Consider the following 236,548-nt stretch of genomic DNA (forward strand, 5'->3'; position numbering starts at 1 on the left):
ATCTCACTACCCTACTCTCTCTCCATAGCCCTGTAGCGTCCTTTGTTTCAAATGTTTATTAGCTCTTCTCTTAAAAGATGCAATGGTCTATGCCTCAACCACTCTCTGTGGCAAAGCATTTCATGCTTCAACATCCCTCTGCTAAATATTGAGGCCAATGACAATCACAAAGGCCAGTGGTTGAATAAGTCAACTATCCTCTTTATTACATGGAATTTTTGGATCTTGACCAGTGTTTTAGGATTACATGTCGCTATTCTGTCCATTGTTTCCTTCAAAGCAATGCTTCTCAATCAGCATTTTTATGAAGAAAAACCTGCATTTATATAGCACATCCTCAGGATGTCCCAAAGTTCTTTACAGTCAATTAAGCACTTTTGAAGTGTAGTCACTGTTGTAATGTAGGTAACACTGCAGCCAATTTTGCACACAGCAAGATCCCACAAACAACAATGTGGTAATGACCAGATAATCTGTCTTAGTGATGTTGGTTGAGAAATAAATATTGGCCAGGACACCAGGGAGAACTCCCCTGCTCTTCTTCGAAATAGTGTCATGGGATCTTTTACATCCACCTGCAGACGAGGCCTCAGTATAATGTCTCATCAGAAAGACAACACTCCCTCGGTACTGTACAGCAGCATCAGCTTATATTTTTGTGCTCAAGTCTCTGGAGTGGGAATATGAAATCTCAACCTGTTGACTCACAAGCAAGAGTTGCTATCACTGAGCCACTGAATTGCCTGGGGAGCGAAGGGTGTGAGTTGAGGCACAAGGATGAAGAAGACTGAGATAAAATGGGTCAAAGCAACGGAGGCATTCGAAAGTGGGATAGGATCTTATAATTAACTTGCAGGGACACGGAGAGTCAACTTTCGATTCTGAGAGACAAAATAAGGCACTGCATAAATATAAATCTTGCTTGCACTGATGCATTATGATAGCATAGGTGATCAACGTGAAGCAAAGATCTGGCTGTTCTCTCACACCCCAAAGAACAATGACAACAACTTGCATTTATATAGCGTAATGTAGTAAAACATCCCAAGACACTTCACTGGAGCTTCATCAAACAAAATTTGACACTGAACCACATAAAGAGATATTAAGACAGGTGACCAAAAGCTTGGTCAAAGAGATAGGTTTTAAGGAGCAACTCAAAGGAGGACAGAGAGGAGAGGTTTAGGGAGGGAATTCCAGAGCTTAGGGCCCAGGCAGCTGAAGGCACGGCCGCCAATGGTGGAGCGATGGAAATCGGGGATGCGCAAGAGGCCAGAATTGGAGGAGGGCAGAGATCTGGAAGGGCTGTAGGGCTAGAGGAGTTTACAGAGATAGAGAGGGGTGAAGCCATGGAGGGATTTCAACACAAGGATGAGAATTTTAAAATATTAGGTCGAATAAAAATGCAATAAGGCAATTGGCAAAAGAACCAAAGGCGACATGAGGAAAAACCTTTTTATACAGCGAGTGGTTATGATCTGGAATGCACTGCCTGAAAGGGCGGTGGAAGCAGATTCAATCGTGGCTTTCAAAAAGGAATTGGATAAATACTTGAAGGGAAAAGTTTTCAGGGCTATGGGGAAAGGGCGGGGGAGTGGGACTAGCTGGATTGCTCATGCAAAGAGCCAGCATGGGCTCGACGGGCTGAATGGCCTCCTTCTATGCTATAGCCATTCGTTGATTCTATGATTCTATCCAACCTCACACACACACATAGAGTGGCCATTTCAGTGAGGTACCAGACTGGCCCATACAATCCACGTCTTCAGGAGCTGAGGGGAGAAAATGAAGCAATGGGAAATCTTCTGGAAGAAATCCGATATGGAGCTACAACGAGGTAGACTATTGAATAGAAGAAAGGTCTGCCTGGTTTAATAGCTCAGGTGGACATTAAATACTCCTTAGCACTAATCAAAGAAGAGATGTGCTTGGCCAACATTCCTCCCTCAACAAATATCACCACAAAAAAAGATTAACTGGTCATTAGTCTCATTGTTGTTTCTGGTGCAAAATTGGCTGCTGAACTTTCCTACATAACAACAGTCACTTCTCCAGTAGTAATTCATTGCGTGACAGTCGGAGGTGCCGTCTTTCAGATTAGACCTCAAACCCAGGTCTGCCCTCTCAGGTGGACGCAACAGATCAGATAGCACTATTTCGAAGAAGATCAGGGGAGTCCTGGCCAATATATGTCCCTCAACTAACATCACTACAACAGATTATCTGGTCGTTATCACATTGCTGTTTGTGGGATCTTGCTGTGCACAAATTGGCTGCCGTGTTGCCTACATTACAACAGTGACACTTCAAAAGTACTTTATTGGCTGTACAGTTATGTGAGATGTCCTGAGATCGTGAAAGGTGCTATAAAAATGCAAGTCTTTTTCTTTTTATTTAATGTGCTCAGTCACTTATAAACGCAAATATTCCAACAATAACATCCTGATATAAACATCCTTTTGCATTCACTATTAACCAATTAAATGCACTAGCTTTCTATATAACTCATGCATTTTCCTACTCTGAAAGGACTTCCATTACAGTGAGAGGCATCCAGGGAAGTCACATTACACAAGGCACAACCAAAAGTTCCAACATGTTTTCCTGTTAATCGTGTAACCCTGGTGATTAAAGAATATTGAATCTGAAGTGTGCTTCTTACCTTGGCTCAGTGGCAGCACTCTAGCCTCCAATTCAAAAGCTTGTGGCTTTAAGCCCCAGTCTCGAGCCTTGAGCTCATGATCTAAGCTGTTGCTCCAGTGCAGTACTGAGGGAGTGCTGCACTGTTGTAGGTGCCGTGAGATGGATGAGACATTAAACTGAGGCCCCGTCTGCCCTCTCAGGTGGATGTAAAAGATCCCACGGCACTATTTCGAAGAAGAGCAGGGGGAGTTCTCCCCGGTGTCCTGGCCAATATTTATCCCTCAACCAACATCACTAAAAACAGATTATCTGGTCATTATCACATTGCAGTTTGTGGGACCTTGCTGTGTGCAAATTGGCTGCCGTGTTTCTTACATTACAACAGTGACTACATTCCAAAAATACTAATTGACTGTCAAGTGCTTTGGGATGTCCTGAGGTCGTGGGCTATATAAATGCAAGCTTTTTGTTAACCATCCATTTTTCACACTTGCAATATGGCTACTGCGGTGTCACTGGTCTCTCCGAGTGATAGCTTCCACCTGATCATACTACACTTTGGGGAAATAGTACAGCACAGATTCCTGCAGGAATTTATGTGCTTCTGATAATGCATTACACAACAATGCAGTAATGGCATGTACTATGCATGCGGTACAGGGAATGCAACCCAGAACCCAAGTCATCTTGCAGTTATAAGGCAGCCGGTTTCAAGGCAACTCACACTTAACAGGCTCTTCTCATTCCAGCTTACCCCACATTTAAATTGATATCTTGAACAACAGGACAAGAAATCAGAAACATGAATCGGCCATTTTGGCCCATCAAGTCTGTGTGGCTATTTTTATTTATATTTATGGCAGCTCTATCTTTTTAAACTCAATTCCCCATCTTTTTTCCTGTATCCCTTAATACCCTTACTTCCCATCTTCAGCCATTGTTGTTCCCAATGTCCCAATGTGATTAGTTATTATTTCTCAATTGTGGACCTGTCCCATCAGGCCTGTATTCTCTCCTCTGTATTCACTATATTGTAATGAGACAACCGTGTTCAATTAGTGGGCAGGTCCTCAGTTGGATCTGGTACTGCGCCATAGGACCAAGAATGTTCTAAGTTCATCCTTTGGCCTGTGCTGAATTAAGTATTTGCCGCTGAATTGGCTGTGAGGGATGTGCTCCAATTGACCTCAACATCTCCAGATTAGGAGGTAGCTCAGGTTCCCGCTGCTCATCCTACTGAATCCTACTGAAAGGTGTCCTTGTGTGGACTGGTTGGAGGAGAGGCCCAACTTACACTTTGGTTCCCCTTTGGTCAGACAGCCTTGTTTTACATAGAAGTTACAACACCGAAACAGGCCACTCGGTCCATCTAATCCATGTCAGTGTTTACCCTCCATAAGAGTAACTAGTCTTAATCACATTTACCTGCCCTGCTCCCATATCCCGTCACCTCACTTTCTTTAACTCACCTATCCAATCTAATCTTCAATGTTAATAGTCTCTAGGTTTCCCCCAGAATCGGTGGTGTTTGGTACCAGAAACTGGCATCACCCATGAAGCCATGATCAGAATGGATCATCGCCTTTAGGAAAGGAGAGGGGACTCGAAAAGAACAGGAATAAAGAGGGGCTGTATATAGAGGGTTGGTTATCAATGGGCCCACTAACATCTTACACCAATCCATTAGTTCCCAGAAAAACACAAAGATATTAGAATTATTTTCATTTATTTGGAAAAAAATAAATTTGAACTTCTCTTCAACAGAAAAGACATATATAAAACATAATAGATAAACATATATACAATTCTCTTATAAATATACACTATATACAAAATAAAATTAGAAAAAGTATATTTCATTTTGTATGCATATCAAAAATTCTTAAATTATAAAATATTAAAATAACATTGGCTTGACTTTGAAACAAAACTGCAATAATCTTCCATGTTTTGCTAATAAAAGGAGTCCTTCATGATGAGACATATACACAACACATTTCCATATTTGACTATATATAGAATGAAGAGAGTCAACTGAGAGGCAGCAGATCCATTGATTGATTCAAATGATGTCCTGAACCACAGATTCACAAATGGAATTCGTTAAAGTCTAAACTGATGGAATGGACGACCGCCTTTAACTCAACTCTCCAATTTTGTATCTTCTATAATGTATACTGTACGTGTCCCATTTCCGGTGTTTAGTAGGGGTTCTTGCGATGCTGTCATTCTGTCAGTTGTACTGAGAAGAAGTGCCCTGTGCACAGGACCTGAAGATTAACAGCCCTGCCATGTTGCGATATGACAATGCGACTTATATTCGATGCTGATTGCTGAAGAGGATAGCACACATACAGTATAGATCATGTTGAGAATTCTTGGCCACAATCGTTTCAAAAGGTCCTGCCTTTTTGCACCCCACCCCCCCTCCCATTTTCAGTCCTTGGCATGCAGATTTTTCAGGAATGACTTCGCCATTGAAAATAGTGCAAAGGTCTCCTAGCTTTCAGAAAGATGTCAGCAGGCAAACTTCATTATCCAGAAGCCAGGTTCAAAAATGGTCTTTTTTTATATATATATATCCATAGATAGATATATATATAAAAACAATAAAGAGGTTATCCATTCCAAAAATGAGCAGCATGAATAAATATTAAATACAGGAATACAAAACCCTGTAGAGTCCAATAAATCTGTAAACATTCAGAGACAGGGAGGCTTGAACATCGACATCTGGAGAGGCAGAATTCATACCTGCAAAAGGGGAGGCAAAGAAAGAAAGATTAAACACTGGGCAATGGTGGTCTGTCCTTTGTTGTAGGTCCCACTGGGGCGTCTCGTTCAATTTCCCTAACCCTTACCTCAACTCCAGAAACAGTCGAGACTTACCTCAGTTGCAAATATGCAAGGTTCAACCCGATCAGGCATAATGTACATTGAGTGATACAATCCCTCCTTCTGAAATGCGATTGGGGCGTTGGAGGATGATAGGCATTCTGATTTCTTACTGAAAGGAGAAAGTGGGTAGGGGGGAAAGGTGGAGGGACGTTAGACTTCCATTGGCTGCTACTGTAGAAAATCTCTAACATTATACAAGCATCGGGAATAATGCTGGAGAGAACTTGGCTTGACACTCACTTTTCAATATTCTTTTTGGAAGGGATTTCCTCCTTCGGGTCCCCAGATAGATTGTAATCCATTGGATGAATTTTCTGTTTACAGTTAAATTTGTCAGTCAGACAATCGCTGCTCAGTTCAGCGTCCTTGTTGGAGACTTTGAACTGCCCCGTGGAGATGATGAAGGTCTCCTTCTCCTTCTGGTAATCCGACAAGTTGTTGATGGTCTCCAAGTCGTTCCGCACGGCATTCCGACCGCCCTGGTTTCTCCGCAGGTGCTTCAGAATTACGACCACGGCGAACACTACCAGGGTGAGAGTGACAATGCCCAAAGCGAAAGAGATGGCGAGGGCTACAGGGAAAGGGTTGTCCACATCAGTAGGGTTGGTGGGCTTCACATGAAACTCGCAGTTGGGTCCCATAAATCCAGCCGGGCACTCACATACATGGCCAGTGTAATGCGTATAACAAATACCTTTATTTCTGCATGGGTTGCTGACACAGGCATCCTTTCGAATGCTGCAGTCCTTCCCACCATAGCCAAGGGTACAGCTGCAGGTGAAGGAGTTGACACCATCAATACAGGTGCCGCCATTGGCACATGGATTCTTGGCACAATCGTCCATGTTAATCTCACATCTCGGGCCGGTGAATCCTATCTGGCAACGGCAGATGAAGCTCTGGCCAAGGTCCCAGCAACGTCCTTTTAACAGGAAGGGTGGATTAGAGCAGCCTAAACACAATCCGGTAAGATTTGGGAATGGGGGAAAGAGCATGGGAATGGGTGACCAATTATCGGTACTGAGACTTACCATTCGCACACGGGTTGTTGGTGCAACGGTCAATCTTCTTCTCGCAGTTGGACCCAGTGAAGCCAACGGGACAACGGCAGATGTAGCCTCCATGAGGCCTCTCAGTGCAGGAACCGCCATTAAAGCACGGCGCATCAGCACAAGTCATGGCACTGATCTCACAGTTCTTGCCATAGAATCCTTGGGGGCACGTGCATGTGTAATTGTTCTCTAGATCCTACAAAGATTGTCATCAACAGAGAGAGAGTAATTAAACCATTAATTTCCAAATGCAATTTAATTGGGGAAGGGAATTGCAACCCCTGCCCCAATTAAATTGGTGTTTGTGAAGGAAAAGAGCCAAGCAGCATTAGAAAGGAGAAACAAGGTGCATAAAGGATTGGGAGAGACTGATAGCACTAGGGTCATAAATAATACAGTATTAGGTGGGATCAGACTAAGAGAATACGAGAAGGTCTAAGATAGGTTTGGAGTGCATGTGTGTAAATGCAAGAAGTGTGGTAAATAAGGTTGGTGAGATGCAGGCGCAAGTAGCCAACATGGGAATATGATGTAATGGCGATAATGGAGACCTGGATCTAAAAAGGGCAGGATTGGATACTAAATATTCCTGGATACAAGGTGTTCAGGAAAGATAGGGAAGGAAAAAAAGGAGTGGGGAGGCAGTATTGATTAAGGAGAATATTTCAGTGCTAGAGAGAGAGGATGTCCCAGAGGGGTCAAGGACAGAATCTATTTGGTCAAAGTTAAGAAACAATAGAGGTGCCATTACACTACTGGGTGTGTTCTCTAGGCCACCAATTAGTGAGTAGGATATAGGGGAGCAAATTTGCAGGGAAATTACAGAGAGGTGCAAGAGCCATAGAGTGGTGATAATGGGGGACTTCAACTATCCTAATATAGATTGGGATAGTAATAGTGTAAAGGGCAGAGAGGAGGAGGAATTTTTGAAGTGTGTTCAGGAGAACTTTCTTGATCAGTATGTTTCTGACCCAATGAAGAAGGAGGCATTGCTGGATCTGGTTCTTGGTTCTGGAATGAGGGGGGCCAAGTGGAGCAAGTGTCAGTGGGGAACATTTAGGGAACAGCAATCATAGTATCATAAGATTTAGATTTAGTTATGGAAAAGGACAAGGAGCAATCTAGAGTAAAAATACCTAATTGGAGGAGGGCCAATTTCAGTGGGTTGATAACGGATCTGGCCTGGGTAAATTGGAATCAAAGATTGACAGGCAAAACTGTAATCGAACAATGGGCGGCCTTTAAAGAGGAGATGGTTCGGGTACAGTCTAGGTACATTCGCACGAAGGGGAAAGGTCAGGCAACTAAAGCCAGAGCTCCCTGGATGACGAGATACAGAGTAAGATGAAGTGGAAAAAAGGTGCGTTTGACAGATGTCAGTTTGATAATACAAGTGAGAACCAGGCTGAATATAGAAAGTACAGAGAAGTGAAAAAGGAAATAAGAGGGGCAAAGAGAGAGTATGAGAATAGACTGGCAGCCAACATAAAAGGGAATCCAAAAGTCTTCTACAGGCATGTAAACAGTAAATGGGTAGTAAGAGGAGGGGTGGGGCTAATTAGGGACCAAAAAGGACATCAACACATGGAGGCAGAGGGGATGGCCAAGGTACTAAATGAGTACTTTGTAGCTGTCTTTACCAAGGAAGAAAATGCTGCCAAAGTCACAGTAAAAGAGGAGATAATTGAGATACTGGATGGGCTAAAAATTGCTAAAGAAGAGGTACTTGAAAGGCTGGCTTTACTTAAAGTAGATAAATCACCCAGTCCGGATGGGATGCATCCTAGGATGCTGAGGGAAGTAAGGGTGGAAATTGCGGAGGTACAGACCATAATTTTCCAATTCTCCTTAGATACGGGGGTGGTGCCAGAGGACTGGAGAATTGCAAATGTTACACCCTTGTTCAAGAAAGGGTGTAAGGATAAACCCAGCAACTACAAGCCAGTCAGTTTAACCTCTGTTGACCGGAGGTCAGCTTTTAGAAACGATAATGCAAGACAAAATTAATATTCACTTCAACAAGTGTGGATTAATAAAGAAAAGCTAGCACAGATTTGTTAAAGGCAAATCGTGTTTAACTAACTTGGTTGAGTTTTTTGATGAGGTAACAGAGAGGGTAGATGAGGGCAATGCAGTTGATGTGTTGTATATGGACTTTCAAAAGATGTTTGATAAAGTGCCACATAATAGGCTTGTCAGCAAAATTGAAGCCCATGGAATAAAAGGGGCAGTAGCAGCATGGATACAGAATTGGCTAAGTGACAGGAAACAGGGAGTAGTGGTGAACGGTTGTTTTTCGGACTGGAGGGAGGTGTACAGTGGTGTTCCCCAGGGGTCAGTGCTGGGACCACTGCTTTTCTTGATATATATTAATGACTTGGACTTGGGTGTACAGGGCACAATTTCAAAATGTGCAGATGACACAAAACTTGGAAGTGTAGTAAACAGTGAGGAGGATAGTGATAGACTTCAAGAGGATATAGACAGGCTGGTGGAATGGGCAGACACATGGCAGATGCAATTTATCGCAGAGAAGTGCTAAGTGATATATTTTGACAGGATGAATGAGGAGAGGCAATATAAACTAAATGGGGGTGCAGGAACAGAGAGATCTGTGGGTATATGTGCACAAACCTTTGAAGGTGGCAGGACAGGTTGAGAAAGCAGTTAAAAAAGCATACGGGATCCTGGGCTTTATAAATAGAGACAGAGTACAAAAGCAAGGAAGTTATGATGAACCTTTATAAAACACTGGTTCGGCCACAACTGGAGTATTGTGTCCAATTCTGGGCACCACACTTTAGGAAGGATGTGAAGGCCTTAGACAGGGTGCAGAAAAGATTTACTAGAATGGTTCCAGTTACGTGGATAGACGGGAGAAGCTGGGGTTGTTGTCCCTCGAGCAGAGAAGGTTGAGAGGAGATTTGATAGAGGTGTTCAAAATCATGAAGGGTTTAGATAAAATAAATAAAGAGAAACTGTTCCCATTGGCTGAAAGGTCGAGAACCAGAGGACACAGATTTAAGTTGATTGGCAAAAGAACCAAAGGCGACATGAGGAAAAACTTTTTTACTCAGCGAGTGGTTGTGATCTAGATTGTGCTGCCTGAAAGGGCGGTGGAAGCCGATTCGATCGTGGCTTTTAAAAGGGAATTTGATAAATATTTGAAGGGAAAAAGTTTGCAGGGCTACAGGGAAGGAGCAGGGGAATGGGACTAACTAGATTGCTCTTACAAAGAGCCAGCACGGCCGCGATGGGCCAAATGGCCACCTTCTGTGCTGTAACCATTCTATGATCCTATGAGCTATTTTACTAATCATGGAACGATACAACGCAGAAGGAGGCCATTCTGCCCATCGTGCCTGTGCCTGTTTAGCACAAAATATGCAAACTGGTCTTTATAGAAACAGTAATACAGTAGGGTAGTGCGATGGTATGCTGTGACATAACACAATGCCTAGAATTTGGTGCAAGCTGCCAGTCCCTAGGCCCCATCAAATGGCTCATTAGTAAGTGCACCTTGTGGGATGATATGGAGCCAGGCAGACATGAAAACCCTGAGTACAATTCCTGATCTGTGCTGAGTTAGCTGATCTCAGAGAGAGCAGCACCACAGATACTACAAGGGAAGGCTTGTTGCCTGCAGAACACAGAGAAATGGGGAGAATATTAAAGAACAAAATTGTCGCTCTCATTTATAGACGGCAAAAAAAAAGTGGGAAATGGAAGGATCCCAGCAGGCGGGATGCTCTGACTGTTGGAGTTCAGACACACAAAGGGAAGATTTGCACTGATATTGAAGCAGAATTATAAACAAGTTTAGAAGACAGATTCAGAATTTCAATACAAATAGAAAACAAAGGAAATCTTTCCCATTGTCAAGGCAGAATACAGGGACCCTTAACATGCACCAACTGCATGCTATACCTTACCTGGATCCTTAACTCATGCTGTACTCAACCTGAGTTCCTTAACTCATCCTGTACCGGACCTGAGCTCCTTAACTCATCCTGTACCGGACCTGAGCTCCTTAACTCATCCTGTACCCAATCTGAGATCCTTAACTAATCCTGTATCCAATATGATCTCCTTAGCTCATCCTGTACCCAATCTAAGAACCTTAACTCATCCTGTACCCAATCTAAGATCCTTAACCCACCCTGAACCCAATCTAAGATCCTTAACTCATCCTGTACCCAATCTAAGATCCTTAAGTCATCCTGTACCCAATCTAAGATCCTTATCTCATCCTGTACCCAATCTGAGCTCCTTAACTCATCCTGTACCCAATCTAAGATCCTTATCTCATCCTGTACCCAATCTGAGCTCCTTAACTCATCCTGTACCCAATCTGAGATTCTATCTCATCCTGTACCCAATCTGAGCTCCTTAAATCATCCTGAACCCAATCTGAGATCCTTAACTCATCCTGTACCCAATCTGAGATGCTTAACTCATCCTGTACCCTGAGCTCCTTAACTCATCCTGTACCCAATCTAAGATCCTTAACTCATCCTGTACCCAATCTGAGATTCTATCTCATCCAGTACCCAATCTGAGCTCCTTAAATCATCCTGTACCCAATCTGAGATGCTTAACTCATCCTGAACCCAATCTGAGCTCCTTAAATCATCCTGAACCCAATCTGAGATCCTTAACTCATCCTGTACCCAATCCAAGCTCCTTAATTCAACCTGTACCCAATCTAAGATCCTTATCTCATCCTGTACCCAATCTAAGATCCTTATCTCATCCTGTACCCAATCTAAGATCCTTAACTCATCCTGTACCCAATCTGAGATTCTCTCATCCTGTACCCAATCTGAGCTCCTTAAATCATCCTGAACCCAATCTGAGATCCTTAACTCATCCTGTACCCAATCTGAGATGCTTAACTCATCCTGAACCCAATCTGAGCTCCTTAAATCATCCTGAACCCAATCTGAGATCCTTAACTCATCCTGTACCCAATCCAAGCTCCTTAATTCAACCTGTACCCAATCTAAGATCCTTAACTCATCCTGTACCCAATCTAAGATCCTTATCTCATCCTGTACCCAATCTAAGATCCTTATCTCATCCTGTACCCAATCTGAGCTCCTTAACTCATCCTGTACCCAATCTGAGCTCCTTATCTCATCCTGTACCCAATCCAAGCTCCTTAATTCAACCTGTACCCAATCTAAGATCCTGAACTCATCCTGTACCCAATCTGAGATGCTTAACTCATCCTGTACCCTATCTGAGCTCCTTAACTCATCCTGTACCCAATCCAAGCTCCTTAATTCAACCTGTACCCAATCTAAGATCCTTAACTCATCCTGTACCCTATCTGAGCTCCTTAACTCATCCTGTACCCAATCCAAGCTCCTTAATTCAACCTGTACCCAATCTAAGATCCTTAACTCATCCTGTACCCAATCCAAGCTCCTTAATTCAACCTGTACCCAATCTAAGATCCTTAACTCACCCTGTACCCAATCTGAGCTCCTTATCTCACCCTGTACCCAATCTGAGCTCCTTATCTCATCCTGTACTTGTCCCGAGATCGTTAACTCATGCTTTTCCTTGGAATGATTCCTGTTGACACTGGATGCCTAAAGTAGGAAAATATCCGATTTCCCAGCAGCAACAATCGTCACCTTGATGGCCAAAAAAAATTCACCAGATCTAAAGAGATTTTGTTAATGAGGGATATGCGATCAGAAAGCTACATCACGGTAAGTATTCAGTAACCTCTATTTGCTTGCACTGGTCAGTGTGCTTATAAATTCAAACTTCCCTCTGGGTAAATTTGTTTGCACAGAGGGGAACTGGAACCAATGTGTTTTTTATAATTTACCTGATGTAGAAGTGAATTAGAAATAGAACAATAGTTTGATGACTTAATTGGTAAATGCGGTAAATGCTGTTTTACTGAGCCATACAGTTCAATCCCAGGTCTGTGTTGAATTCATTGGTGTTATCCAGGCCAGAAATAGGGACTCTATAATTGGCCTCCGGATCTCTAAGCTAGCGGTGATGGCAGGGGGCTGGGGGCAATAAAAATAAAACCAGCCAGGATTCCTGCTCCTGATTCGGAGACCACCGCTGGAGAATGCCCCCAAGAGCAGACATCAAGTCAGGGCAAGATCAGGCTTGGCTGTGATGCACTGCATGGTTGAACAGCCCGCTCAGACTCACATGAAGAATGGCCATTTGGGTGAGGTATCGGAAGGGGCTACCCAACAACAGAGTCAAGAGGCGGGGTGAGGAAATGGACAAATAAGAGTGTGTAATTAACAATAGCTGCCCTGCACTGGTATTTACACTGAGCACGAGATTAATACCTTAATTCACTTCTAATCACTACAACTATGACGAGTAATGTGTAACTAGTGTGATGTGGTACTGGGCAATATAGTCCAGGAAAATCTCACGGTCAATCCCTCATTAGCTGATGGGCCAACGAAAATGCCACTAAAATCGACCTTAGTGTCCCCAGGCCAGGGAAGGAAGACAAAACAGAGGTGATGGGGTAAATTTCAACCGAGAGCCGGGAAGGGAGCGGGGGGAAGTTTTCCAGGTGCGAAACCCCGAAGGTAAGCGGGCAGGTCGCCATGAGGCCCATCAATGGCACTTCCGGGTTTCGCACCCGGCAGCCAGCCTGATTGACAGATTTGCTGGTGGTCAGTCAAGAAGGCCGGGGATCAGAGGTAGGGAGGGAGGGATCATAGGCCGGGAAGAAGATTGGTTGGGGGAGGGGGGCGGCCGGGGAGAAGCTCGGGGTGGGGGGCGGCCGGGGAGAAGCTCGGGGGAGGGGGGCGGCCGGGGAGAAGCTCGGGGGTGGGGGGCGGCCGGGGAGAAGCTCGGGGGTGGGGGGCGGCCGGGGAGAAGCTCGGGGGTGGGGGGCGGCCGGGGAGAAGCTCGGGGGTGGGGGGCGGCCGGGGAGAAGCTCGGGGGTGGGGGGCGGCCGGGGAGAAGCTCGGGGGTGGGGGGCGGCCGGGGAGAAGCTCGGGGGTGGGGGGCGGCCGGGGAGAAGCTCGGGGGTGGGGGGCGGCCGGGGAGAAGCTCGGGGGTGGGGGGCGGCCGGGGAGAAGCTCGGGGGTGGGGGGCGGCCGGGGAGAAGCTCGGGGGTGGGGGGCGGCCGGGGAGAAGCTCGGGGGTGGGGGGCGGCCGGGGAGAAGCTCGGGGGTGGGGGGCGGCCGGGGAGAAGCTCGGGGGTGGGGGGCGGCCGGGGAGAAGCTCGGGGGTGGGGGGCGGCCGGGGAGAAGCTCGGGGGTGGGGGGCGGCCGGGGAGAAGCTCGGGGGTGGGGGGCGGCCGGGGAGAAGCTCGGGGGTGGGGGGCGGCCGGGGAGAAGATCGGGGTGGGGGGCGGCCGGGGAGAAGATCGGGGTGGGGGGCGGCCGGGGAGAAGCTCGGGGTGGGGGGCGGCCGGGGAGAAGCTCGGGGTGGGGGGCGGCCGGGGAGAAGCTCGGGGTGGGGGGCGGCCGGGGAGAAGCTCGGGGTGGGGGGCGGCCGGGGAGAAGCTCGGGGTGGGGGGCGGCCGGGGAGAAGCTCGGGGTGGGGGGCGGCCGGGGAGAAGCTCGGGGTGGGGGGCGGCCGGGGAGAAGATCGGTGGGGAGGCCGGGACTGAGGAAGAGATCGGAGGGGCTGAGAAGATCAGAGGTCGCTGGAGGTCGAGTGAAGACCGGAGGTAGCGGGGAGGGGTTCCACCATTGAGGGGGAGGGCATCATCAGGTGGGGGGAGGGGTCGGCCGATTGCAGGGGTCCTGTCAGCCAGGTGAGCTTGTTGGGCCTGGATGAATCACTCCTGCTCCTCCGGGCCCACAAGCAGTGCAATAAAGTGAATGGGAAGCGATGGGAAACCTGAACAGGTACGGCTAAATTTATTTTAATTTTCCAATACACAAAATACTAAGGACCTCAATTATCTCAATGAGGTACACTGCCCCTTTTAAGTATCGTCCCACCAGCTTTAAGTGGGGGCAGGACTTCCTGGTGTCTGCTCCCCACACGCAGACAAACCTGCCCGGGTTAAACCCAGGAGTGAGCGTGTTGGAGCCAGGATGCCGTCCCACACTGAAAACGGAGTATTTTTACTCCCCATCCGCCCCCAACCCAGCCGATCGAGGGTTAAAATTTACCCCCATGATTCTGAAGGTCATTCATCCCCTTTCCTCACTCCACACACACCCTTACAGCTGAGAGGCCGAGAATCAGACCTGTGTCCGGGCCTACACCAGGGGTATCCCAGTAAGAGCCATAGGGCTGCAGTCCAAGGGTGACTCAACCAACTTCCCCCAAACCCCTTTTGAGAGGGTTCATGGCTGCTCCTTAGATGATCATTGTTCAGATTGGAAACTCAGTGATGTGAGAAACTCAAACTCACGCCCCACACATTGGCGCACTAAAATATTGGTCAATGGCCGACCTGTTGAACTGCCAGCAGATAAGAAACTAAGGAGGTCATTTAGGGTTAGGGTTTTAGCGACAGTGTAATACAGGCGATATCAGATTGGCTGCATGTTATCCACCTCAACGACTTTCCTTTCCATTGATTTCCAATGAAAAGCAAAATCGGGCGAGCACAATGGGAGTCCAATCTGATGTCACCTGTTTTACGTTCGCGCTAAAAGTTAAAATTACCCCCTAAGAGTGTGGGGGAAGGGGGCAGTGAGGGAATGAGGCTGGTTAATAGTCAAGATTTTCAAATTTGAAGGAAAAGCACACTCTGGGATAAAGTTACTACACAGGCTTATCCTGACTTATGGTTTCCCCTTCCTGACGTCTCCAAGTGATGTTTACCCATCACCACCCCCCCCACTCCACCACCTCAGTTGACGGAACACCTTGGAGATGTGCTCCAGGCCTCTGCCAATGCCACCCACCATGAGGAGATAGTCTGAGATGATTGCCAGGTTTCGCCTCCTCTGCCATAGGGAAGCACCAGGCATCTGCTGCATGTCATGGTAGGCCGCCTGAATTATCACGGACGTGAAAGAGCCCGACTCCAGCCACTCCGCAGAGCAGGCCGTTGGAGTCTCCTTTTTAAGGTTGCTTCCTTTACAACAACCACAGCTGGCATTTATATAGTGCCTTTAATGCAGACAAATCATCCCAAGGGGCTTCACAGAGGCATAAGGAGAAAATGGGCACTGATCCAAAGAAGGAGAGATTAGGAGGAGTGACCAAAAGCTTATCAAACGAGTGAATTTTAAGGAGGGTCTTAAAAGGAGTAAAGTGCGGAAACGGAGGGGTTTAAGGAGGGAATTCCAGAGAGTTGGAGCTAAGCAGCTCAAGGCAAGGCCACCAATGGTGGGGCAAAGGGAGGAGCAAAACACAAAAAGGTCAGAGTCCGAGGAAAGGAGAGTTGGGACGGGGTTGTCGGGCTGCAGGAGGTTACATAGATAGAGAGGGACAAGGCTTGGAGGGAAGGAAAAATAAAGATGGAACTTTTAAATTTATGGTTTGGAGTACCAGGGGCCAATATAGGTCAGTGAGAACAGTGGAGTTGGGTAAGCCTGATTTGATGCAGGAGAGCGTAGAGGTTTACAGAGGGTAGAGGATGGAAGGACAGTCAAGAGACCTTTGGAGTAATTGAGTCTGGAGATGACAAAGGCATGGATGAGCAGCAGCTGGGCAGAGGTAGGAGTGGAGGCAAGTGATGGAAGTCCACAGTCTTTGTGACGGAGAGGATATGGGATAAGTTCAGTAATAAGACAAAAGGCCCTCAGTTCAATCCCTGCTCTATGCTGAAGTCAACTTGTTTAGTTCTCAGACTGTGTGTAAGGCCACATTTATTGACCATCCCCCAGTTAGTCCAGCAATTGTACGACTATGCAGCTTACTGGAGGGCACTAGTGAGCCTGGAGTCACGTGTAGGCCAGACCAGGTGGAGGCTCCCTGAAGAACAAGAGTGAACCAACTGGGTTCTTATGACAATCCAACAGTTTTCACACTAGTCACTTGTATTCAATGTCAGATTTGAGGTCCCGACCAGAGTTGCTGGCCCATTACTAACAGCATCAGCCCCCTCAAACTAGGGAGATTCCCCCTTCTGACCACTACATGGTGACCCCTGCTGGACATTGGGTGAGGACAAGAGCAAGCTCAGAACTCATTCCCCTACCCCTAAGTTCGGGTGTCCTGTCAACACTCACTGTCCAGGCTCACACGTGAAGAATGGAGCAGAGCCTGTAGAAGAAATTATTTCCTCTGGAGGGGAAATCAAGAACAAGTGGACTCAATCTTAAAATTAGGCCATACAGGAGGCTCTTTTTTGAAACGAAGGGGAGTGGAAATCTGAAACTCTCTCCTCCAAAAGGCTGTGGATGCTGGGAGTCAATTAAAGCTTTCAAGACTGAGATGGATAGATTTTTGTTGGGAAGGGGTATTAAGGGATATGGAACAACGGAGGGTAAAAGGAGTTGAGGTACAGATCAACCACAATCTAATTGAATGTGGAGCAGTTTGGAGAAGATGAATGGCCTACTCCTATTACTAATGTTCCTAAGTGCCCCAACACAGATCTACAGGAGAGGAGGAGAGTAAAGGGGAGATAATAACCGAGGGAACTGTCACAGACCTGTAATGATGGTTCAAAATAAAGTTAACGCTTCAGGAGAAAAACAAAAATGTACTTATCTCTTCCCTGCTTCTTTCATAGAAACATAGAAAATATATGGGAGGCCGTTCGGCCCACTGTGTCTGTGCCGGTCGAAATAGAGCTACCCAGCCTAATCCCACTTTCCAGCACTTGGTCTGCAGCCTTGTAGGTTACGGCATTTCAAGTGCATATCCAAGTACTTTTAAATGTGATGAGGTTTTCTATCCAATCTTTCCGCATAGTTAAAATTCTCCAGTCCTGGCAACATCCTCGTAAATCTCCTCTGTACCCTCTCGAGTGCAATGACATCTTATCTGTAATGTGGTGACCAGAACTGTACGCAGTACTTCAGCTGTGGCCTAACCAATGTTTTATACAGTTCTAGCATAACCTCCCTGCTCTTATATTCTATGCCTTGCCTAATAAAGGAAAGTATTCCATATGCCTTCTTAACCACCTTCTCTACCTGTCCTGCTACCATCAGGGATCTGTGGACATGCACTCCAAGGTCCCTCACTTCCTCTACACCTCTCAGTATCTTCCCATTTATTGTGTATTCCCTTGCCTTGTTTGCTCTCCCCAAATGCATTACCTCACACTTCTCCGGATTAAATTCCATTTGCCACTTTTCTGGCCACCTGACCAGTCCATTGATATCTTCCTGCAGTCTACAGCTTTCCTCCTCACTATCAACCACACGGCCAATTTTTGTATCATCTGCAAACTTCCTAATCATGCCCCCTACATTTAAGCCTAAATCATTAATATATACCACAAAAAGCAAGGGACCGAGTACTGAGCCCTGCGGAACCCCACTGGAAACAGCTCATCATTTTGTATGGTATCTTAAAATTGTATTTGGAGTATTTAGTGGCCATTCCTAACAATCAGTAGCACACAGCTACTAAATAATTCAAATATTACTCAAACTCCCCATGTTGAAGATTCTTTAAGTATTATTTTCCAAACATGATTTAAATTACTATACAAGACTCCCCATTAGCTCAGTCTGTTTAACCAGATTAACTGATGGCTCCTTTACAACATGCAATTCTCCATCAATGACATCAACTTGTCTTTAATGTAGAAAAACATCCCAAGGCGCTTCACGCAAGTGTAATCAGTCAAAAAATTGACACTGAGCCAAAGAAGGAGATATCAGAACATGTGACGAAAAGCTTGGTCAAAGAGGTAGGTTTTAGGGAGGGTCTTAAAGGAGGAGAGTTGGAGAGGTTTAGGGAGGGAATTCCAGAGCTTAAGAACATAAGAAATAGGAGCAGGAGTAGGCCATCCAGCCCCTCGAGCCTGCTCCGCCATTCAACAAGATCATGGCTGATCTTCTACCTCAACACCATTATCCTGCACCATCCCCATATCCCTTGATGCCTTTAATATCTAGAAATCTATCATTTCTGTTTTGAATGTACTCAATGACTGAGCCTCCACAGCCGTCTGAGTAGGACCTAGGCAGCCGCCAATGGTGGGGCGAAGGGAGCAGGGAATGCACAAGAGGCCAGAGTCCGGGGGATGTAAGGATCTCGGTGGATTGTAGGGTTGGAGGAGGTTACAGAGATAGGGAGGGGACGAGGCCATGGAGGGATCTGAATACTAGGACGAGCATTTTTAAAATCGAGTTGTTGCTGGACCAGGAGTCAATGTAGGTCAGCGAGCAAAGGGGAATTGGTGCGGGTTAGGATACGGGCAGCAGAGTTTTGGATGCGCTGAAGTTCATGGAGGGCCAGCCAGAAATGCATTGGAATAATTGAATTTGGATGCTGGAGAGGATAGAGGGTCAAAAGCTCAGCTTGGGGTCAAATAGGATGCCGAGGCGGTGAACAGTCGACTTTTACTCCCGATCACTGTCCAGCGCTACCTGATAGAAAGTATGGGTGAGGACAGGACCAGCTCCGACTCACTATTAAGGCTCACTCCTCAATAATGGCCACGTGCGTGACATACCAGAGTGGGGGTTAGCATCAATGGAACCAAAAGCAATCAGCACTGTCAGGAAAGGAGGGAAGCGGGGGAAACGAGGCCTGATGTGCTTATAATTACTGAAATAATATTGGGGACACAATTATATAACTAAGATAAGATAGTGCAGGGAGGACTGGACAGTGCTCAGTATATTTTAACCACTGATTAATTCCCCTAATTCAGCACTAATTGACAATGTCACTCAAACAGGCCTAAAGGTGATTGGTGTGGGAAATGGGGAGGAAAAATGTCCCACTGATGCAGTGGAGGGAACGTGAGTCAAGGTTGGGGCTGAGGCACATTATTGGGGTAAAGTAGACCAGTGCATCTGGCTGTGCCGTTTTTCACAACAACTTGCATTTATATAGCACCTTTAATACAGCAAAATGTCCCAAGGCGCTTCACAGGAGCGATATTATACAAAATTTGACACTGAGCCACATAAGGAGATATTAGGACAGGTGACCAAAAGCTTGGTCAAAGAGGTAGGTTTTAAGGAGCGTCTTAAAGGAGGAGAGAGAGGTAGAGAGGCGGAGAGGTTTAGGGAATTCCAGAGCTTAGCACCTAGGCAGCTGAAGGCACGGCCGCCAATGGTGGAGCAATAAAAAATCGGGGATGCGCAAGATGCCAGAATTGGAGGAGCTCAGAGATCTCGGAGGGTTGTAGGGCTGGAGGAGTTTACAGAGATAGGGAGAGGCAAAGCCATGGAGGGATTTGAAAACAAGGATGAGAATTTTAAAATCGAGGCATTGCTGGACCGGGAGCCAATGTAGGTCAGCGAGCACAGGGGGTGATGGGTGAACGGGACTGGGACTCGGTGCGAGTTGGGATACGGGCAGCAGAGTTTACGGAATGTAATGTTCCCCCCCCACCCCCACCTTGTTGGGGTACTCCTTATTGGGGTGCAGTACCAAGGGTGAAGGTCAGACTCTGGTGTCTCAGCCAAATGGCCATTGTTGATGTGTGAGCTTTGAACATGCGAGCAGGTTATCACAACCAAACCTGAGGTCCACGCATGTACTTTCAGAAGGGAGTCATTGGATTGCAATCTGGGGATGGTAACCATGGCCAGGTGCCCATCCCTCATCCAGGGCTGTGGACACCAATTGTATCACCTCCTCCCAACCATTAACTAGCTCAGTACAGACCTAGGATGGAATCTGGGACTTCACTGGCCTTCAACCACCCAAAATCTCAATGAGTCTTCAGGAGAGCCTGGAAGGGGCCTTATACTTATCAGAAGCCCAGAAACGACAACTCATGAGAGGGAGATCGGAGTCCAGTACGTGAGAGCAAGGAGTTAGACCTAGAAGCATCGCACGGCTTAATTAGTTAAAGTGAATTCTGCAAAATAATTGTACCAAACATGACCACAGCAAATAGAAAGAAAGACAGCGTCTTTCACAACTTCAGGACATCCTAAAACACTTTACAGCCAACAAAATACCTTTGAAGCGTAGTCACTTTTGCAATGTAGAAGACCCGGCAGACAATTTGCACACAGCAAGATCCCACAAACAGCAAGGTGATAATGTTCAGATAATCTGTTTGTTTTCAAATTTCATTATATACGGAGCCACAAAAGTACTTATTATAACCAAGATCACAGTACATTAAGGAGCATTAACTGAAATTATGGAAGAAAATAAGTTATGCAAAGAAATGGTTACAGGGGGAGTAAACACTGGACCACGCGACCTGTGACCCTGTTTCCCTGGACACCTACCGTGCAGCTCCCTCCATTTTTGCACGGATTGCTTTCGCACTCATTCATCTCAATCTCACAGTTGGTCCCACTGAAACCTGGTTTGCAGGAACAGGTGTAGCTGCCCTGGCCGGTGTTGGTGCAGGTGGCTCCATTCCTGCACGGCTTGTGGTTGGTGCAGTAGTTGAGGTCCTGGTTGCAGAAGAGGCCGCCCCAGCCCTCCTGGCAATTGCACTGCCAAGGCTGTTGGCACATGCCATGAAGGCAACCCGGGTAGCGGATACACTGGTCACAGAAACGCCCCTGCCATCCGATGCGACATCTGGGGAAGGTGGGGGTGGGGGTAGGAGGCAGAAAAGGACATTCTTTTAGAGTTTATCGCCAACTAACACAGCTGCCTTTGCAATCTAACGGGAAATGAGAAAAAAACGGGAATACTGTAATTACGGAAACAGAAAATATTGGAAATGCACAGCAGGTCAGTCAGCCTCTGAAAAGGACAACCAGAGTGATATCTGAAGTACGATGGACTCTCAAGACTTGTATACATATCGACAGATCTCATCAGGGGTATGGTAGTGGAGTGATTGCATTACTGGGCTAACAATCCAGAGAACGCAAATTCAAATCTCTGCGTCTCGAGAGCTTGAATTCCGTTTTTTAAACTCTTCGGAATAAAAAAGCTGGTTCCAGTAAAAGTGGCCCTAAGCTGTTGGATTGTTGTAAAAGCCCAACTGGTTCACTGAAGTCCTTTGGGGAAGGAAACCTGCCGTCCTTACCCGGTCAGGGCCTACATGTGACTCCAGTCCCCACACCAGCGCGGTTGACTCTTAACTGCTCTCCGAAATAGTCACTCAGTTGCACCAATAAATGCCCGCCTTGCCAGTGATGCCCACATCCCGGGAATGAATTTTTAAAAAAAGTTAACAATTCAATCTTAACTCACTTGCATTCCCCGGGTCTTTCACAGTATCCATAATTATTGTTGCAGCCCAGCAGGCAAATAGCTGTGAGACAAATGTTTTGGGAAAAAAAAGATAACTTTTTAAACACACACATTATTTATATATATATATAATTTGTCAAGTTCTTTGGCATTTTGTAAAGTGCAGCTGGCTCCTCCCAGACAGAGCCCCTGAACAATAACAACACATGCTAGCTGTCTGGCCGCCTGCAAGTGAAAGACTTGGGACGTGTGTCCCTATTAAACCACGGTCTGTGGACACTAAGCAAAAAAAGAATTAAAAGGCCCTGAACAGGGGAGGCAGCAAAGCAGACTGACCCAAGTCAAAGGCCCTGTGCTAACAACTGGTACTGAGGAGTTACCATGCCAACCAATTCTTCCATTCGCGTGTCCCCACCCCCCTCCTCTCCTTCTGTACAATGAGGCTCTTTAAAATGTGTTGAAATTTATTGAAATTTTATTCCTCAGCTGCCGTGTGTCAGATGGCTTTGTGTAGCCCAGCGAGGGGAGAGGGCTGAGCTTGTGTTAACGCACTTGAATAAGTTAACCAGGCAGACCATATGCTTTCATTCAGATGGATTGATTCGCCTTTTATATAAATAAAGGCTCCAGGCCTCACTCTCCCCCTCTCCAGAATCAACCTTTCAAACCCGTCTCACAACCTGAACCCGGAGCTGAATTTAATCCTAAAATCAAAGGGGGGGGGGCCTCCTCCTCCCAAAGAAAAAAAACATTTTTGCACAAGTGTAATATTTGCAGATCAAAATATAATCCTGAAATCGACATATAATCCTGAAATTTAACTAAAGATAATCCTGGCATTTAACAAAATATAATCCTGAAATTTAACAATATAATCCTGAAATTAACAAAATATAATCCTGAAATTTAACTAAAGATAATCCTGAAATTTAACAAAATATAATCCTGAAATTTAACAATATAATCCTGAAATGTAATAAAATATAATCCTGAAATCAACATTTGCAAAAAGGGAATAGCTATTTTAATACTTGAAAAAGTTGCATTTTATGGTCCCAAACCCTTCAGATATTACTCGATACAGAAAATGACCCCGAAACTCAGAAATGCCACCAAGAGAAGGCGACTTCAGCAGTCGAGTGATATCCTTACGTTCTGAGCAGTAATCCCCCTTCCAACCTGCCAGGCAGACTCTCTGGCCGCTCTCGTTGCATTTGTAGTGTCCAAAGGTGTCGTCCCGGGGGCGGCAGTAGTCGGAGCAGCCCTCGCCGTAGTAATGCTCGCCGCAAATCACATGGTAAGAGTATCGCAACTCGCTCTGCTCGCCCGTCTGGACGTCCTGGGACCAATCCTCCCCGATGGCCAGTCGGCGGCCGGTAGCCAGGCGGCTGATCAGATTCTCGGGGTCATCTGTTGAAGAAAAAAAAGTGAGTTTGGTGTGTGAGATAACACAATAATGGCAATGGTGGAGGATGGGGAGAAACATTCAGTGGGAGACCCAACAAGTAAAGTCTACAGGGAACCGGGCTGTTTGTTCCCTACTCTATAGCGGCCCCTAGCAAAGAACAGAGATTACCAGTACTGGCCTCGTCCGACTCTGCATTCCAAGCTTCGATAATGAGAGAGAAAGTACCCTGAAAACAGAAAGACAATTTGTTCATTTAACAGGCAGCTCAAAGACCTCAGCCTCTTTCATATTAATATATTTTTCTTTTTAAAAATAACATACTGTGGCGCTCTCTGCACTAAAACACCTCGCGGTCATAACACATTATTAATTCCAAAGTTTAAACTGAAAGGGAAATAAGATTCTCGGAAAAAGCTGACAAATCCTTTTTCTAAACTAATCCAAACAGGGCGCAATCCTAACTGTTCTCAGAATCTTATATGTTAAAGTTTGTTTGCAATTTTTAAAAACAATTTCTGATGCTTTTTTTTAAATTTCGTTTTGCATTGTTTCGCTTTGCAAAGTGATAGATATTCTGATGGCTGGCTCGGTCTCTTGTGTTGTCAAAATGTGAATACTTGCCGGCCATGTGAAGTGGAAAGGGATCCGGATGGGCTCGCTGTCCCGCACCAAGTCGCCTCCTGCCCCCAGCACGGGGGTGTGCCCGGCCCCGTAAGTACACGGTGGTTCCGGGGAGATGTTAACCTGGTAATGTTTCAGACAGACGCGGAAGAAGCGGCCGCACTGCAGTCCCCTCTGACAGCCGTGAGCCGAGCTCGACCGCCTGGTAGTGAAAGAATGAACTTTCAGTTCGAAGATACCGGTGGAAGAAATCTGCAGGGAGGAGAAAGAAAAAACACAAGAACGGGGGAGGACGATTTTTTTTTTATATTCTTGTTTTTTTTTTAAAAAAGGGAATTCAGCAAGCTGATGAAACAAGAGGGGAAAGACACAGATCTCGAGTTAGCCTTGAATTAAGCCGAGCTGAGCTTACCTGGGAAATAGGGAGCATGAAAACGCTGCAGAATAGGAAAATTGGAGTCATTCTGGGTACAAGTTGCGTCCGCCCAACAAAAGCAGGCAGGAGACAGGGAGATAATATCCAAATCGGGGTTTATCAGAAATAACACTGTATATATATATATATTTAAGTATTACTCCAAGGGTCCAGTTGAAGAAGATAAAATGAGATTGTCTCTCCCGTTTCTGGTACCTTGTTTCTTTCCCTCTTTCACTCCTGTTGCTGACTCCGGGAGCTGCGAGAGCTCTCCTCTCACTCTCTCTCTCTCTACCTCTCTCTGCTGCTGTGTTTGAATGAAACCTAGCCCGGCTCCCTCCCTTTATATAGTCCCGTCGGGTGTGAGATTCCGTCAATCATACTGACAGGGGCCTCTCTGATCTCTGAACAAAAGCCAAACACCTCCAGAACGGCCAAATGGATTCAGGAGAGAGAGAGGGGAACTGAGTGCAAGAAAAAGTGGGAGGGAGAGAATTATTGATAACATTACATCGAATCACGTTTTATCAATAAAGTATTTTTGGGTGTAAATTTCTCCAGTTCAGTAACTCACATGTTGGTTAATTTCATATCACTATCCCACATTCAGATATTTTTCTAAAAGTTCCAATAATTGTCCCCTTTTATTCTATCTTTCCACCTCGACACTATTTTGTAGATAGTTTAAAACAACCTTTTTATTTTAAAAATCTTTGGCTTTCTTAAAAACAGGCATCGGGGGTCATTCTCCTGTTAAGTTTTTTTTTTGGGGGGGGAGAAAGAGAGGACAGAGTTGTTTGAAATTCAAAAATAATCATCTTCTAACGCGGTGGGATTAATCATTCAATAAATGCGATGTGATTCTCATCATTGAGAACTTCAAAAGTTATTACACTATTTTTTTTGGGGGGGTTTACAATCCTTAAAAGGGAATCCCGCAAAAACTAAATCAGGAAGATGTGTTCGGTTCTGTGCGAAAATAACATTCGTTTATTTTTTTAAAAAACTTTTCTTTGGCTTTCTTGTAATCTTTTAAGGCTGTCGCGTGTCCTTCTGTGGGTCTCTGAGGGCGGGAGCAGAGTTTTGTTTCAAAATTAAAGCTTAATTTTCCTGACGCGTGCCCCTCTACAGCCTGGTTTTGGGGAATTATTGCTGTAAACACTGGGGGTATTTTTTCTATAGGGAGGCAGGTAATTGTCTGTCTCTGTGTCTCGTCTCAGCTGTATGGTGATAGACTGCCCTACCCCAGAAAAAAAAAGCAAGGTCTTTATCTATCAAACCCCTCACTCCCATCAATCGAGGCGGGCGTATATCCCGCTCACCAGCTGATTTAAAATTGCAATGCACTCCCCACTAACGCCCACCGTCAAACGCACTGTGCAATGGGCGAGACACATGGATATGACTTGTGCAGGTAGATGCACCCGTGATCCACATAGTTTATTTAGTTTTAAGCCTGATTTCTTGGCGGAACTGTGGGTGGAGGAGGAGGAGGGGGGCAGCGATCTTAATCGATTGCCCCCTTGACCCTCCCTCTTCATAGTGACCCAAGTTGTGGGTTATTTCGGTTGGATGGGCGCGGATAGCTTCCCGCTTGTACCTAAGCTCTGCGCTGAAATACGAATCAGGATTTATTAGCCGGACGGCTACGAGCTGGGATTCAGACACTGCCAGCCATCTGCTCCAAGTCCCCCACTCCCACCCCCCATCCATTCAGACCCCTGCTCTCCCGCATTGCATTTTTCGAAATGTTTTCAAAACTTCCAGCATCACTCAGAACACAAGGGAATGCTAATTTCGATTTTCAGATTCTAGCCCCTAATATTCCGAATTTCAGCACTTAAAACATCTCAAATTTTGAGCAATGATGCATTAAATATTCCAATCTCAGCCGGCACAAGGCAACTGGTTTTATTCAACTGTTTAAAGTCGAAAATGCATTTTCTTAGCTATTGTATACTGCACTCAAGACTTTTAGTGAGCTGGGGTATCCCAGATTCTAGCCCGAACGCTCCAAATCGCAATTTGAGAAATATATATATACATAGCATTTAATCAATCTCTCGCCTCCTATAGGGCTTGACATTTAATGAATTGCTCTGAAAACTGCTGCTACGTTCGTAGGAAGAATCTACCTTTTGGAAAATAGAAAGATTTTATTCCCCATGTACCAATAAATATGAAAAGGAATTGTTTAATGTGCAGCAGTTTTTCGATTGAACTTTTAACTTGTTAAACAGGACACGCTTCTGGAGAGTGTCCTGAAGAATTATTAATTAATTGATTCTGCCACAGTGTTTTTTTTTGGAGAGGGAGAGAGGGAGGGCGCCACATGTTCCCTCAGATCGGAGTTCATACACTGGGAGATGGCGGAGGCAGCAGATTCGCAAACTGTTGCTCTCTCGGCCCCAGCATTGTCATTGAAATGAGACAGACGCGTGCCTCATCTGCCGGGCTGCCTCACACATTTCCATAGATAGGGAGCAGCCGGCCACGCTTCGGCCCCGGGACAACACAAAAGGAAGGAGGGAGGGAGGGAGTGAAGGGAGGGGAGAGAAAGAAACCAAAGCCACCTTATCTCATGCCTCGCATCTCAGCTCAGGAGACGGGCCCCACGTGTCCAACCAGAAGTCAGCCTGGGGGATCTGCAGTGAGCAACCTCCCTGCTTTCAATTAAGGGGAGACTCGAGCTGGTGTTTAGAGACTCTTACTCCTGTTTGATTTATAAAGCAGCAATGTCCTTATTGCACTTTTAATGATTTTGACCGGGCTAATTGTGGCCAGGATTCCAACTCAAGCAAAAATTATGTTTTTGTTCAAAATTTCACCTGCCAACTTTTGAATAATTAATGATATATGCCGGATTTCTATGTAAACAAACATATGTTTTAGTAGAATTCCAACATGCATAATTAAATATTCAAATATATATTAAAGAGATCAGACACAGAAAGGGAGAGAGGACTAATTTTGTCGTTACAAGTTTAAAGTAGGTGCACACAGAATGTATATGACAGATATACATGTAAACATGCTTAGAAAGACATGTTTATCCCATCTCGTAGAAAACGAGCAAAGACTTCAGGTGAATGACTTGGAAAAGCAGTTGTTGGAGCTGCTAATAGCGGATTTATTAATTACATTTGCTGAAATCTATCCGTGTTAATATCAGTGCAAATTTGAAATTTGCTTTTCTGTGTTAAGGGGCCAGTCGGACTTGTGTCCTTTGCTGTATATTTTTAGATTATATATGACTTTTTTTTTGTTAATGAGTTTTTAACACTTGTGGTGTTTCGCCCGCTTATTCCTGAAAACCCCCGTGTTTGATTGTCAGTCGTGCCCCTGTAAATACCCATTTGTGTTCTGATGCTGTATTTCCGACTCCTTTAATGTGGGAAGTTGCAGTATTTTTACATCCTGATAGCAAATGTTCGGGCCCTTCCTCTGCCCCGGGACCTGACGTGTAGCACAAATGGCACGCGGTGACACACACGTGTCAATCACCGAGGGGCCGGTCGGAATGTACGGAGCGGAGGGAGGAGGGAGGAGGGAGAGAGGGAGAGAGGGGGGCATTGCTGCAAATTAATGAGGTGCCCAAACCCATTTGTTTCCACTCGTTTACTCCAAGCAATTGCTTCTAATCGGAGCGCCACTGGTTTGATAAACAGATATTAGCAGATAGCCATAGATAGATAGATCCACAGAAATTGATTCATAGATACATACATATATAGACATAAAGATACATAGATTATATAAACAGGCACATATAGATATACAAATATATAGATACATATACAGACATATATATATACAAATATATATAGATACATATACAGACATATAGATATATAGATATACAAATATATAGATACATATACAGACATATATATATACAAATATATAGATACATATACAGACATATATATATACAAATATATATAGATACATATACGGACATATAGATATATAGATATACCAATATATAGATACATATATATACATATAGATACATAGATATACATATATATAGATATATAGCTGCATAGATATACAAATATAGATAGAAACATATACAGACATATAGATACATAGATATACAAATATATAGATATAATATAGATATATAGATTTACATATATAGGCACATAGATACGTATATATTTATATAGACATATATAATAGATATAGACATATACATACATAGATATATAGGTACATATGTAGACATGTAGATAGATAGATAGGTACACATATAGATACATAGATAGATATGTGTATATAGATATGTCTATAGATTGGCAGATAGATACGTAGATGTAATGTTCCCCAACCCCACGGAGCGGCACACATGGCCACGGGCCAGTATGTGGTGAGGTGCAGGGAGCGCAGTTTGGTTTGAGGGATGATGTGAGAGAGCGGAGGGAGGGGGAGGGAGAGTCTGCGAAGCTGCCGGTCTATGGCTCGTGTAGTAAATTCCTGGCTGCGAGACAAAGTGCGAAGAATCACACCCGAGCCCGGCACCGGGACACCTGCAGGCGACTGACATCGTCCTCAGATCTGCGGGGCCGCTTCCGAGCGGAGATGGAGTAACGGAACCGACCGCCAGGGCTTCATCAGAGCACTTAAACAACGGGACAGAGAGACTGTCCCCTTAAAAAGTGTAATTAGAACCGCAGATCCACTCAGTATTTGGCATATTTAATTATTTCTCAGCTAACAACCTTAAATGATCAATCAGTGGACATGGAGGCAATGGGTTAGAGAGGTGGCCATAAAAGAGGATAGACAGACAGGTAAGCAGTGAAACAGAGATAGACACAAAGATCATGAGTGGGGATATAGATTCATATTTATAATTGAGAAACCTAACTGAAGGGCCAAGCCCACCGTCAGGGCACCAAGTTTGAAAAGAATAAAAGAGACCAGGAAAATCAGGATTAGATGGCACCAAGCTTGGGATAACAAAAATAGTTAATATATCGATTCGATTATCTAAATACATTTATTGTACGTGGGATAAATAGGGATGCGTTGAAAGTACATAGCGATGTATTGGACTAAAATAAGTGTCTCTGCCTACTAACTGTACCAAGCAGTGGGTCAGAATCTAAAGTCTTGGCGCATCATGAAGTGATAAAATGATCAGACTGTAATGCTAAGTAGGTACTGTCTGTAATATCTATTTCCCCAATCTATTCAGAGTTAATTTAAGCCTGTTTATGTCCCAGCTATGTGAATCCGATTAGAATTACTGTCTAATGTTGTTTTAAATATGTACATATTGCATTAATCAAAGGACGTGTACACAACATAGCGAGACAGAGGCGCTCCTGAATCACCCCCCCACCCCCACGTCCCATCGACACAGACAACAGAAAGCCCTGCCAGGCTGCTTTACTCTGTTCAGTGGCTGCCGTTCAAGGTGAAACGGAACACAGCCCCTATGGTTAGCAGATATCGAGAAACCTGCGACTGACACACGAGAGTGATTCGCTTACACTAACAGGGCAGCTCAGGCTGGTGTGAGATAACCCACTGCCATAGATGGACTAGCAGCAAGAAAATTGCAAAGGCTGAAAGTACGAAACAAAAAGCTGTTGTGATGAAACATCTGTTTCTCCCTCCACACATGCTGACTGACTCATTGAGTGATTCCAGCATTTTCTGTTTCTGTCTCATGGAGGGACTAGATTACACATTTCTGATTTCAGAATAACGTAGCATTTTATATACAGATTCCAGTAAACAGGAATAAGCAGCATGGGACTTTTCAACATATTACATGAGGTGGGCTAGTGTATATTGTATAGCAACATAGGAACAGGGGGAGGCCATTCAGCCCCTCGAGCCTGTTGCATCATTCAATTCTATCATGGCTGATCTGTATCTTAACTCCATTTACCTATCCCTTAATACCCTTACCCAACAAAAATCTATCAGTCTCAGTTTTGACATTTTCAATTGACCCCCAGCCTCAACAGCTTTTAGGGGAGAGAGTTCCAGATTTCCACTCCCCTTTGTGTGAAGAAGTGCTTCCTGACATCACCCCTGAATGGCCTGGCTCTAATTTTAAGGTTATGCCCCCTTGTTCTGGGCTCTCCCACCAGAGGAAATAGTTTCTCTCTATCTACCCTATCAACTCCAATAATCATCTTAAACACCTCAATTAGATCACCCCTTAATCTTCTACACTCGAGGGAATACAATGCAACCTGCCCTCGTAATTTAACCCTTTTAGTGCTGTCCAATTCTGGTGAATCTGTGCTGCATTCCTTCCAAGGCAGGTGCCCAGAACTGAACGCAGTGCTCTAAATGGGGTCTAACTGAACGCAGTGCTCTAAATGGGGTCTAACCAGAGCTTTATATAACTGTAATGTAACATCCACCCCTTTCTATTCCTTGAGATAAAGGCTAATATTCAATTAGCCTTTTAATTAGTAATCAGTATAAACTGAGAAACTCTACAGGGATTTCATCATTACCTCTGGTATCTCTTCACCAAACCTGCATCTTCTAAATATTATGAGCACCTTTAAAGCCCTGTCTTTATTTTATTAATTGATGAGCAAGGCTTTTGTGTGTGTGTGTTTTAACCCTTTCGCTATCGAGCATGCTTAAAATTCCACAGGCTTAATATTTACAGAGCCATCGCGGTGTGGGGATGTGTAAGTATTTTTTTCGTAGAACAGGACTCTCTGGATAAACTAAATTCAATATTGTTGTATTTTTACTCCAAGTCACCAAAGGAGGAACCAGTCCTGGTCTCTGGCTGATGTAGGAGGCTGTAACCCACTGTCTGCCCTCTTCACCTTTACTGTGTGAAATATTGGCCTGGGAATCAGAACACCTCCTACACTGACCCAACTCGAATTCATGAATTACTTTCCACCCATCGGATTGCTGTAAGATGCCACTCATTCTCTGCGAGTTAAGAAGTCTCTTTAAAAGATCTCACCATTCTGAGATAGGCATTTTCAGCAACCTGCGATATTTCAATTTTTTCAAAAAAACTCTTTGTTTAAAATACATACAATCTATCAGGATGAGACTCTCACGGGTTTAACACAACAGAGATCCATTTATAACTCAAAACTATCCAGTAAAACCTACCAATCCATTTTCTTAAAGGCAATTACAGAATATAAGCCTTGAGATTATACTGTGCAATATTAGTGCACTGACATTTAGCGTGTTGGTCTACATTGCTTTGTCAACTATTCCAACGGAGGGTCTCACCCCGTTCAAAATATTTGCAGACTAATATCCCATGTTTATCATAGAATCATACAGCACACGAGGAAGCCATTCGGCCCATCGTGCCTGTGCCCTCTCTTTGAAAGAGCTATCCAACTCCCCTGCTCTTTCCCCACAACCTTGCAAATTTTTCCTTTTCAAGTATTTATCCAATTCCCTTTTGAAAGTTATTATTGAATCTGCTTCCACCGCCCTTTCAGGCAGCGCATTGCAGATCATCACAACAACTCGCTGCATAAAAATTTTCTCCTCATCTCCCCTCTGGTTCTTTTGCCGATTATCTTCAATCTGTATCCTCTGGTTACCGACCCTCCTGCCAATGGAAACAGTTTCTCCCTATCTACTCTATCAAAAACCATCTAGGTTTAATTTCTGGACTATCGCCAGTAGAAACTCATTGTGTTTCGCTCAGGACCTGACTGACCCCATTCCCCTTTTACACCAGCACTACAGGTTATGCATGAAACCATTAGCATCGATGTTAAAAGTTCTGATCCAAACACAACTGTAAACGAGGGCAAAATTGGAATGTGATCGCCATCTCACCTGTTACTACCCCTCCCTTTAAGAATGGGTTGATCTTAAAGCCGAGACTAAGCAGTAATAATAATCATAAAACGAAAGATAATTCAGATCACGAGTGAGATACATTAAAAGGAATGTAGATGCACCTTAGTATAACAGTTCTAATATGGTTGATCCGAACCTACCCTGGATCTGTATAGAAAACATTAGTAATGTTAATTTATTATAATATATGTTGCCTTGCTGTTTCTAAGATGAATATTATTCCAATAACTTCCCACAATCTACTCCTCAGACATTTAAAATTCGAGCACAATTTTAAATTAAAATAATTTTAGGGTCTGTATTTTCCAATTTAAGCCTTGTTCTGCTAAAAAAAAACCCTGGCATTTTCTCCTACTCCAAATTTGCCTTCATATTTGAGTCATCTTTGCAATTCCCCATGGGGTGTGTTTCAGCATCAATAGTTTGACAACAGATCGGAGGGAGGAGTCAATATGATGCGATATTGGAAGGGACTTTCCGTTACTCAGGCCACATGATTCCATTCACCGTACTTCACATCCATATAGGAGCATTATAAATAATAGTGTCACACGCCATACCCAGTGAGCAGCAAGTGACAGGGAAAGAAAACAATGTCCAACAGATCTGAAATAAAAAGTGAAAATGATTGTTTTTCGGACTGGAGGGAGGTGTACAGTGGTGTTCCCCAGGGGTCGGTGCTGGGACCACTGCTTTTCTTGATATATATTAATGACTTGGACTTGGGTGTACAGGGCACAATTTCCAAATTTGCAGATGACACAAAACTTGGAAGGATAGTAAACAGTGAGGAGGATAGTGATAGACTTCAAGAGGACATAGACAGGCTGGTGGAATGGATGGACACATGGCAGATGAAATTTAACGCAGAAAAATGCAAAGTGATACATTTGGTAGGTAGAATGAGGAGAGGCAATATAAACTAAATGGTACAATTCTAAAAGGGGTGCAGGAACAGAGAGATCTGGGGGTGTATGTGCACAAATCTTTGAAGGTGGCAGGGCAGGTTGAGAAAGCGGTTAAAAAAGCATACGGGATCCTGGGCTTTATAAATAGAGGCATAGAGTACAAAAGTATGGAGGTTATGATGAACCTTTATAAAACACTGGTTCATGCCACAACTGGCCAATTCTGGGCACTGCACTTTAGGAAGGATGTGAAGGCCTTAGAGAGGGTACAGAAAAGATTTATTCGAATGGTTCCAGGGATGAGGGACTTTAGTTACGTGGATAGACTGGAGAAGCTGGGGTTGTTCTCCTTAGAGCAGAGAAGGTTGAGAGGAGATTTGACGAGGGGTCCAGACAGAGTAGATAGAGAGAGAGAGAGAAACTGCTCCCATTGGCAGAAGGGTCGAGAACCAGAGAACACAGATTTAAGGTATTTGGCAAAATAACCAAAGGCGACATGGGATTTTTTGTACACAGAGAGTTGTTATCATCTGGAATGCGCTGCCTGAAAGGGCGGTGGAAGCAAATTCAATCATGGCTTTCAAAAAGGAATTGGATAAATACTTGAAGGGAATAAATTTGCAGGGCTATAGGGAAAGAGCGGGGGAATGGGATTAACTGGATTGCCCTTACAAAGAGCCAGCACAGGCTCGATGGGCCGAATGGCTTCCTTCTGTGCTGTAACCATTCTATGATTCTATACTTCCACAGCAGGTCAGTCAGTACCTGGGAGAGGAAGATGGGCTGAGGTTTTGGGTGGGAAAGGTTAACCCTTTCTCTCTCAGACACTTACCGGCCTGTGATTTAAAAAATGTCCCGTTTATACACAGTCAGCTTCTCAGAAAGACAATTCTCCACTTGCCTATTTTCAAATACCCTCTAGTCCCCCTAAAGCAAAGTACATAGGAACATAGGAACAGGAGTAGGCCATTCAGCCCCTCGTGCCTGCTCCGCCATTTGATAAGATCATACCTGCCTTTGGCCCATATCCCTTAATACCTTTGATTGCCAAAAAGCTATCTATCTCAGATTTAAATTTAGCAATTGAGCTAGTATCAATTGCCGTTTGCGGAAGAGAGTTCCAAACTTCTACCACCCTTTGTGTGTAGAAATGTTTTCTAATCTCGCTCCTGAAAGGTCTGGCTCTAATTTTTAGACTGTGCCCCCTACTCCTAGAATCCCCAACCAGCGGAAATAGTTTCTCTCTATCCACCCTATCCATTCCCCTTAATATCTTATAAACTTCGATCAGATCACCCCTTAACCTTCGAAACTCTGGAGAATACAACCCCAATTTGTGTAATCTCTCCTCGTAACTTAACCCTTGAAGTCCGGGTATCATTCTAGTAAACCTACGCTGCACTCCCTCCAAGGCCAATATGTCCTTCCAAAGGTGCGGTGCCCAGAACTGCTCACAGTACTCCAGGTGCGGTCTAACCAGGGTTTTGTACAGCTGCAGCATAACTTCTGCCCCCTTGTACTCTCGTCCTCTGGATATAAAGGCCAGCATTCCATTAGCTTTCTTGATTATTTTCTGCACCTGTTCATGACACTTCAATGATCTATGTACCTTAAATGATGGCTTAAATGATCTGATAATCAGATTTTAGCACGAAATTCTCACTTTGCTGTGTTGCTTAATATAAATTGAACAATTAATTTTTTAAAACTCAAAAGAGACTTTGACTATCAGGAGCAGACTGTCTCAAATGTAATCGCAGCATAGTTTTATTTTTGAAAACGAAAAATCGATGATGGTAGAATTGACGGTTCTGATGCAGCCTAACACAGTGTAACAGTTCCAAACACTGACACACTCCCCAGAATCCTGTAACATGCAGAACTTTTCACCCCGCTCTCTGCACCTTTTTAAAAAACCCTTCTCTCAGAGGTTGGGACAAGGTCTGGGGTTGAACTTCTCCCCAGTGCTATTTTTACTGCGCTGGTTAGAATCATAGAATCATAGAAGTTTACAACATGGAAACAGGCCCTTCGGCCCAACATGTCCATGTCGCCCAGTTTATACCCCTAAGCTAGTCCCAATTGCCTGCACTTGGCCCATATCCCTCTATACCCATCTTACCCATGTAACTGTCCAAATGCTTTTTAAAAGACAAAATTGTACCCGCCTCTACTACTGCCTCTGGCAGCTCGTTCCAGACACTCACCACCCTTTGAGTGAAAAAATTGCCCCTCTGGACCCTTTTGTATCTCTCCCCTCTCACCTTAAATCGATGTCCCCTCGTTATAGACTCCCCTACCTTTGGGAAAAGATTTTGACTATCTACCTTATCTATGCCCCTCATTATTTTATAGACTTCTATAAGATCACCCCTTAACCTCCTACTCTCCAGGGAAAAAAGTCCCAGTCTGTCTAACCTCTCCCTATAAGTCAAACCATCAAGTCCCAGTAGCATCCTAGTAAATCTTTTCTGCACTCTTTCTAGTTTAATAATATCCTTTCTATAATAGGGTGACCAGAACTGTACACAGTATTCCAAGTGTGGCCTTACTAATGTCTTGTACAACATCCCAACTCCTGTATTCAATGTTCTTGCACCGCTGGCAGATTTCAAGGCGCGTTATTTTGACAAGTTCTGAACCGATTTATTCCAACCCCAGGTTTGGTGTTTGCCAGCGCTTTACTGGTATCCTAAACTAATGTGTTGAAGATTTTACTAAAAATACCAAAAAGAGGAAATTTTCACAATGCGTTTACACTGTCGCTACACATGGGAATTCTAAATCCACTACCCAGGCTTGTGTTTCTTTTTATGAAATGATAACACCGTTATTAGTGAGTTAAGATTATAATTTTTGATTACATTTCAAGTAATCTTGCACATTTCAGTACAAATGGAGAGGTTATGGGTACAAAGTTATATCTATACCTGTAGTGACACATATATAGAGCTGGGGCTGCAAACACATCCACATATAAACACAGACAAACACACACATAAACACAGACAAACACACACATAAACACAGACACACACACATAAACACCTACACACACCTACACACAGATACATATAAACACAGACACACACATCTAAACACCTACACATGTATAAACACAGACACACACATAAACACAGACACAGATACATATAAACACAGACATACAGATACATATAAACACAGACATACAGATACATATAAACACAGACACACACATCTAAACACAGACATATAGACACAGACACAGACATATAAACACCTACACACACATATAAACACAGACACACACATAAACACAGTCACACAGATACATATAAACACAGGCACACACATATAAACACCTATACATACATATAGACACAGACACACATATATATATAAACAGACACACACACCTACACACATATCAACACAGATGCACACATACATATAAACATAGACACACACATATAAACAGACCCATACATGACTCAAACAGACTCATAAGCACAGATACACACATATATAAACACACACACATATGAACACAGACACACACATATTGACAGACACACACATACACATATATAAACGCAGACACACAAATACATAAGAACACAGACACACATATCAACAGGCTCACATGCATGCAGACATATAAACACAGATATACACACATAAACACAGACACACATACACCCACATATAAACAGTCACACGCACATACCCACATATAAACACAGACACACACATCCACATATAAACACAGTTTACATTCACACACATATAAACATGGACACAGACGCAGATATAAACACAGTCATGCTCACATACCCACATATAAACAAAGACACCCACATATCAACACAGACACACACACCCACATATAAACACAGACACACACACCCACATATAAACACAGACACCTACACACACATATAAACACAGACACCTACACACACATGCACCCGCATGCACACACCAGTACATAGCTGCAAATAGATATAGTTTGATTTATAATAGAGCCACACAGATATGGACACAGATATACAAGTAAACACAATCGTAACCTCACGTTTTATATTGTGCTTCGCATTGTTAATTATTGTTGGCAAAGTCCTTCTTGTATGTGCACACTTCTCAATAACAGATTCCATCCACTTCGATCAGTGTCACCTTTAATTTAAACTTTGTTATTTTATGTTACTCGGAGCTTTTCTGGATCAATGGATGGAACCATCTATCCATTCATCCAATTATCTTTATCTACCCATCTATTATGTATCCATTTATTGATCTATCTATCCATCAATTACATCTATCCAATAATTTCTATCTAATTCTTTCTATTCAATTCCCTTTCTTCATTTCTTCTCTCTATTATGTATCCGTTCACCCACCCACCTATCTTACTGTATTGTAACTTTCTGCAGGCAGCATGTGATATTAAAATCTCCCAGTGTTGCTGACGGTGCTCCATTTATTATTGACGGTAATTTTATTTCACTCTGTCTCTGGGGCGAACGTCTTGATGTCAGGGTGCACCCGATATTGGTCACCTCGTCAGCCAGGCACCTCCGCCAGAGCAATATCCCTCAAAAGCAAATCCAGATCTTGCACCAAACAGTTCTGAACTACCTGTGGTTATTATGGTTTATAAATACAGCACAGCAAGACCGATGTGGTCTTCAGTGTAAGAAATATTTTAACAAGGGAGGTTTTATAGGCAAAAGGATTCTCTTTTCTCTAGAAACGAGAAGGCTGAGGGGTGACCTAATAGAGGTCTTTAAAATTATGAAAGGATTTGATAGGGTAGAGGGAGAGAAGATGTTTCCTCTTGTGGGGGAGACCAGAACTAGGGGTCATAAATATAAGACAGTCACTAATAAATCCAATAAGGAATTCAGGAGAAACTTCTTCACCCAGAGAGTGGTTAGAATGTGGAACTCACCAGCACAAGGAGTAGTTGAGGCCAATAACATAGATGCATTTAAGGGGAAGCTGGATAAACACATGAGGGAGAAAGGAATAGAAGGATTTGCTGATAGGGTGAGATGAAGTAGGGAGGGAGGAGGCTCCTGTGGAGCATAAACACTGGCATAGACCAGATGGGCCGAATGGCCTGTTTCTGTGCTGTAAATTCTATGTAATATTGTAGTAATTATGGTTTGGGAGGCGGGGAGGGGAATGGTACAAATCCGTGTGAACCATTCTGTGGATGTCGGTGACAAGCGAAATACAATACATAAAAAAACACATTACTAACAGGCTATTGACTTCAGCCGGATTTAACTGCAGTGCATTCGGTGAGATGATACGAGGAGTTATTTAATGGTGTTTGTTCAGATCTGGTGTGGAGCAGTAAATCAGGCAACCCATAACAGTGTGTAAACGGGTGAAGTCATAGAAAGTAGTAGATTCCGTGTATTATATACAGTTCCCCCGCGGCTGGTCCGGCTCCTACTCTGATCTCATGTCCCACTCCAGGATGCCCTACTCCCCCCTCCTCCTTTCTCTCTCCGGCACAATTCCAGTGTTTTAAATAATAATAAAGTAATGGCCCTTATGCAGGGGATAAAGTCCGTCCATTATAACTAGCACTGGCAAACAATCGGACACATGTTTTTAGACACAATGGAACAATAGAGGTCTAACTCATGGAATTCTCCAAACTTCAAGAAGTGTTATTTCCTTGTGTGTTTTCTGAAGAACATTGGCTCATTAGATCATCAAAATAACGAGGAAAGTGCATTTGCCTTCCTCAAAGTCCCAGCCATTAAAAACACAAATAAATCCGGTTCCATTTTCTATGTTAGCTCATTCCAAACAAAGTCCAGGAACTCTGCAAAAAAAAAAAAATATTTGCAGCGTCAAAAGTAAATCTTGTGACTTGCAGCATGTTCAGCAATTGTGATTCTTCTTATAAACCAAAAGCCTTGGCTTCCCGGTTGTTTAGTGAGTTAAGGCAGCACTCTGTGTGGTGCTGAACCAGACTTACGTCTTTCACCACCCCCGGATCTCACAAAGCACTTTACAGCCAATGAAGTACTTTTGATGTGTAGACTCTGTTGCAATGTAGGAAATGTGGCAGCCAATGTGTGCACAGCAAGATCCCACAAACAGCAATGTGATAATGACCAGATCATGTGTTTTTAGTGATGTTGGTTGAGGGATAAATATTGGCCAGGACACTGCACTTCTTGGAATAGTGCTGTGGGATCTTTTAAACCCACTTGAGAGGGCAGATGGGGCCTTGGTTTGGCGGTGAGACTGCTATAACGGTCTCAGTGACTCTATCCTAGCGGAGGTGGGGACCAGGGAAAGTCACCAGCGCTCCAGCTATCATCCAATGACTCCTGCTGCACATGTGATGAAAGGATTGGGGTTGGTTGTGATGCCTTCCACAGTCAGATAGTCTGCCAACACTCACTGTCTAGGCTTATTGATGAAGATTGACCAATCAGATGAAGTACCAGAGGGCTGTTGGTGCTCACTGAACAATGGAGTCAGTGCGTTCAGGAGACGAGAGTGGAGAACATGCTACATTAGGTTCATACAGGGGAATATACGGGAATGCAAACATTGCCCCCCCAAAAAATCCTGAAGAATTAAAAAGTTCTTTCCTATCTTCCGCCCTTCTATCCAATAATTAATTCATCTATCCATCCATCTCTATATCCATCAATTCATTTATTTATCCCTCCATCCCACTACCATCCATCCATCCATCCATCCATTTCTCTATCTTTATATCCACTGATCTGTCCATCCATCCATTTCTCTATCTTTATATCCATTGATCTGTCCATCCATCCATTTCTCTATCTTTATATCCATTGATCTGTCCATCCATCCATTTCTCTATCTTTATATCCACTGATCTGTCCATCCATCCATTTCTCTATCTTTATATCCATTGATCTGTCCATCCATCTATCTATCAATGTAATTGCATTTGGCACACAAAAGAATGCAGTACAAGTGTGTTAAGCATTTATCTGTGAACAGCATTGGTGGGAAAATCTATCCATTGGTTGTTAGCAATTCCATCAGCATGTAGACACAGACACACTTTCTGGTGTTTCATTTTGTTTTTTTTATTTTAAGACAAAAACTGGAGAAACTGCAGATATCGCAGTCAGTGAAAGCAATGTCCAACTGAGCCATGCAGATCAGACTGGGTCTGTGCTGAATGTAGCCAAACCAGGCCAACAGTTACAGAGCTAAAACTGGCCTCATTATCTAGACCTGGGAAATTGTTAGATCACATCTTATGTTGGGTAATTTAGCTATTAGATTTTAATCAGAATCACAGGGAGAAAAGCAACTTTTGCTGGTTTGAAAGCTTCCTTGTGACCAGCAGACGTGTCTCTCTCAACATTCAGGAGATTAAGTAGAATTGAGTGTATAAAATCACGTGAAAAGTATTTATCGATGCTGCTGTTATTTGGATAGTACTGACAGCCTTTGCCTTAGTTAAATGGGGATGTCAAAATAATCGTAGGGTCGGTCCCAATCTGAATACACAATGAGCGAATAGACATTTACTAAAATGGACTCCTCTCCTGGCTCAGTAAGTTTATACAATATTAATAAGATATACAGACGAAGGAGGTCCCATGTTTGGTCATCGGTCCAGTGCTAAGATAGGTGACTTCAACTGGGATAACACAATTGGCCTCACTGTCCCTCAGTTAGGGAGGAGGTAATTGCCCCTGGTCTTCTGATCCTGGTCACTATCCAGTGACATCCACCCCCCCCCCACCACACCCCTCCCCCCTCCGCTCCCCTCCCCCCCCCCTCACTGAAAATAAACATGCCATGGACCTCGGGTGGGGACAAGACTGGGCTCAGCTGTGCTGCCCCCTAAAGTCGCATAGTCAAGACTCACATGCGAATAATCGCCACTTGGGCGTGGTACTGGATAACAACTGACGCCTGAAGATCTGCAGCCCAGCAAGGCGTCAATGTCTTCAAGGGAGAAGGCGGAGGGAGAAAATTGGTTCAGAATAAAAAAAAAATCCAAGAAAAAAGAAAATGGGAATTCTGATCCGTTCAGCCCAGTACCACACTCGGCCTTCGGAGGTATCTCCTACGGTCCAGTTTGCAGTTTTCTTGGATAAACAGGCAGAATCATGGAATAAAAAAAATTTCAGGAACCCTTATAAAAATCGACTTGACTTATTCAGTCATTGGAACCTGTGGCTCTGACGATGCTGAAATGCTTGTGTTTAGTTGCACAAAAGGGACCAGCGTTTTAATCTTTCAGTCTTCGCTGAATTTTGAAAATTAATTTGCCCTTTCTTGTCTTTTTTGCTTTATTTTCATTTATTTCCGCTCTCCAAAACAAAGCAAATATCTGAACTTTCCTCAACTCCCCTCAACCAGCCGTGCCCAGTCCAAAAAGCATGTGGGTTGGCAGCCACTCAAACTCCTTCAAAAAACCATCCTCTTCCGAATACTTCACAGGAAACTCAGGAACATAACCATTTGTTATTAAAAGTGAAATCATGCAACAACAACAATTCGCATTTATATAGCGCCTTTAAAATGTCCCAAGGGGCTTCACAGGAGCGATTATCAAACAAAATTTGACACCAAATCACGCTGACCTACATTGGCACCCGGTCCGGGAATGCTTTGATTTTAAAATTCTCATCCTTGTTTTCAAATCCCTCCATGGTCTCGCTCCTGTCATCATATCTCCTTGCTCTCTGATACCTTGTTCAAGAGGTCATTATTTGTCACAGCTTAGATTGTGAATAACCAGAAGTGCTTTACAGCCAATGAAGTGTAGTCACTGTTGTAATGTAGGAAACGCGGCAGTCAATTTGTGCACAGCAAGATCCCACAAACAGCAATGAGATAATGACCAGATAATCTATTTTTTTTTAGTGATTTTGGTTGAGGGATAAATATTGGCCAGGACACCGGGGAGAACACTCCCGCTCTCTTTCGAAATCTTTTACATCCACCTGAGAGGGCAGGCGGGGCCTTGGTTTATCATCTCATCCGAAAGACGGCACCTCCGACAGTGCAGCTCCCCCTCAGAACTGCACTGGAGTATCGGCCTAGATTATGTCATAATTTGACATGGTCGAATAGCCTGGCGAAACTCACTGGATGAGGACTGGCATATGATTGGAGGTGTCCATGGAACTGAACCACAGCTTGAGTTGGCATCTTCAGGAGAGAACCTGGAGGAGACGCACAAAAAATGTGATATTACTGAAACATTAACAATACAGCGTAGTCTGGGAGAGGTAAAAGACCGACTTCTTCCAATGATTGAAAGCATCACATCGATGATTTCAAAATAACACAGAATGGAACATTATTGCTAATAATCTCTGAAATTACGTGAAACCTTACAAGTTTAGTGATATTGCATTATTCATCCTGAAGTAGAGGGAAACTTGGGACTACCATTTCCTGCCATTGGGAATGATAGCAAACTAAACATCCAACATCAGCTTGAAAGATCCAGGTTACAATGAAGTCTGAAGAGTTAATCACTGGATTGCTGGGAGATGAGGTTGATTGTCCTCTAAAACTATCCTAATCTGTCAAACACTCATCACCCCCTGATACTGAGAACTTGGTCCATGAACCATCTTTTGTGTGAAGTGTTGTGACCTCAGTATGGCTGTCCCACCAACTCCAGGGTGCTACATAACCCAATTTGCCTTGTACAGAGGGTAGACAATGCACATCTAGTCTTCAACTGATTGGGAGTCCATCAGAAACCTGTTGCTCTCAGAATTGGCACGGTCCATATACATATGGTAAGTGCAGACTGAGAGCAGTATACAAATATCCCCGAGCACCAGTCTGATTGAGTCTGAATGGGTCCAATCACTACGTTACATTCAGGAAGTACAAAGGATGTTTGCTTTCTGCACCCACTTTTAGTGACAAGAGCAGCTCTTTTTGTAACACCAATTATTTTCTAGTTGTCAGATTATTCTTCCTGTTCCCATCAAGTTTACATCACTGAAAGAAAAAACTTGCATTTATATAGCGCCTTTCACGACCTCAGGACGTCCCAATTCCCGAGGTCCCAAGACCATCTCCCAGTTCTAGTGTCCTGCTTGCCTCAAACTCCATATAAACGAAAATACCAAGGGGAGGTAATCCGGGACAATCTCCAGCGGACTCTGCCCCATTGTTTTATTTCTTTCTCCTTCATTTTTCTCTTCCCTCTCACCTTTTAATCTGCTCGTCTTTCGACTATTATTGAGGGTAAATAGTGGAATACTTGCCCTCTGATTTTCCCCCTTTTCGCTTGCTTCTCGTTCCAGTTTGTACATTTTGAATTTTTTTTTTATTCATTCATGGGATGTGGGAGTCACTATTGCCCATCCCTAATTGCCCTTGAGAAGGTGGTGGTGAGCCGCCTTCTTGAACCGCTGCAGTCCGTGTGGTGAAGGTTCTCCCACAGTGCTGTTAGGAAGGGAGTTCCAGGATTTTGACCCAGCGACGATGAAGGAACGGCCGATATATTTCCAAGTTGGGATGGTGTGTGACTTGGAGGGGAACGTGCAGGTGGTGTTGTTACCATGTACCTGCTGCTCTTGTCCTTCTAGGTGATAGAGGTCGCGGGTTTGGGAGGTGCTGTCGAAGAAGCCTTGGCGAGTTGCTGCATCCTGTGGATGGTACACACACTGTGCGCCGGTGGTGAAGGGAGTGATTGCAGTTATGTTATTGCTGGTAGTTGGAGGCTGGATGTTAACGGTATCTATGGGCCAGCTCTCAGTCTTTACACTGCTAAATGTGGCTCCCTTATCCGGGTGGCAGAATCCTAGGCTCACAAAAAAAACTGGGTCTGCTATTCTGTTACAGGGATAAGAACGGCAGATTAAATCCGTGATCTGGAACGCACTGCCTGAAAGGGTGGTGGAAGCAGATTCAATATTCAAAAGGGAATTGGATAAATACCTAAAAAGGAAATATTCGCAGGGCTATGGGGAAAGAGCAGTGGGACTAATTGGATAGCTCTTTCAAAGAGCTGGCACAGGCACGATGGGCCGAATGGCCTCCTCCTGTGCTGAATGATTCTATGATTTTATGGTTACAGGCCTGGCTAGCAGATTCCTGTCTCCCAACGTCCCACCTAGAATAGCACCAGTATAAAAGCAGTGTGCTGTCCCCCTGTTCTGTGTATCTCACTATGTTACTGCATGCACTCAATGGAGAGCTGACATAGCAAGTTTCAACATGTTCTGGAGGTGAATATGGAGAAGACAAGACACTCCTTCAAGTGGTTTGTCATGATCGTTCCTTAAGGAGCAATTACTGACTCTTGTTATGTTAACTTGTTAAGGGCTTCACAAAAGATTGGAAACAAAGCAGAATTAGATCTTGTGTGAACGAGACATCTCCAGGGCTGTCTCTTACTTCCCTCTGTAATACGTGTCGATTGTTTGTGGTTTATTTCATTACTGCAGACAGATCTTCCAACAGGCAGCCTGCAATCCGCTTTGCTGAACACTGTCCCTGTCCCCAGAACTCTGCACAATGGGGGTCTCGTCTCAGCAGTGGGGCCTTGCGCACAGCCAGCACAGGGTCGGCAGAGGGACCTCACAATATCCCCCTTAATGTCTCACAATAACTGCTGGAAGGTTAAAGGGGACGGTTCCCCCGCTCCTTGTAAATGTCCTGCGGTCTCGACACAGTCCCTCACATTAGGACTTGCAGTACAGGTGCGACTCAGTGGGCAGCACTCTCGCCCCTGAGTTAGAGGGTTACAAGTCCCACTCCTGACACTTGAGTGCAAAACCTAGGCTGACACTCCAGTGCAGTACTGAGGGAATGTTACACAGTCAGGAGTGCTGTCTTCCGGATGAGGTGTTAAACCCTATCTGCCCTCTCAGGGGAATGTACAAGAACACATGGTACTATTGGAAGGGCAGGGGAGTTCTCCCCAGTGTGCTGGACAATATTTATCCCTCAACCAACATCACTAAAGCAGATTATCTGGTCATTATCACATTGCTGTTTGTGGGATCTTGCTGTGCACAAATCGGCTGCTGTGCGTCCTACATTACAACAGTGATGACACCTCTAAGGTTCATTGGCTGTAAAGCACTCTGGGACGTCCTGAGGTTGTGATACGCTCAAGTCTTTTCTGTTATTGAGCAGGTGGTGATGAGTAAGCCTAGTACTCAGCATCGGGCTGGGATGTCTGGATCATGTGGGAGGCTGGCACATTGCATGCTGCCCGTACACCACACTGTCGCTCACGAGGAGTCTTTGAGACTTGCAATAACAGCTTCTGGGAGGCGTTACCTGGAGACTGAGTGTGAGAACACGTGCTCATTAATCCAGGGTTGGGTGACTGCCAGTGACTACTGGGAGGCATGTTGAAGCTCAGTGTCCCTTACTGATGGAGCCACCATTATGGGCTGGTCACTTTGTAATCAGGATGGTGGCAATGCAGTCACACATCTTGCTGCTCATGAGGAATCCTGATACATACTGTATCGCTGACATTGTACAAACCTGTGTGTGTCAGTTGTCTAATGACCTGGGGGATGGACTAGGGCAGGGTCTCTTTGGAGGTCAAGGGGGCTTCAAGATGACATGCGACAGAAGTTCAATTCCCTATGGCAGACATGTCCAATCCCCTGAGTTAAGGAGGTCCCACAGTATTTCATAGTTCTGTTGATGTTTGACCAGCCAGCCTGGCTAATTGATGGGATCTGGATCACTCGACCAGTTAATGGGACAGGAATTCCTCACAAAATACTCAAGCTAATAATCCTAATTGGACAATGAGACAACTACAAGTGCTCTGTGCCCCTATGCACACTTGAGAGTCCCTAAATCTTGGCTCTTGGGTCTAAATTCTCTGGGCAAACAGAAACTCCACTTATGTGGATTTTTCAATTGCTTGGCTGTGAGAGCTTGGTGATGGATTTCCACACATGTCAAAACCTGGCTGACCAGAAGAAACCACAACCAGCTCCCATATTGGTAAAAGAGCATACAGCTGAGCTACAGCGGGCAGAAGGTCCTAGATTAGATCCCTAGTCCGTGCTGATGTCAGACTGGGTAGTAATAAAGGCATATTTAACCTGAGTGCCCCTAAGCTGCTGGTCGGGGCAGGGGGAGGTGGTGAACTTCTGACCGCCATCCAGTGACCTCTACTGGAAAGTGTACATGGTTACATTTCAGGTGAGAACCATCAGCATTGTTCTTTGTGGTGGAATGGCCTTGCTTGATCTTGGTCTTCACCCAGCCAAGCTGGCTGTAACAGCGATACAATCGACCTCAGTGCCCCTGGGTTAGCGTGAGGGGAAAATCAGCCAAGGTTTCTACTCAGATTTGCTCTCTGCTGACCCTTGTTAAATTATGGGTGTGTGTTGGATCACTGTTTACGGCCGTCACACATAACGGAAGAAAGACTTGCATTTATATAGCGCCTTTCATAACCTCAGGACGTCCCAAAGCGCTTTACAGCCAATGAAGTACTTTTGAAGTGTCGTCACTGTTGTAATGTAGGAAACATGGCAGCCAATTGGTGCACAGCAAGATCCCACAAAGAGCAATGTGATAGTGGCCAGGTAATCTGTTTTAGTGGCCCAGGACACCGGTGAGAACTATACTGCTCTTCTTCAAATAGTGCCGTGGGATCTTTCAAAGGGCAGGCGGGGTCTTGGTTCAACATCGACATCCGAAAGACGGCACCTCAGTGCAGCACTACCCTCTGTAAGGCACTGGAGTGTCAGCCTAGATTTTGTGCTCAAGTCTCATGGAGCAGGACTTGAACCTACAACTAATTGCTGACGTCAGAGTGCGGCCCACTGTGCCACAGCTGACACCTAACAAATGACCATATGAGTGAGGCACTGGAAGGATGCCCAGAGCCCCAGCAAGAGTCAATACCTTCAGAAAAAGACCAGCGTCAGATGGAATTAATTAGTCTCTGAAACCTGCAACCCTTCTTTCTAAGGAGCCCAAACTTTTTCTTTTACCGGAGATAAAGAATTGTGCGACAGTGAAACACAGCGGGGAAATAAACCACACTGAAATTCAGAAAATATGCCTGGGGCAAATGGCTGGTGAGCTCCCAAACAGAGTCTGGATGGTCGGAAGGATTTGAGGGCTTATTATTTTTGATTTGTTTTGCCGTTCCCAACTCCCATGAGCCTCAGCGGCAGCCATCACTGATACATATTGGAAGTCAAAGTATTTCTCTGCAAACAAAAAGAGTCTGGTGGGTCTGTTATCACCTAAATCCATGCACACAATTCCTGGCATTCACGGCTCACAATAGAACTGTCTCCAGATTTCCCCGGGACACTTTTGCAGCTCAGTTTGCAAGTGCAGCTGTTTGAACTGTATCCCAGGGAAATGTCCAGCTGTGCTCCCCCCCAACAATGGCTGGGATGGGACAGACTTCTTCCGTATGGCACTGGACCGTAGAAGACCAGGAAAGTGCTGGGTTCAATCCCTGGTCCTGCTTTCGTTAGCAGGTCTCAAACAACTCGCATTTATATAGTGCATCTCATCCTATCAGCATATCCTCCTATTCCTTTCTCCCTCATGTGTTTATCTAGCGTCCCCTTAAATGCATCTTTGCTATTCGCCTCAACAACTCCTTGTGGTAGCAAGTTCCACATTCTCACCACTCTCTGGGCGTAGAAGATTTTCCTGAATTCCCTATTGGATTTATTAGTGACTATCTTATATTTATAGGAACATAGGAACAGGAGTAGGCCATTCAGCCCCTCGTGCCTGCTCCGCCATTTGATAAGATCATGGCTGATCTGTGATCTAACTCCATATACCTGCCTTTGGCCCATATCCCTTAATACCTTTGGTTGCCAAAAAGCTATCTATCTCACATTTAAATTTAGCAATTGAGCTAGTATCAATTGCTGTTTGCGGAAGAGAGTTCCAAACTTCTACCACCCTTTGTGTGTAGAAATGTTTTCTAATCTCACTCCTGAAAGGTCTGGCTCTAATTTTTAGACTGTGCCCCCTACTCCTAAAATCCTCTTGTTCTGGTCTCCCCCACCAGTGAAAACATCCTCTCTACGTCTACCCTATGGAACCCTATCACAATCGTAAAGACCTCCATCGGGTCATCCCTCAGCCTTCTCTTTTCTAGAGAAAAGAGCCCCCAGCCTGTTCAATCTTTCCTGATAGTTATAACCACTAAGTTCCCTCTAAGCTGCGCTCGTGCGCGGCCAGGCTGTGCTGTGTGCCACGCACTTAATCATTCCGTCCGCGCTGTCCTGGCGCCTGTGTGTTCTGTTATTTTTCTCAACACGTCTTTTCTGACTTTTGCAGGGGGTTTTAAAGCTCGGGGCCTAACGCACGGTTTACCTGAAGCCTCTCCAATCTAATTGAGCAGCTTTTCTCTTCCCTTTTTTTTAATAAACACAAAGTCCTTTACTGTTCGGAGGGACTCGATACTGAGGCGCAGTCCCGAAGAGTCCCGGCTGCGAATGGGACGGGGTGGGGTCGGTTGGTGTTAGGGGGGCCGAGGGAGGATTTCTATACAATCTGAATTATACACAGGTTAAAATGACAGCTGCAAACAGCGGTGGGAATCCAAAAAAAAGACCGAGTTGGAATCAATGTAACTCGAACTTGTAGGTACTGCGTCTGCCAAGCAACGGGACACCGGTAATAGCCAGGAGGTCCAAGTCTGCACATAATGGGAAAATTCCATGTCTGATTTTTTAAAAAACCAAATAAAACATTGAGAAACAACTTCAGCTGTCTGGGAGAGGCTGCGCTCGGTATTTCTGCAGAAAGAGCCACTCATTCGCGTTCCGCTCCGGAACGATAGCCCAGGGCAGGCGCCCGGTTGCCCAGTTCCAGCTCTGTAACCCCCTCCCCCCCTCCTGCCATCTCCCGCAAAGCTGTTAATTAAAGGGGCAGTGCTCACAGGGCTGCACATGTGCGACTCTCTGCAAACAAAAAACCCTTCTCTTTAAAAGGCACAACATCCCCTTTTAATATTTCTTTTTAAAACTGTCAAACAACCTGAGTGATTTCGCTTCCTTTCATTCAAGAAGCAAGTGTATTCTTTCAGGATTCCCGCAATAGTATTTTTAAATAACAATAGAGATTTTGGAATGTATTATTATCAGGACCACTGATTCACAGTAAGTCATATACCGTTTTATTACGTAGGAATCATAAGAACATAAGAAATAGGAGCAGGAGTAGGCCATACGGCCCCTCGAGCCTGCTCCGCCATTCAATAAGATCATGGCTGATCTTCGACCTCAACTCCACTTTCCCGCCCGATCCCCATATCCCTTGATTCCTCTAGAGTCCAAAAATCTATCTATCTCAGTCTTGAATATACTCAATGACTGAGCATCCACAGCCCTCTGGGGTAGAGAATTCCAAATAATCACAACCCTCTGAGTGAAGAAATTCCTCCTCATCTCGGTCCTAAACCCCTTATCCTGTGACTATGACCCCTAGTTCTAGACTCTCCAGCCAGGGGAAACAGCCTCTCCACATCTGTCCTGTCAAGCCCTCTAAGAATTTTATAGGTTTCAATAAGATCACCTCTCATTCTTCTAAACTCCAGAGAGTATAGGCCCATTCTACTCAATCTCTCCTGATAGGACAACCCTCTCATCTCAGGAATCAATCTAGTGAAGCTTTGTTGCACCGCCTCTAAGGCAAGTACATCCTTCCTTAAGTAAGGAGACCAAAACCATACACAGTACCCCAGGTGCAGTCTCACCAGAGCCCTATATAATTGCAGCAAATCCTCCTTAATCTTATGTTTCTACGTTTCTATGTTATAACCTCTCAGTTCTGGTATCAGCCTTGTAAATCTTTTTTGCACCTTCACCGATGCCTTTCTATACTATGGAGACCTGAACTGTGCACAATATTCCAAATGGAGTCTAACCAAGGTTCCATACAAGTTTAACATAACATCTCTGCTTTTCAATTCTATCCCTCTAGAAATTAACCCCAGTACCTTGTTTGCTTTTTTTAAGGCCTTATTAACCTGTGTCGCTACTTTTAGTGATTTGTGTATCTGTACCCCCTGGACCCCTTTGTTCCTTTAGACACAAAAGGCATCAAGGAGTATGGGGAGAGAGCGGGAATATGGTATTGAGATAAGAGGATCAGCCATGATCGTGCTGAATGGCGCAGCAGGCTCGAAGGGCCGAATGGCCTACTCCTGCTCCTATTTTCTATGATTCTATGTTTCTACCCCGCTTAGACTCTTATTTTCCAGCACAGAAGGAGGCCATTCAGCCCATCGTGCCTGTGCCAGCTCATTGAGCGAGCTGTCCAATTAGTCCCACTCCCTCCCTGCTCTTTCCCCATAGCCCTGGGAATTTCTCCTTTTCAAATTCTGAGGAGAGGATGGGTTCAGATAAAGGGCCCTCGCCCCCCCCCTCCCACTCAAAACATTAACCTGCTATTTTTTCCTTAGTCAGATGCTGACTGACCAGCTGTTTGTTTCCAGCATTTGCAATTTTTTTTCTTAAAGGATGGCTGAGCTGAGGGTGGGTAACACGGTGCATGAATTTAAAGGGGAATGCGGCTGGCCAGATCCCCACAGTGTGGTAGTGGGGCCATATAGGAGATCCCAGCTGAATTGGCTGATCTCAACTGGTGGGAGTGCGACAATTAATCTCCTCGTCACTATCCTGTGGGCCCGACAGGAAATCATTTGGTCATTGGGTGATGCCTCCCACACTCAAATAGCCTGACAACACGGCTCAAGCCCGTTTGGACAAGGTACTGGAGGCCTATGGAACTATACCCCAGCAAGGGAGAAGATTGAGGCAGGGAGAAACTTTGTGAGGGAATAACAGTTGTCTATCCTTGGTGACCCACAGTCTCTTAGTGGACTCTTCCTGTGCTGGGCCCGCACATTCCCGCCCCTAGGTTATTGCTGCCAGACCACAGACAGTTGTTTCATTCGCCAACTTTACTCAGACAGCACCTCCAACCACACAATCTCTGCCACCCAGAAAGAAAGACTTGCATTTATATAGCGCCTTTCACAACCTCAGGATGTCCCAAAGCGCTTTACAACCAATGAAGTACTTTCAAAGTGTCGCCACTGTTGTAATGTAGGAAACGCGGCAGGCAATTTGAATGTGTGTTGAGGGACAAACATTGGCCGGGGAGAACTCCCCCTGCTCTTCTTCGAACAGTGCCAGGGGATCTTTTACATCCACCTGAGAGAGCAGACGGGGCCACGAGCAGCGAGATCATGGGGACACCCATCACCTTCAGGTCCTGCCGGCCTCCCCAAGTCACACACCATCCCGATAGACATATAGGTCCATTCCTCCATCGTGGCTGGAACTCCCTCCCTAACTGCATTATGGAAGCACCATCAGCACACAGACTGCAGCGGTTCAAAGAGAAGGCCCACCATCACCATCTCAGAGCATCAAGGGAAAAGCAATCACACAACCTTGCCAGTGTCGTTCACACCCGTGAACAAATTTAAAAACTCACTGTGTTCATGATATTGGGACAACCCCTGGCTTCAGCTCTTGTAAGGAATCTTACAACACCAGGTTATAGTCCAACAGTTTTATTTGAAAATCACAAGCTTTCGGAGGCTTTCTCCTTCGTCAGGTGAGTGTTCATCTCTTGTGTTCTCCCTAAGCCCTCCCCCTCCTGCCACCATCCCATTCTCCCAACTTAACACTGCCTACCTGTCCTTATTAATTTCTATGGGGTTTCAGGAATTGTTTGGAGCAATTAGCAAGGAGATGGTTTTAAAATTCATTCCCTTTGCTTGGATGCTAAACGCAGCCATTTCCTCTCAATCCTTCGGTTAACTGAGACGCCCGCCTTGTTCCATCAATCAGCTTTTGCTTTATTTATTTCCTCCAGGGCTCCATTTCTTTGTCTGCTGACAGGTATCTGCCTCCGGCTATTAGCAGGTGTGATGATCAGGATCGCTGAGTACACCAAACTGCTCAACAAAACACAGCAGGCCTTCCACCAGCAAGCTCTGTGTTAGAGCTGCTTGAGAATAGAACATCATTACTGACAAAAGAGTTTCTAGCTACCTCCACCCCTGTGCTCGATGACCTACATTGGCTGCCAGTCCAGCAGCCACTCGAATTTAAAATTCTTATCCTCTCGACCCCTCCGCTATCTCTGCTTGTCCAACATCCTTGTCACACACCGCCTGAGGAAGGGGAAAGCCCCCGAAAGCTTGTGGGATTAAAAATAAAATCGTTGGACTATAACTTGGTGTTGTAAAATTGTTTACAATTGTTAACCCCAGTCCATCACCGGCATCTCCACATCATGTCCAACATCCAGTATTGGATGAGCAGAAATTTCCTCCAATTGTCTGAGTTCCCCGCCACAAACTCCATTCCCTCGCCACCGACTCCATCCCTCTCCCCGGCCACTTGTCTGAGGCCGAACCAGACCGTTTGCAACCCTGGCGTCCTATTTGACCCTGAGATGAGCTTCCGACCACATATCCGCTCCATCACCAAGACCGCCTACTTCCACCTCCGTAACATCGCCCGTCTCCGCCCCCTGCCTCAGCTCATCTGCTGCTGAAACCCTCATTCGTGCCTTTGTACCTCTAGACTTGACTCTTCCAGCGCTCTCCTGGCCGGCCTCCCATCTTCCACCCTCCATAAACTTGAGCTCATTCAAAACTCTGCTGCCCGTATCCTAACTCGCACCACCCACCACCCCTGTGCTCGCTGACCTACATTGGCTCCCGGTCCGGGAACACCTCGATTTTAAAATTCTCACCCTTGTTTTTAATTCCCTCCATGACCTCACCCATCCCTATCTCTGTAACCTCCTCAAGTCCTACAACCCTCCGAGATCTCTGCGTTCCGCCAATTCTGGCCCAACCCCGATTTTAATCGCCCCACAGTTGGAGGCCGTGCCTTCAGCTGCCTAGGTCCTAAGCTCTGGAATTCCCTCCAGGAACCTCTCTGCCTCTCCAAGTCTCTCTCCTCCTTTAAGACGCTCCTTAAAACCTATCTCTTTGACCAAGCTTTAGGTCGCCTGCCCTAATATCTCCTTATGTGGCTCGGTGTGAAATTTTGTTAGAGAATCGCCATTGAGAAGTGACTTGGGACGTTTCACTACATTAAAGGCACTATATAAATGCAAGTTATTGTTGTTGCTATTTGTGGGATCTTGCTGTGTGCAAATTGGCTGCTGCGTTTCCTATATTACAACAGTGACTGCACTTCAATAGTACTTCATTGGTTGTAAAGCACTTTGAGATGTCTTGAGGTGGTGAAAGGTGCTATATAAACGCAAGTTCTTTTCTTTCTGTCTAACGGAGAGTGGTGCTGACACCCTATATAGTGTCTCACTCCCAAAACCTTAACTCAGGACAGACAAGAGCAAGTGGTAATTAAATCTGTATTTAAAAATGTGCACCACAGACAGACTGCCAGGTGACAGCTATATCTAAGAGCTCTGCGCAGACTGAGGGAGTGCTGCACTGTTGGAGGTGCCGTCTTTCAGATGAGACATTAAACCTCTCAGTTGGATGTAAAACATCCCATGGCATTATGTCGAAGAAGAACGGGGGAGTTCTCCCCGGAGTCCTGGTCAATATTTATCCCTCAACCAACATCACTAAAAACAGATTATCTGGTCATGATCACATTGCTGTTTGTGGGATCTTGCTGTGCACACATTGGCTGCCACATTTCCTACATCACAAAAGTGTTTTGGGACACCCTGAGGTGCTATAAATGCAAGGCTTTCATTCCTTTTACGATTTTAAAGAAAGGAACTTTGCATTTATATAGCTGCAAAGTGCTTCACACACAATGAATTACTCTTTGATGTGCAGTGACTGTCATTATGTAGAAAATGTAGCAGCCATTTTGCACACAGCAAGATTCCACAAATAGCAATGAGATGAACAACCAGTTTCTTTTTTGGTGACGGTGATGTTGGTTGAACAAAGAACGTTTGCCGGGATTCTGATCTTCAAGTAATGCCATGGGACCTGCCTGGCTGACCCCTGCTCCGGTCAACTTTCTTCCCTCAGCCAATACCAGCAAAGAAATTGCCCACTCGTTACTGTTGGTGAGATCTTACTGTGTGCAAAATGCCTAAATAACCGAGTGACAGCACTTTAGAAAATAATGCCCTTTATGTGAAGTGCTTTGCAATATTGCCCAGAGACGTGACCGGCTGCTATATCAATGCAAGCTTCCTTTAAAACTGCACTTCCTACCAGCACAAGGTCTGCTTGTCCAGCCAGGGCCCCCTTCCCCATTACTGGCTTACGGGGTTAATTAGAGCTGAGTGGGCAGAATCTCAGCTACACATGACAGACCTAACACTCCAGGTCTCATTGATGAGCCATCCTAGTGATTCAAATTGATAACCATGCCCTGGAATGCCTGACTTGGCTCTGATCTTCCATCACTTGGCTCCAGTGGGTAACACTCTTGCCTTTGAGTTAGAAGGTTAACTCAGAAGACTTAAGTACATAATTCACACTGGGAGCACTGAGGTGAGTGCTGCACAGTCAGAGGTGCCATCTTTTGGATGAGATGATAAACCAAGGCCCTGTCTGCCCTCTCAGGTGGATATAAAACTATTTCGAAGAAGAGTAGGGGAGTTCTCCCCGATATCCTGGCCAATATTTCTTCCTCAACCAACATCACTAAAACAGATGATCTGGTCATAATCACATTGTGGGATCTTGCTGTGCACAAATTGGCTGCCGCCTTTCCTACATTACAAAAGTGATTACATTTCAAAAGTGCAGAAAAAGAAAGCTTATGATAGACACCGGGAACTCAATACTACGGAAAGCTTAGAGGAGTATACAAAGTGCAGGGGTGAAGTTAAAAAGGAAATTAGGAAAGCAAAGCAAGGGCATGAAAAAATATTAGCAGGTAAAATCAAAAAAAAAACAAAGATGTTTTATAAATACATTAAGAGCAAGAGGATAACTAAGGAAAGAGTAGGGCCTATTAGAGATCAAAAAGGTAGCCTGTGTGTGGAGGTGGAAGATGTGGGTATGGTTCTTAATGAATATTTTGCATCTGTCTTCACAAAAGAGGGGGATTGAAGTTAAGGAGGAGGAGTGTGAAATAGTGGATGGGATAAACATAATGAGAGAGGAAGTATTAAGGGGATTAGCATCTTTGAAAGTGGATAAATCACCAGGGCCGGATGAAATGTATCCCAGGCTGATAAAAGAAGCCAGGGAGGAAATAGCGGAGGCTCTGACCAACATTTTCCAGACTTCACTGGATACAGGCGTAGTGCCGGAGGATTGGAGGACTGCTAACGTTGTACCATTGTTTAAAAAGGGAGCGAAGGATAGACCGAGTAATTACAGGCCAGTCAGTCCAACCTCGGTGGTGGGCAAATTATTGGAATCAATTCTGAGGGACAGGATAAACTCACTTAGAAAGGCACGGACTAATCAAGGACAGTCAGCACGGATTTGTTAAGGGGAGGTCGTGTCTGACTAACTTGATTGAATTTTTCGAGGAGGTGACAAGAAGGATCGATGAGGGTAGCGCAATTGGTGTAGTCTACATGGATTTTAGCAAGGCTTTTGACAAGGTCCCACATGGCAGATTGGTCAATAAAGTAAAGGCCCATGGAATCCAAGAGAGAGTGGCAAATTGGATCCAAAATTGGCTCATTGGCAGGAAGTAAAGGGTAATGGTCAACGGGTGTTTTTGCGACTGGAAGGCTGTTTCCAGTGGGGTGCCGCAGGGCTCAGTACTCGGTCCTTTGCTTTTTGTGGTATACATTAACGATTTGGACTTAAACATAGGGGGCATGATTAAGAAATTTGTGGATGACACAAAGATAGGCCGTGTGGTTGATAGTGAGGAGGAAAGCTGTAGACTGCAGGAAGATATCAATGGACTGGTCAGGTGGGCAGAAAAGTGGCAAATGGAATTCAATCCGTAGAAGTGTGAGGTAATGCATTTGGGGAGTGCAAACAAGGCAAGGGAGTACACAATAAATGGGAGGATACTGAGAGGTGTAGAGGAAGTGAGGGACCTTGGAGTGCATGTCCACAGATCCCAGAAGGTAGCAGCACAGGTAGATAAGGTGGTTAAGAAGGCATATGGAATACTTTCCTTTATTAGCCGAGGCATAGAATATAAAAGCAGGGATGTTATGCTAGAACTGTATAAAACATTAGTTAGGCCACAGTTTGAGTACTGCGCACAGTTCTGGTCACCACATTACAGGAAGGATGTAATTGCACTAGAGAGGGTGCAGAGGAGATTCACGAGGATGTTGCCAGGACTGGAGAATTTTAGCTATGATGACAGATTGGATAGGCTGGGGTTGCTTTCCTTGGAACAGAGGAGGCTGAGTGGTGATTTGATTGAGGTATAGAAAATTATGAGGGGCCCAGATAGAGTGGATAGGAAGGACCTATTTCCCTTAGTGGAGGGATCAATAACCAGGGGGCATAGATTTAAAGTGATTGGTGGAAGGGTTAGAGCGGAAATGAGGAAAAATGTTTTCACCCAGAGGGTGGTGGGTCTCTGGAACTCACTGCCTGAGAGGGTGGTAGAGGCAGAAACCCTCAACTCATTTAAAAAATCCCTGGATGTGCATCTGAAGAGCCGTGACCTGCAGGGCTACGGAGCAAATGCGGGGAAGTGGGATTAGGCTGGGTGGCTCATTTCTCAGCCGGCGCGGACACGATGGGCCGAATGGCCTCCTTCTGTGCCGTAAATTTTCTATGATTCTATGGTTTATTAGCTGTAAAGCGCTTTGGGACATCCCAAGGTCGTGAAAGGCGCTATATAAATGCAAGTTCTTTCTTCCATCACTAGGCTTGCCAGACTGGAGCTCCCTCAACTCCAAAGAATCTCTGCTGATCTCCCCCCGTCCCCTCCCCCTGGAAGGAGCTCAGGTCAGAAACACTATCATGTTGCTGAGAAGGTGAGTAGTCGGATAATCCCTGCGCAAAATGAGAGTGAGGAGGCCCATTAGCCTCTTTGTGCTGTCTTTAGACATGCAAATGTCATTCAGTTTATTCATTTACAGAACAGAGCATCGTTCTGCTTAAATACAATCTTATTTTCACAACAATGGGGCATTATTAGGCAGGACAATAAGTTGTGCTTAATGAATAAATGGAGACAATTTGAAGTGTGATACATTTGAAATAAGAGGAAACTGCACCTCCGGTGATGGCCCAGTGGGTAAAACTATTGCCCAGTGCCTCGACCAGAGCTTGTTTTACACTAATGCTTGTTTGGTTTGGATTCCAGGAAACTAGTGTCATGAGTCAGTTCCCAGGGTATCTCAGTGGCAGAAGCATAGATCCATGAGAAACTTGTTCTAGGATTCAGATGGCAAGTGTAAGGAGCCAGATTAACGGTGTAAAGGTGAGGATCTACTTCACTGACACTGGACACTACAAGCACCAGGAGATAAATGATTTAAAACATGTCTACCAGAAGCATCCTGGTCTGTGCCAAATTACCTAATCTCAGCCGGGGAGGCAGAGAGGATGCCTCACCCTCATTGGGTTAGAAAGAAAAGAACTTGCATTTATATATCACCACCTCAGGACGTCCTGAAGTGCTGTACAGCCAATGAAGTACATTGGGGTTATATTCTCTGGAGTTTCAAAGGTTAAGGGGTGATCTGATCGATGTTTATAAGATATTAAGGGGAACGGATAGGGTGGATAGAGAGAAACTATTTCCGCTGGTTGGGGATTTTAGGAGTAGGGGGCACAGTCTAAAAATTAGAGCCAGACCTTTCAGGAGCGAGATTAGAAAACATTTCTACACACAAAGGGTGGTAGAAGTTTGGAACTCTCTTCCGCAAATGGCAATTGATACTAGCTCAATTGCTAAATTTAAATCTGAGATAGATAGCTTTTTGGCAACCAAAGGTATTAAGGGATATGGGCCAAAGGCAGGTATATGGAGTTAGATCACAGATCAGCCATGATCTTATCAAATGGCGGAGCAGGCACGAGGGGCTGAATGGCCTACTCCTGTTCCTATGTTCCTACTTTTGAAGTGTAGTCACTGTTGTAATGTAGGAAATGAGGCAGCCAATTTGCGCACAGCAAGATCCCACAAACAGCAATGTGATAACGACCAGATAATCTGTTTTAGTGATGTTGGTTGAGGGATAAATATCGGCCCCAGGACACAGGGGAGAACTCCCCCTGCTCTTCTTCAAAATAGAGCCAGGGGATCTTTTACGTCCAGCTGAAAGGGCAGATGGGGCCTCAGTTTAACGTCTCATCTGAAAGACGGCACCTTCGACTGTGCAGCACTCCCTCAGTACTGCGCTGGAGTGTCAGCCTGGATTAGGCGCTTAAGTCTCTGGAGTGGGACGTGAAGCCACAATTTTCTGACTCAGAGGTGAGAGTGCGATCCACTGAACCACAATTAAAATGTTTTGAGATGTTTCTGGGACGTGCTGAGCTGGAATATAAATGCAAGTCTTCTCTGACCTTAGTTGTTTCTCACTGTTCTTTATTGTCACAAAATAAATTGCTGCAGGAATCATAAGACTCTGCCTGGTGTCCGTCTGTGCCTAACTGACATGGAATCCATTTTATAATAATAATGTAATTAAAAATATAATAATACAACAAAAAGTAATTGATTGAAAGTGACGTGTAGATGAAAGGTAATTGAAGCACAAAATCCATTTAATATTTCCTGATTAAAATGTTTTGAATGCATTACCTCGTGTATTGTTGAAATTATTTCCTGTTTAACATGTCTTCAATGAGGTGATTATTGAGTTGACAAGAGAGTGTTCCCATCAAAAGGCCTCGGCCGCTTGCCCTCCGAAGCAGGTGGATTGTAAATTTGATTCCTTAATGCGTTGTGGAGAGGGGAGGGTGGTGGAGGGGGAGGCTTGGCTGCTCCAGAGGACAACAATAAAGCCTGGTGCAGCTGTGTGCAGGCTGATAAAGTGGGACAAGGCCCCAGACAGTGTGAGGCTCTCAGGAAACCTGCAGGCCTGCTGCTGGCCCATTTTATCTGGTGCTTCGACACACAGGTCGGGCAGGTTGGCCCCGAGACACCAGCAGGAAGGAAAGTTACAGAAAGTTGGAAGACGGTCTACATTTTGTTCTCCTTTGCTCCTTTGGGTTGCCGTCCTTTTCAAAATCTAAAACCGGACTAGTGTGAGTGAGGGTAGGAACCGGACAGGGAGTGTGATCAGGACGTGACTTGTATGCTGCGTTGATAATCTTAAGTAGCAGTACCTCCACAACAGGAGGCTCAGAAGCAAGTGGCCAAAACTGAATTCTAGTTTAAACACTGGACAATTTACATAGTTTGAACATTTTCAGACTGCCCACTTAAACACTGGACTGCCAGGTCCCATTTACAAGACATTCCAATACCCACACACTAGCACTTTCCCAAATACATCCAGTGGGCTTAAAACCCACCTCAAGCCTTGACTTCTCCAACTCTCTCCCTTTCAGTCTCCCGATCTCCACCCTAAACAACTCACCTAAAACCCCATCACTCATAACCTATCCCTTACATTTTCCCGCTCACCTATCACCCGTGTCCTCACCAAATTTCATTGGCTCCCTCGCTCACCACTGCGTTGATTTCAAAAACTTCATCCTAATTTACAAATCAGCCCACGACCTCACCCAACTCCCTCTGGAACCCCCTCGAGCCCCATGTCCCAGCTCACAGCCTCTGCCCCTCTAATTCTGGCCTACCTTGCGTCCCCCAAACCTTCCGATTCACCATCAGTGCCAGAGCCTTCGGGCTTGGTGCCCTAAACACCGCCCCCCACCGTCCCACCTTGCTACATCTCTCCCTACCTTCAAAAACCTCCTCAAAACTTGCCTCCTTGACCGCACATCCCCCAACTGGTCAACTCCTGCCTGGTATCTGATAACCTGCCCCCTTTTAGGAAGCACCTTGGGATATTTCCCATGTTAAAGTGCAAATTGTCGTCATCAGCAGCAGCGAAATTTAAGCCCGTGGGATTAAAGGGACGGTGGTGGGCAGCGTGGATACAAAATTGGAGGCGAGGCGGAGAGTAGAGAGCAATTTCATAGAATTACATAGAATGTACAGCACAGAATTAGGTCACTCAGTGAGAGTAGTGGTGAACGATTGTTTTTCAGACTGGAGGGAAGTTTACAGTGATGTTCCCCAGGGGTCAGTATTAGGATCACTGCTCTTTTTGATATATATTAATGACCTGGACTTGGGTATACAGGGTATAATTTCAAAGTTTGCAGATGATACAAAAACTCCGAAATGTAGCAAACAGTGAGGAGGATAGTAACAGACTTCAGGAGGACATAGACAAACTGGTGAAATGGGCAGACACATGGCAGATGAAATTTAACGCAGAGAAGTGTGAAGTGATACATTTTGGTAGGAAGAATGAGGACAGGCAATATAAACTAAATGGTACAATTTAAAGGGGGTGCTGGAACAGAGAGACCTGGGGGTGTATGTACACAAATCTTTGCAGGTGGCAGGTTAAGTCAATAAAGCTGTTAAAAAAGCATACGGGGTCCTTGGCTTTATAAATAGAGGCACAGATTACAAAAGCAAGGAAGTTATGTTGAACCTTTATAAATCACTGGTCAGGCCTCAGCTGGAATATTGTGTCCAATTCTGGGCACCACACTTTAGGAAGGATGTCAAGGCCTTAGGGAGGGTGCAGAGGAGATTTACCAGAATGGTTTCAGGGATGAGGGACTTCAGTTATGTGGAGAGATGGAGAAGCTGGGATTGTTCGCCTTAAAGCAGAGAAGGTTAAGGGGAGATTTGATAGAGGTGTTCAAAATCATGAACGGTTTTGATAGAGTAAATAAGGAGAAACTGTTTCCAGGAGGGTCGGTAACCAGAGGACACAGATTTAAGCAAATTGACAAAAGAACCAGAGGGGAGATGTAATGATCTGGAATGCACTGCCTGAAAGGGCGGTGGAAGCAGATTCAATAATAACTTTCAAAAGGGAGTTGGATAAATATTTGAAAAGGCAAAATTTGCCGGTCTATGGGGAGAGAGCAGGGGGAGTGGGACTAATTGGATAGCTCTTTCAAAGAGCCAGCACAGACACGATGATGCTATGAAACAAAAATCTATTTATGCGGATTTTTCAATAGCTTGGCTGTGAGAGATTAAACGTAGCAATGGGCTGAATGGCCTCCTCCTGTGCTGTATGACTCTATGAGTCTCTGCTGGTCAGAGGTTGGAGGATAGTTCTGTCATTTGATCTGGGCTATTGTTTGATATTGGCCGTTGTAATCCAGGTACAATGTGGGCACAATTAGGAATAAATAGCGAAACTGGTCCCTAGACATTTTATAGTGAACACCACCATCAGACCCGTGTACACATATATAAATCTATACATTATCCAGGGGAGCTGTTGCTGATCCTCCTTTACAGCACTACAACCGGATAACCTCAGGGGTAAACGAGATGAAGTTGCCTTCTGCAAAGGTGCAAAGACCCAAGTAACTGGATTTCTGCAGGAAGATGTAGCATCGCCTCCAGAGGCAAGAATAATCACTGCAGCTCCAGAAATAGAGGCCTCCATCTTTTCTGGCCACAAGCCACTCCAGTGTCCTTGATCCCTGGCTTGTAAATACCTAGCCCAGATGCTGATGAAGGTCAAGGGGAGGGTCGGGGTGCTGAGAGCTCGGTATTTCCCTTCCTTCCTGACGCTAGATCCCCCAATATCAACAATTTGCATTTATATAGCGCCTTTAACGTAGAAAAACCTCCTGAGGTGCTTCACTGAGATTTGAGGAAAAACGGCCAATGACCTGGGAAAGAAAAGCTTCGAAAGGGTGACTAAAAGTCTGGTGGGTTTTCCGGAGGTTCTTAAAGGAGGAAAGAGGCATGGAGAGGCAGTGGAGATTAGGGAGGGAAACCCATACAGCAGGACCGAGGTGGCTGAAGGCACGGCCATCAATGTTGGGGTGAAGGATGTCACAAGCAGCTGAAGTTTGAGAGTTCTGGGGTGGATTACATAGAATTACATAGAATTTGCAGCAAAGAAACAGGCCATTCGGCCCAACGGGTCTGTGCCGGTGTTTATGCTCCACACGAGCCTCCTCCCTCCCTACTTCATCTCACCCTATCAGCAAATCCTTCTATTCCTTTCTCCCTCATGCACTTATCTAGCTTCCCCTTAAATGCATCTATAGTATTCACCTCAATACTCCTTGTGGGAGCGAGTTCCACATTCTAACCACTCTCTGGGTAAAGAAGTTTCTCCTGAATTCCCTATTGGATTTATCAGTGACTATCTTATATTTATGGCCCCTAGTTTTGGATTCCCCCACAAGTGGAAACATCTTCTCTATGTCTATCCTATCAAACACCTTCATAATTTTAAAGACCTCTATCAGGTCACCTCTCAGCCTTCTCTTTTCGAGAGAAAAGAGTCCCAGCCTGTTCAGTCTTTCCTGATAAGTATAATCTCTCAGTTCTGGTATCATCCTTGTACAAAGAAGGTTCACTCGGTTAATCCCGGGGATGAGGGGGCGGACATATGAGGAGAGGTTGAGTAGATTGGGACTCTACTCATTGGAGTTCAGAAGAATGAGAGGCGATCTTATTGAAACATATAAGATTGTGAAGGGGCTTGATCGGGTGGATGCGGTAAGGATGTTCCCAAGGATGGGTGAAACTAGAACTAGGGGGCATAATCTTAGAATAAGGGGCTGCTCTTTCAAAACTGAGATGAGGAGAAACTTCTTCACTCAGAGGGTAGTAGGTCTGTGGAATTTGCTGCCCCAGGAAGCTGTGGAAGCTACATCATTAAATAAATTTAAAACAGAAATCGACAGTTTCCTAGAAGTAAAGGGAATTAGGGGTTACGGGGAGCGGGCAGGAAATTGGACATGAAGCTGAGTTTGGATCAGTCAAGGCCCTGTGGGTGGCGGAGAGGGCCCAGGGGCCGAGTGGCCGGGTCCTGCTCCTACTTCATGTGTTCTTTAGATTTGAGGTTAGGATCAGATCAGCCATGATCTTATTGAATGGCGGAGCAGGCTCGAGGGGCCGATTGGCCTACTCCTGCTCCTATTTCTTACGTTCTTATCTTTTTTTGCACCTTTGCCAGTGCCTCTATATCCTTTTTGTACAGTGCACAGTACTCTGATTGTGGTCTCATGAAGGTTCTATCTATAAGTTTACACATAATTTCCTTACTTTTCAATTCCGTTCCTTCTATTACAGAGAAGGGAATTCCCAGCATTATCCTCAGCATTCCCCATTTCAAAGAAAATTCTCCTCCATTCCCTTTTTTCTCCTCACTCATAACTCCTTTTAACTGATTTTTTAAAAAAATGGGCACAAGACAGCCAGGCTCTGTGACATTATCACACAGCGATTACCGGTCATTCACTGAATGAGTTTTTCCCACAGTCAGCCACAGAGTAGAATGGCAGGAGATATTGGTAATATTGGAGTGATTTATGCAGCTTCCCTTCATGTCGCAATGCTCCAAATGCTCCCTTGGGCTGCCATGGTCTTGCCTCATTGTTTCCTGCCTTTTGGTTTCAATGAAGCAATTTCCTATGGTGGCCTTACCTCACTCTGTCAAAGCGTAGGACATTATTGTGGGTCCCACAGTGGGAGAGAGATGGAGACTGACGTGTGGACAAACAATGGGCAAGATTTTCATTTCATTTTCAGTCGTGATGTCAACGAGTCACTGCGCACAAAAATGAGATACTTTCAGTCAGCAGTCACTCCCAGATCAATGAGGGCGTAATTCAGATGCGTTGCAGGTCTCCATTTATGACCTAGTTGGTGAGGGCACTGCCCAGCGTGTGACTAATCCACACGGATCAGGAAGCTCCCACACACAATGCCCGGCCTGCACTGATCTCAGTCAGGGCAGCTGGAGTGCTACAATCTGCTTCAGTGCTTCTGGGCCACGGTCTAGGGTCGCCAACTCCTGGAGGTTTCATCACATGACTTCCTGCCGCCAACTGCCCCACCCGGACAAACAGCCATTTTGTTCCCAACTCCAATATTTTTATAACTAATAAAAAGTGTTCGAAGAAAATGAAAGAAAAACATACAATTTTTTAAATGCCTGCTCTGATTCTTTTCCTCCTGACTGCTCGCAGAAGATTACTCTTTCATTCCTGGAGACTCCAGGACAATCCTGGAGGGTTGGCGACCCTAGCCACACGCGGGAAAAATTAGCTGACTGTTACCGAGCGAGTCCCGTGTGGATTTCGGAGGAGGACGTGATTGTGCTCAGCCTGTGGTGCCCTCCTGCAGATAGTTACTACCACATCTCAGGCAAGAGAGGAATAGACACTGGAACAAGGTACCAGAGAGCGACCAGCATCCCAGGACCTACGAAAGAAAAAAAGAAAGTTGTATTTATATATCGCCTTTCATGTCCTCAAGATGTCCCGAACTGCTCCACAGCTGATGAATTACATTTGAAGAATTTTTGTGTAGGTAAATATAGCAGCCAACCTTTGCACAGCAAGGTGTACAAACAACAAATGAGTTAAATGACCAGTTAATTTGTTTTTGCCAATATTAGGCATGGAATAAATGTTAGCCAGGACGCTGGGAAAACTCCCCTGCTCTTTAATAGGGCAATGGCATCTTTTACGTCCACCTGGGAGAGTAGACAGGGCCTCAGTTTAACATCTCATTAAAATCGGGGACGCGCAAGAGGCCGGAATTGGAGGAGCGCAGAGATCTCGGAGGGTTGTAGGGCTGGAGGGGGTTACAGAGATAGGGACATGGAGGGATTTGAACACAAGGATGAAAATCTTTAAATCGAGGCATTGCCGGACCGGGAGCCAATGAACGTCAGCGAGCGCAGGGGCGATGGGAGAACGGGACTTGGTGCGAGTTGGGATACGGGCAACAGAGTTTTGGATGAGCTCAAGTTTACGGAGGGTAGAAGATGGGAGGCCGGCCAGGAGAGCATTGGAATAGTCCAGTGTAGAGGTAACAAAAGCACGGATGAGGGCTTCAGCAGCAGATGAGCTGAGGCAGGGGGCGGAGACGGGCGATGTTACGGAGGTGGAAGTAGGCGGTCTCGGTGATAGAGAGGATATCCAATGACTCCAGCTAGAATGTGCGTGAGAACAGGAGTCTGTCTGCCAATCCTCTCTGTTTAGGCTCGCACATGAAGAATGGTGTTGGAACTGAGTCAGTGCCTTTAGGAGGGGGGGTGGTAGGGAGGGGAGGGGAGGGGACCGAAAACTGGCAAAAAAAGTTAACTGGAGATTTTTAAAAATTTACAAAGTGATATAAGGAATCTTGTTACAAACTTAAAACAAAAGCAAAAAATAAAATGCTGAGCTTGGGCCCTGACCTTTTCACACTCACAGAAGCTATTTCAGAGCTGCTGAAGGCTCTCCTTTATCTCGAGCGAGCCAGAAATCTCACCAGGGCCCTGTGTTATTGTGATGGTTCTGACATGGCTTCCTGCAGATCCTTTTTCTCACAGTTGCCTCAGAAAATAAAGCACCAGGCATTAGGGCCCGGAAACTGGGAAGTCAGACAGTGCGCACACACTGAGAGGAAAAGTGCAACTCTGTGAGGACCATTTTACACTGCATGCAGCAGAATTCTCCTGCTCTTCTTCAAATAGTGCCATGGGATCTATTTACATCCACCTGAGAGGGGCTTGGTTTAATATCTTATCTGAAAGACAGGCATCTTTGACACTGCAGCTCTCATATAGCAACTTGGACTTTATGCTTAAAGCTTCTGACATGGGACTTGAACCCACAACCTTCTAGCTCAGAAGCAGGAGTGCTCCCCACTGAGCCACTGCTGACACCCGAAAAGCGACTGCTGACTAGCCTGAAGGCTTGGTTGGTACATGTGTGACACAGCGTGGGACTGAGCCATTCCAAGCAGAAAGTCCTGGGTGTGATCCATGGTCTGAATTAGTTGATCTTTCCTGGGGCAGCAGTTTCTCCAGCCTCGTTGATCCTGGCCTGAGGAGGATAAAGATCAGGCACTGCTCATCACTTCCTGTACGTGGATAGCGGTGGGGACTGTGATGCCTCCATTGTCGGATAGCCGACTGACACATAAAGAACGGCCCCTTGAGGAACTGTACCTTGCTATGGATCGGAGTCATCAGGAAAGGAGGAACATAGGTTGAGCTCGAGGAGAATTGGAGGAATCACTGGATAGTTCTTGTTGGTGTGAACCCTGGCTCATTCCCCCATCCTGAGGCCAATTGGAGAGCTCTAGTTGCTGGCCTGCCTGAAGGCAGCTAACTCAACACAGATCAGATGGTTCAATACCACACTATGATTTAACTGGAGTTCTGATGAAAAAAATTAATGGGCTGGGAGAAGGAGCCCTCCTTTGCCAGGAGTGTGTCGGGACAGAGTCCTTTTATCAAAAGGCTCCTGGTGGAACGAATCCTTGTTTAAAGAGTCCTACTGATGAAACTCACCCAATGAAATGGGCTCTGACGATAACACCGTCTTTAAATAAATTTATAGCTGATTAAAAATCGAGGCCCACTTCAGCCCCAACTGCTGCTGCCAGAATCTGGGCTTGTATATCGTCGGATACAGCATAGAAGGAGGCCATTCAGCCCATCGTGCCTATGCCGGCTCTTTGAAAGAGTTATCCAATTAGTCCCACTCCCCTGCTCTTTCCCCAGAACCCTGCAAATTTTTCCCCTTCAAGTATTTATCCAATTCCCTTTTGAAAGTTACTATTGAATCTGCTTCCCCCGCCCTTTCAGGCAGTGAATTCCAGATCAGAACAACTCACTGCCTAAAATAAATTCCCCTCAGCTCCCCCTCTGGTTCTTTTTGCCAATTATCTTAAATCTGTGTCCTCTGGTTACCGACTTTCCTGCCACTGGAAACAGTTTCTCCTTATTTACTCTATCAAAACCCTTCATGGTTTTGAACACCTCTATCAAATCTCCCCTTAACTGTTTCTGCTCTAAGGAGAACGATCCCAGCTCCTCCATCTCTCCACATAACTGGAGTCCCTCATCCCTGGTACCATTCTAGTAAATCTCCTCTGCACCCTCTCCAAGGCCTTGACATCCTTCCTAAAGTGCGGTGCCCAGAATTGGACACAATATTCCCTCTGGGGCCTAACCAGTGTTTTATAAAGGTTTAGTATAACTTCCTTGCTTTTGTACTCTCTGTCTCTATTTATAAATTGTAAACAATTTTACAACACCAAGTTATAGTCCAACGATTTTATTTTTAATCCCACAAGCTTTCGGGGGCTTTTTCGATTGTGGGATTAAAAGCTTGTGGGATTAAAAATAAAATCGTTGGACTATAACTTGGTGTTGTAAAATTGTTTACAATTGTTAACCCCAGTCCATCACCGGCATCTCCACATCTATTTATAAAGCCAAGGATCCCAAATGCTTTTTTAACAGCCTTCTCAACTTGTCCTGCCACCTTCAAAGATTTATGTATGTGAACCCCGGGCCCCTCTGTTCCTGCGCCCCCTTCTAAATTGTACCATTTAGTTTATATTGCCTCTCCTCATTCTTCCTACCAAAATGTATCACTTCACACTTCTCTGTGTCAAATTTCATCTGCCGTGTGTCTGCCCATTTCGCCAGCCTGTCTACGTCCTCCTTAAATCTGTTACTATCCTCCATGGTGTTGCGAGGAATGTGGACGCTGGACATTTCTCTCAATGTGCTGGAGCGTCCTTTAATCTAGGATCGTATCACAGCGGAAAAAAAATCAGATCCTGACTCTGGAATTTCCGAGGACTTTTCGTGTTTCAAATTAACGTTGTATTCGATCAGCAGCTGGGCAGAGGGGGTATTTTTAGAAATGGAGAGAAGTTTTGAATTTTTACTTTCAGTATGATTTCTCCCTCCTGCCTCTGTTCTACACAAAAAAAAACCCATTAACATCCCTGCTGTGACCTCCAGGAAGGTAAAAGTTCAAAGAGAGGTACCCCTGCTGATAGATGAGGTCATCCTGGTCACGTGATCTCTGGGAGGTGAACGTATGGATACTGATGTCACGTGAAGCACGGACTCGACTCTTTTCCCCTGTATGACCCCACGTAATCATGAATCAGAGAGCAAATGTGTTTCCTTCCCTTCTTGGCTGCAGTTCTCCGCGTGGCTTAGCCTCTACTGCCCTCTTAGAGCTGTTGTTAATTTAGTTTTCCCTTCCCCGGTTTTCTCCTGAAGAAGTCGACTCCTCGCTGGGCTATGGTTGCACAGGCTCCTCAATACCTTGCCTAAAGTGGCCACTGCTCATGTCTGAGCCTTGACGGTGAATGTTGGCAGGCAAACCAATTGACTGGGAGTGCAGTAATACTACAACAGCAATAACAACAACTTGCCTTTATGTAGTGTTTTTAACATAGTAAAATGTCCCAAGGAGCTTCACAGGAGCGTTACCAGACAAAATTCGACACCGAGCCACATAAGGAGATATTAGGACTGGTGACCAGAAACTTGGTCAAAGAGGTAGGTTTTAAGGAGCGTCCTAAAGGAGGAGAGATACGTGGAGAGGCGGAGGGGTTTAGGGAGGGAATTCCAGAGCTTAGGGCCTAGGCAGTTGAAGGCACGGCCGCCAATGGTGGAGCGATGAAAATCAGGGATGTGCAAAAGGCCAGAATTGGAGGAACGCAGAGATCTCGGAGGGCTGGTGGAATTAACAGAGATAGGGAGGGGCGAGGCCATGGAGGGATTTGAACACAAGGGTGAGAATTTTAAATTCAAGGTGTTGCCGAAACAAGAGTCAGGGTCAGCGAGCACAGGGGTGATGGGTGAACGGGGCTTGGTGCGAGTTGGGATACGGGCAGCAGAGTTTTGGATGAGCTCAAGTTTACGGAGGGTGGAAGATGGGAGGTCGGCCAGGAGAGCATTGGAATAGTCCAGTCTGGAGGTAACAAAGGCACAGATGAGAGTCCAACATCCACAGACACACATGCACTTCCAGTACTGGTGACTGGATAGCAATCTAGAGCAGGAATCCTGACCAACTATCCCCTTCTTAACCAGGTGATACTCAGGCCAATTGTACCATACCTACTGCCCCGGTTGAGATCAACTAACTCAGCACAGATTGGGGATCGAGCCTCGCAGCTACTCACTGAGTAAACTCTCTAAGCTTCTGGGATAACCCGGTTTTAAAAAAAATGATTATTAGTAAAAGCTCCAGTCCTGCTACATTAATCCAGTCCACATGCTCAAATACACGAGCACATGACCCCAAAGGCTAGACGGATAGGATGGGGACAGAATTGGGAGATAGGATCAGGCCGTGATAAGATGATGCACACACTACTGCGACCAGTACAACCTGGGAGTCCGCAGAAAGGTGGCAATGAGGCAGGGTGAACAGCAAGTAGCGAGACCTGTAATGGGGGGCGAGCAGTAGGTGACCCTGAGGTGCTGATGCTGGTGAGAATGTGCTGCCAAATCTTATTTACGTTATGGCTTACTGTTTCTGTGTTTTCTGGGCAGAGTGAATTGGGGAAATCTTATCACATCTGGCAGGAAGCTGACTTTTCTTTCCTATTACGTCTTGATTGGTTTCTGCTGGCTAAAATAGCCAATCAGAAAGTGCAGTTGCAAGCCTACGATAAACCAACCAGAGAACTTGAACAATGGTCTGGTCAGACAGTCACCAGAAAAACAAAAATGATAAAGATAGATATAGATAGATCGACTATAGATAGATCATACATAGATAGATCGTACATAGATAGATCGTACAGAGATAGATCGTACATAGATAGATCGTACATAGATAGATCGTATATAGATAGATCGTACATAGATAGATCATATATAGATAGATCGAATATACATAGATCGTATATAGATCGTATATAGATAGATTGTACATAGATAGATCGTATATAGACAGATCGTATATAGATAGATCGTATGTAGATAGATCGAATATAGATAGATCGTACGTAGATAGATCGTACGTAGATAGATCGCACATAGATAGATCGTATATAGATAGATCGAATATAGATAGATCGTACGTAGATAGATCGTATGTAGATAGATCGTACGTAGGTAGATCGAATATAGATAGATCGTATATAGATAGATCGTATATAGATAGCTTAAATAGAGATAGATCGTATATAGATAGATCCTATATAGATAGCTTAAATATAGATAGATCGTATATAGATAGATCGTACGTAGATAGATCGTATATAGATAGCTTAAATATAGATAGATCGTATATAGATAGATCGTATATAGATAGATCGTATATAGATAGCTTAAATATAGATAGATCGTATACAGATAGATTGTATATAGATAGATCGTATGTAGATAGATCGCATATAGATAGATCGTATATAGATAGCTTAAATATAGATAGATCGTATATAGATAGATCGTATATAGATAGATCGTACGTAGATAGATCATATATAGATAGATCGTATATAGATAGCTTAAATATAGATAGATCGTATATAGATAGATCAAATATAGATAGATCGTATATAGATAGATCGTATATAGATAGCTTAAATATAGATAGATCGTATATAGATAGATCGTACGTAGATAGATCGTATATAGATAGATCGTATATAGATAGATCGTATATAGATAGCTTAAATATAGATAGATCGTATATAGATAGATCGTACGTAGATAGATCGAATATATATAGATCGTATATAGATAGATCGTACGTAGATAGATCGTACGTAGATAGATCGTACACAGATAGATTGAATATAGATAGATCATACGTAGATAGATCATATGTAGATAGATCGTATATAGATAGATCGTATATAGATAGCTTAAATATAGATAGATTGTACATAGATCGTATATAGATAGATCATACGTAGATAGATCGTATATAGATAGCTTAAATATAGATAGATTGTATATAGATCGTATATAGATAGATCGTACGTAGATAGATCGTATATAGATAGATCGTACATAGATAGCTTAAATATAGATAGATCGTACGTAGATAGATCGTATATAGATAGCTTAAATATAGATAGATCGTATGTAGATAGATCGTATATAGATAGATCGTATGTAGATAGATCGTATATAGATAGATCGTATATAGATAGCTTAAATATAGATAGATCGTATATAGATAGATCGTACGTAGATAGATCGAATATATATAGATCGTATATAGATAGATCGTACGTAGATAGATCGTACATAGATAGATTGAATATAGATAGATCATACGTAGATAGATCATATGTAGATAGATCGTAGATAGATAGATCGTATATAGATAGCTTAAATATAGATAGATTGTATATAGATCGTATATAGATAGATCATACGTAGATAGATCGTATATAGATAGATCGTACATAGATAGCTTAAATATAGATAGATCGTATATAGATAGATCGAATATAGACAGATCGTATATAGATAGATCGTACGTAGATAGATCGTATATAGATAGATCGTATATAGATAGCTTAAATATAGATAGATCGTATATAGATAGATCAAATATAGATAGATCGTATGTAGATTGATCGTATATAGATAGATCAAATATAGATAGATCGTACTTGGATAGATTGTACATAGATAGATCGCACATAGATAGATCGTATGTAGATAGATCAAATATAGATAGATCGTACAAAGATAGATCGTACGTAGATAGATCATAAGTAGATAGACCGTACGTAGATAGATCGTATATAGATAGATCGTATATAGATAGATCGTACGTAGATAGATCGTACATAGATAGATCGAAGATAGATAGATCATATGTAGATAGATCGTATATAGATAGATCGTATATAGATAGATCGAATATAGATAGATCGTATATAGATAGATCGTACATGGATAGATCATACATAGATAGATCGTATATAGATAGATCGTATATAGATAGATCGTACATGGATAGATCGTATATAGATAGATCATACATAGATAGATCGTATATAGATAGATCGTATATAGATAGATCATACATGGATAGATCGTACATAGATAGATCGCACATAGATAGATCGTACGTAGATAGATCATAAGTAGATAGATCGTACGTAGATAGATCGTATATAGATAGATCGTATATAGATAGATCGTACGTAGATAGATCGTACATAGATAGATCGAAGATAGATAGATCATATGTAGATAGATCGTATATAGATAGATCGTATATAGATAGATCGTATATAGATAGATCGTACATGGATAGATCGTATATAGATAGATCGTACATAGATAGATCGTATATAGATAGATCGTACATGGATAGATTGTACATAGATAGATCGCACATAGATAGATCGCACATAGATAGATCGTATATAGATAGATCGAATATAGATAGATCATACATGGATAGATCGTACATAGATAGATCGCACATAGATAGATTGTAAGTAGATAGATCGCACGTAGATAGATCGCACATAGACAGATCGTGTGTAGATAGATCGTATGTAGATAGATCGTACATAGATAGACGTATGTGAGACAGCGAAAGAAAAGTGCTCGGTTGTCCTAGCAACAGGGGCCTTTCCGGGAGTTGTAAAGATGAGGCCTGGGGCATATTTCCTTTATTTCTACTTGCTTTTAAAACTCAAGCTTAGCCTCTCCTAATCACGTCTTGATTTGTCTCTTCTTTCCTACTCCTTTCAACCTTGGAACGACACATCTCACACAATGGAGGTGTGCTAGATTCTAACAGGGGTCCCCACAGGGGTCGCAAACCCTCCAGGATTGTCCTGGCGTCTCCAGGAATTGATGATTAGCCTCCAGGACACGGCTACAAGAAAAACCCTGGAGAAAAGTCATAGGGGCATTAAACAAAATTGTGTTTATTTTCATTTTCTTTAAATATTTTCATTTATTAGTTACAAAAATATTGGAAATGGGGAAAAAAAGGCTGTTTGACTGACAGTCAAGATGAATCCAATTGGGTAACAAAGAGTCTGTTCATTTTCCAATTGGCCGTGGGAAGGCACGGCGCTTGGAGGATGGACCAATAGCAGGGGCGGTTCGAGGCCGGAGGTCATGTGATGAAACCGCCAGGAAATACCCAACCAGAGTTGGCAACTCTAAGTTCGCACCTCCAGGAAAGGAGGGCAGAAATTTTAAAAAGTGAGAGGGACACAATCAAAATGTACGTAATGCAGATCCTTACAAATGACGCAGTTACGGTTTACGTGCGGGGACTGAATACTGTGCGGGACTTTTTGTTGAATCATCCGACCATTGAGATGTCCTCAGATGAAGTGGGGCCATTTCCTTCTCCTTGGCCTGGTTCCATCACATGACACTCCTCTGTAGCTACACATCTCTTGCAACAGATAGGAAATAGGCTGAGCTGAAATAAACATTGGGAGCCATTTATTTGTTTAGAATTTACAGCACAGAAACAGGCCATTCGGCCCAACTGGTCTGTGCCAGTGTTTATGCTCCACATGGGCCTTCTCCCTCCCTACTTCATCTCACCCTATCAGCATATCCTTCTATTCCTTTCTCCCTCATGTACTTATCTGGCTTCCCCTTAAAGGCATCTCTGCTATTCGCCTCAACTACTCCATGTGGTAGTGAGTTCCACATTCTAACCACTCTCTGGGTAACGAAGTTTCTCCTGAATTCCTTACTGGATTTATTAGTGACTATCTTACATTTATGACCCCTAGTTTTAAACGTCCCTCACAAGTGGTAACATCTCTATCTTTACTCTTTCGAACCCCTTCATAATCTTAAAGACCTCGATCAGGTCATTTATGAGATACAATTTTTGAATTTTAGTCGGTGGGTTTCACACATGAGATTTTGATGAAATGATAGATCAGATAATCTACAAAAACTTTTATTAGGTTCTATTTTTATTTAGTTGAGTTTCTTTCCTATTTTGTTCGACCTCCTACGGACTTGAGCACATGACCTATACTGACACCTTAGAAAGGGATGCATTATCTGAAGATATGTTAAACCAAGACTCCATCTGCCTGTTCAGGTAGATGGAAAAGATCCCAGAGAACCATTCAAAAAACGAGTAGGGAGTTCACCCAGTTAGTTTCCTGCACAACATTCATTCTGCGACCAGCACCACCAAAATCAGATTTAACTGCACGCTCATTCAGTCGTTGTTTGTGGGATCTTGCTGTGCGAAATCGGCTGCCTCAATTGCGAGCCTATCCAGCCAGTACCTTGCAGACGTGGGAGGTTTCAGGGAGCTACTGGTGTCTGTGGGAAACAAAAAAATAAAAATAACATCTGTAAACATCTAAAGGAGGAAACAGGGCCCTTCAATTTTAACAAGCAGGTCTCTACAAACAAAGCTTTACCAGGGGAAAAAAACCCCTCTTAATTCATATTTTGTACGATGTTGCCTGTAATACATATCTTACCTGCTGTGAGTATCATGCTGATTGCGTGCAGGGTCTCCTGACAATTAAAGGAAACGGCTGCCCTTGAACTGAGAGCGGACGGGTCTTTGATGTCCTAGTTACAAGCCGATTGTCAGGCTGAATGAACGTCTGACACTCCTGCCTGTCACATTCATTAACCCCAGCGAGCAGAGGCAGCCAGTCACATCCTGCTGTTGTTCTCCAAAAACTGCTGCTCACCGCTGCTCTTTCATTCATATCAAAGCAACTTGGATCGAGTTCAATCTCCCTGTGGTTACACCACACCAGAATATGAAACAAAATCGGAAGTGCTTGTGGTTATTTAGATTCGAGTGGTGGGACATTGGCCCACTCACGCCTCAGATCCCCCTCACGTCGAGTCCTGATCTCAGCTGCACTGTTGTGGAAAGACCTGCCTCCCCTCCCTTACAAGACAATCTCTCAATGGCTTATTTCTCTGTCTAGGTATTTTATTTCTCCTCTCCACTCCAGACTCGACTATTCCAACGCTCTCCTGGCCGGCCTCCCATCTTCCACCCTCCGTAAACTTGAGCTCATCTGAAACTCTGCTGCCCCGTATCCCAACTCGCACCAAGTCCCGTTCACCCATCACCCCCTGTGCTCGCTGACCTACATTGGCTCCCGGTCCTGGAACGCCTCGATTTTAGAATTCTCATCCTTGTGTTCAAATCCCTCCATGGCCTCACCCCCCTCCCTATCTCTCTAACCTCCTCCAGCCCTACAACCCTCCGAGATCTCTGCACTCTTCCAATTCTGTCCTCTTGCGCATCCCCGATTTTAATTGCTCCACCATTGGCGGCCGTGCCTTCAGCTGCCTAGGCTCTAAGCTCTGGAATTCACTCCCTAAACCTCTCCGCCTCTCTACCTCTCTCTCCTCCTTTAAGATGCTCCTTAAAACCTACCTCTTTGACCAAGTTTTTGGTCACCTGTCCTAATATCTCCTTATGTGGCTTGGTGTCAAATTTTGTTTGATAATCGCTCCTGTGAAGCGCCTTGGGACGTTTTACTATGTTAAAGACTCTATATAAATGCAAGTTGTTGTTGAAGGTGGTCAGTCTTGCTGGTGCACAGTTATCGGGTGTTAACAGCCATCCAACGCCTTGTCCAACTGGCCTTTATCATGTGTGAGCCTGGACAACAAGTGTCGGCACAGTATCAGAATCATACAGCACAGAAAGGCCATTCAGCCTATCGTGCCTGTGCTGGCTCTTTGAAAGAGCTGTCCAATTAGTCCCACTCTCCTGCTCTTTCCCCGTAGCCCTGTAAATTTTTCTTTTTAAAGTATTTATCCAATTCCCTTTTGAAAGTTAGTATTGAATCTGCTTCCATCGCCCTTTCAGGCAGCGCATTCCAGACAATAACAGTATGTAACCATGGACTGCCTCCCAGTCGAGCCTACTCCTGTTCTAACTTGTACTTTCCAGCAGGTCTCACTGGAGCGATCGGGAATGGAACCTTTGGTCGATTCTCTTTCTCTTCCCCCAAAGGGGGCTGAGGCCAATTGTAGACAGCTCACCGGCACCGTGGCTGGCACCAGCTGGATTTGTGTGGCTCAATCCAACATTTAGCAATGCAATTAGGCCAACTGGAAACCAAATGGGAGGAAGAAATGTAAAAAAAAAACGTCCATTAATATAGAGCCTTTCATGACCTCAGGATGACACAAAACACTTTACAGCCAATTCCGTACTTTTGAAGTGTAGTCACTCTTGTAATGTGGCAGCCAACTTGCGCACAGCAAGATCCCACAAACAGCAAGAGATAATGACCAGATAATCTGTTTTAGTGGTGTTGGTTGAGGGATAAATTTTGTCCAGGACTCCCCTGCTCTCCTTCGAATAGTGGCCGTGGGATCTTTTACGTCCACCTGAGAGGGCAGACGGGGCCTCGGTTTAACGCCTCATCCGAAAGACGTTAATGTAGCGATATAGCGGGCCACTATATTTGGTGTCACCGTACTGTTACGATTACCGCAATGCTCAGCTCATGCAAGATAAAAGGCAAACTTTATTTTGAAAGTTTTCTCCCCTCTTCCCCTGAAGGCACTGAATCTTGCTGAGGTACAGTTCCACAAGTTCTAGAAACCCACTTTATGTGCGAGACTGAACAGGATGCTGGCAGGCTGCTCGACTAGAGAGGGCATCACAGTCACACCCGCTACTGCTCTCGCCTGATCGACACTCGGACACTTTCCAGCAGGAGTGCGGAGTAGGAACTGGGCTAACTTTTCCCCTTTCCGACCCGGGTCATTTAGGTTATTTGTAGCACCTGCCCGACCCCAAGGGCTGCTCCAGCTGAAATCAGCTAACCCAACACTGTTGAAGAAATCGAACCTGGGACTATACCCAGTAAGGGGTAGCTCGCTAATTAAAATTCTTTTACTCTGCATTGTCTGCTCTTATTGCCTTCTTCTGCTGCCCAAGTCCCGTTCACCCATCACCCCCTGTGCTCGCTGACCTACATTGGCTCCCGGACCAGCAATGCCTCGATTTTAAAATTCTCATCCTTATTTTCAAATCCCTCCATGGCCTCGTCCCTCCCTATCTCTGTAACCTCCTCCAGCCCTACAACCCTCCCAGATCTCTGCGTTCCTCCAATTCTGGCCTCTTGTGCATCCCCAATTTTCATTGCTCCACCATTAGTGGCCGTGCCTTCAGCTGCCTGGGCCCTGAGCGTTGGAATTCCCTCCCTAAACCTCTCTACCTCTCTCTCCTCCTTTAAGACGCTCCTTAAAACCTACCTCTTTGACCAAGCTTTTGGTCACCTGTCCTAATATCTCCTTATGTGGCTCGGTGTCAAATTTTGTTTGATAATCGCTCCTGTGGAGCTCTTGGGATGTTTTACTACGTTAAAGGCGCTATATAAATGCAGGTTGTTGCTGTGCTTGATGCACCAATATTTAGAGTCATAAATTGGTTGTTGGTAGTAACAATTGCTGCCAATCCACCCAATCAATGTAACACTCCCACACCAACAACAAAACATTACCCCCTCGTGCAGGTACCCTGAGAGAAATCACATGCTGGATGTAAACTAGGGAACATCACTGAAAAATTGGGATCGATTTTAACTCGGGGTGGGATGAATGTGTGAACGGAGCATCCAGCAGTCGGTGACGGAGCAGAGCCCGGCCGGTTCTGACTGCTGGGCCTGATTTTAACATTCGAACACCTGTCTTCCGCCCGAAGCCAGCCGGAATGGCACCAAGGCCGGGTTGTGGGACCGGGAATCCTCCCGAAGATTACAAAACAAAACTTAACCTTGGCATCTCCTTCTGGCCGCTCCGCTGCCTCCCGTTGGGTTTCTCTGCCAGGCCTTCCCCCCACCGAGCTCCAGTTAAAATGGCGATGCTGCCCTGATGCCATCATCGGGCGGCAACTTTTACATTTCAATTAGGCCTCCCCGTCTCCTGCCGTGGGAGCCTCGGCCGATTTGAAAGTCGGCAAAGAGACAATGGTGCCCGGCGGGAATGGAGTGGCCTCGGGTCGAGTCCCATCGTCCGAATTTAACCCCTCCCATGCACCATTCCCGCCTCAATCAGGAGAGGGTTAAAATTCCCCCCCCCCCCATCAAATGGTATTGATACTGGCTAATGCCTCATCCTCTCAAGTGCTTTATTTAAGTTGCTTCTCCTCACATTAATGCAGCTTTATCGAGACCTAGGGAACAGATGATGCACAAAACATAACTCGATCTTCCAAAGCTGCCAAGTCGAGTGTGTTCAGGGAGAAAGTCTGACGGGCCTTTCAGGCACCGACCCCCTAAGTGCCTCATCTTAAAGCTCGAGGCGATGTGGTCAGAGGCACAGTTAGAGACCTGGAGAAACGTTAGCCAGCTCCCAGCTAGCAGTGATGTGCCGGAGGCCCTGTCCATCACTAGCTGCTGCTTGGCTCCAGTTCCTATTTCCTGTTCTGCTTCTTGTACCTCAGGAGAGAGGTTGACATTCTCACCGAGTCTGGATTTAGCCCTGAACTTCCTGCAGGAGGGCTGAATTTAGCTGTGCTGGTGGAATTCTGACCGTTTGAGTCACAATAGTGAATCAGGGAGAAAATCCTGTGCGGCTTCCGATGCTAATAATTAATTTAATCACAAGCCTTATTGACACTAATGTGTGCTATGAATATTTAACCCTTAAACCTTCGTCCTGCAAGGTTTTAAAAATCCCAACTTCTCATTAGCTAATCCCTACTTCGCAATTTATCGCAGCCTCAGTCTTTCCAACCTAAGTGTTGCTGTGCACTAATGATCTTGGCCTTCTATCTAGGCTTCTCAATTAAGAAATATTTAAAGAAAAATCTTTAGTAGTAAATTGCCCGAGATGAATATAAGTTTTTTTTATATATAAAATGGAGACGGTGAGAGACTTCAGAAGGTCACTCCACAGAGACACTTAGTGGCAAGAAATAAGAAAAAGAACTTGCATTTATATAGCGCCTTTCATGACCTCAGGACGTCCCAAAGCGCTTTACAGCCAATTAAGTACTTTTGAAGTGTAGTCACTGTTGTAACGTAGGAAGAGCGGTAACTAATTTTCACAAGCACAGTGGTCTTTGCAATGGATCCTGAGCTCCAAACAGATCACCCATCCTTGTATGCCTTGTGTGTCTCCTGGGTAGGACATTGCATTACCCTTGTCAACCCTAACAACCCAACTTATAAGCAAACTTCCCAACTACAATGCCCAGATGGTGCAGTGGAACAGTACCCTCAGGAGATTTGCTTCCAATACTGGGAGTCGGGGCCTGCACCTCTGATTTGGAAGCCCTGTAAGGCACAAAACTATCACCTAGACTTTCTACATATTTATAAAAGAAAGACTTGCGTTTATATAGCGCCTTTCACAACCTCACGGCGTCCCAAAGCACTTTTCAATCAATGAAGTACAGTCACTATTGTAATGTAGGAAACGCGGCAGCCAGTTTGTGCACAGCAAGATCCCACAAACAGCAATGAGATAAATCTATTTTTAGTGATGTTGGTTGAGGGATAAATATTGGGCAGGACAACAGGGAGAACTCTCATGCTCTTGTTCGAAATAGTGCCAAAGGATCTTTTACATCCACCTGATAGGGCAGACAGGGTCTTGGTTTAATGTCTCATCCAAAAGACAGCACTGCTGACACTGCAGCACTCCCTCAGTACTACACTAGAATGTCAGCCTAGATTATGTGCTCAAGTCCCCAGAGTTGGGCTCGAACCTACAACCATCTGACTTAGAAGGGTGCTATACCACTGAGCCACAGCTGACATCTTAAAGCTCACAGCCACATTATTTCCATTCTAAATGTTTACATAGGCGGTTTAAACCAAAAGCATCGCCAAAAATTTTAACAACAGGAAGTGCGCCAATACACAAGATTTTCAATGATATATATTTTCCCTGGGTATTGGGAGAGCATTGCTAAGTCTACCTCTGTATGTCACTCTCTTCATTATACTATCCTGTATCCTATTAAAGGCTGATACGGAAAACGGAGAGCTAATCTTCTGCACATAAATCGGCCTCCTCCAACGGACCTACGGAGACTTCAGAGAGTATATTCTTCTTTACTTAAATTTCAAAAATGCTTAGTTTTAAATTGACACAGGCTGGGACGAGGCACTGAGCAGGCCCAATGAATCATACATATTTTGATTACGGTGCTATTGTGTGGCATGATGTCCGGAGCTGCCGAGGGAGCTCAGTACTGGTGGCAGATTGGGTCTCTGCCATGGTTGACCAAACAGACCTGGAGGTAAATGTTGGTGCCTATGATTGCGCAAGTCCTGTGTGTATGTAATCAATGGCACTGCAATAGTGAAAAAGTACCTCGTCCTCCTCTCTGCCACTAAGGCTTAAATGGGGGGAGGGGGGAGAAACACCGTCTCCATCTGTGAAGTCAACTTACTGACCACAGATCAAGAGTCATTATAAGGATGATACCAGAACTGAGAGGTTATACCCATCAGGAAAGTCTAAACAGGCTGAGGCTGTTTTCTCTAGAAAAGAGAAGGCTGAGGGTGTCCTAATGTGTTTAAAATTACTAAAGAGTTTGAAAGCTGTTTCCAAACAGCAGCCAGAAGAAGAAGCCAAGGTTAAGTTTCCAGAAGACGGAAGAGTGACCAGATAGAGGTCTTCAAAATTATGAAATGGTTCGATAGGGTAGGCGTAGAGATGTTTCCACTTGTGGGGGAGTCCAAAACTAGGGGCCATAAATATAAGATAGTCGCTAATAAATCCAATAAGGAATTCAGGAGAAACTTCTTTGCCCAGACAGTGGTGAGAATGTGGAACTTGCTACCACAAGGAGTGGTTGAGGTGAACAGCGTAGATGCATTTAAGGGGAAGCTGCATAAGTACATGAGGGAGAAAGGAATAGAAGGATATGCTGATAGGGTGAGATGAAGTGAGGAGGGAGGAGGCTTGTGTGGAGCATAAACACTGGCACAGACTAGATGGGCCAAATGGCCTCTTTCTGTGCTGCTAATTCTATGTAATAACTCTTCCCTGACTGGAGTTTAAAAACATTTTCAATTCAAAACAATTCCATCCTCCCACAATAAAAAAAAACCCCTCTGGGGAGGGGACTGGAAATTCTAAACCCCTATTGATTATTAAACAAATGAAACACCTCCCCCACTGAGTCAGCATGTTTGTGCGGTGAGTAGATGAGTTGCACAGATCAGGTAGATCCCACAATGAAATCCTGGTCTACACTGAGTTCAGTAGCCTAGTGGTTATGGTGCTGGACTAATAACCCAGAGGTTATGAATTCAAATCTCACACTAGCAATTTGTAACATTGAAAGCTGTTGGATTGTTGTAAAAACTTGGTCTACATATGATTCTAGTAATACATTAGTGATTGACTCTTAATACTGTCTACAGTGGCCAAACAAGCTCCTCATTACTACAAAGCAATAGAGGAAAGCCCACTACTGTCCTCTCATGGCAGCTAGGGATGTGCAATAAATGCAGCACTGCCCAAACGCTTAGAATAAAAACAAAAGTGAGGGCTACAGTAAGGAAGCTATAATTGATCTTCATGCCTCTGAGCTAGGGAGGGGATGAGTTCCTGCTCCCAATCACTATCCAAATGACTCTGGTGGAGATGTTGGGTGAAGACAGGTTTGGGCTGGGTCAAATGGCCTGTTAACACTTCTTGTCAAGGCTCACATGAGTAGTAGCCATTTGGGCATAGCACTGGAGGGCACCTGTGGAATCATATCTGAACAATACCTTCAAATAACAAAAGATCTGTTTATGAGGCAGTAATATCTCCACAGGATTGTCTCAGATATGTATGTGTTTTTTTTTAGTTAAAATGGGGACCCAAAAGATGAAATTAAGTCAAATTATAGGATCACTGTTGCAAATGTTTTAAAATTAGGGCAGCCCTCATTGCTCAGTCGGCAAATGCATTGTCCGCTGTGGTACTGAGCCAGTTCAGAAAGATCTTACTTTTATATAGCACCTTTCACATCCTCAAGGATGTTCCAAAACGCTTTGCAGCAAAGAATATATTTTGGAAATGTAATTACTGTTGTAATATAGGCAAACATGCAGCCAATCAGCAGACAGCAGCGTTCCCCAAACAGCAGCACTGAATCTGTTTTAGTGATGCTGGTTGAGGGATAAATGTTTGCCCAGAGAACATCTCTGCTCTTCTTTGAGTAACTCCATTCGGTCTTTTATGTCTACCTAAGGAGGCAGACAGGACCCTCAGTTTAACATCTCATCTAAAAGACGGCATCTCCGACAGTGCAGCACTCCCTCGTACTGCACTGAAGTGACAGCTTAGATTATGTGCTCAAGTCACTTGAATGGGGCTTGAACCCATGACCTTCTGACTCCGAGGCGGAGGGCTACCACTGAGAGCCAGGGCTAAGCTCCGTTTTCAATTCCCAGTTAGCTGATCTCTACTGGGGCAGCAATTGGATGCAATAACTATCTTGTGTACGTGGGCTAGGGAAGGGAAAGAAAATTAGCCAAGATTCCCATTCTTATTTCAGTTTCTGATGTTAGTAAGAAAGAAAAACAAACTTTACAAAGCCAGCAGGGAGGAAGATGAAGGAAAACACTGGGAAGAATTTAGGAATCTTCAAAAAAATGTACAAAAAAAGGCAGTCAAAGGGGCATCAAGAGAGCTAGAAATCAGCATGTTTATAGAAGCCAAGCACAACAGCAATAAATTCTTGCTGCAAAAGAATTATCAAAGAAAAACCAAGATTCCTTATGGATCCCAACATGGCTGAAAATCAAGATGAATTAAGAATAGCTAACGTAATATTAAACGATTTACTTCCTGAAAGTATTCACTAGAGAAGTCATTAATAGTGTGCCAGCTATTGCAGGAGGTTTCCAACTAAATAATGACTTTAACATTACTTGCTAAGAGGTCCTCGATAGACACAAGGGGATCAAAACCAATAAATCCCTAATGAAGAATTGCATAAACTGAAGGATGCTAGATAAGAGGGACAAAATCTGCCAAGTGTCAATGGTCACCATGAATTAGCTGATGAATACAGGGAGGTCTCAGTGGATTGGAAATAAGCCAATATAGTAACTATTTTTAAAAACGGCAATAAAACAAACCTGGATAACTACAGGCCCATTACTCTTAACATCAGTCAAAATATTGGAATCGATCATTAGGAACAATTTTGCAGGTTACCAATATGGATAATAACCCAGTTGATGGCAACTACCAGTTTCAGAAGGGGAAATCATGCCTGGGCAATCTATTTGAGAGAGCACAATCCCAAGTGTACAATGAAAAGACCTATGAAGTAGTGTACTTACTTAGCAGACCAGGCAGCGTAGGGAGAGAACACGGGTTAACATTTCAGGTCGATGACCTTTTCTCAGAACCCGATGCAAGTTGATCAGAATTACAGAGGATACTAAACCAGGAGAAGCAATAGAGTCCATTGAAGCAACCGAGGAAAGTCCCTAGACAAAATTTGCAAGTGGGCAGAACTATGGCAGCTAAAAATCAAGATAAGTGTAACCTGTTACACATTGGAACAATAAAATGGGACACACACTCAGTGAATGGTGTTGAACTAGCTCGGGGAAAGGCTAAAAGAAATTTGGGAGTGATGGTAAACTCAACACTTATAATATCCAGTCATTGATGCAGTGCAATCAATAAAGCAAACCAAATGCTGAGCTACATTGCCAAATAGAGTACAAGTTTGAGGCTGTGATGCTGAAGCTGTATAGTGCGGTGGTCAGGCAGCGTCTTGAAGTACTGCGTTCAGTTTGGGTCACGGAGACACAAGAGAAATATCCATGCTCTGGGAAGTAGAGCAGAGAAGGGCCACGAGGCTGATTCTTAGTGTCAGAAGAATGAGTTATAAGGAAAGGTTAGTAAAACTTGGGCTCTTCAACTGCAAAGGGAAGCGTACGAAAGGGAACCATATAGCAATAAAAAATGTTAATCCGGAGTTAAACCACAACCACAAGCCCACTGGGGTTCATTTCTAGAGGAACAGAACTGAACAGCGGGGAAGTCATGTTAAACTTATATTGAACCTGAGTACTGTGTACAGTTCTGGTCTCCATATTACAAAAAGGATATAGATGCACTGGAGAAGGTGCAAAAGTTTACAAGGATGATACTAGAACTGAAAGGAAAGACTGAACAGGTTGGGGCTCTTTTCTCTAGAAAAGGCTGAGGGGTGACCTGATAGAGGCCTTTAAGATTATGAAAGGGTTTGATAGGGTAGACGTAGAGAAATGTTTCCACTTGTGTGGGAATCCTAAACTAGGGGCCATAAATATAAGATGGTCACTAATAAATCCAATAAGGAATTTAGGAGAAATTTCTTTACCTAGAGAGTGGTTAGAATGTGGAACTTGTTACCACATGGAGTAGCTGAGGCATATAGCAAAGATGTACTTAAGGGGAAGTTAGATAAGTACACGAGGGAGAAACATGCGCTGATAGGTTTAGATGGAGTAGGCGGATCATAAACACCGCATAAACTAGTTGGGCCGAATGGCCTGTTTCTGTGCTGTAAATTCTATGTAACTGAAGGGAATGGGGATATAGGTACAAACTAGCAAAAGGCAAGTTCAGAATTGATGTCAGGAAGCACTTTTTTACACAGTGATTAATACATGGGTAGGATAGTGGAAGCAGAGAACTCTGGTGGAAAGCGCATGTGTATTATGAGGACAGGATTGGGACCCGCTGCAATGCTTCCGGTGATTAAGGAACCTGCCTCTATCTCCAAGTTGCAACCTTTCCAATCTTTCTCTAGGATTTAAATAATGCCAATTGTTCCTTTGAACTTTCCTCTCTTGTTCCTCCTACAAAATAAATAGGCTGCCTTTCGCGCTCTCCTCTCTCATGGTCTTAAAATCAAGATTATATGTATCACCTTCTACTCCAATTCATTTCTCCCCCAGGATCTCAGAACTAGAAGTCTTTGATTCCATCAGCCACCAGTGATGCCTCAGTGGGTAGCACTCTCGCCTCTGAGTCAGAGGGTCATGGACTCAAGTCCCACTCCAGAGACTAGAACACATAATCCAGGCTGATGCTTCAGTGCAATACTGAGGGAGTGCTGCACTGCATTAGGGTTAATCCTAATGCACTGTCGGAGGTGTCGTTTCTCGGATGAGACGTTAAACCGAGGCCCCGTCTGCCCTCTCAGGTGGACGTAAAAAAAATCCCACGGCACTATTTTGAAAAAGAGCAGGCGAGTGCTCTCTGGTGTCCTGGCCAATATTTATCCCTCAACCAACAAAACAGATTATCTGGTCATTATCACAGTGCTGTTTGCGGGAGCTTGCTGTGCACAATTTGGCTGCCGCGTTATTTACAACGGTGACTACATTTCGAAAGTATTTAATTGGCTGTGAAGCGTTTTAGGACTTCCTGAGGTTGTGAATGGCGTTACACAAATGCAAGTCTTCCTTTTTCTCTTACTCCTCAGAAATTGTCTTCCTACATAAAACAGTGAGCGCGCTTTAAAAGTAGATATTTTGTTGTGATGCGCTTTGGGGCATCCTGAGAACACGAAAGGCACGACATGAATGCAAGTTCTTTTTACAATATATAGTTTTTTTTTAAAAATGCAAGGGCTTTCAGCAATAAAAAAATACAAGTCCCGAGCCTGCAGTCAACGTGCCCCAACATTCTGGATCTTGTATCCTGAAGCCCTCTGCCTTGCCACATCTCTCCACACTTTCAAAAGCCACCCTTCAAAACCTACCTCTTCAACTGCACCATCGGTCACCTGTTGTTACGCACCCCCAAACGCATGCTCTGTGTCCAGTCCCACTTCTTACTATGACAATTTGCAAAGTTAAAGCCGCAATATAAGTGCAAGTTCCTAAGTTTAAATCTCGGTCTTTCACTTGTTTCCTTTTAATAGGAGTTTTCCCTGTTTTGACTGGATTGTCTGAGGGAAGGAGGGAGGGGAAGAAAGAGTCAGCAAAGTTGTTTGTGCGATGGTTCATCCAGTCCCTGAATCAGAGTAGAGCAGTATGAATTCAGGAAACTAAAAAGACTTGCATTTATATAGCACCTTTTACGATCTCAGGACATCCCAAAGCGCTTTACAACCAATTAAGCATGAAGCAGTCATTGTTGTAATGTAGGAAACGCAGCAGCCAAAAGGTCCCACAAACAGCAATATAAAAATGACCAGATAATCTGTTTTTTAGTGAATGTTGGTCGAGGGATAAATATTGGCAAAGACACCAGGGAGAACTCCCCTGCTATAGTGTCATGGGATCTTTTAAGTCCCCCACCTGAGAGAGCAGACAGGACCTCAGTTTAATGCTTCAGCTGAAGGACGGCACCTGCATCAGTGCAGGACTGGAGTGTCAGCCTCGATTTTGTGCTTCAGTCCCTGGAGTGGGACCTCAACCTACAACTTTCTGACTCAGAGGTGAAAGTGCTACCCACTGAGACACAGCCTAACACTGGAAGAGGATGTTACTGTGAAAAAAAAGTAGCAGGGGAAGAAATCACCAGATTGGTTTATCTAGTAGTAGCAGATCCCAGTCTTTAAAAAAAAAGCAGGAACTTCATCCATGGCTCAATGGATGAACAACCAGAGCAAAGGTGCCAGGGTCAATCCTGACCTGTACCGAGTTAGTCAAGTGCGCTGGAAGTGATGTTGGTGCTACTGCAGTCCACTGCACCCCTAGGCTAGGGAATAGGAAGACAATCATCCAAAGCTCCTGTTCTTGATCACCATCCAGCAGTGGCCAGAGCCAAAAATGCTTGCACATTTGTGGAAATCAGATAAAAAAGGGGTTGGGCTAGGCTGTGATGCCCTACATGGTCAATAGATGTCCAATACTCATGGTCTAGGCTCACACATTTAGAACAGACACTTGGAAGTGTGCTTAGCCATCAAGGAACTATACCCCAACATCCAGTGAGAAGGTGCACTTGGACAAAGTATTAAAGAGCGGCCAGCACCCGTGGGACTATACCCCAGGTGAGGAGGGAGAAAATTGAACTGGATTGATTTATATTACACAGAAAGGAAAAGTCCATTCTGATTTTCATTTAATAATAAAAAAATTAAATGAAAGTTTTTAATGGTGAGATTATAGTGCGGCCTCCAGGTTAGTCTCTCTCCCATTGGGGAGGGAGCCCACCAGCTTGTTGATTACACAGCTTCTGTCCCTAAAATAACACATCACAGATAAACCCATTTCATTACAATCAAGAGATCAAACACATGGCCTTCACCTCACACGAGACCACAATGCTGGGTAACGAAGACCAGACAGATTAACTAGAAGTTCTATAACGGAGCATTATGCAAATTTCCCCTACCATACATTTTCTAAACTTTTTCTCAGTGCTGTCAACCATATGAACCAATCGATATAATCAAAGAGTCTGAAGTTCTTTGAAGCAGGAATTGATTCTGGCATTGTATAAATGTCAGCAACTCAATTTACAGAGTTTGCATATGGAGCGAGAGAGGGAAAGGTTTCATGCTATCTAAGGAGCATTCTATACTACAAATTTTTATTTGAACTCCTAGTTGAAATGTATGTAGATACAGAGTAAATCTATAAAAGTGGATTTATCTCTTTCTCTCTATCTCAACATGCTCCAGTAATTGCCTTTGTGTGTCAGCACCCTGCACCTGCTGACCAGCTGTCAAACACAGAGAGAACTCACTCTCCCCTTCTACTGGTGGACAATAGGGAAATTATTGGAAAATGGAAGTTAATCACGTTTTCAGTAACATGGGGGAGGGGGGGGGTTGTGAAAGAAGGGAGCAGGAATCAGCTAGAAATTATTTTGCTAATGAATCTTGAAGCTGTGTTTAATTCTGCTGAAAGGTCGCATTCATGTATTTGGACAATGTGTGTGTGTGTGTGTGTGTGAGAGTGAGAGAGTGTGAGAGATGGAGAAAGAGGAGAATAAGCCAGAAACTGAACGTATTGATCAGGAGTATTCACTGAACACAAGGTGGGAAATGCTTCTATTTCTGAAAGGGGAAAACATTTTGCATGTGAAAAGCGAATGACACAATCCAAATAAAAAGTACAAAGTCACTCTCTTAAATTGAAAATGCTTCCTCAGGTTAGTGTAGCAGCGAGCCATTTAGACCAATGAGATCCCAGGTTCGATACCCGTTCTGTGCTGAATGAAAAGATCTCAGATAGGACAGCAGCAGGGGTGCTACATCCGTCCCAGAGCGAGGGAAGGGGGGGGGAAAAGAGACAGAGAAATCCTTCAGGGCTTCTGCTGCAGATTGCTATCTATTGACTCCTAACGTATGGATAGCAGGGGAGGGCAGCAATGGGCTTGACTGTGATGTCCAATCATAGCTCAATAATCTAATGATGCTCATTGCCTGGCACCCACACACAAAACAACGGGCAGTTCTTGGACTAGAGGGCTGCTGGTATACAGCCCGCAGCCAAGTAGAAGAAAGCCTGCTCTTAAATATTTCAACAATGATTATTCCTGCCTTTTCTTTGGAAATTATAGTGATGCCATTCAGCATTCTATGTGGAGCAGATTTTTTCTCGCTATTATAAAAGGTTTTTTTTTTACCGACTCCATTCAGCCCCTCTAGCCTGTTCTGCCATGGCTGATCTGTATCTCAGCTCCATTTAGCCGCCTTAGTTCCACATCCCTTGATACCCTTACACAACAAAAATCCATCAATCTTAGTCGCATCAATTGACCCCAGCATCAACAGCTTTTTGGGGAAGAGTTCCAGGTCTCAGGCATAATCCTGTACCCGACTATGTAACCCAATGATATGTGGCACCACAACAGCCTGCTTGCTTGTGCATCCATAATAAGGACATTTGATGGGGTCTTACTGAGTCGTAAAGGCCAGAAGTTCAAATTCACCATCCTTTGCTAAGTAAACAGATCTCAACTGGGGCACTTGGAGGTAGGAACATAGGAACAGGAGTAGGCCATTCAGCCCCTCGTGCCTGCTCCGCCATTTGATAAGATCATGGCTGATCTGTGATCTAACTCCATATACCTGCCTTTGGCCCATATCCCTTAATACCTTTGGTTGCCAAAAAGCTATCTATCTCAGATTTAAATTTAGCAATTGAGCTAGTATCAATTGCCGTTTGCAGAAGAGAGTTCCAAACTTCTACCACCCTTTGTGTGTAGAAATGTTTTCTAATCTCACTCCTGAAAGGTCTGGCTCTAATTTTTAGACTGTGCCCCCTACTCCTAAAATCCCCAACCAGCGGAAATAGTTTCTCTCTATCCACCCTATCCGTTCCCCTTAATATCTTATAAACTTCAATCAGATCACCCCTTAGCCTTCTAAACTCCAGAGAATACAACCCCAATTTGTGTAATCTCTCCTCATAACTTAACCCTTGAAGTCCGGGTATCATTCTAGTAAACCTACGCTGCACTACCTCCAAGGCCAATATGTCCTTCCAAAGGTGCGGTGCCCAGAACTGCTCACAGTACTCCAGGTGCGGTCTAACCAGGGTTTTGTACAGCTGCAGCATAACTTCTGCCCCCTTGTACTCTAGTCCTCTAGGTGTTACAATTGGCCTGTGTTTCTAGACTAGAAGGGGGGGGGGGGGGGGCGGGGGGAGGGCAGAGAAAGAAAAACAGTAAATTAGATGGTAAAGGTTTAACCTTCCTAATGCCTCACAGGCAAAGTCTCCATTTCTGAGCCACACGACCAGGAAGGTGCCAGGCTTGGGATCTGGATCGAGTTAGTTGATCCCAGCTGCGGCTGTGGTAGTGGTGTTAACTGCTGGCTGTAGCTCCCCTGCATTAAGGAGGAGAAAAACTGGCCGGGATGCCTGAGCACTATATAGTGGTGCCTGTTGGAATTAGATGTGTGGGGATCCTGGGCAACAGGCTTGGCTCTAATGACCTCCAGGCAGATGATAGTTTGCTGACACTCAGTCAAGGTTCATGTGAGTAACGGCTACTTGGGCAAAGTGTCAGAAAGCAACTGCTGCATGTGGAAACATACCCCAGCAAGGGAACGAGGGGTGGTAATCTTCCTATTTCTAATGGGAAGAATCACCACTAATTTCTTATCTGTCGAAACGCTGCAGTGAGCTGTTTTACTGCACGACATGGCAGCAAGCTTAACACATTTGTTGAAAAAAAGTTTGCAGTACAGTCCATAATGTATAAGCAATACAAGAACAAAATGTGTTCATTCATACTGTCAAACCCGATGGCGTACACACATCACAGTCCTGTTCCAATTTTACAAGAGCACCATTAGACTTTCAATTGTTAGGTCGGCCAAACAAAATAGCCCGAGGTACAGCAGTTTTAAAATATAATGCAGCTGACAGCCACAGTTACAGGCTATAATTTTGTAAGACAGGTACATATGTTTCATATAATCATGGATATCTGGGAATGATTACAAGACACTCCGTACGGAGTTTAAAAAAAAAGAACAACTTGCATTTATATAGCACCTTTCACATTCTCAGGACAGCCCAGCATGGAATGAGTGAATGACAAGGAATGTTGGACAGGACACCAGGAGAATTCCCTGATCATCTTTGAACAGTGTCATTGAATCTTTTATTTGCATATGGAAATATTTCATCTAGAAGACGGCATCTTCAACAATGCAAAGCTCCATCTCTGCGGTATTGAAGTAACCTAGACTACGTGATCAAGTCTTAAAGGGACACAAACCCACAATTCTGACTCAGAGGCAAGAGTGCTACCAACTAAACTAAGCTGACACAAATCCCAAAATTACGAGAGCCTAATAAAATTTATTCTTCACTTCTCCCCGCTGTCCCCAAAGGTGATAAACCATAATGGGGTAGAGCTACACAGGCAGCAAAGAGTGCAGTGGGAGGCAACAGCAGGAACCTTCCCCCACCCAACGTCTTCACACACTCCATTTTTAGCAGGGGTTACAGGATACCAATCTGGAGTCACAACCCTGGCTGAGTATCCTCTCCCCAGCACAAGGATGATGAGGCCCATTGTATTTGCCACTTCAGTTGCGGTCAGCTAATTTAGCATAGGTTGGATATTGAATCTGACCTCTGGCTCCCACCCAAGCAGTGTTGACCAATTTACAACCATCAGGAAATCAGGTTACGGCATTAAAATCACCCCCAATCCTGGTATCTGTTTTTCAGAAACATAAATACCTTTAATTGCACAATTGATTCATTTCACATCAGGGTTGTCTTCATAACAACTGACAAGAGGTTGGCATCACAAACCCAATTCCCTTTGAGGTCCAACAGATGGCAGGGTCATCAATATGATCACTATTGAAAAAATGGTTATTTACTTCAAAAAAACAAAATAAATCAAAAAAATCGATTCCCAATGACATTCTTTTAGTGCACTGCCCAGCTAGGCGCTGTGCCATATAGACATGCTCAAGTTATGCACTGAGTTAACTGATCTTAGTTGGGGCTACAAATGGCTTCAGCACCCTTGGCTATTGAAGGAAGAAGTCATCCTGATCATTACCCTGTGACTTGTGTGGTGGCACAGCGCACTAATGGTATAACACTAATATACAGTGTTATATCCCAATTATGCGTTTACAATCTCAACTGTCAGAGTGATGAGTGAAGGAAGAGTGAGTCAGCCCTGGTCTTTTTATACACTACTTAACGGATAGTTTTAAAGATGTACTGGAGCAGGTTATATAGACATCTAAAGACCAGCTCAAGAGCTGCAGGAACCACCCATAAGATATATATTCCAAAAATTGTAATTGATTTTATTCCTTCCCCCTTAAAGTAATACAATTTTGACTTTTCTCCCCCCCCACCCCAACCAAAAAAAGTTCGGACCTCAAGTACAACTTTTTATTTCAATATGGATAGAGCAGATTTAATAAAACGTCATACACACATTATAAAGAAAAGTTCAGCCCCTCAGGCCTGTTCCACCATTCGATTAGATAATAGGCTGATTTGTACCTCAACTCTATTTATCTGCCTTTGATCCATATCGTTAGATACCCTTACCTAACGAAAAAAAAATCTATCTATCTTAGTCTTGAGAACTCCAATTCACCACAGCCATTTTTTTTTGGGGGGGGGGGGGGGGGTAGGGGGAAAAAAAGAGTTTTCCAGATTTCTGCTACCCTTTGTGTAAAAAGTGCTTTTTGTTTTCACTCCTGGCTGGCCTAACTCTAGTTTTAAAATGATGCCCTCTTGTTCTGGATTCCCGTGCCAGAGGAAATAGTTTCTCTGTACCTAATAGTTAAAAATATTAAAAATAGCACACGCAATTCTTTAACAAAGCCCACTGCTTTTCTCCCATCCACTCCTAAACGCTTTAAGTTTAGATCTTCAAACAAGCCTCTTTTACCAGTGTACATATGGACGGCCCCTTCAGAAACTTAAGAAGCCACCTGTCTGCTTTCCTCATTGGGGATTAGGGGTGTACGATATTAGGAATCCTGAAAAGGGGTAAGAAAGGGATTAAATGTTAAGTAGAGCTGTATGGTTTGCAAGGGGAAGGGATCCGTGAAGTTAGGAATATCCCATTAAATTTATGCCTCTGAAAATATTACAAAATTCACTGAAAAATTTCACAGACAACTCATGCAAAACATATGGGTCCATTGTTCAGTATGAATAAACACAGGCATTGCACGCTATAACAATATTAAACACACCAAGATTGGGACTGTCTGAAAAACATCACACGTTACAAACATGGAACAGGTTTCACAGACACACCAGCACTGGTTTTGACTGCCATGAGATTTATGTGGAACTTCAATTCCCCGTTGTTTGTCTTCATAATTTTATTAACCACTTCACTGAACTACATTCTGTTTCATATGCACATCATTTACAGAATGCTACAGATGTGAAATTGTATTGATTGTATAAAGAGCAAAAGGAAAGCTAAATTTTGCTGGACGCCATTTTGCAGGCACTGTCTAAAAACCCGTGTGCAGATTTAATTGTTGGTACAGTCAGTACTGTATACAGTCACAATGATAAGACAATAGGATTTCCCTCCCTCCCACCCCCAGTGTAACTTTACCACGATTTAACTGCTGGCATGTAAAAAAAAATTGCAGTTATTCCTCCACTTAATTAAAACACATAACAAGCTAATGAGAGTGGATCAAACGTGACTTTTCCCCAGTATTCAAATCATTTCAGTACATCCAAAATGGTAGCCGATATCAGGACTTGTAATGGGATGTAATGACCAGTATTCCATCTGAGTTGTCTTCCATATCTAACCCTGCCAGTCAAAGGGATTGTATAGTACAAAATTTAACTGGACTCCGTCTGTTAACAGCTTCCACTGTAAGCACAACCCCAGGGCGAGATGCCTTTGCTCATGCTAGCTCTGAGCGATGGGCCAGGCTTCTACTGGTAACTCTGTAATACAGCAGGAGGATGAGACTGGACGTCAGACTTTTGTTACTGCGGTTTGGACCGATGCCATAGTTTGCTCGTCAAGGATCCGAGGGAGAGACTAGACTTCTTCTGCTGTGATAGATCAGTTATTCGCTGGTGTTCTTCCTGGGGTTTGGGGAACAGAAAACAAAAATAGAGATTAGTGCTATCTACTGAAGCTATCTGGCTTGACTAACCCTCTCTTCAAAAGGTTCCAGACAGACACACATTAGAAAAAAACAGACTGATGAATACTTTTGAAACAGTGCCCAAAGAAAGAATTTGCATTTATACAGCACCTTTCACGACCTCAGGACAACCAAAGCGCTATACAGCCTATGAAGTACTTTACAACAGTGACTACACTTCTAATGTAGGAAACGCGGCAACCAATTTGCACACAGCAAGCTCTCAAACAATAATGAGATAATGACCAGATAATGTTTTGTTGAGTGATGTTGGTTGGATAAATATTGGCTAGGCCACCAGGGAGAACTCTCATGTTCTTCTTCGAATAATACCATAGAATCTTTTATGTCCATCTGAGAGGGCAGACGCCACCCGAGAGGGCCTCAGTTTAACGTCTCATCTGAAAGACGGCATCTCCAACAGTGCTGCACTCCCTCAGTACTGCGTTGGGAGTGTCAGCCTAGATTATGTTCTCAAGTCTCTGGAGTGCAACTTGAACCCATGACCTTTTGACTCAAGAGGAGAAAGTGCACCCCACTGAGCCACTGCTGACATCTGCCCAAGATCAAGCAGAATTTAAATAACAGTGTGCTAAGTTGAAAAAAGAACTGCCAAACAAACACATTTGAACAAATCGCACAGAACTGTTGCAATCAAATTTAATGGTTTTGTCCCGCCTGTGCAATAAATGTATGAAGTTAGGTTACGATATGATTTGTGAGTGAATCTATTTTATGTACAACAATGAAAGAGGCCATACTAAGCTAATTGTTGGACAAAAATGTATCATTTTTGTAAGTCCCTTTATTTAGAATTATGTAGCAATTGGGCTATTTTATATTATTTTGGAAAGAATTTACTCTGCACATGTGTAACCTTCTACACATGCACAGTCCAAAAAAATGTAAATGAATTTCTTGCATTAGTTTCTGCCATCGTAAAGACATGCCACAAATTCAAGGCTTTTTTTTTAATACGTTCACATGTGGGAGGTCGCATTTATACAGAGCAAATCTTTTTCTTAAGCTCCTCTCCTTATCCTCTCATAAACCAGGCTTTTGAAGTCTAATATTAAAACATGCATTACAGGACAGTCCCTTCCAAAACCAGACTGTCTGGTTAAAGGCTGTATGGGTGGTTTCCCTAAACCTAACTAAGGCAAGCATGAACAATTTAAGAGGAGAAGGATCCAGTTTAGGATTCAAGCAGTGGATCCAGTGGAGTCATTAAAAAAAAGCCAAAGGCTTTCCTAATAGCTCAACGATTTTTTCCAGCGATAGCTGAGCCATACTGACAAGGGAGATACCAGGTTCAATCGCTGGCCTGTGCTGAATTAGCTCTCAGCAGGATTATAGAATTGGCCTCAGCATCCCTAGGTGAGAAAGGGGATAATCAGTTACTGCTCCTCATCACTATCCAGCAACCGCTGCTCATAGTGGCCATGTGTGGACATTGGAGGAGGGCAGGATTAGGTTCGACTGTGATGCCTCCACAGTCAAATAGCTGATGCTCAACGTCCAAACTCAAACATAAATAAAGATCACCTTGGCGAGAGTAACGAGCATCCATGAACCTCTGCAAGGAGTGAGGAAAGTATGTTCAAAGCAGGCCCGTGGTCCGTGGTATATCACATTGGTACCAACTGGCACAGCCATGGGATGCTCGGGTAATGATAACAGTGAGGCTAACAACGAAGGCACTGAAGAGAAGCCGGGCAACTCTCCCAGTGGGTGGAGGGAAAATCAACAGCCAAGTCAGTAAGAGACACTCCTCTCCACCTCTTGGCAACCTAGTTGAGCGCAATATTGATACCTGCACAACCTCTTAACTGGGAAATGGTGCAAGGGGACCAGAAAGAGATTACAAAACAAGTGCCTCGTGTTTGGAGCGACACGAGTGATTAATGACGGAAACGTACGGCCATAGATTGTCCAGGTAGCAATCCTGACAAAACATACGAGAAAGGTGCAGGGATCAATATCAAAAACTTTGCCCATTTTTCCAATTTAACAGCACTGTGATAATTTTATATACTGACACAAACCTGTGCTAATAGCTCTTGTCTTTTTTTAAATGCTTCAATTGGATCGTCTTCCAGAGCATAGTTCTCCAGTACAGATCGGATATCTTCAACTCCACTCACCGCAATTGCTGCAATGTAAGATACAAAAGAAAGTGAAGCAGGGCTGGTACATTCCTGATACGAACTCTCAAATACAGTATCAAAATGCCATATTAAGAATGCATGCTTGAAATCCACTACGGAATTAGGATATTTCACTATGGCATTTATAAAACTGGCCCCAAGAGGTCCTCTGATGGCTTAATGAGTAAATGCACAAGGTTTGGATGTCAAGTCACGTAGGCTACAAATGCCCTGGTTTGACCTGTGTTCATTCAACCAGTCGGAGCTGGGACAGGAGCGGAACTACAATTGGCCTTAGTATGCCCCTAAGGAGGTGGGAAAATCAGCCAGGTTAGCTCTCCCAATCCAACGGTCCCTGCTGCAAAGTAAGTGTGTATGACCTTCAGGTAAAGATCGATCAGACTCGGCTGTGATTAAGCTATCAACATGCACGGTCTAAGAATGCCTACTTGGTCAAGGCACGAAAGACTGTTTGTGGATCCATGTCCCAGCAAATGTCAGTGTCTTCAGGAGAAAGGAGAATTTTTATTGAAGGGGGATGGGCAGAAAATTGGCTCAGCTCAGGTTTGATCTCCGGCCTGGGCCGAGTTAGCTGGTTACAACCAACAAAGACAGACCAAGGAGGAAAAAGAATGGTCACTTGGATCAACAGCTCTCTAGGGTATCATCCAAGTAACCGCCAGTTTCAAGTCTGCATTGGTCAAAGTAAGGATGCAGATTTACCTGCCTGGAATGACAGCTGGGCAACAATGTGGGAGAAAGGAAGAGAAATGAAAGTTCGAACGAACTTGCATTTGTAAAGTGCTTTATGTTCCCAATACGTCCTAAAGTGCTTTACAATCAGTAAATTAGTTTTGAAGTGTTGTCACTGTCATTATGTCGACAAACATGGCAGCCAACTTGCACACAGCAAGGCCCCACCAACAGCAAATGAGATAAATGACCTGATAATCTCTCTTTGATGGTGCTGGTTGAAGGAGGAATGTTGGCCAGGAAAATGGAAGAATTCACTGCTCTTCTTTGGGATCTTTTGCATCCACCCAGTCATATGGGGCCTCTAACATTTTTTTTAAAAATTGGACCGGGCACAGTTTTTAAAAAACTACAATTTGTTTCCATTCACGGAACATTGTCCTGGCCCGTGCATGTTGATAGCTAAATCACTGATCTAGGAGGTAATCACAGCCGAGTCTGATCGATCTTTACCTGAAGGTCACACACACTTACTTTGCAGCAGGGACCATTAGATTGGGAGAGTTAAACTGGCTGATTTTCCCACCTCTTTAGGGGCATACTGAGGCCAATTGTAGTCCCACTGCCCCTGTCCCAGCTCCGACTGGTCAAATGGGTCGAATGGCCTCCTTCCATACTGTAACCTTTTTCTGATTCTATGATTTTTATGGACATCAGTCCCGTTGATTATTTTTTTAAAACTCAGTTTTGTTAATCCACCTCGTTAAATTGGACACCAGATACCAATTTAATTCAACTGAAAGCAACTATTAAACCGAATACAACTGAGACCAGCGGAATCCACCATCAATAATGTACATTTCCTGCATGCAACTTTAAAGGAAAGCATCATCTGTCCAATGTCAATTAAAGCTGTAATGTACTGAACATTTTTTTAAAATTTCCCCCAATACAGACTCTTACTGGATTAAGGCTTCACAGGTGCTGAGCAGCCTTCCAGTACTTCACCCAAGTATCCATTCTTCATGTGTGAGCCAAGACATTAAATGCCAGCAGACTATTTGAAGATGGAGGGCATCACAGGAGAGCCTAATCCTGTACAAACCACACATGCACGTTGGATAGGTGGTAAACCTGCATGGTTTTTCCGTTCCCTAGCCTCATGGGATTCAGGTCAATTGTGGCACCCCAATAACGGCACAATAGGGAAAGTGAACCCAGGACCTTTTGGCTCATATGGTTCAGTATCACATTATATGGTGCCTTGACTTAATTGATAGCACTCACCTCTGATTCAGAAGTTGGTAGGACTTCATTGCAGTACTGAAGGAATGCTGCACTGTCTTTTGGATGAGTCCCTAAATCGAGGCCCCATCTGCCTGTTGAGGTGCACGTAAACGATGCCATGGCACTATTTGAAGAACAGGGAGTTCTCCTGTCATCTTAACCAATGTTCCTCTCTCAACCACCACCACCAAAAACAGATTAACTGGTCACTCATCTCACTGCTGTTTGTGGGATGTGGCTGTGTGCAAATTGGCTGCCACATTTGCCCACATAGTAACGGTGACAGTATTTCAAAGTAATTCATTGGCTATGAAGCGCTTTGGGACATCCTGAGGATGTGAAAGGTGCTATACAAATGCAAGTTCATTCTTCACATACTAAGCCATCAGGGAACACAGGTTTTAAGTTTTATTCCTTTCCCCCAAAAGAATCTCAATTTAAAAAATAACTCCAAATTTTGCAAGACAGAACAATGTGAAGCGTGTTTACTGTCTGACAGTTGCATCATGATCACTGACTGCTGACAGACTGGAGCCTGCCCTTCAAGTCCTGTCAACTGACAGCTCCAAAGTGAAACTTTATATTACTCTCCCAGTAATTAAAATCAAATTGAGCGGAAATTTACATCTCCACTGGAGGGTTTACTTTAGGAAAGTGTTTCAGAGGGAAATGGCTCCGACTGATGCGTTAAGCCACGCAGAGTGGGAGGGTCCCAGGTTTGAGTCCTTCGTCCAGATCTCAGCCAATTTTGCTTTTAAGTCGACCACCGAGGCAAGCAATCGTAGCTCGCTGATTTTATCTTCTCCTGGCTTAACACTTGACTATTGCAACCAGCTTGAGGCTGGGAGGGCTGCAGAATGGGTAACTAAACCCAAGTTTACTCCACTTTACCCTGGGAATCATGCTCTACCACCACAAGTATAGCAATTTATTTCAGTCCTTGCTGTCCCACACTTTTAAAAAGATATCTGAATATAGATGCCCTCAATTATGAAGTTATTTCTCCTCCTCGTTAGTTGAGGGGCAGATGTTAGGGAAGCAAAATCAGCCAGGTGACCTCTTCTAATTCAATGACACTTGCAGGAAAGTGCATGTGTGTCTGGCTGCTGGGAGTTACGTAAGTGACCTGAGGCCTTGAAACTTACTGATCTTCATATGGGGAAATGTCTCTGTTCAGCTTCTCTCCCACTGACAATCCAGCCAAGGCACAGAATTTGCAAGCAGGCCTTTTTGTGTGCAAACACATCTTACCACTTCTGAAGAAAGTGCATCACTGCGCCAACCTGCTGAGCCACGAGAGCGCTCTCTCATCTCTTTAACCTTCTTCCTAGACAGAGTGCCTCTTTCATATTACAGTAATCGTGCCTCTGTTCTCTACGAGGTAAATTCAGCAACAATGGGGAAAGGGTAGTGGCGCAGACGTTGTGAACCCAATCTCAAAGCAACGGTGAATGTTTTTTTAAAAATTCGTTCATGGGATGTGGGCATTGCTGGCGAGGCCGGCATTTATTGCCCATCCCTAATTGCCCTTGAGAAGGTGGTGGTGAGCCGCCTTCTTGAACCGCTGCAGTCCGTGTGGTGAAGGTTCTCCCACAGTGCTGTTAGGAAGGGAGTTCCAGGATTTTGACCCTGCGACGATGAAGGAACGGCGATATATTTCCAATGTGGCTTTACCAGTCTGGCTGGGGTGTGCTGCTATCAGGGGGAGGTCCTTACATGCCAGCGACGGTACAAGCACATGGCTGCCCATATTATCAAGCAGAGGTTAGTTTGCCCATGGCCATCCTCCAGACAGCAGATAAATGCCACAAGCAGTGCCTACTTAGCCCTGACTTTCTGTGAGTTGCATCTTATGAAAGGCCTGCTTGAACTGGATTTGGTGCATGCCCATCAGGTAATTCACATTACAGGGTTTCCTCCGATGGGACCCTTGCCACTGGAGGCAAAAGTGTGATAAAAAGGGGCAAAAATGTCTGTAGCTAAGGCTTTTTGACATTAAATTTAATGCTGATCAGGGAAACACATAATTTAGCTCTGCACAATGCGATTTTAAACACACCCCAGATCCTCTTCAAACCTTCAGTGTCACAGCTTCTCTTTAGCCTCTGTGACCTTCTTTCTCCAGTTCATTCAAAGGCACAACAAATATTTAACTCGTTCATAACTAAAGGAGCCATTTGGCATTGTTCCCACCGTGGACCTTGGTCCTAGGAAGATGCCAGATGGCATCATTGCAGCTGCTTGCAGTGACATGATCTATAGCAAGTGGCATCACAATGGCAATGCGTGGTGAATGAGTTAATCTACATCAATAGTGAAAAGAGGAGGAAAAAAATACATTAATAAAACACAAAGGCCAAATAACCAGATTGTCATAATTGACCCAAAGGTCTTGGGCACATATGCCTCCTTGCAGCTTTCCTATGATTAACTGTTAAGGTACCAGTTGCAGTATTTGTTATGCAAACTTTAAGCAGCTCTTGTTTGTTCAACTAGGATGGTGGGGGGGTTAGGTTCAGTCTCAAAAAAGATTACTCGACTATCCAGCCAATTTGACTCGGTCACAAAGCCTTCGAGGGAACCTCGCTCATGAGAATCCACAGAACAAAACACCTCGCCAACCAGCTGGCAGATGGGAACTTACTTTTCAGGAATGCCGCGAGTTCATACAGGGTTCGGTCATCAGAATTTCCATCCCATTTCTTTAGTGCAATACCGTTGAAGGGCTGGAGTCTGAAAGCCTCCTTTTTACAGTCCACGATAATAACTTTGGAAGGATCCCTATTTAGGCAGGACACGTCCTGCAAGAATGGAAAGAATGAAATTATGAAAATTCAAAACATGTCAACACAATTCCATACTGAACATATGTTAAGCCCCCCCCGATGGTTCAGCTAAGACAGTGGCACACCAAGCAAGGAAGTCCCGTGTTTGGTTCTCAGTCTACGCTTTCAACCAATGTCAGTGTACGTGGGTGAAGACAAGATCAAGCTTGGCTGCGATGCCTCCCACAGCTGAATGGCAGGCCGACAGTGACTGGACTTACAGATGAAGAATGCTAATGTGGGTGAGGAGCTGAAGCATGATTAGCACCTGTGGAACTGTATTGCAACACCAATCAGCATTTACCAGGAGGAACACCCCTTTTCCATGCTGAGTTAACTGATTCCAGCAGTTGGACACTTCAGCAGCATGATGTGCCCCCCTGGGTTGGGGGAGGGAGGGGTGAAAGGAGGGGGCAAATCAGCCAGGGTTCATGCTCCTAATCATTATCCGGTGACCCCTCTTTGAAATGAATGCCTGGATGTTGAGTCAGAATTGGGCTTGTTGACATTGCCGACATTGTCTAGGTCCATGCAGGATGAATAGCCACTTTGGGCAGGGGAGAGTGGGGGGCGGGGGAAGATTGGGGGGACATTCACTGTCTGTGGCAGAGTCAGGAAAAGAAGGGACGGGAGGGAAGAAAAATTGGTGATGAGTGTCAAGAAAATTGTCAAAAAATGAAAAGAAAATCCAAAACAAAATCAGCATGAATTTCGTATTAATAACAAATATTATTAAATAGATTGCTGCCACCATCTGCGGATATAGAATTGCCAGATTGTTTAATCTAATTATTGCAAACCCATCTGTTCTCGAGCAGAGTACATCAGTCATTATTTGACCAGAGACAAATACTAATAAAGCTGTTATATGTCACCCCTTCATAGCAGCAGAACCTCTTAATTAATTACAATTAAATTTACACTCACTCCATATAAACCTGCAGTGCATTAAAGGAGCAGTTTAACATCTTGCAGGGAAACCTGTCGAGGGTTAGCATGTTTCCACTTTGCAGACAACTGATATTCAACCAGAATATTAACTTGAATGAGGGTGAAACAATATCAAAGGGTGTGAAAATAACACTTCAAATTTCTATAGTAACATTTCCATGGCACAAGAAACAAACAGGATTACAGCTGCTGTCATTTTGTGAATATATTAAGTGCTCTGCAGATTATTTGTTGATATATAGCCTTGGAAATGAGAAATGTGCGGATCAGAGTCTTGCATACCATGAAGATCCGAGATTTGATGCCACGTCTGTGTTCAGTTAGCTAATCTAAGCAAGGGCGGCTGAAGGAGTGAAGGCATTATCGCAGCCCAACTCTCCCTCTTTCAATCTCTGTAGCCGGCTTCCGTCCCAACCACAGCACCAAGTCTGCCCTGGTCAAAACTGCAGCCACGATGAGTATCCCTTCTCATCTATCTTAACCTCTTAGTGGCCTTTGAAACATTCCACCACTCTAGCCTTCTCCACGGTTCACCCAAGTGGCTCTGTCCTTTCACGGTTCTATTTCTACCTCTCCCGAGGTACTCAGCGCATTTTCCAACATGGTCACCTCCACTATGCCCCAAAATTCTGTTCTTGGCCCCAATGTATTCTTTATGCATCTTGGAGACATCAGCCATGGGATCAGCTTCCATATGCATACCAATGACACCCAGCTTTACCCCCTACCACAAACTTTGATTCCCAGATAGTGGCCGTGCTGTCCAACATCAAGTTGCACATGAACCAGAACTTTCTCCATTCTCTGGCAATACCAAATCCATCCTATTTAATTCATGACAGAAACTCCATATCCTAGCCTGATTCCATCTCCCCCACAATATCCTTCTTTACCTTTCTCCCTCGTGTACTTATCTAAGGGGAAAATTCTCATGATTTCAAGAACCATATCAGGTTATTTTATGCAATGAGATGTAATTTCCCCCCCCTCCCCTTGCTATGTCATGCAACATGCCACTGTTCGATTGGGACTATCTCAACCCAGAATCTCACTATTTTGTGGCAAAGACACATTGATGCTGCAACGTGCCATGCCATTTATTTGCCTAATCTTCTCCCCTTCTCTTCTGAAGGTGATGGCTTTTTCTGTGGTACAGTTTCATTGGTGCCTGCAGCCCTATGGTATCTTGTCCAATTAACCATTCTTCCCACTGAGCCTAGACAATGAGCTTCAGCAGGTGCCGTGACGTTTACCACAGTGAGGCCCAATCTCATTCCCACCCAAAATCCACTCATTTCTGCAAGGGTCACTGGATGGTGATTCGAGTGGAAACCTGGCTGGAGTTTCTCCTGTCGAGCCCAGGGGCTGCCCCAGCTGAGGTCAACTAAGTCAGCAAAGGCCAGGAAATGAACCATGCCATCCCGGACTACAGAATGGAAAGCAGCCAAGGTTCCCACTCCTGATGGTCATGGGTTAACAATAGGTGGGAAAGTGCGTGCATGTGTGGACAGACATAGAGCAAGGGTAGGTCAGCCCGCTGATACTCAATTTCTAAGCTCACGCATGAAGAAGGTCTGGCACATTGAACAGTACCCTAGCATAAGTCATTACCTCCAGGAGAGAGGAGAAAACTAGGGGTGGGGGGGGGGGGGGGGTCGGCGAGGGCGGAGAGGGCAAGAACATACCTTAAGACAAAAGAAAATAAACCTTAAACAACATTCTGTGCTATGTATCCTGGCCTCCTCATAAAATGTCCCATAAAACCAACTTAATCAAAGAGGGTGACTCCAGTCCTCTTTAAAGAAAAAAATCCGCCAGCACTTTTATGGGACTGTAAAATCTGCTTTGAAGAATTCAATTGGAATTAATTTCATGGAAATAACCTTCACTCAAATACTTTCACCTCCGCTTCAAAACTCATTTGCATAAGCTTCCCCCAGTGGTTCAGCAAGTTTATCCAGACAGCAAGTGAGCCACACAGACCAGGAAGCTGCTGCATTCCATCCCTGGTCTTGAGTTGAGTTAGCTGTTCCCAACCAGGGTGGCAAAGGAGGCACTAAAATTGGCATCAGCACATTTGAGTTACAGAAGGAAACACCAGCCAGCATGCCTGCACCTACTAGGAGTGCGTTATGTCTGGACATTGGATGATTATAGGTTGTGATGATCCATGCAGTTCAATAATCTGCCAAAACTACAGATGAACAATTGCCATTTGGGTGAGGTTCTGGAAGACAACTGGCACCTATGGAATCATACACCAATAAGGAGTCAACAAATTTTGGAGAGGAGAGAAGGGAAGAAAATTGGCACAGAACACAGAAAAAAAAACGTATTATTGACACGTGATTTTACAGGGTCCACATTGTTTTTGTTTCAATTGTCTCCTGTGGCTCTTACTCTTCTGGAGACATGGTCACTGCGCTGTGACAACTTGCGAAATACATCTTCCCTTTTACTACGCAGCTTCCAGAATCAGAGTCTGCACAGGCAGCCAGATCCACAGGAAAGGCTCTCGAGGGTTCTCCCTCTCCCCCATGTCTACATCACAGCCCTGCTCACTGCAATTCTTTCCCATGCTCCCTCCCCACCTTCAAAAACTTCCACAAAACCTACTAATTCACCTTGTCTTTGGTCACCTCCCCAAACTCTTCCCCACAGCAATCAGCAACCCTTCCAGCAACTCCCCCTACAAGTGACTGTTTTTGTGCGTGATCCTAAGTGTTGGCAGGCTATTTAACCAAGGGGACAGTCAAGCCCTACTCAGTCTTCACCTGAAGACTACACACAAGTTCTTGCTAGTAGGAGTTACCTCAGTGATCAGGAGTGGAAATGGTGGCTAGTTTTCTCTCTCTCTCACTCTCTCTAGCCCTGTGCAAGAAGACTACTTGTGGCGCCCCAGGTGTTGCTCAGCCCAGATCAACGATTGAACCTGGGACCTATTGGTTAGTATGTGTACAGCTCAGTACCATTCTAGAACATTTTCAAGACTGCACTAATGCGCAAGTCATAGCCCTTGTTGTAACCTTCATAAACTGGAACCCTTGATTTTAATTCGGTGCCTGTGGAATTTTTAAAAAATCATGTTTTAAAAGTAAATTGAAATTAGCCAGCACAGTGGAATAGATGCACCTGACCAGCGCACCAGAAAGTGACAGGATGCAGAATCCAGACATGTAGGTTTGCATTTTGTCCTTGGTTGTGAGGGCACAATGCCAGGCAAACACGGGAGAGGGTGAGCCCTCGAGATCAACTCCTGGGGATCTCCCAGCTGGTAAATGAAAGCTGGGAAGCTGGCTGCCTGCCTGCCCAGACTCTCATTCTGTAAATCATAGAAAGTTACAGCAGAGAAAGGGGCCATTCAGCCCATCATGTCCATTCCAGCCAAAAAAGAGATTTCCAGCTTAATCCCACTTTCCAGCACTTGGTCCGTAGCCTTGTAGGTTATGGCACTTCAAGTGCACATCCAAGTATTTTTTTTTAAATGAGTGGAGGGTTTCTGCCTCTCCCACCCTTTCAGGCAGTGAGTTCCAGACCCCCACCACACTCTGGGTGAAAATTTTTTTCCTCAGCTCCCCTCTAATCCTTCTACCAATTACTTTAAATCTATGCCCCCTGGTCACCGACTCCTCTGCTAAGGGAAATAGGTCCTCCCTATCCACTCTATCTAGTCCTGTCATAATTTTATATATCTCAATTAAATCTCCCCTCAGCCTCCTTTGTTCCAAAGAAAACCCCAGCCTATCCAATCTTTTCTCATAGCTAAAATTCTCCAGCCCTGGCAACATCCTCGTAAATCTCCTCTGTACCCTCTCTAGTACAATCACATCTTTCCTGTAATGTGGTGACCAGATAGCGTAGGAGAGAGGGAGATACATTTTCAGAGCTGTACAACTGCCACAGCACAATGCGGATCGGAAACATAGTTGTAGAGCCATTTGTAAGTGTTACTCCACATCAAATCATTCTCATTTGCCTGAACAAGCTGCAAAAGGCAAAGAGGTTAATAGGGATAGGTGTTTAAAAAAAAGGTTGTCACTTTACATTACACAGTTTATAAAGAAACATTTGATTAAATTATCCTAATTTCAGATTACATTAGATATAATTTAAGACTGCACTAGAGATAATTGAATTATTCTAGTTAGATGTGCCCAGAAATGATAGGGTGTAGCTAATTGCCAGGTAACATTTATAACCGTGCATTGCTGCATGAATACACCTGTAGTTATATGCCAGCTAACACATGAAAAATCAATCCTGAAATATAGAAGTTTTTTTTAAAAAAAAGACATTACCCAGTTTAAAAAAAACAAAAGCAAGTCAGACAAAAAAAAAATCTTGATCAAAATGTAAATTGCTGTGCATCTAACCCTGGGAGCCTGTCATTTCCTGACCCAGGTTGTATAGTTGCACAATAGTTGGCGAAGTCTGTTAGATTGGGTTTCAGCGCTGTAGCTTCTCGTTTGATGTTTTGATTGGTGCAGGTTGACTTCTGACAGTGCCAAAAAAAGTGACAGATTGCCCATGGCCAGATGCTGCACAGCGAAGGCAGCAGAGCAGCATTTTGTCAAGCGGCAGATGGGCGATGGGCTGTTTTGGAAGACACTGTCGCCTTGCCCTGGGTCTAACGAGGGCTTCTGTCGATAGTTAAGTTGACTGCTGTGATTCATGAATATCAACAACTTTGCTACAATTACCTGTAGCATATGCAGTGCAAGGCACATTCTGCAAGTGGACGAGGACTACAGTATACATACTCGTATCTGAAGAACAAGGTGATGACATAAATCCAATTAATTGAAAGTATATCAACACCTGGATTCACGAATGCTTTCCAATAACTAATGGATGTATTGCAGACTTGCACTGAGGTAGAGTTCTACAGGTGTTTCTACCCTCCAGCAGGTCACCCAGGTGCGCATTTTTCACGTACTTGCCTGGACAGTAAATCTTGGCAGGCTACTCGACCATGGGAAGCATTATTGCCAAGCCTGATCCCAACCTCCCCTGATGTACACATATACTGACTTTCCAATACAGGTCACCGGATAATGGACACAAGCAGGAAGGAATCTTCGAGTCTAAGGGCACAAGCCAATTGTAGCGCCTCTCTGGTACTCCAGTGCACTGGCCAGGGAACAAATCTAAAACCTTTCTAGTCTGCATTGCTCAGACCTACACTGGGCATTGCATTTATCAATCATGCCATTCAGAACACAGTACTTTCTAAAATTCAGTGAAAAAACTATTTTTCTCATTTGTAATTGGATGCATTGTGCTTGGATTTGAACGTTTACAAGGTAAGTGCTTTTATGCATTCTGCCGACCCTATATTTTGTAAAATTTGCAGAAGGCTAAAACAAAAATCTTTATTTTGATGTAAAACACCACAATGTCAGATTCACTCTCAGAAAACTAATTGATTGTCAGCACTGGCCGTGACTGCTAATTGTTCAGTATCACGTACAGAGCATGTCGACCAAAGAGGAACAAAAAAAAAACTTATCCAACACAGGGAAAATAACTTCCCCATTAACTTAGCATTATAAATCAGAAAGAGAAACTTTGGAGATATGCGTATAATTTCAAGGCTATAATCTCAACAATTACACTGTAATGCCCAGATCTCCTCTTGAGGTTTATGACTTTCATCTGAATTTAAACATTACTGCAATTATTCCCAAATCCAATATTCTCTGTAAAATATATATACACTGATTATTATAAAATGCCCTTTATTTAACCACGTGGTTTTTTTTTTAAAAAAAGAGCTTCGATTGAATTCAGTGGGTTTGCGGAGTACTGGGTGAGAAGGGTGACTGGGGAGTGTTCAGCACCTCCAGGTGCTGGTATGGATCCCCAGAGATTGGCACCTCGTTGATCAACCGATGGCCTCGAGAGACTCTCTGGCTAGCGGTGAGCGCCCTACAGAAAGAAGGCCCACAGGTCCACACCTCATGGTTCCATGCACATCCTGTGCACCATTTTGTCAGACTGGCAAAGATCTCATTTGTTTTGTTGACATTCTTCTTGTGGGTAGTATCGTGTTGCACATCGCTGGGATACACCCTCTTCCTACCATATGTAAAAACTGGATGAGCTTCTCCTGATAGGAACAGGCCAGATGTGGGGGCTGGAGAGTCATGATCACAGCAGCCTCTTGGATTTTCATCTAAAAGGCTAGAGGTGAGGTCATGCCTATTTGATCAGGAAGTGGATGGGCAGCATCTAGAAGACATTAAAACAACAGGGAGATTGTTCATTTTTATAGCTGAACATAGGAGTGGGCCACTCAGCCCCTCTAGTGTTCTTCCTTCATATCAGTGAGATGGACAGGTTTCTCCATCTTTTCAGGTACAGACAAGAGAAGAGGATGTATTTTTCTTGTGGAGGGCACAAGCCCAAATACGTAAAACCAATCTCGATTCATGAAAAGGTGTAGATCTCTCGTATTTGTATTAGTGTCCAGGTGAAAGGCCATGCCTCACTCCCACACTGGTACAGATGAGTTTATAGTCTGACAGTGGACTGAAATTTGGAAGATGCTGGGGAGGGGAGTGGTGAAATCAGTAACACAGATGAGAACGTCACCTGCACTGTGCTATTCTGTGCTGCACTCCTCCAGCTCACAGGGTGTGGATATGTGGACTGTTCCCAGGGGTTTCACAGTCAGGGCAACAAGAACAGGGAGATAAGGGGCACCCCTGCCTGATCCCGCACAGAAAAGGGAAAGATAAACGTGCGTTTGAACGAGTCACTAGAGGCCACTTGCTCGCCCATGGGAAGTAGGAAGTTCCATTCTAACTGGTTGAAAATCTTTTCTGCCTCCAGGTAGAGCCTCAGAGCAGGTATGGCTGTGCTGTTATAGTGATGCACACAATCACCGGGTGCTCTCTATGAAATACCCTCACATGAAGCTAGTTTGGTCTGAGTACGGGTTTTTTGGATAAACTTGCAGCAAAAAACATGAATTCTCTTGGAGCTCGACTGGTGGTTCAGTAGGTAAGTGAACTTCACGTTGTAATACAGGAAGGATTCTAGGGTTGATCTCACTGGACTCAAGTTCTTGCTCCAGATGGTTATTCAGTGGCCCCTGATGGAAATACATGTATGGATGTTGGGTGAGGAATAAAAATGTGCTCCGTTGTGATGCTTCTTATGGATGGATAGCCTGCCATCACTCACTGTCCAGAATGGCCACATGGTGAGATACCAAAGGCCTGCCAGTGCTCACATCACTACGCCAAGAACAAGGCAGCGCTTATGGGAAGAAGGGAGAAAATTGGAGGGGAAGCTGTTTTTCTACCCAAATCCATATCAATTTTCGACTCACTGTGGTACCAGCAGTTGACCCAGATCATTTTATTTACATTTAGATGAACAGAATGATGTTGGGTGTACTTTGCTTTACACCACAGCTTTATCATGCAGACATCTGCATCCACCCCCCCCCCCAGTGTATTGTAATTAAAGTTGGATTTTAAACAAACATTGTAATCTAGAAGATGAAATAGGAGTGAAGGCAAATAACTAACCCATATTACAGTTAAAGTTTCACAACCTTTCTGACAGAACAGAAATAAAACATTTATTACAGGAAAGAAAAATTAGGGAGCCAGACGAGGAGAGAAAGAAAGTGGAGGTACAATGAAAATAATAAATGCCGAGTAGTAAGACCAAGACCAAGGTAAAGACACAAAGGGAGACACGGACAAGAGGTTTGGCCCCATTCTACATAATTTTCTAAAACGCCACAAACTGTTGTACTGAAGAGACATTGATATCTAATTAAGCACTTGTGGCTATAACATCCCATGTCTTTCATCTGGAAATGAAAAGGTCCTTTGGGGAATCAGTCTCTAACACTGTGGTTATACTACCAGCAGTCTTTAAACTATCGTAATCTTAACTGCACAGCAGGTCTGTCACTGCTGTTGCTCTCGGCAAACCCAGTCTTTTTCAGGAGGCCCGAGGGGATGGTGTGTGCTCAGAAAGACTCCCTGGGTGCCACAGGACAACAGATGGGAGGTGGGAGGCGAGGCAGAAGGCTTGCAGTAATGCAGGCCACACATACTATTGTAGGCATGGTCATTTCAGAGGAGCTCAGATTACAGAACATGGGGCAACGCACAACCCATCCTTCCCCACCACCCCTCAATAAACCTCTGCTTTGTAAATATTGTGCTGCAGGTATTGTGGAATTGAAGGCAGTGGCATCAGACAGATGGGATACAGAGCCTTACTGCGGACTTTAACCCTTTACAGACTACTAGATTTCTGCAGCATAAACAAAGACAAGATTTTGTTTTGCCGTGTTCTCCCTCCTCCCCTGAAGATGCTGATTCTTGCTGGACGCAGTCCTCCTGCCCCTCACCCAAACGGGCACTCTTCATTTCTGCAGCTGACGAGAGATCTGGGGATCCCCCTCCACCCAAGTATAAACAGCCAGTTCAGACCCAAAGAAATGCAGGTCTACAAGTCTGCCGTTTGATTAAAACCTCCTGGTTCAGCAAAGTAAACACAAGGAGCTGAACCCGTGCTGTCTCGACTCTGGGTTTCACACAACGAGCTTGGCTTACCTACGGAGAATGGCACGTGATGCCCAAGGTAAAAGGGAAAGAGAATCAAAGAGGTCACTGTGTAGAGACAGCAATGGAAAAACAAAAGCACTTTTAGTGAAATGTCTCCTTGATAATTTCAAACTAGCATGTAGCGTGAAGAATTAACCGAGTTCGAGATTCAGTTGTTCCAAAGTCAGAGAAGTGTCTCAAGCATCAAGCACACAAGTAATTTATTTATTCAACTTTTCAGAGTGTTTGACAACTTTCCTGGCTATTCTTTCACCGACAAGTACACCTGCAATTTACATCTCGGTTACACAGTGGACCAAATGGTCTCTTGTGCTGAAATTTCTAAAATTTTAGGTTCTTTTAGGAGCAAGTTTGAAAATCACTTGTTTGTAAAAGGCAGAGAATTTATCAAGAAATGGTACCTGTACAGCAAAGTGATCTAATTCACTGGGGCACCAACACGATGCTGGTTTTAGCAGCCAGTGAATGGGTGTTTACCCATCTCCCTCCCACTCAACGTAATGACGTTTCCTCACTGCGAAAAAGTGGAATCTCATCAGCTCAAGAGCTCTTCGATTTAACTGCCTGGCACACCTTGTGGCATGATGATCATGGGGATTCTGCTCATTGAAAACTATTATCAAACATTTAATTTGTCAAACATCCAGGTTCACTACCCCACCGTGTTGCAGGGACACAATTGCCATTTCACTAATACAAAGTCAAAACCAGAAAGGTGCACATACCTTCACATGGTGACCTTCCATGTACCGTGTTGCGTCCCTGAACAGACGGTACATAATGAATCCATGCGGATCCACACTGTCAATAAGTGGATATGCTGTCTGTAAAAGAGAAGCAAGCAGAGCTGTCAGTGCCCACCCTGAATACAGATTCAAGTGCAGATCAAAAACAAAATCAGAAATGAGGCAACATAAAACCATTCCCAACATGTGATACCCCATTTAACCACCACGACTGCGTTATCTGAAATGCAAACATAAACATGCTTTTATATTATGCAAGACTGGTGCTAGGGGTGTGCAGCCACCTGTCTTGTCACGATTCGCCAATGCCAGCAGCCAGGAGGACTCCATTAAAACGGGTCTTCTAGGCCACCCACAATAAAGGACTGGAAATTTACTTGTAGCCAGCTGCGTGAGACCCATGAGTTGGGACCTGGTGCCACAAGCATGTTCAAAGGTGCTTATCAAAGATCTCTTACACAAATATCTAACAAAGGGGCAGACGACTCCAAATGATATTCTAGGCTAGTCCGACATCACGGTTCCCACCGCATCGAGAGCTGTCGGCCTGGGATCTTCAGAGCTCCTAATCAGTAATGTATCTTTAGTAGCCTGGACGCTAAGAGACATAACAAGGAAAATCTCCACTGTAGTAAGAATCATAGAATAGAATCAGACAGCACAGAAGGCGGCCATTCGGCCCATCGTGCCTGCACCGGCTCTCTGAAAGAGCTATCCAATTAGTCCCACTCCCCTGCTCTTTCCCCATATTACTCCAATTTTTTCCCTCCAAGTATTTATCCAATTCCCTTTTGAAAGTTACCATTGAATCTGCTTCCAGCACCATTCAGGCAGCGCATTCCAGATCATAACAACTCGCTGTGTAAAAAAAAAAAATCTCTCCTCATCTCCCCTCTGGTTCTTTTGCCAATTACCGTAAATCTGTGTCCTCTGGTTACCGACCCTCCTGCCAGTGCAATCATTTTTTTTCAAATTTCAAAAAGAAATTTGACGTTCATAAATAACTATAAAAATATCCCGTTATAAGTTATAAAAACATTTTTTTTTAAAATCACAGTGCAGCCCCTCCATGTCAGGTCTCCTTGCCTCCAGGTCAGTCCATTGACCTCACCGATTGGAAGGAACCAATGTGTTCTGCAGCAGCTGAATTCATCACAATGAAGGAAAAAGAGCTTCAAACTAACAAGCCAGTGCTGTCAAATCCTGGGACAACACTAAAGAGAGATCACAAAATCTGCTGCTCTGGGCTTTGCTTCCCCTCCAAGTCGAACTAAAAGCAGTAATTGGCAGGTAATATTTCTGTGTAGATGCATTAAACTGCATTCTGAATAACAATGACTCCAAACCACTAACAATCAGTGGAATTACATACAAGGCGCGAAATAAGGAGAAAAAAAGTGTTTGTGCTGCCGCTGCTATAGAGTGTCTGTTTCTGTGCTGCAATTTAGTAGCAAGATAAGCACGTCAGTGTTTAGGAAAGAAACCTGTCCTTCTGCGGGGACAGGCAGAAACTTGCCAGGCAGGTACAGATTAATTGCTACCTATTCTGGAACAAGTACACCGGATTTGCTTCACTTAATTTCCAATCATGACCTGAAGAACATTATTGAAATTTTAGCAGTCAAGACGACTTCATGTGGAATTGGATCTGTTGCAACACATTTTTATTGTCTCATGTTTACGTATTACTTATAATCAGGGTCAGAAATTTTCCAAACACTGACTACAATGTCAGCAGTGGCTCAGTGGGTAGCTTTCTCTTGCCTCAGAGTCAGAAGGTTGTGGGTTCAAGTCCCACTCCAGAGACTTGAGCACAAAATCCAGGCTGACACTCCTGGTATAGTACTGAGGGAGTGCTGCACTGTCAGAGATGCCGACTTTAAACCGAGGATCCGTCAGGTGGACATAAAAGATCCCGTAGCACTATTTGAAGAGCAGGGGAGTACTTCCGAGTGTCCTGCCCAATATTTATCCCTCAACCAACGTCACTAAAACAGGTTATCTGGTCATTATCTAATTGCTGTTTGTGGCACCTTGCTGTGTACAAACTGGCTGCTGCATTTTCTACATTACAACAATGACTACATTTCAGAAATACTTTATTGGATGTCGTGAGGTCATGAAAGGCGCTATAGAAAAACAAGTTTTCTTTCTTTCTTTTATAAATATGCAGAAAGTCTAGGGGATAGTTCTGTGCCTTACAGGGATTCCAAATCACAGGTGCAGGCCCCGACTCAACACTAGAAGCAAATCTCCTGAGGGTACTGTTCCACTGCCCCATCTGGGCATTGTAGTTGGGAGGTTTGCTTATAAATTGGATTGTTAGGGTTGACAAGGGTAATGCAATGTCCTACCCAGGAGACACACAAGGCATACAATTTAACTGGAAGGATGGGTGATCTGTTTGGAGCTCAGGATCTGTTGCAAGGGCCACTGTGCTTGTCCAAACAGCTATGGAATCCAGCGGTTCTCAAACTGTGGGATGCCGCACCTGTACAACCGGGGCATGACTACTGGTTAGTGAGCCGGAGCATTCCGATATAGCGTCCCAGCTCTTAAGGAAAAGAGCTGTCACCCAGAAGAGCGTTCTTCTGTCGAGCAAAGAATTTGTGAGAGGGAGAGAGAAAAAGAGGAACAAAGAAGGGGAAAGAAAAATATGGCTGAAGGAGGGGGAAGAGAGACAAAAAAAATATATACTCGAGGGGAAGGGAGAAAAGAGGAAAAAAAAATCTCACACGAAAGTGAAGAGTAATAACTATAATATAAGTTTTTCTGATTTACTAGTCCTACACTCTACAGCTGTTTAAATGCATGAAGCCAATGGATTTTTTTTTTTTGGTTGGTCCAACTATAACTTGGTGTTGTAAAATTGTTTACACCTATTGAAGGTGCTTTTACATTTTAAAAACCGCAGCTGACAACAAATCAACAAATGCACGGTCCTGAGTACAGGTTGAGAGTATGGACTCTATCTTAGTTTCGAGGTTGCGGCGTCTGCTGTAGAGTTGGTGCTCGGGTGACATTCTGGACTGTCTTCTGAGTGCGGCTGATGAATCTGGCATTGACGCATTTCCTGACAGCTTGAGCATACATGTCAAGCGGAGGGCAGCGACCCTCCGGAGTCGTCAAGTTTGACTCTTTCCTCTTCGGTTGCTGTACCGCGGATCCCTCTGTCTGCTGTTCCGGATCGTTGATTGTCTCATTGAGTCACCTACAGACGCTGAAAGACGCCCTAGTAAGAACGGGATATGACGCTCGACTCAATCGCATAGACCTCCTCAGAAGACTAACACGGGATGCAACCAACAGAGTACCGTCCGTCGTCCAGTACTTCCCCGGAGCGGAGAAACTACGCCATGTTCTCCGCAGCCTTCAACATGTCATCCATGACGACGAACACCTCGCTATGGCCATCCCCACACCTCCACTACTCGCCTTCAAACAGCCACCCAACCTCAAACAGACCATCGTTCGCAGCAAATTACCCAGCTTTCAGGAGAACAGCGTCCACGACACCACACAACCCTGCCACGGTAACCTCTGCAAGACATGCCAGATCATCGACACGATACCACTATCACACGAGAGGACACCACCCACCAGGTGCATAGTTCATACTCCTGTGACTCGGCCAACGTTGTCTACCTCATACATTGCAGGAAAGGATGCCCCAGAGCATGGTACATTGGCGAGACCATGCAGATGCTGCGACAACGGATGAACGGACAGACAGGAGGGTTCCCTCCCTGTCGGGGAACACTTCAGCAGTCAAGGACATTCAGCCACCGACCTTCGGGTAAGCGTACTCCAAGGCGGCCTTCGAGACACACGACAACGCAAAATCATCGAGTAGAAATTGATAGCCAAGTTCCGCACCCATGAGGACGGCCTCAACCGGGATCTTGGGTTCATGTCACGCTACACGTAACCCCACCAGCGAACAAAAGTTATCTGTTTTTAATATAACGGGTCATTTGCTGTCTTTCTCTTCCTTCCGGATGTTTCTACGTTTCTGCCTTTCTCTGTTTTTTTTTGGTTGTTTGTATATTCGGTGGCCCTGTAGGTAACACCTCTCTGTCTGAACACTTTGATTGCCTTGGCCACGGGCAGTTGGAAAGACTATCTGTAATCACCAGGTATTGTTCTGTGATTTATAAATGCGAAAGGTTCGAGGATTTAATTTCCACATTCACCTGAGGAAGGAGGAAGCCTCCGAAAGCTTGTGATTTTCAAATAAAATTGTTGGACTATAACTTGGTGTTGTAAAATTGTTTACAATTGTCAACCCCAGTCCATCACCGGCATCTCCACATCATTCAATAGGTGTATTCAACAGATGTAAATCCTAGCAAATTAGTCTTTCTACTCCCAACAGTTTACATTTTGAAGTATTTATAGTGAAAATTCGTTATTTCTTTTACAACATGGATGGCATCACAGAACTTTAATCAAACATCAGATTTAGTAGATTGATTTATAGCCTTTACTGCTGTTATACCACGCATTAATTTTATGACTGCAAATTAAAAAATCAGAATTCTACAAATATTAAAATTCTGCAGTTATTTTGGCATTTTGAATGGCAACCCCTCCCCCCCACATTTAAAAAAAAATCACAAAAACATTTAACTCTTTCCTAACCAATTTGCTCCTCTTCACATTCCAGCTGAGATCAGCTAATTCACCACAGACTTGGGATTGAACCTGGGAACCTCCCTGCTCACTGCTCAGTTACTCACTGTCTTAACCAAGGGAACAAAATTAGAGATGGGGAAAAAAGCACTGGGCCTTCCGGCGTGAAGGATTCTTAACCACATATGGAACGAAGAAAATTGAGCAGTCAAAGGATGTATGGTAGACTCACCATGCCCGTTTCTGTGGTGAAGATAACAATTTCATACAGCGGAGCCAACTGCTGGAACAAGTAGTCTATACCTGGCCTCTTCTTAAATCGCCAGCCTGTGACTAACTTGAAAGAAAGATAAAGGGACAGAGTGAGTCAATTATAACAGTACGCCCAGTAAAGTTTATAAAGTTTAGGCATCAGGCTTGACTCAGTGGTGGCACTCTCGTCTGAGTCAGAAAGTCGTGGGTTCAAGTCCCACTCCAGAGACTTGACCATATAAACTAGGCTGACACTCCAGTGCAGTAACTGCACTGTTGGAGTGCCGTCCTCTTGGACGAGGCGTAAAACTGAAGCCCCGTTTGCCCTCTCAGGTGGATGCAAGAGATCCCATGGTGCTTTCAAAGAAGAGCAGGGGAGTTCTCCAGAGTGCCCTGGCCAATATTTAACCCTCAACCTACACCACTAAAACAAATCATCTGGTTATTTTTCTCACTACTGTTGCTGTGTGCAAATTGACTGTTGTGTCACTACATTACAATAGTGACTTCATTTCAAAAGTACTTAATTGGCTATGAATCGCTTTGGGACATCCTGAGGCCATGAAAGGTGACAATGAATGGAGAAAACAATACCTTCACTGAAGTCTCCTTCAGCATCTCACTACAGATGTGCCATTGTGCATGACACAGGACAATTATCTGTGCAACTTTTGTTTTCATAGTTTACTTTATTGTTGCAAATTTTCTGTTATCTCAAGGCTGATATACAAGCCCATGAGTGCCAGTGCTAGTATCTCAAAGTAGCAGTTATTGATGCCTGGCACTGACTGCAGGCTTCTGCTGGGTATTTGAATGCAAGGAACAGAACACGATCATGTCCTGACCCGACGTCCACACATACTCTCTCTTCCACCATGGGTCAACTGGACAGTGATCAGAAGTGGAAACTCCTGTGATTTTACCCCATCCCTACATGAGGGGCACTGAGGCCGACTATAGCACATCTACTGCCAGAGATCAGCTAATTCAGCACAGACCAGGGATTGAACCAGAGACCTTCCTTCACTTTGTTCCTGAGAAGAGGTGATTTCACACAGTAAAAACGCCAAGGAATCAATGGCCAAGTCTAAACTCCAGATTCAATCAAGAGTAACAATACTACATTATCTAGAGGCAACAAGGGCCTCAAAATATCCAGATTTGGTAGTACACAAATCATTCAAGGATATTGTTAAAGTGAAGTGTGATTACCCAGACCACTGGACTACACAAGCTGGTGACATGTAGGGGCAAATACAAGAACAGACCAGGAGTATTCAAGCTTTGTTTCTTAGATGCATTTCATGGAGCCTTGTAGCCACATATGGGGCTCAATTTTAAAAGGGTGGCAGGATGGCAGTGATGAGGGTCAATGGGCACACAGCAAACCCGAAAAATAAAAACTTACCATTCCCCATGTGATCACAAGGTAATTGACGCTCATTAATCTTGTTTCCGGGTTTCGCCCGGCAGCCAGCCTGATTGACAGGCTGGCTGCCGACAGGAGCTGTAACGCCGAGGGGGTGGGGGCGCAGAGGGAGGGAGGGAGATCATCCAGCGCTTCAAGAGAGTGTTTGGGGAGGGGGCAGGGGAGACATCGGAGCACGGGGGTTGCAGGTGACATTGTTTCAAAAGGTAGGTTTATTTTTTTTTAACATTGTGAAATTTAAAAAATTTCATTTATTTACTTTATTTTTGATTGATCCGGCCCGATCAGAAGCCATGGGAAAGCCGGCCAGGTGAGTTTAAAATCCTTTTAACTACCTTATAGCTAAGAAATAAAATATCTCAATGAGGTACATTTGCTTCCTTAAATATCGTCCCGCCGGCTTTAATTACCATTAGTTTCCTGCTCCTCATTTCCCCAATTTTCGTAGCCCCCCCGCCCCGACACTTTCAATTTAAAATTGAGCCCATGAAGTTTAAATCCATGTTCCCATCAATTTGCATTTCTTCCAAGATGTGGATACTAACAAATCTTGATTTTCCAATTTAAGATTTATCCAGCTACACCGCTAACTTCAAGGCCACAAAATTCACACAGGACAAACAAGAAAGTAAGAAGTATAATCAAGAAAGAGTGCAAAAATAAATGAGTTGCCCAGGATTCGTGGCCTGAACTGCTAGGGCACCAGCCATGGTTTGGACACCCAGAGCACCACTGCCCAGTTCCGCTGTGGACCATCCTTTATGGAATACAACTGGCCAGGGTTGAATAATGTTGATTGCAATGTTACATCGACATTCTGAAGATCTTGCTCCATTTATCTTTTGGAGCTGGAAAATCTTACACAGATATCTGTTCTTGGGTGTCTCCAGTTACTCACAGTCTCCAAGTATTAAGTAAACGAGAGAGAAAATCCATGGAGCGTAAACTAGGAGATACACTGGAATCAGGCTAAGCAAACGTTTTTTTCCCCTCATTCCATCCTTCATGTTTAATGTACAGAAGGGCTGTATAGTTCAGCCTTTGAAATGGAACCGTGCTGCTGTGTGAACAGATTCAATCTGAACCTTGAAGGCAAGTGATGGAACGTGTAATCAGGTGGAATGACTCCAAACGGCTCACAACATTTCTAGAAAGCAATGGAGTGAGCCTGCAGTAACTTTCAACAAACTGTAAACACAAAGACGACAATAAAGTAGCATTTCCAGAAACATTAAATAAGAAAAAAAACCTCTCATCTTCCCAAGGGCAAATGCTTTTATTGTTGAATAATACTGTAATACATATCACTGCAGTCCCATCCCCTCTGAGCAGCACCATATGGGCAGTCCTCAGTTCCTTTCAACCACCTGCTCCGAACTCAGGTGTTCACATTACAACGGACTGCCCACTCAACAGGTGCGGGTTTCAACAGATACAATGAAACACTTAGGCACACCGACACAAGGAGTATCGACTGCACAGTCTGTGCAGTCAGGCGATTCCAGGCTCAACGTGGGTTGGCAGCAATGGGACACCAATTGGTCTCAGGACCTCTGTAGATAAAGCGGAGGGGGTGGGGGCAGCATGGAGGAGGGGTGAGTCAGACACAAAATCAGCCATGGTTCCTGGTCCTAATCGCTGCCTGAAACATTGTGTGTGCACACGTGCATGCGTGCTGTTGGTTGAGGGTAGAAACAGACTCAACAGTGAGGCCCCATGACAAAATAGACTGCTAACACTTAAGTGATCAGATTAACACACAAGGAACAGTGACTTGGGCCAAGCAGGGAAGATGGAGGTGGTGTTAAACTTACCACAATATGAAGCAATGCCTTCAGGCCGGGAAGGAGGGGGAAGAAGAAACAGAATTGGCAAAAAAAAAGAAAGTTGCTTCATACCAAATTAGCAGTGTGTTTTCCTGGGATCGGACAGCCCTGAAACAGTTTCCATTTACACAAAAAAAAGCAAAACAGACATTTAAGGAAAGAACGAACTTGCATTCATGTGGTGCCTTTCACAATGTCAGGATAGCCAATGAGGTACTTTTGTAGGGCAGTCACGGTTACTATGTAGAGAAAGGCAGCAGCCAATTTGAGCATTACGCCCCATAAACAACAATTAGATAAATGACCAGATAATGTGATTTAGATATGTTGATTAAAGAATACATTTTTTAATAAATCAAGGCATTTTTTGAACAAAAAGTATTCCCCTTAGACTGTCCTTCCTCGTTAAATAATCTTCCCAACCCGCCATTTGTTGCACAAGTGTTCACTGTGACAAGCGCTGCCTGGAGGTGCTGCACCACCAGGTGTTGAGAGACTTACCGACCATTCTGGGTGCAGCAACACATCTGTTAGCTCTAACACAACAGTATACGGTGGCTGGTAATACGGCTCTTTAAGGGGGTCTGGCAGCAGCTTCTGACTGGTGGGCTCAATTATCATCTGGGGGAAAAAAAAGGAATGAAAGAAAAAGGGCAGGATCAAAGAAACGTGCGACAGCTGATGTTACAAGGGCAAATTTGTAAAAAAAAAGTACTTTGATCACTCTAAAGAGGCAGGGAAAGGAAAGTTTCTTTTCAGGACTCCCCTCCCACCTATTGATGACAACCTCAATGCCACTAGTTCTCATTGTTGCATTCACAGATCTGCTGCTGCATGCGAGTCCAGCTGTCAGGGGATTACTACACACCTGAACCTTGACGCGCACCACAGAACGACTGAACACAGCAGCATCTTAACATCCACTGATGGTAACACAAGTAACTCTAATGCCCCTTTTACTGCGGTGGTGGGGCAAGCACATCACCCAGTCAGGTGGCTTTACTCCTTGCCTCCAGAGGCAAAGCATCTCCAACAGCAGCTGTTCAACGTTTGGCATCCCCGCCATCCATTGTGTCCTGGTCTTGGATAGGCCAGACTTTCAGCCCAGCTGTACCGGTCAGCAATGTGATTTCCACATAGGAGGTCAAATTCATCTCTCTTTCCTTTCCCTCCCCTCTCCCCATCCCGCCTCAACATCGGGGAAGCTCCATGCCCAGAACCACTCAGTTTGTTTCAATGTTATCAGCGGAATTGGTTACACAGCACGAAGAAGTCATTTCAACATTTTCACAGGCCCGGCCCCCCACCCCACTGCCTAGCTGCCAAAATGCAACACCAGTGAATGAAAAGATTATTGCCAATGGATGTCCTGGTCTTACCAACAGGATATAGCATAACAGACTTACTACAGATATTGATCCTAACAAACTCTCTGTCTGGTCCATGCCAACTCCTTGTACAGGCAGGAGAGCTCCTAATGAAAACTACTTTTTCATTCCTCAGCAGTCCATAATAACAAGATCCAACTGCACTGCATGGATTGAAGGTCAGAAGCATCCTTTTGCACCAAGTGAAATACAAAGTCAGCACTCCAGATTTCTGTCTGAAGACCGTCAGTTTCAGATCAAAGCTGCTGCTTCAAGTAATTTTTAATGCTCAAGGGCCAGAAAGAAAATTGGAAGGAGACTCAGAGGTTTGCGGAATCTCGGGTTTCAGCGAGAAACGGGAAATGGAGAGTGGGGTGACTAAAGATGGAAATGGACGGAATAAGATGAAGACATTCCACAAATGTTCAGAAATGCAAGATGAAATGATGATTAGCAGCAGATATGGAAGGTACACGTTTGGGTGGCAGCAGTGTGTCCAAATTCCACGTGGCAAATTGCTACACCTGATGCTTGACCTGCCAAATATTATCACCACTGCGCAACAGTTTCTCACCATTTTTATGGGTATTAACTAGTGATCTTAGGAATTCATCTACTGACTTGTAGAGAACTTGTACCTGACCATAAATATATCCTGAACTGGACGTACAAGTTTATTGAATAGAAGGAGTTCTGCTTGGCAGTACAAGGATCTGTTCTGCATGCTGTTTGTTCTTGCTACACCCACCTGTCTGTAATCCTTGAAGTATCGATATGTCCTTCGTAACTGCTGCACTACAGGAGGATCTGCAAGATACAAGCATTCTTTTGAACTGGTGAATCTTATTCACAACAACTGCTTAATGGACATACAATTTCCTATCAATGAACTGCAAATGATCTCACTAAAGCTACAGTAAAGACATTACAAACTGTTAGCTATCCTGGGTGAGTATCATATTCAAGCCTGGGCACAAGCTTGCACCTACGTTAAAAGTAAACTCAATTTTGTTTCCTTTATTTACTTTAAGTTGGTTGCTTTGAAGTATAGAGGAACAAACAATTGGTGCAATTAAGGAAATAAATCTTTGGCGAAACATACTCTCTGTGGAGTCTGAAATGTGACTTAAAAATGGTGAAGCAGCAGCCCACCCCTCAACACGTCGAACAGTGAAGGTGCTACCTACCACGTGTCCGCTGTGGCTCAGTCGTCTCATTCACACCTGAGTCAGAAGGTTGTGCGTTCAAGTCCCATTCCAGAAACTGGAGCACAAAATCCAGGCTAACACTTCAGTGCAGTCCTGAGGGAGTGCTGCAATGTCTGAAGTGCCGTCTTTCGGATGAGATGTTAAACCAAAGCCCTGTCTGCCCCCTCTGGTGAATGCAAAAGATCCCATGGCAATATTTCAAAGACGAGCAGGGGAGTCCTCCCCAAATGTCCTGTTCGATATTTAATCCCTCAACAAACACCTAGAAACAGATGATCTGGTCATTGTCTCGTTGCTGTTTGTGCATCCTTGCTGGGTGCAAATTGACTGCCACGTTTCCAACACTTCAAAAGTACTTAATTGGCTGTAAAGCGCTTTGGAACATTCAGAGGTTGTGAAAGGTGCTATATGAATGCAAGTTTGTTCTTTTTTCATAATACTGAACCACAAACCAATTAATCTCAATTGAGACTGCCGTATGGGAGCTATGTGACGGTGCTGGGTGAGGACAGAATTAGACTCAACTGTGGTGCCAGGAGGACTGCCAGCTGTCTTAAGGAGGGGAGAAAGAGATTTTGAAAAAGACAAGTTTCTTTGAAATACTTAACGAGTGAATTTTGTGCCGAGAATTTCTAATGCTGCTTTTACATCGGGCTTCAGCGCTACCAGCTCGAGGCCCTCGTGCAGCTGGCACTAACCCAGATAAAATTTCTCGATTCGCTAAGGCCGCCTACCCAAAAATGTCCAGCAAAAACAGGTCTTCCCCCTGGCGGCAGCCTTAGTGAAGTCAGCAGATTAACTTTGGTGTAACTGCTGGCTGGACAGCATCGCATATTGGAGGCCACGAGGCTCGCACGGTCAAAAAGGAAAGAAAAATTGCAGGGCTATGGGGAAAGTGCAGGGGAGTGGAACTAATTGGATATTTCTTTCAAAGAGCCGGCACAGGCACGATGGGCCAAGCGGCCCCCTTCTGTGCATTCTATGGTGGCCAGAATGGCCACTTCAGCAAGGAACTGGAGAACTCCCGTGTATGGAATCAACACCTTCAGAAGATGGAAGGGAAACATAAATTGCCATTACGCACTGGAATATACAACTGCTTTGCGAGGAAGGAAAAATAATTGGTGTATATGATTACGGTACAATTGCTGTTGCCCTACATTTCTAAATGTGGATTAATCATATGACCTTTTGTAAGTACAGGCAGAATTAATTAATATGATTGTGTTGATTGCTATATATTATTACTGCCATACTGTTCACAAAGGCAAACAACACTGCTGGAAACTAACAGTAAATGGTAGCTTGAGGCAATTCTAAGGGTTTAAAATGATTATGCAGCACTTTATTAATGAGTCCATAATGGTTCGGTAAGCAACTTGGGAGCGGGTGAGGGAAGACAGCTGATCCTAAACAAGTCGAGACTGTGACATCTTTGGATACTTCAGCTAATGGGATTACAGCTCAGTAAAAATGTTTTAGAATTTGACAACAGTCTGAAAACTCTGATAGGAACTTTTCCCTAATGGTGCAGAGAGAAAAAAAGAGAGAGAGAGAGAGAGAGAGAGAGAGAGAGAGAGATTTTATTTAAAAATTGCAACACTCTACCCTGTTTGGCAACATAATTCTGATTGCTATCCAGTCACGCCTTCTCATAACCCTGATTGCTAGCCTGTGACTCCTGTTGGAGGAGTATATGTGTGTGAACGCTGGGGGGAAATCACAGGATTTCCGTGGTTGAATAGCTGATAATTGTCTGGGAAACAATCAAAATACAAGACGACATTAATAAAAATACAAGACGACGTTAATAAACTTGCGGAATGAACATGTAATTGGCAAATGAATTTCAATATAGATAAGTGTGAGATGTTACATTTTGGTAGGAAGAATAAAGAGGCTTGGATAATAAGAGTCTAAATGGGGTAGAGGTGCAAAGGGATCTAGGGGTACCGGTCCACAAATCACTAGAAGTAGCAACACCATAACAAAAAGCAAACCAAGCACTGAGGTTTATTTCTAGAGGGAAAGAATTGAAAAGCAAAGAAGTTATGTTAAACTTGTATAGAACCTTGGTTAGACCACACTTGGAGTACTGTGCACAGTTCTGGTCTCCATAGTATAGAAAGGATGTAGAGGTATTGGAGAAGGTACAAAAAAGATTCACAAGGATGATACCAGAACTGAGAGGATATACTTATCAGGAAAGGCTGAACAGGCTGGGGCTCTTTTCTCTAGAAAAGAGAAGGCTGAGGGTTGACCTGATAAGAGGCTTTTAAGATTATGAAAGGGTAGATGCTGTTTCCACTGGTGGGGAGACCAAAACTAGGGGCCATAAGTATGAGTCACCAATAAATCCAATAAGGAATTCAGGAGAAACTTCTTTACCCAGAGTGTGGTTAGAATGTGGAACTTGCTACCACATGGAGCAGTTGAGGCCAATATCATGGATGCATTTAAGGGGAAGCTAGACAAGTACATGAAGAAGAAAGGAATAAAAGGGTGTGCTGATAGGGTTAGATGAAGAGGGGTGGGAGCCCACCTATTTGGAGCATTAACGCCGGCACAGACCAGTTGGGCCAAATGGACTGTTTCTGTGCTGTAGACTCTATGTAATTCTATATAGGTGTGTTCTATAAAGTCATGCAAGCCTCATTTTGAGATGAATTGACTATTTCCATCATTTGCATGCATCTCAAGCCACCAATGCCAACATATTTCGCTGTTCAGATTTAGGATTTATGCATCGACGAAGGAACAGGGATGAGGAAAGATTGTTCCAAACTTTCAGGCTCACCAAATTCAAACAGGAAAAAGAAACCAGACCAGCACAAAATACAAGAGTGAATAGGAATGGTGTTTCTGGGGCTTTGTGGGTCAAATGGCCACAGGTTGTGAGCCATAGTTTGGGCACCCTAGTCCCAGGATTACAAACAATGAATGGCCGCTTTGGCTAGGGCGATACAAGTTTAACATAACTTCTCTGCTTTTCAAGTGTTGGTTCCATGGGCAATCAACATCCATGGAATTGGAGCCCACCAGTAGTCAATGCCGTTTGGGGAAAGAAAACAAAGCAAATTGGGGGGAGGAAAGAGAGGGGGGAAATGTATCATTCAGTGGATCAGCTTTAAATTTTAATTTTAGAAGAAAAGTATAATTCAATGTAGCTAGCAATTGAAATGACAAGTTTTATTCAGTGTTTAATACTAAGTTCAGCTTGAGCCTCAAGGTGTGTACACCGTTTTTTTTCTCCCGTTTGTGTCAGTTGTCCATTGCCTCCTCCACTTTCATGCATCGTTTGGTCTTTTAATTTTGTATTTAGAAAAGGAACAAAAGTGTAGCAGTAAGCTTCAAGGTAGTAATGCATTGAGGGTCTCAGATAACCTTCCTAAACCATCACCACTTGTCTGACACGCTCCTAGTTATCTATTATCCTTCTACATAAAGAGCTTTTCAATAACCACAATAGGTCAGTGCACGGGTGAATAAATACACCTTGAACCTGCAAAAACAAGTGTAAGTGTGCTTAACCTCAGCAGATAACATTACTTTATCCCAGGTTGGTTTGGCACTATTCTATTCTCATTTTTTCCTCCTGAACACAGCGGCTTGTGCTGGGGTATCGATCCAAAAGACACCAGTACCTTTCCAATACCTCATGCAAGCAAGACCTTCATGCAAGATCTTTGGCAGTTAGTGTCGGGTGACTTTGTGGGGGGGGGGGGGGGTCATTACACTCGCCCATCGTCACATAACACGCGCATACACTTTCCAGTACGAGTCGCTGAATAATGAATAGCACAACTGCAGCATGGGGTGGTCAAGATAGTCCCAAGCAAAGTTTAACAGAAGCCAGCTTGTTAATTTTCTGCTCCTCTCAGCTCCTTTAAAAGCCCGGTTGCCCACTCTGTGTCCAAGTCCATCTCCCCATTCTCTTTTGAAAGCTCTATCCTAGTTCTGTTATTAAAGCCCCATTCTCTCTTCTTTTGGTAAAAGCTGTTCCCTTCTGAAAGTTCCACTTCCTGATTAATTGAGAAGCCCATCCTTCTGGCTCCCTCACCTTCCCCATACTACTCCCACATGGCACCTCCAATGCTGAGTAGAGTGAAAAAGAAGCAAAAAAGAGAACGTGGTAACCAAGAGGAGAAAAAAAGAAAAGAAAGGGACAAGTAAGGGAGAATAAGAATGGGATGGGGAAGGGAGAGCGCGCAGGAGAGAAAATCAACACACACACACAAAAATAAGAGACGTCAGAAACAAGAGTGGAGAGTGCTGAAAGTGAGGGAATAGCAGAGAGAGGAAAGGAGGGAAGTAAAGGAAGGACGGGAACAAAAGTGAAATGAAGCAGAACGAAAAGAGAAAAATAAAAGGGGTAGAGGAGAGAGCTAATAGGAGTGAAACAGATGCAGAGGTGGAGTGCAAAGAGAATGGTGAGGGACAGAGGAATAAAAAAAGTGGAGGAGAGCAACAGAAACAAAAGTAAAGGAGAGTGAAAAACAAAAGTTAAGGAGGAGAGCAACAGAAATAGAAGCAGTGGAGAGTAGAAAAAAAACTGAAGGAGCAGTGAGAGAAACAGGAGTGAAGGAAAGAGAAAAACAGAAAGCGTGCGAGGGAAAGCAAGCCTAGGTTCAGTCAAAGTCAGGATGTCAATGCAATCATCCAAAAAAAGGTCAGGGGCTTTGTTCTCAAGTGACGGACATTATGGAGTGAAATGTAGAGAGGGTCATGATGTTGATTCACTTAGCCCTACGAAGAACACCAAGAGATGCCCAGAGGGTAGCTGTGGGCTTATTCAAGAGGGATTCAAGTCTGGGATGGTGGGAGTAAAGTGGGGAGGCAGAGCAGTAGTAATGGATTGGGGTAGGGATGGGCGGGGCAAAGTACCGAAGAGGAAAGAAATGAAATGAAAAGTGGTATGACTGGGTGAGAGGAAGAGCAAGAAACAGGACTCAAGGTTTACTGTGCACAACTTGGCTGCCACATTTCCCCACATTACAACAGTGACTACAGCTCAAAAGTAATTTTTTGACTATGAAGCGCTTTGGGATGTCGTGAGGTCATGAAAGGCACTATATAAATGCAACTTCTTTCGTTTTAAAAAAAAAATGGGCTCAGGTGCGAATGGATGAGCAACTGAGGGATCCACTTGCTGAGCAGCACACTATGTGATACCTATACTCACTGAGTTATCAGGGGAGCTGTCACAGGATATCTGAACAAAGGCGCACATAAAGCACAGTTAAAGAGTTTTTACAATGATGCAATAGCCAATCGCAATGCTGATGTGGATATAAGAAAGACAACTTACATTTATATCGTGACTTTCATGACCACAATGTTTTGTAGCCAATGAAGTACTTCTGAAGTGTAGTCACTGTTGTAATGTACAAAACGTAGCAGCCAATTTGCACACAGCAAGGTTCCACAAACAGCAATGTGATAATGACCAGATAATCTGTTTTAGTTATTGAGGTTGTGGGTTAAATATTAGCCAGGACACAGGGGAGAACTCCCCTGCTCTTCTTCGAAATAGTGCGATGGGACTTTTTACGCCCACCTGAGGGAGCCTCGGTTTAATGTCTCATATGAAAGACAGCACCTCAGACAGTGCAGCACTACTTCAGTATCGCACTGGAGTGTCAGCCTAGATTTGTGTGCTCAAGTCTCTGGAGTGGGGTTTGAACCCACAACCTTCTGACTTAGAGATGAGAATGCTACCAGTGAGTTTACCAGGATTTAAGTCTTTATTTCTGGGCAGTGGTCAGGTGAATTGGGGAAGCATTGAACAAGTTGAACAGGTTTAATTCCTGATCTGCGCTCTTAGCCGAGGCAGCAGATAGGGGCTCTACAATTTGGCCTCAGCATCCCTAGACTGGGGAAGAAGCAATTTAAAAAAAAAGTCAGGGCTCCCACTCTTGATCAGTAGTTTGGATAGTCCTCATATATAAGAGTATCTTGGGCTACTTTATGAAGTATGGGGAGCTTTGGGAGGGGGAGGGGGAAGAGGTATGGACAAAGAGACTGTTTCATAATTGACTTTCAAAGGTAGAGGAATAGGTAGCATGGCAAAGGGGATTTGGAGAGAATTCCAAAGATCAGGGTTTAATGGGTGAAAGATAAGCCTCCAATGGTAAAGTGAACAACTGATAATCAGACACTGGAGGGTATGGGCTGTATAATTGGAAAAGATTTCTATGTAAAGTGATCAATCCATGGAGGGATTTGAAACCTAAGATGAGGATGCTGAAAATGAATTCTGTGGGGCATGTGAAAGGAGTGGAGCTTGGTGAGGATTGGGTGATGGGAGGGCCAAGCTTTGAATGGTGGAGGACTCAGGCTGTAGATGAAGGTGAGAATGAGTGTTTCAATGATAACATGGTAAGTTAGGGATATAGGCAGGTGAAAGTTGGGGATTGTAGTGACAAAGTATGAGGTCGAAACTCAGTTCTAGGTTTCGACCTCATATACAGGTCAGTGCACTCAGTGCTGAGAACAATGACCCATGTTGGAAAATACATGTGTGGGGATCAGGTTCGATTGCGATGCCTTCATAGTCAAATAGTGTGCTGAGACTCACTGGTCAGACTGGGACATGGTGATTGACTTTAAAAGGCCGGGGGCTGCCAGTGTCCCTGGAAACTTGTTTCAATGTGAGTCATCATCTTCGACAGCTAACGGAATAAAATGTTTTTTTTTAAAAAAGAGTCCCATCATTGTGGACAAGGAAATATCCAGTAAATTCAAGGCACAAGTGAAGGGGTTAAACTGTCTGAGCAAACGGGACTGAATTTTATATGATTGTCTACGTCAGACAATAGAGAGCAGTATACTGCTAATCTAGGTACAGCTGGCGATTCTTGGTGCCATTCTCTTCCTCCATGTGCGGCTGGGAGGAGGAGCCAGTTTGGCAGTACTGACTGCACAGTGATTACTAAATGCTCCTCTGAGAGTGAGTATTAGCATTTTGGCGGCTGATCTTATTCAAACAGAAAAGAAGTGTTAATCAATCATTCGGAGTCCTGCTGAATGATCCCTGATTTGTTTTTTATTCTAATGTTAATGGTGAGGAACAGCTGAATCAGACGACTGCTTAATGATTCTGAATAGGGTTTCAGGTGTTAACCTGTGTGTGTGAGTGAGAAAAAGCATGTGAGAGCGTGAGAGCAGAGAAAGGAAGAATGCACGCATGAAATGGAGCGAGAGACGGGGGAACACAAGATGGGAGTGTGTGCATCATACCAAGAAACCACAGGTGCAAAAAGGAAAAAAGAGACTGCACATGTGCACAAGATGAGAAAGAGAAAGAGAGAGAGAGAGAGAGAGAGAGAGAGAGAGAGGGAGAACACGTGTGCACGGAAAAGGGAGACAAAAAGGAGACAAAAAAAAACACAAAGCGAGAGACACTAAGAGAGAGAAAAAGGAGAGAGAGAGAGAAAAAGGAGAGAGGAGAGAGAAAAAGGAGAGAGGAGAGAGAAAAAGGAGAGAGGAGAGAGAAAAAGGAGAGAGAGAGAAAAAAAGGAGAGAGAGAGAGAGAGAGAAATAAATAAATAAAAAGACAGAGAAAAAGAGCAAATGTGAGAATGGGCCGGCACAAGAGAGAGACAGAGGGGTGTAACCTGGTGCCAGTGCAGGTACTTCTGTTGGGTACAGCATCCCGATTCTGGACATAGGTTATCAACTTGCCCATAAAGGCTAGCAATGTACTTTTGCAAACTGTGCTTGACATTGGGAAGGGTCCACGGCAAAAATGACAATATGCAAACAGGACTTTAGTTGTAATTGCAGCAAGTGCACTAATGTTCCACTATTACTGCAGGATAAATGGGTGAAAGTTGGCAATTTTTTTAAAACTGACAGTTGCAGAACTGCTTTCATTGGAGTTTGCCACTCAGCCAGCTGAAAGTGGCCGTGCTGAATTGGGGAGAAGAGATGATTTTTTTTTGGGGGGGGGGGTTGGGGGGGGGGGAGAGAAAAGACAAGAGAGGAAGAATGAAACAATTTATTTTTAAATTTCAAAGACTTGAAAATGATGCAGGCTTAATTATATGATGCTTCTAAACTTGACCTCGAGGCACCTAATATTTACAAGAATGTTAAAATTAGAAACTGCAGATAACATTTTGTAGCAAGACATTCAAATAACAAAAGGACCAGGGGCTTGGACAGAGAATGCACAATGATCTACTGATTCAGTAATGCCTCGTGGTCAGTATAACATATGCTGACCTTGTCATACTTAGCAGGTGAAGCAACTCCCTTTCATACTTCAAACATTCACAAAACAGTCTTAAATCAAATCACTCCACTCCCTGCGAAACCAGTTGCTTTTACATCTCTAATGCCTTTAGTACAGCCTCGGACCCCAGTTCTAAACAGCATTTGGACTCCTGTGGGAGAATGTTTGAAAATTTGGGTTTCTGCTGTGCAATATGTTGCAGCAAAGCAGCTGGGAGGCCTGAGCTCCAGGTCCTTGGGGATCGCCATTTTATCTCAGCCCCCATAGGTCCTCATTATGCTTCATTACACCATTTGCCACCATGCTCCCTGTAGCCATGCCTAAAGGGCAATGTGGAGCGACGGCAGGCCTATCCTCTCACCCTGACCTGCTGTCCTTACACAGGGTCAAGCGCTGTTAATGCAGAACTACAGCTGTTCCCTCAGCCCAGTGCAAACAGCTCCTTTATCCCATGTTTTGCAAATCTTATTAGAATTGTAAAGTGCATTTCTCTGCTCTGGCTCTGTTGTGCTAGTTACTTACCATGAGAAAGCCCTTGAACACATACACCAGAAGGCTCATTTAAGCATGGTAGGTATTTTGCATTTACAGTGTACCCTCAAACTAGACTGTGAATTATCTTCAGACTGAATTCTAATGTTCCTCAGTTAAAAATTCAGTTTTATCAAATATTTAAAACACATATGTAAGAAAAAGGTGCAATATATATATCTACTGTTAACACCATCAGACTCCCAAAGGGTCACAAGTTCACATCCCAGCTAAACAGGTACTCAAATTCGATACGTGTGTCACCGGAGCTTTGTTTATATACTTGTACCTGGTTCAACATCAATACTAGTTACTTGAAGGTACATACCAGATGCCTTGGCTTCTCCTATTTACCATTTACGTTGCTGAGACTGGTGAGTTAAGCATTCGGCTGTTGTGCTGGGAAAGGGATTAGACTGCCTTCATCCCGTGTGTAAATACCATAAATCGAACCCAGGGCCCCTGCAGAGAGTTATTGTCCATTTCATAAAGGAATATAATGGGATGGTTATACCGAGACCAGGAGGTGTTATGCAGACTCAGTATATTAAATTTGCATAGACAGATTGAGCAGAACTGACCCCGTTAAATTGCACTCTCAGTGGGGCAACTCCCCTGTAGAAATATTTCTGGACATACACAATGCATATATTCACATGGACTGATTTTTCTCCCCTTCCCAATTTTCTCCCTTCCTGTCCTAAAGCCAATAACTCAACCTGACTGCAGTTTCAGACACCTGGCCCAAGTACCATTCTTTTCAGGCACATCTAGACGGTGAGCGTCAGCAGGCCATTCAACTGCAAGGCATGGCTCAGCCCCAATCCCATCCTCGACCAAATTCCGCAAACTCTCGGGCGCCATTTCATAACGCGATTGGTGACACGGAATCCTGGCTGAATTTTCCCCTCCCATCCCCATCACTAGCAAACAGCACTTAGGCCCATTTCCAGCCCAGCTAATTCAACATAAAAAGAAAGACGTGTTTATATAGCGTCTTTCATGACCTCAGGACGTCCCAAAGCCAATGAAGTACTTTTGAAGTTCAGTCACTGTTGTAATGTACAACGATGACTGAACACAAGGTCCCACTAACAGCAATGTGATAATGACCAACTCAACTGTTCCTAGTGAGGAATAAATAATGGCCAGGACACCGGGGAGCACTCCCCTGCTCTTCTTTAAAATAGTGGGATCATTTACATGTACCCAAAAGGGCAGACAGGGCCTCGATTTAACGTCTCATCCAAAAGACGGCTCCTCCAACAGTACAGCACTCCCTCAGTACTGTACTGGGAGTGTCAGTCTAGTTTAAGCACTCAAGTTGCTGGAGTGGGACTTGAACCCACGTCCTTCTGACTCAAGGAGAGAGAGTGCTACCCACTGAGCCACAGCTGACCCTCATAGTCCAAGGACTGAATCTCGGGTTCCTAATCGACACTAAGCAGTTAATTTGCTCTTTACACTTCAAATTTAAATCGAAGCAATATCTGATCGCTACAATGAAAACGGAAAATGCTGAAAATGCTCAGCAGGTCAGGCAGCTTCTGTGGAGAGAGAAACGTTGCAGGTCGATGACTTTTCGGCAGAACTGGATGATGTAAAGATTTAACAGATTTTAAGCAAGTACAAAGCGTGGGGGGGGGGGGGGGGGAGGGGAAAAGAGTAAAAGGGAAGGTCTGTGATTGGGAGGAGGGCAGAAGTGATTAAATGACAAAAAGGATGATGGTACAAGGCAAGGAGGGTGGTAACGGGACAAGTAAACATAAAAAAGATGGGTCTAGAGGAGCTGTAAATGGCAACAGCCAAACCATTACCAGCACCTGCTGTCCAAAAAAAAGGGAGCCGTGGTGATCATCTGAAGTTCTTGAAATCAATGGCTGTCCAAAAAAAATGGAAGCTGATAGCTGCAGTTGAGCAGCTGAGTTGAAGCGTAACTGGAGGAATAGCAGGAAGCGATGTGGCTGGTAGAACGTGTTAGTGTTAGATTGCACTGGCATGGTTCCAATTCAACACCAGCAAGATTTAGAATGCATTAAACAATCTGCCTGTTACATCACGTTTTGAAGATCTGACCTGATGAAACAGCAGTGACAAACAAGAGTTCAAGATCGGTTCTTGGTATCATCATAAAACAAGGTCTCCAGTATAAGAGGGGTGCACGTGAGTTTTACCAGCTCTTCACTGAGCTGCTGGATGGAGCACTATATGGTACAATAAAGGGGGTGAAGAAGAAAATCACAAGTGGACTAATCCAAGGGCAGTTGTAGAATACTAAAACCACATAAGTTGTTCCCTACATTACAACAGTGACCACAGCCAGTGAAGTACTTTTTGAAGTGTAAAGTGCTTTGGGACATCCTGAGGTCATGAAAGGTGCTATATAAATGAAAGACTTTTTTTTCCTTCTTCTGCCATCTTGGTGGAGGTCAGTTTACACCACATTTAGAATACAGAGCCATTTCAATTAGAAGCAGCTCCATAACTGTTGAATCTCCCCTGCTCATACTAGTGCCAAGTACAGCAACAACTGAACTGTGAATGCCCAAGATTTGCTAGAGCACTGCTGCTTGGATGCAAGTAAAATTCCATGTTTGGCTGACACAAGTGGTGCCAGCGTTAGTCATTTACCCTTCTACAAAAATAACTTGCATTTACTTGAGGTAACTGAGGCGTGGATGAGGGTTTCAGCAGATGAGTCAGTCTTCCCAACATTCAATCGGAGGAAATTTCTGCTCATCCAATACTGGATGTCGGACAAGCAGCGTGACAAATCAGAAGTAGTGGAGGGGTCGAGAGAGGTGGTGGTGGTACCAGTGGCACTTGGCATCAATGGCACTCGGAGAAATTACCGCCCAAGAAGGATCTTACTGTCTCTAACTGGAGAGAGATATAACTTATACTGCAGGGTTGGTTCAGCCAGCTCTCTTACCATCCCTCAGCACAGACTGGGTATTGAATCTGGGATCTTTGGGCCCGATTTTATCAGGGCTGCGGGTTCTCGGCGGATGGGCAAGCGGGCGCGTGGGTAACGCGCCCGGTGAAATTAGTGGGTTTCCTGCGCGATCGTAGCAGGCAAACCACTAATTGGAGCCACTCACCTGCTCCTCCGGGTTCCCCGCTGCTGATCTGAGAGTCGGGCGGGCTGCACATGCGCAGTAAGATCTGTCAGCTGGAGGCGCTCTATTTAAAGGGGCAGTCCTCCACTGACAGATGCTGCAACCAATAGCAAAGAAGACTGCATGGAGCAGCCCAGGGGGAAGGCTGCTCCCAGTTTAATGATGCCTCACCCCAGGTATCAATACATGGGGTGAGGAGGAGGGGGAGGACAGAGATCTTCCAGCCGGCGGGCGGGAGGAAGCGGCCTGCCTCCGCCACCAGGAAGGCCTGGCTCGAGGTGGAAGAGGGGGTCACCTGCGCCACCAACATATCGCCCACCTGCACACAGTGCAGGAGGCGGTCCAATGACCTCAGTAGGTCAGCCACAGTGAGTACACGTAGTCCTTCCCCTACACTCCGTCTGCCACATCACTGCCCCCACCCCACATCTCCTTCGGCACTGCCAACACTACTCTGTCACATCACCCCTCATACCCACTCAAACCCCATCCTCATCTTACCTGCACCTACTCACCTCGCCAGTACTCACCCCGCCACTACCACGCAACCCAATCCTCATACAATCTCATACTCACCCTCTCGTGCATCTCTCTCACGACCAGCCTCACTCAACCTGCCACCACCTGTGCTGCAGCCACAGGGCATGCATCACATATGTGCAGTAGGCAGAGTAAGGCAAACGTGTCGTGAGCATGAAGGGGATGCACAAGGGTGTTTGAGGTTTGAGGGTTTGTCATGGTTGTTACTTATATTGAATTTCTGACCAACTCACATTACATATTATATTGGCACCACTACTGCCATGTCTTCGCGAATCCTGTCCGGTTTGTGCAATAATGCCCGCTCCTGGGTATCACTATGAGGACCCACCACTGATGCCACCCATTGTGTCACTGCAGAGTGGGTGTAGGTGTATTTGCAGGGCTCTTCTGCGCAGACGACTGAGAGACATCGGCGATGTCCCCGGTTGCACCCTGGAAGGCTGCGGAGGAGAAGTTCGGGAGGGCAGTGGTGACTGACAGTGCACGGGCCAGCCAGGAGCAGCTCGGCATGAAAGAGGCTGCAGATGTCCACGACTACATGTCGAGTGACTCTGAGCCTCCGTGTGCACTGCTGCTCAGAGAGGTCCAGGAGGCTGAGCCTCGGTCTGTGGAACCTGTGGCGAGGGTAGTGCCCTCTACGACGCATCTCTCTCTGTGGTAGCCCTCCCTCCTGCTGTACAGGTGGATGTGTCACAGCACTCTGTTGTGGAGCTCCACGTGTCAGAGGTGGACGGCGTGGATGGCGAGGCTGGTGATGCTGTTCGCCCTCCAAGGAGGTCACGACTGCAGCTACGGCGGCCCCCATCCGCAAGATGTACATCTGAGGGGGTCCGCAAGGTAGGTACATGTTTCCGGACCCCGGGGTAAGTGTGCAGGTTGGTGACTTTGACTATCAGGAGGAGGGTGGTAGAGGCCAAACTTTGTCCCAAGTGACAGAGTGGCCTCCTGCAATGGGTGAGGGTCTCCCCCCCACACCTGTCAAATGGACCTTTGCAGCTGCCACAGTCCATTCGAGCTGGGAGTGTTTCCCCCAGTGTGGGAAACAGTCCCATGTTGTTCAAAAATCCCATAGTCCCTTAATCAGGTCAGTTAATGACCTGAAATACCAAACTAAATATTGTCAAGTGGCATCCCGCTGGCTTTAATTGCCTGCGGGATCCCCACCAGCGGGGGCTGCGCGCACACGCCGGCACGTCAGCGGGGAACCCGGAAGTGGGCGGGATCGAGGCGGGATCCGGTCCCGCTCCTGGATTTCCCGATTTTCGGCCCCCCCCCCCCCCCGCCGAGAACGCACCCGATAGCGGGTGGTAAAATCGAGCCCTTTGTGTCTGTACAGCTCAGTACCAGACCAGGTAATGCAATCACCCACTAAGCCATCAGGGAGCTCACTCACTGCCTTCAATCCACCTGGCAAACTGCTGCACAATTCGCTAAAGCCATTCCTTTGCACGAATGGAAGGTGCAACTCTGACAGCCTGGGAATCAGGGCTATGAAGCAAGCATCTCAAACTGCTGTGCTGCCAGGGTAGAACCTTCATTTTTCAGGTTAATATAATGTATTCCTGCAGCCACCTCTTTCAGAATAATCTTTTCTTTAACCCAGTGCTCCAACCTGTAGCAGAAATGTCACAGCTTGACTGCCTATTCTGAAGAGCAAATCTAAAAGGCAAGCCTGCTACGTTCAGGCCCTCCAGTCACACATGACAACATCCATCACACAATGATCGAGCGCCATGCAGGCGAACACACATCTGAGTTTGAGCATTTCATGTTAATCTATTAAAACCAATTCATCTCGTTTTAATCATGGTATTAATCTGCAGCTAATTAATATGCAAATTGAAAGGATTTTTAGTAACAATGAGGTAGTGATTAATTAGTTGGGTGGTTTTGTTCTGTGGCCAGTCAAATTTTTTTTTGAGAGAGTGTTTTTTTTTTGTCTGAAAGTCTAACAGCAAAGTGAATGAGTCTGAAAAAAGTAGCCAGAATGCTTCAGACTGTTTGTGCCAATAATTATCACCAGTATTTGTTAAGAGAAACAAAAATAACTCCGGGCAATTTTGTCCTTTTCTGAAGGTTGAGGCTGCCAGAATGACGATATTTTTACTTGTGGCTGGAGCTGAGCAGATTTTTCTTCCCTATTAGACTACTGATTACGGGGAAATGGTTGCACTAACAAAGGTGGTGTCAAGTACAGATGCTGTCTCGGTACCAACAAACAGGCACAGAGCAATAGCAAGAGTTTGCTCCTCCAGTTCCTTAATAAGGTGAACTACTAGTCTGATGGTGGCTTTACACAGAAAGCACCCACGTGGTGCTCCCCCATCACCACAATTGAGCAACATATAGCAGGCAATACCCCAGTCTCCTGCCTCCACAAGCTTCCCCAGTAGTTCTTGGGTTGTGGGTGATACTGCAAGGTCAAGTTTATTGCCCATTTGCTTGTTGCTCTGGATTGTTTAGCAGCTCAGTGGCTTGCTAGGCTCCTTCAGAGGGTACTAGTCATGAGCAAGTGTGGGCATGGAGTCACGTGTAGGCCAGACCAGGTAGGAACACAAGCTCCATTCCCTGAAGAAAAACAGTTAGGTTTTAAACAACAAAATGGTCGTCTTATTTCTAACATAGAAACATAGAAAATAGGTGCAGGAGTAGGCCATTCGGCCCTTCGAGCCTGCTCCGCCATTCAATATCATGGCTGATCCTCTCTCTCAATAACATATTCCCGCTCTCTCCCCAGATCCCTTGATGCCTTTTGTGTCTAGAAATCTATCTAGTTCCTTCTTAAATATATTCAGTGACTTGGCCTCCACAGCCTTCTGTGGTAGAGAATTCCACAGGTTCACCACCCTCTGAGTGAAGAAATTTCTCCTCATCTCAGCCCTAAATATTCTACCCCATATCCTGGGACTGTGACCCCTCATTCTGGACCCCCAGCCAGGGGAAACATCCTCCTTGCATCCAATCTGTCTAGCCCTGTCAAAATTTTACATGTTTCAATGAGATCCCCTCATTCTTCTAAACTTGAGTGAATACAGGCCGAGTCGACCCAATCTCTCCTCATACGACAGTCCTACCATCCCAGTAATCAGTCTGGTGAACCTTCGCTACACTCCCTCGATGGCAAGTGTATCCTTTCTTAGGTAAGGAGACCAAAACTGCACATAATACTCCAGGTGTGGTCTCACTGTATAACTGTATAACTGCAGTAAGACATCCTTGCTCCTATACTCAAATCCTCTTGTAATGAAGGCCAACATACCATTTGCCTTCCTAACTGCTTGCTGCACCTGCATGTTTGGTTTCAGGACACCCAGCCTCCAATTACCAGATTTACTGAATTCATAAAATCATAGAATGATAGGCCATTTGGCTTATCGTACCTGTGCGGGCTCTTTGAAAGAGCGATCCAATTAATTCCATTGCCCTGCTCTTTCCCCAAAGCCCTGTAAATTTCAATTTCACAACTTGCCATAATGGAATGTGAGCTCAGGGCCTCTGGGTTGCTAGCCCAATATCATAATAGTTACACTAATGTACCCACTGGGAGCAGTGATACCCTGCAGATGATAAGTGGTAGGTGACAAACGTTCACTTGAGCCCTGCCGCTTTTCAGTGCAGTAATACACACCAAAAAAAATCAAATGGGTTAATAGGAAAAAGCCCCAAGTGAATGCAAACCACTATGGGGAGGTGGGGGGGGGGGGGGGGCGCGCAGGGCAGAGTGGAAGAGAGAACAAAGTGAAGTCTGGTCTAATGTGAAGTTGCATCTTGCACATCTTATGTCCAAACCAGCAGCAAGTTGAAAATCAAAAGTGCTAGAGGCCTGGGGCATGTTACGGACTTTTATTAACCTTGGGCTTGCATTCTTTCTCATTTGACAACCAAATACTATGATAGTCAGACTTTGAAGACAGGAGATGGATTGATTCTCCTTCCCCAGATAGACATACTGGTCCAGGACATGAACATCTAAAAACATGTATGTGCGTTTCCTACAGTGCTGCACTTTTGCACTGCTTAGAGTCCGCCATTAGATGCTGCTAGCAGAGTATGCCAACGCAGCAGTGGCCTCTAATGGTGGCACTCGAGTGCTGCAACAGTTTCATTTTCCCAGAAGCTGAAAACTGGTGCGTCATTTCTAGCATAACGTTGGCCTGACTAATCAAGGTAAACGAATTATTGTTACAGATTGAGATCACAATCAGAGAACGCATCTTAAACCAACATTCCAGAATTAGGTTCTGCTATTGACCTTACCTTTCATTCAAAATATCCCTCCATTTTTAATTAGAATTTTTTTTTAAAAACCAGCCAACTGACCTGCATTTTTGCTGAAGGTAGTTGCTGAAATATGGTATTTACCACTCACCTTTGGTTCCCACTAAAAAGGTTTCCTCGATGGCTCAGTGGGTAACTGCACCACCTGAACCATACAGACCCATCAGCGCTATAGGTACGATACAAATAAGAACGAGTACAGAAAAATAAGGAAAGAGTAATGCATTTTGGAAGGAAGAATGAGGACAGACAATATAAACTAAATGGTACAATTTTTAAAGGGGGTGCACGAACAGAGAGACCTGGAAGTTTACATACACAAATCTTTGAAGGTGGCAGGACAAGTTGATAAGGCTGTTAAAAAAGCATACAGGATCCTTGGCTTTATAAATAGGGGCACAGAGTACAAAAGCAAGGAAGTTATGCTAAACCTTTAAAAATCACTGGTTAGACCTCAGCTAGAGTATTGTGTCCAATTCTGAGCACCACACTTTAGGAAGGACATCAAGGCCTTGGAGAGGGTGTAGAGGAGATTTACTAGAATGATACCAGGGATGAGGAACTTTAGTTATGTGGAAAGACTAGAGACACAGCTTATTTTCCTTAGTAAACAATCTTACAACACCAAGTTATAGTCCAACAATTTTATTTGAAAATCACAAGCTTGTGATTTTCAAATAAAATTGTTGGACTATAACTTGGTGTTGTAAGATTGTTTACATTTGTCAACCCCAGTCCATCACCGGCATCTCCACATCATATTTTCCTTAGAGCAGAGAAGGTTAAAGGGAGATTCAATAGGGGTGTTCAAAATTATGAGGAGTTTTGATAGAGTAAATAGGGACAAACCATTTCCACTGGCAGGAGGGTCGGTAACCAGAGGACACAGATTGAAGGTAACTGGCAAAAAGAACCAGAGACGAAATGAGAATTTTTTTTTAAACACGAGTTATGATGATCTGGAATGCACTGCCTGAATGGAAGCAGATTCAATAGTAACTTTCAAAAGGGAATTAGGTAAATACTTGAAGGGGAAAAAATTGCAGGGCCACGGTGAAAGAGCAGGGGTGTGGGACTAATTGGATAGCTCTTTCACAGAACCGGCATGGGCACGATGGGCCGAACGGCCTCCTTTTGTGCTATATAATTCTATTATTTCTAGGTTAAGAGAGGGATAAGAAGAGCCAGGAGGAACTATGAAAAGAGAATCTCAAAAAATATTGGGAGAACAATAAAGTATTCGACAAAACATCAGTTAAAAAAAAAGAGAATTGTTAAATGTGAGGTAGGACTCCTGACAGGAGGGAATAGTGAATTAGTAGAGGTCAAATGGAAATTGGGAGAGAAAGTTTAGTACTTTGCATCAGTATTTAGAAAAAGGATACAGGGGAGAAAGTAAACCCTGATTGGTTAATAGCACGATTTTATAAATAAATGGAAAGTTTAGACAAATTAGCTAAGCTAAAGGAGGACAAAGTGCGGTAACCTGACAGGATACATCTAAGGATCCTGAGGGAAATGATGGGGAAAAATAGCAGAGGCCTTGAAATTATATTTCAGAGTTCTACTGAGGATGGTTTTGTGTTAGAGGACTAGACAGCAGCTAAAGTAATACCCATTTTTAGTAAGGGAGACAGAATTAACCTGGGTAACTACAGGCCAGTTGGTTTAATATCTGCAGTAAGGAAAATTTTGGAATCTTTAATTGAAGATGATGAAAATGAAAATAATTAGAAGCAGCCAATACGGACTTCAGAAAGGAGGATTGCGCTTGACAAATCTGATAGGTTTTTTTTTGAGGAGGTGACAGATATGGTGGATGGGGAAATGCAGTGGACATGGTGTACATGGACTTTCAGAAAACCCATGACAAATTACCACACAGATTATTGAAGACTGAGATGTGGAATTAGGGGAAGAGTAGAAAATTGGATTAAAACCTGAGAAGGGAGGAAACAGAACCTAGGTGTTAGGGCAGTTTCTCAAGGGTGGTTGGAAGTGGGAAGCAGTGTCCCACAAGGTTCAGTTCTGGGACTGCTTCTACTTACTGTGTAGATCGATGATTTGGATAGAGGGATGGAAGGAGTGGTGTCCAAATCTGCAGACAATATTAAAATAAGAGGCAGAGTAGATAATTCTGAGTACCAAAGGAAGCAGCAAGAAGATATTGAGGAGATGGTGGAATGGGCAAAAAAAAGTGGCAAGTGGAATTCAATGGTAGTGTGAGGTGGCACATTTTGGTTAAAAATACTTAAATTAATTATACTTTGAATGTGATAAGGCTGGGTGTTGTGGAAGAGCAGAGGGATTTGGGAGTTCAGATTCACAAGACATTAAAAGCAGTACCTCAAGTAGCTAAGGCTATAAAAAGAGTTAACGGACAACTGGGTTTTATGGCAAGAAGCATAGAATGTAAAAGTCAAGATGTTATGGTGAATCTATATAAAAGACCACAGTGTGCAGCACAGTGCTCAGTTTTGGGCTCCACAGTATAGGAAAAGGTTACAGCGGAGCCTCACTAGGTAACTGTCTGGTATGAGAAAAGACAAATACAAAGTTGAAAAATTGGGGTTGTTTCTGTCAGAATAGAGATTACAAAGTGATATAATAGAGGTATTTAAAATTAAGAGATGGGACAGGGAAATTATATCATCGAAGACTCCAAAAATCATGTGTTTCCAGAAGTGGCTACAGAGTGTCGCTTATGAAAGGGTGCAATAGGGTAGATAGTAATTTCGGTGATTAAGAATCTAGAACATGGGGGCATAGATGCAAAATTAAATGCGAGATTTAAGATGGAGAGCAGGAGAACCTTTTTTTACCCCAGAGGGTTATGAGGCTGTGGAATGCACTCCTGGAGTTAGTGACTGAAGCAGAGACCATGTCAACATTTAAGAACAAGTTAGATAGGTAGTTGAAGGAAAAGAAATAAAGCGATCCGGGAACAGGTACTTGAGATTAGGACAACAGCTCGTGTGGAGGATAAACACCAACACGGACTGGTTGGGTTGAATGGTCTCTTTCCATATGTAATTCTATCTTCAATACCTTATAAATACAAAGATGATTTACAAGGATGATACCAGAATGGAGGAACCATCTAGAAAGACTGAACAAGCTTGGGCTCTTTTCTCTAGAAAAGAGAAAGCAGAGAGGTGACCTGATAGAGGTCTTAAAATTATGAAGGGGTTTGATAGGGTAGATGTAAAGAAGATGAAGTAAATAGAGTGGGATGAGGCTCATGTGGAACATAAACACAGGCATAGACCCATTGGGCCAAATGGCCCGTTTCTGTGCTGTAAATTCTATGTAATTCTGTGCTGAGACAGCTGATCTCAGTCAGGCGGCAAGAGCAGCCCTGCAATTGGTCTCAGTGCCACTGGCCAATGGGCCAGAGAACAAGTAAACAGAATGTTATTTTTAATGTAGGAGTTAGTTTTCCTATGGTTTGTTTTTAAGCATCTTTAGGGTGCAGTGTCTTGGACTGAGACTATAAGTACATTTTACTCGCATTTTTTTTGAGGAATTACGATCCTGTCAGTCGTTTCCACCGGGATGACTTCAGCAGAGCTCCCGACTCGCCCAGCTTCAATGTTAATGCCTGTGCCGTTAAGGACAGTAACCAGCTGATCCTGAATAATCGGGAGATGGAACGCCGGATGATTTTCCTCTTGCTGCGGTCAATAGCGGCGGACCAGCTGAGATCAGTTAACTTGGTGCAGATTAGAAATTCACCTCTGGTCATTGTGGGTGAATTCGATGCTGCCTTTACCAACTGAGCCATTACAGTGGATATATACCAGAGACTTCATAATGAGCATTGTGCAATAACGGATGCTTGCCTGTACCAGGGAAGTGAAGTAACCCATCAATCTGGTTGAATCATGTCATACTGAGTGAGTGGGAGCTCCAGTCTATTCTTGGAATCTGGACAACAATACAAAAACTTTTTAAAAATACAATCTCAAGATGTGGGTGATGCTGGCAAGGCTACATTTACTGCCCTTATATCGTGATATAACTGAACTCCTTGCCAGGGCATTACGAGTCAGCCACATAGTGTAGGCCACACCTGGCAGGGGCGACAGGTTCCCTTCCCTGAAGGACATAGTGAACCAGTTAAGTTTTTAATGACAATCCAGCAGCTTACATATTTTTTTTTCTGGTCCGAACAACAAATTATTAGCTTTACTGAATGCAATTACATTAAGTTTCCCTGGTTTGTGACGTTTTATATCTCGTCCCAGATACCAGTTAGTCTCCAAACATCTTCTCCGTTGTTGATTGGGAGAGAGTTGAAAAGATGCCTTCAGCATGGGAGTAACTATCACTGATGTCAAAATAGAACAATATTTGTTCATTATTGCACTTTTTCTTCTATAAAAATATCTCCAGAGCTCTATCAATGGCTCAGTTAGTTGATAACATCACGTGTAATAGCCTTATAGATTTGTGCTAAAGGCAGCTAACTGTGGCTATTACATTGCCACTTTTTAAAAAAAAATTGGGTTTCCCAGCTGCTGTCCTTAGTAGAATTTGATAACTTTACTTTGGTATTGTTACTGTTGCTTGATACCTTCGTGTTATAAGCTGGCACAACAGACTAATTCAGAAGAGCTGATGCCACTCGGGGCGGGTGTTGTGAGGTGGGTGGGCTACTATTATGCTAGTGCCACAGCTCCCATTAAGAGTACAAGTGATGGCTGAGAGCTTTATTGGGTGGTGCCCAACGATTGGACACCGGACAGGTGCGAGAAAGGGAAGAGGGCCAGGAAGGGACAAAAAGCACAATCGAAGAGAATAGTCTTAACACAGCTTTTGAAGACAGAGTAGGGGGTGATGAGGTAGGGAATCTGAGGGAGTTTGAGAGCGGAGACACAGTGGCTGGATGGAGTACAGTGGAAGAGGTGGAGTGCAAAAATGAGGCTGGTGTTGGAGTAGAGGTGCGCACAGTGAATTGGGACTGGACTGGGGGCGATTACAATGATGGGGAGGGTTGAGACTGTGGAAAGATTTAAAGGTGAAGATGAGACATAGGAATCAACTGGAGATTGATGAGGATGTGTGCAATAAACTTACCCATCAGTTATTTTGTGTGCCACTTGTGAAGACATTTCTTATCACTAAACATGACTTATCCTCCATGTATTGCTGTTCATTCTGTTCAGCACAGTGATAAATTAGCAATATTACAAAATAACTTAATGTATAGAGGCTGTGACATTCCTGCTGTTGGTAAAATAAATCCTGGTCACATGGTACACAAGTGGGAGCCTGCCTAAGTGGTATCTTTTTCATATTGCAGTGCTAATACGAAAGGTCATATAATAATGACATTACTGAAAGGATAGAAATAAGCTTTGTGTCCAAAGCTCACCCCAGTGACCTAGTCAAAGTCAGTAAAGATACTGCCTAGTGTAGGACTAAGCCATACAGACCAGCCGACCCCAAGTTCAGTTCACAGTGTGTGCTGAGTTGACTGATCTCAGCTGGGCCAACAATCAGGGTGCTGCGGTTTTACTCAACACCCCTGGTAGGAGGAGAAGATAAATCAGCCAATGTTCCTTATCTGAAACATGTATTAGGAAGCACATCATAAACGTGGAGTTGGGTCAGGACAGGATCTGGCTTGGCTCTGATGTTCTGAGGTCAAATAGTCTATTGACGGCCGCTGTTCAGACTCCCTCATGAAAAATGGTCACCTTCATGAGATACCAAAGAGCTGCCTGAGCCTTGGAATTATACCCCAGAAAGAGGAAGCACTTTGAGGAGGGGCCCAGGATAAAATTGCGAGGGGTGTGTGGCATAGAGCAGAGGTAATTATTGTTTTTGTGTTCGAACTGCTCCACTTGTACCAGACATGAATATAATGGAGAACTATTTACAATGGAGAAAGCATGGAATCCTGAACCAAACCTAACCCATGGAACCCAATAACAATTCTGTTACAGCCGATGCTGCTCACTTCCACCTCTAGAACGTTGCCCGCTTTATGCCCTTCATTCGTTCCCTCCGAAGCATGAATCCCTCATAGGCTCATTTATCATCACAAAGTTTGATTTGTCTAATGCCGGGCTCGCCAAATCCACCTTGCACAAGCTCCAACTCATCCAGAACTCTGCAGCCCTTATCCTATCTCACACACCCTTCAGCCCTGTCCTTAGAGACCTCCACTGATTTCCTCTGCCCCAGCGCATTGTCATTAAAATACTCGTCCTCACCTTCTGCAGTAGCTAATCTTCATGCAGCTGTTCACTTGACCATCTAGAACCCTGTTCCACTCCTCCTGCAATTGGGACCTGTTTATTTAAATCTGTTGCTGTGCCAATGGGCAGACCACATGTTGAATGAGAGATTTTTTTTATTTATTCGTTCATGGGATGTGGGCGTCGCTGGCAGGGCAATCATTTATTGCCCATCCCTAATTGCCCTCGAGTAGGTGGTGGTGATAGTTACTCCCATGCTGAAGGCATCTTTTCAACTCTCTCCCAATCAACAACGGAGAAGATATTTGGAGACTAACTGGTATCTGGGACGAGATATAAAACGTCACAAACCAAGGAAACTTAATGTAATTGCATTCAGTAAAGCTAATAATTTGTTGTTCGGACCAGAAAAAAAAACATGTAAGCTGCTGGATTGTCATAAAAACTTAACTGGTTCACTATGTCCTTCAGGGAAGGGAACCTGTCGCCCCTGCCAGGTGTGGCCTACACTATGTGGCTGACTCGTAATGCCCTGGCAAGGAGTTCAGTTATATCACGATATAAGGGCAGTAAATGTAGCCTTGCCAGCATCACCCACATCTTGAGACTGTATTTTTAAAAAGTTTTTGTATTGTTGTCCAGATTCCAAGAATAGACTGGAGCTCCCACTCACTCAGTATGACATGATTCAACCAGATTGATGGGTTACTTCACTTCCCTGGTACAGGCAAGCATCCGTTATTGCACAATGCTCATTAAAAAGTCTCTGGTAGATATCCACTGTAATGGCTCAGTTGGTAAAGGCAGCATCGAATTCACCCACGATGACCAGAGGTGAATTTCTAATCTGCACCAAGTTAACTGATCTCAGCTGGTCCGCCGCTATTGACCGCAGCAAGAGGAAAATCATCCAGCGTTCCATCTCCCGATTATTATCCAACAACTCCTGCTGGAAAGTATGTGTGCAGATGCTGGATGACAGAATCTGCATCAACCCTGTGAGTTGTCCCCTCCATTGAATAACCTGCTAACACCGTAAAGGGAGAGGGAAGATAATTGGGTGGGGGGGGGAATCTACTAAAATTCGCGATACCTGGACTATGTAGATACTGGTCTTAAGTGTTTTTGTTCTGTGAAATGGTAGCACCAGTGTCCCCAGGACTGGAAGGGTCATCAGATTTCTGTATTTGCTGACTTGCTGGCACATTATTATTGCAGTATACTAATAAAGAAAAATTCTGCAGTGAAAGCAGTTTCCCCGTGGGTAGCTGATTCTGTTTTCCTAAAGTTAAGACAGGGGGGTCCCTGGGAGACCCTCAATATTTGCAAGGCCTCTCCCACACAGAAGAATTTGAAAACCTTAAACCACTCATTAGGAATGAAGTGTTAGAGGTCGTGCATTTACATACACCCCATCTCGCTGATAAGTGAAGTTACTCACAAAATGCAATTCCCTGCTCATCACGTGGGAGCACATTGAAGCCACATAGATCTGTGCTACCGAGTGTCAGATCTAGGCTCAAATCCATGCAATCGCCCATACAGTAGCCCAAGCATCCATAACGACTTCATGAAAAATTGCCAATTGGAGGCCATGGGATTTCCCGCAAGGAAGAAAATACAGGAGGAAGAGTCATCCCTTGCTCACCTCCCCACAGGCAACAGAATTCTAGAAACAGGTTACCTGCTCATTTCTTTCCTTGACAAATAATGCTTTAAATACAATATATTCAAAAAATATAATTAGGATCATACAGCACAGGAGGCCGCCATTCGGTCCATCGTGTCTGTGCCGGCTCTTTGAAAGAGCTATCCAATTAGTCCCACTCACCCATTCTTTCCCCATAGCTCTGCAAATGTTTCCTTTTCAAGTATAGATCCAAATCTCTTCTGAAAAGTTACTACTGAATCTGCTTCCAACACCCTTTCAGGCAGTGCATTCCAGATCATAACTCACTGCGTAAAAAAATCTCATCTCCTTCTTGGCTCTTTTTGCCAATTACCGTAAATCTGTGTCCTCTGGTTACCGACCCTCTCGCCCATGGAAACAGTTTCTCCTTATTTACTCTATCAAAATCCTTCATAAACTCATGATAGCTGATTTATCAAAAATAGTGATCTTCCCCTGCTCTGCCAAAATTGCACTGAAATATAAAGTACCTTTTAAAAAGCACCAGTCAAGATACAAGCAAATGATCAATGTCTTCTTTGTGACATAAAAAGTATAGCATCAAATCAAGTATATGAAGCAAACTGTTTCAAAGTACTTTTGAAACAAAAAAAATGGAGAGCATGTCATGAGAAAAATACTTTATGTTCAATCATAGATTACAAAAATACAGCATTTAAACCGACAATGCTGAGGATAATTGGACCTGATTGAGCGAAACCCTCATAAGATGCTTTAATATATGATGGGGGGAGGGGGGTTTGAATCAATCACCCCCTTCAGCAATAATTAAGTGCTCCCCTCTACTGTTCGAGCCCCAGGCAGTGACTTTTGAATCTGCAAAAGGACCAGGGAAATGAAGCAGCTCAAACCAGCTAAAAATAATTGAATTGTGATAATAGACTCTGCCTGCACTTTACTGGGGAATTGAGGACAGCAGGCTGATGGAAGGATTCAACCAGATGGATGTGTTGTCCTCAATTCCCTACTACGTCTAGGCAAGAGTCCACTGTTACAAATTTTGTTTCTTTCAAAAACAAAATCTCCAGTAAAGCCATCAATGTCTCCACAACGCAACATTATGGGTCCACAGCCAAAAAAAATGTTTGTGCGGTATTTGTTCTGGGTGCTGCCTTCTGTTTCAAACTGAAATGCTGATGGGCAACCAGATCTACAAACATTTATAAGAACTGGTTGATCAAGTCTCAAAAACCTGCTCATCAAAAATCCTTCAAATGCTAAACAGCTCCCATTTACAAGCAGCAACACTGATAAGTCCAAAATGACAGCCCCACACACAAGCAAAAGAAAAAATGTTTCATCCCACTTCGTGAAGTAGTGCTACATGCAGCACCTTGCATTCAAATTTCTTGCGTTCTTTCGCCAATGTTTTCCCCTGACACTATCTCCTCCGAAGGCACTGACTTGCACTAGGATATAGTCCCAAAGGACACTTCTAGTACGTTGTCCAAAGGGCCATTTTTCATGTGCAAGCCTAGACAAGGAGCGTTGCGAGGTATTTGACCATTGCGGCAGCACAGCCAAGCCCATTCTGTCCTCGCTGGAGATCCACACGTAAGCATTTCGCGTGGTATCAATAGTGACCAGGAGTGCGAACCCTCACCAAACTTCCCCCTTCCCTAGTCCACAGGAGCTGAAGCCAAATGTCGTGTCCCAGCTGAAATCAGCACCTACAAGCTTCTGTGTTACATTAGACACAGCTCCCACCCAAAGATTAAGCCAGCTATCTCAAAGATAAGTTTAAAACTTAATTTTCAGATCTACAAATTAATTTTTAAAAAAAATCTTTATCATTGCCTCTTGAAGCCACAGCTGCAAGGTCAGATACTGAAATGCAAAACATTTGTCTCTAATACTCCAGATCTTAGCTAATAGTGTCAAAGCAGATAGGTACTTTGGGCATTATAAGTATAAATAGTTACAAAGAGCAGGGAGTATAGGAATAAGTGGCTACACTCTGCCCTGAACACATTGGGCCCTATTTTTTAAAAATTATGTTCCTGGGGCTGTCGCATCATTCTGCAAACTATTCATTTCAGAGTTTATATTTTGAAATATAGGACAGAAGGAGCCCAAATTCTATTATACTTAAATCCCACTTTAGCAAAGGGGACCATCTGTGAGCAGAAGCAACATTTGCAGTATTTATGCTTCCAAAGAATAATAAAAAAGACATTTTGCCCAGACTGTGCCACCCAAAAAAAAGCTTGCATCTACATGCCAAACCCGAGCTGAGCCCAGCAGTGCAAACAATTCCAAATTGATTTTACTCACCATTATCAAATTCATCTGGAATCTGTGGAGAGGAAAGAGGAAAAAATGATCAGTTTATGCAGCCTGTTTACCAGCAGGTTGGGAGCATAACACCATCCTCCAATTAAGACAGAAATTAATCTCCAAACATATGAATATTCAAATACATCTGTCAATAGATGGGGGAGCAGCTGGTTCCCAAACCACCGCCAACACCCTCACCATCGCTGGAGTCAAATCTGCTGCTAGGCCTACACTTTATTAGCAGCAAGCTGTAGAAGTTAATCCACATATTTATTCCATACCCCTTTCTCTCCTGAAGGCTTTGATTCTTGCTGGTTTCACAACCAACTCATCCAAGTGGCCATTCTTTGTGTCCAACAGTGAATGTCCGCAGGCAATTTGTAGGCATTATAGCCAAGCCCAATCCTGTCCACACCTGATGCCCAAACACAAGCAATCACGGATAGTGATTAGGAGTGGGAACGTTGGCTGATATCTTGTCCCCTGTCCCGAGCCCAGGGCGAACTGTAATGGCCCATTTGCCATTGCAGATGAAATTAGCTATCACAGCATAGGCAAGGATCGAACTCGGCACCTTCTGGTCTACACGATTTCGTACATCAGGCAGTCACCAAACCATCAGGAGCTGTTGGGCTTCTAAAAACTAAACATTTAAAAGTAACTTCATTCCCCATGGTTAACTAATTTGCAGAAATCCATTCTCACCCCTGTGGATCTGACAATGGGTCAGGTACCAGAGGGTTAGCGCCATCCACCTGTACCTGGCAATGAACAGGAGAGGCTCTGCCTTGGGAGAGGAGGGATAAGGGGGAAAAAAAATTAGTAGGGAAAAGTAAAAACGAGAGAAGCCCATTGTTCAGGTTGCAGAAACTTTACACTTAGAGTTGAATGTGATGACGCCCCTTTAACTAAATCAACAGAATGTTTCTAAGGTGTCAGCCGTGGCTCAGTGGTAGCACTCTCACCTCCGAGTCAGAAGGCTGTGGGTTTAAGTCCCACTCGGAAACTTGAGATCATCCAGACTGACACTCCCAGTGCAGTACAGAGGGAGTGCTGCACTGTCTGAGGTGCCTTTTTTCAGATGAGACGTTAAACCGAGGACCCATCACCCCTCTCAGGTAGACATAAAAGATCCCATGGCACTATTCGAAGAGCAGGGGAGTTCTTCCCGGTGATCTGCCAATATTTATCAACCAACACCACTAAGAACAGATTATTGCTGTTTGTGAGACGTTGCTGTGCAAATTGGCTGCCGTGTTGCCTACATTACAACAGTGACTACACTTCAATAGTACTTAATTGGCTATAAAACGCTGTGGGATGTCCTGAGCTCGTGATAGGTACTATATAAATGCAAGTCTTTCTTTAAGATAGCACAGTAGTGCAGTGCATTGATCCAACACTTTAGTGTTGCGTTAGAGTGCGGCTGGCTCTTGAGCACTGGTCTCAGGCACCAAAGGAAACTTGCAGATTCACTCAGACCAGCAAGAGCCTTTTTTTAATATAAACTGAGGCAGCTGTGAGAGACTTGAACGCTGGAAGCTGGCAGCAGCAACATGGCACCCGAGCAATATAAAAGCAGACTGTGCGGCACAGTTCTAGATACAGGTCTGTGTCTATTCTCACTAGGTAACTTCCCCAAAAATGAAGGGGGCAGAAATATGGGTGTAGGGATGGAAAAGCTGCGTGAGAAATTATTTTTCAACTGTGATGCTTTTACAGTTTAGGAGATTTTGCCTCATCTTAAAATTTTAAAAGCACCTATACAGAATTACAACATAGAAACAGGCCGTTTGGCCCAACTAGTCCATAATGCTGTTTATCTTCCACGGAAGCAGTAGTCTTAATCCCACGTCCCTGCCTTGTTCCGATAGTTCTTTATTCCCGCTTCCTTCAACCACCTATGGTCACTGGAAGTGGGGTCCCTGTTTCAATTACTAACTGTGTAAGAAACACGTTACTCCTGCTTTCTGACCTAAATATCTTGCATTTAATTTTACAACTACGTCCCCTCATTCTAGACCCCGCCAACCACTGGAAACAGTTTGTTTCTATCTACCCTGTCCCATTCATTCATAATTTTTTTATCAGAGTGAATGGGATCACTCTGCAGCTATTTCTGGAAATATGTAATTTTTACACCCTCCACTGACAATTTCCTGTGCATGCGCGACAGGTCGCTCACAATTGTAATTGCATTATTTTTGCTGCACACACCTTCGCACCAAGTTTAAACACTTCCATCAAATCACCCTGTAGTCTCCTCTGTTCTAATGAAAAAAGTCCCAATTTTTCAAGTCTTACTTCATATTTGCATTTCCTCATACCAGGCAGTGCTAGTTAATCTGCCCTGCATCCTTCCTATAGTGTGTCGCCCCAAAATGCAAACTGCAGTGCATCTCTAGCCTTACTAAGGTGTTATATTGATTCACCATTACATCTCTACTTTTATATTCTATAACTCTTGCTATAAAACCCAGTGTTTAGTTAGATTCTGTTTTTAAAATGGTCTTATCCAGTTAAGGTACTGTTTTCAGTGTGTTGTGAACTTGAACCCTCACATTTTTCTGCTTTTAACATCACCCAGTTGTCCCCCAAAATATAATTATTACTTCTATTTTTGTTTAGCCAAAATGGACCACTTTACATTTACTGACAGTAAACTCCATTCGCCACTTTTATGCCTACTCCACCATCTTATCACGATCTCCTTACAGCTTTTTTTCCCTCTCCTGAACGTCCTGGTTCTGATTTTAAGGTTATGCCCCTTGTCCTAGACTCCCCCACCAGCTGAAAAAGGTTCTATCAACCTTATTAATTCCTTTCAAAATCCTAACAACTCAATCAAATCACCCCTTAACCTTCTATATTCCAGGAATACAAGCCTTCAGAGTGGACAGGAGTTACAGTGGCAACCAGGCAATTCGGTGACCCTCAATTTCTGTTGCGCCTGTATTTCCTTTGAACTATAATTTTGTCTGCGAGAGAGTTAGGATGTCAAGAATGGATATCTTCAGTAAGATATTTTGTCACCGAGAAAGGTTTAATTGCTAACAATACATTCAGCTTCTGCCAGCAGCTGAGTGAGGAATTCTCAGAGCCAAGTTTAATCCATCAAAAATGGTCTCAATTTAGAAAAAAATTGCTCTCAGGATACGGGCATTGCTGGCAAGGCTAGCATTTATTGCCCATCCCTAGTTGCCTTTGAGAAGGTGGTGGTGAGCCACCTTCTTGAACCGCTGCAGTCCACATGGTGATGGTTAGATAGATAGTTCCGGGATTTAGATCGAGTGACGATGAAGGAACAGGGGATATATGTCCAAGTCGTTTGGTGTGTGACATGGAGGTAATGGTGTTCCCATGTGTCTGCTGCTCTTGTCCTTCTAGGTGGTGGATGTCGCAAAACAATGCTTCCGTATCACCCAAATCCTGTAATACAATTCAATCTGCTCCCAAAGACTCAAAAGGATTTTGGAGGCAGTTGTCCCATATATGGATAGAAAGATGACGGTATATTGTGAATAACACCACTTAATTGTAAGGAAAACAGTGCAGGTTTCAGACCTCTTCAGATAGGAGCCTCATCCCATTTTTCCCCATAAATTGCACACACAGACGCCATAAACCAAACCACACTGACGGTGAAATTGTTGCAGTGTCTCATTCTATTACAGTTTTGGGTAACAGCAGGATTGGGTCACAGACTTGCTGAATATGACCCATTTTGTTTCCTAGATATAATTTCTAAAAACTCAGGAGAAAAAACAAGCAAGCCTTTTCAAACCTGCTACCCTTCCTTGTCTCAAAAAATAAACCACGTGGCTTGAAAATGGTGTATGCAATTCAAAGATAGGAAACAAGCAGCAGTCATGTGTTTAGGGAAGTGTAATCACCAAATATTTGGCAGCATTCATCAGTTTTTGCCAGGCTCAGACCAATGATTAAGGAGGTGATCACTTCACAAAGTGCATCTGAGACAATAACAGATAGCCGACTGTGAATACTTCTTTTCCAAAAAGGAGTTCGGCGAGTTATTTTTGGCAACAATTCTTCACAGCAATTTTCAGCCTCAACGCAGCAGAGATGCATTGTAAAACCTTTTGTGGTTGCATGCAATGAGGTAGAGCGATAACTACAGCTTTTAAAACTCTCGCTAAATACTAAGCGCAATTCCAAAAGTACATATGGATCATAAATGTTTTTTCATGTAGCATTCTCTGTACAAAATGAATTCAGTCATTCTTGGGTGTAAAATGCTGTGACCACATTGCTTAAATTAACTAGCCCTAGCTCTGTTCATAATCTTTCAGAGTTGGATATTTAGCTTAACAGGAATTTAAGCCATTACTATTTAGTCCAGTAGCTGCTGAGTTTGCCAGTTTTCACTCGTTATTTACACTCTGATCAATTCATGTTAAATGTCCATCCAATGTTCTCAAATTTACATTACAGCAATTAAAGGGGCTGGGGAGAGGATTGAGTAATTTACGTCATTCTAATGGGTAGTAGAATGTCTCCAGTTCCTGACCTATGAATCCTGTCGATGGATATCCATTTCAGTTGCTTCTTCCCCAAAAACTTTCTCTGGGGGAGGAAAGAGTAAAGAGATTCAATGGAAGCACTCTCTGCTTGCATACCCACCGTCTTGTGAAACTTCAGATCAGGACAGTATGGACTATGTCTGTAATCATCTGTGTACTCATGCTATCATTGTTTTGGTGCTCAATTTTAATTTGCATGGAGAAACCTGGATGAAGAACCAAGGCCCATATGCCTTGCTTGAAAAACGTCAAGATTGAAAACATTTAAGAGAAGATGAGATTAATCAAGAAGTGGTGATGAGTTGACATCAAGCTTGGGTTTTAATAGGATCAAGAATGCAGAAGGATAGAAAGACTGAAGTATGGAGTTGTACCGTTCTGAGGTCCTGGGAAATAATTCATTGGTTGTGAAGCACTTTTGACTCGAAAGGCACTATCTAAATGCAAGTTCCTTCTCTACGCAGCTCCCCATTAAAGGGCAGAAAAAAAAAGAAAATAATCTCTGGGGCAGTAGTTGGCTTGGAGCAGTATTAGGGAAAGTCAGACAGGATTTGTGCAGATGTGGGAAGATCAAAATAAAATCACCGATATAGGACTTTGGGTTCTGGATTCTTGTTAGCAACATTTTACAAATCATTTGGAAAGCTGACTTTTATGTCATCTGATAAGATGCTATGTATACATTTTATAGACATTTGGGAAAGACAAAAAGAAATCAGTACTGTCTTCAATTCATTTCAGGTGAACAGCAAAAATGCCTTTAGTTAATTTACCCATATAATCTGTCCTCTCAAGTCTTGTACGTGACTTTGATTGGTTCAACGTAGAGCCATGTATCAGCGTTCTGACCGGTTGCTTTTCATACTAGAAACAGTGAACCATATATTACCGGAAAAAACCTAGAGTCCTCCTTTGAACCAATCAGAAAAAGATAACTCAATTGTTCCCCCCTTCCCCTTATTGTAATGGTTCACTCTTTTTTATTATGAAAAATCTCCCGATTCTAGGAAAAAAAGCTTTGGAGTTCCTTTCAGTCGCCATTGCATTTTGCTACTAAACTCTGTGCAGTCATCCACAAACATGGAAAAAGAGGCAAGTCATTACTTCTACAACGTTCGCTAGCATGTTTCCGACACTATAGTCCTCTGTGCCATTTGCTGCTACCTCCTGGGAATCTTTCCCCTTGCCATTGGTTTGCTTCCTGGACCTTACCCCTCCGGTCTGATGGGCCACCTCCCTTAACTGCCACTCACCCTCACTACGCTTCCTCCCATGTCTCCCTGTCGCTCACTCCCTGCCCTAACTCGAACTTGTTCCCCTCTGCTTGCTGCTGACCTTCATTCCTCTGTCTACAAGCAAACTGCAGGTGATGTTTAAATAACTAATCTTTCTTACCATTCTTTTCATATGTAGTGTGAATTATTTTTGAAGTACAGGGCTGTTAAAATAGGCAAATGAGGCAGCTAATTCTCACCGGGACATCCCACAAACAGGAATGGCAAATGACCTGTGACTGTCCCATCAAGATATATATGCATTGCAGCCCCTAGATAGTGGCGTAATATCTGAACTTTTAAATTTAATTGGAATTGAAGAGAAAGAATGGTGTCGACTCAATTATTTTGTCAGAAGGCCTAATAGTCTCTGAGCAACACCCACCACCTCCCCAACCCCAAAATATTTCACAGGCAAAAACAGTCTGAAAAAGATTAATTATTTCCATACTTTCGCCCCATACGTTAACAGTCATGTGTGACAGGAAACTATATTTTAAAAATTTATTAACAAAAATGTATGCTAAGTTGATTCACAGCCCCGCCTGGGACATCACCATTAGTCTTTTCTGTAAACCAGCCAATCACTCAATATAATTTTTCAATTGACTAGCAGATCACCTGTGGTGCTGCACATAGCAAGTCAAAGGATACGTTGTTTTATAACAATAAGTGTGGGGTGTTAACCTCATATAGGGGATAATGAGGCCCATAGACTTAGTGACTATTTATTAAATGGCATTGTGGAATTTTTGCTAGTGCTTTGGAGATGGAATTCCACAACTCTGTCCATTATCCTACAGAAACCATAAATCTTTATATTATATATAGTTTAAATTTCTTACCAGTTTTAAAGCTGAAAAAAAAAGCAAGTTGGTATGCAAGATGTACCAGGTGGAGATAGACATCCGGTATTGGGTAGGAGGGGGAATCTGCAGTTTGGCAGCACTGCAGTGGGGATGCTGGGGTTTGGCAGCATGTGTGAAATACTTTCACTTGGCTGTTGAGGAGGATCGCGGGACTTTGCTCCCAGTGTCAATCAGCACTGCTGTTGTATTTTGAAAATTAGATGTCCTGCTCAGTTAAATACGCTTTCTTGAAATTTATTGAGTATTTATAATTCGAAAATCAACTAAAAGGTACAAACGGTGTGGAATAACTTAGTCTGCTATTTTTTCCTCTGTCACATATAGCCACCATCTTTAGAAAAAAACACAATATAAATTTTACCTGAATAAAGCTTCTGAAAATTATTCTCTAGCATTTCTTCAAATAGTTTTCAAAAAGAATGAAACAGATTTTGAGAGGCACAGAGAGGGGCACTCCATCATTTGGCTAGCTTATGATGCAATACATGCTCAGGATCATCTTCAATTGACAGCGTCACCGCTCCAGGCAATATCAAGTCCTTTTGGAAAATGCTAAGGCAGTCAAGTAAAAACTTTTATTAAAGTATTAAAAGGCTATAAACAATTTAGTAGATAAATACAAATACATTATTGTGAAATATGCAAGTTTTAAAAAATGTTAGAATCATAGAATTATTACAGCACAGGAGGCCATTCGGCCCATTAAGCCCGTGCCAGCTCTCTGCAAGAGCAATCTAGCTACTCCCACTCCCCCGCCCTTTTCCCGTAGCCCTGCAAATTTTTTTCCTTCAAGTATTTATTCAATTCCTTTTTGAAAGCCACGATTGAATCTGCTTCCACCACCCTTTCAGGCAGCGCATTCCAGATCATAACCACTCCCTTGCTAAAAAAGTTTTTCCTCACGTCGCCTTTGGTTCTTTTGCCAATTACCTTAAATCTGTGTCCTCTGGTTCGCGACCTTTCTGCCAATGGGAACAGTTTCTATCTATCTGGACCCTTCGTGATTTTGAACATCTCTATCAAATCTCCTCCCAACCTTCTCTGCTCTAAGGAGAACATCCCCAGTTTTTCCAGTAACTGAAGCCCTCATCCCTTGAACCATTCTAGTAAATCTCTTCTGCACCCTCTCTAAGACCTTCACATCCTTCCTAAAGTGTGGTGCCCAGAATTGGACACAATACTCCAGTTGTGCCAAACCAGTGTTTTATGAAGGTTCTTCATAACTTCCTTGCTTTTGTACTCTCTGCCTCCATTTATAAAGCCCAGGACCCCGTATGCTTTTTTTAAACCGCTTTCTCAACCTGTCCTGCCACTTTCAACAACCTGTGCACATATACCCACAGGTCTCTATGCCCCTGTACCCTCTTTAGAACTGTACCCTTTAGTTTATATTGCCTCTCCTTGTTCTTCCTACCAAAATGTATCACTTCACGTTTCTCTGCGTTAAATTTCACCAGCCACGTGTCCGCCTATTCTACCAGCCAGTCTATGTCCTCTTGAAGTCTATCACTATCCTCACTATTCACTACCCTTCCAAGTTTTGTGTCATCTGCAAATTTTCAAATTGTGCCCTGAACACCCAAGGCCAAGTCATTAATATACATCAAGAAAAACAGTGGTCCTAGTACCGACCTCCGGGGAACACCACTGTACACCTCCCTCCAGTCCGGAAAACAACCGTTCACCAATACTCGGTTTCCTGTCACTTGTTATTTTGTTTAAAACTTTATTTTTGGACTGAAAATTTCATTCATTTTAAGTGATTCAATTGGTTCATCAACAAACTGACTGCAAAATGTTTACACACAGTATTCCGGAGTTTAAAAATGTTTACATATAGGATTCCATTATACATGTTTAGATAGCAAGTTTCCATTGCAAATGTTGACATAAAAAGTGTTACAGGAAGTAACATTTGTAGACAGAAAGTATGAACCAAGTACTCCGTAAAGTGAATACTCAAAGAAGAATGGTCGCTTGGGTGAGGTGGTAAAGTGGACAGTATCTACGGAACGATAGCCCAGCATTTTAGTTTTCCAAAATTCCCTGGACTCAGGAGAGGTCCCGGCAGATTGGAAAACTGCTAATGTAACACCGTTATTTAAAAAGGGTAGTAGGCAGAAGGCTGGAAATTATAGACCAGTTAGCTTAACATCTGTGGTGGGTAAAATTTTGGAGTCTATTATTAAGGAGACAGTAACGGAACATTTAGATAAGCATAATTTAATAGGACAAAGTCAGCATGGCTTTATGAAGGGGAAGTCATGTCTGACAAATTTGCTTGAGTTCTTCGAGGATATAACGTATAGGGTGGATAAAGGGGAACCAGTGGACATAGTGTATTTAGACTTCCAGAAGGCATTCGACAAGGTGCCACATAAAAGATTATTACTTAAGATAAAAAATCACGGGATTGAGGGTAATATTCTGGCATGGGTGGAGGATTGGTTATCGAACAGGAAGCAGAGAGTTGGGATAAATGGTTCATTTTCGGACTGGCAACCAGTAACCAGTGGTGTTCCACAGGGGTCGGTGCTGGGTCCCCAACTCTTTACAATCTATATTAACGATTTGGAGGAGGGGACCGAGTGCAACATATCAAAATTTGCAGATGATACAAAGATGGGAGGGAAAGTAGAGAGTGAGGAGGACATAAAAAACCTGCAAGGGGATATAGACAGGCTGGGTGAGTGGGCGGAGATTTGGCAGATGCAATATAATATTGGAAAATGTGAGGTTATGCACTTTGGCAGGAAAAATCAGAGAGCAAGTTATTTTCTTAATGGCGAGAGACTGGAAAGTACTGCAGTACAAAGGGATCTGGGGGTCCTAGTGCAAGAAAATCAAAAAGTTGGTATGCAGGTGCAGCAGGTGATCAAGAAAGCCAACGGAATGTTGGCTTTTATTGCTAGGGGGATAGAATATAAAAACAAGGAGGTATTGCTGCAGTTATATAAGGTATTGTTGAGACCGCACCTGGAATACTGCATACAGTTTTGGTCTCCATACTTAAGAAAAGACATACTTGCTCTCAAGGCAGTACAAAGAAGGTTCACTCGGTTAATCCCGGGGATGAGGGGGCGGACATATGAGGAGAGGTTGAGTAGATTGGGACTCTACTCATTGGAGTTCAGAAGAATGAGAGGCGATCTTATTGAAACATATAAGATTGTGAAGGGTCTTGATCGGGTGGATGCAGTAAGGATGTTCCCAAAGATGGGTGAAACTAGAACTAGGGGGCATAATCTTAGAATAAGGGGCTGCTCTTTCAAAACTGAGATGAGGAGAAACTTCTTCACTCAGAGGGTGGTAGGTCTGTGGAATTTGCTGCCCCAGGAAGCTGTGGAAGCTACATCATTAGATAAATTTAAAACAGAAATAGACAGTTTCCTAGAAGTAAAGGGAATTAGGGGTTATGGGGAGCGGGCAGGAAATTGGACATGAAGCTGAGTTCGGATCGGTCAATGCCCTGTGGGTGGCGGAGAGGGCCCAGGGGCTGTGTGGCCGGGTCCTGCTCCGACTTCTTGTGTTCTTTAGATTTGTGGTTGGGATCAGATCAGCCATGATCTTATTGAATGGCAGAGCAGGCTCGAGGGGCCGATTGGCCTACTCCTGCTCCAATTTCTTATGTTCTTATGTTCTTATAACTTACAGCCTTCAGGAAAGGGAAAAAATTATTGGGGGGAAGAAAGAGAAAGAGGGGCGGGGCAGGAGCAGAAATAGAGGGAAGGAACATATTGACCAATTGCATTGATACAAGATGGTGGAAGAGGAAAAACACAATTGGGCATCAGCTTACATTTATTTTTCCTCTCCCTCCAAATACATGTGGAAATTCCTGTGAGGAACCTGGTGTGTTGCTACTGACCAGGTCTACACATCTATAAAAAGGTAGCCATTGCGATGTAAAAATAATTTAAAACAAAACTTTTCCCCCCTCCTCTCCTGGAGCTGTTGATTCTTTGCTGGGTTATGGGCCCATGAGTGCTGCCCTATTATTTCACCTAAGCATGATGTGGAGATGCCGGTGATGGACTGGGGTTGACAATTGTAAACAATTTTACAACACCAAGTTATAGTCCAGCAATTTTATTTTAAATTCACAAGCTTTCGGAGACTTCCTCCTTCCTCCTTCCTTCCACATCGTTCACCTGAGGAAGGAGGAAGCCTCCGAAAGCTTGTGAATTTAAAATAAAATTGCTGGACTATAACTTGGTGTTGTAAAATTGTTTACAATTCACCCAAGCAGGCGTTCTTCACATATGAGCCTAGATACAAGAGTGGTATTCGACCCAGGGTAGAAGGCCACTCCTGCCCTCACCTGACATTCACACATAGCATTCCCTGCAGGAGTTGCGACATTCAGAAGGGGGAAGCCTGGCTCATTTTCCACTAACTAAACTAGGAATGCTGAATTATTGTACCCCAGCTGAGATAGCTAACTCAGCAATGAGTAGGGATTGAGCCAGAGGTTTCCCTGCTCTGTATGGATCAGCTACTTGCCACCTTAACCAGCTGAGCCCTTAAATCCATTTGCATTTTATTATTAGATTAATAGGGTCTTAACACAAATTAAATTGAGGGACAGTCACCTTTAGTAAACGGTTTTAACCCTCCAGTCAAAAAAGCAATTATTTTCACGACTTCACTTTCCAACTTACTAGAAGTTTGCAAATGTTGGATTTGACCCATTGCCTGACATGACTAACAGCAGTTACACAGAAATCTAAAGATCTTTATCACCATCACAATTCCAATACCACAATGGGTACTGCACAAAATGCACAGTAGAAATAAAAACAGAAAATGCTGGAGAAGCTCAGCAAGTCAGGCAGCATCTGTGGATAAAGAAACAGATTTAATGTTTCAGGTCAAGACTTAACATCGTCCGGTCCTGACGAAAAAGAGTTAAAGTATTTGAGCAACTACAGAGCCAGGGAAAGAGGGGAGGGGGGGGGGGGGGAGGGAGGAGAGGAAAGAACAAAAGGGAAGAAGGTTTCTGATGGGGTGGAGGGCACGTGTGAGTAAATGACAAAAGGGATGATGGTGTAAGGCAAGGAAGGTGGGAATGGGACAGGTTAAGAAACAAAAGATTGCACAGGAATAGCTGTAAATGGCAGCCGCAGAACCATTAACAGCACTCACAGACCAAGAAAATGGGAGCAGTGGTTATGATCTGAAGTTACTGAAATCAATGTTGAGTCCGGAAGGTTGTAAAGTGCCTAAACAAAAGATGAGGTGCTGTTCCAATGAAACTCAATGTAAGCTCAAGGATGAGGCTGAGGACAGAGAGGGTGGAGTAGGAGTGGGACGGGGAATTAAAATGGCAAGCGACCAGCCGGTCAGGGTCATATCTGTGGACAGAGCGGAGGTGTTCAGCAAAGCGATCACCCAGTCTGCATTTGGTCTCCCCAATGTAGAGGAGACCGCATAGTGTGCTGCGGATACAGTATAACTAAATTGAAAGAGGTACAAGTAACCCGCTGTTTCACCTGGAAGGAGTGTTTGGGGCCCTGGACGGTAGGAAGTGTAAGGGCAGGTGTTGCATCTCCTGCGCTCGCATGGGAAGGAGAGGGGGTTGGGGGTGATGGAAGAGTGGACCAGGGTGTCGTGGAGGGGGCGGTCCCTTTAGAATGCTGAAAGGGGAGAGGAAGATGTATTTGGTGGTGGGATTGCACTGGAGGTGGCGGAAATGGCAGAGGATGATACATTGAAAGTGGAGGCTGGTGGGGTGGAAAGTCCTCACCTTCCACACCAACAGCTATCTCCAGCGCAATCCCACCACCAAACACATCTGCCCTTCCCCTTTCAGCATTCCAAAGGGACCGTTCCCTCCGTGATACTCTGGTCCACTCTTCCATCACCCGCTCTCCGCCCCACGGCACCGTCCCGTGCGAACACAGGAGATGCAACACCTGCCCCTTCACCTCCTCCCTTCCCACCGTCCAGGGCCCCAAACACTCCTTCCAGGTGAAACAGCAATTTACTTGCACTTCTTTCAATTTACAAATACTGTATCCACTGCACACAATGCGGTCTCCTCCACATTGGAGACACCGAACGCAGACTGGGTGATCGCTTTGCTGAACACCTCCGTTCTGTCCACAGGTACGACCCTGACCTGCCGGTCACTTGCCATTTTAATTCCCCTTCCCGCTCCTACTCTGGAATATTATAAGAGGCCGAGGACAATGAAGCTCGAGGAACAGCACCTCCTCTTTTGTTTAGGCACGTTACAACCTTCTGGACTCAACATTGATTTCAATAACTTCAGATTATAACCACTGCTCCCATTTTTTCGGTCAGCTAGTGCTGGTAATGGTTCTGCTGCTACCATTTACAGCTGCTCCTAATCAATCTTTTGTTTCTTAACCTGTCCCATTACCGACTTCCACTATCATCCCTTTTCTCATTTAATCACTCGTGCCCTCCACCCTATCAGAGACCTTCCCTTTTGTTCTTTCCTCCTCTCCCCCGGCTCAGTAGTTGCTTAAATTCTTTAACTCTTAACATCTTCCAGTTCTGACAAAAGGTCTTAGACCTGAAACGTTAACTCTTTCTTTCTCCACAGCTGCTGCCTGACTTGCTGAGCTTCTCCAGCATTTTCTGTTTTTATTTCAGATTTTCAGCATCCGCAGTATTTTGGTTTTGATTCACTCCTAATCTGTATGTAGTTGGCCCACACTTATTTTCACTTTATGTTCAAGACCTGCACACTTTTCAGTTGGGGTCACTGGAAAGTAATCAGATAAGAATCAACCCCACGGCAGTACACGGACCTACAATAGGTCCTAACTAGAGGCCTATGAAGAAGGTTGGGGAGTCAGCCGTATCTTATCCTTATCCAGTGGCTATTGCTAGAAAGTGCATGTGCGTGGACACCAGGCAAGAACAGAATCATGGTTCCCACTGCCTGCCTATACTCACCGTCTAGGCCCACACAAAATATGGATACTTGCGCGAGACAATGCAGGAACCATGCTGAGCAAGAGTCAGCAGAGTGGAGAAAAATGAGGTGGAGATGCCGGTGATGGACTGGGGTTGACAATTGTAAACAATTTTACAACACCAAGTTATAGAAAAATGAGGGCTAAGGGAACACCAATATGGCTTCACAGATCTAAAATTCTAAACCCTACAAATGGGTTTCAAAAGAACCATGACAGCAGTTAATTTTCATAGTTTCACCTTCATGAAGCTTTGATGAAATGCCCGTGCTACATATTAAAGGCAGGACATCATTTACTAGATCAACAAATGCAGGTTCAAAGTAATGTGTTCACATTACCTTGTAAGGAGTGTGCTTCAATCACATACACACTTGCTCTTCAATTTTACTCATTTTAGATGCGTTAGGATGAGACTATAGAAATGAGGAGTTTCCCAGGGAGGCTAAAAATGTGAAGATTCTCACACACAGTCTGCACCCAAACTATAAAATGCACTGCGTACAAAGGAACTTATGCAGGTCATTAAGAAAGGCACCTTCACACATCAATGTTAGGAGTCTTTGGTCAGCGCTTAAAACAGGCTCAACTATGAAAGGGAGTTGGGGGGGGGGGGTGAAAGAGAGCAGGAAGGAGACAAACAGAAAGTACGTTAACCCTGTTCATCATCAATTTTGACCTGAATTACTTCAAAAAGTCCCATTTGTATGAGCAGAACACACTGCTCTTAATTCTGAATTTCTTGCATCTGTGGAGAATACATGATCAAGAGCCATATCATAAGTGTATTGATGCAGTAGCTCAAAAACAAATCTTCATCATGTGTTCTATCCACATTAGATGTCGGGCAAGTAATCAAAGTTAGAAAATGAAAGATGTAAATTGGAATTTTTTTCTCCTCTTCACTCCTGAAGGTGCTGACTCGGTGTGGGATACATTTCTGGAAACATTGGTAGCTTCAGAATCTTGAACAAGTCACCATTCTAAGTGTGTAAGTCTAAACAGGGTGCATCAGAAAGCCTTTCAACCATGCGAGACCTGCGCCTGTTCTCACTTTATGTTCAGACATGCACACTTTCTAGTGGGGTCACTGGAAAGTAATCAGGAGTGAGAACCCCCAATAATTTTCTTCTCCCCAGCCCAAGGGCACAGGCCAACTGCAGAATCCTAGCCGGGATTAGCCAATTCAAACCAGGAACTTTTGGTCTACTTGGATCAGTTACTTACTGCTTTATCAACTACCCCTTTGGGGGAGCTATAAATATGAATTTTAAAGTCACTTATAATTGTACTTTCAAGTTGCCAACTGCCTAGCTGTTGGCCCTTCTTTCGACTCACATTTCTGCAGCTGTTGACGTACTAAACCACTCCCACACTTCATTATTTGATACACTTGTCTCCAGTAAAACCATCACTCTCCCCATCCTGATCACTCCCCTTGGCATGGCCCCTACTCTTGCCTCCGAGTCAGAAGATCGTGGGTTCAAACGCCACGACTTGAGAGTATACACTAAGCTGTTGCCTCAGTGCAGTATTGATGGAGTGCTGCATTGTCAGAGGTACCATCTTTCAGATGAGAAACTGAGGCACTCCTCTGCCTGCTAGGGTGGGTGCAAAAGATGCCACAGCAGCCAACATCACCAAAAACAAATTAACTGGCCATTTCTCTGAGTGTTTGTGGGACCATGCTGTGCACAAATTGGCTGCCATATTTCCACACAAAACAGTGACCACACTTGAAAAGTAGTTAATTGTCAAGCGCTTTGAGACATTGAGGACATGAACGGCACTACATATATGGAAGCTCGCTCTTAACTACATTCATGCAGATTACAGTCGGGTGTGAAACTTGCTTTTAATTCCACAATAGGATTGCTTCTCAACTGTAATCTCATTTCAAAAAGAAATGGGGGGAGGGGGGAAAGAGACTTGCTTAAGTGGATTGTTCATACTTGGTTTATAAATCCAATTCAGACTGCTATGGTGAAACTTGGCTCTGCTGGCTGAAAAGATCCTCTATGAAGATAGGTCAGTGGTCCAATACCCTTTTTGCAAGTGCCTCCAATACTATGCTTGCTGTGAGAGGTTGTTCTATTGTATAAATGAGGTCTCCTGTATGCCCTTGGAAGCAAAGGCCACCACCTTGTAAGGTGATTTCACTGCCAGCCTCCAGAGGTAATGCACTATTGTCCACTTTTTTTTTTGACACTCTAGGGCGCCTTATTGCCTTACAGGTTCATTTCAGATTCCTTGCAGTGACATTACATCAAGCCAAAACTCTACACTCTGCCCAAGGGGATTTCTCCCTGACTGCATCCCCCCGGCATACAATGGCGGGAAGGCTCCAAATGGTTGCCTTCCCCCACTTGGCCACTTGATCTTAGCCAAAGGCCGACTACTGTCCACTTTGTTCTAGCTGCAGGCTATCCCGGCTCCTGGTGTCTCGTGGCCAGCAATGTGAAACAGTGGTATTCATAATTTGTATAGCTGTCTGTGGTCAGCAAGCTGCTGCCTAAAAGGTTCAAAGGGTTGAAGTTTATATTCAAGTTTGAATTCAATCACAATAGAAAAGTGCTATTTCGAAGGCCTATGGTAAAAAGGCTCAGTATGTCCATCAGCGCGGTGGGACAGCAATAGCCTTTCGAGGGTTGAAAGTCTTGCATTTCCTAGAACTCAGCACGTGTCTGAGCAGCCTTCTCTGTCAGTTAAGACTTCAGAGGCAAAATACTGGTTATTGAGTTGGGTGTGATTATCAATCACAGAAAGGTACAGGAACACTGCAATATTAATCCAGAATGGGATTAAATAAAGGGAACTACTCCATTATTGGATCATATTAGTCTGACAGGACATATTAATGCTTTTTCAGTTGTATTGTCACAATCTCTTTCCCTTAGTGTGATTGTGTCTGAAGTTAGGGGATGGTGTGTTTATCTCAAGCATTCTATTCAGGAAAAAAAATGTTGTGAAACCATGGACATAAACTCATGTCCCATCACTTCAATGTGTTCATGGCATGATATCAAGGCTTCAACACACTGCACCATACTGCGGTGGAATATGAGTTGATGTCCATGATTCACCCCACATGTTCATGATTTCAATCAGGAACTTCTCCACAGATGGTTAGTGTGTGCAGTATCATCCCTGCACACGTACTGAGAAATAATGGGTCGAATTTTAATGTGAGCAGCGAACGAACGGCACTAGTCGTTTGTTAGACTTGCACTTACCCATAGACATTCCATGAGCTTTTGAACAGCAAGTTACTGGGTCAACGGGACAGCCAAATGGTGCAGCACCCTCTACAGGGTATCTGGGACCTGTATGAACAGGGCAAGCAACTGTGTGTCTCCTTAACCAATCAGACTGAAGAATCGTTAATAACAGTGCAGAGTCAGAATCAGGATGTGCAAGTTAGAATCGTGAATTCAATGTCAAATCAGGTACAGAAAGCAAAATAAAGAGAGAGAGAAAGAAAGATTGAATTAAGAGACTGAGATAAAAGAGACAAAGAAAAAGTATTAACATTTTCTTAAAAAATGTCCAACAATAATTAAAATTTGAAGGAATGAAACTCCACACTTGTAAAAGTTAATTTTCAGTGTCAGAGAGGGTGTTTGGCAGTAATTAAGACTTACCACGCTGTTAAAAAGGGTACTTAAGGCTGGAATGGACAAACCCTAACTTTTTTTTGGTGAGTTTAGTCCGTATCTACGATGTCAGTGCAGAAATTTCACGCTGTCCAATATGTTTGAACGGTGAGCCAGCCGGCGAGATGCCGTTTTCACGTAGCTTTTGGAGGAGCATCGCAGCTCGAACAAAGTCTTCCCGATTTCTGCGTTTAACCGCACAGGTGCAGTCGCCGGAAGTTACTGTTCGACTTGCACCGTTATTTTTACAGCCCATTCTGTTTGATCCAACTGTAATTATGGATGAGAAAGGCAATTTGATTCATCTTAATTTATCCATCCAGGACAACCCTACATTTCCCCCATTGTAGCATCTGGTTGTTTCTTCAATGATTCCAGGGATCTCACCTCCACCAACTTGCTGAAAGTCCATTCCAAGTAAGAACTTAGAGAACTTTCTGATACCAGTCCTAGAGTTACATTTTTACTAATTTAAACCAGTGAGCCTTTGTCCTATTCCCACTGTTTATTTTAAAGTAGTATTCTAAATTAACCTTTTCCATACTATTTACTATCTTGTATACCTTTATAAAATCGCCGCTCAGATGCCTCATTTCCAGGCTGAAATGCCCAAGTCTCTCCACTCTTTCCTCAAGATACTAGGAACCAACCTTCTCTACACTGCCTCCAGTGCTTCAATGTCTCCCTCGTTATATTGAGCAATGATTTTACTTAAGCCCCATGGTCTCTTTCATCTTCATCCGTAGCTATTTCACCACCATTCATGAAGAACGTATAGAGTCCATCTTTCCTTCCTACGTCTGCATTAAATTTCATCTGCCATTGTTCTTCCCACTCACATTTTGTTTAGCTTTTTCTGTAGATTCTGGGCTGCCTCCTTCAATACTGTCCCCTCCTACGTTTAACTAATTTGCTTGGAGTTCCATAATCCAAGTCAATGTGTAAATTGGAAATAGTAGTAGTGGCCCCAACACTGAGTGCCCCACCCAATACTCTGTCCCACCCTGAAATAACCCATGAGAAATGATTCATCCTCTCCTGAATCAAGTTGGATTGCGTTTGTTAATTCAGAGCGGAAATTAAGTTTACATTGCAGTCATTTGTGCACATACATATGCAGATTACCCAAATGGGTCGATAATGATGCATGTATGCTGCAGAACCATTTCCTGGAATGCTTCCCTGCACATGAGTAGCACCGTATAAATATATGTTCTGGGGTTTTGAAATGTTGGCTGCAGCTCCCAGCACCGCAGAAATTGCCGTATTTTATTGCTGGGCAGTTTCTAAAGTACTGAATCCACATTTAAACAATTGTCACTAAAATAAATGTATACATTTCAGCAACACACTGACAGCACAAAACCCCACATATCAGCAGGGAACAGTACAGGCATGTCAAAACATCTGTAAAGTTGCCTTTATGATATTTTGCCACTCATCTCCCTGATGCTCTGGGACGGTGGCCGGAAGTGAAAGTTCTTTGCCAAGACCACTTGAGACGCTCAACCAACTGGGCCAGAAAACATGGCCACCTCCGCCTGCAAGTGTATGCGCTGCCATCGTTTGTGCAAGCCAACACCATCTCATTTAGTAGTGCCACTGACTTCAGGGCTGCCAGAGGCAGCAAAATAATTGGGGTATTAGCCTTAGCTGGACATGTTGGCAATTAACATGGCAGCAGAGCATGAATAAGATTTCAGTGTCAATCCCTTCACCCATTCTCCCACACAGTAAATGAGAAGTGTGCCGCATGCTAAAAGGCAGCATGCCCATTTGCAAAATACAGATGGCAATGAGTGCAAGATCAAAAGAGTAGCTTTCACACCCAAATGCAAGAGTGTGCTACATTCACATTCAGATCTCCTTTTTCAGCACTAGGTACACGAGGATGAAAAAGAAACGAAGAGGACTGGGGTGCGAAATCTCCCAGGGATTTACCTGCATGTTAAGAGAAAAGATCCCTCACTTCAAACAAATGCTAACTGCGAAAAAGTGCTTGTCCCATCACTTCTGTTGATTCCGAGCCTTGCACTCAAAGTGTGATGAGGACACCATCCCATAATACACCTTAAATCACAGGGGGCTTTTCACTGTGCTTGAAGTTTGTTTCAAGCTTGGACAATGCATTAGATTCCAATACCTCTATCTAAAAGAGAAAAGTGAGCCAAGTGATACTATAGCTATGTTCATACGCCATGTGGAATATAGCAAAATAACTTTAATTCTCTTAAGAACTGCAATAACTCTGGATTACAAAGGCTATTAGAACAGTCACCCCTGCCAATTCCCAAGGAATTGCTGAAATCACCCATAAGGTCTAAATAACTAACTAATAGTTTAGTTTCTGACATCAATTTAGCTTCTGGTGACAAACCGCATATTCACTTGATATAAACCAGATGTGGTTTACATCATAATTATTAATCGTTCAATCAGGGCATCGTCGCACTTAAACTGCATGGAATTTCCTATCTAATGCCCACAAATGTGCCTGCTGGTAACAAACCTGGAGTGAGAGAATAAACAAAATAAAAACGCCTACCACTTTTCCCAATGTGGATAAATGCACTGCATAACGTGGTACCAAAAAGACCAAAAGATCCCAGGTTCAATTACCCAGTCTCGGTAGTCAGCTGGCTAAGCCATAGGGGTGCTACAACTGGTCCGCTTGCCCTGGGCTAGGGAAGGGAAAAATAACTGTTAGCTGGAGTTTCCACTCCTGACTGCTTTCCAGTGAGTCTTGCTAGAAAGTACACTTATGTAAGTGTTGAGTGACAACAGGTTCAGGGTTGCCCGTGATTCCCTCCACAGACAGGTAGTCTGCCGATACTCCACAGCTGGATTTCACACACTTTAGAATGGCCACTTTGCCACAGTACCAGAGAGCTGCTTACGCCTGTGGCACTGCAGCCCAGTGAGAGTCCACGCCTGTGGCACTGCAGCCCAGTGAGAGTCCACGCCTGTCAACTCCATTTTCAAAGAGTATGGAAGTAATCTCAAGGCATCAACATCTTCAAGTGATGATAAACATCAGTTAGGATTCATTTTGCAAGAATATTTTTTAAATAAGATGCTAATTACTACAAAGCACAACTTTTCTGCACTATAGTGAACATGATCCTTTTTTCCTTTCCCTGTTTGTGTGTACCTTGCCCCTCTGGTAGCCAAGATTTGCTCCTAAGTTCCTAACTATGCAACTATTCACCTAGCTGCTGGGAGATGAGGGAGAGTAGTCTGGATAACATGTCTGGGGAACAGCCTAGTCTTCATTTGGCACCAACCCACAGTGGCATGGCCGAACAAAGAAGAATGAATGTTGAGAAGTCTGTAATCAAGTGGTAAATCCGTTCTCTATAAATGGGTTTATGATTTCTTTCGACAGAGAAAATTCTTCCCCTCCCCCATGTCAGATTGGCTTAGTTGGTAGCACTGTAAGCTGGAGCCAGCAGCTAGGAAGATCCCGATTTTGTTTAAAGGGTCTTCCTCCCTGCTGGATTCAGCACATTGACTTTAATGTTGCCACTGGCTGAATGGGGTTACACAATGAGAGCTGGCCGCACAGGCACAGCGCTAAGGCCAACACCAAAGCAGCTCCAGCAACACATCCTTTTAAGAGACAGTGGCTCAATCGTTCACAAACAGTTGCAAGAGTTTTGTTTTAACATTTCTGTTCTTCTGAACAAGGCAGACAGCCAAGTATTACAATATTAATGACATCTTTTATTTACAATGTCCACAGCTTTCTAAAAGAGCCAAATCTAATTAGTGGGGAGGTGAGATACATTTACACAAGTTTACATCTGATCCACAGTGATCAGCAAGGATAATGTTTCACCAAAGGCATTTAACTGGACTGAATGAAATTTCCACATAGAAACCAAAGCAATTTAGATTTAGCTTTTTCTGAGGGCAATTTGGAGTGATGGGGAGGGAATGCTGGAATTTAACATGCAATCATATCTTTTCTAAACAGTCCTCTTCAGAGCAAAAAGAATGCTTCAATACAAAGCTCTTCCTTAAATGCTAACTGTGAACATGAGCGCTCAATATATATTCAGTAATACCCACTTCCTCAATTTTGTCACATTATCAGCTCCATCTCCTTTACATATGTAACCACTGACATCTAGATAACCCTTTTATATTATGCGCTGCACTGCCTCCTGAATCTGACTGTGGCTTGAACGTGGCTTTCCATCAGCTACATATGCACAGCTGGTCCACTGTTGCTGTCAGTCTCCAAATCTGCCCTCCAGTTTAACCAGGGAAAATTCAGAAGGATAAATGAATCCTGGTCCAGAAATGTTTAGTGGACCCAGCTGTAGCCTGAGTACAGAGCAGGAAACAAAGGTCTGGGTGACTCAGTTGCACACTGGGCAGTGCCTGTGCTAACTGAGGTGTCATGAAAACAGCCAGTTCAGATGCTTACATTATGAGGATGGTGCTGATTTTGTGTTTGCTTATTTATTTTGAAGCTGAATTATCTCTTTTTTGGGAGGTAGAAACACTACCAGAAAAATGATATGAACTGGCCATGTGCTAACCCAGGTTCATTCCTCGATTTGTGCTGTTAGTCTCCAACACCAGGCTTTTCCTTGCTCCCTGTGCTCTCCGCTTCACTAAGTGGTTCACATTCGTTCAGCCAGTGTGCTCTTGCCCTCTGGAACAACCTGCCGATTTGCCACCTCACTCATCTTGATGAGCACCAAGAAAAAAAAAACTCCTCAAAACCCTTCTCTTTGACACTGACTTTAGACCCACTCCCATCCCTAACCTTCTTTTATCCCTTTTCCACGCATGCTAAGCATTCACTGTATTAACCTCCTTAAAATACAGCAAGCAGGGAAGTTTTCCTGCACCTGTGGAACACTATAGAAGTGCAACAACTTCTTGTAGCAGAGGGGTAGCAGGAGCATTATGATTGGCCTCGGCTATCCTCAGTTAGGTAGAGAAGAATCAGCCTCTATTCCTGATCAATATTCAGCAACCTCGGTTGGAAATGCACATAGGGACAGGATCAAGCTCAACCGTGATGCCTTTACAGTCAAATAGCTTGCTAGTGCTCACCACCAAAACACATGCATAAACAGATTGAGTTAACCAAAACTTCAACAAAAACAAACTAAAATTGAGAAAAACAAACAAAACAGAGAATGTTGCATGACCAAATATTAAAACTATTCAATGCATGATGAGTCTTGGCAGGCTGTGACATTGCTCAGAAGTGGAGGAGGCTGTGGTCAGTAGTGCAGTGGGTAGGCCAGTTAAGACTGTGAAGGTGGTCGGTGTGTGGGGGCACTGTAGTGTGGAGGGACCTTTAACTACATCTCCTGTTTGAACTTAACTTTAATAGAAAGTATAGCAAAAGCAAGAACTTCTATAAAAACAAAATTAAACTGCAATTTGACAGCCAAAAAGCTTAAAAGTAGTAACTATAATTTAAAAGGGTGAAACCAAAACCACTTTGCACAGTTGAGCAAGATTCTGGAGGGCATCCAACATCTGTGGAAGCCGAGCCCAGCAAGGAACTAATGCCTTCAGGAGGGAGCAGGGGAGGGAGAGAAAAACTGGAGAGAAATAAAATGTGCTGTTACTTTTTTCTTACCACTGAAGGTTTTGGGAGCAAGAAGTAGAAATAATTTCAGTGAGAAAGAGCTTTGTCCTCTCACTCATCGCTTTCAATGGGAGACCAGAGGCAGCTGTGCTGGACGTTCATCAGTTCAAGAGGAGAGCGTGTTGAGTATATTATGAAATTAGAGAAGTACATTTGTCAGTAAGATTTTTTCCAAAAAAAATTCAAAGGACAGTGAAGCAAATAACTGCAGAAACTCTCATTCACAGATTAGGCTTCTATTCAAAACTCCACTACTGAACTTTAAGAAGCAACTTTCGCTCCATCAATTGATTCGTCAGCAAATGCACTGTCTAGTGTGGTATTGAGCAATGCAAACCATGACTATCCCAAGTTCCAAACCAGCTTTGTATCTAGTCACCTGATCTTAACCAATGCCGCTGTTGGAATGCTACAATTAGCCTCAGGACTGGGTGGAGAAAAATCATCAAGATTCACTCTTGATTGTTATCCACTGGATTTTGCAAGTAGCTGAACGTTGGATAGGATGTGATCACATCCATGGTTGAAAAGCTTGCCAGTATTTACTGGCTTAGGATCGCAAAGGGAGGAATGAGCAATTGTACATGGTACTTAAGAGCTACCAACACTAAAGGCAAAGTCAGTGTCTTCAGAAGAAAAGGAGAAACAGAGAGATTGATTCCCCCCCAAGTTAGTTGATCTTCGGTTTCTCTGCCTGATCAGTGACACCTGCTGAAGAGAGTATGTGCAGAGGCCAGGCAAGGACAGAGGTGCCTTTAGCTGTGATGCCCCCATTGTAGAACAGCCAGAGAATTACCATCAAGGCTTGCACATGAAGAATGACCACCAGGCATGGCACGAGGGTCTGTTTTTTGTTGGCATAAAAGTGGAACCATATCCCAGCAATAGCCACCTCCCTCCTTCAGGAGAGGAGGAGAAAACTGGTAAAATAAATCCCCACGTTGTGACCGTTAAAAGCCCACAGTTCTGATTCCGTGGACTGCGTTCTAAAATAACAGAATGAAATTCAGTTCCATTTTTGGAAAAATGCAGAAATGCAAGTTTGACAAGACGTGCAACAATTAAAAGCACAAACTGTAGACACTTAACAGATCAGTTTGCTTATTGCAGAAAAGGGGGCGTTTACGGCAAAGATTGGTCACCAATCTCAAACAGCACCTGGCACATGCTGAGGAGTATTCACAAAATCTAATAGCCTTACACCAATATACTAAGTGCCCAGATAACAGGACCATAAACTGTAATTAAATGGGGCCTTTAATCCCTGTTCAAAGTTGAAGACAGGACTCCAGAGGTTTCCCAACCTCCCTGTTGGTACAATGAGTTTGGCATAAGTGGCATCATTTTACCCAACACTTTAAACAGTGCCACCTCCTCAGTTTCAACAGTCATCACATACAGATTATTAAATCCAACTAGCTACCTCAAATGTGAACATTTCAATGGATTTAATTGCGCTGAGGTCTGATGTAAGGAGTGTGTCGCACGCTAAAGAGAAGGCTGTTATTTACAACCAGCAAAGGTTCAAAGGAGAAGTCACTTTTATAGCTAAATGTAAGACGTGTGCTGCAGTCACACACACAAAAAAACGGATTCCTTAATTCCAGCCAATGTGGATGTGTGAGCGTGAGAACCAAGTTAGAGGAGAATCCCAACCTAGTTTGTTCAGAGTTAAAAATTCCCAAGCAATCACCTGCTTTGCCCATAGCCCTCTCAGACATTTTGCAATTACTAGCCATTTTATAGACAGTTTTGCCCTCACTTCTCTTGAAGCCCGTGATCATGTGGGACTTTAATCTTCATATAGACTGGGCAAACCAAATTGGCAAAAGTAGATTGGAGGACGATTTCATGGAATGCACTCTAGACAGTTTTCTAGAACAAGTTGAGGAACCAACTCAGCAAAGGATAACCAAGAAATTGATAAAGAAAATTGAGTGTGAGATTAAACAAGCAAGAAATATAAACAGATTGTAAGAGCTTCTACAAGTATATAAAAAGTAAGAGATTAGCGAAAGTAAACGTGGGTCCATTAGAGGCAGAGACAGGAGAAATTATAATTGGGAATAAGGAAATGGCCAGGATGTTTAAACAAATATTTTAAAATTTGTCTTCACAGTAGAAGGCACAAAAAGTATACCAGAAATAGTGGGGAACCAAGGGTCTAATGAGAGGGAGGAACTTAAAGTAATTAAGATTAATGGGACTAAAAGCCGACAAATCCCCAGAACCTGATGGCCTACATCCTAGGGTTCTTAAAGAGGTGGCTGCAGAGATAGTGGATGCATTGGTTTTGATCTTCCAGAATTCACTAGATTCTAGAATGGTCCCCGTGGATTGGAAGGTAGCAAATGTAACCCCGCTATTCAAGAAAGGAGGGAGAGAGAAAACAGGGAACCACAGGCCAGTTAGCCTGACATAAGTAGTAGGAAAAATGCTAGAATCTCTTATTAAGAACATAGTAACAAGGCACATAGAAAATCATAATATGATTAGGCAGAGTCAACACGGTTTTATGAAGGGGAAATCATGTTTGACAAATCTATTAGAGCTTTTTGAGGATGTAACTAGCAGGGGTAGATAAAAGGGAACCAGTGGATGTAGAATATTTGGATTTTCAAAAGGCATTAGATAAGGTGCCACATAAAAGGTTGTTACACAAGATAAGGGCCCACGGGATTGGGGGGAAAATATTAGCATGGATTGAGGATGGGTTAATGGACAGAAAACAGAGTAGAGATAAACAGATTATTTTCAGGTTGGCAGGATGTAACTAGTGGGGTGCCGCAGGGATCGGTACTTGGACCCCAGCTATTTAAAATCTATATTAATGACTTAGATGAAGGGACTGAGTGTAATGTATCCAAATTTGCTGACAATACAAAGCTAGGTGGGAAAGCAAGCTGTGAGGAGGACAAAAAGAGTCTACAAAGCGATATAGACAGATTAAGTGAGTGGGCAAGAAGGTGGCAGATGAGTATAATGTGGGGAAATGTGAGATTATTCACTTTGGTAGGAAAAATAGAAAAAAAAAGAAAAATGGAATATTTTAAATGGTGAGAAACTATTAAATGTTGGAGTTCAGAGGGATGTGGGTGTCCATGTATACAAGACACAAAAAGTTAGCATGCAGGTACAACAAGCAATTAGGAAGGCAAACTGTACGTTGGCCTTTATCGCAAGGGGGTTGGAGCACAAGAGTAAGGAAGTCTTGCTGCAATTGTACAGGGTTTTGCTGAGACCACACCTGGAGTACTGCGTGTAGTTTTGGTCATCTTATTTAAGGAAGGATATACTTGCCCTAGAGGCAGTGCAACAAAGGTTCACCAGATTGATTCCTGGGATGAGAGGGTTGTCCTATGTGGAAAGGCTGAGTAAAATGGGCCTATATTCTCTGCAGTTTAGAATGATGAGAGGTAACCTCATTGAAACATATAAGATTCTGAGAGGGCCTGACAGGGTAGATGCTGAGAGGATGTTTCCCCTGGCTGGAGTCTAGAACTAGAGGCCATAATCTCAGGATAAGGGGTGGGACATTTAGGACTGAGATAAGGAGCAATTTCTTCACTCAGAGGGTTGTGAATATTGGGAATTCTCTATCCCAAAAGGCTGTGGATGCTCAGTCGTTGAGTATATTTGAGCCTGAGATCGAATAGATTTTTGGACTCTAGGAGAATCAAGGGATATGGGGATCAGGCAGGAAAGTGGAGTTAAGGTTGAAGATCAGCCATGGTCTTATTGAATGGCGGAGCAGGCTCGCGGGGCCGTATGGCCTACTCCTGCTCCTATTTCTTATGTTCTTATCTTGCTGGGACAAGTTTTATCCATGCTAGGAATGTCAGATCCTTCACTATTGGACTCTAATACTGATGGCATCCCACCTATTGTCAAGACTGGCACCATTCATGGTTCGATTCTGTCATCTTTTCAGTCTCTATTGCTCCCAGTCCACCTTTTCTTCATTCCTATCCCTTAAAAAGATTATCTTTTGTAACTAGTGCCATAATGCCCTTTCTATTACTTCTTTCTAAAGAACTTGCATTTATATAGTGCCTTCGTGTCATCGGGATTTCCCAAAGTGCTTCATAGCTAATTAATCACTTTTGAAGTATGGTCACTTATGTAGGCAAATACAGCAATGAGGTAACTGTCTAGTTAATGGTCTTGTTGATTGAGGGATAAATGTTGACGAGGACGCTGGAAGAATTTCCCTGCTCTTCTTCAAAGAATGACATGGGCTCTTTTACGTGCCGCTTCCAATTTTTGCCCCTCATCTCCTGAAGATGCTTATGCACAGAGGAATACGGCTCAACAGGTGCTGGCTACCCTCCGATTCATACCCAAGTGTCATGCGACAGCCACAATCCCTTGAGATTCATTTACATGTATATTAAAACACTGACATTAAACGGTCTGGCAGATGTAACTCCAAAATATGTTGGAGTCACACAAGTGTGACTAGGGTTTCAAGGCCCATACACTGTCAGCTGTGGCTCACTCACTCCTCTGAGTCAGAAGGTTGTGGGTTCAAGGCCCACTCCAGAAACGTGAGCGCATACTCTAGAGTGACATCCCAGTGCAGTACTGATGGAGTGCTGCACTGTTGAGATGCCGTATTTCAGATGAGACGCTAAACCGAGGCCGCGTCTACCCTCAGGTGGATGTAAAAGATCCCATAGCGCTATTTTGAAGAGCAGGGGAGTTCTCCTGTGTCCTGATCAATATTTATTCCTCAACAAACTTCACTAGAAATAGATTATCTGGTCATTACATCATTGCTGTTTGTGGGACATGGCTGTGTGAAAACTGGCTGCCGTGTTTCCTACATTACAAGAGTCACTACACTTAATTGGCTGTAAAGCGCTTTGAGAAGTGCTGAGGTCGTGAAATGCGCTGTAGAAATGTACGTCTTTCTTACTAATGAATTTGTTGTCTCCGTCTGCCTGCTTGAGGTGGAAGCCTATAAAGTTGCATCCTTTCTTCAGCAAACTAACTTCTATTCCCATTATAATAATCAGATAAGCACACAATAGTATTAGCATTACAGGTATGAAGCAGCCACGTTCTCCATTATTGCTGATGCACAGAAAGGCGAGTCTGCAAGTGGAAGGAAGCAGATAAAACCTACATTAGGTGAGTTGGTGATGCACACATGTGTGTTGACAATTCACCACGTGTTGCAGCCTCAATCTCAAACATGCTGTCAAGGAGAGGGGCAGAATAGACCACTCAATGAACAGAAGAACAAAATTAATTTAACCTGTGGGTGAGTGGCATTGGCAGAGACCTTGGTCATTTGCTACTCATCCTCTTGGGTAAAGAATCATTTTTTACTGTCCTCAGTAGCAAAGAAGAAAAAAGTATTAAAAGTCTCAATTTGACTGCTTACGCATGTGCACGCATCAGGCGAGAACAGGATTCAGCTCAACTGTGATGCCCTCTGTGGTGAAATAGCCTGCAGACAGTCACTGGCTCACACGTGAAGTCTTGGGTTTGGGTGACATATCAGGCGGGATTCAGTGCGTGTGGACCCACAGCCCAGAGAGAGAGGGCCAGTGCCTGTGGACCCACAGCCCAGAGAGAGAGAGAGGGCCAGTGCGTGTGGACCCACAGCCCAGAGAGAGAGAGAGGGCCAGTGCGTGTGGACCCACAGCCCAGAGAGAGAGGGCCAGTGCCTGTGGACCCACAGCCCAGAGAGAGAGAGAGAGAGAGAGAGGGCCAGTGCCTGTGGACCCACAGCCCAGAGAGAGAGAGAGAGAGGGCCAGTGCCTGTGGACCCACAGCCCAGAGAGGGCCAGTGCCTTCAGGAAAGGAGAGGGAAATGAGGAAAAAGATGCACAAATAAGTTAGAGGGTTGAACCGATATGCAGGACATGAACACACTTTTAATGTCAATGCACCTTTGCAGCAGTCTCCATTATTTAAGCAATGCTAAGTCGTGTTATGTTCCCAGAGTAAACCTTGGGAAGTGATGTATCTTTCCACAAAAAAACTTAGGAAATTCTTTCAATAATGGGAACTCCTAGTAATAATGTCAGCGAGAATCAAAGCATTCCCTTTGATGACTGGTCAGTATTTCAAAGTGACGGTATATCAAAGGGGCTTTGCGAGCTGCCCAATAGCAGCACTTGTATCTCTCAGGTGGTGCCACGGTTCACAGACTCACCTAATGGAGTGTCGCTGGCATGTGCTGAGTATAATGTAACACTGTGAACTAGGTGTTAGCACTCTCACCTTGGACACATGTGAAACACTAGCTGCAGGTGAACCTGTGAGAACCTTTCATTTTCACTCAAACCAACAAAAACTGTTACTTTCAGTAGATTATAAAAGTGCTTTGTGATGAGAGACACTTCCCGTATCACACCAAGGGAAGCTTTCAAAAAAAAAATTTCTTCCAATCTTCTTCCTCTCCTGAATGCATTAATTCTTGCTGGCATACAGTTCCATGGGGGTAGCAAGCTCTCCAAACCTCATGCAAGCCGCCATTCTTCATGTGCAAGTTCAAACAGACTTTTCATTTGTGCAGCGCATTAGACTCAACATCAAAAAAACGCACTTTTTACCAGTGCTCACTGGAAAGTAATTAGGACCAGAAATAGACAGTTTCCTAGAAGTAAAGGGAATTAGGGGTTATGGGGAGCGGGCAGGAAATTGGACATGAAGCTGAGTTCGGATCGGTCAATGCCCTGTGGGTGGCGGAGAGGGCCCAGGGGCTATGTGGCCGGGTCCTGCTCCGACTTCTTGTGTTCTTTAGATTTGTGGTTGGGATCAGATCAGCCATGATCTTATTGAATGGCGGAGCAGGCTCGAGGGGCCGATTGGCCTACTCCTGCTCCAATTTCTTATGTTCTTATGATTTTTGTCATACCTAGCCCCAGGGAAGGTCAGGCCACTTGCAGCATGCCTACAACCACACCAGCGAGATCAGCTCACACAGCTCAGTTTTTTTGTTCTTATAGCTCTGTGAAACGCTTTGGGATGTTTTTCTGAGACTTTGAGCACATAATCTCGGCTGACGCTCGCAGTGCAGTACTGAGGGAGTGCTGCATTGTCAGAGGTGCTGTCTTTCCAATGAGACGTTAAACCACCTCTCAGGTGGACGTAAAAGATCCCACGGCACCATTTTGAAGGGCAAGGGAGTTCTACCCGGTATCCTAGCCAATATTTATCCCTCAACCACCACTAAAAAACAGGTTATCTGGTCATTTATCTCATTACTGTTTGTGGGAGCTTGCTGTGCTTAATTTTGCTGCTGCGTTTTCTACAACAGTGACTATACTTCAAAAGAACTTCTGGGGCCGTAAAGTACGTTGGGAAGTGCTGCGGTTGTGAAAGGTGCCATATAAATGCAAGTCTTTTTTGTATTTCTTTCTTTAAAGATGCTATAGAAATGCATTTTGTTGCTGTGGAAGTTTTAAAATCCAAATCAGCCGATGTTGCCTATAGTGGAGCACGTCTGCTAACACCTGATTTGGAAACTGCATTGTCTTCAGGCAAGTGCGATTGTTGCGAACTGGTGATGAGTACTGTTGACAGCAGGCAAACCTCAAGAGTCTGACTACACTTCAAAAGAAGTTCTGACGAAAGGTCTTCGGCCTGAAACGTGAAAACTATTTCTTTTGCGACAGATGCTGAGCTTTTCCAACATTTTGTTTTTATTTCAGATTTTGCAGTATTTTGCTTTTGAGCACTCAGAGTAAACAGACTGACATCTATTCAGCTAACAGCAGCAGAGATTCACTTTTTCATGAGGCTACCAATCTGTGATAAGAATGACATCCTCAGCCCAAGCAAACACACTGAGTACCAGTTCTGCGGTCACCTTCCCCGCAATGATGTGCAACAGCACTGCAAGACAACACATTGATGCAGATCACCAGCTCGGCTTCAATTGCCAGGCCCATCATATCCAATTCTCAGGGTGACAATTTCAAGGTAAAATAAATCTGATCTTGTCCGTTGTTTCTTCTCTCCTATTAGCCCATTGTCGTACACAGTAGAACTGACTTCACATTTTCTGAATCAACAGAAAAGCAGAGGCAAAGGACGATATATGAGAGCAGCACACAGACATCAGTTTGGTGCAGTTCTCCCAAAACCCATTTAATATAAAAGCACCTGATGTTAGGGAGGTTTCTAACGCAGCCTATTAAACTTCAAAGCTGCCCCTGCAGAAACTTGTACATGCTTAGATGTTTTAAAACTGCTCTTTGCAGGTATCTTGTTCAGTATCGATGCCTTTTCCCTGGGGAAGGTACATAAGCTGGTGACAGCAAAAGAGTTTTGATACCTGCACTGAGACAGGCAGAGATTCTGTAGCTGGTCAGCCTGGCCGTGGCAACAGTCTCGACCGCTCCCCCTCCAAGAATGTGGCACTCCAACATTTATATCTGAGGTTAAGGCCTCACCATCCAGAGCCATGTGATACTTCCCTACTCCTAACTGCCAACAGCCATAAACTACTTTCAAAGTAGGCAGCTACAGGGTAGATCATCTGATTTTGAGGGTCGATGCTGAGGAGATTACCTTTCATAGGAACAGGAGGCCATTCAGCCCCTCGGCTGATCTGCACTTCAACTCCATTTACCTGCCTTTGCTCCCTATCCCATAATACCCTTACCCGACAAAAATCTATCAATCTCAGTCTTGAAAACTCCAATTGTACCCCAGTATCCACCTTGTGTATGGATACTGGGTACAACACCTATACTCCCCTTTATGTGTAAAAGTACTTTCTGATTTCACGCCTAAATGACTTCGGTCTTGATTCCCCCACCAGAGAAATAAGGTTCTTTGTATCTACCCTATCAAATCCTTTTAACATTTCAAGCACCATATATCACTAAATAGCTGCCTTACAGATATAGGCCAAAATTCCATATCTTGGGCTCTTTAACCATCCCGAGTAGTTCTTAACATGATAGCTAGTTTCAAAACCACCAGAATAAAATATTCACTAGCCCCCAGGTGATCTCCATCCCGAGATTGAAGAAGTGCTTTAGAGACCAGTGAATTAAAAGATTTGCTTGTAATGGCCTCTTGAAGAGCCTGTGTCTGGAACCACGAAGATGGCCATCATTTCCAGGACTGGCAAACTTGAATATGCTGAGGTTAAATCACAAAAGGAGCCAGTGAAAACTGCAACCAATAGGTCACCATGTTTCCTGCCTAGGGCTAAAGAAAATTGACCCAAGCTTTCTTGCACCAAAATTATGCCAGACCACAAAGGTAGGAGGGAGAATCCTGGAAATTAGGACCACTTGAGGCTGTTCCATTAGGTCTGGCACTGAGTCCAAGGCCTGTTTTGGTTAGATCAGTGCAGCTCCTTGGGAAGCCAAATCCTAAGTACCAGAAGCACATTCCCTCCATGCACTGGGGAAGACGGTGACTTCAAGGACGTCCCCAAGCTAATCCTTTATGGGCTCAGTGACCTGGCAGTGACGGACACCTCAACACAAATACTTCGGGGTGTGGGGTTGGCAAACATCCAATATCGTTGACATCTGTAAATGTCTCTAAGTGTAGAACCATGCTGCAGAACTGCCAGTAGACGCAATTACAACCCCCAAATCTGTTGGTGAAAGCAATTGAAATTATATCTGAATCCTTGTCCGCAGGGCTCTGAGGTACATAAGAACATAAGAAATTGGAGCAGGAGTAGGCCAATCGGCCCCTCGAGCCTGCTCCGCCATTCAATAAGATCATGGCTGATCTGATCCCAACCACAAATCTAAAGAACACAAGAAGTCGGAGCAGGACCCGGCCACACAGCCCCTGGGCCCTCTCCGCCACCCACAGGGCATTGACCAATCCGAACTCAGCTTCATGTCCAATTTCCTGCCCGCTCCCCATAACCCCTAATTCCCTTTACTTCTAGGAAACTGTCTATTTCTGTTTTAAATTTATCTAATGATGTAGCTTCCACAGCTTCCTGGGGCAGCAAATTCCACAGACCTACCACCCTCTGAGTGAAGAAGTTTCTCCTCATCTCAGTTTTGAAAGAGCAGCCCCTTATTCTAAGATTATGCCCCCTAGTTCTAGTTTCACCCATCTTTGGGAACATCCTTACTGCATCCACCCGATCAAGACCCTTCACAATCTTATATGTTTCAATAAGATCGCCTCTCATTCTTCTGAACTCCAATGAGTAGAGTCCCAATCTACTCAACCTCTCCTCATATGTCCGCCCCCTCATCCCCGGGATTAACCGAGTGAACCTTCTTTGTACTGCCTCGAGAGCAAGTATGTCTTTTCTTAAGTATGGAGACCAAAACTGTATGCAGTATTCCAGGTGCGGTCTCACCAATACCTTATATAACTGCAGCAATACCTCCTTGTTTTTATATTCTATCCCCCTAGCAATAAAAGCCAACATTCCGTTGGCTTTCTTGATCACCTGCTGCACCTGCATACCAACTTTTTGATTTTCTTGCACTAGGACCCCCAGATCCCTTTGTACTGCAGTACTTTCCAGTCTCTCGCCATTAAGAAAATAACTTGCTCTCTGATTTTTCCTGCCAAAGTGCATAACCTCACATTTTCCATATTATATTGCATCTGCCAAATCTCCGCCCACTCACCCAGCCTGTCTATATCCCCTTGCAGGTTTTTTATGTCCTCCTCACTCTCTACTTTCCCTCCCATCTTTGTATCATCTGCAAATTTTGATATGTTGCACTCGGTCCCCTCCTCCAAATCGTTAATATAGATTGTAAAGAGTTGGGGACCCAGCACCGACCCCTGTGGAACACCACTGGTTACTGGTTGCCAGTCCGAAAATGAACCATTTATCCCAACTCTCTGCTTCCTGTTCGATAACCAATCCTCCACCCATGCCAGAATATTACCCCCAATCCCGTGATTTTTTATCTTAAGTAATAATCTTTTATGTGGCACCTTGTCGAATGCCTTCTGGAAGTCTAAATACACTACGTCCACTGGTTCCCCTTTATCCACCCTATACGTTATATCCTCGAAGAACTCAAGCAAATTTGTCAGACATGACTTCCCCTTCATAAAGCCACGCTGACTTTGTCCTATTAAATTATGCTTATCTAAATGTTCCGTTACTGTCTCCTTAATAATAGACTCCAAAATTTTACCCACCACAGATGTTAAGCTAACTGGCCTATAATTTCCAGCCTTCTGCCTACTACCCTTTTTAAATAACGGTGTTACATTAGCAGTTTTCCAATCTGCCGGGATCTTTGCCGAGTCCAGGGAATTTTGGAAAACTATCACCAAAGCATCCACAATCCCTACTGCCACTTCCCTCAAGACCCTAGGATGGAAGCCATCAGGTCCAGGGGATTTATCGCCTTGAGTCCCATTATTTTACTGAGTACCATCTCCTGAGTGATTTTAATCGTATTTAGCTCCTCCCCCCCGAGAGTCCCCTGTTTGTCCAGTGTTGGGATATTCTTAGTGTCCTCTACTGTAAAGACTGAAACAAAATATTTGTTCAGCATTTTTGCCATCTCCATGTTATAGGTATAGGCACCCTCTGCATGTACAGACAAATCTTTCAATCTTAATATTAATATTTTATTATAATAATTGGAAGATATTTTTCAAGGCTACCATTTGCAATCCAAAAGGATCCCAGAAAAGGTCAAGCAAAGGGAATAAGCTTACAATCGCTGTGATATAAACATTTATCAGGTGCTACTGGAACACCATCACACTGAACCACAAAGCTCTTTACATTAGTCATTTGTTTTGTTTGATCTGTGCAAGAGCTCTGTGTGTTTTCATTGCTAAAACCAGCTCCCCCTATCCAGACAACAGAATTGTAGGCCCATGTTTTCATGGATCTGTGATTTTAGCATCAGGATAAAGGAACCAGTTTCAAATAGGCAATATGGGGGGTTGGCTCATTGACATCACTCTCCCACAGCGTGAATAGCAAATGTAAAAAGCAGCTGAGTGGCGGGACATGGGTTCACAGGCAGACGTCCCAAATTTAAATTCCCACTTCTACCTGCATCACTGTGAAAAAGTGCTGAGAAGAGGCAAAGTAAATCTTTTGGATTGGGGGGGGGGGGGGGGGGGGCGGGAAGAGAAAGCCAGAAACAAAGGGAGAGTCATCTTTGAACCACTCTAACATGTGTCATAGCAGCCAACTTTGGCTGAAAACAGGTAACCCATTCCCATCACAGCTGGAGTGTGGTTTCCAAAACCAAGGAATGGGCGGTAATAAACTCTTATTAAAAACAGAAATGACCGATGAATAGGTGCAAGATGCAAGCTGTAAAACTATAGGACTGCGCACATAGTTTGAAACATAAAAGATTCTGAGGGGGCTTGACAGGGTAGATGCGAGAGGTTGTTTCCCCTGGCTGGAGAGTCTAGAACTATCGCAGGATAAGGAATCAGCCATTTAAGACTGAGATGAGGAGGAATTTCTTCACTCAGAGGGTTGGGAATCTTTAGAATTCTTTACCCCAGAGGGCTGTGGATGTTGAGTTGTTGAGTATATTCAAGACTGAGATCAATAGATTTTTGGACTCTAGGGGAATCAAGGGGTATGGGGATCAGGCAGGAAAGTGGAGTTGAAGATCAGCCGTGATTTGATTCAATGGTGGCTTGAGGGGCCATATGGCCTACTCCTGCTCCTATTTCTTATGTTCTTAAAGGACAGGGAAAAAATAGACAAGAAAAAAAAACACACACCCCTGCCCAAAAAAACTTAACTGACAGTTTTTAATTAGTTAAAATAATTAAATGAATGCACTGTCTGAAAAGGCAGTGGATGCAGATTCAACAGTAACTTCCAAAAGAGAATTGGATAAATACTTAAAGAAAAATTTGCAGGGCCACGGGGAAAGAGCAGGGGAGTGAGACTAATTGGATAGCTCTTTCAAAGAGCCGGCACAGGCACAATGGGTCGAATGGCCTCGTTCTGTGCTGTATGATTCTATGACAAGCAGAGGAAACAATGAGACCTTTATAATTCAGAGGAGATGAAATGAGACGACGAGAAACTCTCTAAAATCGAATCCCAGTTTATAAGCAGCTAAGTGACATACTTACGGTAAGATGACTACAGCAGTTCACCCAAAACTGTTCCCAGTGAATCTGTGGGGAGTGTGCTCAGAGCCTACATGAACGATGAGATGTGACAGGGAATTTGAGTGTTTCCCATGTCTGCACCAGTTCACAAACTGCTGCCGATGATTAGCCCGAATTCAAAGGGAAAAGGCTGTTTTTCACAGCATTGCGATGAGTGTGCCAGGAGCCACACTTCTCACAGTATACATCTGATCTTGCCTGACCGATAAAGATACTTAAGAGTTGCTAAATGTCAAGACCCTGCCAATCATAGTCTGAGGGTTTAACACAACGCAATGCTTTAACAACGTAACGACAACCTGTGAATGCACTTCAGAGCAACTTATGATAATTTTGATGGCCAGACTCTGTTCCCACAGTGCACTGTATCCTGGATCTGTCTTCAAAAGAGCTGGGTAAGTGGGCAAATGTTTTAGAAACTTTTTTTTTTAAAAACGCATTTGCACTCAGAAGTTCAATTTGAAATTGGAGCAAATAATGCTTAAAAAAGTCAATTTGATTCCAGCTTCCACAGTAACATTAATATTTGCTAATTTTACAATTGATTCATTTTCTTGGGTAGAGGGGTTCAACTTCCAACACCTTCAAAGTACAACTTGCATTTATATAATGCCTTTAACAGAGTAAAACGTCCCAAGGTGCTTCACAGGAGCGATTATCAAACAAAATTTGACACTGAGCCACATAAGGAGATATTAGGACAGGCGACCAAAAGCTTGGTCAAAGAAGTAGGTTTTAAGGGGAGTCTTAAAGGATGAGAGGGGTGTAGGGGTTTAGGAAGGGGATTCTCGAGCTTAGGGCCTCGGCAGCTGAAGGCATGGACACCAATAGTTGAGCGAAGAAAATCGGGGATGGACACGAGGCCAGAATTGGAGGAGCGCAGAGGCCTATGCTAGGTAGGAGCTGTGAAACTGCCATGTACTCGTAAGGTTGGCAAGACCTGTCTTAATGCAGATCTATGGAGCCAGTCATTGGCACCAGAAAAAAAACCATGAAAGCTGCCAGATTGTAATTGTCCTTAAAATCCCATCCGGTAAATTAAGTCTTTCAGGGATGGAAACCTGCCACCCCTACACATGACTCCAGTCCCACTCTATGTGGTTGACTCTTGTTGCCCTCTGAAGTAGTCTAACAAATCACTCAGTTGTAAAACTACTAGAATGAAATCAGCCCACCACCAGCATCTTCTCAGGGCAACGAGGGGTAGGTAATAAAAGTGGTCTACCCAGCATCACCAACATCCTGAGAACAAATTTACAAAAAAGCTCACTGATGGCCATTCATCGCTAACAGTGCAGCAGCTCAGAGCAGTGTGGAATTCCAAAAGTGGAAAATCTCCGCAGAGCAGGAAAAAGTCATTAGATTTGAATATCTGACAAATGAATTATCTTGATTCTTTTTCAGGACATGTAGCAGGGGAGAGGGTGGGAACACATAACATTGCATTTTGAGGTTTCCTTTTGAGCAAGTTGTTTTATCAAGATCATGGTAATTTTTCCCTTTGATACTTGGCTGCCCTTTTAGTATAAAAGGCATTAGAAGCATTCCAGAAAAGAACCCTTACATTGTGTTTAGCATTTAACAACCTATAACAGATATAATTTTAACTTCTATTCACCCCACTTGGGAGTTAACAGTACAATACTTGAAGTGCAAGTCATAACTTTGCTACGTCATAATACAGTAAGATCATGCATGACTTATATTTGCCATTGGAGTTGCCTTTAAACTGACATTGTTTTAGTTCAGATTTTGGAAGACTAGCATCCACACAGCTAATTCTGGCTGCCTGATCAATCAGCAGACTCAAACACAAAAAAAATGAGTCTGCCCTAACAAGAATGCCAGATTTAGCAGTGTAAACAGATCTGGCTCATGGATGCTGGTCTAAAATAATGCCTGTATAAAAATGGCTTCATCAAGCTCAGTGTGCCATTTTTTAAATGGTTCTATGCAAGGAGATGTATGCGGTTAGGGGCAACCAGTGAGGGGGATGGGGGGATGGTAGGGGTATCTGTCACTTCCTTGGCCACTGGCTCTTCCGCCTGATGTATCCTGTTTTCCTGCTGTGTTCCATCACTGATGAGACGAAGCTGGTACCAACTCCCTTTAAGCACTGAAAAAAATTAAAAGCCTCAATGCTTGGAAACAAGCTTTAACTTTTTTTTTAAAAAGACCTCAATTTGGGTGGGAGATGGATGCACAGGACACAAAGGATTTCGGCAACCATGAGGGAGACCATAGGAGTAGATTGAGTGGAGACAGGACAGTACGGTGCCTCATCGTGACATAAACAGTAGGAAGGATAAAACACTTTCTCCTTCAATTTGTCGTGGGTTAGAAGAAAAAGGGTAATGTGGGCCCTTTAAAAACAGATGTGGGTAATATTACAAATGAAAATAAGGAAATGACAGACTTGTTGAATAATTACTGTGTGTCAGTCTTCACAGTGGAGGAAGAGGATAATATACCTGACATTCCAGGGAAACTAATAATGAATCAAGGACTGGAATTCACTAAAGTTAAAGTTAATGTAAGCAAGAAAACAGTATTAGGAAAAATAATGGCACTAAAGACTGACAAATCCCCAGGACCTGATGGTTTCCACCCCAGGGGTTTAAAGGAAGTAGGTGAGGAAATTGCAGATGCTTTAGCCATAAACCTTCCAAAACACACTCGATTTAGGAATTGACCCTTCAGATTGGAAAATTGCAAACGTAACTCCATTTAGAAAGGAGAGAGAGAAACCAGGAAATTATAGACCTGTTGTCTAACATCTGTTGTGGAGAAGTTATTGGAATCTATAATTAAACTGATCACATGGAGAAATTTGAAGTGATAAAATCACCAGGCCCGGATGAAACGTATACCAGGCTGTTAAAAGAAGCAAGGGAGGAAATAGTGGAGGCTCTGACCATCATTTTCCGATCCTCCCTGGCTACAGGCGTGGTGCCGGAGGATTGGAGGACTGCTAATGTTGTACCATTGTTTAAAAAGGGAGATAAGGATAGACCTAGTAATTATAGGCCAGTCAGTCTAACCTCGGAGTTGGGCAAATTATTGGAATCAATTCTGAGGGACAGTAAAAGACGTCATTTAGAAAGGCACGGATTAACCAAGGACAGTTAACATGGATTTGTTAAGGGAAGGTCGTGTCTGACTAACTTGATTGAATTTTTTGAGGAGATAACAAGACGGGTCGATGGGGTGGTGCGTTTGATGTAGTCTACATGGATTTTAGCAAGACTTTTCACAAGATCCCACATGGCAGTCTGGTTAAAAAAGTAAAAGCTCATGGGATCCCAGGGAAAGTGGCAAATTGGATCCAAAATTGGCTCAGTGGCAGGAAGCAAAATGTAATGGACGGGTGTTTTTGTGACTAGAAGGCTGTTTCCAGTGGGGTTCCGGAGGGCTCAGTACTAGGGCCCTTGATTTTTGTGGTATATATTCATGATTTAGACTTAAATGTAGGGGGCATGATTAAGAAGTTTGCAGATGATATAAAAATTGGCCGTGTGGTTGATAGCGAGGAGGAAAGCTGTAGACTGCAGGAAGATATCAATGGACTGGTCAGGTGGGCAGAAAAGTGGCAAATGGAATTCAATCCTGAGAAGTGTGAGGTAATGCATTTGGGGAGGGCAAATAAGGCAAGGAAGTAAACAATAAATGAGGGGATACTGAGCGGTGTAGAGGAAGTGAAAGACCTTGGAGTGCATGTCCACAGATCCCTGAAGGTAGGACAGGTAGATAAGGTGGTTATGAAGGTATCCAGGATACTTTCCTTTATTAGCCGAAGCACAGAATAAGAGCAGCGAGGTTATGCTGGAACTGTATAAAACAGAAGTTAGACCACAGCTTGAGTACTGCATGCAGTTCTGGTCTCCACATCACAGCAAAGATGTGATTGCACTAGAGATGGTACAGAGGAGATTTACAAGGATGTTGCCAGGATTGGAGAATTTTAGCTATGGGGAAAGATTGGATAGGCTGGGGTTGTTTTCTTTGGAACAGAGGAGGCTGAGGGGTGATTTAATTGAGGAGTATAAAATTATGAGGGGCCTAGATAGAGTGGATAGGAAGGACCTATTTCCCTTAGCAGAGAGGTCAATAACCAGGGGCATAGATTTAAAGTAATTAGTAGAAGGATTAGAAGGGAGCTGAGGAAATTTTTTTTCACCCAGGGGGTGGTGGGGGTCTGGAACTCACTACCTGAAAGGGTGGTAGAGGCAGAGCTCATCACATTTAAAAAGTACTTGGACATGCACTTGAATTGCCATAACCTATAAGGCTATGGACCAAATGCTAGAAAGTGGGATTAGGCTGGGTAGCTCTATTTCGACCGGCACGCACCTGCTGGGCCGAATGGCCTCCTTCTGTACTATAAGTTTTCTATGTTTCTATAATTAGACAGAGCCAACATGGATTTGTAAAGGGTAGGTCATGTCTAATGAACCTAACTGAATTTTCTGAGGGAGTAACTGAAGTAGTAGACACGGGAATGTCTATGGATGTAATTTATATGGACTTCCAGAAGGCATTCGATAAGGTTCTACCTAAGAGAATGTTAGCTACAATTAAAGCTCATGGAATTGAAGGCAAATTATTGATCTGGTTAGGAGAGAATAGGGATAATGGGTATATACTCAAAATTAAAAAGAAGTCACTAGTGGTGTACCACAAAGGTCTGTGCTATTCACTATATTTATTAATGACTTGGATAACACAATAGAGAGCTATATACCCAAGTTTGCTGATGAAACAAAGATTGGTGGCATAGTAAGTAGTGTAGAGGGGAGCTTAAAATTACAGAGACATTGATGGATTAAGTGAGTGGGCAAAACTGTGACAAATGGATTTCAACACAGGTAAGTGATTGGTCCAAAATGGGCAACCTAAAAAGGATAGATCAGAATATTTTTTAAAATGGAGAAAAGCTAGTAACAGGAGGTCCAAAGAGATTTAGGGGTTCATGTATAGAGATCACAAAAATGTAGTGGCCAAATACAAAAAATAATTAAAAAGGATAATGGAATGTTAGACTTAATAACTAGAGGGCTAGAATATAAAGGGGAGGAAGTTTTGCTGCAGCTATACAAAGCTCTGATTAGACCACATTTGGAGTACTGAGTACAGGTCTGAGTACCACACCCGAGAAAGGATATATTAGCCTTGAAAGAAGTACAGTGCAGATGCATCAGAATGTTTCACCGGCTCCAAGGGTTAGATTACGAAGCAAAATTACATAAACTAGACTTGTGTTCCCTGGAATAATGGTTACGGGGTGATGTGAATGAGGTATTTAGGATCTGGAAAGGAACTGATAGGGTAGATAGAGAGAAACTTTTTCTGTTGGCGGGGGAGTCTTGGACAAGGGGACATAACCTTAATATCAGAGCCAGGCCATTCAAGCGAGAAGTTAGGAAACTTCTTCACGCAAAGAGTGGTAGAAGTGTGGAACTCCCTCCCACAAAAAGTAATAGATGCTAGCTCAATTAATAATTTTACATCCGAGAGCAACAGATTTTTGCTAGCCAAGGGTATTAAAGGATGTGGAGCCAAGGCAAGTGGATGGAGTTAGGATACTAATCAGCCATGATCTCACTGAATGGCAGAATAGGCTACTCCTGTTCCTATGTGCAATGGCAAGGGAAATCAATTGGTGGTGTATGAAGAACACATGCTTGACAGTGCTCCAAGTTTTCTGGTCTCTAATAAAAAGACTTGCATTTATATAGCGCCTTTTATGACCTCAGCACACACTCCTTCTAAGGCCAATATATCCTTTCTCGGGTGTAGTGCCCAGACCTGTACACAGTACTCCAGATGTGGTCTAACCAGAGCTTTGTATAGCTGTAGCTGATACCATAGGGTTGCAGAGCCAATAAAAGGAAATCATTGGAGGAGCCAGGAATTGGGGAAACACATCGTTGACTTCACATGACAACTCTGGACAGTTTGAGCCCCAAAATGGCAGGTCTCCAAGATGTTTGGTTAAATTTAAAATGTGTTAATCCACAGAGGGGAGCACTTCACACTGAAGATATTCTTCAGCTCATTTCATTTATATTTTCCTCACCAAACTGTGAAAACTAGTAACTTAAAGCAAGTGTCAGGTGGCAGTACACAGTTTCATACTAAATCTTGAACATCCTACCACAGATTGCTTCAAATCTACTGTAAGGTTTATAATGATCTTAAAAAAAAACGATCTCTAATATTTCAGGAAGTTAAACTAATCTCCAAAAATACATTAAAGCAGCTGTTAATGCCCAGTGCTGCACTGGTTAAGATACCTACTTTTCATTTTATCACAAATCCAAGTTTCAAATACTGCCGTAACATTTCAATTGATGACCCATGGCTCATGGGTGAAGTCTGTAAGACTTGGTCTTACTGACCTTGAAGATCCAATCTTCTTTCTGTACTGAGTTAGCTGATCATGGCCAGACAGGGGAGGTACAATTTGACTTGGCTCCCCAGGCTGGGAGGGGAGGAAAACGTCATTATCAGCCAGCAATCCTACTCTTGATTATCCAGTGGCTGCTACTGGAAAGTGCACACGTATGGATTCTGGGTAAGAAAATGATCAGCCATAGTTGCAACGTCATCTATGTACGAGTAAGATCGGCGTACATCTGAGTACATACTTGCCAACATTCACATGAAGAGTCACCTGGGAGAGGTATTGAGGGCTGGAAGCACCTGGTACCATAGCTAAGCACCTTCAGGAAAGGACAAGAGAAATATTGGAGGGGAGGGGAAGGAAGGGAAATGGACAACTCACAGTTGTGACTGTTAAATAGGAAAGTCAACTTTGCAAGAACCACAAGTTTTAGCTAAGGATGCAAAAGAAATCCAGCCTACAGCTACTGTCAGCTGAGCACAGAGAAGAACTGGCATCGGTGCAGAGTGTGCATCAGTGCAGAGTGTGCATCTGTTCAACCATCAGAGATAAGAGACTATGTGAGGAAAGAGCCTGGGGGGGGGTAGGGGAGAGAAAAGCCGAAAGGAAAGATAAGAACAAAAACAATTTTAATTATCTCTCACAATGACCCGGTTCTTGCAGCCTGTCTCATGAAAACTGCTCTTGCCAGACAGTTCTCAGCTATTTCAGAGTAAGATTCTTCTAAATTTCTGAAGGATGACAACATGCTCCAGAGTACTGAATTCCCGATGGACTTTCACCCAGCGTTAGCAAGTGGAATCAAAGATTTCTTACCTTATTTCCAGCTTCATCCACTGAATTACTACCTGTAAAAAAGGTTGGGGCAAAGGAAAAGAATGCATTAATAATTGGCAACAGTAAGATGTTTTAAAAACACAAGGTAAGTTATAGTGAGGAGATATGTTATACAATAAAGTTTTGATTCGATACGCATTATTAAAAATAAAATTCAGCATGATCTTTGCTCTTAATGCAATAAGGATTCACGAATCTTGCTTTTTTTTTGGAACAATTGCATCTTGTATTCAGATTTCATATCCCTGGTCATACTGGTACTATAAAAAATGGATGCTCTTAAGTCACAGCTATTATGACCAACTGCAATTCTTGCCATATTCTGGACTTTCTCTTTATTGTTCAAGTATACTTACTCAACTTTTCTTTAATTTTTGAAAATCTTTAAGTAATTGGTTTTAAGCTACTCCACTGGGTGAAGGCACCTACACACCCTCCCTAACCCAGTGTAGTACGAAGCCATACAAATGAGGAAGATAGTGGGGTTCGATTCACCAGTGTGAATTAGCTGCCATCAGCCTGGGCAGTGAGTCTCAGTGCTGTTGCGCTGTAGAAGGGGGGGAAAAAAACCTATCAGGGTTCCTGCTCCCAGTCACCATCCAGTGACTGCTGTTGGACAAAGTGCACGAGGGTGCATGTATTTTGGGGGGGGGGGGGAAATGACACATCTGCTCAGGATCCAGCTCAGCTGTGATGCCTTCCAACGTTAGAATAACCTGCGGGCACTTGCTGTCCAGGCTCGCACACAAACAGCCGCCACTTGGGCAGGATTGGTGTCGCAGAACTGTTCCCCAGCATGAATCAGCACCTTCAGGAGAGAAGGGGAGGGGAAAGCAGCATTCTAGAATGGTCCTGATGTCAGTATTGGAGGTATCTGTGTTGCCTTTCACTGTGGAGATTAATTGGCTCAGCGGTTTTATTGAAAAGCAATATTTACATGGCACGTTTTTACTGCAAAGTAGCAAATACAAACACACGTGTCTGAGTGACAAAAATAATTAGTGCACAGCTTTCCTGATGACGCTGCCAAAACACTTTTTAAAAAAAAAAGTGTTAAGCAAAACAAACTGGGAATTCTGCAAAACAGCTCAGTTACGAGGACTCGAACGATAGGAGCTTTTCCAAAACAATTCAACAGATCACCCCCACCATTTAAAAAGTTATTTTAAATCCCTGCTCGATAACAAGTTGGCTAATCCCAAGTTTTTAAAATCTATGGCGTTAATAAGGAGAAAATGTGCCAGGTTTTGCCTGCCTGACCCTTATCCCGTGACTCCTGCAGGAACTACGTGCGTGGAGGTCGGCCGAGGTAAGGAGCTCTTCCCTTACAGTCAAATAATCCGCTGACTATCATTGTCAAGGCTCATACATGAATAATGGCCACTTGGCTGGAATCTTGGACGGCACTCATCACCCACAGAACTGTAATCCTATGAGGAAATGATGCCATCAAGAGAAAAGGGAGAGGAGATATTTGGCAGAAAGAGGAGGCAGAGGGAAAAAAGTTATTTCGAGGTGGCACAAGAGACTCGAATTTCTACTGATAATCTCAGAGTTGCTGCGGCAGTTCTCCAAAGAGCACCAGTTCCAGGTGATATATGCAGGAAGTAACGTGCAGATTATGTGCCCACACCTTCAGCTGCACATGTGTGGGTGATCATCAAAAAGGACAAGGCTTATAAATAGCAAGACACCAACATATGGAGGGAGAGCCTGAGTGGCCATGCATCATTGTTGTCATGATGGTATCACAGGCAAGCACCAGCAACAGCCCACTTCATGTGAATATCACACCCAGCATTCGCCAATTTAAAGAGGGGATTTTACCCTCAAAATGTTTTTCCCTCTTTTGATATCTTCATTAGCACCCTCATGTCACACAAGATTCAACAGTTGAAGCAGCACATAGGGATGTTGGGCCCAGAATGCTCCCAGAGCCACTCTATGGCACACCATGTCCCTAATGTTGTACTACCAATCCCCAGCAACTTATAACTTTTACACATAAAAATGTTCAGCTTTAATTTTTTTTAAACAAACACCTGAATGAGAAAACATGAAATTTACATTTAATATTTAAAAAAAGATTTCCCTGATTAACCGATTGAGCAGCTGATCCAATGAGGCCAACACGGTCTGGAGTACAATTACCCGTTACTGAGCTAGCAAGCTAGGGCGTTATTGCAATTGGCTGCATTGACCATGGACTTTGGGGGGGGGGGGGGGGCATTGGCCATCGTTCCTTTAAGGAGGTAATTATTAATTCTGAGAACCATAGAGGACTCAGTCTGCTTATCAAAACTACCCTTCCACTGTCGACACAAAATTAGTGTTGGGGGAAAGCAGAGCAGTAACGATCAGAGTCTGGAACTTGTGTATACTTTAGGCTTTGCTCTCTAATAAAGAAATCACAAGAACACATTTCATTAACTTTCTTTTATTATGATTCCCTAAAGGTCTATTTGACAGGAGGACATTTCTGTCAGACTTTGGTAAAGCTCCAATGCCACATCTTCGAAGAACAAAGTGAATATGAACAAATAATCATTCTGGGAACGTGTGGCACTCCAACTCAGGGAAAGGAAGGAAATGAGTAAATTTTGACAGAGCCATTCTCACTGTATGTTCGTGGGAAGGAGAGAACAGGAACAGAAATCAAATTCTAATTGCATTTTAATTTTTTTTTCCACCAGAACAAAAACCAGTTTACACCAAACCAAAAATTTTGTGCTACTCGTGAGATTTGGTTCTTAACTTCTCTTTCAGCTGCAGGTGGAGACAACGTCTGGTGTGAACTGCAGCAGTTTCTCGGAGGACACTCAGTAAAAAAAATGGTATAATCTAAATACAGTTTCGGTGAAAAAAGTATTTAAATGAATAAGAGACAAAGTGAATAAATGTAAACGAGGTTTGCGACATTGAATTCTCCCCTCAAAAAATGTAGCAACCATTTTCCTCCAGTTCCCAGCTATATTTAATTTCTTTTATCCTTAATCTGTCCCCCCCCTCCTTTCCTGAAGGTTTGTGGTAGGGTACAGTCCCACAAGCACCAGCAGCCCCGTTTGTACTTTGTCCAAGTGATTATTTATTTTGACTGCCACACAAACACTCAAAAATTTCCAGGAGGTTTAACAGACATAAAAAGTTGCCACTGGAGTGAAAGGAGCAGGGAAAGTAGAATGGGAGAGACACAGCATAAAGACCAAACCAGTCAGAGCAAAGTGCGAGTGCACATGGGAAATTGCAGAATGCCACATTAACACTGGAAAAATAGTTCTACTTTTGGTATCCAAGACCTGTATATGCTGTAATTACTCACATACAAGCCTCCCCAATATATAATTCCATAATAGGATAATCCCAAATCTGAGACCTACCACCATGGGAAAAAGGATAATCAATAACTCGCATAAAGGCCACACCCCAAACTTAAACCAATTCTTTCGCACTTAAAAAGTAATGCCGATATTTGGGCAAATACAGTAGAATTTCTTGGATCACCTGGGTTACCACGATACCTCTCACTGGCCCTTTTTATGTTGCCTCGTTCCCATCAGGGGACAGCACTCAGTGGAGCTCATCGGTCCAATAGTGCCTCGCTCTGATTTTCTTTCTGCTCAATTTTATCCACCAATACTTCCCCCTCTTCCCCTGAACCAGGCCAAATACCCCCTACCCAGCATTGCTGGAATACAGATCTATGGACACTGGTTGGTTTCCAGTAACTCATCCAAGCACCCATTGCTCATGCGCGAGCCTTGACGGTGTGGTCAGGATATCCGACTAAGGGGAGGGGCTTAATACAATTGAGCCCAATCCACACACTTCTGGCAGGGGTCATTTGATAGCATTCAGGAACAGGAACACTGGCCAATTTCCCCTACCCGAACCCAGGTCAACTGATGAGCTCCTATCATCACTCAGGCTGATCAGAATGGTTCAGCTCCTCAATGGATAAACTTACAGCTGATGTTCTTTACCAGTGTGCCAATGGTACTTTTTGTGCGTGTTGGATGGGCACTGTTATGGAGGCTGCAACTCTTGGGACCCATGTAAAGTTGGGCCGTGGTTGAAGACACGGAGTTTTCTTCCTTCATGTTGATAGTTTTAATATCCATGGTTGGAGTATTTCATGCCTGCAAGGCAAAAGTGCCAGTAGACACTAAATCTAGACTCAAGAACCTGAAAGGCACTATTTAAATCCAAGCCTTCCAAGTGCGACAATGATGCTCCAATATCCAAAACTGATAATCAGACCTTTGTTTACTCTCCTCCTGTTCCCTTATCTAATCCCCTTTGTCTCATACTTGTATTATTTTCTTGAAAGCAACCCAAGTTCTGCATTACATAATTACTACTTCTTGATTTGCTTTGTCTTCCCTCCTACCCTTTTTCAACTTTGGGACTGTCCTGCACTATGGACCTGGATAAGAACATAAGAAATAGGAGCAGGAGTAGGACAATCGGCCCCTCGAGCCTGCTCCGCCATTCAATAAGATCATGGCTGATCTGATCCTAACCTCAAATCTAAAGAACACAAGTAGGAGCAGGACCCGGCCACTCGGCCCCTGGGCCCGCTCCGCCACCCACAGGGCCTTGACCGATCCGAACTCAGCTTCATGTCCAATTTCCTGCCCGCTCCCCGTAACCCCTAATTCCCTTCACTTCTAGGAAACTGTCGATTTCTGCTTTAAATTTATTTAATGATGTAGCTTCCACAGCTTCCTGGGGCAGCAAATTCCACAGATCTACTACCCTCTGAGTGAAGAAGTTTCTCCTCATCTCAGTTTTGAAAGAGCAGCCCCTTATTCTAAGATTATGCCCCCTAGTTCTAGTTTCACCCATCCTTGGGAACATCCTTACCGCATCCACCCGATCAAGCCCCTTCACAAATCTTATATGTTTCAATAAGATCGCCTCTCATTCTTCTGAACTCCAATGAGTAGAGTCCCAATCTACTCAACCTCTCCTCATATGTCCACCCCCTCATCCCCGGGATTAACTGAGCGAACCTTCTTTGTACTGCCTCGAGAGCAAGTATGTCTTTTCTTAAGTATGGACACCAAAACTGTATGCAGTATTCCAGGTGCGGTCTCACCAATACCTTATATAACTGCAGCAATGCCTCCCTGTTTTTATATTCTATCTCCCTAGCAATAAAAGCCAACATTCCGTTGGCCTTCTTGATCACCTGCTGCACCTGCATACTAACTTTTCAATTTTCTTGCACTAAGACCCCCAGATCCCTTTGTACTGCAGTACTTTCCAGTTTCTCGCCATTAAGATAATAACTTGCTCTCTGATTTTTCCTGCCAAAGTGCATAACCTCATATTTTCCAATATTGTATTGCATCTGCCAAATCTCCGCCCACTCACCCAGCCAGTCTATATCCCCCTGTAGGTTTTTTATGTCCTCCTCACTCTCTACTTTCCCTCCCATCTTTGTATCATCTGCAAACTTTGATATGTTACACTCGGTCCCCTCCTCCAAATCGTTAATATAGATTGTAAAGAGTTGGGGACCCAGCACCGACCCCTGCGGAACACCACTGGCTACTGGTTACCAGTCCGAGAATGAACCATTTATCCCAACTCTCTGCTTCCTGTTAGATAACTAATCCTCCACCCATGCCAGAATATTACCCCCAATCCAGTGATTCTTTATCTTGAGTAATAATCTTTTATGTGGCACCTTGTCGAATGCCTTCTGGAAGTCTAAATACACTACGTCTACTGGTTCCCCTTTATCCACCCTGTACGTTATATCCTCAAAGAACTCAAGCAAATTTGTCAGACATGACTTCCCCTTCATAAAGCCATGCTGACTTTGTCCTATTAAATTATGTTTATCTAAATGTTCCGTTACTGTCTCATTAATAATAGACTCCAAAATTTTACCCACCACAGATGTTAGGCTAACTGGTCTATAATTTCCAGCCTTCTGCCTACTACCCTTTTTAAATAAGGGTGTTACATTAGCAGTTTTCCAATCTGCCGGGATCTTTGCCGAGTCCAGAGAATTTTGGAAAATTATTACCAAAGCATCCACAATCCCTACTGCCACTTCCCTCAAGACCCTAGGATGTAAGCCATCAGGTCCAGGGGATTTATCCTCCTCGAGTCCCATTAATTTACTGAGTACCAATTCCTTAGTCATTTTAATCGTATTTAGCTCCTCCCCCCCTAGAGCCCCCTGTTTGTCCAGTGTTGGGATATTCTTAGTGTCCTCTACCGTAAAGACTGAAACAAAATATTTGTTCAGCATTTTTGCCATCTCCAGGTTTCCCACCATTAATTTCCCGGTCTCATCCTCTAAGGGACCTATGTTTGCCTTAGCCACCCTTTTTCTTTTTATATAACTGTAGAAACTCTTGCTATCTGTTTTTATATTTTGTGCTAATTTATTTTCATAATCTATCTTCCCTTTCTTAATCAATCTTTCATCTAGTTGTCTATCTCATGGCTAATACCTCATTTACTTTTATTTTTTTTTAAGAATAGGGAGAACAAGTCAAAGGGCTAAGATCAATAAAGCAGGACCATGAGCTCAAACTACTTCCTGGCCTTCTGTCCAATGATCTCTAGGCAACATTCCGTTCCTCTGTCTGCTAAAGTTACACAAAAGTGCAAAATTTTAATAAGTACATGTTGAGTACATCGAGTGTTTTTGTGACAAACCTTACTTTTTTTTTTAAGAAACTTTTCTAATTTTGTCACCTTTGCCTAAATGTGCTGAAGATAAACACACACTTAGCAAACTGGCACTAGATATTTAGAAATAATTCACCCACCAGTTTATAGTAACAGGACTGCACATGCCTTGGAATTGGCCCAGGAATGACACACTTCCTAACCTGGGTCTTCTGGCACGCGTAACTGTTCTGATGCAATGTGCTTATTGGGGGGAAAAAAGCTCACCCAGCTTTCCGGACAAACCCTTAGCGACCATAAGAGAAAAGGTAAGAAAATTCAACAATGTGTTTTTAAAATCTGAGGCAGCCTGAAGTAATGATCAAGAGCCATGGTGGAGGGATCACAGACTGAAACAAACAAAACATTTACAAACTCTACACAGACACAACAGTCACTGTCGTGCAAGAGAGCTTCATTGTGTGAAAGCGCCAAAATATTTCATTGTGATAAGGTGCAAGTAGTTTAAGACAAGGTAAACCAGGAGATTGTTCTACGGCAACACCACGCTTGGGTTTTAAAAGCTTAAAGATTATGTGATGAAAGAAGGGCTGAAGGAGCGTTGCAAATGGAAATCTCGCCATCTCACACTTACGTTTTGAACAAAAGCATTACATTGTGGGGACCGCAATAATAATACATGAGAAATAAATAAAATATATAGCACATTAATAGATAACACTGATTTTTTTTTTGGGAAACAGGGACTCACTTCACAATTCAAATTCTCTTGTGGCCCAGTGTTTACCTTCCTGGCAATAATTGCGCACGTTATATTTTTGGAGCAAAATAAAATGTTACAGCAGTTCTCAAAGGGGTTAATGATAGGGAAGGATTTTTATTCCTCAACTAAAATGTAAAACAAAAGGAACCAATTAAGTTAGCTGGTGAAGCAGATGGGACCGCAGGGCAGCAGCAGGGGAGCAGACAGAGTGCCACATGCAGGGGTGCTAATACTTCTGTTAGCTTTAACTGCTGGCACTCACACACTAACACATGGCAGCAAGCCTTTGGCAGATTTGTCATCAAACTCATTTAGATGAAACACAAACTGTTTGCTCCTCTTTTGGAAAAGGTCAAGAAATCCACAAATTCACAACTTGCTGGTAAAGATGCAGGAACAGGCCAAAGATTAGGACGCTTACTGCGGCAGCAACGTCAAGATACACCGTTACTCCGGCAGCTCGCAAGAGTAAATCTATTTACAAGCCAAGGTGGAGTTACTTCTTTAAACCATACTTGCCCTCTTCTAACTGACACAAATTACATTCTTCACTATATTTATATGTAAAAACCCTATTTAAACTAACAACTTGTATTTAAAATAGCACACTTAACATAGCAAAATCTCTAGGGATGCTTCACAAATAGGAATAAGGAAAAGGGCATCAAGCCAGGAAGGGAGAGGTGAATGAGGAGGGGTGAATGAAAACTAGGTTGAAAAGATGCGTTTTGAGATTTTCAAAAGGTGAAGAGAGATAGCGACAGAGGTGGAGTGGCAGAAAGGTTTGGAGAGGGAGCTCCCGAGAAAGACTGAGGCAAATTGCGGCAAAAGGCAGAAACAAAACAATGACATTTTCTGGAGAGGATACAAGACAAGAGGAGATTGCAGAGAAAAAGTCTCGGGGTGGGGGTGGGTTGTGAAGAGAGGAGGCTGTAGAGGGATTTATAGGCCAAGATTCTGAATTTAATCTGTTGGGGGACAGGGTGAGCAAGACAATATGGACCAGGATACAAGCTGCAGAATTTTGGAAAAGTTGCACCTCATGGAGAATGGAAGATCAACACGGACCGTAATAGTGAGTCGGAAAGCAACAAAGGCATGTATGAAAGTTTCAGCAGGGGAGGGTGAGAGATAAGGGTGGAGAACGTTGTGGAGATGGAAGTAAATGGTCTTAGTGATATTATGTAGGATGTGGAAGTGGGATTTAAATCGGTCAGGGTTGAACTGGATGTCACAAATGCGAATGGTCTGGTTCAATCTCAGAACGGTTAGGAAGGCGTTTGAAATCAGTGGCAAGGCATTGGAGTTTGCGGCGGGGGCTGAGGACAACCTCTTCAACTGGCCTACAGATGAGAGTGAACAATCTAAGACGGCGTCAGACAAACAGTCTAACAACACAGAGGCAATGGAGAGGTCGAGAAGTAGAGCTGAAGGACATCACCATGCATGAAGAAGCCTATCCCTTGCCAGTGGAAGACGTCACAGAGATACAGCATGTATATAAGGAAGAAAAGAAAACCAGGGAAAGATCTTTGGGGGACCCCAGTAAGGGAAAAGAACCCACAAATGATAAGTAGAAATGGAACCATACAAGGGCAGTCCCATTAAACAAGGGATAAAGTTTCGGAGGAGGATGGTGTGGTCAATTGCAGAGAGGTCGAGGAGGATGAAGAAGGCTAAAGCATCAGTGTCTCGGTACCAGAGGATGTCATTCTTAATTCTAGATAGAGTTGGTTGTTCAGCTGTTACAAGGGCAGAAGCTGGACAAGGTGGATTTGAACAGGGAGTTCCAGCAGGAGGCAACGACACATTCAAGGATGTTTGAAGGGAAAGGTTGAAGATGGAGCTGTATTTGGAAAGGGCGAATGTCAAGAGAGATCTTTAATGGGGATGAAAACAACAGTTTTGAAAGGGAGCGGGATGGTGTCAGAGGAAAGGAAACACTGATCATGTTGGCCAGCATGGATTCAGGAAGGGTAATTGTGTGATTAGCAGTTCAATGCAGAGGGAACAGAAGGAGTAAGAGTTAGGTCTCAGACAAGATGAGCTTGGAGAGGATTGTGGGGGAGGGGGGGATGAAGAAGATGGGAAGAAATTGCAGAATGACAAAAATTCAATGCTAGCAGGTGGACAATGAGAGGGGAGGAAGCAGAGGCAGCTACATGGATGGTCTCGATCTTAGAGACCGAGATTTCGATGAGCATCTTCCATTTGGTATTAGAGGTGAAGATGAAATTAACCTCCTCCATTTCCTGACTCATCCTAAGGACAGCCTCCGATATCTCATATTTCTTCACTCAGAGGGTGATGAACCTGTGGAATTCTCTACCACAGAAGGCTGTGGAGACCAAGTCACTGAATATACTTAAGAAGGAGCTAGATAGATTTCTAGACACAAAAGGCATCAAGGGGTATGGGGAGAGAGCGGGAATATGGTATTGAGATAAAGGATCAGCCATGATCATATTGAATGTCGGAACAGGCTCGAAGGGCCGAATGGCCGACTCCTGCTCCTATTTTCTAGGTTTCCTATTTTCTATGTTAATCCTTCCACCAATTACTTCAAATCTATGCCCCCTGGTCACTGATCCCTCTGCTAAGGGAAATAGGTCCTTCCGATCTACTCTATCAAGTCCAGTCATAATTTTATATACCTCAATTAAATCTCCCCTTGGCCTCCTCTGTTTCCAAAGAAAACAACCCCAGCCTATCCAAGCTTTTCTCATAGCTAAAATGCTCCAGTCCTGGCAACATCCTCGTAAATCTCCTCTGTACCCACTCTAGTGCAATTATATGTGGTGACCAGAACTGTATGCAGTACTCAATCTGTGGCCTAACCAATGTTTTATACAGTTCTAGCATAGCCTCCCTGCTCTTATATTCTATGCCTCGGCTAATAAAGGAAAGTATCCCGTATGCCTTTTTAACTACCTTATCTACCTGTCCTGCTACCTTCAGGGATCTGTGGACATGCACTCCAAGGTCCCTTTGTTCATCTACCTCTCAGTATCCTCCCATTTATTGTGCACTCCCTTGCCTTGTTTGACCTCCCCAAATACATTACCTCACATTTCTCTGGATTGAATTCCATTTGCCACTTTTCTGCCCACCTGACCAGTCCATTGATATCTTCCTGCAGTCTATACCTTTCCTCCTCATTATCAACCACACGGCCAATTTTTGTATCCTCTTGATCAAGTCCCCCACATTCAAGTCCAAATCATTAATATGTACCACAAAAGCAAGGGACCAAGTACCGAGTCTTACAGGACCCCACTGGAAACAGCCTTCCAGTCCCAAAAACACCCATTAACCATTACCCTTTGCTTCCTGCCGCTGAGCCAATTTTAGATCCAACTAGCTATTTTCCCTTGGATGGGCTTTCACTTTTTTGACCAGTCTGCCATGTGGGACCTTGTCAAAAGCCTTGCTAAAATCCATGTACACTGCATCAAATGCGTTAGCCTTATCGACCCTCCTTGTTACCTGCTAAAAAAATTCAATCAAGTTTGTCAGACACTATCTTCCCTTAACAAATCCATGCTGACTGTCCTTGATTAACCTGTGCCTTTCTAAATCATCATTTATGTTGTGTCTCAGAATCGATTTGAGTATGAAAGGACTGCCATTTCCTATAATCAGGGCCATTGTTTTTCAAGCTGTTGTGTGGGGCACCTCCTTCATATACTGACACACTCCTGGGGATCCCCCTCTTAAAACAGTGACAGTTACCCACACTGGTATCATTGCATAAAGTGTTTATTAGATAGCAACAGAAATGATGTGCAAATAAGCCAACAAATACAGGAATCTGTTGGCAGACAGACAAAAATTTGACCCAGAACTCCTCCTCGCAGGCACACCAGGTTCGGAGTCCAACTCCATATTTATTACATAGAAATTCCAGGATTTTTAACGAGTGTTTTGGGGATCACTTTGATAGAGATGGGATTATTAGGCACACGCAACGTGGCTTCGTGGAAAGATTATCTTGTCTTTGTTAGGCAAGGGTATTAAGGGTTCTGGAACCAAGGCGGGTGGATGGAGTTAAGATACAGCTCAGCCACGATCTAAATGAAGTGAATGGTGGAACAGGCACAAAGGGCTGAATGGCCTACTCCTGATCCTATGCTCCTATCATGTCTTACCAAGCTGGTTGAATTCTTTGAGGAGGTTATTAGGTTGATGGATGAAGGTAATCCTGTAGACACTGTATACTTCAACTTTCAAAAAGCTTTTTGACAAGGTGCCACACAATCTGCTCTAGATGTGATGGGGGGTGGGGTGGAGTGGAGGGAAATGAGCCCATATCTAGCACATGACATTTAATGTGGATAAATGCAGAGTAGTGTATATGGGTGGGGCTAGTGCAAGGACATGTCCACCATGCTGGGCTCTGAATTAAAGTCTCTGAAGTCCATGACCAGTGGCAAGAGGCCATAGCGAAATCAAATAAAGTGTGAGGATGTATAGCGAGGATGGTCCAGTACAAAGCAAGGAGCATCATAGTGTCCCTGTACAAGACTTTGGTTAAGCCCCATCTAGAATACTGCGTCCAGTTCCGGTCCCCTCACATGGTGGAAGATATATAGGCCCTGGAAATAATTTAGAGGAGGGCCACTCGATTAATACCTAATTTAAAGTCCCTCAGTTACCACGATAGGCTTAGGGAGCTGGGGCTTTTTACTTTAGAAAAAGATAGACTTTGGGGAGACTTAAAGTATTTGAAGTACCTGTGGACAGATTATTTCAATTAGATAAGTTAGGGAGAATGAGGCGACATGCGTCAGGTGTTTTTTCTTTTCCCAGAGGGTCACTAACCTTTGGAATGAGTTGCCGGCTCGTTCATTGGGTGCTGGTTTGTTGCAAACATTCAAAAAGTTGCTGGACAAGTTCCTGCTGGAGACGGATATCTTTGCACACAGAAAAGGGAGGTGTGATGTTGGACCATGTACCCCATGGTCACTGTTATCTCCTGGAACTCGTTTTTGCCTTCAAGGTCAGAGACGGATTTCCCGGAAGTCTTTTTTCCCTTGAATTGGACGAGTTTTTTATTAAAAGGAGGGGATGCGGAGTATTGGGGGTGGGGGTCATGGATGGGGGTCATGGATGGGGGTTATTGGGGGTTGTTACACGTAGATGCAACAAGGCTGAATGGGGCAGACTTGATGGACCAGTTGGTCTTTTTCTGTCCATGTTTTTCGTATGTTCATATTTCATGAGTTGTTTTTCTGTGAAAACCAGTGACCTTAAATATGTTACATACAAGTTAACATCCCTTCCATTGGAATATAGGCATGGGAAGTATGACAGAGAACAGCTACACCCTTGCTATAGTTTATTACCCAAAGGATCCCATCATACAGCTGCATAGCATATCCGGGCTGACATGATGCAGGACGTTCACTGACAAAATTAAGAGAGAGAGAGAGCTGCGTTGAAATAAAAGAACAACTTGACCAATAGAAACATGGTATTGAGTAATCTCATCACTGGATCTGGGTGATGTTTGTCGACCACTCGAACCGTACCACAGTTTATTACATCATCCGAACCTTGAAAGGAGATTACATAGGCTACAGAACAGAAACAGGCCATTCGGCCCAAATGGTCCATGCCAGTGTTTATGCTCCACACGAGCCTCCTCCCACCCTACTTCATCTCACCCTACATCAGTATATCCTTCTATTCCTTTCTCCCTCATGTATTTATCTAGCTTCCCCTTAAATGCATCTATGCTATTTGCCTCAACTATTTAATGTGGTAGCGAGTTCCATATTCTTATCACTCTTTGGGTAAAGAAGTTTCTCCTGAATTCCCTATTGGATTTATTGGTGACTATCTTATATTTATGGCCCCTGGTTCTGGTCTCCCCCACAAGTAGAAACATCTTCTCTACATCTACCCTATCAAACTCTTTCATTGTCTTAGAAGACCTCAGCCTTCCCTTTTCTAGAGAAATGTGTCCCAGCCCGTTCAGCCTTTCTCGATAAGTATATCCTTTGATTTTCTATATACAACACATTCAAAGCAATCTTATACATAACACTGATTTAAAATTTGTTTTGTATATAATACATACTAATCTTAGCAAGGTAGTTCTTAATTTTTTTTTCAGGCTCAGAAGCTTAGTGTTAGAGTAGCTAATTTGCTAAATGATTTCCTAGTATTCACATTAGAGTGTACATAGTCAGTTTATAGTTTGGTACATTGGCATTCACCATCTTACATGTACAGTATCTCTCAGTAGTTAATACGATCTAGAAGAGGCAGGTCAAGGCATAATTGAAAATCATTAAAAGACTTTGCTCGCCATCTCGCACTGGAGTTCAGAGCAGCAAAAGCTTTACACCAGCTCCCCAGCTTCATCAATTAAACATGTGGGTCACAATACATCGTTACCGTTTAGGAACCTTGTGGGTTATACTTCTGGTTCAATCATGGTCTCTTGTTTATGGGCAGAGAACAGTGCCCTGTTTCCATCTGCCAGCGACTGACAGCAAATCCTTTCAAATTTAGACATGGCAGGGATGAAAGAGAGCCCAATGTACTTGCTAGAGAGGCTGATCTCTCAGCAGACCACAGAGGGTGGCTGACCGCAAACCTGGCATCGATTTCAACACAGCAATGATCCTGCGCAGGTGCAAGGCATGTGTCCAAAGACAAGGCATGTGCTGCCACCCAGTGGACATTGGTGGCACTTTCATTTATTTTTTGACCTAGTTCATTGGACTGGGTTTTGAGAATACAACCTTCTATATCCTGATTAACAAAAATATGTACATTTGAACATATTTTCCTTACTTATCCTCAGACATGCCAGGAGTACGGGAAAAAAATAATTAGTTGTTTAAGAAAATAATGCAATGCACTTTGAACCTGGCTGATATGGCAGTCTCCACACCACTAACTCACTTCAAGTGACAGGTACGATAGCAAGTCTATCACGCATGTTCCTGCAACATACACTGGTTGCAAACAGGTCAAGCTGCAGATGGCTGTGGAAACCTTTACAAAGCACTGCACTTGAATCCAATCATTTATTAATGATGCAATAAATTTGGCGAATCTACCACGCCACTACCAAGACTTCCTTTATAGCACCCCAAAAGTCTTAACGTTGTAAAATATTAATCCTTGTGTCAGCTTGGCTCAGTTGGTAGCACTCTTGCCTCTGAGTCAGAAGGTTGTGGGTTCAAAGCCCCACTCGCTCCCAGACTTCAGGATGTAATCTAAGCTGACATTTCAGTGCGGTACTGAGGGAGTGCCAGATGGTTGAAGGTGCCATCTTTCAGGTGAGATGCTAACATTCCGGGGGCTTATCTCACCAACCTCCTGCCCACCCGCTCGCTCCACCCACCACTGCCGCTTGGACAGTGCCAGCAGGCCAATCATCACACCTCTCCCCATTTCCTTCTGGAATGCCTGTTCACTTAATTATGGATAACTGCGTTGACATCTTGGCTTTATTAGAACTTGGGGTGAGTGGCAACACCTTGCCCCTTCCTTTACTGAGGCCTCCCCAGCTGACTATACTTTCCACCACTTGCCGCACACAAACTGCCACAGCAGTGCCGTGGCCTTTTTTTACCAAGTGACACCTCTGACTCTCCCGACGACTCTGGCACCTTTTCCTCCTTCGAACACTTCTACCCCTCTCAAAGCCCCACCCCAAGTTTCTCACTGAAATATCCAGAGCGATTCCTTCATCCTCGGTAATTTCAATTTCCAACTCAGCGACTCCTGCCCTCACTCCCCTAAATTCACTGCCTGCTGCCCAGTCTAAACCTCTCCTTCCAAGTAAACGCCCCTATCCATATTTAGGGTAAGTTCCTTGACCTTGACATCTCCCGTGGACTCCCATGGTCTTGATCACTGACGAGGCCATCTCCAAACCACTTCTTTGTATCAATCACCACCCACATTCCCCTTACCCATTTCCAACCCCATTTTATAGAATCATAGAAAATTCACAGCTCAGAAGGCCATTCGGCCCATTGTGTTCGCGCTGGCCGAAAATGAGCCACCCAGCCTAATCCCACTTCCCAGCACTTGGTCCGTAGCCCTTTAGGTTACGGCACTTCAGGTGCATATCCAAGTACTTTTTAAATGAGTTGATGGTTTCTGCCTCTACCACCCTTTCAGGCAATGAGTTCCAGACCCCCACCACCCTCTCCTCAGCTCCCCTCTAATCCTTCTACCAATCACTTTAAATCTATGCCCCTGGTTATTAACCTCTCTGATAAGGGAAATAGGTTCTCCCGATCCACTCTATCTAGGCCCCTCATAATTTTGAACACCTCAATTAAGTCACCCCTCAACCTCCTGTGTTCCAAAGAGAACAACCCCAGCCTATCCAATCTTTCCTCAGCTAAAATTCTCCAGTCCTGGCAACATCCTCATAAATCTCCTCTGTGCCCTCTTGAGTGCAATCACATCCTTCCTGTAATGTGGTGACCAGAACTATACTCAATACTCAAGCTGTGGCCTAACTAGTGTTTTATACCGTTCTAGCATAGCCTCCCTGCTCTTATATTCTATGCCTCGGCTAATAAAGGAAAATATTCCATATGCCTTCTTAAATCACCTTATCCACCTGTCCTGCTATCTTAAGGAATCTGTGGACATGCACTCCAAGGTCCCTCACTTCCTCTACACCGCTCAGTATCCTCCCATTTTGTTGTGTATTCCCTTGCCTTGTTTGCCTTCTCCAAATGCATTACTCACACTTCTCTGGATTGAATTCCATTTGCCACTTTTCTGCCCACCTGACCAGTCCATTGATATCTTCCTGCAGTCTACAGCTTTCCTCCTCACTATCAACCACACAGCCAATTTCTGTATCATCTGCAAACTTCTTAATCATACCCCCTACATTTAAGTCCAAATCATTAATATAAATCACAAAAATAAGGGACCGAGTACTGAGCCCTGCAGAACCCCACTTGAAACAGCATTCCAGTCACAAAAACACCCGTCGACCATTACCCTTTGCTTCCTGCCACTGAACCAATTCTGGATCCAACTTGCCACTCTCCCTTGGATCCCATGGGTTTGTCCTTCTTTCTTTCTGCATCTGTCCCTAGAAGAAACCCCTCCCTTCCCTCCCCCACAAGTCATTTACAACTGTACTCTCAAACTTCCGACTGCATAGCCTACGGCCTTCCATTTGCTTCAAAACTCCTGCAGCTGTCGACTTGCTCAAACACTCCCTTACGTCCAAACTGTCTCTAGCAAATCCGTCACTCCCTCCCATTCCGGTGTTGCCCCCTGGTATGGCCCCCATCTTCGCTCTCTCAAGTCCAAGGGGCACAGACAAGTGTACATGGCGCATAACTGGTTGAACCATCAGTCACCAAATCTGTCTGGACCACATCAAGCACCATCAGGCCTCACTCTCCTCGGCCAAAACCATTACTCCAGGGTCATCCTGGAGAGCAAAGATAACCCCCAGCTTATTTTCTCCACAACCATCTCCTTAACCCTTCTCCTCTGACCCCTGCACCCTCACCTCCAACAAGTGCGAGAAGTTCATTAAGGTTGAAACCAGCCATTCAGCTGCCTCTATCCCTTCCCCATCAAGCCAGGCCCACCCTGCCCTTACCCTGAACCCACTCTTTCTCTAGTTTCCCCCCTATCTCCCTTCATGCTCTCTCTGAACTCATCTTGTCAATGAGGCCCACTTTCTCCTCTCAGCCCATTCACTAAACTACTGACTACCCAACGTCCCTTCCTGGCATCCATGTTAGCTTACATTAGAAATGGTTCCCTTTCCTCAGATACTGTTCCCCTCCCTTTCACAACCACCGTTATCACCCCCCTCAATAGAAAGCATACCCTCAGCTCCCTATCCTTGCAAAATACCAACCCATCTCCAACTGCCCTTTTCTCTCCAAAGTCCTTGAACCAGATGCCGTCTTCCAAACCTGTTCTTACCTTTCCTACAACTTCCTGTTTGAAGCTCTCCAATCAGGTTTCCACCACTATAGCAGCACCAAAACAGCCCTAACCAAAGTCACAAATGACATCCTCCGTGACTGATGTATTATCTCTCCTCGACCTCTCTGCAGCTTTTCACACGGTCAACCACATCATCCTCCAATACCTCCTTTCTACTGTGCAGCTAAATGGGACTGCCCTCGCTTGGTTCCACTCTTACCGATTCAATCGTAGCCAAAGTATCTCCAGCAATGGCTTCTCTTTCCGCCACTTCATCTTCCTCATCAACATGCTGCCCCTTGGCGACATCATCCACAGACATGGGGGCAACGTCCACACGTACGACGATAACACCCCGCTTTAAATCTCCATCACCTGTCTCGACCCCCCCACTGCCGCCGTATTGCTAGACTTCTTGCTCGACATTCAGTCTTGGATGAGTCATAATTTCCTCTAGCTAAACATTGGGAAGACTATAGAAACATAGAAAAATTTACAGCACAGAAGGAGGCCATTCGGCCCATCATGTCTGCCGGTCGAAAATGAGCCACCCAGCCTAATCCCACTTTCCAGCAATTGGTCTGTGGCCCTGTAGGTTTCGGCACTTCAGGTGCACATCCAGGTACTTTTTAAATGATTTGAGGGTTTCTGCCGCTACCACCCTTTCAGGCAGTGAGTTCCAGACCCCCACCACCCTCTGGGGGAAAAAAATTTCTCCTCAGCTTCCCTCTAATCCTTCTACCAATCACTTTAAATCTATGCCCCCTGGTTATTGACCTCTCTGCTAAGGGAAATAGGTCCTTCCTGTCCACTCTATCTAAGCCCCTCAATTTTGTACACCTCAATTAAATCACCCCTCAGCCTCCTCTGTTCCAAAGAAAACAACCCCAGCCTATCCAATCTTTCCTTATAGCTAAAATTCTCCAGCCCTGGCAACATCCTCATAAATCTCCTCTGTACCCTCTCTAGTGCAATCACATTTTTCCTGTAATGTGGTGACCAGAACTGTACGCAGTACTCAAGCTGTGGCCTAACGAGTGTTTTATACAGTTCTAGCATAACCTCCCTGCTCTTATATTCTATGCCTCAGCTAGACCAAAACCATCATCTTCAATCCCCACCACTTTCCATTCCCATCGCTGGCCACTGTCCCAAGCCTCTCCTGCATCCTCCCTCCCTTTGCCCCACCATTGGTGGCCGTGCCCTCAGCTTTCTAGGCCCCATGCTCTGGAATTCCCTCCCTAAACCTCTCTGCCTCTCCAACCCCCTCTTTAGGACCCTCCTTTACACCCACCTCTTCGACCAAGCTTTTGGTCACCCCATACATCACCCTCTTTCACTCAGTACCTATTTGTTCCTTATGTCTCTGTGAAGCACCATAGGATGTCTTTTCTACATTAATAACACTATATAAATGTAAGTTGTTGTTGCTGTTTACTAGTTTCAACTGGTGGCCCCTTTGCCTTATTCTCACAATTTGAAATCATATTCCAGATTTACCATTTCCATACCATTAACTACCATATAAATCTGTACAAGATCACCTTGTTAGTGCTGAAAAGCCCAAGTTTCTCCAGTCTTTCATCATAACTCAGACCTCCAAGACTAGGGATCAGCCTTAGGGCTCTTCTTCCATTGCTTCCAAAGCTTGTGTTTCCTTGTATCTTGACTAGAACTGGACATAGTCCTCAAGGTATGGTGTTGCCAGGCCTGTGACAATTTATCCACAACTTGTATTAAATCTGGATTAAATCACATTCAAATATTTCAATGTAAACAGCCCAATTTCAAATCCCTGTTCATCTCTGGTGCATGGGTCCGATTTACAACAGCTTGTTGTAACAGAATTAGATTCACAGTTCCAATGTGCATCCCACCCAAACCATAAACCTCTCTTCAGACATTGAACTTGCGTCCATATGCTGGCTCTCGGCATTTTCACTACCAAATCCAGCTCCCTTAGCCCAGCAGCAGACTCACAGATCCAGTTTATCGCAAGTCTACAAATTTATTAGCAGGAAGGAGCCAGATTTAGCAGTGAAAACAAGTGAGCTGGCTCACACAAACACCAGTCTCCCAGAACCTGAAGTAAAACAGTGCAGGCTGGACACAGGCCACTGCAATGAAAGCTCAAGATTGTAAGGGGAGATATTTACCAGTTACTGAGACAAACTACCACATTGCTGGCTCACATTTGAGGAAATTTGTTTCATTTCAAGAGATAATTTGAGATCGACAGCAATGAGAATGACCAACACATCTCAAATTTTCTGCTTTTATGTCAGATTTTCAGTACTTGGGTTTTTTTCTTTTTAATCTGTTAAATTCAGTAGACTGAATATAAAGTAACTCAGTGTGGTTTCTTTACAGTAAACAACAACCAAATTCCCATGGATTTTAATGTCCAATTCACACGTTTTAATACCTAGATCTGCTTTCTTCCCTGCAGTTCACAGCTTTGAGCTGCTCATTTCCTCCAAAGTAATCTTTTAAGACTTGAGACTATCTCCTGGAGTTCTCCACAAGACAGCAGTCACACCTTATTAAAGAGGTAAAATTACTGCCTTCAGACTCAACTTCCCCACTTTTATTTTAAATGCTGAAACCTGGTTGAAGGGCCATGGCCCAAAATACAGGAAAACATCAAGGCTGAGAAGAATAGGAGAGAAAAGATAAATTAGGAAGTAACAATTCTGTGATGCCAAGATTTGGCTTTAAAAGCCTATAGGTTATAAAAGGAAGGGGAGACTGAGGAAAAACCATAGACATTTACAGTACTGAAGGAAGCCATTCAGCCGATTATGTTTATACCGGTTTTTGCTAGAGCAATCCAAAACTAATCCCACTGCCCTGCTCTCTCCCCATAGCCTGGTATTTTCCTCTGCTTCAAATATTTATCCAGTTTTCTCTTAAAACATGCAATTGTCTATGCCTCAACTATGCCTTGTGCCAAAGTATTCCATGTTCCAAAAACTCTTTGGATAGGTTGGAATCCCACAAATTTGAATCCCGAGAAAGAACGACACAGTAACAGACAGTGCAATTAGTCTAGATTTCAACAAGGTGAGAGAGAAGGAATACCATGGAGTATGATTTTCCCAACAATAGTACGGAGCTCCATGGCCTCGCCCCTCCCTACCTCTATAAGCTCCTCCAGCGCTACAACCCTCCAAGATCTCTGCGCTCCTCTAATTCTGGCCTCTGGCGCAAGGCCAATTTCCTTCGCCCAACTATTGGCGGCCGAGCCTTCTGCTGCCTAGCCCCTAAGCTCTGGAATTCCTTCCCTAAACCCCTCTCTCCTCCTTTAAGACGCTCCTTAAAACCTACCTCTTTGACCAAGTCCTGTCCTAATATCGCTTCATGTGATGCAGTGTTGAATTTTGTTTGATGACGCTCCTGTAAAGCGCCTTGGGATGTTTTATTATAAGTGCAAGTTGTTATTGTTGGTTAGATCTGGGTCAGTTGTTGTCTAACTTTCCACATGGTTTCTTCGCACCAACACTGGAAAACTTGGAGAGGTGTCCAGCCACACAAATCAGAAATCGACGGGAATTACCACTGGCGCCATTCCCTGTTGTCCTACCTACAACGCTCAAACAGGAAACATGTCGTTTATTGGGCGTGGTAATCATCCAACGCACAAACAATGCAAGGATTAGATGTTTTGTTTACACAATGAATACAGGTTAAACTAATACAAAGAAACAGTGCTGGTACATTTAGCATGCACAAAAGTGAAGTGACAGTTAAGTACCACAGTGATAATATGTAAACCATTGGAACTTGAAGATAGTTTAGTGAAAATCTTGTTCAGGGAGCAGTACCTCATATGCACAGTGCTACTAGTGATATAAAAATGACACCATTACATGCAAAGTCAACTAGGCAGGCTTAACATGCAATAGAGAAATATTAGCAATTTTAGTAATTTTTTTTGGAGTGTAATGGACTAGTTAAATACAGCATCAGGGAAGGCCACTGAACAACAATAACAACTTGCATTTATATAGCGCCTTTAACATAGTAAAACATCCCAAGGCGGTTCACAGGAGTGATTTTCAAACTAAATTTGACACTGAGCCACATCACGTGATATTAGGAAAGGTGACCAAAAGCTTGGTCAAAGAGGCAGGTTTTAAGGAGCGTCTTAAAGGGGAGGTCGAGAGGTGGAGATTTTTAGGGAGGGAATTCCAGAATTTATGGCCCAGGCAGCTGAAGGCACGGCTGCCAATGGTGGAGCAATTCAAATCAGGGATGCGCAAGAGGCAAGAATTGGAGGAACGCAGAGATCTCGGAGGGTTGCAGGGCTGGGGCGACAGTGTAAATGGAGTTCAGGAGAGAATTAGATCCAGTTGAGATTAATGGAAGTGATGAAAAGGCAGACAGGTAGGGTTGCCTAGCAAATAGGGTCAGGCCTGTTGGGACTACCACTCATTAAGTGGATTTACTGCTGGCAAAACAAGTATCAAATCCACATCACCTGTCCTGGTGCAAATTATGCTTTTAAACAAAATGCAGTCTGTTGAGATTTACTTTCGACCCCATTTACAGTAGTGCTGCAGAGTCACATTTGTTATGAGTTCCACTCGGTTTAATGGTGGGAAGTTAATGACTCCAACCATATCTTGGAGGAACATTACCCAAACCTTGCTCGTAGCAGCAATCTGTACAACAAAGCCAGTATGAACAACATCAAGCAAATTTAACCACGGGTTACACGTTACCATGACTTAATCAAGGGCTCAGGCCCACCAGTAATGTCCCAACAGCTGGGTGGTCCCAACTGAACAAGCAGCGGGAAGCAGCTCTGGTACTCTGCAAAGTTTTAGCTGGTTGCCTGTGCACACTTGGGTGTCTTTACGCCTCGATTGTGCCAACCTGCTCTGAAGTTTTCTGAACTTGGGCAAGTGGGATCTTCCGATGGAGAATGCGCACTCCATACTGGGCAAACAGAACCCAGACAGGCGGATGTAGAGGCTTCAGCAGTTTGATTTGGATTCTCTGTTATTTATATTAATGATTTGGATGAGAATTTAGGAGGCATGGTTAGTAAGTTTGCAGATGACACCAAGATTGGTGGCATTGTGGACAGTGAAGAAGGTTATCTAGGATTGCAACGGGATCTTGATAAATTGGGCCAGTGGGCCGATGAATGGCAGATGGAGTTTAATTTAGATAAATGTGAGGTGATGCATTTTGGTAGATCGAATCGGGCCAGGACCTACTCCGTTAATGGTAGGGCGTTGGGGAGAGTTATAGAACAAAGAGATCTAGGAGTACAGGTTCATAGCTCCTTGAAAGTGGAGTCACAGGTGGATAGGGTGGTGAAGAAGGCATTCAGCATGCTTGGTTTCATTGGTCAGAACATTGAATACAGGAGTTGGGATGTCTTGTTGAAGTTGTACAAGACATTAGTAAGGCCACACTTGGAATACTGTGTACAGTTCTGGTCACCCTATTATAGAAAGGATATTAAACTAGAAAGAGTGCAGAAAAGATTTACTAGGATGCTACCGGGACTTGATGGTTTGACTTATAGGGAGAGGTTGGATAGACTGAGACTTTTTTCCCTGGAGAGTAGGAGGTTTAGAGGTGATCTTATAGAAGTCTATAAAATAATGAGGGGCATAGATAAGGTAGATAGTCAAAATCTTTTCCCAAAGGTAGGAGAGTCTATAACGAGGGTGCATAGATTTAAGGTGAGAGGGGAGAGATACAAAAGGGTCCAGAGGGGCAATTTTTTCACTCAAAGGGTGGTGAGTGTCTGGAACGAGCTGCCAGAGGCAGTAGTAGAGGCGGGTACAATTTTGTCTTTTAAAAAGCATTTGGACAGTTACATGGGTAAGATGGGTATAGAGGGATATGGGCCAAGTGCAGGCAATTGGGACTAGCTTAGTGGTATAAACTGGGCGACATGGACATGTTGGGCCGAAGGGCCTGTTTCCATGTTGTAAACTTCGATGATTCTATCACCAGGACCACCTACTTCAAACTGCGGCAGGTGGTGAGCGAACCAACACGAGGGAAAAACTTACTTGACCTCGTCCTCACCAATCTACCTGTCGCAAATGCATCTGTCCATGACAGTATTGGTAGGAGTGACCACCGCACAGTCCTCGTGGAGATGAAGTCCCGTCTTCCCACTGAGGACACCATCCAACGTGTTGTGTGGCACTACCACCGTGCTAAATGGGATAGATTCAGAATGGATCTAGCAGCTCAAAACTGGGCATCCATGAGGCGCTGTGGGCCATCAGCAGCAGCAGAATTGTATTCCAGCACAATCTGTAACCTCATGGCCCGGCATATTCCTCACTCTGCCATTACCAACAAGCCAGGGGATCAACCCTGGTTCAATGAGGAGTGTAGAAGAGCATGCCTGGAGCAGCACCAGGCGTACCTAAAAATGAGGTGCCAACCTGGTGAAGCTACAACTCAGGACTACATGCATGCTAAACAGCGGAAGCAACATGCTATAGACAGAGCTAAGCGATTCCACAACCAACGGATCAGATCAAAGCTCTGCAGTCCTGCCACATCCAGTCGTGAATGGTGGTGGACAATTAAACAACTAACGGGAGGAGGAGGCTCTGTAAACATCCCCATCCTCAATGATGGCGGAGTCCAGCACGTGAGTGCAAAAGACAAGGCTGAAGCGTTTGCAACCATCTTCAGCCAGAAGTGCCGAGTGGATGATCCATCTCAGCCTCCTCCCGATATCCCCACCATCACGGAAGCCAGTCTTCGGCCAATTCGATTCACTCCACGTGATATCAAGAAACGGCTGAGTGCACTGGATACAGCAAACGCTATGGGCCCCAACAACATCCCAGCTGTGGTGCTGAAGACTTGTGCTCCAGAACTAGCTGCGCCTCTAGCCAAGCTGTTCCAGTACAGCTACAACACTGGCATCTACCCGACAATGTGGAAAATTGCCCAGGTATGTCCTGTCCACAAAAAGCAGGACAAATCCAATCCGGCCAATTACCGCCCCATCAGTCTACTCTCAATCATCAGCAAAGTGATGGAAGGTGTCGTCGACAGTGCTATCAAGCGGCACTTACTCACCAATAACCTGCTCACCGATGCTCAGTTTGGGTTCTGCCAGGACCACTCGGCTCCAGACCTCATGACAGCCTTGGTCCAAACATGGACAAAAGAGCTGAATTCCAGAGGTGAGGTGAGAGTGACTGCCCTTGACATCAAGGCAGCATTTGACCGAGTGTGGCACCAAGGAGCCCTAGTAAAATTGAAGTCCATGGGAATCAGGAGGAAAACTCTCCAGTGGCTGGAGTCATACCTGGCACAAAGGAAGATGGTAGTGGTTGTTGGAGGCCAATCATCTCAGCCCCAGGGCATTGCTGCAGGAGTTCCTCAGGGCAGTGTCCTTGGCCCAACCATCTTCAGCTGCTTCATCAATGACCTTCCCTCCATCATAAGATCAGAAATGGGGATGTTCGCTGATGACTGCACAGTGTTCAGTTCCATTCGCAACCCCTCAGATAATGAAGCAGTCCGAGCCCGCATGCAGCAAGACCTGGACAACATCCAGGCTTGGGCTCATAAGTGGCAAGTAACATTCGCGCCAGATAAGTGCCAGGCAATGACCATCTCCAACAAGAGAGAGTCTAACCACCTCCCCTTGACATTCAACGGCATTACCATCGCCGAATCCCCCACCATCAACATCCTGGGGGTCACCATTGACCAGAAACTGAACTGGACCAGCCATATAAATACTGTGGCTACGAGAGCAGGTCAGAGGCTGGGTATTCGGCGGCGAGTGACTCACCTCCTGACTCCCCAAAGCCTTTCCACCATCTACAAGGCACAAGTCAGGAGTGTGATGGAATACTCTCCACTTGCCTGGATGAGTGCAGCTCCAACAACACTCAAGAAGCTCGACACCATCAAAGATCAAGCAGCCCGCTTGATTGGCACCCCATCCACCACCCTAAACATTCACTCCCTTCACCACTGGCGCTCTGTGGCTGCAGTGTGCACCATCCACAGGATGCACTGCAGCAACTCGCCAAGGCTTCTTCGACAGCACCTCCCAAACCCGCGACCTCTACCACCTAGAAGGACAAGAGCAGCAGGCGCATGGGAACAACACCACCTGCACGTTCCCCTCCAAGTCACACACCATCCCGACTTGGAAATATATCGCCGTTCCTTCATTGTCGCTGGGTCAAAATCCTGGAACTCCCTTCCTAACAGCACTGTGGGAGAACCGTCACCACACGGACTGCAGCGGTGGCTCACCACCACCTTCTCGAGGGCAATTAGGGATGGGCAATAAATGCTGGCCTCGCCAGCGACGCCCACATCCCGTGAACGAATCACCCACCTTCGCTCCTGCCTCAGCTCATCTGCTGCTGAAACCCTCATCCATGCTTTTGTTACCTCCAGATTCAACTATTCCAATGCTCTCCTGACCGGCCTCCCATCTTCCACCCTCTGTATACTTCAGCTCATCCAAAACTCTCCTGCCCGTATCCTAACTCGCACCAAGTCCCGTTCATCCATCACCCCCTGTGCTCGCTGACCTACGTTGGCTCCCAGTCCAGCAACACCTCGAATTTAAAATTCTCATCCTTGTGTTCAAATCCCTCCATTGCCTCGCCCCTCCTTATCTCTAACCTCCTCCAGCCCTCCAACCCTCTAAGGTCAGTGTGCTCCTCCAATTCTGGCCTCTTCTGCATCACCAATTTCTGAATTCTCTCCTTAAGCTTTTAACCACGGGTCACATTTTTAAGTCGCTCCTTAAAACCTATCTCTTTGACCAAACTTTTGGTCACCTGTCCTAATATCTCCTTAATCATAAGCAAAATACTGCAGATGCTGGAAGTATGGAATAAAAACAGAAAATGCTGGAAATACTCAGCAAGTCGGGCAGCATCTGTGAGGGAAGAAACAGAGTTAACATTTCAGGTTGATGAACCTTTGTCAGAACTGGATGATGATGAAGATTAAACAATTTTTAAGCAAGTACAGAGCCAGGGAAAGAGGGGGAGAAAGGGGAGAGGAGGAAAGAACAAAAGGGAAGGTCTGTGATAGGGTAGAGGGCACGAGTGATTACATACGAACATACGAATTAAGAGCAGGAGTAGGCCATTCGGCCCCTCGAGCCTGCTCTGCCATTTGATAAGATCATGGCTGATCTGATTGCAACCTCAACCCTACTTTCCTGTCTACCTAATATAACCTGTGACTCCCTTGTTAATCAGGAATCTATCTAATTCAGCCTTAAAAATATTCAATGACCCTGCCTCCACCCCCTCTGGGGAAGGGAGTTCCACAGGCTCAGGACCCTCAGGAGAGAAAAAATTTCTCCTCATCTCCGTATTAAATGTGAGACCCGTTATTTTTAAACTGCGGCCCCTAGTTCTAGTCTCTCCCACAAAGGGGAATGTCCTCTCAGTATCTACCCCTTCTATTCCCCTCAGGATCTTATATGTTTCAATAAGATTACCTCATTCTTCTAAACTCCAGTGTATACAGGCCCAACTTGTCAACCTTTTCTCATAAGATAACCCTGATCTAGATTAAATGACAAAAAGGGATGATGGTGCAAGGCAAGGAAGGTGGTAATGGGACAAGTAAAGAAACTAAAGGTGGGTCTAGAGGAGCTGTAAATGGCAACAGCAGAACCATTACCAGCACCTGCTGTCCGAAAAAAATGGGAGCAGTGGTTATGATCTGAAGTTATTGAAATCAATGTCGAGTCTGGAAGGTTGTAAAGTGCCTAATCGAAAGATGAGGTGCTGTTTCTCGAGCTTCATTGGAACAGTGTAAGAGGCCAAGGACAGAGGGGGAGTGGGATGGGGAATTAAAACAGCCCTCTGTACTTGATTAAAAACTTTTAATCTTCAACTTCTTCCAGTTTGGATGACGGTTCATCGACCTGAAACGTTAACTCTTTCTTTCTCCACAGATGCTGCCTGACTTGCTGAGTGTTTCCAGCATTATCTCCTTATAAAGCTTGGTGTCAAATTTTGTCTGATAACATTCCTGTGAAGCGTTCCTGGGATGGTTTACCAGTTTAAAGGCGCTATATAAATGCAAGTGGTTGATGGGCTTACACATATCAAAAATTTGGCTGACCAAAAAAGCCACAGGATAAAAATCACTGGAAAGACGGTCATTGCGGCCCTGCCACATTTGTTCTGCTGCCAGAGGGAGCTCCAGTTAGCTTCTCACTGGGGGCCTCCAGTGGCAGAAACCTGTAATAGAAATTTAAAAACTCCAGACATCCCAAAACACATTAACAGCCAATTCTTTTGAAGTGTAGTCACTTCTTATTTAGGCAACAACGCCAATTTATGTACAGCAAGGTCCCTCAGACAGCACAGAGAGCAACGATCAGTTAACTTGTTTTGGCAGTGTTGGTTGAAGGAGGAATGTTAATCAGGATGCTGGGAGAACTCCGCTACTCTTTGAATAGTGCAGCGGGATCTTTTACTTCCACCCGAACAGGTAGACAGGGCTCAGTTTAAGGTCTCATTCAAAAAAATGACACGTCTGCCAATGCAGCACTCCCTCGGTAAAGTACTGATGTCTGCCTAGATTATGTGCTCAATTCAGAGGCTTGAACCTACAACATTCTGACTTGGAGAGACTGCTACCACTGAGCCAACTTGACACTAGTAACATATGCAACAAATGTAGACATTTAATGTTACAACAGGAACAAATAACCAACACCGGCAATTACGGCATCTGCTTTGAGTGCGTGTATACCCGACTAGATGTAAACGTATCCTAAAAATAAGTGTAAGTGCTACACCTGGTGTTGAAAGTTGTGGGCAAATAAAAAGATTGCTCACATCTGGCATAAATTGTGCCCCCAGCTTCATAAGTCATAAAGATCTGTACTGTTGGTAAATGCACTGCCAAGTGTGAGACTAAACTATACAGACCTGGAGGTTACTAAGTTTGATCTCTACTCTGTGCTGATCTTAACCATGGTAGCTGTAGGGGTGCTATAATTAGCCTCGGGAGTAGTGGTGATGTTTCACACTGTTGAATAGCCTACCCACGCTCACAAAGGAAGAAAGGCCACTTGGCAGAGGGAACGGAGGCTGGAGACAGCGAGAAAAATTATTAAAGCTACAACAGCTGCCATCACCAAAACTTTCTTTCATTAAACCGTACACCCGTCCACTTGGACATATCTCGGGTCCAGAGATGTAGTGACGCAGGGATTTCCCTCTCTCTCCAGCTCAGGGTACGAAGGGTCAAGGATCAAACGAGACACTGTACATTTCTTATGTCTAAAGAATTTTATTTGACATTCAGACGTAACAGTTTTTACCATAGAATCATAGAAAGCTACAGCACAGAATGAGGCCATTCTGCCCATCGTGTCCGTGCCAATGTTTATTTTTCTTTTTTTTTCTTCTTTCTTTCTGTTTAGGCAAATTTCTGACACCAGAAAGAAAGAAAGTAGTAGCTGCTGATACAAACTTTCTAGCGAGCGGTACTCAAGAACGAAGGAGTGCTCAGATCCCCTTTTCCTGGGAGATGAGATGGTTCCTCTCCTATACCTTCTTGTTCAAGCCTTACGGCTGGTTCTTCTGAAAATCTTTACAGAATGGGCTATTTTTAAATGTTTTCCTTCATCAGGTCTGCTACTGGCACATCATATTTGGGCATGTCTTCCAGCCTTATCTCCTATCTCTGCAGCAGTCAGCATGTTTACCACATCCTAGCCTTGCAGCCTACTGAGGGCTCCAATCTGTCTTGCTGACAAGCATCCAGGACAATAAGCAAAGAACATCATGCACTCTGATTTGGCCAATATGACAGTTCTGTGTTCTTTCCTTTACTTTTAACCAAGTTCTGCTGTGTTATCAAGTCCATTCTTTTAAGTCTTCCTTAAAACGCAGGTACTAGAAGTCCATATCAAAAAGTTCAAAATCCTTTAGTGGTCTATGGTATTAGACTCGCAAATCCAGAGGTTGTACATTCAAATCCCACCATGGGAAGTTGCGAAACTGAATTCAGCAAGTCTGGTCATTTGTGGGCTGGCATCAGAAAATGACCATAAAAGCTACAAGACTGTTGTAAAAACCCAACTAAGTCAATGATTCTCCTTCCGGAAAGGGGACCTGCCACCATCAACTTGCATTTATATAGCGCCTTTAATGTAGTAAAACGTCCCAAGGCGTTTCACAGAAGCGATTATCAAACAAAATTTGACACCAAGCCACAAAAGGAGGTATTAGGAGAGGTGACCAAAAGCTTGGTCAAAGACGTTGGTTTTAAGGAGCGTCTTAAAGGAGGAGACAAGTAGAGAGGCGGAGGGGTTTAGGGAGGGAATTCCAGAGCTTAGGGCTTAGGCAGCTGAAGGCATGGCCTCCAATGGTGGAGCGATTAAAATCAGGGATGCGCAAGAGGCCAGAATTGGAGGAGCGCAGGGGGCTTGGAGGATTGTAGGGCAGGAGGACGTTACAGAAGAAATTCTCATCCTTGTTTTCAAATCCCTTCATAGAGGCTATGAAGGGATTTGAAAACAAGGATGAGAATTTTAAAGTCAAAGCGTTCCCCGACTGGGAGCCAATGTAGGTTAGCAAGCACAGGGGTGATGAGAGAATGGAACCTGGTGCGAGTTAGGATAAGGACAGCAGAATTTTGGATGAGCTCAAGTTTATGGAATGTGGAAGATGGGAGGCCAGCCAGGAGAGCGCTGGAATGGTCCAGTCTGGAAGTAACAAAGGCACGAATGAGGGTTTCAGCAGCAGGTGAGCTGAGGCAGGGGCTGAGATAGGCAATGTTACGGAGGTGAAAGTAGGCGGTCTTGGTGATGGAGCGGATATGTGGTCGGAAGCTCATCTCAGGGTCAAGGTTGCGAACGGTCTGGTTCAGCCTCAGCCAATAACCATGGAGTTGGTGGCTAGGGAATGGTGTTTGTGGCGGGGACCAAAGACAATGGCTTCGGTCTTCCAAATATTTAGTTGGAGGAAATTTTTGCTCCTCCAGAACTGGATGTCGGACAAGCAATGTGACAAATGGGAGACAGTGGAGGGATTGAGGGAGGTAGTGGCGAGGTAGTGCTGGGTGTTGTCAGCATACATGTGGAATCTGACGCCCCGTTTTCGGATGATGTCGCCGATATCACATGTAGATGAGAAATAGGAGGGGGCCAAGGATAGATCCTTGGGGGACTCCAGAGGTAACTGTGCGGGAGCAGGAAGAGAAGCCATTACAGGTGATTCTCTGGCTACGGCTGCATAGATAAGAATGGAACCAGGCGAGGGCAGTCCCACCCAACTGGACAACAGAGGAGAGATGTTGGAGGAGGATGGTGTGGTCAACCATGTCAAAGACCGCAGACAGGTCGAGAAGGATATGGGGGGATAGTTTACCACGGTCATAGTCACATAGGATGTCATTTGTGACTTTGATCAGGGCTGTTTCAGTGTTGGGGCAGGGGCAGAAACCTGATTGGAGGGATTCAAACATGGAGTTGCGGGAAAGATAGGCACGGATTTGGAAGGCGACAACACATTCAAGGACTTGAGAGGAAAGGGAGGTTGGAGATGCAGAGGAGATTCACCAGGATGTTACCAGGGCTGGAGCGCTTCAGCTATGAAGAGAGACTGGGAAGATTGGGTTTGTTTTCCTTGGAGCAGAGGAGGCTGAGGGGGGACATGATTGAGGTGTACAAAATTATGAGGGGCACAGATAGGATGGATACTAAGGAGCTTTTTCCCTTCGTTGAGGGTTCTATAACAAGGGGACATAGATTCAAGGTAAAAGGCGGGAGGTTTAGAGGGGATTTGAGAAAGAACTTTTTCACCCAGAGGGTGGTTGGAGTCTGGAACTCACTGTCTGAAAGGGTTGTGGAGGCAGGAACCCTCACAACATTCAAGAAGCATTTGGATGAGCACTTGAAATGCCATAGCATACAAGGCTACGGACCAAATGCTGGAATATGGGATTAGAGTAGACAGGGCTGATGGCCGGCGCGGACACGATGGGCCGAAGGGCCTCTATCCGTGCTGTATAACTCTATGACTCTATGCGGCGGTAGTTTGCAAGGACAGAGGGGTCAAGGGTGGCTTTTCTTTTGGGTGGGGATGGTGGTGGGTGATGACTGCAGATTTGAAGGGGGACAGTACCTGAGGAGAGGGAACCGTTAACAATATCAACTAACATGGAGCCAGGACGAGAAGTTGGGTGGTCAGCAGTTTAGAGGGAATAGGGTTGAGGGAGCAGGAGGTGGGTCTCATGGTCAAGATGAGCTCGGAGAGGTCATGAGGGGAGAGAGGGGAGACAGGAGAGAAACTAGAGAAAGAAGCGAGTTCAGGGCTAGGGCAGGGGGGAACCATAGGGGAAATTTGTTTTGGTGGGCTAGGGGAAGGGAGGGAAGCGGCAGAGGCAGCTAAAGGGATGGTCTCAATCTTAGTAACAAACTACCCGGTCTGGCCTACGAGCAATTCCAGTCCCACACTACGCCATTGATCGAAATGGCCTAGCAAGGCACTTAGCTGATTTAAAAAAAACCTGCAATTCAAGAGCTACCATCTCAGGGGAACTAGTGATGGGCAATAAATGCAGCCTTGCCAGCATAGCTCGCATCCCGAGAACAAAAGACACGGAGTTCTCCCAGTGTTCCAGCTGACATTCCTCCTGCAACCAACATCACCAAAAAAAGTTTCAAGGGCTACTCAACTCATTTGCTATTCGTAGATCTTGCTGTGGCCATCCTTCCAAAAAAAGTATCTGAAATGCTTTGAGGTGCTTGTAGGATACTATATGGGGCAGGGAAAATGGGCGGGGGTGGAGAAGGAAGAAGGTGGAACTCAGGCTTGATCAAATGATCAGAGTCAGTTAACAAAAATAAAAGTTAACAATAGGAAACTTCATTAATGAAAAGTAAGATTAAACTGACAATGCTGTATGATCAGAAGCTAATACTAAAAGCATGCACAGACCTAGCAGAAAGTGATGGTAGACAGCATGGGCAAACTGCTCAGAAAGAAAGACTTGTATTTATATGGTGCCTTTCACGACCTGAAGACATCCTAAGCGCCTTGCAACCAATGAAGTACTTTTGAAGTGTAGTCGCTGTTGTAATGTAGGAAACACAGCAGCCAATTTGCACACAGCAAGCTCCCACAAACAGCAATGAGACAATGACCAGATAATCTGTTTCAGTGATGCTGGTTGAGGGACAAATATTGGCCAGGACACCAGGGAGAACTCCCTTCCTCTTCTTCGAGATAGTGCCGTGGGACCTTTTATATCCACCTGAGAGGGCAGACTTTGGTTTAATGTCTCATTTGAAAGACGTCACTTCCAACAGTGCAGCACTCCCTCAGTACTGCACTGGAGTGTCAATCTGGATTTTGTGCACAAGTCTCTGGAGTGGGACTTGAACCCACAACCTTCTAAATCAAGAGGAGAGAGTGCTACCACTGAGCCACAGCTGAGATCAGTGGTACAGAGTGGAAAGATGTGTCTTCTTGAAGCATAATTTGAAGTTGCGGTGAACATCTTTTGTGCGAATAAAATATTATATGCACCTTCAATTTTACATGTGAATGTCCCATGCCTTTGCTCAGTGCATCGGAGGATAAGTTGTTTAATAAAATGAGCATTACTCCATATAACGTTCAATTCATCCCAACAAAGGAAAGGAACTGTGTGTCAAGGGCATCAATACAGATCCAAGAGGGGGTGCAGAGGTCACACTTGTACAAAGGGCGCAGGAACATATTGAAAATCTAAACAGAAACAATCAGAACACTGAAAAAGCAGCAGAAAACATGCTGTGCAAAATTATTTTTTAAAAGTGAGATTTTACAGCTAATGAAATAAAGCATGCCGATTTCAAGGGGAAAAAAATACCCCTATTAAAAAAATCAAGATTATTACCAAATTATCAAAGGAAAAGCAGTTTAAAAAATTACACAGGAAAAATGAAAAAAAAGTAAAGATCTTTAAAGAATGCAAAAGTGCATGCACAGAAGTTGTTTCAGGATGGACCCAATCCCACGCATTTGTCCTAAATCAGTTCTGATGACCAAACAAAAAAAAAAATCACAAGTTAAACCTGAAAACGCTGAAGAAATAATACTTCAGAAAGAAAGAACAATGGCCAACTAATTGAAGTGAACAGCACCACAGGTGAATAGTCTGCTGGCAAATGAAGGTTGGCCACATGGCAAGACAGCAGATTGCTCGCGTCCCGTCCAACTCTACTCCAGCCAAAGTCAAGAGGTGTGCAAAAAAAACTGGAGAGAAGGAATCCTGTGCATCTTGTAATGCAGCTCTATCCTGATCAGGACTTCATCAGCTAAATTATTTACACAAACTGTACCAATGTAACCCACACCAGACATCAGTGGCAGCACTATAATTAAGTAAAAAAGAACATGCATTTATTTAGCATCTTTTACATCCTCGGTATGTCTCTATGAATTTCTTTATGAAGTGTAGGCATTTTTGTTACGCAGCAACCAACTTACACAGAGCTGTGCCCTACAAACAGCAAATGAATGAATAACCAAATAATCCTTTTTGGATGGTGCTGGTTGAGCGATGACTATCAGCCAAGACGAGTGGTATCTTTGACTTCAGACAAACAGAGCCTTGGTTTAACGTCTCACCCAAAAGATGGCACCTCTGACAGTGCAGCACTCCATCAGTACTGCACTGCAGTGACAGCTGCGATTATGTGCTTAATGGGTGGAATGGGGCTTGAACCAAATACCTTCCAACTCAGGGGCAACAGTGCTACCAACTGAGCCAAGCTGGCACCAATAATATAAAAACATACTGGAGGAATACCATGAACATTACAGCTCTGTGCAAATCACAGATTTGCCTATATACTTTGAAGACCCATTTTAAAATGCATGATATTTGAAGTGGGGCAATTCAACCACACGTGGCATCACAGCCAAGCCTATTGCTGTTCTCGCCTGACACATACCTGCACATTTTGTAGAAAAGATAGCAACCAGAGCTAGGTACAATGGCTGATTTTTTTTCCTTCCCCTAGTCCAGAGGCGCTGGGAACTGTCATCACTCTGAACTACTGCCTTGCTTTTATTAAAAATGAATGAACATAAGAAATAGGAGCAGGAGGAGACCACATGGCCCCTCGAGCCTGCTCCGCCATTCAATCAGATCATGACTGATCTTCGACCTCAACTCCACTTTCCTGCCCGATCCCCATATCCCTTTATTCCCCTAGAATTTGCAGGTTACAAGTTACAATCAGTAAGTAATTTTTGGCCTTTATTGCAAGGGGGTTGGAGTACAAGAGTAAGAAGTCTTACTACAATTGTACGGGGCTTTAGTGAGACCTCACCTGGAGTAGTGTGTACAGTTTTGGTCTCCTTCTCAAAGGAAGGATATACTTGCCTTAGAGGCAGTGCAGCGAAGGTTCAATAGATTAATTCCTGGGATGAGAGGGTTGTCCGATGAGGAAGGATTGAGTAGAATGGGCCTATACTGCCTGGAGTTTAGATGAATGAGAGGTTATCTCATTGAAACATAAGATTCTGAAGGGGCTTGACAGGGTAGATGCTGAGAGGTTGTTTCCCCTGGCTGGAGAGTCTAGAACTAGGGGGCATAGTCGCAGGATAAGGGGTCGGCCATTTATGACCGAGATGAGGAGGAATTTCTTCACTCAGAGGGTTGTGAATCTTGGCATTCTCTACCCCAGAGGGCTATGGATGCTGAGTCATTGAATATATTCAAGGCTGAGACAGACAGATTTCTGGACTCTCGGAATAAAGGGATATGGGGATCAGGCAGGAAAGTGGGGTTGAGGTCGAAGATCAGCCATGTGGTCTACTCCTGCTCCTATTTCTTATGTTCATTCATGTTTAATAAAAGCAAGGCAGTAGTTCAGAGTGATGTTTCCAGCACCTCTGGACTAGGGGGACGGAAAAAAAAAAAATCAGCCACTGTACCTAGCTCTGGTTGCTATCTTTTCTACAAAATGTGCAGGTATGTGTCGGGCGAGAACAGCAATAGGCTTGGCTCTAATGCCATGTGTGGTTGAATTGCCTGTTAAGGAGACCAAAACTGTACACACTACTCCAGGTGAGGTCTCACTAAAGCCCCGTACAACTGTAGTAAGACTTCTTACTCTTGTACTCCAACCCCCTTGCAATAAAGGCCAAAAATTACTTACTGATTGTAACTTGTAACCTGCAAATTCTAGGGGAATAAAGGGATATGGGGATCGGGCAGGAAAGTGGAGTTGAGGTCGAAGATCAGTCATGATCTGATTGAATGGCGGAGCAGGCTCGAAGGGCCATGTGGTCTCCTCCTGCTCCGAGGGCCTCTTAAGGATCAACAAGGTCATCTATGTGCGGAACCACAAGAGATGGGTGAGATCCTAAATGAATATTTCACATCGGTATTTACGGTTGAGAAAGGCATGGATGTTAGGGAACTTGGGGAAATAAATAGTGATGTCTTGAGGAGTGTACATATTACAGAGAGGGAGGTGCTGGAAGTTTTAATGCGCATCAAGGTAGATAAATCTCCGGAACCTGATGAAATGTATCCCAGGACGTTATGGGAGGTTAGGGAGGAAATTGCGGGTCCCCTAGCAGAGATATATGAATCATCGACAGCTACAGGTGAGGTGCCTGAAGATTGGAGGGTAGCAAATGTTGTGCCTTTGTTTAAGAAGGGCGGCAGGGAAAAGCCTGGGAACTACAGACCGGTGAGCCTGACATCTGTAGTGGGTAAGTTGTTAGAGGGTTTTCTGAGAGACAGGATCTACAGGCATTTGGAGAGGCAGGGACTAATTAGGAACAGTCAGCATGGTTTTGTGAGTGGAAAATCATGTCTCACGAATTTGATTGAGATTTTTGAAGGGGTAACCAAGAAGATAGATGAGGGCTGTGCAGTAGACGTGGTCTACATGGACTTCAGCAAAGCCTTTGACAAGGTACCGCATGGTAGGTTGTTACATAAGGTTAAATCTCACAGGATCCAAGGTGAGGTAGCCAATTGGATACAAAATTGGATTGACGACAGAAGACAGAGGGTGGTTGTAGAGGGTTGTTTTTCAAACTGGAGGCCTGTGACCAGCTGTGTGCCTCAGGGATCGGTGCTGGGTCCGCTGTTATTTGTTATTTATATTAATGATTTGGATGAGAATTTAGGAGGCATGGTTAGTAAGTTTGCAGATGACACCAAGACTGGTGGCATTGTGGACAGTGAAGAAGGTTATCTCGGATTGCAATGGGATCTTGATAAATTGGGCCAGTGGGCCGATGAATGGCAGATGGAGTTTAATTTAGATAAATGTGAGGTGATGCATTTTGGTAGATCCAATCAGGCCAGTTAATGGTAGGGCGTTGGGGAGAGTTATAGAACAAAGAGATCTAGGAGTACAGGTTCATAGCTCCTTGAAAGTGGAGTCACAGGTGGATAGGGTGGTGAAGAAGGCATTCAGCATGCTTGGTCAGAACATTGAATACAGGAGTTGGGATGTCTTGTTGAAGTTGTACAAGACATTAGTACGGCCACACTTGGAATACTGTGTACAGTTCTGGTCACCCGATGAGAGAAAGGATATTATTAAACTAGAAAGAGTGCAGGAAAGATTTACTAGGATGCTACCGGGACTTGATGGTTTGACTTATAGGGAGAGGTTAGACAGACTGAGACTTTTTTCCCTGGAGAGTAGGAGGTTAAGGGGTGATCTTATAGAAGTCTATAAAATAATGAGGGGCATAGATAAGGTCGATAGTCAAAATCTTTTCCCAAAGGTAGGGGAGTCTATAATGAGGGGGCACAGATTTAAGGTGAGAGGGGAGAGATACAAAAGGGTCCAGAGGGGCAATTTTTTCACTCAAAGGGTGGTGAGTGTCTGGAACGAGCTGCCAGAGGCAGTAGTAGAGGCGGGTACAATTTTGTCTTTTAAAAAGCATTTGGACAGTTACATGGGTAAGATGGGTATGGAGGGATATGGGCCAAGTGCAGGCAATTGGGACTAGCTTAGTGGTATAAACTGGGCGACATGGACATGTTGGGCCGAAGGGCCTGTTTCCATGTTGTAAACGTCTATGATTCTATGATTCTAAAATGGCCTCAGCAAAAGTTCTGAAGGAATGTGGAACCGGCCCCCAGCAAGAGTCAGCACTTGGGAGAGGAGCAAATGGGATTTTTATTATAAACGATCAGCCTCCCATTCTCCATCCTCCGCAAACTCCAGCTCATCCAAAACAGCTGCCCGCAGCATGTCCCATTCACTCGTTGCCTCCCTTTCTCTACAACCTCCACCAGCCCTGCAACTCCTCCCCAGGACTCTCCATTTCTGTAATTTTGGCCCTTTGCACATCCCCCACTTCCTCCGCTCCACCATTGGCGGCCGTCCTTCAGCTGCCTAGGCCCCAAGTGCTGGTATTCCCTCCCCAAACCTCTCCTCCTTTAAGACTCTCCTTAAAACTTTGGTCACCCCTCCTTTGTCTCAGCGCCCATTGTCTGACTACACTTCTGAAACGCCTTGGGGCATTTTTCTGCGCTAAAGGTTCTATATAAATGCAAGTTGTTATTGTTGCATAACTTTAAGCACACATTAGTAAACTGTCAGGTCAGTGAGTCAAATATTTCCAAATAACTTGTAAACAGAGTAACTCCTATCTTCAAGTCTTCTCTCCTCCAAAAATGGACTGACAATTCAGAGTCCTGAATTAAGACGCGAGAATACAGAAAACCACTCACAAAATAATGGTTAGACTGCTTGAGGAATTAGAACTCTCTAACGTGTGTCTGCAAAATGAAGGATGTGTGCCCCATTAGCCTGTGAGTAATGAGCTTCTCTGCTACCTTTCAAAACATACACACATCAGACAAACTCAGGTGGAACAATGCAATCCGAAAGTGAGAAGATACGAGGGAAGTGATACGTTCCAGACATTAAGAGAGAAAATGCAGCACAGAGACCCAGTACATGCTGCTCCAGGTCACATCAATGTATTTAATGTGTAGGCAGTTTACTACATGGCAGACAGAATAGATGATAAGTCAGTAAGAGGTGAATGCACTGGGCAGCCTGGAGGGCAAGTGCAGGGCAGAATGGATTAACCCATAGTATTTTCTGCACCCCTAGCAGCTGCTGACAGAATGGCAGAGCCCCAGGGATGAGGCTGTTTGCTCACCTTCACATTCATAGCACGTGGCACAAGCGTGAAAATATTAAAAAGAACAATGACGTACACTTTCCAATGCCTGAGCCCCCCAGTGACCTTCCGATTCATCGCACCAATATATGGAGAAGCTAAAGAATTTAATTTCCGCTTTAAAAATTCTAACACCTGCCTTGAACAGATACAAGCATACAGTTTGGGTTCTCATGATATCGATGCTTGTTTTTTCAGCCAGACTTTGTGATTTAACACACACAGATAACACCACATTTTCCTGGACTGTCCCGAGTACTCAGCAAATTTATCCAATGAATAGATTTAGCAGACCAAAAGCTCCCAGGTTCAATCCCTAGTGTGTTCAGATAGCTACAACATTTCACAACCTTAGAACATCCCAAAAACTGCTAAAAATATGTCCTAACAGATGGTGTTAAAAAGAAAGCACTAGCTGCCAAACTTGAAATAAAAGGTGATTTCAGAGTTCCATAACAGGCACAAAAGGTGAGAAATGACTAAAGTCACACATTTCACACCTCGAGTGCAATAGTGGAGTCTGAAGCAGCCATTCCAGAGACATCTCCCACAATGGCAATGGGAATTTTGGTTGCACTGGGAGGCATTTCAAAAACAGCAAACATCTACTGGAGAAATGAATAGGTGGGTAGGGGGGGCAGGGCAGGAGAACAGGAGGAGAGAACTTGATCTCGGGGTAGGGGAGACAGATAGGTTGTCATTCTTAAAGTTCAAATCCCTTAATTTATTTCTTCTCAATTGCCCACTTCATTTTTCATTGTGTTTCTAAAATGTCTTTCTTTATCTTCTCTCTCTAATCTCAGTCTTCAAAGTCTAGTTTATTTCTTTGTTGCATTTTTCCCTTACGCTTAATCACCAATGTATTCTCTCTTCACCAGGGTCCAGTCTGAGACCAGAGGAATTTTCACTTATTAGGAAATATTTCCCTCAGGAAGCTATTTGCAGCTGCACACTTCGGTTCAACTGAAAAAACCGAAGCAGTTCTTTAATAATGGGTGCAACACATGGCACAACACAGCACACCACTCTGAGGAAAAGCACAACTGAAACCTGAAATACAAACAGAGTATGTTGGAAGTGCACAAGTCACTCAGCATCTGAAAGAAAAGACAGGTTAATATTTCAGGTAGTGGCCCTTCATCAGAAACTATGCTGGGATGGGGGGGGGCTCTGATTTCTGATGAAAAGGTCCCACTTGAAATGGTAAACTGTCCTTTCTCTACTGTACATTGCCATCTTTTATTTTTGATGTGGAGATGCCGGTGATGGACTGGGGTTGACAATTGTAAACAATTTTACAACACCAAGTTATAGTCCGGCAATTTTATTTTAAATTCACAAGCTTTCGGAGACTTCCTCCTTCCTCAGGTAAATGTTTACCTGAGGAAGGAGGAAGTCTCCGAAAGCTTGTGAATTTAAAATAAAATTGCTGGACTATAACTTGGTGTTGTAAAATTGTTTACAATCTTTTATTTTACCACTAATGGTGACTGATATACCACAATGTAATCAAACGCAGGGGTGAGCTGGACAGGATACATGCAGCAAGAGTTTTGGACAAGTTGGAGTTTATGGAGAGTGGAGGACAGGAGGCCGGCGAGGACAGCATTAGAGCAGTCAAGTCTGGAGGTGATGAAGTATGGGTTTCAACAGTAAAGGGCCTGTGGTCAAGAAGTGGGCAATGTTGCAGAGGTGGAAGCAACTGGCCTTTGTGATAGGGAAGGTATGGAGTCTGATAGAATCACAGCACAGGAGGCCATCTTTGGAACAGCTATCCAATTAATCCCACTCCCCCACTCTTAGCCCTGCAAATTTCTCCTTTTCAAGTACATATACAATTCCTTTTTGAAAGGTGACTACTGAATCTGCTTCCACCACTCTTTCAGGCAGTGTATTCCAGATCCTAACTCACTGAGTTAAAAAAAAAATCTCATCTTCCTCCTGGCTTTTTTTGTCAATTATCTTAAATCTATGTCCTCTGGTTACCAACTCACCTGCCAGTGGAAAGTCATTATCTACACCCATTATTATACTTTCCCAAAATCCCTTTAAATACATGTAGATGTGTTTACTTTTAGAAGTGAGCTATATGATTTCAAAACAAAAATAAGATTTGACAGCTGTGCAGCACAGCCAATGATTAAAAAGGTACATAATTCAGCAGCATACTATTCAGAGGTCTTGTCACAGTTAGTGCTACTACATATTAACATGCATTAACAATAAATGGCCTGTGGCGTTGTCCAAGGTCAGAACAGAATTGGTTTTACATACAAGACGGCAACCATGTTGGAAGCGACTTCAGAAATCTGCTCTACTGTGTCACCCTATGGCCAGAGTCTGTAACGACACTGTGACAGTTGACATAGCAAAATTGAATGGGAAATGTTGACATAGCAAAATTGAATGGGAAATGTTGACATAGCAAAATTGAATGGGAAATGTTGACATAGCAAAATTGAATGGGAAATGTTGACATAGCAAAATTGAATGGGAAATGTTGACAACAACTGACACCAGTGACTAACAGGTAGGTTTGAGGGCAGGGTTTTTCATTATTGGAGATTGAGCTGCTGCCACTCACCGAAGACGTAGACCACCCCGAAGGCGCTGCCCGCCCCCAGCAGCCCCGCCAGCCTCAGCACCATTTTCTTGGCGTAGGCCGCATTCTGCTTCTGTTTGGTGCCGGCATCGCCTCCGCCGCCACTGCCATTCCCGGCCCCCGGCTCCCCGCTGCCGGCTTCGTCTTTGGCCCGCTCCCGTTGCTGCTGCTGCTGCTGCAGCTTCTCCTGCAGGATGGCCTGAGCCAGCCCGCCGGCCCCTGCGCCGCTCGGCCCGCGGCCTCTCTCGGTCGACAGCGCTCGATACCCCGGCGAAGAGCTGGGCTTTACCTCATAACTTTTCAGCGCGGATCTTTTGCGGCCGGTCCCGGGTCGACAGCGTAAGATTTTCCCGCAGAGGCTGAGCGTTGACCGGCGACACATGCAGCTCAGCGACGCCGCCATTTTCGAGCGTTTCACCCGCCCCTTCCCACCGCCGGTCAACCTAACGCCCAGTCCCGTTTGATTGACGTCGAGCGCGGCCAATGAAAAACCCAGATGTCGACGTTCGCTGATATCACGTAGCCAATCAGGGCAAAAATAGGGGCGGGCTTCGAGTCAGCAACTTAGGTTGATTTTAGGCGCAACCCTGCGAAAGGTCATCACAGTGGGCGGAGAAGGACAAATCCATCTCGCAATAAAGCGAAACTCAATTCAAAATATCAGGTCCTAAAATCATGAATGGAAAGGATAAATGACGGCCAACAACATTAAAAAAAATAATTATTTCTGTTTGTTAAAGTAAAACATGAACTTAAGCGCTCTCACAAGGGTGATAAAGTAAATCGGGAAGAACTATTTCTACTGGTCAGTAATTTGGTATCTGGAGGGCATCATTTCAAGATCATCACCAAGAGAACAAAGGGAGAGTTTTTTTTTGTCAGCGGGGTTGTGAGGAAACAGTCGTGGAAGCAAAATGCATAATAGCTTTTAAAAGGGAAGTGGGTAAATATTTGAAAAATAAACATTTAAAAGGGTTCTGGGAAAGGACAGCAGGATGGAACCAAGTGGAGAGCTCTTTCAGAAAGCCAGCATGGACATGATGGGCCAAATGGCCACCTCCTATGCTGTACAATTCTATTTTGGATAATGAGTACCAGTACATGGTACTCTAGCAGAAATTTATCCCCTACATTGGCAACATTATGGTACAAAAGTTTTACAACCAATGTATGAGGACTTGGAATAGCCAGCAAAGATAGATTTTAGGAGTATTAGCACCTTATAAGGTTCCTAGTAAAATTACTGCATTAGTGCAACAGTTAAAACCTTAAGAAAGACTTGCATTAATATAGTACCGTTCATATCCGCAGAGTGTCCCAAAGCATTTCAGAGCTACTTTTGAAGCATAGTCACTGTTCCTACATAGGTAAACACTGCAGCAAATTTGCATACAAGATCTTACAAACAGCAATGGGATGAACAATCAGTGGGGTACGTGTTTTGCTGGTGCTGGTTGACGGATGAGACACTGGGAGAACTCGCTGCTCTTCTTTCAATCGTGCCATGTGATCTTTTACGCCCATCTGAACAAGACAGAAGGGCCCTTGGTTTAACGTCTCTTCTGAATGACGGCACCTCTGACAGTGCAGCACTCCCTCAGTACTACACTGAAGTTTTCAAGTCTTGGAGTGGGACTTGGGCTTTGCCTTTAAACGAATGAATACTGTGGCCGATATAGTACGGTGTCAGCCGTGGCTCAGTGGTAGCACTCCCGTCTCTGAGTCAGAAGGTTGTGTGTTCATCCCACTCCAGAGATTGAGCACAAAACCTAGGTTGATACTCCACTGCAGTACTGAGGGAGTGCTGCACTGTAGGAGGTGCCGTCTTTCGGCTGAGACGTTAAACTGAGGCCCCATCTGCCCTCTCAAATGGATGTAAAAGATCCCATGGCACTATTCAAAGAGCAGGGGAGCTTCCCCCCCGGTGTCCTGGATAATGTTTATCCCTCAACCAATACCACTAACACAGATTACCTGGTCATTATCTCATTGCTGTTTGTGGGACCTGGCTGTGTGCAAATTGGCTGTCGAGTTTCCCTTCATTAAAATCAGTGATTACACTTCAAAAGTACTTAATTGACTTTGAAGTGCTTTGGGACGTCCTACGGTCATGAAAGGCACCCTATGAAGTGTATTATGTGGTATTTTATCAAACACCTTTTGAAAGTCCATATAAACATCAACCGTACTACCTTCAGCAACCTCTTCATTACTTGATTGAGTTCTTTGATGAAGTCAGTCAAACATGATTTGCCTTTAACATGCTGGCTGTCATTTATTATATTATTCAAAGAATGAAGGAAATCCAGAATACATCAAAAAAAAATCTTATTTAATACAATCTTCATTACTTCAACATCTGCCAGACAGAAAAAAAAACTGTAGATGGAAGGTGCACATCAAATTAAATTACAACCTTTTAAATTTCAATGGTAAACAACAAATCATTTTCAAAATGCCAATTTGGACATCCTTGTATTTTCCTTGCTTTACAAAGAAGAGAAACATCCCCCAAAATGCCAAGTGTACAAGGTAACATATGCTGTATCACCAAAGAACCAAAATGGAGATGTAAGAAAAGGGGGAAAAAGATGACCTTTGATTGCTTCCACTATAATTTTTCCTCAGTGTAACCTTGATCATACAACATGTTGCTATATGTTCTTCATTTGAGTTTCCTTTTAAAATGCAATTTATTAATTCCCAATGTGTAAAGGCACTAACACCATGTAGGAGGAACATTCCTTGGGCTCTACTGTACTGTGCATCCCCCAATATCAACGGCAAAGCCTTAAGCCACCATGCCCCTGTGCTCTGGAATTCCTTTCCTAAATATCTCCCCATCTTCAAGACCTTTTAAACTTACACCTCCCCTAACACTCCACACCCAATTCCTGCCTGGCGTACTTTCCCCAATCCGAAATACCTCGAACATTTTGCGTTGTTAAATGCGCTTTATAAGGACAAGTTGTTGTTAAACCACAAAACCCCAGGTTTGATCCTCGGTCTATGTTGCGATGGCCCATCTCAGTCAGGAAGTTAGTTGGAGCATTACAATTAACATTCATGGGTGAGAAAATATCAGCTAAGGTTCATACTCCTTTTTGCCATCCAGTGATTCCTGTTGGATGTCCACACACCTACACTGGGAAAGGACAGTACCAGAAAGGATTCAAATGCCATCCACGTGTGAATAGCCTACCGACACAGGCTGAGTAGACTCACACATGAAGAATGGCTATTTGAACGCATCCTTGTGCTCAAATTCCTCCGTGGCCTCGCCCCTCCCTGTATCTATAACCTCCTCCAGCCCCACAACTCCTCCCCAGAACTCCATTCCTGTGACTCTGGCCCCTTGCACGTACACCACTTCCTTCACTCCACCATTGGCAGTTGTGCCTTCAGCCACCTAGGCCCTGGAATTCCCTCCCTAAACCTTTCCACCTCTATCCTCATTTAAGACACTGTTTAAAACCTACCTCTTTGACCAAGCGTTTGGTCACCTGTCCTCTTTCTTTGGCATGGTGTCAGTTTTTGTCTGATTACACCTCTGTGAAGTGCCTTGGGACATTTTTCTACGTTAAAGACGCTGTATAAATGCAAGTTGTTAAGGTACAAAGTGGCTACCAGCACAACAACTGTACCCAGAGTGAGAATCATCAAAAACATTATCCTCCAGTTTTTCATCCCCCTTGGCCAAGAAGCTACGAGACCTGGTTCCACTCTGCACCTCCCGATAGCATGGAATACAGTTAAATGGGGAAATAATTCTGCATCCACTGCACAGCGTCACCTCAACACCTCACCATTTTTCTGCACCAAAAGCCTAAAACTGCTCATTCCAAAAGTGCTGTGAAGGAGAAGTTTTTCTAACTCTACTTCCAATTTCACAAATTATTTCGCATACTTTTGAAAGGACTTTCAGGGCTCAGTTTTATTTTGAAAATCAGTAACAAAAAAAAATGAACGTAGACCATATCAACCAGGCAGTATTGGAATCCTCACCTTAGTTTCCCCAAGGGCCAATTGGGTAAAAGCATCACCCAGCAGGTTACTAAGCC

General features: G+C 44.0%; 2 protein-coding genes across 2 annotated transcripts; both read right to left on the reverse strand.

The window, feature by feature from the left end:
• Positions 1 to 4,415: 4,415 nt before the first annotated feature.
• dlc (deltaC) lies at positions 4,416 to 24,560 on the reverse strand. The gene is made up of 10 exons (XM_067975143.1): positions 24,251 to 24,560; positions 23,839 to 24,090; positions 23,386 to 23,443; positions 22,962 to 23,219; positions 21,810 to 21,870; positions 20,885 to 21,185; positions 6,573 to 6,789; positions 5,782 to 6,463; positions 5,533 to 5,650; positions 4,416 to 5,397 (listed from the first exon to the last, which is right to left on the reverse strand). The coding sequence occupies exons 1-10, from the start codon at positions 24,299 to 24,301 to the stop codon at positions 5,392 to 5,394; spliced, it is 2,004 nt and encodes a 667-aa protein (XP_067831244.1). The 5' UTR covers positions 24,302 to 24,560; the 3' UTR covers positions 4,416 to 5,391.
• A 68,184-nt stretch (positions 24,561 to 92,744) lies between these two features.
• Positions 92,745 to 232,918, reverse strand: timm50 (translocase of inner mitochondrial membrane 50 homolog (S. cerevisiae)). The gene is made up of 10 exons (XM_067975144.1): positions 232,470 to 232,918; positions 191,348 to 191,379; positions 148,151 to 148,172; positions 120,814 to 120,872; positions 119,200 to 119,319; positions 115,424 to 115,528; positions 110,539 to 110,637; positions 100,088 to 100,244; positions 95,362 to 95,468; positions 92,745 to 93,254 (listed from the first exon to the last, which is right to left on the reverse strand). Exons 1-10 carry the CDS (start codon positions 232,888 to 232,890, stop codon positions 93,153 to 93,155), a joined length of 1,224 nt encoding a protein of 407 aa, XP_067831245.1. The 5' UTR covers positions 232,891 to 232,918; the 3' UTR covers positions 92,745 to 93,152.
• Between the last annotated feature and the right edge of the window lie 3,630 nt (positions 232,919 to 236,548).

The sequence above is a fragment of the Heptranchias perlo genome, chromosome 41, assembly GCF_035084215.1.
Source record: "Heptranchias perlo isolate sHepPer1 chromosome 41, sHepPer1.hap1, whole genome shotgun sequence".
Lineage (NCBI taxonomy): Eukaryota > Metazoa > Chordata > Chondrichthyes > Hexanchiformes > Hexanchidae > Heptranchias > Heptranchias perlo.

Excerpts from the sequence above, each read along its gene's own strand:
- dlc (XM_067975143.1), bottom strand. The coding sequence starts at position 24,301 with ATGACTCCAATTTTCCTATTCTGCAGCGTTTTCATGCTCCCTATTTCC. Across the intron at positions 23,444-23,838 it reads CTTTCCACTTCACATGGCCG|GGTACTTTCTCTCTCATTAT; the intron begins GCAAGTATTCAC and ends TTCTGTTTTCAG. Across the intron at positions 6,790-20,884 it reads AAAATGGAGGGAGCTGCACG|GATCTAGAGAACAATTACAC; the intron begins GTAGGTGTCCAG and ends CAATCTTTGTAG.
- timm50 (XM_067975144.1), bottom strand. The coding sequence starts at position 232,890 with ATGGCGGCGTCGCTGAGCTGCATGTGTCGCCGGTCAACGCTCAGCCTC. Across the intron at positions 191,380-232,469 it reads CGGGGTGGTCTACGTCTTCG|GTAGTAATTCAGTGGATGAA; the intron begins GTGAGTGGCAGC and ends CCTTTTTTACAG. Across the intron at positions 110,638-115,423 it reads TCACCACAGAAACGGGCATG|ACAGCATATCCACTTATTGA; the intron begins GTGAGTCTACCA and ends TCTCTTTTACAG.